This window comes from Ranitomeya variabilis, chromosome 1, assembly GCF_051348905.1.
Source record: "Ranitomeya variabilis isolate aRanVar5 chromosome 1, aRanVar5.hap1, whole genome shotgun sequence".
Taxonomy (NCBI): domain Eukaryota; kingdom Metazoa; phylum Chordata; class Amphibia; order Anura; family Dendrobatidae; genus Ranitomeya; species Ranitomeya variabilis.
The window spans coordinates 871,576,879-871,820,671 of record NC_135232.1 but is presented as its reverse complement, the minus strand read 5'-3'; the positions used below and the strand labels follow the sequence as shown (position 1 = coordinate 871,820,671).

Below are 243,793 nucleotides of genomic sequence, written 5' to 3'. Positions count from 1 at the left end.
TTTTTAACAAAAAAAAACAAAACTTGATTTCTCATCTCTTCTCTCCTGCGGGGAGAAGAGATGAATGCCGCCTTCAGCACCACACACAGTGGGGACAGCGCTTACTGTAGCGCTGTCTCTCCTGCACGGTCCGTGTGGTCCTCAGGCGGCACACAGGCGGCACACGGCTGCCGCACGTGTGCCACACTGATGTGCCACATGAGCACACGGACATGGATAACTCCGGTACCGATTTCTCCGGTACTGGAATTATCTGGACGTGTGAGACTGGCCTAACTCTGCTGCCTGACTAATTAATCTCTTTCCTCGCTACACTCCTGCTTCCCCTCTTTGCAAATCCCTTCACTGGCTCACAATTTCCCAGCGTATCCAGTTTAAGCTACTAACACTGACCTACAAAGCCATCCATAACCATTCTCCTTCGTATATTTCCAAACTAATCTCTCAATATCTTTCCTCACGTAATCTCCAGTCCTCCCAAGACCTCCTTCTCTCCTCCATGCTTATTTGCTCCTCACCCAATCGCCTCCAAGACTTCTCCTGAATATCCCCCATCATCTGGAATTGTGTGCCCCAACATGTCCGGTTATCTTCCATATTTGGATACTTCAAACGGAACCTGAAAACCCATCTCATCAAAGAAGCTTACAACCTATAATGACCACATGGCCACCTCAACACCATCGGAGCTACTGCAACCCCCGACCTACTGTCTCCTTCCCCATAATCCTGCAGAATGTAAGCCCGCAAGGGCAGGGTCCTCTTCCCTCTGTACCCGTCTGCCATTGTTAGCGTTGTTTACTGTAAGTGATATTTGTATTTTGATGTAACCTCTTCTCATGTACAGCACCATGGAATTAATGGTGCTATATAAATAAATAATAATAATAATACACAGATCCAAACACCACATAAATCAGAATAAGGCACACTTAGGTCTAATGACACAGTGAGTAGGGATGTGTAGCAGTATCTGTCATGTTGTTCTCAGTACACTACCACCCCTGTGCATTGAGGTCTAGTAATGAGGGGAGGGGGCTGGAGCACAGGGAAGGGAGGAGGGCACCCACTGACAGGATGGAAGGAGTGTCTGCTGGAGGAAGCCGGCTATTCTGTCTGCTGCTATCAGTCTGGATCCTCTACATCACCCGGGAGGGCGGGACGGACGGAGGATTAAGCTGTCACATAGGGCATAACATGGACTGACGTCCACTCTGCATGGATAAGTGACACACAGTGTTGTAGATCTGCTGCCCATACTGCAGAATATACACACACACATATATATATATATATATACACACACACGGATGATGCCTTCTCTCCAGTGTACACACACTGATCCCAGCACACGGCAATATTCGGGCTCCAGCTGAAGCACGCCTCACCCACAGACACAGGAGCAGAGCACACAGTGACTGGAAGCCCCTGGGCTATAGGCCTGGCACTACGGCTTACACCTGGCTCCTTCCCGGGCTCTGAGTCCTGATCTCCCCCGCAGCCAGCTCGGGGATCTGCCTTCATGCACCCGCACCATGTCCGGGAAGCATTACAAGGGGCCGGAGGTCAGCTGCTGCATCAAGTATTTCATATTTGCCTTCAATGTCATCTTCTGGGTAAGTGTCATTCTTCGCCTATTTCCACTTCTTCACTTGGGGTAGTTAATAATCTACAATGGCTCTACACTTGGCTCCGTGCCCAGTCTGTGCTGCTTATAAATGATAACATCACTATGATTTATACATTGTGGGGATCATGGTTGAGATATGAAAATGACTACATAGCCGTTGTGCCCACTCTGGTCATTTGGGGTTACGGAGCGCCCAGTCGTGCAGTTCCCTCTACTAACATAGGCCGTGGGATTCACATTTTTAACAACAGGTTTCCTACTTGGATGAAAAAAAAATCTGTATTTATGGAACCTTACATGTATTGCACCATGGAAACGTATTCTACGGCCAAAAGAAAAAAATGACAATATTCTATATACACTATATATGTCTTGTGATTAAAGAATTACAGTAATCCATATACAGTATATAATAATGACAAATGCTATTAAATATTAGTCTGTATAATAGCAGTTTCCACTTCCAGGTTTCCATATCATGAATACCGACCTACAGTATACAATATGTGCAGGTTTTGTACTATTGATGTGTGTAGATGATCTAGTCAGATTGTGTTCCATGTAAAGGCAAGAAGCAGTAAGTTTCCCAACTTTACGCCACAACCCTCCAAATCAAAAGTTTCAAGTCAAAGTTTGGTCACCTCTGGTCAAAATTACTGTCAATGTGAATAGTTAAGCAAGTTGAAATTGAAATGATCTCTAAAAGGGTTAAAATTAAAGAAAGATGACACATTTCCTTTGTACTTTAAGCAAAAAATATACATATATTTTCATATTTTAAATTTTAAAAATTGCAAAAAGGAAAATGGACTGATGCAAAAGTTTGGGCACCCTGCATGCTTAGTACCTAGTAGCACCCCCTCTTGAAAGTATCACAGCTTGAAAATGCTTTTTGTAGCTAAAGAAGAGTGTTTCAGTTCTTGTTTGAGGGATTTTCAGCCATTCTTCCAGTTCTGAGATTCCTGGGTCGTCTTGCATACACGGCTATTTTGCAGTCTAGCCACAGATTTTCAATGATGTTCAGATCAGGGGACTGTGAGGGCTATTGTAAAACCTTCCGCTTCCGCCTTTTGAGGTAATCTATTGTGGATTTTAACTTGTGTTTAGGATCATTATCCAGTTGTAGTAGTCATCCTATTTTCAACTTCAGCTTTTTTACAAATGGTGTTATTTTTGGATCAAGAATTTGTTGAAATTTCATTGAATCCATTCTTCCCTCTACCTATGAAATGTTCCCCGTGGCATTGGCACACAACACCAAAGCATGATTGATCCCCCCTCAAGCTTAATGGTTGGCGAGATGTTCTTTTCCTGAAATTCTGTGCTCTTTTTTCTCCTCACAGTCCTTTGATCATTGTGGCCAAAGAGTTCTATTTTAACCTCATCGGTCCAGAGGACTTGTTTCCAAAATGTTTCCCATAGTCCACTGCATTGAAAAGCATGAAAAGTGCTTCGGGCTTTCACAAAATGTTGGCGGTTCCCTGGAACAGCCAAACACCACCTTCTACCAGCCTGAGACTTGCAACATCACTCCACTCCTACCTCCGCCAAACATCCTACCAGCCTGGGATCTGCAGCATCTCCTGCGTTTGCTGCCGCCAGCTTCCTGCATTTGGGGTGCGTTCTATAATCTGGGGTGTCTTATTATTAACAAAATACAGTATATTTTGAACTGAGGAAAGGGGATCTTGAAACCGCGTTGCTATCTTCTTGTAGCGTTCTCCTGCTTTGTGGACCTCCACCATTTTCATTTTCAGAGTGATAGGCAGCTGCCTAGAAAAACCCATGGCTATTGTTTCTTGGCTCAAGATTAGAGGAGCCTAGGATTTTAGAAAGCTGGGAAATTTGCATCACCTGGCATTTTGTAGCGATGATAGTGAACAAGCCATAACCCTAACAGGCTAATTAAGGTATGACATCTTGGTCAAAGTTATCTGAGCACACAAATCTCTAAATGGGCCCAAACTTTTGCATCGGTCCATTTTGCTTTCTCTAATTTTTTACATGAAAAAAAAAAGAATAAAAAAAATGAATGAACATATACTGGATATATATATATATATATATATATATATATATATATATATATATATATATATATATATATATATATATATAATACAATAGAAATGTGACATCTTTAACTTTAGGCCTTTTAGAGATCATTTCATCATCAACTTGCTTAACTGTTCACAATAACTGTAATTTTGACCAGGAGAGCCCAAACTTTTACATGCCGCTGTAAGAGGGAAGCTTAATGCACCAGAATGCAGAACATATGCTGTGCCACAACCAAATTCAGTACCAAAGTCCCCTGCTAAGTCAGATGACTCTACTGCCATAGAAGTCTGCACTTTGTAAGACTATACCACCAAGTATGGCCATAACAGTAGTGAAGATAGTAAGTTTTGTTGTTTCCCAAACAAGAATGCTACCACCCATCACGAACCATATAAATGACAACAGTACAGATCATTCAGTGGCAGAATACACATTGGCATTCGGTGACTCACAGGTGATGCCTTCTCTAATTGGAGTCATTTTCTTCTCCTTTCTTTTCCATCTGGCTCAGACAACCATGACAACTTCTCCCGGCCTGGACTCCTCCCTTCAGTTTGCTGCAGATATGTATTCTGTTTCTGCACATTCCCACAATGTGCTTCTGGTTGCATTGTGCCCTACACACTGTGACCCCTATGCTTCTGATCAAACTGTAGCACAAGCTATACCCCCTGATCAAACTGTTCCCCTTACTGTGACCCTTCCTCAAATGGTGCCATACACTGTGCTACTGATCAATCTGTTTTCCACACTATGCTCCTGATAAAACTGTGTCTAAAGCTACTTTCACACTAGTCCGTCGTACGGGCCCGTCGCAATGCCTCGGGCCGACGTACCCTGTGAAATAACTACAAGATGTGGGCAGCGGATGCAGTTTTACAACGCATCCGCTGCCCATTCTGCAGTCCGGCGAGGAGGGGGCGGAGTTTCGGCCGCGCATACGCGGTCGAAAATGGCGGACACGACGCACACAAAGTTACATGTAACTTTTTTTGTGCCGACGGTCTGCCAAAACACGACGCATCCGTCGCACGACGACGTGTGGCAATCCGTCGCAATGCGTCGCTAATGCAAGCCTATGGAGAAAAAACGCATCCTGCAGACAACTTTGCAGGATGCGTTTTTTTCTCCAAAATGGCGCATTGCGACGTTCGTCACACAACGCAAGTGTGAAAGTAGCCTAACACTGCACTTCCAGATTAAACTGGGCCAGACACTATGCCACCTAATTGAAGAGTGCTCGATAGGTGCCCATGATCGAACAATGGTCCACACAGCACTCTTGCATAAATAAATGCGCCCACACCTAGAAAGAACTCACCTGTTGATGCTGATGCTCCAACACCATCATTATGACCCCTGGATTCTTTTGGCCAGGCACCAGGAGAATGGCATCGGCAAAATGATTACACCGCCTGTAATCATTGGGGCAGGCAGCTGAGCAGGGTTCCCTTGAACCTTACAAGGGGTAGGTCATGCATATCAGATCTGTGGAGTCTGACACCCAGTACCCCAATCAATCAGTTGTGATTAATTTTGGCTGGATGTACAGTAAACATTGATTAGAGCTACACTGTGCAGTTCCATTCAATATGTAGCAGCTGCTGCCAGGTACTACAGATCAGCTCCAATTCTCTCGAATAGGAACTGATGTGTGGTACTCGATGGCAGCTCCATTCATTGCTTACATGTGGCCACTGCCAGAGCTGCTAGCAGTTGATCGTGGGGATGCCGGGTGTCTGAACACCCATAATAATGAATACCCATCTGAAACTGGTGAATATACTCAGGATGGGTGAAGCTGACTGATACCCTTAAGATAGGTGATAATTAACATTTGGCCGAGAACCCCTTTAATACTAACCTTCTTTAATCTTTTGCAGCTGCTGTTCCAGTGTTCATCTGGTCCTGGTTGGTTTCTGCTTTCTGGCCTTGACCTCTACACACCGGAAATTGCCAGTATTGCCTTCTTAGCCAGTCTCTGACTTAAGGCTCATACTCATACTCACTTGCACAAAACTCGGATGAGTCTCGCACGGCAATACCCGGAGCTGCTGCCGGCACTCAGACCGGAGTGTGCGGCCACATAGGAATACATGCAGCCGCATGCTCCGCTCCTCTGTGCCGGCTGCAGTGCCGGGTATTGCCATGCGAGACTCATCCGAGTTTTGTGCAAGTGAGTATGAGCCCTTGGGTGGGTCATCACTGTGGCCAGTGATTGGCTGAGTGGTGAGGGTGAGTCCAAGAAGCAGGGATCTTCCCGGACCAGGTGAGTACCAGAATGGGAATAATTTGAGGCATTGAAAATAAAAAATACTCCCTGGAACATCCCTTTAAAGCACCACTTCAGTGTTATTTTTCAGCTCTGGAGTGGTGTTGCTAATGTAAGATCCCTGACCTAGTCTGATATTTGTCCACTTCTGTTTGTACCTTTTCAGCGCTTCTCCAGTCCCACGACTTCAACTTGTGACTGCAACTTCTGACTGGCCAGAAGTCAGAAGTTACATCACAAGCTGTCAATGCAAGTCTACGAGGGACAGAATGAGACCAGAACAAGACCCTCATAGAACGGCACTGATAAGTGACCTCTGGCTCGCTCCATGAAACACTGGAGCAATGCGGCAGGTCACAAACTACTGTAGACAGGCGGGAGTGGCAGCGGTAGATGGTGAATATTGCAGTGGGTAAGTATAAAACCAGGAGCAGAGACCTAACATTAGAAGCACCATTCCAGCTCTGCAATAAAAACAACACTGGAGTGGTGCTTTAAGTTGATGGTACAGTTGAGAATTCTACTAAAAAGGACTAAAATGGCCAATACCTTTGTCAAATTTGAAGCATGGTGACATCATAAAAATGCTACACAAATTTTTATCTGAACTCGGAGGATATTTTTGGCTGAAATTGTGCTACCCTGGTATATTAATAAAATTGTCAGCTGTTCTACCAGATGAATGAAGTTTGAGCCAACAGCTTTCCCCTTTTATCCTTCCCCCTATTAATATGAACATTTGTCTCAGTCAAACATGCATTACCATGATGTGGATTTTATATGCAAAAAAAATCTCTTTTGAAAGGCATGGTCGTTCAACTGTCCGCTGACGGTGTTTGCCCAAATCCGTCTGCACCCCGCTGCCCTATAAAGCAAGACCTGCGCCAGGATTACTGTGTGAGATGGGGATTTTATGATTTCTATTAGTGTTTCTGCAGTCCAGGAGCCACTTGTAGCAGCTGCCATGGAACTGGGGCGATTCCTAGTGACAGACACTTGCTATCATTTATTTATAAGGCGCTGAATGCATTTATTGTGGAAATCAGGCATAATTATAACCTAATGTTATGCATGGAGTCTGCTAAGCAAGCTGGGAGTATACAAATGGAAAATGTGGTTATGTTTCTCTATCACAAGGTAATAGAAGCTTCTGTACTGTTATGTTATTATTAATTCTATGGTATGCTATTACACTCATCTTGTGTCAAATGTGTAGACGTCTTGTATTTGTCCTCATGCTATTTGCACTGCTTTTTGTAACAGTACTATACAATTGTAGGCCTCATTCTGACCCCTGTGTTTCACATTCGTGTTTTACACATAAAGGCTCTGATGCATTGAGGCTTTTACACCAAAAAAAGTGACGTAAAAGCTTTGAAAAATCACAAAAATTTCATGCAACTCAGAGTGGTGCCAACATTTTTCGACTTTTGTCATTTTCATGCCAGTTTCTCCTAGTTCCGCCAAATTAGGCAGAGCTGGGGCCAAAAAAGGCATGCCGTGGGGGTGTGGCGTCACAGTTGTGGCGTTCCTGACACCAGAAATCTCACTCTAGTCCCTGATTGGAGTAAGATTTCTGGCGAGGTGCACGTCGCTCATCAGATGCTTCAGATTCATGAAGAGGCCTACACCTCTATGTGTATCAGGAATATATAACTCCACCATGCCCCCTCATCGTCTTGATGAATAGTTTTCTCACAAATATGATTTACTGTGTACTGAGTGCCTCTGTCATGGATCAAAATTGCACATTTTAGTCCATGGGTCTGTGAAAAACTTGGAAACAGTTTTTTACTGACTGCTAGGGAAAGGTTGAGAAACAGGGGCGTAACATCCGCGGCCACAGGTTACACCGGACCCGCGGTGCTGACGCCAGCAGAAACTTCAGCTGGATGTCCAGTTGAAGTGCACATCAAAGTCAGCTGCTGACTTCACAAGATGACGCCACGCGCCGGGCAGTGAAGGGAAGGTGAGTATTTATTTTAAATCAGTGGCCATACTAGTAAATGGATGACTAAGGGGTGCAATGCATTATAGTTTAGGGATGACTATGGGCTGTGCATTATACCTTATGTATGATTATGAGCTGTGCATCATCTCTTATGGATGACTATATGATGTGCATTACACCTTATGGATGACTATGGACTGTGCATTATACTTTATGGAGGACTATGAGCTGTGCATTATATGAAGGATATGGACTGGGTATTATACTAATATGGATGACTATGGGCTGTGCAGTATAAGATATGGAGGACTATGGGATGCATTAAACTATATGAAGAACTATGAGGGGTGCAGTATACTTCTGCTATGGAGCCCCATGACTTCAATTTATGCCCCAGGTGCATTCTATGCATTAAAGAACAGCGGCAGAATGGGGTACATATACCAGGATAGGGCCCAGGATAAGGGACATATACCAGGATGGGGCCCAGGATAAGGGACATATACCAGGATGGGGCCCAGGATAAGGGACATATACCAGGATGGGGCCCAGGATAAGGGACATATACCAGGATGAGGGACATATATACCAAGATGAGGGACATATATAACAGGATGATGAAATACATATATATATCTTGCAAAAATCTCTTCAATATATATTTTTAAATCTTGTATTGAGGCCCATAAGACTCTGTGCCACTGTTGAAAAGCCTTCATCATTTTTTTTCTAAATGAGAAGAACTGATCATAAAGACTGGCAAACTGGCCAAACATGGCTGAAAATCTAATTCAATCCAATGTTATGGACAGCACACGGAGAGCCTACTGACGTCATACATGTCCTATCCATTGTCCATGGTTTTTATGGACCCATAGACATGTATGGGTAATTTTAATTCATGACTCAAATGGACATGTCTATGTGATTTTTTGTGGCTCATTCTATTCATAAAAAACACGGAGAGAACTCATGGAAATCTAAGGATGTGTTTGTGTTACAGAGCTTTAACAGGAGTTAGGTACATTCCTGGTAGACCTCAAAGCAGTAGTTACGTGTTTTCAGGGCAATTGAAGACTTTGCAATTCTTTTAATTTGCAGAGTATCAATTTGCCACAAAACAATTTTTGGGGAAAAATTTGGTGAAGCTTTGATTTGAATTTGAATTTTAAGGCTGTGTGCACACGTTCAGGATTTTTCACGTTTTTTTTGCTATAAAAACAGGATAAAACCGCGAAAAAAATGCATATATTAAGCATCCTATTATTAGAATGCAATCTGCAATTTTTGTGCACATGTTGCGTTTTTTTCCGCAGCGGAATCACATTCCGGAAAAATACGCAGCATGTTCATTCTTTGTGCAGAATCCAGAATGCATTGATCCACTTACTTTCCGCATGGGGCTATGCCCACCATGCGGGAAGTAAGCGGATCATGTGCGGATGGTACCCAGGGTGGAGGAAAGGAGACTCTCCTCCTGGCCCTGGGGACCATATACCTGTAAAAAAAAAGAATTAAAATAAAAAATTGTGATATTCTCACCTTCCGGCGTCCCTCGCAGTCTTCCAGCTCCTCGCGATGCTTCCGTTCCCAGGGATGCTTTGCGGCAGTGACCTGACCTGTGATGACGTAGAGGTCTCGTGAGACTGCTACGCAGGGGTGGGATTCAAATTTTTAACAACAGGTCCTCTAAGTCGCGGCGGCCGGAATTTTGGCCACGCCCATTTTCAATAACCCCACCCATACTAATAAGCCACGCCCAGTGGCACGATTCACATGATGCTCCATACTGTACAATGGCCACACATGATGCTCCATACTGTATAAAGGCCACATATGATGCTCCATACAGTATAATGGCCACACATAGTGCTCTATACTGTACAATGGCCACACATGATGCTCCATACTGTACAATGGCCACACATGATGCTCCATACTGTATAAAGGCCACATATGATGCTCCATGCATACTGTATAATGGCCCCCCCTCCCATCATGTATGCATGGCTCATCTCCCCCTCCCTATATGCATAGGTAACTCATCCCCCCCCGTATGCGTGGCTCATTTCCCCCTCCCTGTATGCATGGGTGGCTCAGGCACTGGCTCATCTCCCATCCCCCCTGTATGCGTGGCTCATCTCCCCCTCCCTGTATGCATGGGTGGCTCAGGCACTGGCTCATCTCCCATCCCCCCCCCCCGTATGCGTGGGCCACGCATACAGGGGGGGGGGATGGGAGATGAGCCAGTGCCTGACCCACCTATGCATACAGGAGGGGGGAGATGAGCCACGCATACAGGGGGGGGGGATGAGCCACGCACTGGCTCATCTCCCCCCCCCCCGGCGTATACGTGGCTCATCGCCGGCTCCCCAGTCCCATCTTGTATCATGGCTCCCCGTCCACCGTGGACCTCCTACATGCTCGCCGCCGGCTCCCTTCATCCTCCCTGGCTGCCTGGAATGATTCATGATTCATCCCGCCGCCCCCCCCCCATGCGTGGCTCATCGCCGACTCCCCGACGCTCCCAGTCCCATCTTGTATCATTCATGGGCATGGCTCCCCGTCCTGGCCGTCCACCGCGGACCTCCTCCTCCCCGCCGGCTCCCCCGTCCTCCCTGGCTGGAATGATTCATACTCACCTGAGTCACCTCACAGGCTCACACACCGCGTAGCAGAGGAACGGAATCCTCCACCTCGCTCTGTCCCTGCGCAGCACTGCACCGTCCTCCTCGTCCTGTGTGAGCGCCGCGGTCAGGTGGTAACGGTCATTTAAGATGATGAATATTCATGAATATTCATCACCTTAATGAGGCGGCACCATGTGACCGCTCACACAGGGCGAGCTGCAGTCGTGCAGTCGCTGAGAGCAGACCAGCCGGCACCGCTGGAGCAGGTGAGGTGAGTATGAGACAGGGAGCAGGAGGCATAAGCAGCGACGGGGGTGGGGGGGGGGGCATTTTCAATTACCGGAACGCTGGCAGATAGAAATTTTAGTAAACGGCTGCCCCGTACCGGGTCGTACCGGCTGAATCCCACCCCTGCTGCTACGTCATGTGGGGTCATTGCCGCGAGGCATTATTGGGAATGGGAGCATCGCGAGGAGCGGGAAGGCTGTGGGGGCCGCCGGAAGGTGAGAATATCATGATTTTTTTTTTTTTTTTATTATTTTTAACATTAGATCTTTTACTATTGATGCTGCATAGGCAGCATCAATAGTAAAAAGTTGGTCACACTTATCAAACACTATGTTTGACAAGTGTGACCAACCTGTCAATCAGTTTTCCAAGCAATGCTACAGATCGCTTGGAAAACGCTAGCATTCTGCAAGCTAATTACGTTTGTAAAACGCTAGTGTTTAGTGGGAAAATGCATGCCAATTCCGCATGCGTTTTACCCGCGGCACAGTTCCGGAATTGCCACGGAAATTTCCGCGGCAATTCCGGACGTGTGCACATAGCCTAAAAGATTCACTCATCTCACTCACAAATACATTTTTTTGTTTCCAGCTCTGTTATTTAAGGACATAATGTCACATGTAAAATACTGAACATAGTGTGTGTGAGTCTGTGACAAAGCTGATGGCTATTGAATGAACAACCAGCAAATCCAGTGTGCACATTAATAATTTACTGCTGTCTGCTTACAGCCATTGATCTCCAGAGAATTTCCAGTTTGAAAAATAATGATGACATTCTGAGGAGTGGAAATTTTGTGGACAAGCAAAATGTACAAAAATGTATTTTAACATTTGTAGAAATAAATACAACAGTAGACTTGTAGGTTTAGCTAATAAAGCTATGTCTGTGACAAAGAGTATGTTGCCTTTTCACACGGCATTTGCTACATCAGATGGGTGTGCTGAGTTACTACAAAACTTTTGGAAATGTATCCATAGGTTTCTATGGCCAAACATATGCCGAAAAAGTGTCTTATTTGTATATCTTAATATCTGAAGATTGTTTGGTTGACAGGTTAAAAAGTGCAGTATACCTTGTTTTTTTACACTGTATAGGCAGTGCTGAAGTTCTTTCATTATCAGGATTTGTCAGGGTCCCAGGGGTCTGACCCCCACTGATCCTAAAGTGATGGTATATTGCTTGCTCACTAAATTTACAAGATGGCAATATCCCTTTAATGATCATGCGTATTAAGACATTTAATTAGGGCCACGCATGTTGTCATCCAGATTCTTAAAACTCATAAATGGCATATCTTCTTATTTACTCACTGTCATGGGGAAGAGTGAAACCACATTACTGGGCAGATATACTGTTCAATAGCCTTGTATGGGCTCGCTCACAAGAGCGTATAAATCGGACGAGAAAACATCGTATTGCACTCTGACCAATGTTATTCCATGAGGCAGTGCTCATCTGTCAGTTTTTCCTCTTATCGGAATGAGGAAAAGATCGCAGCATGCTGCTAATGGGTGCAAGAAAAAAAAAAACGCACGGCACACCGACCATGCTTTTTACACACATATCTCAAAGGAAACCCAACATTTCATCAGCTAAGTAGTGTAAATTCACAGCCGTAATCGGATTGCCAGATATGTACTGTAGAATAGATAGATAGAATAGATAGAACAAATCATGTGGCACTAAAGGGTGTTTAGCCTTATTTAGCCTATTCAATCAAATAATAAAAAAATGATGTGGGGTTCCCCTATTTTTCATAACCAGCCAAGGTAAAGCAGAGAGTCGGGGTGTAATATCATCAGGCTGGGAATGTCCGTCCCTGGTTATTGGGCCCTTCCCAGCCTAAAAATACAAGCCCTCAGAATTGGCGTATCTCAGATGCCAGGTTAAATAAGGCTAAACACCGTTTGGTGCCACACGAAAGGCACCAGAGGGTGAAATTTTATTATATGTAGGGGGCGAGTGAAATGATATGTCATCAGATTATTACCTATATATTCTGTCTATCTCTGTATATAAGATTGCTCTATTAGTTTGAGAATTACAGAATGTAAAAGATGATGTTAAAAACGCCAGGTGAGAAAAATCGCGTTGTTCTCACATAACACTCGTTCTACTTTTCTAGATCAACATCCGACTGATTTTTTATACTCTAGTGTGACCCCAGCCGAAAGCTGATTATTGGCTGTCGACACAGATATAACTATTATTAAAAGACGATCCAAAAGATGATACCTCAGTGAGTTGTGGTATCTTTCAGGTGACTGTAGATGCAAATCCCAAGTCAACGCAACGACCGTGGTTGGCTGCCATGGTTACCTGATGCGAGAAGCACAAGATAAGTGACAAAGGTTTCCCGAGATCAGTATCAGACAGTTGTGGAATCAGTAAAATTAAGTACAAATACATTATTTTAGATTCCGGAAAAAACACCAATAGAATATGTTCAGATGAACGTTTTTTTTTTTTGTCTGTGTGCAGTCCATTTGGAAAATAGACAGCATGGACCCAATCTTAGCCTATGTGCTAGTTCGCATAGTTCTCACAAACCTATGTGGGAAGAAAAAAGCAGCATGCTCTAGTCTTTGTTTCATGTACTGACCAGACTAGAGCTTGTAAATAGCAGGCAGATCCTGTATCCATCTGCTATGTGGTTGTGCACATGCGGCTGCAAATTGCAGACGTGACTGGTCCGATCAATTAAAAGAGTTGTCCACAACGTGGATAACCTCTTCTCAATTCCTATGTTTCCGCAACTAAAATAATAACTAGAGATGGGCGAACCCAAACAGTAAAGTTCGGCGTCCACTGTTCGGGCACAGACACCAAACACGGACTTCACCGGGTGTTTGTCATGCTCTCACGGTGCTAGCGGGGATCTCATCAAGGTCACAGTTGTTCAGCCCGGCTGGAATGGGGTGCTGTTACGGTACCCGAACCCAAACTTTTTGTAACTGTTCAGCTGAACCCGCCGGACCCAAACATCCAGGTGTCTGTCCATCTCTAATAATACCATCTATACTCAACTCTGTAACTGCGCCAACACCGACTCTCTTGGGGATGACTGGCTACAGGGATCGTGTGACATAACAATGTCACGCAATCTCTGCAGCCAATCAGCTCCTGCTGCACGGTCCCTTTCTATGGACTTAATTGACATTCGAAGGAAGTCATAGCTGTGGCTGCTCTATCATTTCCTCCAGACGAAGGAAATCATCCGAAACGTGCGTCGGGGTACGCGATTACACGACCCGGCTACCCTTAAAGGTATATACCCACTAGTATTTATGCCCCCTTAGCATATGGCATGTTATGGATTTTTGGGCACAAGCTTTTTATATTTATATTTTTTATGTTCTTTATATATACTTTTTGTTTGCTGTGGGTAGATAATACTGAAACATGTATAGATCACTATTCGCCTGTCTTTTGAGCTCATAGCACTTTCTTTAATAGATTTGTGCACATGCCCTACCGGCTGCAGATTTTTAGCACATTGCACTTTATGAGTAAATCACGCCAGTCGCCATCAGGAGCCGTCACTCTGTGTGCGCTCTGTAGTGACAGCTCCTAATGGCGACTGGCGTGATTCGCCAATGCGCATGCGCCACTTACTAACTACACTTCCGGTGCTATACGGATATAAACACATACAGTAGAACAGAGATATAGTTAAACCCTGTTTATAAAGCTACACCGCGAAACGCGCGTCCGGGGCCGCCGGGTGAGGTGTGGGTCTCTCCCCTCTGTACTCAACATGGGTAAGTGTGCAATTTTATTGGCTTGACAGCGGCACTTTTTGGACCTCTTCCTGTTATATGGGGACCGTATGATATGTAAGATTTTTGTAGGATCCATATGCTGCTATTTATTTATTTATATATACATATTTGCCATTTACCCTGGGGTTGAATTTTGGGACTCACCTGTAACCTGGCATACCGTGCTTTCTCTTTGATACCTCTGTGTTGGTATATATTGCTTATTGCAAATATACATATGACTGTTATTGATTTGTTTGTTATTTAGTTGTGTAATAAAGTTTACAATTGGTTTTTAAATATGGTGTTTGGGACATTTATACTCCTTTCTTTTTTGGCTCTAGTTATTTGGAGTTGTTCTTTTGGTTGGGCATCCTTGGGGTGTTCAGGGAGGGATTCATACCCTCAGCAACAAGAGATATTGGTGCTTACTGATTATGTATATATACAGGTTTTAATACAGTTGTCTGGGCAAACCAGGGATCACATAATGATCTACAAAAGATACGATGAAGTGAAAACAAATATATATATTTTATGATTTATTTCCTTTATAGAGTATCTAGCTATAAATCCTCTGGGAAGGTTAGTTCAAAGGAAGCAGTTTGTGCGTAGAAAATAATCCTTAGGATATTATGGAGATTACCTCAATTTCCCGCGTTACTTTTCCCAGGTTATAACATGGACAGAAATGGGATATTCAGCATAAATTCTCTGCTCTTGATTTCATGCCGTTTGTCACATCATATATGTCGTTTCCATAGAAACACTGTAGGACATTGCCCCAAGAAGTCGAAAAAATTCTTTTGTAAAAAAATGAGTTTTAGAATTAGAGATATGGTTGCTAGAAAGTCAGTTTACTACACCATGAAAATTGAAGGAGAAATGGATTCCGGGGCTTACTCCTAGTGTATGTTATTAGTTCCTCCATCACTTTCCATAGAAACCCGTCTCCTGGAATTGTCACCTTGTTTACCATGTGAACTTATATGGAAACTCCTATGGATTCATAGTATAGAACAGAGGAAGCCGTTAAACTTACAATATGATATGGTCTATGGTCTGGATTGGGGTTTCAATTCATTTGGCATATGGCTTGGATTCAATTTAGGGTGTAAACTGGGGTCAGGAATAAAGTCTGAATTACCGTTGAGGTCAAGAATCTTAATAATTTTTTTCGCATGGTCTGGGGTTTAGACTACTTTAGGTTTCTGGGTTATAGTCTGAATTAATTTGATTAATTTTGGGGTCTGGGTTCTGAATTAATTTTGTGATGAGCGTGGGACTGATTTCAAGTTGGAACCTGAATTAAGTTTAGAGTCTGAACTGAAATCTGAATTAGTGTTGAGAACTTGTCTAGAGTTTCGATTCATTTTGGAGTCTTACAGTTCCCGAGATCCTAAGTAAAAAACAGTGATGTGTATTTACAGGAAGGGTAGCATGAATATTTTGCTGCATGGCGGCCCTGATTATACGGTTTTCTAGCACCTTTATCGGCCCTACTGTAACATCTAATCAACATACTGTACTTAATTCTTCTCAATATGAAGAAATACAATTACTAATAAAATAATAATCATAGTAATAATAATAATGAGCAGAATTAAGTTTGACCTATTGGTTGGCCCTGCACAATAGTCATAGTCTATCATGGTGCCCTTTGGAATGGTTGATTTCTAAAAAAAAAAAATCGAATACTTAAGGAAGCAGTGACAGGTCCTCTTTAGAGCATGCTTTTTTTATCCCTGGTCAGAACTTCCAGATTGTATGGCCTTAATATAAAGGGTATATATTATAGAAGAACACTGCATGTTCATTTTGGCTATAGACTCTATGGCTCCTTGGGCGGTATCAGGTTATGTAAGGCCAAATCCATATGTGGCCGCAGTGGTTTCAAAGAAGTTGTGGTTTTCTCAAGTTTATTTACTGTATAGTTTTAAGTGCTCAAAAAGGCATCGTGATCAAAGATTCTGTAATTATGGCTTCCTACCCAGCCAAACCATGCTATAGTATTTTTTTCATAGTTCCATCAGCTTTATAAAACATAATCTCTGGCTCCGAATGTCAGTACAACCACATAAAACGTGTCTAGAACAATTAGTGGTTATGTTGTACTTTATTATTTCTATACTATGTATTTTCTTGATATCGCGTTGGAGAAAGCACATTAAAGCGGTACACTTTTTCGTCTATACTTAAACTCTTAAGAGCATAGAACACGGGGTAGCTTTACTTTTAATATATGTGGAACATATAATGACAAAAAGACATACATATTATAGCTTGAGACAGACATAGGGACATAAAGTTCAAAACCGCAGAGGGTTGTCTCATTAATATAGCTCTTGTGCTTTAGATGAGCTTGTTTAAAGGGAACCTGTCACCTGAATTTGGCGGGACCAGTTTTGGGTCATATGGGCGGGGTTTTCGTGTGTTTGATTCACCCTTTCCTTACCCGCTGGCTGCATGCTGGCCGCAATATTGGATTGAAGTTCATTCTCTGTCCTCCGGAGTTCACGCCTGCGCAAGGCAATATTGCGGCCAGCATGCAGCCAGCGGGTAAGGAAAGGGTGAATCAAACACCCGAAAACCCCGCCCATAAGACCCAAAACTGGTCCCGCCAAATTCAGGTGACAGGTTCCCTTTAACCCCTCGGATCAGCTGTTATTGCCTGGAAAATCTGCATATGGCCACTAGCCATACATTTCCACATTTATTGCATGGGATTTCTGCATCTACTACAGAAGGTGCCGATTCTACGGTATATCTGCTCATTCTGACACATATAATGGGATTCCGAACAGTGGACACCTCCCTGTGACACCCAAATGTCGTACTAGGGATGACTCCTATAAAGAAGTTGTCCCCACTGATTCTGCCGTACACTAGAGGCAGGAATAGTAAGACTATTGATGACAGAGTGGTCGTTTTGGCCATACTTATACACCTGATTTCCATGCACAACAGCTCCTTGTATTGTGCCGATGTAATGCCTAGTGTGTGTGATACGGCCACTGACTTCTCAGGGGTACTTGTCCCAACTAAGAAAGAAACATGCCCAAAAACGTGCCCAAACAGTTTGGGCAGACCGGATAACTTTACTTGACACTTTTAATGCCTTGAGCACAAATGGCCAATGGATGTATCGAAGGCGCTCTCATATACGTAGCCAGACACTTTTCTATTTCCCTCTCTATATCACCTCCCTAAAACTGGCACAACTCATTAGCTGACACGGCCGCAGCTATGGTGGTCCACTCCAGTAAAAATGGAGGCGATAATACATTCCTGGTAAATTTGAGAGCCCTCTATGATTAGAAATGAGTCAATTTCTTAAAATTCAAATTCACCAGATTCACCAATATCGAGAGCAAGCCAAAGCCTCAAATTGCCCTGAAAAAATGTGCATGACCCAATTCTCTTCTTCTCATGTATTATGTCTGCTACATTTCCTGCGTCTTTTATTATGAAGGCTAGGATAGTCTCCTCTGACTGACCGTGCTATGCCATGTCATGTTATGGGAAGCTAGCCTGACCACACAGGTTATATGGGCCTTCTGTGGTGGCCATTTCTGGCTATTCGTATGAGGCACATTGCATATGTGGCCAGGTCCAGAAAATGTCCAAAATTTCAACATAAATTCAATTTGCATTGAGTTAATTCTCTCATCTCTACCTATGACCATTACTGCAGTCGTCTCTGTCTAGCACAACTGTGTCACAAGCTTTATTCCCAGTCCCAGTGGAACTCTTCTCTTGACCTCAAACACGTGTCTTTCTCTACCCACAAGAATATCAGAGCACAGTGTTGTCATACTTCTGAGGTTTTCCAGTGGGTCACAGGACTCCCACATGGTCTAGTCTTATAATATAGACCCCATGACACAGCGACCAGAGCTGTTGCTCCTTGTCGCCATTCTGGAAACATGGAGCACTAACTAAGCCATTTAGTTTGAAATTTCACTATCTGTACATCCACCCATGTTATATACATGATAGATATGATCTGATTAGCAAGACTAATTCCTTACAGGGAAACTTCTACACACCCAAGCCATTAATTAGTCTGTTAAATAGAGATGAGCGAATATTTCAATAATCGATTCAGATTACGATCGTCGTATTCGCATTATTCGCCGAACATAGCCGAACGCCATTGGAGTCAATGGGAGTACAGAAAACAATCATCAAGCATAAAATTGGCACAAACATGGTACAATATGGCACGAATATGGCACCTTCGGATTTGATGATCGTTTTCCGAACATATTCACTTATCTCTACTGTTAAGCAAGTTGATCTCTCTACGACCCCAAACCTATGTTTCACCAGCGAGAAATTGTGTTTTGAAGTTCTGTATATTTGTCAAGAAGTGCATTGGGGCATGACTATGCACTTACAGCTCCTCAGGCACACGCTGTGTTCCCTGTTGTGAATTCTGTTGTGGGTTCTGCTCTTGGGCTCCCTCCGGTGGTTATAAGTGGTAGTGCTGCTGTTTGTCCTTCACAGCAGTCATCAGCTGCTTCCACTTTGGACGGGGCTATTTAGTCTGGCTTCACTCTTTAGGGAGTGCCAGTTGTCTATTGTTTTCCTGGGGATTCACTTCTCTGCTTGGTTTCTCCTGCTGGATTGTCCAAATCATGAAAGATAAGTCCTGGCTCTGTTTTTGCAGTCCACATGCGGTGGACTTTATAGTTCAGAGAATTGCTATGTTTTTTCTTGTCCAGCTTTGTCTGCGTAAGGATTTATTCAGCCAAGCTGGTAGCTCTGGAGTCACAGAGTTACCCTCCATGCCTTTAGTTAGGTGTGGAGATTTTTGTATCCTCTGTGGTGGATTTTTGTAGTATTTTTAATACTGACCGCACAGTACTCTGTCCTGTCTTTTCTTTCTAGGTAGCGTGGCCTCCTTTGCTAAATTCTGTTTTTCAGTCTGCGTTTGTAATTTCCCTCTCCTCTCACAGTCAATATTTGTGGGGGGCTGTCTTTCCTTTGGGAATTTTCTCTGAGGCAAGATAGTATTCCTGTTTCTTTCTTTAGGGGTAATTAGTCCTCCGGCCGTGACGAGGTGTCTAGGGAGTGACAGGAACATCCCACGGCTACTTCTAGTTGCGGTGTTAAGTTCAGGGTCTGCGGTCAGTATAGAGGCCACCTACTCCAGAGCTTGTCCATGCTGCTCCTAGGCCACCAGATCATAACAGTTCCCTGCAGTGTATGAGAGCCAACAACCTGTCATGTAACCAGAGGAGAGTAAGGCTAGGCAAGGAATAAGGCGTAACGCTGAGGAGCTGTAAGTGCATTATCACATCCCAATGCACTTACAGCACCTCAAGCCCATGCTGTATTCCCTGCAATGTATCAGAGCCAACCACCAGAGGTGAGTAACGCTAGGCTACAAATAAAGAAGCGTAACGCTGAGGAGCTGTAAGTGCATTATAACATCCCAATGCACTTACAGCACCTCAGGCTCATGCTGTATTCCCTGCAATGAATTAGAGCCAACAACCAGAGGAGAGTAACGCTAGGCTACAAATAGAGAAGCGTAACGCTGAGGAGCTGTAAGTGCATTATCACATCCCAATGCACTTACAGCTCCTCAGGCTCATGCTGTATTCCCTGCAGTGTATCAGAGCCAACAACCAGAGGAGAGTGACGCTAGGTAAGGAATAAAGCGTAACACTGAGGAGCTGTAAGTGCATTATCACATCCCAATGCACTTACAGCCCCTCAGCCTCACGCTGTAGTCGCTGCAGTGTATCAGAGCCAACAACCTGCCAATCAACCAGAGGAGGCTAATTAACACTGAGGAGCTGTAAGTGCATCAAAACATCTCAATTCAAATCCAGACACATGTATACTGAGTTGCAAAACACGATTACTTGCTGCCAGCACATTGCTTTGTGGCCATAGAGAGATCACTGTTGTGAACTCTGTTTTCAGGCTCCCTCTTGTGGTCACTGGTGGTATGGAGTTACTTTCGCTTTGGGCTCCCCCTGGTGGCCTTGTTTGTTTTCCTGCTGGTCTCTGGCTATCAGCTGGTTCATTTTCCTCTGGGAGGTTCCTATATAGCTCTGTTTAACTTCCACTTGTTGCCGGCTGTCGATGTAATCAGTGCTACTCAGATTCCTTCTGACTACCTTGCTCCCAGTCCATCCTGGACAAGCTAAGTTTTGTTTGCTCATTTTTCGATCAGTAATGTTTATCATGTTTTCTTGTCCAGCTTGCTAAAATGTGATTCCCTCGCTTGCTGGTTGCTCTAGTGGACTGAGTTTCTCCCCACACACCGTTAGTTGGTGTGTGGGTTCTTGAAATCTCAGGATGGATATTTTGTAGGGTTTTTTATTAATCGCATAGACCCCTGCTCTATTTTCTGCTTTCTAGTACTAGTGGGCCTCTTTTGCTGAATCTGATTTCATCCCTATGTATGTGCCTTCTTCTTACTTCACCGTTAATATTTGTTGGGGGCTTCTATATCTTTGGGGATTATTTCTCTGGAGGCAACAAGCGAGGTCTTTATTTCTCTTTAGGGGTAGCTAGTTCCTCAGGCTGGCTCGGGACGTCTAAGAATTTTTTAGGCACGTTCACCGGCTACCTCTAGTTGTGTTGGATAGGTTCAGATTTGCGATCAGTCCAGTTACCATCTCACTAGAGCTTGTCCTAAGTTAATCCACTTGCTGGTCTATTTGTGATCCTCAGCCACTAAGGATCATTACAGATCACCTTGCTTATCTTTTAAAGGGCTACACAGACATACGGTTTAAATGGTTTCTTGGTGTAGAACTTTATGACAAGTTCCTGTTGTGAATTCTGTTTGTGGGCTCCCCCGGTGGTGTTTTATGGTAGTGTCACTTATTTGCCTTCTTCTATCCTTGATCACCTGTTGACACCCATTAGGGGAGTTTCCTATTTAAGGCTGCTTGGCTGCTGGTCTGATGCCGGCCAACAATGTATCAGTAGCATTCTGTTGCATTCTCCTGCCTCAAGATCCTGTTCAGCTAAGTTGAATTTTGTTTCTAGTTTATGCTATTTTTGTCCAGCTATTTGCAATGTGACTCTCTGTAGCTGGAAGCTCTCGTGGACTGAAATTGCCACTCCAGTGGCATGAGTTGTCACTGGAGTTTTAAAGTAATTTCAGGATGGTGTTTTGAGTAGTGTTTTGAAGTTGACCGTGAAGTGACTCTTTCCTGTACTTCTGCTATCTAGTAAGCGGACCTCACTGTGCTAAATCTGCTGTTCATCCTACGTATGTCTTTTCCTCTTGACTCACCGTCAATATCTGTGGGGGTCTGCTATCTCCTTTTGGGATTCATCTCTGGAGGTAAGGCAGGCCTGTATATTCCTCTGATAGGGGTAGTTAGATCTCCGGCTGGCGCGTGGTGTCTAGGGCATCGTAGGAAACACTCCCCGGCTACTTCCAGTGTCGTGTCAGGTTCAGGTCACGGTCACTTTAGTTCCCATCACCCGAGAGCTAGTCCGTTGTTATTTTGATTTCCCTGCCATTGGGAAAATCATAACAGTTTGGCCGGCCACACATGTGTTAAAACTATGCACTAAAGCAGGAAAGGATATGAAAAGGTTTTTTTTTTCCTTCTGTGTTTGGAAAGTGCACCTTAGTGCTTATTTGTACTCCTTGCTTAAACTGCAGTCTTCAGCCTTTTTTTTTTCCTCTCCTCTTAATCTCTGAATGGCTTTGGTTACACCTGTTTGAATCATGGATCCACAGAGTTTGGTTGCAGGTCTGAATAACCTGGCTACAAAGGTCCAGAACTTACAAGATTTTGTTATACGTGCTCCAATGTCTGAACCTAAGATCCCTATGCCTGAATTTTTTACCGGAGACAGATCCCGTTTTTTGAATTTCAGAGAGAATTGTAAATTGTTTTTGTCTCTGAAATCTCACTCTGCTGGTGATCCTGCGCAACAGGTTAAAATTGTTATTTCTCTATTGCGGGGTGACCCACAAAGTTGGGCATTTGCATTGTCGCCAGGGGATCCTGCGTTATTAAATGTAGATGCGTTTTTTCTGGCTTTGGGGTTGCTTTATGAAGAACCTAATTTAGAGATTTTGGCTGAGAAAGCCTTGATAGCTCTTTCCCAAGGGCAAGATGAAGCTGAGATATACTGCCAAAAATTTCGTAAACGGTCGGTGCTTACTAAATGGAATGAGTGCGCTCTAGCAGCTAATTTCAGAGAAGGTCTCTCTGATGCCGTGAAGGATGTCATGGTGGGGTTCCCTGTGCCTACAGGTCTGAATGATGCCATGAAATTGGCTATCCAGATTGATCGGCGTTTACGGGAGCGCAAATCTGTGCACCATATGGCGGTATCTTCTGAGCAAAAATCTGTGCACCATATGGCGGTATCTTCTGAGCAAAAACCTGTGCACCATATGGCGGTATCTTCTGAGCAAAAACCTGTGCATCATTTGGCGGTGACCTCTGAAAAGGCACCAGAGCATATGCAATGCGATAGTGTATTGTCTAGAGGCGAACGACACAATTACAGGCGCAAAAACGGGTTGTGCTTCTATTGTGGAGATCCAGCTCATGTTATATCAGCATGCTCTAAACGCATAAAGAGGGTTGATAAAAAGGTTGATAAATCTTTTTCTATGGGTACCTTGCAGTCTAAATTTCTTTTGTCCGTGACATTGATTTGTACTTTATCATCTGTTACTGTGGATGCTTATGTGGATTCTGGCGCCGCTCTGAGTCTCATGGATTGGTCCTTTGCCAAGCGTTGTGGGTTTGATTTAGAGCCTCTGGAGGTTTCTATTCCCTTAAAGGGTATTGATTCTACACCTTTGGCTAGCAATAAACCACAATATTGGACACAAGTGACTATGCATCTTTCCCCAGACCATCAGGAGATTATTCGTTTCCTTGTGTTATATAATCTACATGACGTATTAGTACTTGGATTACCATGGTTACAAATTCATAATCCAGTCTTGGACTGGAGATCTATGTCTGTGCTGAGCTGGGGATGTCAGGGGATTCATGGGGATGCACCTTTGGTTCCCATTTCTTCATCTACTCCCTCTGAGATCCCAGCATTTCTGTCAGATTTTTATGATGTCTTTCAGGAGCCTAAAACTGATTCTCTCCCCCCTCACAGAGAGTGTGACTGCGCTATTGAGTTGATTCCCGGTGTAACAGGCCAGATTATACCCCCAGGCCAGACTATACCCGGGGTTAAAGTGGCCTAGGCTAGATTATACCCCGGGTATACTTTGGCCTAGGCCAAACTATACCCCGGGGTATAAAATAGCCTAGGCCAAAGTATACCCCTCCAGGCCAGATTATACCCCCCAGGGTAAGCTGAGGGAAAGCTGCTCATTCTTCTAGGTCACAGCTCCCCCTCCCATCGGGCACTGCTCCTTTTCAAGCTCCTCCACCTCTGGTGACGCCAGGGATCTCCCTTTCTAAGCCCCACCCCCTCCCTATAGTCACATGTGACATGAAATCTTCAGCCCTGCTCGTGCCAGCTCGTTGTCTTGGCGCCTTGGATATGCTTGGAAAAGGGCTTTGTATACCTAGGGGGCACTGACGAGCACTGAGGGGTGGGTGGGGAACCCCTTTACTGGTTGCTATGGGATATAGCATGATCACTCTATCCTAGCAACACCTTGGATACGCTTGGAAAAGGGGTTTATCTATCTTGGGGGCACCATTGCAGCACTGCGGGTGGGTGGGGAAACCTTTTACTGGTTGCTATGGGATTTTACATGATCACTCTATCCTAGCAACGCCTTGAATACGCTTGAAAAAGGGGTTTATCTACCTTGGGGGCACTCTCGCAGCACTTAAGGATAGGTGGTTAACCCCTTAGGTGGTTGCTATGGGATTTTACATGACCACTTTATCCTAGCAACGGCTTGTATACGCTTGGAAAAGGGGTTTATCTACCTTGGGGGCACCCTTGCAGCACTGTGGGGAAGCCGGGGAACCCTTTTACTGGTTGCTATGGGATTTTACATGACCAATTTATCCTAGCAACGCCTTGTATACGCTTGGAAAAGGGGTTAATCTACCTTGGGGGCACCCTCACAGCACTGCGGGGTGGGTGGGGAACCCTTTTACTGGTTGCTATGGGATTTTACATGGCCATTCTATCCTAGCAACGCCTTGGATACGCTTAAAAAATGGGTTTATCTACCATGGGGGCACCCTCGCAGCACTGCGGGGAAGCCGGGGAACCCTTTTACTGAGGAAGGAAACAGCACAAAAATTCAAAAGCTGACTTAGGCCATAGTATACCCCCGGGGGATAAACTTTATACCAGGGGGTATAAAATAGTTTTTATAGTATTTCTCTAGGCCATAATGTTATCACTTCACTGTTTTTCTCACCCTATTGCTTATTTGTTGAAAAGTGTGCAGATCTGAACTGACAGTAGATGGCGCTGTCCTGTCAGTGCATAGTTAATGATAACTTGTTTTGTATGTTCTCTATGACACCTCTCTGCTCTCTATGACACCAAATCTTTTCCAATTTTGACAACCATGGAAGATCAATTGTATGACCAGCTTTTGAGATTCTACACTGCAACAGAACAAAGGTACCCTCAGTATACCTACGATCTACCTCCTGAGAAACGTGCAAATGCCAAGTCCCAGTTTAGACAAACAGCAAAGCCATATCGAGCCCAAGGAGGAATTGTTTATCATAGGGAAAAGGAGGTTCTTACTAAAAGTCGACTGCCAAATATCCTGAAGGCCTGTCATGACAACCCAATATCTGGGGGCCATTTTGGCAGAGATAAAACTTTAGCCAAAATCTCTGACCGGTTTTACTGGAAGGGAATGAAAAATGACGTTCACCAGTATGTGAAAGCCTGTCAAAAATGTTTTGTTATAAATCCCAAAATCACAAAGGAAGCTCCACCACTCAACAGTATATCAGTGCCTGGAAAAGTATGGAGCTTAGTTGGGATTGATATGATTGGCCCTCTTCAGGAAACATCAAATGGCAACAAATATATAGTTGCTGCCACTGATCATTTCTCCAAATGGACTGAAGCAACAGCTGTCCCAGATAAGAGTGCCAAGTCAGTGGCAAATTTTTTGTACTCCGTTATCTGTCGCCTTGGCTGTATGGAGACTCTGATTAGCGACCAGGGACGAGAGTTTGTAAACTCGATCATTGACAACCTGATGGAACATTTTCAAACAGATCACCGTATTTCATCTGCATACCACCCACAAACAAATGGCCAGCGGGAACGTGATAATCGGACACTTAAAGAAGCTCTTAGTAAGCTTGTCAATGACCAAGGAAACAACTGGGATCAATTCATCCCTGGTGTTCTGTTTGCCTATCACACATCTGTGCATGCTTCAACCAAGGTTACTCCATTTGAGGTCATGTATGGACGGAAGGCCAAGCTTCCCATGGACCTTAATCCCTCAAAAGATGATACGGTGGATCCCATGCCCATTTCAGATCATGCCACCCCTGATGTGCTAAATACACTGTCAAGCATTCTTAAAAAGCTGCACTCAGACGTCAGTACCAACATCCACTCTGCTCAAGAACACCAGAAGTGTGCCTTTGATCGCCGACACAAAAGCAACAAAGAAATCACTGCTGGTACCATAGTTTATATCAAGAATCAGCGCCGTATTCAACGCATAGGTTCAAAGATGGAACCACGCTGGATTGGACCTTATTTAGTTGTGGAATCCTTGACCAAGGGACGAGTAAAACTTAAGAACAACAAAACTGGCAAGATATTAAGCAACACATACCACACCAGCAACCTAAAGATTTACCAGGATAAAGAGGCTTCTCCACCATCCGATGATGATTATTCCAGTGACTCTGCCACACAGAAAAATAAGCAAACTAAGGCTTTCAACCTACTACCAAGTTCAAGAAGGAAGTATCTTAGCACCACTCTTGGCCTTACGTTTAGTAAGGTTGTATACTGTGGATGCAGACGAGACCTTGAACAACCACGGCGTACATATAAAACCAAAGGTGATGGAAACTGCTTCTTCCGGGCCATCAGCTACATCTTGACAGGAACAGAGGACAACCATTCCCTTCTCAGAGATAAAGTCATCCACCATATGAAAACTGACTTGACAAAAAAACTACAGGACTACTTGAACCAAAATGTGAATGAATATGTGAACATCTCTGGAATCTCTCGTGATGGAGTCTGGGCAACTGATGCAGAGATCATGACCACGGCGAATCTGTTGAGTTGCGACATAATAATCTACACAAACGTCGGTGACTCCATGGATTGGTTGACATATCCTGCAAGCTTCAATCTGCAGTCAACAACTGAACATGCACTGTATCTTGAAAATAAGCACGATCATTTCAATGTTGTTATCAGTGTTTAGCTTTAAACGTTAATTTGGTAGCAAGGACATGCTAGACTAAATGTCATAATACACAGAATGACTGTTGGGCGATTTGTTGCCCCAGATAATTGCATTGCATGATAAGTGACTTATAGCTAATGAGAAATTATTGCCCCCCCTCCCACCGCTAGGTGGTGCTGGCTCTGCTTCTACAAGCTCCAACGGCACTAGCCAGGTGCCGCTCTCCTCTATGGCGCCTGGCTGTGACGTCGGCGCATGGAGAGGCAGCGCCACCTAGCGGCAGGAGGGGGACCCCGTCTACCAGGAGACGGGCAGCGGCGGTTAGCGAGGGGGGGTAATCGGGCAGCCCCCCTAAGGTAACTATAAAATGGGGGGGTATTTGTAATGCATATGCATTACAAATACCCCCCTTTACAACTACTTTTGCCATGGGCAAAAGTTTTGTATAGTGGGAGGTACTCTTTAAGAATTGTCAGTTTGGTTTCTCAATAAAATGTTGAAGCATTAAGTAATTCTTGTGTATATCACTCAATGCAAATGATTTCATTGGGGTATAATATGAGCTGAGAGGTATAAATTGGGCTAGGCAACTTTAACCCCAGATTAGTTACATAATCTGGCCTGGAGGGGTATAGTTTGGCCTAGGCTATTTTACACCCCGGGGTATAGTTTGGCCTAGGCCAGTTTATGCCCGGGTATACTCTGGCATAGACCAAATTATACCCGGGGTTAATCTGGGACAGGGTTACTTTGGCCTGTTACACCGAGGAACCCTTTTACTGGTTGCTATGGGATTTTACATGACCACTTTATCCTAGCAATGCCTTGTATATGCTTGGAAAAGGGGTTTATCTACCTTGGGGGCACCCTGCTTGCTATAGGGTTTTACATGGTGTAAGTACCTTAGATTGATCATTTGAAATCGCTTAGCAACCAGGAAAAGAGTTCCCCAGCCTCCATGCAATGCTGCGACAGTGCCCCCAAGGTAGATAAGCCCCTTTTCCAAGCGTATCCAAGGCGTTGCTAGGATAAAGTGGCCATGTAAAATCCCATAGCAACCAGTAAAAGGGTTCCCCGGCTTCCCCGCAGTGCTGTGAGGGTGCCCCCAAGGTAGATAAACCCCTTTTCCAACCGTATCCAGGGCGTTGCTAGGATAAAGTGGCCATGTAAAATCCCATAGCAACCAGTAAAAGGGATCCCCACCCACCCCGCAGTGCTGTGAGGGTGTCCTCCAAGGTAGATTAACCCCTTTTCCAAGCGTATACAAGGCGTTGCTAGGATAAATTGGTCATGTAAAATCCCATAGCAACCAGTAAAAGGGTTCCCCGGCTTCCCCGCAGTGCTGTGAGGGTGCCCCCAAGGTAGATAAACCCCTTTTCCAACCGTATCCAGGGCGTTGCTAGGATAAAGTGGCCATGTAAAATCCCATAGCAACCAGTAAAAGGGATCCCCACCCACCCCGCAGTGCTGTGAGGGTGTCCTCCAAGGTAGATTAACCCCTTTTCCAAGCGTATACAAGGCGTTGCTAGGATAAATTGGTCATGTAAAATCCCATAGCAACCAGTAAAAGGGTTCCCCGGCTTCCCCGCAGTGCTGTGAGGGTGCCCCCAAGGTAGATAAACCCCTTTTCCAACCGTATCCAGGGCGTTGCTAGGATAAAGTGGCCATGTAAAATCCCATAGCAACCAGTAAAAGGGATCCCCACCCACCCCGCAGTGCTGTGAGGGTGCCCCCAAGGTAGATTAACCCCTTTTCCAAGCGTATACAAGGCGTTGCTAGGATAAATTGGTCATGTAAAATCCCATAGCAACCAGTAAAAGGGTTCCCCGGCTTCCCCGCAGTGCTGTGAGGATGCCCCCCAAGGTAGATAAACCCCTTTTCCAACCGTATCCAGGGCGTTGCTAGGATAAAGTGGCCATGTAAAATCCCATAGCAACCAGTAAAAGGCTATAGTCTGGCCTGAGGGTATAGTGTGGCCTGTTATAGTTTGGCCTAGGCTGTTTTACATCCTTAGGTATAGTTTGGCCTAGGCCAAAATATACCCAGGGTTAAATGTAGCCTAGGCCACTTTAACCCTGGGGGGTATAATGTGGCCTGGAGGGGTATAGTTTGGCCTAGGCTATTTTACACCCCGGGGTATAGTTTGGCCTAGGCCATTTTATGCCTGGGTATAGTTTGGCCTAGGCCAGTTTATACCCCGGGGTATACTCTGGCCTAGGCCAAATTATACCCGGGGTTAATCTGGGACGGGGTTACTTTGGCCTGTTACACCGGTAGTAAATTTCCTAAGGGTCGCTTGTTTAATTTGTCTGTACCTGAACATACTGCTATGCGGGAGTATATCAGAGAATCTTTGGAAAAGGGTCATATTCGCCCCTCTTTGTCTCCACTGGGGGCAGGGTTTTTCTTTGTGGGTAAAAAGGATGGTTCATTGAGACCTTGTATCGACTATCGACTTCTGAATAAGATTACAGTTAAATACCAGTATCCGTTACCTTTACTGACTGATCTTTTTGCTCGCATAAAGGGGGCGAAGTGGTTCACTAAGATCGATCTACGTGGTGCGTATAATTTGGTGCGGATTAAGCAGGGGGATGAGTGGAAGACCGCATTTAATACGCCTGAAGGCCATTTTGAGTATTTGGTAATGCCTTTCGGTCTCGCGAATGCCCCTTCCGTTTTTCAGTCCTTTATGCACGATATTTTCCGTGAATATCTGGATAAATTTATGATTGTGTATTTGGATGATATTTTGATTTTTTCGGAGGACTGGGAATCTCATGTTCAACAGGTCAGGAGAGTTTTTCAGGTTTTATGAGCTAATTCTCTATTTGTGAAGGGTTCAAAGTGTATTTTTGGGGTTCAGAGAATTTCCTTTTTGGGATATATTTTTTCCCCTTCATCTATGGAGATGGACCCTGTTAAGGTTCAGGCTATTTGTGATTGGGTACAACCTACTTCTCTAAAGAGTCTTCAGAAATTCTTGGGATTTGCTAATTTCTATCGCCGATTCATAGCGGGTTTTTCTGCCATTGCTAAACCTTTGACTGATTTGACCAAGAAGGGTGCTGATGTTGCTAATTGGTCCTCTGCGGCTGTGGAGGCCTTTCGGGAGCTTAAGCGCCGCTTTTCTTCTGCTCCTGTGTTGCGCCAGCCTGATGTTTCGCTCCCGTTCCAGGTTGAAGTAGATGCTTCCGAGATCGGAGCAGGTGCAGTTTTGTCGCAGAAAGGTCCTGACTGCTCAGTGATGAGACCATGTGCGTTTTTCTCTCGAAAGTTTTCGCCCGCTGAGCGAAATTATGATGTTGGAAATCGGGAGCTCTTGGCCATGAAGTGGGCATTTGAGGAGTGGCGTCATTGGCTTGAGGGTGCTAGACACCAGGTGGTGGTCTTGACTGACCACAAAAATCTAATTTATCTTGAGTCAGCCAGGCGTCTGAATCCTAGACAGGCGCGCTGGTCGTTGTTTTTCTCCCGATTTAACTTTGTGGTTTCATATCTGCCTGGGTCTAAGAATGTGAGGGCGGATGCCCTCTCTAGGAGTTTTGAGCCTGACTCGCCTGGTGATTCCGAACCTACTGGCATCCTGAAGGATGGGGTGATATTGTCAGCTGTCTCCCCAGATCTGCGGCGCTCTTTGCAGGAGTTTCAGGTGGATAGGCCTGATCGCTGTCCGCCTGGTAGACTGTTTGTCCCTGATGACTGGACCAGTAGAGTTATTTCGGAGGTTCACTTTTCCGCGTTGGCAGGTCATCCTGGAATTTTTGGCACCAGGGATCTGGTGTCTAGGTCCTTCTGGTGGCCTTCCTTGTCTCGAGATGTACGTATTTTTGTGCAGTCTTGTGATGTTTGTGCTCGGGCTAAGCCCTGCTGTTCCCGGGCCAGCGGGTTGTTGTTGCCCTTGCCTATTCCTAAGAGGCCTTGGACGCACATCTCTATGGACTTTATTTCTGACCTTCCTGTTTCTCATAGGATGTCCGTCATCTGGGTGGTGTGTGACCGTTTTTCCAAGATGGTTCACTTGGTACCTTTGCCCAAATTGCCCTCCTCCTCTGAGCTGGTCCCTCTATTTTTTCAGAATGTTGTGCGTTTGCATGGTATTCCTGAGAATATAGTGTCTGACAGGGGTACTCAGTTTGTGTCTAGATTTTGGCGGGCGTTCTGTGCCAGGATGGGCATCGACTTGTCTTTTTCGTCTGCATTCCATCCTCAGACTAATGGCCAGACTGAGCGTACTAATCAGACCTTGGAGACTTACTTGAGGTGTTTTGTGTCCGCTGATCAGGACGATTGGCTTGATTTTTTGCCATTGGCAGAGTTTGCCCTTAACAATCGGGCCAGTTCTGCCACTTTGGTTTCTCCATTTTTTTGTAATTCAGGGTTTCACCCTCGCTTTTCGTCCGGTCAATTGGAGTCTTCGGATTGTCCTGGAGTAGATGCTGTGGTTGATAGAATGCATCAGATTTGGGGACAGGTTGTGGACAATCTGAAGTTGTCCCAGGAGAAGACTCAACAGTTCACTAATCGTCATCGGCGTGTCGGTCCTCGTCTTTGTGTTGGGGACCTGGTTTGGTTGTCTTCTCGATTTGTTCCTATGAAGGTCTCGTCTCCTAAGTTTAAGCCTCGGTTTATCGGCCCTTATAGGATTCTGGAGGTTCTCAATCCTGTGTCCTTTCGTTTGGACCTCCCAGCATCTTTTACTATTCATAATGTTTTTCATCGGTCATTGTTGCGGAGGTATGAGGTGCCGGTTGTTCCGTCTGCTGATCCTCCTGCTCCTGTGCTGGTTGAGGGTGAGTTGGAGTATGTGGTGGAAAAGATCTTGGACTCCCGTGTTTCCAGACGGAAACTTCAGTATCTGGTTAAGTGGAAAGGCTATGGTCAGGAGGATAATTCTTGGGTGACAGCATCTGATGTTCATGCTCCTGATTTGGTTCGTGCATTTCATAGTGCTCATCCAGATCGCCCTGGTGGTTCTGGTGAGGGTTCGGTGCCCCCTCCTTAAGGGGGGGGGTACTGTTGTGAATTCTGTTTGTGGGCTCCCCCGGTGGTGTTTTATGGTAGTGTCACTTATTTGCCTTCTTCTATCCTTGATCACCTGTTGACACCCATTAGGGGAGTTTCCTATTTAAGGCTGCTTGGCTGCTGGTCTGATGCCGGCCAACAATGTATCAGTAGCATTCTGTTGCATTCTCCTGCCTCAAGATCCTGTTCAGCTAAGTTGAATTTTGTTTCTAGTTTATGCTATTTTTGTCCAGCTATTTGCAATGTGACTCTCTGTAGCTGGAAGCTCTTGTGGACTGAAATTGCCACTCCAGTGGCATGAGTTGTCACTGGAGTTTTAAAGTAATTTCAGGATGGTGTTTTGAGTAGTGTTTTGAAGTTGACCGTGAAGTGACTCTTTCCTGTACTTCTGCTATCTAGTAAGCGGACCTCACTGTGCTAAATCTGCTGTTCATCCTACGTATGTCTTTTCCTCTTGACTCACCGTCAATATCTGTGGGGGTCTGCTATCTCCTTTTGGGGTTCATCTCTGGAGGTAAGGCAGGCCTGTATATTCCTCTGATAGGGGTAGTTAGATCTCCGGCTGGCGCGTGGTGTCTAGGGCATCGTAGGAAACACTCCCCGGCTACTTCCAGTGTCGTGTCAGGTTCAGGTCACGGTCACTTTAGTTCCCATCACCCGAGAGCTAGTCCGTTGTTATTTTGATTTCCCTGCCATTGGGAAAATCATAACAAGTTCCCTTTAAAGAAGCACTCCTCCTATCAGAGTTATTATCCTCTTAATATACTGCATTCACCATGTTATATAGCATTATGTACTTACAATTGCTTATTTTTCCTTTCTACACAATAAATTCTTCTCTTTTCGCTACTCTATGTAGAAACAGGAAGTCTCTTTTCTCTGCAATATGAATCCTGACCCAGCAGCTCCGCCTTCCCCCGCCAGAAACTTTTGCTGTGTCTCATGACTCATGCTGATAACATCTCCTTCCTGTTTCTACATAGAGCTTAGAAGGAATCAGTCCGTTTTTAATAATGTGATGTAATAGACCTAATGGAAAACAGAACAATTTACTGGGTAGAAAGGCAAAAATTATCAATTGTGAGTGCACAGTGCTGTATACTATGATGATTGCAATATATTAAGTGTTTATAATAATGTGAAGAAAAACATTCCTTTTAATAACGGCCTTAATATAATAAGTAATAATACATATACAGTGGCATAATGCCACGTCTAGATTCATCTGTGGCCCAACATAGACTTTTCTCAGTAGGCCGGGATTCCAAGATGGGAGATGTTGTCAACCTGCAGAGCAGTTTTATGCTTCCTCGTCTGCCTCTGTCACTTCCCTTTCTAGTTTTGATCCTGTCGTTTAACTAATCAGGGAAGAAAAAATGACAGTGTTCCCTCAATGTGAGTAAGTAGGGCAATGGATACCTAAAGAAGTGCTGCAGTTTGTAGTCCCCCACCTGCAATTCCTCACATCTCAGCCTCCAGGACCCTTAAGTGGCATAGATGTAGGAGAGAAAATAACGGCAATGAGATGGGCAGTTTTTGAGCAGGATTTCTGTATTTGGTAGGAATTTTTAATGTACTTATTGATCGATGTAGATAGGAAACAATAAGTAATTTTGTTGCTAATCCTTATGATTTCCGTTATGTCTGTTTCTTATCCAGTTTTTAAATAAATCACGATTCAGCTTCCTGTTCAAAGATTTTATTTCCTGTTTATGAAGAAATAACTGATAAGAAACAAATGAGAAATGGATTGTTATCCTTTTTTTTCATTAAATACTATTTCTGCCTAAACTTCTTCCACGCCACATTTATGGGCTATGTGACAATAGAAAAGAAAAAAGTGTTCCAGGTTTTTGCTGCCTAATATGAGTACAGTATAATGTAGAAAAAGGGGTCTGGATACCAGTGATGTATCACTTACAGTAGTTTCCTGGGTGCCACAGAGTTTTTAGATGTAGCCTGTTGCAGAGCTCAGAAAGCTAGCCCCGACCACACCTTTCTGTGCACTTTATCTATTGACAGTGAGCTGCTTATCAGAAGAGGGGGTGTGGTCAGACCAGGGCTCACGTGTCCTGTAGTCTGGCAGTGATAATCTCCTGGTGACAAAACATTCATTGTATGGAGACAACAACACACAGTCTAATAAGAGACATATCACTGAATTCAGTGAATTAGCCTCTACCTCATGCTGCCCTCAGATTGCATAGCAAAAACGTACTGACAGATTCTCTTTAAAGAAGAGGCCATGCCATACCATCAATGCTGCTCACTGGACTGGAAAGCACTAAGCTGTATTAACAGGAACCAAAGTGATAAAATGTATACTGCTCTGTCTGGTTGACAATGAGTGTAAGGGTATGTGCAGACGATCAGTAATCGCTGAGGGTTTGACGAGTCAAACCCACAGTGTCCAGATGTTACAGCATAGTAGATGGGATTTCAAGAAATCCCATGCCCACTATGCGTCCATGGACGGCCAATGATCACCCGTGGAGATGGACATGCGGCGCGTCGCTCCAGACTGCAGCATGATAATTTCTCTTGCGGAGACGCTTTTTCACCAATAGAATGTATTGAAAGCGGTGAATCCGCACAGCTCAGGGAACACATGCGGATTTACCTGCGTTCAATAGATGGCAGCACTCTGGACCCAGCGAACATGCTCTGTGTCCAAAGTGCTGCCACTTCCAGATCATGTGTACCCGGCCTCAAGCTGTGCTCCATAGAGCGGCACATATACTTCAATTGACTGGTTGGCGGCAAGTCAGCTTCACACCTACCCATTATTGAATGTCTATAATAAATAATAAATGATCAATGTTTTAGTTCTAGAAACCCATTTTAAAGGGAATCTGCATGTAATCTTGCTATGTAAATAGACAGCAGCATGATGTAGGGACAGAGACTCTGATTCTAGTGATATATCTCTTTGTTTACTGGGTGAAGCAGTTATGTTAGAATGACAGTTTTCTCTGTTGCAGATTAAGTGGAGCTCAGAATGTTGCTGATTGGCAGCTTTCTGTGGAGAAAGCATATTGACAGAAAGTTGCTAATGAGTGGGGGGAAGTGGACTAGCAGGCATGTGGGCAGTTGTTCTGTAGTGATAACAATCTTCTTCTGATAAAACACTGATTGTATTGAAATAGCAAAACACAGCCCAGTAAGTGACAAATCACAGGAATCAAGGTCTCTTCTCCTACCATATGGTGCTCTCAGATTACACTGCAAAAATTTGGCGACAGATTCCCTTTAACATAACACAGTAGTTTTACACTTTAGACCTCTGTCACCTACTGTATGTCTATCTCTCCCAACGCCTATCACGAAAAGTGATCGAGTTTTAGGAAGTTTGTAGAATTTGCATTACCTTGACTTTCTATATCATGATATATAAGGTATCCACCAAAACTCACAATGAGATGCAGCTACTTTTGGAAAATGAAGATTTTTATTTGACATTAGAAACTACTGGTTTTGTTTTTTGTAGAACACATACAGTAAAGATGGCATATTTCACTATTGTACAGGCCATAAGTTTCTATTGTTCTTTGTGCTGCTCGTCAGCTCCATTGTAAAGCAATAACCGTATTCCATATGTGCGTTTTATGAGAAAACAAGCTTTTTATGTGCTTTAGGAAGAGGCGAATAGTCCGGAAACCTCCACATTGATTCCAATAGGACGGTTATGTTAGCATAGGCAAAATCGGCTTCATAAGGAGCAGCGTGTGCGTTGTCCTCCGTGGAGTGTGCGCTCACAATATACAGCTGGATTTCCCATTATTACGTTACTCCTGAGCATCATATTGCAGCAAATCATTTCCAGGCCAGGAATATGCCTTTGACTCGTAGAACGACCTACGTAGCGTTTATTGCTGTGAGTCACGCTGTTTATGGAACATGGAGCATTGTTACATTGTCATCCTCGCTCTCGGAAGCTTTTTCTCCTTTTAACATACTGAAAACCTGGCAATACAATCTAATGGCTTTTTTTCTCGAATGGATTTGTAGTAAAATACTCTGCGTTTCCTGTAGTGTATTCCTAACATGTTTACACCCACTATTTGTTACCTTCCCTAATTTTCTTTTCCTTTACATCGGTGTAAATATAAATGCTGTAAATGTTTGGATCCGTCTTCCATGTAGAGGCCTCATTCAGACAGGCGATAACATAGCGGCTGCCCGGAGGGGGCGCTAATGACTCCAACTAACAGGGTGGTAAATTCTAGGATGTCATTAGCCCTCTGCTCGTCCGGGATTTGTGCTCCTCTTATGGCTAATTACGGCCGTCTGAATGATGCTTTAGTGTATGATTTCCTTTTGATTTCAGCTCTGAAAATGATAGCAAGGCAACACAGCATACAAAGATAAAATACAGCCATAATAAAAAAATAACATCGCCAACAACAGAAGGCTGCTCATAGTTTCCAAGCAGGTACTTACACAGTGCGAGCAATACTAGATGTGGATGATAGGAGATCCAATGTGAAGCTTCTCCTTACACGGCTTTTTGATGCGGTTCAGTTTATTTCTTTATTATGGAAATATAACAATATGGCTTGTGCCACTGTAAGCGGCCTCAGTGGCCTAAACGTGCTACCATGGTCTGTAGCATTGGTTCGTATATAGAAATCATGAGCCCGATTGCTAAAGTCCTAACACACCCTTCAAATAAATATTAGGCAGAGTAGGTGGGTTCATACCCCCCAACTTTTAAAATCAGGGAGAGGGTCACATACTGCAGCTGGTGTACAGTAATTATGCCAATACAGAAGCCCCTTGGGAGGAAGTATTCTCTCCCAATAATATACCCTTTTCATGAGTATGATGCCTTCAATAATCCCCCCACTCAGTATGATGGCCCCACAATCCCACACTCAGTATATAGACCCCTACACACACTTTGATAACTCTGCATCCCCCACCACTCACAATCGTCAGCTCTTAAAAAAGCTTTTTGGAATAAATAACGCTCACTATAACCTCCTATCACTCTCCCTATGCTCCTTTCACTCTCCCTACGCTGAAACTACGCTCTCCCTACGCTGTTTCCGCAAAGTATGATGACCCCACAAGCCATCATGTCCTCTAAGTACTTACAATACAAAAAAAAGAATACAAGCTACTCTTGTTCTGCCAGTCCCCTGATGTTTGCTCCATTCAGTGCAGACTCAAGGTCCATTTACACAGACTGTCCGGTAGCATGATCCCACCAAACGGTGGTTGTTTCACTGCCTGTTTACACAGGAAGATATGCACTGCGTGATCTACATATGAACCATCAAGAACACTGCACATAAGTTCAGTCCACCTGATAAACTAGTGTTTTTTTTAACAATGCTCATTCATGATAAACTTGTAGTGTAAATGCTCCTTAAGACTCCGTCTGCACCAGAGCAGTCCAATGACATCACAGGCCGAATGGTGCTGCAGGGAGCTAACGACCGTTGAGATTGCGATGATGGGTGAGGGGTGTTGAGAGTGGCTGTGCCACTCTGCACCGAGCCCCCGACTCACGAGCCCCGTAGTGGCTCCGTGGTCTGCCACTATGGACAGTATGCCCCTGGCTTAAAGCATCTCTGAACTTGTCGAACACATCTGGGATGTCACTGGTTCGTAAAGAGAGCTGACAACTGCCTAAGTGCATTCAGCGTAGCAGAATTTTTCTCAGGCAACCATTAATAACCTCATTGATCGCATGCCAAGGTGTGTAAGTGCTTGTATTTCTGGTACTCATGCTAAATAAATGGAGATGTTTTTAATATTTTGTTTCCATTTTTTTCATTATTTAAACATCAGTAACATGTCTATCAGTCCTGTGATTTTAATAAGTCTACGACTTTTCCTTCTTGGCTTTACAATTTCGATAGTGAGAAGTGTAGACGTAATTCTGAATATTGTATATTGAATGTCATATTGGCTTGAGTAATATTCTAAACCTGATTGTTTAAGAGATGTAAACATTTCAGCAAGCATTTGCCTGTGAGTATCATTAATGCAGATGGCATATATAGAAATATGTTCTCAACCTCAGCCATTGATTTTCATTTAGAGTTAAAATTGGACCCTGTAAATTCTGTCCATCCATAATATAATTTACCAAGCACAAATTATTGTAGAATTTATCCAAACTGGCTAATATCTTGCTAAAATATGATGTGGTAGCTCATAGTCATTTCTGTATGGGATGCCAAGTGTTTTTTCATTCTTTATGTATCTTGTGTGACGCTAGTCACTACTCATGGAGTAGCCGTGAGGCAGAGTGGGCAAGAGGTCCAAGGCCAAAAGCCAGGAAGGTACGTCAAAGACCGAGGGATAAGACAAATGGATAGTCAGGAGTAAAGTCCGGGGTCTGGTAACTAAAGTCAGAACACCTCAAAGGCAAAAGGGATTATACAAATGGGTAGTCGAAAGGCAAATTCAAGGTCTGGCAAACAAAAGATCAGAATATCAAAATACAGAGCACACAGTAAACACCCCACAGAGCTACAGCTGCAATAGGCAAAGATCTCACTTTGCCAGACAGTTAAGGAGCCTGCAATTATCTGGAAAGGAAAACACCTGGAGGAAACACAACATTGACAACCCAACAAGCCCCTATTATCCAGAAGCCAGCTATGCCGCCACTCACAGCACTGACAGCCCAACACGCCCTACTATCCAGAGGCCAGCTAAGCTGTCACTCAAAGCACTGACAGCCCGACATGCCCCTACTATCCAGAGGCCGGCTGTGCTGTCACTCACAACATTGACGGTCCGACATGCCCCTATTATCCAGAGGCCGGCTGTGCTGTCACTCACAACATTGACGGTCCGACATGCCCCTATTATCCAGAGGCCGGCTGTGCTGTCACTCACAACATTGACGGTCCGACATGCCCCTATTATCCAGAGGCCGGCTGTGCTGTCACTCACAACATTGACGGTCCGACATGCCCCTACTATCCAGAGGGCGGCTGTGCTGTCACTCACAGCACTGACAGCCCCACTCACTCCTGCTATCCATAGGGTGGCTGACCTATCACTCACAGCACTGACAGCCCGACATGCTCCTACTATCCAGAGGCCGGCTATGCTGTCACTCACAGCACTGACAGCCCGACATGCCCCTGCTATCCATAGGTTGGCTGAGCTATCACTCACAGCACCCCTATGACACAACTAGTGTCAGAATCACGACATCTTGCTTTTGAGAATGGATAATGAAACAGAAGCCTTCTAATAATTTGAAGCATAGTGCTGGTGGCACGTCATTGAATGTCATCTACTTGGTTTATTAGATTTACTGACTCTTCGAATCAACTGTCTCTAAAATCTTACAGTATTTGTCTACTCCTGTAATAAGAAGACAAGAGCAAGTGTGGATATATATTTAAATTTAGTCGTCCTAAACTTGTTAACTAGTGATTGAAGTACACAGGCTTCTCTATATTAAGAATTTCACAACCTTTTCCTCTGCTCTTGAGTGAAATTTATAGCATCCATCCAGTTGTTGTCTTCAGAAAATTTCCAACAGTGGAGTGCTTGGAAATAAATTTTATTTTCATATTAAAGAAGCACTTCCATCAAAGTATTCTCTTAATATATTGCAATCATCATATTATATAGCACTGTGTACTTACAATTGTTCATTTTGCCTTTCTACCCAGTGAATTATTCTCTTTTCTCTGCTCTATGTAGAACCAGGAAGTCTCTTTCCCCCACTTCAACTCCTGACCCAGTTGCTCCACTCCAAGGACTTTGGCAGTGATGGCTCATGCAGGGAAAATACACTTCTTGTTTCTACATAGTGCATAGAAGGATGCAGCTAGTCTGTTGTTTTAATCATGTGATGTCATAGACCCAATGGAAAAGAGAGGAATTAACAGGGTAGAAAGGCAAAATGAGCAATTGTAAGTACACAGTGCCATGTAGTATGATGACTGCAATAAGAGGATAAAAATGTTGATGGAAGTGCTTCTTAATGCTTCTACTACAGTAAAATGGTACAAAAGAGTATGTTTAAACATCTTTATACCTATCCTATCTAAGGCTACGTTCACATTTGCGTTGTGCGCCGCAGCGTCGGCGCCGCAGCGCACAACGCAAACAAAAACGCGGCAAAACGCACGCTAAAACGCTGCGTTTTGCGCCGCATGCGTCCTTTTTGGCCGAAAGTTGGACGCAAAAAAAATGCAACTTGAAGCGTTTCTTGCGTCCAACGCTTGCGGCCATGCGGCGCAAAACGCAGCACAACTTATGTCCATGCGCCCCCATGTTAAATATAGGGGCGCATGACGCATGCGGCGCCGCTGCGGCGCCCGACGCTGCGGCGCTGACCGCAAATGTGAACGTAGCCTAACACTGCAGTGGTGATCCAGGTACTTAAACCACAATTGATCATATAGTGACTGCATTTCATAGCCTATGCCATTCTATTACTTGCTGTGGTGGCAAAACTACTTTAAACTGGTAGTATAAAGTTGGACAAAACCTTACATTTTTATGTGATGTCATGAGCCTTCTGTTTGGGCAAAAAAAGATTGGTCAAGTTGGGTTTCTATATGCCCAGTCCCTTGTTCCTACAGGAGGTAAATGGTCATTGCTAGTTTAATCCGCTTTCCCCTTTGAAAAAAAACACTTGTATAATAAAAGTAAAGGATGACGCTTTTCTCAAGTGGGTGTCCAGTGTAGTCCAAAGCATCATACAATAGTACTTTGTATAAAGAAATCCATTGCACATTCTTGTTGGAATCTTAATAGATGTAAATCTGGTTTCCAGTGTTGCGTGTTGTGCCGACAGCTAATGATAGTGGAATTTCATGAATGTGAAAGCAAATTTCTCTAGTGAAATTTCAAATGAAGCTTTTTTTGGGTGAACTCTTCACGTCTGACTTCTTTTTACAGCCTATTCTGGCATGATATTAGGGTGTTGGCTGAAATTGTCCATGATCTCACAGGGTAGCTCCTAATTTTTTTGGCCTGGTTTTGGAGGTCAGCTTTCTCTTCAGTGAATCCAGATTGCTGTACTTAATGACAAAGTAGAAGTCTTTATATGATGTTTGGAATTACGGTAACTCATTACAAGTTCTTCTAAAAGTAAATAAATAGATTCAATAGAAAAGAGAAAAAATGGGACATTTGGGGGCATTTGAGTAAAAATATAACCCTTTTAGATTAAAAAATAAACAAAAAACGCTTAATAATCAAAAGAAAAAATGTTTTGCTAAAAATTCAGTTATTGCATAAGGGGAAAATACTGATTCTTTGGCCATAAAAACTAGTTATTGACTTTGTTTGTTTGTACCGTATTTATTATTTTGGCTGGCGAGTGACTAATGACGCATGGGAAACACATTGTGAAGATGTGTCCACTGTTATTATTAACAGATGTGTGACACTGAAAACATCCAAATTATTCTTAAAATGGGCACTCAATGCCAAAGTGACTGGCGTAAATATAGACTGGTCCCCAAATTGTAGATTTGTTGCTGAACCAGGTGAAAGGTACTGTTGTACGGATGCAAGTTTTTCTACGGCAGTCTCACAAGTAGGACTTTGCAGAAAAACCAACCCTGTGGTGTTCAAAGGTTCTGTTTTACAGTTGAGTTTAGTTGTGGACAGCCAACAACTGGGGGGCTCTGTACAAGAGCAGTAGATGGGTTCATTGAATTTCATCTGGTAATTTGATAGCACAAGTGGCTTTCCTAGTCTGAGCATAAAGTACCACTCCACGGTTTTTCTCTTTTTTTCACCCCAAGTATCAGTAACTTATGTTCCCTGAGTGTGATTAAATATGTACTAGCGGCTGTCTTCTTCTTTTTCTGGGGCCCCTCCAGTCCCTCTCCATTATCTTGTGACCACAGTCTTGACTGGCTGGAAGTCACTGCCAACGGTTACTATCCCTCTTAGGTCAGAGACAGACTGCCGTATTTCTCATGCGAGAATTGCATCGTAAACTTCCTACTGGTTGTCAGCTCTCCTGACCTGAGTTTGACAGTTGCATAGTAATCCATCATACTGTTTTGCTCAGGTCAGGAGAGGAGCCAGTCTGTGCAGTGCAAAGCGATTCTCTCACGAGAAATATGACAGTCTGTCTCTGCCCTTAAAATGTTTGTTCACTACTTTAACATTGATGAACTATCGGTAGGACAGGTATCAGTATGTGTTAGTAGGTCATCAGTATCTGATCAGTGGGAGGCGACACCTGATACCCTGGTGATCAGCTCTTCTTGGTGCTGGCGGCTGCTGGAAGTGGTCAGTTACAGAGCTGCGCCATCTATTGATAGTGGCCACAGCCAGATACTGCGCATTCACCCCTTTTAAATTGATAGGGGGTGGATGTGCAGTCCCCAGCTGCAGCCACTATGAGTATACGGAGCAGCTCTGTAACTGACCACTTCTGTCAGCCGCTGGCACCGAGAACAGCTGATTGGTGCAGGTGTCAGACAGGTCATCAATGTTAAAGTGGTGGACAGCCTCTTTAGTGTAGGCTATGCGAGCCTCGTTCTGAATTTCATTGTCATGGTTAGGACATGGTTAATGTCCTGTTCTCTCAGGGTTAATTTTGCTGGCCTCCCTTTCGATCTGGGAGAGGTATTTATACTCACTCCAGACTAGGATTCACTGTCAGCTATACTTTCTGTTCTAGTCTGTGTGCCTGACCCCCTGGAGTGTGTGCCCAGTTTGCAATTGTTTTCCTTGCTCTCCGTGCATTACTCTGTTTGTTTGTTCTTCTGGATATCTGACCTCTGGCTTCACTTCTGACAATCCCCTGTCTCACCCCTTTAGTATTTTGTGATCTCCTGGCTCCAATCTTAGCTTGTTTGACCATTCTGTTGTGTTTATCCCTTCTCTGCTACTGTGTCTGGCTCCGCCCCTGACCACCTCCTACTCTGTCACATGGTTCAGGTCCTGGTTGTTACCTGATTAGTAGCCCGACGCTTTGCTTAGCTCCCTTGCTGCTGTGTGCAGCATTTCCCACAGCGGTATTACCCGGGAGTCGTGACATTTTAGCTGACCGTACAGTCTTTTCCCTGGTGGGGGATGTTGCTATGCCATGGATCCGGTACAGGCTCTCAAGGGGCACATTAATGAGCTCTCCCAGCTTATGCAGAAGCTGTCCATGGAGCAGCAAGCCCTGGCTCACTCACACCAACAGGTGCAGAGAGATGTGGCAGGTGCTTTACAGAGGTCTGCTCCATTGCGATTCCGGGAAGGGGGCCCCACTGATGTATCCTTAGCAGACTCCGAGCCACCGGTAAAGTTAACCGACAGTTTTTCCGGAGATAAAAAATTGTTTATGGTCTTTAAGGAGGGATGCAAGTTGTTCTTTGAATTGCGTCCCCGGGCCTCTGGAAATGAAAAGCAGAGGGTGGGGGTCGTAATGTCCTTTTTAAGGGGGGGCGCCACAAGCATGGACTTTCTCTCTCTCTTCCTCTGCTTCTGAACGTATGTCTGTGAACCTGTTCTTTGAGGCTCTAGGGCACATTTGTGATGAGCCTGATAGAGTGCGAAGAAGATATGGTGATGAGTGTGACACAGGGGAAGCACTCCGCTGAATGGTTTGGCTCAGAATTTAGACGTTTGGCAGCCGAAGTATCTTGGAAAGAAACCGCCCTGAGAGGGTTGTTCCGCAAGGGTCTGTCTGACCGTCTGAAGGACGCTCTGGCACTTCATCCTCATGCTGATACCCTGGAGGACGCCATGATGCAGGAGGTCCAGATGGACCAGAGACTCCGTGCTAGAGGAAAAATGCAACCTCCCTTGTACTCCAAATTGTGTGACTCTGCACCTGTTTCTGAGCCCATCGAGATTGGGTCAGTCTTGGTTATGGAGAAAGAGAGAAGGCACCGTAGAGACAATCAACTATGCTTCTACTGTGGAGCCTGTGGACATTGGAAAAAGAACTGCCCCTCCTGCCCTTCTTCTGTGAAACCGTCAGAGAAACTACTGAGTCTGGGTGACAATCGAGGAGGTTGTCCAGACTCCAGGTACATTTTTTTCTCCCTTGCAAAACTTGTGCTCCAAGTGGAATTGGAACTTCCTGGCGGTCCTGTGGTGACCACCACCTTTGTTGACTGTGGTTCTTCCATTAATTTGACTGATGCCCAAGTTGTGACTCATAATAAGATAGGGACAGTCAGGCTGAAAGACCCTGTTAAGGTTGTGGCTGTTGATTCATCCCCTCTTACCTGGGATGAAATTTGTTCAGGACTGATGTCTTTTCTCTGAAAGTGGGTTCCACTCGAGTGGGAAAATTAAGTTGTTTTATTATGAATAATTTGCCTGCAGGATTGGTACTGGGGATGCCCTGGCTGCAACGCCACAATCCTGTCATTGATTGGGTGGTGGGGGAGATCACTCAATGAGGATGTAAGGGTAATGGTCCCTGTTGTAACCTGGGACCTTTTGTTAACCCGGTAAAGTCTGTATTTGTGTTGTCTTTCAGTCTGGAGGGTATTCCGGAGTACCTGAAAGACTTCGAAGACGTGTTTTCCGAAAGCGAGGCTGAGGCGCTTCCATCACATCGACCTGGTCATTGTGCTATTGATTAAGTCCCAGGAGCCAAATTACCCAAGGCTCGTCTGTACAATTTCTCCGGGCCTGAACGCCAAGCCATGAAAAAGTACATAACAGAGAGCCTCCACAAGGGGTATATTCGGCCCTCTGTCTCACCTGTGGCAGCAGGGTTTTTCTTTGTGAAGAAAAAAGATGGTGGTTTGCGACCGTGCCTCGACTTTTGGGAACTGAATAAGATTACTGTGAAGAACACGTATCCTCTTCCTCTGATTCCCGATTTATGTAGTCAACTCACTGCGGCCAAATGGATTTCTAAGCTTGATTTACGAGGGGCTTATAACCTTATAAGGATCTGAGAGGGAGATGAATGGAAAACAGCATTTCTGATGATTGAGGGGTTGTTTGAAAATTTGGTTATGCCCTTTGGCTTCACTAACGCCCCTGCTGTTTTCCAGAATTTCGTTAATGTTGTTTTTTCTGACCTGATTCGGCGTTACTCTGTTTGTTCTTCTGGATGTCTGACCTCTGGCTTCACTTCTGACAATCCCATGTCTCACCCCTTTGGTACTTCGTGATCTCCTGGCTCCAATCTTAGCTTGTTTGACCACTCTCTTGTGTTTAACCCTTATGCACCCCGGAGTCTCCTCCTACTCTGTCACATGGTTCAGGTCCTGGTTGTTACCTGGTTAGTAACCCGGCGCTTTGCTCAGCTCCCTTGCTGCTGTGTGCAGCGTTTCCCACAGCAGTATTACCCGAGAGTCGTGACACTCCTACAGTTATATTGAGAAGTGACTTACGGTCTGCCCAGCAAACAATATAGTGAGTGATGAATAAGTTTCTGCTCAGTATATCTCAACATTGAGGACACCATCAAAGTTGATAAAATTCCCAACTCCAACTTCCAGCTCAGACCACTGATGACTCCTTCTAATGATTGCAAAGCTTGTTACCTATATGGGTGCATTCAGAAGCAGCAGCATTTTGGATGAAGCGTATGTTCGCTGCCTTCACTGAACCATGCGGATTTACCGCATCCAATACATTCTATTACGGCTCATACTCACTTGCGCGAGACTCAGATGAGTCTCGTACGGCAATACCCGACACTGCACCCAGCACAGAGGAGCAGAGCGTATGGCTGCATGTATTCCTATGCATTCCGCTGCATCAAATCCGCTGCAGATCCGCAGCAAAATCCGCAGCTTGTGCACATAGCCTAATACGCCAGCCCCTGCACATAGGAGACTGCGGTCACTCTCCTGCTGCATCTCCTACACTGGGGCTCCCTGCATCCGTGACCTCGGCATGCCCCCTGGGCTGTCCAGGTCACAGCTGTGAGAGAAGCCCATGGCTATGCTGCCAGAGTTGTATCTAGAATCATGGATGCCTCCTCCAGCCCAGTGCAGTCCCCATAACAGGAGGCAGCGTTGTGCTGTGGATGCTGTAGTGATGAGGCTTGTGTGGAGGAGACCCTGAGAGGACTGAGGGGCTGCACAATGGAGCTGGGTAGAGTTGGGAATGAGTTTTTGTTTATATATATATATATATATATATATATATATATATATATATATATATAGACTAAACGTAAGTGGTCTGAGGATGTATTTTGGGGGCAAATAATCATGGATGATGCTACTATGTGGGGCTGCATGTTTTAGGATTGCACAAATGGGTGATGCTACTTGTATGGGGGTGTGATGATGAGTGGGCTGTGTGGAGAAGGGGGTGATGATGAGGGGTTGTGCGGAGAAGGGGGTGATGATGAGGGGCTGTGTGGAGAAGGGGGTGATGATGATGAGGGGCTTTACGGAGAAGGGGATGAGGAGGGGATGTATAGAGAAGGGGTAATGATGATGAGGGGCTGTGTGTAGAAGGGCATCTAATGTCCATAATGTGTGATACGCCGCAGAGAGTGTATCTAATGCCATCATGTATGGTACACCCCATAGACTGTATTTAATGCCGATCAAACGTGACACACCCAGAGCAGTGTGTCTAATGCCCATCATATTACACCTCTGCTCCCATAAAAGTGGATGGAGCGGTGTCACACATTACACCTCTGCTCCCCTAGAAGTTGAGGGAGCTGGCTCACACATTACACCCCTGCTCCCTAGAAGTGGATTGTGTGGTGTCACACATTACACCGCTGCTCCCATTGAAGTTGACAGAGCAGGGTCACACTTTACGCTGCTCCTCCCATAGAAGTGGATGGAGTGGTGCAGGGGTCACACATTACACCGCTGCACCCTATAACTGGACAGAGTGGGGTCACACTTTATACCACTGCTTGGAGCGGTGTCAAACATATGAAGGCTCTCCTAGAAGTGAACAGAGTGGAGTAACAGATTACACAGCTTCTCTCATAGAAGTGGACGGTGCGGTGTCACACGTCACACAGCTGCTCCCATAGACGGGGTGGAATGGTGTCACACATTACACCGATGCTCCCATAAAAGTGGACGGAGCGGTGACACACATTACATCCTTTCTCCCCTAGAAGCGGACAGAGCAGTGCCACACATTACACCGCTGTTCCCATAGAAGTGGACTTAGCAGCGTCACACATTACACCCCTGCTCCCATAAAAGTGGACGGAGCGGTGTCACACATTACACCCCTGTTCCCCTAGAAGTGTATTGATTGGTGCCACATATTACACCGCTGCTCCCATAGAAGTGGACGGAGCGGGGGTCACACTTTCCACTGCTGCTCCCTTAGAAGTGGATGGAGCGGTGTCATTTCTACAGCGTACAATTGAGTTCTGAGTCCTCATACAACTATTCTAAAGAGAGTCCTCCAATGCAAATATTACGGGAAACTCAGTTACAGTCTAGGAGCAACATGTACTGCAGTAATATGTCGCCGTTGTATCCTCCATAGGAATGAAATGCCATTGCTTTCTCATATGGGTTTTCTTATCCCATAGTTGATCTTTGCATTACAAAATATCTGGTAATTGTATAATTTTGGCCATCCCATTTCATTCTATGCATATAATGGTGGGTGGTGCTGTGTTACTTGAGCCTACAAGCTTCGCATATTACAAGTGAAATTTCAGTTTATCCATTGAAACATCTGGATGGTTGTAGGAGTCAGGAGAGATGAGATCAGTGCTGAATCTACAGCTCAGCTTTATACAAGAGGCCCTAAATGCACAGTAGTGGTGAATAATGAACAAAAGCCTCACTAAGGAGCAGATCCATGGTGAAGTGGCCTGTGAGATTTACCACAACATTCCACCCACTATTCACATTCTTGTGTGGGGTGCAGCTGTAGGACACCTCTTAGTAATTTGTGTTTCTACCATCCATTCTCCATGTGTACATACGTATGACCCGTGGATAAAGAGTAAATAGTAAATCACATGTAGAAGATATCCTAAATATATGACTTTCAGTTCTTTTAGAGCAGCATGGTAAGCTAATGATTTGCCAAAATATGCTAAAAAGTCATTCTAATTATTTTCATACACTTTGAATATAAAGACACATCTGAAGAGCATTAGATTTAATTGGGCGTTTTGCCATTAATGAAAATAAAAACATTTGTTCCCACTATGAATATTTGTTCATTTTTGTTGTTTTTTTTCTTTCTCAGAGTCAGGAATTGTTCCAGCCTTGCCTGTGGCTGATAAAAGCACCGAATCTGCACATTGAGCTGAAGTTTTATCTCTGTGCTTTGTAAATGCATTGTACAAAGCTATGCCTGCCATACTCATCAGCCACGGGCTCCTGTTTTCTCCGTGAGCATGCCATCGCCAGACAGACAGTGCCATCGCCAGAAATGTCTGGCGGTAGCTTATCTCCGGGAGACAGTACGATCGGCAGTCTGAAATCAGATCTGGATCGATATTTTCCCTGAAAAATTGTCTGGGGCGCTCATACACATTAGGCTGTCGGCTGAACCCATCTATATTGGTGGGTTTTTTAACACTGTGAACCTAATATTTGTTCATTGTATTTTAGTATTTGTTCAAATACTGGATATGTGGATATATGATTCTTTCTGTGAGGTAAAATATTTCACTGACTGTTTTTAAAAATGCATTACCTCACAGAAAGCTGCATCTGCTATCTTATGCTGTAATGTCTGTATCCTCTCTTTTGCTTCCTCCTCTGCGCAGGAGCTGTGGTATGTTTAGACATTTTATTTGCACGGTCAGCCATAGCCATTACACATACCGCAGCTCCTGACAAGCGAAAGGAGCAGAAGAAAGTATACAGACATTACAGCATTGGATCGCAGATACTGCTTTCTGTGAGGTAAATAATTTTTAAAAGCAGGAAGTGAAAATGTTTTACCTCACAGATAGTATCAGCTGTCCTGTCTGTGTACTCTCTTTTTCTTTCTTCCCTGTCGAGGAGATATGGTATGATAAAACCATTTTCCTGCACGGCCAGACACAGCCATTACACAGCAGGGGCACATTTATATTATTATCTCAGCACAGGCACATTTTATAACATATCTCATTGTGGAAATTAGTTTTATTCCAAGATCTTTTGATTAAAATGTACTTTAGTCTTAGGACAACACTTTTATTTTGAAGCACAAAATTTAAAAGCATTCCTTACAAACACGTATACGGAATTCTGCTGTCTGTATCTGTGTATGTGCTAAATGCTTTGAAAGCTTGAACCAAAGAGGATACAGCTGGGAGATGGTCTTATATGTGAATCATGTGACTTCCACCATGGTGAGAGCTATGGGTGCAGTGACTAACTAGCCCTGTGTACACAGGCTGCCATAGGGCTTTGGTGCGGCCGATGCGATGAGCTTTGCTACTCCAGTTCACATCATTTTATGTCATTTTAGAAATTTCTTTAGAAAATGGCAAACACATTTTTAATTTTCTACTTGAAGACAAAGCCTGTAACATTTAAAAACCGAATATCACATCATTTTGCCTGAGGATACAGAGCTTAAAGCAAATAATCATAATCCTATTTTATGTATAATTTGTTTTTCAGCTTTCTTATAGTATCCACTTCTGTAAAAACTGATCCTCTGCAAATGATCTGAAACAGCTAAAGAACCATCCTCATTTTTTTTCTGGCTGGAAATACATTCATGTTTAGTTAATCTTTAAACTTCATCATATTGAATTCAGATTACAACTTGTAACCACTCGAAACATTTAATATTATTAGCAATGTGCTAACGTGTATTACCAAAATTGCTCTCTTTACAAGCTTGGCGTTGGGATCCTAGTGATGGTGACTGGAAGGCCTCATTCTATAATTGCACCCATGCTGTATGAATGCCCGCCATCCAGTCCTGCCTCATTCTATAATTGCACCTATGCACTATGAATGCCCGCCATCCAGTCCTGCCTCATTCTATAATTGCACCTATGCTGTATGAATGCCCGCCATCCAGTCCTGCCTCATTCTATAATTGCACCTATGCTGTATGAATGCCTGCCATCCAATCCTGCCTCATTCTATAATTGCACCCATGCTGTATGAATGCCCGCCATCCAGTCCTGCCTCATTCTATAATTGCACCTATGCTGTATGAATGCCCGCCATCCAGTCCTGCCTCATTCTATAATTGCACCTATGCACTATGAATGCCCGCCATCCAGTCCTGCCTCATTCTGTAATTGCACCTATGCTGTATGAATGCCCGCTATCCAGTCCTACCTCATTCTATAATTGCACCTATGCTGTATGAATGACCGCCATCCAGTCCTGCCTCATTCTATAAGTGCACCCATGCTGTATGAATGCCCACCATCCAGTTCTACCTCATTCTATAATTGCACCTATGCTGTATGAATTCCCACCATCCAGACCTACCTCATTCTATAATTGCTCCCATGCTGTATGAATGCCCGCCATCCAGACCTACCTCATTCTATAATTGCATCTATGCTGTATGAATGCCCGCCATCCAGTCCTGCCTCATTCTATAATTGCACCTATACACTATGAATGCCCGCCATCCAGTCCTGCCTCATTCTATAATTGCACCTATACACTATGAATGCTCGCCATCCAGTCCTGCCTCATTCTATAATTGCACCTATGCTCTATGAATGCCCACCATACAGACTTGCCTCATTCTGTAATTGCACCCATGCTGTATGAATGCCCGCCAATCCAATCCTGCCTCATTCTGTAATTGCACCTATGCTCTATGAATGCCCGTCATCCAGTCCTGCCTCATTCTATAATTGCACCTATGCTGTATGAATGCGTGCCATCCAGTCCTGCCTCATTCTATAATTGCACCTATGCTGTATGAATGCCCACTATCCACTCCTGCCTCATTCTATAATTGCACCTATGCTCTATGAATGCCCGCCATCCAGTCCTGCCTCTTTCTATAATTGCACCTATGCTGTATGAATGCCCACTATCCAGTCCTGCCTCATTCTATAATTGCACCCATGCTCTATGAATGCCCGCCATCCAGTCCTGCCTCATTCTATAATTGCACCCATGCTCTATGAATGCCCGCCATCCAGACCTGCCTCATTGTATAATTGCACCTGTGCTGTATGAATTCCCGCCATCCAGTCCTGCCTCATTCTATAATTGCACCTATGCTCTATGAATGCCCGCCATCCAGACCTACCTCATTCTATAATTGCACCTATGCTGTATGAATGCCCGCCATCCAGTCCTGCCTAATTCTATAATTGCACCTATGCTCTATGAATGCCCGCCATCCAGACCTACCTCATTCTATAATTGCACCCATGCTGTATGAATGCCCGCCATCCAGACCTACCTCATTCTATAATTGCACCTATGCACTATGAATGCTCGCCATCCAGTCCTGCCTCATTCTATAATTGCACCCATGCTGTATGAATGCCCGCCATCCAGTCCTGCCTCATTCTATAATTGCACCCATGCTCTATGAATGCCCGCCATCCAGTCCTGCCTCATTCTATAATTGCACCTATGCACTATGAATGCCCGCCATCCAGTCCTGCCTCATTCTATAATTGCACCTATGCTGTATGAATGCCCGCCATCCAGTCCTACCTCATTCTATAATTGCACCTATGCACTATGAATGCCCGCCATCCAGTCCTGCCTCATTCTATAATTGCACCCATGCTCTATGAATGCCCGCCATCCAGTCCTGCCTCATTCTATAATTGCACCCATGCTCTATGAATGCCCGCCATCCAGTCCTACCTCATTCTATAATTGCACCTATGCTGTATGAATGCCCGCCATCCAGTCCTACCTCATTCTATAATTGCACCTATGCACTATGAATGCCCGCCATCCAGTCCTGCCTCATTCTATAATTGCACCTATGCTGTATGAATGCCCGCCATCCAGTCCTGCCTCATTCTATAATTGCACCTATGCACTATGAATGCCCGCCATCCAGTCCTGCCTCATTCTATAATTGCACCTATGCTGTATGAATGCCCGCCATCCAGTCCTGCCTCATTCTATAATTGCACCTATGCTGTATGAATGCCCGCCATCCAGTCCTGCCTCATTCTATAATTGCACCTATGCACTATGAATGCCCGCCATCCAGTCCTGCCTCATTCTGTAATTGCACCTATGCTGTATGAATGCCCGCTATCCAGTCCTACCTCATTCTATAATTGCACCTATGCTGTATGAATGACCGCCATCCAGTCCTGCCTCATTCTATAAGTGCACCCATGCTGTATGAATGCCCACCATCCAGTTCTACCTCATTCTATAATTGCACCTATGCTGTATGAATTCCCACCATCCAGACCTACCTCATTCTATAATTGCTCCCATGCTGTATGAATGCCCGCCATCCAGACCTACCTCATTCTATAATTGCACCTATGCTGTATGAATGCCCGCCATCCAGTCCTGCCTCATTCTATAATTGCACCTATACACTATGAATGCCCGCCATCCAGTCCTGCCTCATTCTATAATTGCACCTATACACTATGAATGCTCGCCATCCAGTCCTGCCTCATTCTATAATTGCACCTATGCTCTATGAATGCCCACCATACAGACTTGCCTCATTCTGTAATTGCACCCATGCTGTATGAATGCCCGCCAATCCAATCCTGCCTCATTCTGTAATTGCACCTATGCTCTATGAATGCCCGTCATCCAGTCCTGCCTCATTCTATAATTGCACCTATGCTGTATGAATGCGTGCCATCCAGTCCTGCCTCATTCTATAATTGCACCTATGCTGTATGAATGCCCACTATCCACTCCTGCCTCATTCTATAATTGCACCTATGCTCTATGAATGCCCGCCATCCAGTCCTGCCTCTTTCTATAATTGCACCTATGCTGTATGAATGCCCACTATCCAGTCCTGCCTCATTCTATAATTGCACCCATGCTCTATGAATGCCCGCCATCCAGTCCTGCCTCATTCTATAATTGCACCCATGCTCTATGAATGCCCGCCATCCAGACCTGCCTCATTGTATAATTGCACCTGTGCTGTATGAATTCCCGCCATCCAGTCCTGCCTCATTCTATAATTGCACCTATGCTCTATGAATGCCCGCCATCCAGACCTACCTCATTCTATAATTGCACCTATGCTGTATGAATGCCCGCCATCCAGTCCTGCCTAATTCTATAATTGCACCTATGCTCTATGAATGCCCGCCATCCAGACCTACCTCATTCTATAATTGCACCTATGCTGTATGAATGCCCGCCATCCAGACCTACCTCATTCTATAATTGCACCCATGCTCTATGAATGCCCGCCATCCAGTCCTGCCTCATTCTATAATTGCACCCATGCTGTATGAATGCCCGCCATCCAGACCTACCTCATTCTATAATTGCACCTATGCACTATGAATTCTCGCCATCCAGTCCTGCCTCATTCTATAATTGCACCCATGCTGTATGAATGCCCGCCATCCAGTCCTGCCTCATTCTATAATTGCACCCATGCTCTATGAATGCCCGCCATCCAGTCCTGCCTCATTCTATAATTGCACCTATGCACTATGAATGCCCGCCATCCAGTCCTGCCTCATTCTATAATTGCACCTATGCTGTATGAATGCCCGCCATCCAGTCCTACCTCATTCTATAATTGCACCTATGCACTATGAATGCCCGCCATCCAGTCCTGCCTCATTCTATAATTGCACCCATGCTCTATGAATGCCCGCCATCCAGTCCTGCCTCATTCTATAATTGCACCCATGCTCTATGAATGCCCGCCATCCAGTCCTACCTCATTCTATAATTGCACCTATGCACTATGAATGCCCGCCATCCAGTCCTGCCTCATTCTATAATTGCACCTATGCTCTATGAATGCCCACCATCCAGTCCTGCCTCATTCTATAATTGCACCTATGCTCTATGAATGCCCACCATCCAGTCCTGCCTCATTCTATAATTGCACCTATGCTGTATGAATGCCCTCCATCCAGACCTACCTCATTCTATAATTGCTCCTATGCTCTATGAATGCCTGCCATCCAGTCCTGCCTCATTCTATAATTGCACCTATGCTGTATGAATGCCCGCCATCCAGTCCTGCCTCATTCTATAATTGCACCTATGCTCTATGAATGCCCGCCATCCAGTCCTGCCTCATTCTATAATTGCACCTATGCTGTATGAATGCCCGCCATCCAGTCCTGCCTCATTCTATAATTGCTCCTATGCACTATGAATGCCCGCCATCCAGTCCTACCTCATTCTATAATTGCACCTATGCACTATGAATGCCCGCCATCCAGTCCTGCCTCATTCTATAAGTGCACCTATGCTCTATGAATGCCCGCCATCCAGTCCTCTTCTATTTGCAGTGTCGTATTACATCTCGAGCCTTTTCACTATAGGTCATGACTTCTGGCCATGTCCAGGCCCTCAGAAGTCATAAGGTCGCGGCACATTTCTTGACTTCATAATATAGCAACCTTACAATATGCATTGACCTCTGAGGCCTGGACGTTACCGAGAGTCCTAGTGAGGAGGCCAAAGATGTGGCGTGCGACAGTGAAAAGAGGAGTAGACGATGAGCAGTGGGGCGGGCCTAGAGGTGAACGATAAGGTCAGTATACATGCTAATTCAGGTTGCAATCAAACCTGCAGAAACTATCTGGCTCATAACCTGAAGGCTGCCTGTATGAGATTGAACTTGAAAGTGACAAAGGTGGCTGGTGAACAATGGGGATGAAAACGTGATACAACTCTATAAGATTTATCAATTTTCATTTTAAACACAATTCTAAAAGATTTTTCAGGCTGGACAATACCTTCAGTGTAATATGTAATAAAAAAAATGATATAATGCTTAACTTAAATTTAAATCCTTTTTTTTAGGAATATTTAATGTATTTTAATTTTCATGTGTCTAAAGATATAAAAAATCCTGAAATCTTGCAGTTTTTACTTTCTGTTCTATAGAGACCATTTGTTCAGTTGAATTCTCATTGTCATCACAGATCACACATTACAATAAAAGGTAAGGTCTCTATAATGATAATGATGATCTCAAAGGTCACAGAGCATGACTAGATAATACTGTCATAAAACTCAAGAAACATCTCCAACATGGCTGAAACAGGGCCGGTGTCACCACTCGCTCCACCTGTGCAAGTGCTGGGGTCCAGGACAAACGGGAGGGCGCACTCGCCAGAATAGATATCACTCATGTAATGTAAGAAGTGAAATCTTTCTCATTGTACTAAAGCTAGATTTATCTGCTGTATCTGTGCATCATAAATTGTGGTATGTGTTAAAGAGGCCCACAAAAACCTGGAGCCGACCCTGACTGTAAAGCATATCTGTGTCTCAGGCTATATAGCTTCCCCATTCATGTATAGAAACTATAAAAAAGTCATCAAAAAATAAGAACAAATTAGAAGAGAATATATATTACTATCTGATTTTAATTACCGTAGTAAAAAAATAATACAGGTAATATATTCCCTTTAAGTTTTAAAAAATTGTGAAGAAATGTTCAGATCTCTGGGATTTATAAGCAATGGCAGAAAATGTATGTTTTGCGCTAAAATGTAGTTTATTTTTAATTATTACACACATTTATAAAAGCTGTGAACCATTTTTAAAGCATTTTGGGCTCGCCAAAAAAGGCGTTATAGTTTGAGTCATATTTATGAAATGTGAATTTTTTAAAGTGTTGTATAAAATTGCAAGATCACTTGAGTATTGAAGCGGCATAAAAAGTTAAAAAATCAGTTCTAGACAGAAGTCTAACAATTAAAAATGGGGCAAATAAATCAAACATCGTGCAAAACTTTGATAAATTTGGTGCAAATATCAACAATGTAGCCACAAGGAAAACTGACTTAAAAAAATCTTTTCAAATACATTTCCCCTAATAGAATCTTAAACCTATTTCAGTTTTTCTTATTTTTGTTTTTGGAAAATCTGTACTATATGGAAAGTAAGAATATTAAATTTGATCCTAGTCTGGCCTATCTGGCTCATAACTCTTCTGTCATAATTCTTGTGAGAGCTTCTGTGACATGTAGGTGTGACCATGTGTAACCTATAGGTCTGTAAAAAATAATTGCATGGCCCAAAATCATCTGCATGGCCCGTTTGAATAACATTGGTCTGAGTGCTGTCTGTGAGATGTCCAACACCAATAGCACTCAGGTGGAAAATAGTCACATGAACTTGGCGTAACATGAAGCGCTCAGTTACTTCCTTGTAACGGGGCCTGGGGTGGTAGCCGCGGGCGAGGTACTCGTTTTCCATGCCACGACCAGCTACAGAAAAATGGGGTCCGATTTCAGTGTGTGTGATGCCGTTCTAAAAATTAATGACAAATGACATACAGTAATAAGATGCAAACAAGTCTCGTAAAATAAAAGGAAGTAAACCAAAAACCTAACATTCACTTCTTGTATATAGCATCCAGTACTTGGAGGAGGGAGAAACCAGGACAACATTTTCAATTCGATTGACCCTCAAGAAATTAAGTTTTAGGCCTCATTCAGACATAAGTGATTTTTTCCGTATGCAAAAAACAGTCTGAGTATATTAATTGTTTCTTTTCAACATTTAGTCAGAGCGTCAGTTTTTGCATTAGACTTTGGTCAGAGTTCCATCATTTTTTCTAGGATAAAAAAAAACGACTGATGCAACAGTCTGTAAAAAAACAGATGGCAAATGGATGGTATCCAAGTGTTGTTCATTTTTTTTACGGACCCATACACTTGCTAGGGTGAATTTGATCCAAGCATCGGATCTAGATTGAAAATATCGCCATGATTTTGTCTGGACCACTCATTCTGCAAGAGAACGTGGACATGTGAACAACTCCATAGACTATAACAGGTAACGATAAAACGTGTAAAACTGAGCTTTTACACACATTTCTAAAACCATATTTTCTAAAATCTCCCATCCTGTGATGTTACAAGCCAGCTTGTGCCTAGGGTAATTTTATGGTTCTCCTTCTCTATGCCCCTCCTCTCTCCTTGTTGGTGCTGTCCTCCACAACTTTGGATTGTGATGCGTAACTTCAGAGAAAAAGCAATTCCCAGACCCTATGTAGAAAAAAAACAAACAAGCAGTCCACACAGGAATCTTTACCAATAATCTTTGTTATTTACATCTACTTCATATGTTCCATGACAGCTCCCTTGGTCTACATTTTTGTGAGCGGGGAGCGCTCCTTTGCAGTGTATTTTAAAGCATATAGCTTGAATCTGCTGTGACAAGAATACATGTACCACTAGGAGTAACGTTCACATGTATCACTTCGATGACATCACCTACAAATTAGCCAGAAATAGAAGCATCATGTGAATCCAACCTGATTTTATATGCTCACATTTGTATCTAGGTCAGTGGAAAATACACTAATGCCCATACATTCACATGTCAAACATCCACATTTACAACACTGCAGAGAATACCATGCCATAATGTGAAATTGCCTCAACATTAATGGCAGTAGAATTAAAATGCTTTTATCTAGGCACGTTTATTGAACTCTGATATTATCAAAACTGCAGCAAGCACCCCAGTAAGTGATATGTCGCTGGAATCAAGGTCTCTGTTTCAACATTATGCTGCTCTCACATTAAGTGGCAAACATCTGGTCACAGTACCCTTTAAAGGTAATGTGGAGACATGGGGTTCAGCAGGTGCTCCAGGCCGCTGGTTCGAGACCACATGGACTGTTGTGAATTTACTTTTTGGCTCCCTCTAGTGGCTACTAGTGATTTGACTCTGGGGTTGTCAGTCATTCCTTTTATGCTCACCTGGGTCGTTAGGTCAGGGGTGTTGCTATATAAGCTCCCTGGACCTTCAGTTCAATGCCTGGCAACGTTGATATCAGAGCTAATCTGTAGTGCTCTTGTCTACTGATCCTGGTTCCTGCTTGATTAAGCTAAGTCTGCTTTTTTGCTTTTTGCTATTCGTTTTTGTTTGCATTTTTTGTCCAGCTTGTATATTATCTGTATCCTGACCTTGCTGGAAGCTCTAGGGCGGCTGGTGTTCTCCCCCCGGGCCGTTAGACGGTTCGGGGGTTCTTGAATCTCCAGCGTGGATTTTTGATAGGGTTTTTGTTGACCATATAAGTTATCTTACTATATTCTGATATTAGTAAGTGGGCCTCTCTGTGCTAAACCTAGTTCATCTCTGTGTTTGTCATTTCCTCTTACCTCACCGTTATTATTTGTGGGGGGCTTGTATCCTACTTTTGGGGTCCTTTCTCTGGAGGCAAGAGAGGTCTTTGTTTTCCACTTCTAGGGGTAGTTAGCTCTCCGGCTGGCGCGAGACATCTAGCGACCAACGTAGGCATGTTCCCCGGCTACTTCTAGGGTTGGCGTTAGGAGTAGATATATGGTCAACCCAGTTACCACTGCCCTATGAGCTGGATTTCTGTACTTTGCAGACTTGCTGATATCTCTGAGACCCTCGCCATTGGGGTCATAACAGTTTGCCAGGCCAGTACTAAATGTTAAATGCATTGCAGAAGTGGGATTATAAGAAAGAAAGTTCTGAGTTTTTTTTTCTCTCTCTCATTTTTTTTTCTTTTCCCCTTTACCTTTGAGTGGCTTGTGATTGCTGCAGACATGAATGTCCAGACCTTGATTACAAGTGTGGACCAGCTTGCTGCTCGTGTGCAGGGCATACAAGATTATGTTACCAGAAATCCTATGTCAGAACCTAAGATACCGATTCCCGAACTGTTTTCCGGAGACCGATTTAAGTTTAGAAATTTCAGGAATAATTGTAAATTGTTTTTGTCCCTGAGACCCTGTTCCTCTGGAGACTCCGCTCAGCAAGTGAAAATTGTTATTTCTTTTTTACGGGGCGACCCTCAGGATTGGGCTTTCTCGCTGGCGCCAGGAGATCCGGCATTGGCTGATATTGATGCGTTTTTTCTGGCGCTCGGTTTGCTTTATGAGGAACCCAATCTTGAGATTCAGGCAGAAAAAGCCTTGCTGGCTATGTCTCAGGGCCAGGACGAGGCTGAGGTGTATTGCCAAAAATTTCGGAAATGGTCCGTGCTGACCCAGTGGAACGAGTGTGCATTGGCTGCAAATTTTAGAAATGGCCTTTCTGAAGCCATTAAGAATGTGATGGTGGGTTTTCCCATTCCCACAGGTCTGAATGATTCCATGGCCCTGGCGATTCAAATTGACCGGCGGTTGCGGGAGCGCAAAACCGCAAATTCCCTCATGGTGTTATCTGAACAGGCACCTGATTTAATGCAATGTGATAGAATCCTGACTAGAAATGAGCGGAAAATTCATAGACGCCAGAATGGCTTGTGTTACTACTGTGGTGATTCTGCACATGTTATCTCAGCATGCTCTAAGCGTCTTACTAAGGTTGTTAGTCCTGTCGCCATTGGTAATTTGCAACCTAAGTTCATTCTATCTGTAACTTTGATTTGCTCACTGTCATCGTATCCTGTCATGGCGTTTGTAGATTCAGGTGCTGCCCTGAGTCTTATGGATCTGTCATTTGCCAAGCGTTGCGGTTTTGTTCTTGAGCCATTAGAAAATCCTATCCCTCTTAGGGGTATTGACGCTACGCCATTGGCAGAAAATAAGCCGCAGTTTTGGACACAGGTTACCATGTGCATGACTCCTGAACATCGGGAGGTGATACGTTTTCTTGTTCTGCATAAGATGCATGATTTGGTCGTTTTGGGGTTGCCATGGTTACAGACCCATAATCCAGTCTTGGACTGGAGGGCAATGTCAGTGTCAAGTTGGGGCTGTCATGGAATTCATGGAGATTCCCTGCCCGTGTCTATTGCTACTTCTACGCCTTCGGAAGTTCCGGCGTATTTGTCTGATTATCAGGATGTCTTCAGCGAGTCTAGGTCAAGTGCATTGCCTCCTCATAGGGAATGTGACTGTGCAATAGATTTGATTCCAGGCAGTAAGTTTCCTAAGGGAAGACTGTTTAATCTGTCGGTACCTGAACATACCGCGATGCGTTCATATATCAAGGAGTCTCTGGAGAAGGGGCATATCCGTCCTTCTTCTTCCCCTCTTGGTGCGGGATTCTTTTTTGTGGCTAAAAAGGACGGATCTTTGAGGCCTTGTATTGACTATCGGCTTTTGAATAAGATCACTGTCAAATTTCAGTATCCTTTGCCGTTGTTGTCAGACTTGTTTGCCCGGATTAAAGGTGCCAAGTGGTTCACCAAGATAGACCTTCGCGGTGCGTACAACCTTGTGCGCATTAAGCAAGGAGATGAATGGAAAACCGCATTCAATACGCCCGAAGGTCATTTTGAGTACTTGGTGATGCCATTTGGGCTCTCTAATGCACCTTCAGTTTTTCAGTCCTTTATGCATGATATTTTCCGGAAGTATCTGGATAAATTTTTGATCGTTTATCTGGATGATATTCTGTTTTTTTCTGATGATTGGGACTCGCATGTGGAACAGGTCAGGATGGTTTTCAAGATTTTGCGTGAAAATTCTTTGTTTGTTAAAGGCTCAAAGTGTCTCTTTGGTGTACAGAAGGTTCCCTTTTTAGGGTTCATTTTTTCCCCTTCTGCTGTGGAGATGGACCCAGTCAAGGTTCGAGCTATTCATGATTGGACTCAACCCTCGTCAGTTAAGAGTCTTCAAAAGTTCTTGGGTTTTGCTAACTTCTACCGTCGTTTTATCGCTAATTTTTCTAGCGTTGTTAAACCGTTGACGGATATGACCAAGAAAGGCTCTGATGTGGCTAACTGGGCTCCTGCTGCCGTGGAGGCTTTCCAGGAGTTGAAGCGCCGGTTTACTTCAGCGCCTGTTTTGTGCCAGCCTGATGTCTCACTTCCCTTTCAGGTTGAAGTGGATGCTTCGGAGATTGGGGCAGGGGCCGTTTTGTCGCAGAGAGGCCCTGGTTGCTCTACTATGAGACCTTGTGCCTTTTTCTATAGGAAGTTTTCGCCGGCAGAGCGAAATTATGATGTGGGCAATCGGGAGTTGTTGGCCATGAAGTGGGCATTTGAGGAGTGGCGTCATTGGCTCGAGGGTGCTAAGCATCGTGTGGTGGTCTTGACTGATCACAAAAATCTGATGTACCTCGAGTCTGCTAAACGCCTGAATCCTAGACAGGCCCGCTGGTCATTGTTTTTCTCCCGTTTTGACTTTGTGGTTTCGTATTTACCAGGTTCTAAGAATGTGAAGGCCGATGCTCTGTCTAGGAGCTTTGTGCCTGATGCTCCTGGAGTCGCTGAACCTGTGGGCATTCTTAAGGAGGGAGTTATCCTGTCAGCTATTTCTCCAGATCTGCGACGTGTGTTGCAGAGATTTCAGGCTGGTAGGCCTGACTCTTGTCCACCTGACAGATTGTTTGTGCCTGCTAAATGGACCAGCAGAGTCATTTCCGAGGTTCATTCCTCAGTGTTGGCAGGGCACCCGGGAATTTTTGGCACCAGAGATCTGGTGGCCAGGTCCTTTTGGTGGCCTTCCTTGTCAAGAGATGTGCGGTCATTTGTGCAGTCCTGTGGTACTTGTGCTCGAGCTAAGCCTTGCTGTTCTCGTGCCAGCGGGTTGCTCTTGCCCTTGCCTGTCCCGAAGAGACCTTGGACACACATCTCTATGGATTTCATTTCGGATCTTCCGGTGTCTCAGGGCATGTCTGTCATCTGGGTGATATGTGATCGTTTCTCCAAGATGGTCCATCTGGTTCCTTTGCCCAAACTGCCTTCCTCTTCTGATCTGGTTCCTGTGTTCTTCCAGAACGTGGTTCGTTTGCACGGCATTCCTGAGAATATTGTGTCGGACAGAGGATCCCAGTTTGTTTCCAGGTTCTGGCGATCCTTTTGTGGTAGGATGGGCATAGATTTGTCGTTTTCGTCCGCTTTTCATCCACAGACTAACGGACAAACGGAACGAACTAATCAGACTCTGGAGGCGTATTTGAGGTGTTTTGTCTCTTCTGATCAGGATGATTGGGTGACCTTCTTGCCGTTGGCTGAATTTGCCCTTAATAATCGGGCTAGTTCTGCCACCTTGGTTTCGCCATTTTTCTGCAACTCTGGTTTCCACCCTCGTTTTTCCTCGGGACATGTGGAGCCTTCTGACTGTCCTGGGGTGGATTCTGTGGTGGATAGGTTGCAGCGGATCTGGAATCATGTGGTGGACAACTTGAAGTTGTCACAGGAGAAGGCTCAGCGTTTTGCCAACCGCCGCCGCGGTGTGGGTCCCCGACTTTGTGTTGGGGATTTGGTATGGCTGTCTTCTCGATTTGTTCCTATGAAGGTCTCCTCTCCCAAATTTAAGCCTTGATTCATTGGTCCTTACAAGATATTGGAGATCCTTAATCCTGTATCCTTTCGCCTGGATCTTCCGGTGTCGTTTGCCATTCACAACGTATTTCATAGGTCCTTGTTGCGGCGGTACGTTGTGCCTGTGGTTCCTTCTGCTGAGCCTCCTGCTCCGGTGTTGGTTGAGGGCGAGTTGGAGTACGTGGTGGAGAAGATCTTAGATTCTCGTCTCTCCAGGCGGAGGCTTCAGTACCTGGTCAAGTGGAAGGGCTATGGTCAGGAGGATAATTCCTGAGTGGTCGCCTCTGATGTGCATGCGGCCGATTTAGTTCGTGCCTTTCACGCCGCTCATCCTGATCGCCCTGGTGGTCTTGGTGAGGGTTCGGTGACCCCTCACTAAGGGGGGGGTACTGTTGTGAATTTACTTTTTGGCTCCCTCTAGTGGCTACTAGTGATTTGACTCTGGGGTTGTCAGTCATTCCTTTTATGCTCACCTGGGTCGTTAGGTCAGGGGTGTTGCTATATAAGCTCCCTGGACCTTCAGTTCAATGCCTGGCAACGTTGATATCAGAGCTAATCTGTAGTGCTCTTGTCTACTGATCCTGGTTCCTGCTTGATTAAGCTAAGTCTGCTTTTTTGCTTTTTGCTATTCGTTTTTGTTTGCATTTTTTGTCCAGCTTGTATATTATCTGTATCCTGACCTTGCTGGAAGCTCTAGGGCGGCTGGTGTTCTCCCCCCGGGCCGTTAGACGGTTCGGGGGTTCTTGAATCTCCAGCGTGGATTTTTGATAGGGTTTTTGTTGACCATATAAGTTATCTTACTATATTCTGCTTTTAGTAAGTGGGCCTCTCTGTGCTAAACCTAGTTCATCTCTGTGTTTGTCATTTCCTCTTACCTCACCGTTATTATTTGTGGGGGGCTTGTATCCTACTTTTGGGGTCCTTTCTCTGGAGGCAAGAGAGGTCTTTGTTTTCCACTTCTAGGGGTAGTTAGCTCTCCGGCTGGCGCGAGACATCTAGCGACCAACGTAGGCATGTTCCCCGGCTACTTCTAGGGTTGGCGTTAGGAGTAGACATATGGTCAACCCAGTTACCACTGCCCTATGAGCTGGATTTCTGTACTTTGCAGACTTGCTGATATATCTGAGACCCTCGCCATTGGGGTCATAACAATGGACCATGGATCATCCCACTGAATGCACGCTCTCCTTTTAACAGGGACATAATACTACTCAGACAACACAGCATTAGGGTAAAACAGCTTGGAAATATTTTATTGAACCACAAAACAGACAGTAACACATAGAACATGTCATGCAGCTGCAGTGCAGTACAGCGCGACCTCTACCAGGGGGAGCTTGGTAGGGAAGCCAGACTGCACACAAAGAGCAACTGAACAGACGCCACCTAGTGGTGAGAGCGAGGTCAGGAAAGCCAAGTCAGAGCACAAGACAGCACAACAGTACAAAAGGATTTAGATAGAATGGATAGTCAGGACGTAGCAAGGGATCAGTAAACCAGGACGGGCAAAATACGGAGTCAAGCAGATCTACAGAAAAACAAAGAGACACTGGGAAAGGGCAGGCAGGGGGAGATAACAGACACAGGACAAGTCAGGGTTCACAGTAGGACAAATCAAGGGCTTCCAGAGTCAGGTTCACACGCCAAAGACAGAGCTATAGCTGACACCACCCTCAGGATACCTGGGAGCTAAATAGCAAACCCGAGCCCAGACTGAGGCAAAGTAAATTTAACCCTTGACATAATCCACCCAGAGAAAGAGCAGACAGGACTAAACTCCGGAACGGATCATGACAGAACAGTTCCAGCAAATTGCCCAAGTGCAAAATTACAGAGTCTTCCCCTTCCACTGACTCGCTGGGATTAAAGCAACTGCGACTTCCAGGGCCGACTACCCCTACCTATGGAATGCACAGAGAGGAGGAAACGACAAGCTTAGGAAGCTAACAGTCCATTAATCTGCTAGGCCATTTGGCTGGAGGGTCCCAACCTGACTTCTCCAATCATCTCCATGGAGCCAGGTGAGTGGTGGGTCACAATCCTGACTTCTCCGAACATTTCCTTGGAGCCAGGTGACTGGTGGGTCACAATCCTGGCTTTCCCAAACGTATCCATGGGAGTCAGGTGGAAGGTGGGTGCAAATCCTGACTTCCCCAAACGTATTCATGGGTTCAGTGATGGTCAATGGATCAGATCTGTATTCTTTCAGCCGGGGCCGTGGTTCCCTTAGCTGGTATCTTGTGGAATGTCAAATCTGTGATTTTTTTTACAACAGAGTATTTTTGACCTCACTGTGCTCTTTTGTGTCTTCAAGTTTCTTGGTGGTGTGAACATGTTCCTACAGAATTGTTCAATGTGCAAGAATCCCATGTGTTTCTGGTTCTATATTTGTTCTGGGGAGTCCACCACTCCTTTGTGGGTCATTTGCACTTAAGCTTTTCCATCCAGCATGTCTACATGGATATTACCTCTCTGAACCCTGCTTATACAGGTACTATACAGATGATCAGGTTTTTAAATACATCAGATAGGGATTATATACATTAGTTAGGACTGCTCTATATGGGTATACCTTGACGATTGGTGGAGCAGCTTAGTATACATTTTTTTGCAAAAAAACGTATCAACTAAATACCCTGTTTTTTTCCATCTTTTGACTAGCACTTGCTTATTACTGTGATTTTTTTTACAACAGAGTATTTTTGACCTCACTGTGCTCTTTTGTGTCTTCAGGTTTCTTGGTGGTGTGAACATGTTCCTACAGACTTGTTCAATGTGCAAGTAGCCCATGTGTTTCTGGTCTGGTAAAAACAAGTCAACAAGTTAGCTGGCCTGGACAATGTGTTATCAACATATTAACAAACATCTGTTGTTCAATTACCCTGCCTCTCTGGCATCCAGGATTAGGGCTGCCACTAGGAATTTTAGGGCCCCACACTGGCTCCACCTTAGCTCCGACTCCACCTGGCAAACCTTCCACAGTCCCACCGCCCTCTCTTGGAAAAACTCCTCTTCTGCACCACATCCTCACCAATCACACATTAACATTTCAAATTGAACACCAGATCACATACATAGCCATCAGCTTTTGTTCTGGCCAAAAGATTTTTTAAGCTGCCACCATGACAAGGTAGGCTCTTTTTGCCGGGCCCTACTCTACTCTAACCTATTAAACATTTCTTAAAATATCTCATACTCTTATTAGATATATTTTTATTTATTTTTCTTCAAGCGAATGTGTTGCATACATTTTTTAAAATGACCAATAATACCACATACAAGGGACAAATGCCATCACACTATGACCAGACCACATGCAAGGAACAAATACCGCTACACCGTGATCAGACCGCATATTACCCACCACATTGTGACCGAATACTACAATGCTAATCATTAATAAAAAAAAATACAATACTAATATTACCGTAAATGCCATAATACACATGAGCTCAGTGCATAGTTTACCGTGTAAGTTTACAGGTAATACAGTGATCACCGGTGACATTTTTCACAGAAGCTGTGTATATAGTGTCAGTGTACATTTAATACAGTGATCACCTGTGAGATTATACACAACAGCTATATATATAGTGTACAGCATAGTGCAAGAGGTCAGGTAATACAGTGATCACCGGTAACATGCACAGGAGCTCTGTATATAGTGTCAGTGCACAGGTAATACAGTGATTACCAGTGATTTTATACACTGGAGCTCTTTATATAGTGTCAGTGTACAGGTAATACAGTGATCACCAGTGGCATTATACACAGGAGCTGTGTATATAGTATACAGGTAATACAGTGATCACCAGTGACATTAAACACAGGAGCTCGGTATATAGTGTACAGATAATACAGTGGTCACCGGTTACATTATACACAGGAGCTCTGTGTATAGTGTACAGGTAATACAGTAATCACCAGTGACATTATACACATGAGCTTTGTACACAGTATGTAGTGTATAGTGTCTGTGTACAAATAGCACACTGACTCACCGGTGTCTTCTCCAGTTGAAGTCCTTCATCTTCTCTTTCTCCTTCATCCATCACAGACCGCCATCACTTCTTCCAGCTAGGACTTGTCTCTATATAAAATTTGTTGTCCCCCACCCTTAATTCATCATTTGCTCAGCCCACTCTCAATTCATTATCATTTGCTAGCGCTGTCCACCCTCAAGTCTTCATTTGCTCTCCCCACCCCCCCTTGAATTCATAATTAGCTGTTCCCCACCCCATACATTCAATTCATAATTGTTGTCCCCCATCCCCCACTCTCAATTCATCATTTGCTCTCCCCACATCCCAACCTCCAATTTATCATTTGCTCTCCACCGTCCCCCACGATCAAATCATTATTTGCTCTCCTCATCCCCCCACTCCCAATTCATTTGCTCTCCTTACCCCCACTCCCAATTCATCATTTGCCCTCCCCCACTTCCAATTCATCATTTGCTCTCCACTCCCAAGTCATCATTTGCTCTCCATACCACTCACTCTCAATTCATGATGTGCTTCCCCCAACTAGCCCCCAATTCATCACTTGTTGTCCCCCAAGACCATTTAATTAATTCTATTAAAAAAAAGTGTTATATACTTATCTCCACCTCTGGACTGGCATCCTGGTGCTTTTATATGACGGCGCATCACAGAAGAGGCAGAGGGACTCCCTTAGAGCTGCATGGCCATTTTGATAGCTGTGAGAGCTCCAAGCCTCGCTGCACCGAGATGTACGCAGCTGTTGGTGGTGCGCTGGTACACGATACCCTGGGGCACAGTGAGCAGAAGCACAAGAGGGGGGCCCAGACCGGGTCCGGGCCCCCCACTCCAAACTTCTGTTCACCGGGCTCTATACAGCAGTGAGGGCAGTAATGCCCTGATGGCCCTGTCCAGGATAACAACACAATATGTTACAACAAACATAAACTTAAAGGGCCACTGTCACCCCCCTCCAGCCGTTATAAACTAAAAGAGCCACCTTGTGCAGCAGTGGCTCTTTTAGTTTTTGGTTCAAGTATTCCGAAAATAAAGCGTTTTTAAACTTAGTCAAAATACCTGTCTTTAGACAGGGAGGCGGGTCCTCACTCCCCAGCTTCAACCGCTACTCTGCCGTCACTCCAATCTTCAGTGGCTTTCGGCGCCGCCCCCTCAGCGATGTTTACGCTTCAAAACCGGCGCCTGCGCTGTGTACTACTGTGCAGTGAGCTCTGGCCGTCTGATGTCACAGCCAGGCTTGCAGACTGCGCCTGTGCAGGCAGTGCGGCCACCCACCTTTGGAATCCCAGCCCCGCACTGTGTTATGCATTATGCAGAGTGCGGGGCTGGGATTCACAAGCAGGGCGGCCGCACAGGCGCAGTCTGCAAGCCTGGCTGTGACGTCGGATGGACAGAGCTCACTGCGCCTGCGCAGCACAGTAGTGCACAGCGCAGGTGCCGGTTTTGAAGCGTAAACAGCGCTGAGGGGGCGGCGCCGAAAGCCACTGAAGATTGGAGTGACGGCAGAGTAGCGGTTGAAGCTGGGGAGTGAGGACCCGCCTCCCTGGCTAAAGACAGGTATTTTGACTAAGTTTAACCCCTTCACCCCCAAGGGTGGTTTGCACGTTAATGACCAGGCCAATTTTTACAATTCTGACCACTGTCCCTTTATGAGGCTATAACTCTGGAACGCTTCAACGGATCTTGGCGATTCTGACATTGTTTTCTCGTGACATATTGTACTTCATGATAGTGGTAAAATTTCTTCGATATAACTTGCGTTTATTTGTTAAAAAAATGGATATTTGGCGAAAATTTTGAAAATTTTGCAATTTTCCAACTTTGAATTTTTATGCCCTTAAATCACAGACATATGTCACGCAAAATACTTAATAAGTAACATTTCCCACATGTCTACTGTACATCAGCACAATTTTGGAACCAAATTTTTTTTTTGTTATTGAGTTATAAGGGTTAAAAATTGACCGTCAATTTCTCATTTTTACAACACCATTTTTTTTCAGGGACCACATCTCATTTGAAGTAATTTTGAGGGGTCTATATGACAGAAAATACCCAAGTGTGACACCATTCTAAAAACTGCACCCCTCAAGGTGCTCAAAACCACATTCAAGAAATGTATTAACCCTTCAGGTGTTTCACAGGAATTTTTGGAATGTTTGAAAAAAGTTAAATGTTCATTTTTATTTACACAAAATTTATTTCAGCTCCAATTTGTTTTATTTTACCAAGGGTAACAGGAGAAAATGGACCCCAAAAGTTGTTGTACAATTTGTCCTGAGTACGCTAATACCCCATATTAAACCACTGTTTGGGCGCATGGCAGAGCTCGGAAGGAAAGGAGCGCCATTTGACTTTTCAATGCAAAATTGACTGGAATTGACATGGGAAGCCATGTTGCGTTTGGAGAGCCCCTGATGTGCCTAAACATTGAAACCCCCCACAAGTGACACCATTTTGGAAAGTAGACCCCCTAAGGATCTTACCTAGATGTGTGGTGAGCACTTTGAGCCACCAAGTGCTTCACAGAAGTTTATAATGCAGAGCCGTAAAAATAAAAAATCATATTTTTTCACAAAAATGATCTTTTCGCCCCCATTATTTTATTTTCCCAAGGGTAAGAGAAGAAATTAGACCGCAAAAGTTGTTGTGCAATTTGTCCTGAGTACAACGATACCCCATATGTGGGTGTTAACCATTGTTTGGGCGCAGGGCAGAGCTCGGAAGGGAAGGAGCCCCATTTGACTTTTCAATGCAAAATTGACTGGAATTGAGATGGGACACCATGTTGCGTTTGGAGAGCCCCTGATGTGCCGAAACATTGAAACCCCCCACATGTGACACCATTTTGGAAAGTAGACCCCTTAAGGAACTTATCTAGATGTGTGTTGAGCACTTTGACCCACTAAGTGCTTCACAGAAGTTTAATAATGCAGAGTCGTAAAAATAAAAAATCATATTTGTTCACAAAAATGATCTTTTCGCCCCCATTATTTTATTTTCCCAAGGGTAAGAGAAGAAATTAGACCACAAAAGTTGTTGTGCAATTTGTCCTGAGTACAACGATACCCCATATGTGGGTGTTAACCATTGTTTGGGCGCAGGGCAGAGCTCGGAAGGGAAGGAGCCCCATTTGACTTTTCAATGCAAAATTGACTGGAATTGAGATGGGACACCATGTTGCGTTTGGAGAGCCCCTGATGTGCCGAAACATTGAAACCCCCCACATGTGACACCATTTTGGAAAGTAGACCCCTTAAGGAACTTATCTAGATGTGTGTTGAGCACTTTGACCCACTAAGTGCTTCACAGAAGTTTAATAATGCAGAGTCGTAAAAATAAAAAATCATATTTGTTCACAAAAATGATCTTTTCGCCCCCATTTTTTTATTTTCCCAAGGGTAAGAAAAAAAATTAGACCACAAAAGTTGTTGTGCAATTTGTCCTGAGTACGACGATACCCCATATGTGGGGGTAAACCACTGTTTGGGCGCATAGCAGAGCTCGGAAGGGAAGGAGCGCTATTTTACTTTTCAATGCAAAATTGACTGGAATTAAGATGGGACGCCATGTTGCGTTTGGAGAGCCCCTGATGTGCCTAAACATTAAAACCCCCCACAAGTGACACCATTTTGGAAAGTAGACCCCCTAAGGAACTTATCTAGATGTGTTTTAAGAGCTTTGAACCCCCAAGTGTTTCACTACAGTTTATAACGCAGAGCCGTGAAAATAAAAATTCCTCTTTTTTTTCACAGAAATGATTTTTTAGCCCCCAGCTTTGTATTTTTACAAGGGTAACATAATAAATTGGACCCCAAAAGTTGTTGTCCAATTTGTCCTGAGTACGCTGATACCCCATATGTGGGGGGAACCACTGTTTGGGCGCATGACAGAGCTCGGAAGGGAAGGAGCGCCATTTGGAATGCAGACTTAAATTGATTGGTCTGCAGGCGTCACGTTGCATTTGCAGAGCCCCTGATGTACCCAAACAGTAGAAACCCCCCACAAGTGACCCCAAATTGGAAACTAGACCTCCCAAGGAACTTATCTAGATGTGTTGTGAGAACTTTGAACCCCCAAGTGTTTCACTACAGTTATAACGCAGAGCCGTGAAAATAAAAATTATTTTTTTTTTCACAAAAATGATTTTTTAGCCCCCAGTTTTGTATTTTCACAAGGGTAACAGGATAAATTGGACCCCAAAAGTTGTTGTCCAATTTGTCCTGTGTACGCTGATACCCCATATGTGGGGGTAAACCACTGTTTGGGCGCATGGCAGAGCTCGGAAGGGAAGGAGCGCCGTTTGGAATGCAGACTTAGATGGATTGGCCTGCAGGCGTCACGTTGCATTTGCAGAGCCCCTGATGTACCTAAACAGTAGAAACCCCCCACAAGTGACCCCATATTGGAAATTAGACCCCCCAAGGAACTTATCTAGATGTGTTGTGAAAACTTTGAACCCCCAAGTGTTTCACTACAGTTTACAACGCAGAGCCGTGAAAATAAAAAATCTTTTTTCCCATAAAACTTATTTTTTAGCCCCCAGTTTTGTATTTTCCCAAGGGTAACAGGAGAAATTGGACCCCAAAAGATGTTGTCCAATTTGTCCTGAGTACGCCGATACCCCATATATTGGGGTAAACCCCTGTTTGGGTACACGGGAGAGCTCTGAAGGGAAGGAGCACTGTTGCACTGTTTTACTTTTTCAACGCAGAATTGTCTGGAATTGAGATCGGATGCCATGTCCCGTTTGGAGAGCCCCTGATGTGCCTAAACAGTGGAAACCCCCCAATTATAACTGAAACCCTAATCCAAACACACCCCTTACCCTAATCCAAACGGTAACCCTAACCACACCCCTAACCCTGACACACCCCTAACCCTAATCCCAACCCTATTCCCAACCGTAAATGTAATCCAAACCCTAACTTTAGCCCCAACCCTAACTGTAGCCCTAACCCTAGCCCTAGCCCTAGCAATAACCCTAACCCTAACCCTAGCAATAACCCTAGCCCTAGCAATAACCCTAGCCTAACCCTAGCCCTAACCCTAGCAATAACCCTAACCCTAGCCCTAACCCTAACCCTAGCAATAACCCTAGCCCTAACCCTAGCCCCAACCCTAATGGGAAAATGGAAATAAATACATTTTTTTTATTTTTCCCTAACTAAGGGGGTGATGAAGGGGGGTTTGATTTACTTTTATAGCGGGTTATTTAGCGGATTTTTATGATTGGCAGCCGTCACACACTGAAAGACGCTTTTTATTGCAAAAAATATTTTTTGCGTTACCACATTTTGAGAGCTATAATTTTTCCATATTTGAGTCCACAGAGTCATGTGAGGTCTTGTTTTTTGCGAGACGAGTTGACGTTTTTATTGGTAACATTTTTGGGCACATGACATTTTTTGATCGCTTTTTATTCCGATTTTTGTGAGGCAGAATGATCAAAAACCAGCTATTCATGAATTTCTTTTGGGGGAGGCGTTTATACCGTTCCGCGTTTGGTAAAATTGATAAAGCAGTTTTATTCTTCGGGTCAGTACGATTACAGCGATGCCTCATTTATATCATTTTTTTATGTTTTGGAGCTTTTATACGATAAAAGCTATTTTATAGAAAAAATAATTATTTTTTTATCGCTTTATTCTCAGGACTATAACTTTTTTATTTTTTTTCTGATGATGCTGTATGGCGGCTCATTTTTTGCGGGACAAGATGACGTTTTCAGTGGTATCATGGTTACTTATATCTCTCTTTTTGATCGCGTGTTATTCCACTTTTTGTTTGGCAGTATGGTAATAAAGCGTTGTTTTTTGCCTTGTTTTTTTTTTTTTCTCACGGTGTTTACTGAAGGGGTTAACTAGTGGGACAGTTTTATAGGTTGGGTCGTTACGGACGCGGCGATACTAAATATGTGTACTTTTATTGTTTGTTTTTTTTTATTTAGATAAAGAAATGTATTTATGGGAATATTTTTTTTTTCTTTATTTAGGAATTTATTTTTTATTTATTTTTTTACACATGTGGAAAAATTTTTGTTTACCTTTTTTACTTTGTCCCAGGGGGGGACATTACAGATCGGTGATCTGACAGTGTGCACAGCACTCTGTCAGATCGGCGATCTGCTGTGCAGGGCTGCAGGCTTACCAGCGCCTGCTCTGAGCAGGCACTCGGTAAGCCACCTCCCTCCCTGCAGGACCTGGATGCCGCGGCCATCTTAGATCCGGGACCTGCGGCGAGGAGGGAGGTAGGAGACCCTCGGAGCAACGCGATCACATCGCGTTGCTGCGGGGGTCTCAGGGAAGCCCGCAGGGAGCCTCCTCCCTGCGCGATGCTTCCCTATACCGCCGGTACACCGTGATCATGTTTGATGGCGGTGTGCCGGGGGTTAATGTGCCGGGGGCGGTCCGTGACCGCTTCTGGCACACAGTGCCGGATGTCAGCTGCGATATGCAGCTGACACCCGGCCGCGATCAGCCGCGCTCCTCCCGTGAGCGCGGCCGATCGCGTATGACGTACTATCCCGTCGGTGGTCATACGGGCCCACCCCACCTCGACGGGATAGTACGTCAGATGTCAGAAAGGGGTTAAAAACGCTTTATTTTCGGAATACTTGAACCAAAAACTAAAAGAGCCACCTTGTTAGAATGCAGCATTACTGCTGCACAAGGTGGCTCTTTTAGTTTATAACGGCTGGAGGGGGGTGACAGTGGCCCTTTAAAAGTCAATATTACAGGCTCAACAAACAATAGTCTGTGTTTTCTTTACCAGCCGAAGAAAAACACATAAATTCAAAAGTCAACATATAAATAATAGTCTATGCCTGCTGGTTTACTGAAAATAGATGTCTGAATAATTAATCTTAAATGCTATGTCGTTATAGGGAATGCCATATTTTGTATTGGCAATTTTTTTTCATATCACAATCTGTATTAACATGAAATAGAAATCTTGCAATTTTCACAATGACCACTGTTTCAAACTCATACTTCCTGCTCTTTTTAGAAGACTCATCATCCATAGGATTAGGCAGGATTAGAATGACAATTCACACCTAGTTACACAGCTGATACAGCAAAGTCACTTTACCTTTAAAATGACCTTCGCCCATGCTCATCCAACAGAAGACCATGTCTAATGAAAAATTTCCTTTCAAAAACCACGAAACAGGATGGGGTTATTAACTAAGTCAGAGCTACCCAAATGAAGACAGCACTAATTCCGAATTGTTGTTCCCAGTTAATTCATACTTTTTAATATGTTTTCTTGTGTGAGATACTAATTTGTTCTGGTTCTTGAATAATATTATTTCCTTTAAACGGTTTCTCCATGATTTAAGAAATGTGTAAGAACAGGACATGTTATATGATTTTATTAGTTCATTCATTAAAAACACTGAATGAAATAAGGTAGAATAGACTGAACACACACAAACAGGGAAGAAAACATAGTTCTAAACCTGATGGGAACCAGGGCTGTGGAGTCATAGTCGGTGTCCATTTTGGTGGAGTCAGTATAAAATGACCAGACTCCTAAAATATATAATGAATTGGGTGCAGTAGTTCAATGCAGTATGTGATGTAAATGTTTTCAGAATAATTTAGGAAAGTTATGAAATGTCCTATAAATGTCTGTCCTGTTCCTGATCTAAGGATCTCGGCTTTTAGTTGAGATGAATCTGTGCTGCACTTTATGTGCATGCTCAGTAGTGAGGCAGTGCTATATTGTCAGAGTCGGGAGTCAGGGAAATAGAGGGGTCAGAGTTGGAGGTTTGGCTTTCCCACAGCCCTGATAGGAAGAGTATTCAAACTCTGACCCACAGATGAAGCGGTGAATGCGAAACGTACATTGTGAGAAAGTGGCTGTCTGCATAGTAGGGATTTTTTTGTAGTAATACATGTACTTGTGATTTATCTTCAATCCATTACTGTTCTGAGATTTGTCCTACTGCTTTCAAGCCATGTACCTGTATACTATACTTTTGTACTAGAACCTTTCTATTATTATTATTATTATTATTATTATTATTATTATTTATTGTTATAGCACCATTTATTCCATGGCGCTTTACATGTGAGGAGGGGTATACATACATTTCTATGCAGGTATCCTGTATTCCCTCTTCTTTTGTGGATTTGTTTCTGATTTTGCCTATTGTGTTCGTATTATACATGATTTTTTTTCATGTTAATTTCATGTTTTTTTAAATTAATTGATACAATTAATATTGATCTATTATAAGTCTTCAACCTATCCCTTTTTGGGATATATAGTATATAGTATGGTATTTTTCTTGCTGGTTAATCCTAGGCAGTTTTACCAGATTTAACAAGCGGCATGAACAGTGTCTAAGAATTAGGCATTAGCAATAACTATGCCTCGATACATATATGAGAGCTACTTGGTTTTCTAATATAAATTTAGGTTAAGAACTTTATTTTGAAAGATACATTTCTCCACTAGAACAAGCTTATTTCTTCTGTAATAATGCTGCTGAAAGGATTTTCTGGATATTATAGAATTACAATAAACCATACTGATAAATCAGGCCTGTTTAGTCGCTTGAAGATAATTTCTTACTTTTATTGTTTCTGTAAATTATCATCTAAATTTGCCAAACATCGCACAATGTGTAAATGAACTCTGCAGTGTTAACTGTAGATACAGAATTCGTTTGGAAACAATCTTGCCAAGATTCTATTTTCTGCATTTACTGTTATGCTTTCTTAATTTAATACTTGGCAATCAGCATTCTTGTCATATGAAAGATTAAAGTCATTTTAATTACTGTTTCTGAATGGTTCCAGTTTGTAAAGATTTTGATTAGCAGAAAATAACATGGCTAAGGTCAATGATTTCAAATGCTTACATTTTACTGTGCGTTCCTATGGATTCTAGATAAACAAATGATTTTTTTTGTGATTTATTCAAATTTTTATACAATAATTAAATTAGCTTATCCTGTGAACCAAGTAAAAGATTTTATAATGTTTTGTTTGTATCTTTATACTTGATAAAAAATAAATATAAAAAAAATCAATAGAAATGAATCTACCAAAAGAAAGAGGAAAAAACATCTAAAAAAACCCATATTATTCCTCTTTTGTATGCTAAGAAATGAGATTCAAAGTGAATGCCACACATAGTGGTGTGACATATTGTGTTTTTTTGCCAATTTTTACCCAAAAAGCATGTTTTCGATATAACATTTATTCTGTCATTTTTTAATAGACTAATTTAACAATTCTTGAAATAACACCTCTATAAAGTGTAAGAAAAAATTACTTACAAATACCATGTAAAACAATGAGTGTTTGGAAGGTTTAGACAGTTGTGATCTATTTAGTTTGCTTAATATGAAAATTAGGCAGTAACATATCCTGGATGTTTATAGAATAAGCTAATCTTTTAGAAAATCCCACTTATTCCCTTTGGGTTATGCTGTCTAAAAAAAACTTGTATTATCCCTGTTGCCAAATAGAGAATCACCTAAGCTGGATACAACCGATTTCTAAAGAAAGTTGGGCAGCACGGTGGCTCAGTGGTTAGCACAGCAGCCTTGCAGCACTGGAGTCCTGGGTTCAAACCCCACCAAGGACAACATCTGCAAAGAGTTTGTATGTTCTCTCCGTGTTTGTGTGGGTTTCCTCCGGGTACTCCGGTTTCCTCCCACATTCCAAAGACATACTGATAGGGAATTTAGATTGTAAGCCCCAACGGGGACAGCGACGATAATGTGTGCAACCTGTAAAGCGCTGCGGAATATGTTAGCGCTATATAAAAATAAAGATTACTATTAAGACAAATCCTAAACAATCTACAAAAGGAAAAAAATTCTCAAGACTTAGGACCCTAAATAATGGTAAAAGAGAGTTTCTGGAGATCATGAGAAGACAGAGACAAAAGATGAGTTGTTTAGCTCTGTAGATACAAAAGAAGATCAGCTGGTATAGGTGGTTCCAGAGCTGGTAACACGTTAATTAATATTATTGATTGAATGTAGATGTGATTCACGCTAAGTAAAGTAAAAGTTCATTCAAATGTTTGTGCAAATCGATCGGAGATTGAACCGCAATGCGTGGCCTTGACGCTGGTCTACCTACCCCAGCGTGACGGCTTCATTGAAGTCCCCACAACCCCAGCCAGTCCGTGCATTAGTGGACCATGCTTTGACCAACTGGTATGGATATCTGAATGGGGCCTTAATATGAACAAGGCTCTAAGAATCAGAATTACACACAAGTGTTTTTAAAGGGAACCTGTCATCAGCATTTATCTCTGGAAGGAAATAGGAGTGCCTTATCAGCCTCATAATACATTTTAATGATGCGTGTATTATCCCTAAAGGCTAAATATAAGCGTTTAATTGTCCCTGCCCTCTATGCTTGTGCACTAGTCCAGAACAGCTGTCAATCAATGTACAGTGTGGGTGGGAAGCACACTCACAGCAGTGTAACAGTGTGTGTGGAGATAAGGAAGGAGGAAAAGAGGGACAGCTTCTTCTCCCCCATGCTGCTTTCCCTGGACACACAGGATGTCAGTTATACTAAAGGGGGCATACTTCCCACCTACACAGGGGCATTGAGTGACAGGAGTCTCGGACTTGTCCGCAGACTTGGAGAGCAGGGACAATAAATAATAATAATAATAAATAATTAAAACTAGTTTTTACATTACATTTACATTTTGCAATTAGGGTTAATATGAGCATCATTAAATGGGACCGCCAGCTCCAAAAATATATTTTCTAAATACTTATATTTAGATCCTAAATACTTTGAAAATGTCCTTTATTATACAATGCCCTACACTTTTCCTAGCTAATCCCTAAGGCCGGCCTCACACTGGGCGTAAGACAACACGCCACGTATTATACGTCCGTACTACGGCCGTAATACGGAGAAATGTTCCCAAAATATTGATCCGTAGTCAGGGTGTGTCAGCGTATTTTGCGCATGGCATCCTCCGTATGTAATCCGTATGGCATCCGTACTGCGAGATTTTCGCGCAGGCTTGCAAAACCGACATCTAATGGATTTATGTGCTCAAATGTTAGGGAAAACATATATACAGTATATATATATATATATATATATGTCATTGAGACACATATATATATATTCTGTATTTAGATTTCATTCAGCGCGATATCTGTGAACAGCCGGTAATTCAATTACCGGCTTCTCATTTCTCCTGCACAAACCCGACAGGATATGAGACATGGTTTTCACACAGTAAACCATCTCATATCCCCTTTTTTTTTGCATATTCCACACTACTAATGTTAGTAGTGTGTATGTGCAAAATTTCAGCGCTGTAGCTGCTGAAATAAAGGGTTAAATGGCGGAAAAAATTGGCGTGGGCTCCCGCGCAATTTTCTCCGCCAGAGCGGTAAAGCCAGTGACTGAGGGCAGATATTAATAGCCAGGAGAGGGTCCATGGTTATTGGCCCCCCCGTGGCTACAAACATCTGCCCCCAGCCACCCCAGAAAAGGCACATCTGGAAGATGCGCCAATTCTGGCACTTGGCCACTCTCTTCCCACTCCCTGTAGCGGTGGGATATGGGGTAATGAAGGGTTAATGCCACCTTGCTATTGGAAGGTGACATTAAGCCAGATTAATAATGGAGAGGCGTCAATTATGACACCTATCCATTATTAATCCAATTGTTTGAAAGGGTTAAACAAACACACACACATGATTTAAAAGGATTTTAATGAAATAAACACAGCGGTTGTTGTAATAATTTATTGTTCTCTCAATCCATCAGGAACACCCTCGCTTGGAAAAATAATAAACGCACAAGATACATACCTTCTGGTGAACCGTCTCGTCCCACGAAGTAATCCATCTGAAGGGGTTAACTAATATTACAGGCAGGAGCCCTGCTAAATGCAGCTGTGCTCCGTGCCTGTAATCCCCGGCGAATGAATGAAATGTAGGTCATTGACCTACATTTCCTTCAGTCGCGGTGAGGCGCCCTCTGGTGGATGTTCTCATGAACTGCAGCCTGGGAACTTTTTCCCACGCTCCAGGTCATATGTGGACATCCACCAGGGGGCGCCTGAGGGTGGCTATTAATATCTGCCCTCAGTCACTGGCTTTACCGCTCTGGCGGAGAAAATTGCGCGGGAGCCCACGCCAATTTTTTCCGCCATTTAACCCTTTATTTCAGCAGCTACAGCGCTGAAATTTTGCACATACACACTACTAACATTAGTAGTGTGGAATATGCAAAAAAAAAGGGGATATGAGATGGTTTACTGTATGTAAACCATGTCTCATATCCTGTCGGGTTTGTGCAGGAGAAATGAAAAGCCGGCAATTGAATTACCGACTTTTCACTAACACCGCTGCGTATTTCTCGCAAGTCACACTGCTGGTCAGTGTGGAATCCGTATTTTTCTCGCCCCCATAGACTTTCATTGGCGATTTTTTTGCGCAATACGGTGACAAACGCAGCATGCTGCGATTTTGTACGGCCGTAGAAAGCCGTATAATACTGAACCGTAATATACGGCTAATAGGAGCAGCCCCATTGAGAATAATTGTGCAGTTTATTTTGCGAGTTTTACGGACGTAGTTTATGCGCTCATACGTCCGTAAAACTCGCTAGTGTGAGGCCGGCCTAAATGTGTTTTTTATACTGCACTGCCTGTGACCTTTCATTTGAGAAGAGTCACAGGACGCTGGGGCAGCACTCACTCTCTGCAACTGAGGGGAACATGTCTAAAGAGAACCTGTGACTAGATTTTGGCAATACAAATTAAAGCCACAACCTCTAACCGGTATATTGTCTCATTCTATAAGTCTTCCGCACCTTATGTTAATCAGTACAGTCCGGTCCGGAGGGGCGTCAGTGGCTAAGGTATGTGTCTACTTTATCGATAGAATCAGCATCCTCCTGTCTTAATTTATGTCAATGATGCTTCTTACGTCATCCATAGATCCCTGCGAATTTTGCGCCTACACACTTAAAGAGGTGGTCCACCACAATCTTTATTGTTCACATCGATTTAAACCACTTAAATAAGTATTTTTTCAAATAGATTCTTTTTTTCAGACATTCCTGTGAATGGCGCTATCTCTGCACACTCAGTGCCCATCACGTGACCCCCGGCTACAGTCACGGATTCTGGAAGTTGAGGTTGCATCACCGAGGTGTGACCGAGTCTCGTGCAGACTGCGACCCTCCCCCTGATTGACAGGGCTGTGGGCGGTGTTTCACCGCAGGTCACAGCCCAGTATTCCTCTCTTTTTCTGTGCTTTCATTGGCAGAGCAAGTGCCATTGTATGAATATTCAGGGGCTAAAACCTGTACAAATTGAATACTAAAGAATATTGCTGTGTATAATAACCCATAAAGTAGCTCACACTATAAATAATTAATTTCACTATCCTATCTTTAGTATTTAATTACAATTATCAAAGACAAAATATGCCTTATCAATTTATTGTAAAGAATACATTTTTATAAAGGAAACATGCAGCTTCTTGTAATGGTAATTTTGTATTATGATTTTTTTTTCTGAAGGCATTCCTCCACCCTCATTTCACAACAGGAAAGGGATGCTTTATAGTAACTTAGCAGGTCTGGAACACATCAGCAAACCTTTCCAAATAAAGCTGTGCTGTCTTCTCTGTGTGAGTTTACTACACTCATTATTTCCTGTCTTATCTAAGGCCATAGACCTGTATTTCTGTTGCTATTTTTCGGCCTCCTCTGTGGGTTTACACTGCGCTACGACGGCCAATAAGCGTACTCGTAAGGTAAATAGATAATGATTAGCAGTTGTTTCATAGCCTGTTTAGATAGGATGACCACTTCCAGGTGCACAGAATGATAGTTAATATACAGGACGATGCCCTGAACACAGATTTTAAATTAATTCACCCGACATATAAGCACATTGTACATTTGTTGGGTGATGCCTAGCTGGTGTAGCTAGGCTTGTAACTCAGGTATGCAAAATTTGAGTTCATGAAAATTGTTTCAAATCCAATAACTGATTCCTATGTTTTCTTATGCCCTGATTTAAAAAAAAAAAAACAACTTCTATTTTTATTCTTCACATATAGATTTTGCAGAAAACGTGCGTGAAATTATGTAAAAGCATGTGAAATTATGTATGAGCGAGATGAACAAGAAAAATCTTTGTTGTAGCCAAAAATGTACACAATATTATGTATAAAAATGTATTGAACATTCATTTAACAACTTTATTGGAAATTAATTCTTGCACCTTTTCTCTTCAAAGCTTCTCTTGATACCTTTTCTCTTATAGAAGGCCTGCGGATCTTCTCTGTGAAGCATCCAGCAGTAGTCCCCAATTATGTTCACGTTCCATCTACCTTGGTATCATAGTTCCATCTCCTTGATATACTGATTAAATCTTTCTCCTTATTCTTTGCTAATAGCAACAAGGTTTTCAGGAAAGTAGTCCTAATGGGAGTGTAGAAAATGTAACTTTAAATTCATCAGACAATCCAAGGCTTTGAAACCTTTCAGCATGTCCTCCACAATCAACTTAAATTTTGGATCTTTGTTGTTACCTAGAAATGTCTTCACAATTTCTTTAAAAGAATCCCAAGCCCTTTTCTCAACAGCTTTCAGTTTTACTTCGAACAGTCCCTGAAACGTGGTGCACAGGTACTTAAAAGTCTGTTTTTCTTTCGGTAGAGCATTAACAAACTGCTTCATCAGTCCAAGCTTAATGTAGAATGGTGGCAGAGAACTTTAGTGGGAACAACTAAACTTTTCACAACTATATTCTTGAGTCCTGGTTGCAAAAATGTTCCCATTGGCCAACTGTTTTGGCTCCAGTGATGAGTCCTATCCTGGCTCTCCCGTTCTCACAAAAAGCATAGGTGTATCCTCTTTGCTGCCGAAAAAGTAAAGAGAGAAATTTCAGATGACCACAAATTGACCATCCTTGATCCTCATGGTTAAGTTTCTTGAGAATAAATTCTAAATGTTCATAGCTTTCCTTCAAGTGCACAGAATGCCCTACAGGTACTGAAGCATACTTGCTGCCATTGTGCAGTAGCATAGCTATGAGACTTTTTTTTTATGTATCAATAAAGTGTCTCCACTCGCTCACATTCTACTCACTGTTGCATTTTTATCAGCCTAGGAACACCACTGCAATACCCTAAGGTGCCCTCTTGAGGACATTTTGGAAAGAATTCCTTTTCTCTGCTTCTGTACCTACCAGGAAAAACATTTCTAACCAAACTAATGACACCAAAATCATCCACCAAAGATCACGGAAAGGTGTCAAAGTATGGTGCAAGTAAAAAGCCTATTGGAGTCAGTGTTTGTAAAAAAAATGTATGTAATGGGTTTTTTTCTATATTTTTAAAGAGTTCAAAGATCAATAGTGTATAAAAATCACCTCTTACTTTTCAAACAATGCTATCCTTGCAAACCTGTGAATTGAAAAACAAGTGTTTTTATTAGCCAGTGTAAATGGGCCCTTAACCTGATAATGAGGTAGTAACATTTGATTTCACAATGCGCTCTTACAGAAGGAACAAAATTGTCTCACTTGTGCCACCTCTGTAGGAGAGCCAATATAAAGCCTCTCTTACATAAAATAGCTGTTGGCCGACAGCTACCTCTCCTGACTCCATCGTACACAGGAATGACCTGCTCAGCCGAGTGCTCCTTTGTCTTCTGTGATAAGTTGTTTATCTCCCCGCCAAACAAAAGAATCGGGCATTAAAATTACAGTTAGTGAACCTTTGTCTTCAGCAACATCGTCTTTTGAGGAGAAATCGGGAGGTCCTAATACACATTATACCGTAGGCTCATCCTGCCAGTATTGACAAATCTGTCCAAATTTATTTTAATGTATATACCAGTTGACTCTGCATAGAGAAATGGTCCCCCACCCTACCACATGAGAGGTGAGAGGGTTGTACAAAGTGATCGTTTGCTGAAGCTTCCTTTATGTCAGTGATCATCCTAGATGTTCAACTTTTACAAGACTGGTTTTAAAATGAATAATGCTAAGTTGCTTATATTATAAAAAAAATACTGTAACAGGCCGATATCTAAAGACCTAATATATGTATACATGATTACCTGAAAGCAGAGAATAGAATTGGGTGGCTGCGGATACTTTCTTTCAGCAAAGCTGTTTCTCTAGAATTTCATGTGGATTATTTTGTTTTTATCTGCCAAAATGAAATTAGCAAGAGAAAAGTAGAAAAGCTTACACATGGAAAGACTTTTTTGGGAAAGGAAATCACTATCATGCCTTTTGTGAGTAATGTGCAGTAAACTGAAAGGATGGAAAGTTTCCACAAGATAAAACAAAAATATTCCACACATCAGCCTCTAAGACCTTTGATCCAGACCCTGAGTGCCAGATAATTCATGATGGCTAAATAACTATTTCCTGTGCTTAACTGGAGGTCACTTATAATTACGGTAAGTAAGTTCATGAACATTTATATTGGCACAATTTATATTTTCCAGGCATTTTCTGACTGTCGATCAAGAGAATAAATAGTTTGATCACTAGGAGATCCCGAAGGTGGACCCCCATCTGTTCAAAAAATGATGACATACTTTAAACTGTAATGGGACTGCTCCTTTATCTGGAGTAAAGTGAAAGTTATTGCCAGCACTATGATGAGCTTTCAAAGTACGGTATACCATACAAGTAATATCAAGGCCCTAAAGTTTGGTTAACAGGAATTACCAGTGGTTTACTGCACCACTGGATCTCCAATGACTGTAGAATGCTCATCTGGATCATGGATTATTGGTACTACAATGTGGGATCAATACAAAAATTATACACGACACTAAAGCCTCCATCTAAGTAGTTTTAGCGTTCCAGTCTACACATATTTATTAAAAAAAATCTACATTAGACAATTCCTTTAAGGCCGGGATCACACATGTGAGAAATACTGCCGAGTCTCGCATGTTAATACCCAGCATTGCCGCCGTCAGGAGTGGAGCATGCGGCCGCATAGCAATACATGCAGCCGCACGCTCTGCTCCTGAGTGCCGGCGGCAGTGCCGGGTATTAACATGCGAGACTCGGCCGTGTTTCTTGCATGTGTGATCCCGGCCTAAGGGTGAGGCTCATTTGGACCAGTGGTTTTGCTTAACTGCAATTCAAAGACTATAATTTTTTTCATTGACATTGCCGTGTGTCCTGCTCTGCACTGAAAGGGAGCAAGCAGGGGTAGGCAAAAGTTGGCAGTAGTCTAGGGCGCCATTTAGATTCTAATGTAAGTGGCAAGCTTTTTTCCAGAAAAAAATCACTTTAAGGCCTCATTCAGATGTCCGTTTTGCCCGTACAATTTCTATCCTTTCATGGGCCCATTATAATCTATGGTGCTGTTCACGTGTCACATTTTCAGGGACCATGTGTAGTTGCAACACACACAGAGACATGTCTGTTTTTTCCCAGCAGCATGGATGAAAAGGGCCAATACAAGTCTATGGGTCCATGAAAAACACGTACAGCACAAGGATGGCATCTGTGTGCTGTCCATGATTAACCCCTTCACAACCTTTGATTACCCAATACATCATGGTCAGGAAAAGGATCCCGACCTTTGACATATGGGTATGTCATGGCGATTGTGCTGGGCACAGGCACTGTGCTTGAAGATTGCCATCAGGAGCTCAGCTTAAGTGATAGCTAAGCCCTGGCAGTCATGGCCCGGAGTTGTGCCCCATCACCCAAGCTGTTTAAATGTCGCAATCAATAGCAATTACAGCATTTAGGAGGGAGCCCACGATCGGCACCCCTGAGACATCATCACAGGTTGCCGATCGTTGCCATGGGAGGTCACATGATAAAGTTCGGGTCAGCCAGTTATGGCGTGCCTGTTACACCATGCTGAAAACTTAGTCTAAAAGGGGTTCTGCCAGTGTCTCACTGACAGCTATAATGCATTGCAGTCCTGGTGCATTGCAATGCATTATACCAGCAATCAGAGTAATAAAAGTTAAAGTCCCATAGAGGGACTAGGTAAAAAAAGAAAATAACAAAAAAGTTTTTAAAAAATTCTACAAATATTTTTTTAAATCACAAAATAAAGAAAAAATTAAAAATAATATACCAATAAATAAAAGCAAAAAAGTACACATATCTGGTATTGGTGTTTCACCTCCCCGGGATGTATATGACCTATTAATATGGGCTGCACATTGTCTCTTCAGAGAGGAAAAGGACTAGAACTCTATTGCCACCTATTGAAAGCAGCAATCCTAAAAGTTAATGTCAACCCTTGCCAGATGAATTAGGATAAAGAGGCGTTGACGAGGGGCAGTACCCTGAAACACAATGTCTGCAAATTGAGATTCTGGTTTGGCTTTTATCCTAAGTCATGTGGCAATGCTTGTTAAAGAGTCAACATTGTGATTGTGGAACTCTGGTGCCACCTATTTGAAGTAGCAATCCTAAGAATTTTAGTCCTTTTCCTCTGTGAAGAGACAATTTGCATATTTAATTTCCCAGAGGAGCATTGCGAGTCTTAAAAATCTCCCCATTTTGGCCAGGCTTTACATGTCACTCTCCAGAAGGTGAAACATTAACTCTTGGATCCCTGATATTTAGATGGAAACCCTGTTGTAAGTGCTCAGTGTAGAGCACAGGATAAATGTGAACTGATCCAAAATGTTCTCTACCCTAAAATGCCACCAATAAAAGCTTCAAATCAACCCACAAAGAACAAGTCCCCACTCGGGTCCATCATCTTTTAACAGAAATACAGGAGGTATTTAAGTTACTGATAGCAAAAAGGCACTGCTAAAACGACATGGCTCACACCAAAAGATATCAAGTGATATCTGCTCTCCTAAATCCAAATGCCCCCTTCCCTTCTGAGCCCCACAAAGTGCCTAAACCTCAGTTAGCATCCACATGTTTAACAGCATAAAAATCGTCACTACACCCATAGATGAATTCCCAGAGGTGTGTAAATTCCAATGAAGGGTCACTTGAGGGGGATTCCACTTTTTAGGCACATCAGGAGCTCTGCAAATGCAGTTTGCATACTATTCGAGAAAACAGAGCAGCAAATGTCAAATAGCGCTCCTTCCCTCCCAAGCCCTACCATGTGACCAAACAGTACTGTACAGCCTCATATGTGGCATTACCATGTTCAGGAGATATTTTGTAACAAATTGCCTTTTTTACCCATTTAACCCTTGTGAAAATAAAAAAAATCTTGGGCTAAACCAGTATTTTGTTGATAAATATGTAATTATTAGTTCTTCATCACAGAATGGTATACAATTCTGTGACACACCTGTGGTATGAACATGCTCACTGCATTACTAGATATATTCACTGAGGTGTGCAGTTTGTAAAATGGGGTCACTTATAGAGGGTTCTGCTATTTTGGCACCTCCGTGGCTCTGCCAATGTGACATGAGGCCTGGAAACCATTCCAGCAAAATCTGCATTTCCATATGCTCAGTCAGCAAGAGCAGAAGAATGAAGAGCACCCAGAGCACAGCAAGATGTATGCTTGTAGTGCGCATGGTGTCACCAATATGTCCCCAATTCCACTATACTTGGGTGGAAGTAGATCATTATAAAGACTTTGCCTTGGATGCCAAAGTGCTAGTCCCACCACTGGGAGCAACAAAGATTGCTGTATACAAATAGATGTCTCTGGTTTGGCTGAGAGGAGCCAATTTGCATCCTTTTGTCATGGAATATTGTCTGTAAATAAGAACCTTTACACCCACGTGGACTCTTAAAACAGAGCAAGTCCCCCTCTGAACTGCATCTAAGACTTCACATTCAACAACTAGTATTTGCTTGGTACCGATGAGGATCAAGAACGCCGAAACAACACGGTCTACAGATGGGTGTGGGTGGCTTTGGTTTGGCTAGTATAATTTAGCCACGGCAAATAAACTCTCAATCCTTTGTTGATGTGAGCTGCTATAATGTCCTTGGTTGAACATGCGGGAGCAAGTGCTGCTCTAAAGATAGAAACCATTGGTTGCTAATTCCAATCTTTTATGCAGACAGGAAAGGGTTAGATAAAGTTCTTGTACTTCAGTCTTATTTTTGTTGCTTTTTTTTTTGGAGAGTTGAGAATGGAAAGGGATAAGAACTTACCCACTACTTTTCCTTTTTCAAAAAGTTATTGTTTTTTCTATTTTCTGTTAGACACAAATGTCAAGTAGAGAGTTAAAATGTTAGAAATAGTGGAAATCCGTGGTTAGGATTCATCATAACTCAGTTATTTGGAGGTCAATAAAACTGCAAATACATATCCTCTGACAAGTATCACATCCTTATTTTCAGGATTGGATTAACCCTATTATTAAAATACAAATGTGCACGGTTCTCCCTTCTTTACGTCTTGGACTGTAAAAAAAAAATGTCAGCAGGCATTCTGTAAATAATGACATAAAATAAATGAGGCTTTCTAAAAATATTAGGTATCCATTACTAAAAAACATGAGGTTCCTTTGCCAGAAGTGTGTCCTCTTGGCATATACATTTGTCAGGTTTACGTCATAGTGAGAGACGGATCCAAACATATGGCGTAGGTTTGTATATACAGTATATGCACAGCAGCCCATCTGCAAAACAGAAAAGCCAAAAACCTTTACCTCATTTTATAAACGTGAAACAAATGTGTTAAGTTGATCCATGTGAATAGTTTTTGTAATGGATCCATTAAACATTCAAAACACTTAACCATACACCTAGAACACAGCAAGAATCAGCACCTTGTAACTAAAGCTATATACAGAATATATAATATATACTTCTCACCCCGACTGATAGCACGACAGGGGGAATTATTACTCCAGGGCTAAAAATAAAATAGCTTAGATGTTAAGAACCTTAGGCGTACAGTGGGTGCAGTGGGTGCTGCTGGGTTAGTGATCTGGAGAGTTGAGCATCATAGGGGATATGTAGTTCTGCATTTGGAGATTAATGAACTCTACCTATTAGAATCCATTTCTGTATGATAAAATATATTTCTAGCACACAAGGCTATGGTTCTGAAAGATGACTGCAGTCTGACCATTGGCATACTGCCAAAAATGACCCTGTATACCCCGTGCCAGTCAGCAGTGAAGTGACCTCATGTATGTAATTGTGCTGAGTAGTCTCGCCCGTCTTCTGTCATTTTTACCGAGAGAAGCCGGGTGAGACTACGGTCACCAAACGGACAAATCTCATACATACAGTCCCACGACTATTCACTGGCACGGAAGATAGTAGAGAATCATGACAATGTGTGATTTGGAAGTCAGCAGTCACGTTGAGTGACGGGAGACTTTTCTTAGATCAAACCACACCTTCAGGGCTTGTGCAGACCTTACAACTCGGACGAGTGCTAACCGTCGTTTTGATGGATAGCCGTTGTCCCCATATTATTCAATTAGGCCGTGCACATGTCTGAGTTTTTCCTCAGACCAAGTGGTCCTAGGAAAAAAATTGAAGCATGTACAAGTTGCCTGTGATTACACTGGTATGCGAAATTTAGGTATCGGAAAATTGTTTCTAATCCAATGATTGATATGTTTTATTATGCCCTGATTTAAAAAAACAGTTCTATACATAAGCATCACGTATGGATTTTACAAAAAGCGTGCATGAAATTACATACAAGTGAGATAGCAAGAAAAATCTTTATTGCAGTCAAAAATGTACACAATATTGTATATAAAGATTTATTGAACATTCATTCTGCACCTTTATTGGAAACCGATTCTTGCGCCTTTTCCTTTTCTCTTCAAAGCTTCTCTTGATACCTTTTCTCTTATAGAAGGCCTGCGGATCTTCTCTGTGAGCATCCAGCAGTAGTCTCCAATTGTGTTCACATTCCATCTACCTTGGTATCATAGTTCCATCTCCTTGATATCTTGATTAAATCTTTCTCCTTGCTCTTCGCTAACAGCACCAAGGTTTTCAGGAAAGTAATCCAAATCGTAATGTAAAAAATTTAACTTTAAATTCATCAGACAATCCAAGGCTTTGAAACATTTCAGCACGTTCTCCACAATGGACTTAAATTTTAGATTTTTGTTGTTACCTAGAAATTTCTTCACAATTTCTTTAACCCCTTCATGACCTTGGGATTTTCCGTCTTTCCGTGTTCGTTTTTCGCTCCCCTCCTTCCCAGAGCCATAACTTTTTTATTTTTCCGTCAATATGGCCATATGAGAGCTTATTTTTTGCAAAACAAGTTTTATTTTTGAACGACATCATTGGTTTTAGCATGTCGTGTACTAGAAAACGGGAAAAAAATTCCAAGTGCGGTGAAATTGCAAAAAAAAGTGCAGTCCCACGCTTGTTTTTTGTTTGGCTTTTTTACAGTGTTCACTAAATGCTAAAACCTGACCTGCCATTATGATTCGCCAGGTCAGTACGAGTTCATAGACACCTAACATGACTAGGTTATTTTTTATATAAGTGGTGAAAAAAAATTCCAAACTTTGCTTAAAAAAAATTTTCAAAAATTGCGCCATTTTCCCCGTGGCGTCTCCATTTTTCATGATCTGGGGTCGGATGAGGGCTTATTTTTTGCGAGCCAAGCTGGCGTTTTTAATGATACCATTTCAGTGCAGATACGTTCTTTTGATCGCCCGTTATTGCATTTTAATGCAATGTCGCGGCGACCAGAAAAACATAATTTTGGCGTTTCAAATTTTTTTCTCGCTACGCTGTTTAGCGATCAGCTTAATGCTTTTTTTATTGATAGATCGGGTGATTCTGAACGCGGCGATACCAAATATGTGTAGGTTCGATTTTGTTCTTATTGATTTATTTTGAATGGGGCGAAAGGGGGGTGATTTAAACTTTTATATTTTTTTTTATTTTTTTCACATTTTTTTTAACTTTTTTTTTTTTTTACTTTTGCCATGCTTCAATAGCCTCCATAGGAGGCTAGAAGCTGGCACAACGCAATCGGCTCTGCTACATAGCAGCGATCATCAGATCGCTGCTATGCAGCAGAAATGCAGGTGTGCTATGAGCGCTGACCACAGGGTGGCGATCACAGCTACCGGGGATCAGTAACGATAGAGGTCTCAAGGACCTCTATGGTTACAATGCAGAAGCATCACTGACCCCCGATCATGTGACGGGGGTCAGCGATGCGCTCATTTCCGGCCGCCCGGCCGGAAGCGCCGGTTAAATGCCGCTGTCTGCATTTGACAGAGGCATTTAACTAGTTAATAGCGGCGGGTGAATCGCGATTTCACCCGCTGCTATTGCGGGCACATGTCCCGGCTTTGACAAAACAGCTGACATGTCCCGGCTTTGATGCGGGCTCACCGCCGGAGCCCGCATCAAAGCGGGGGTTCTGACCTCGGACGTACTATCCCGTCCGAGGTCAGAAAGGGGTTAAAATAACCCAAAGCCCTTTTCTCAACAGCTTTCATTTTTGTTTTTACCACGTCGTCCTTCATGAGCTTCTGAATTTCCAGACCCACAGAAATCTCTTCTTTCAGTTTTGCTTTGGACAGTACCTGAAACATGGTACAGTACAGCTTTCACAAACTGCTTCATCAGTCCAAGCTTAATGTGGAGTGTGGCAGGAGAACTTTAGTGGGATTAACTAAACTTTTCCCAACTATGTTCTTGAGTCCAGGTTGCAAAGATGTTCTCATTGGCCAATTTTTTTGGCTCCAATGATGAGTCCTATCTTGGCTGTCTTATTCCTACAAAAAGCATGGGTACTCTGTGTATCCTCCTTGCTGCCCAAGGTTTCTGCGCACCCCCGCAGAAACCTTGCACATCTAGACACTCGCACGCTCTCTGACTGTATTCTACTACTGCCCTCCATATCTTCACTCCACCAGGACACAGAAACTGCCACTAGTTTCTACAATGCCATTCTTGCATCAGCTATCGACTCGGTCGCCCCTGTCATGCATAGCAGAGTGCGACAAATCAATAGACAACCCTGGCACAATAATATCACTAAAATGCTTCGGCAAGTATCCAGAATTGCAGAGCAGCGTTGGAAGAAAACACATTCGCAAGATGATTTCATCACATTCAAATAAGCAACACTTGCGTTCAAATCAGCTCTCACCTCTTCTGAACAGGCCTATCTTACATCCCTCGTATCTTCCTTATCCCACCACCCCAAACAGTTGTTCGACAAGTTTAACTCCCTCCTCTGCCCACCACTGCCAGCTCCGACTTCCCTAATCTCTGCCGAGGACTTTGCCACGCACTTCAAAAATAAAATAGACCAAACAAGGCAAGTCTTTGTTGTTTGACCACCACAACCCCTTTGTATACCAGACCAATGCCCTAACCCCATAGCTTTCCTCTCCAAAATCACTGAAGGAGAGCTTGCTCATCTTCTCTCAAAATCACACCTCACCACTTGTGCACTAGACCCCATCCCACCTCCTCCCCAGCCTCACCACCACACTTATCTCATCCCTAACCCATCTCTTCAACCTATTACTAACTTCTGGTACCTTCCCCTCTGCTTTCTGGTGCCACAATCACACCTATCCTCAAAAAGCCATCCCTTGACCCGAGTGCTATGTCCAGCTATCGCCCCATGTCTTTGCTCCCATTTGCTTCCAAACTCCTTGAGCAGCACGTCCACACTGAACTTCTCACTTTGCATCTAACTCGCTCTTCGACAACCTACAATTTGGCTTCCGTCTCCACCATTCCACTGAGCTGGCTACAGAAAGTGTTTACAAGCTGAGATATTGTAAAATGTGTGTGCTACTAAGTTCTAACCATGCAGGGTGCCCAAACATTGGCATCAGCCCATTTTCCTTTTTGTAATTTTTAAAATGTAAAAAATTACAATATATACTGTATGTATATATGGAGCGTCCCCACGTTAAGGGCAATGGGGTACTCGGTACCAAGTCTATCTCTCTCGGTTCTGGGGATGTCACGGTGGCCCGACCCGGTCCGTGGCCCTTCTGAGGGGCGCCCAATTAAAGGTGAAGTTTGTCTAGTGTTCGTGACGCCACCTGTGGTATTCAATTTTATTTAAAATACATCATTAAACATTTTCTATGCTTGGCTACATACTACTACTTTGTGTAAGAACAGTATTACTATCTAACTATTTAAGGCAACATTATCACTTTTAGGCGAAGTGCAACAACTAACATTCCCTTTAAGAGGAAACCAAGTATTTTCTGAGGTAGTGCAAACAACCAATTTGCAAGTCAGTCTAAAGCAAGAACTTTCACGCTGTAATCAGGAACAGTCTCTTCAAAAAGCTCCTCTTTGTAAAACCAGTAGAAAGCACCCTTAATAAGGTGCAAACTATGTACAGCAACAGTTTGTGATCATGCGCAGTTCATGATTCTGCAGTTCTTTAAAGATGAGAAAACTTGTGCAAAAACATAAAACAGGAGGGATCCCGGGTCAACAAAGGGATCCCTTTAAGAGTTAAACCTAGACGGGTTTTAGCAGAAAACAGGAACAAACAGTTAACTATTTACAGTTTTCGGTTCTCCGAGGTTTATTTAAGCAGCTGTAGCGGCTTTACCTTGCATACCACCCCTCTCGGCCAGGAAAGGGTGGAATCCAGGGTCACTCCATGGGCCCGAGCCGCTTGGTTGTGAGCAGCGGGAGTCGCAGTTGCCGTTTCCGCAACGGGTTCAGTTTCCCGGTCCGCAGGCGCCGCTAGGAGAGCTGCACACCGCTGGACGTCCTGAGCCCACCAACCATTTCCTCTTTGCCACTGGGTATACGTTACGGCATCCCCGGGCTGTAAGTCACGGTCGGCATCCTCCTCTCCGTAGCAGGGCTGCACCTCGTCTCGGGTGACGTGCACCCTCACCGGCAGGCCGATCTCCTGGATGAACCCCCTTCCCTCCTGGGGATGGAAGGTCACGATGAAACCCCATTTCGGTGGGAGGTCATCCTGCAGACCAGTCTGAACCCCGTGTCCAGCTTCCTCCTTCCACTCCGCTATCCGGTGCCGCCGGTACTCCGTCCAAGGGAGGACCCTGAGGTCCGGTTCTCGCGACCCATGACCGGGCAGCGATGCAGTTGGATCTTCCGCAGGTGACAGAGCGGACGTGGGAGAATCCCACCAGCCAGGTCTGGTGCCTGCATGGGGATAACCTTCACTACTGCCGGTCCACTCTGCAGATGGGAATGACATAGCCATCAGCGATGCGGGCCGCGTCCCCTTTTGAGCGTTTCTCCAACAGGAAACCAGCCGCCGGGACTCGGCCATGGTCAACCAGCTGCCCAGAGGCTGGCCGTCGGGCCCCTCTGTGGAAGGCTCCGGAGAGGTCACCCCCCTCTGCGATGGTGAACCGGAGTCCTCCTCCTCCGATGGGGGCCTGTGTTAGGCCGGAGCGTTCCCACGTGGACGCCTGGGGGTCACCATGTTGATCCCTTCCTCCCGCGCTCTCTTTCGGGGGGTGGCCCCGTCTCCTTGGTCTCCACCCTCCATAGAGAATCAGGAGGCGGATCTCAGCCGCTAACGGACACGTTCCCAAGATACAGAGATACTAGGACTGGGCGGCCATTGTTTTTCGCGCTTCTCAGTTCATTCACGCCCACAACTCCACGCCCTTCTTCTCCTGCGCTCCTCGTGGCGCTATAATGGCGGCAGTTTTGGCGGTAAAATGGCAAAACACAGTTCTTGCAATAAATCACAGTTCAAGCACAGTTCTTAGGCACACATGACCCGATTCTTCAGGCTTAAGTACATCCTGTTCGTGACACCAAGTTGGAGTGTCCCCACGTTAAGGGCAATGGGGTACTCGGTACCGGGTCTATCTCTCTCGGTTCTGGGGATATCACGCTGGCCCGACTGGGTCTGTGGCCCTTCTGAGGGGCGCCCAATTAAAGGTGAAGTTTGTCTAGTGTTCGTGACGCCACCTGTGGTATTCAGTCAGGGTGACCGACGCTGCTTAGGGGTCCGCTGGGGTGATGGAATGGCAGCTAGATGGTATACCTTCCCACAGGTGAAGTATGTCCCCAGGGCTTCCCAGATGTGTAGGTGGTGATGGTGGACGTTGTAAGGCGCAATGAATAACGAGGACACAAAGGTTTCAGTCTCTTTACCTTTTACTGAAGACTTCAGCGTCCACAGTCCAGAGTACCGTTCACAGGACAGGCTGAATCCGGCCGGTCTGAAGGCACATCCAGAGTTCCCTTATCCAGGTGGAAATCAGTAGCCTTTCTACTAGCACCTGTGTGTTGTAGTACCTCCCTGCTGAGCAGCACGTGATAGTCCTCACAACTTTCGTGGATGTTTCTGATCTTCTCTCTCTCTGTCCCCGAGATGGTATGGATAGGACAACCCGTATGACGGGGTAGGCCTGGAGCTTATTTAGAGGGACCCTAGTGACGCCTCTCTCCCACAATTTGCCTCTGTGTCTTCTTAGGTATTAAGGTCGGGCAGCCAACTTGGAATTAACTGTCCTGCCGGTCTCTGAAGTATTGCATAGAGCCAATTACTCCCTCGGTGTTCCGGCCATCGGCTACGCGCCTCGGAAGGAGGCTGCCGATCTCGGGGCAGGACTCCTCCCGGTATTGTCTCCTTGTGCTGTGACTTCGTTGCTCACTCTCCACAATATACTTCGCTTCGTGTCCTTTCTTAGGATGCTGCCGCAATGGAGTGCAGGCGCAGCTCCGTAACGTTCTATCTCGTGCTTGACCTCTGTCTGCAGCTCAGATGTTCCTCCTCCTTTCCCTGACTGCCTGACAGGTTCCCTCTGGGTCTAACCCAGGTAGCTCCCGACTCGATGTTATCGGGTCGAAGCCCAGTCTGCTTCTCCCTGACTTCCTATCCAACCCACCAGTTTTACCCGTGTGTGAGGAGTGCCCTAATAGATAGAAGCAAGGCTCCCCCTGGTGGACTGGAGTGTGAAGTGTAGTGTGTGACTGTGATACCTGGCAAGGTGAACTCCTTTAGTACCATCAGACGTAATATCACTCCCCCTGGTGGAAGAGCGACATTACTGCAACGACCAGGACTCTGGGGCGCTGCATATATGTTTTATGTATTTTGCCTAAAATACAAAAGAAATGTGTCCTCTTTAATTTTAGGCCTTTTAGAGATCATTTCATCGTAAACTTTCTTAACTGTTCACAATAACAGTAATTTTGACTAGGGGAGCCCAAACTTTTACACTGTATATACAGTTGTGCTCAAAAGTTTACATACCCCAGCAGAATTTTTGCTTTCTTTGCCTTTTTTTTCAGAGAATATGAATGATAACACCAAAACATTTTCTCCATTCATGCTTAGTGGTTGGGTAAAGCAATTTATTGCCGAACTACTGTTTTCTCTTTTTAAGTCATAATGACAACCCAAAACATCCAAATGACCCTGATCAAAAGTTCACATACCAATTTCTTAATACCGTGTATTGCCACCTCTAACATTAATGACAGCTTGAAGTCTTTTGGAGTAGTTATGGATGAGGTGAAGCTGCCCACTCTTTCTGGCAAAAAGCCTCCAGTTCCTGTAAATTCCTGGGCTGTCTTGCATGAACTGCACTCTTGAGATCTCCCCAGAGTGGCTCAATGATATTGAGGTCAGGAGACTCAGATGGCCACTCCAGAACCTTCACTTTGTTCTGCTGTAGCCAATGACAGGTTGACTTGGATCATTGTCAATTTGTAACAGCCAAGTACGTCCCATGCGCAGCTTCCGGGCTGATGAGTGCAAATTTGCCTCCAGTATTTGCTGATAACGTGCTGCATTCATCTTTCCTTCAACTTTGACTAAGTTTCCTGTGCCTTTGTAGCTCACACATCCCCAAAACATCAGCGATTCACCTCCATGCTTTACAGTAGGAATGGTGTTCCTTTCATCATAGGCCTCGTTGACCTCTCTCTAAATGTAACATTTATGGTTGTGGCCAAAAAGTTCAATTTTGGTCTCATTACTCCAAATTACCTTGTTCCAGAAGTTTTGAGGCTTCTCTCTGTGCTGTTTTGGGTATTGTAGGCAAGATACTTTGTGGCATTTGCACAGTAATTGCTTTCTTCCAGCGACTCCACCATGCAGCCCATTTTTCTTCAATTGCCTCCTTGTTGTGCATCTTGAAACAGCCTCACCACTAGTTTTCAGAGAGTCCTGTATTTCAGCTGATGTTATTTGTGGGTTTTTCTTTGCATCCCGAACAATTTTCCTGGCAGTTGTGGATGACATTTTTGTCGGTCTACCTGACCGTTGTTTTGTTTTTACAGGGCCCCTGATTTTCCAAATGTTAATCACAATTTGAACGTTGCTGACTGGTATTATCAATACCTTGGATATCTTTTTGCATCCCTTTCCTGTTTTATACAGTTCAATTGACAATTCTTTTGCTTTCCCCATGACTCACAATCGAGAAACGTCAATGGCCGCATGAAAGATGCAAGAGTCTGTCCGGATCCCAGAAACTCACTCAGCTTTTATGTACACACACTGATTACAAGCAAACAGGTCACAGATGAGGATGTTACTTTTAGTAGCCATTCAAGACCATTTGTGTTAACTTCTGTGCATGTTATCAGGTCAAATTCACCAGGGTATGTGAACTTTTGATCAGGGACATTTGGATGTTTTGGGTTGTCATGATTTGAAAAGAGAAAACACAGTAGTTTGACAATAAATGGCTTCACCCAACCATTAACCATGAGTGGAGAAAAAGTTTTCGTGTTTTCATTTATATTCTGTGAAAAAAGGCCAAGAAAGCAAAAATTGTGTTGGGGTATGTAAACTTTTGAGCACAACTGTACCTATTTCCGTTTCTTTAAAGGGAACCTGTCACCTCCCCAGGCGTTTGTAACTAAAAGAGCCACCTTGTGCCGCACTAATGCTGCATTCCGACAAGGTGGCTCTTTTAGTTCAGGTCCCTGCCACTGCTGAAATAATCGTTTTTGAAATTTGGCCCTCATACCTCGAAATCGCCACGAGGCAGGTCTTTCCCCCCTAATCCAGACGCCTCCCAGCCGTCACTCAGGGCCTCTGTGCTCCGGGCACCGCCTCCTCTTCCTTTATTAGCGTTCCCGGCGCCTGCGTTGTAATTTTTTTTCAGGCATGCGTAGTTGCGCTGCCCTTCGAACTTACAGTGCAGGCGCCGGGAACACTAATGAAGGAAGAGGAGGCGGTGCCCGGCGCACAGAGGCCATGAGTGACGGCTGTGTGGCGTCTGGATTAGGGGGGAAAGACCTGCCCCAGGACGATTTTGAGGTATAAGTGACAAATTTCATAAACGATTATTTCAGCAGTGCCAGGAACAAGAACTAAAAGAGCCACCTTGTCAGAATGCAGCATTAGTGAGGCTCTTTTAGTTACAAACGCCTGGGGGGGTGACAGGTTCCCTTTAAATTCAATTGTACTTATACTTAGAAATGTGAAACAATTCTCAGCAATGAAGACAAGCATTTTGACTGCTAATAAAGTGTGATACCCAATAATCTGTTTCATTTATGCTTCTGATATTGGGTTAAAGAGGATTTGACTTCCATTCCCATGTCACTTTATTTCCCTGCAGCATCACAAATAACGCCTGGGGGGCTTGTAAGACAAGTCTCTTGTGCCCTCTATTAATAGCTAGACACTATTCAATTCCACTTTTTATTTATCCGTATGCATCATGATAAAATAATTACACATTCTCGCTTGATGCCTGAAGGCACCTGAAATTGCATTTTCTATTTCTGGAATCCCAGTTGCCAATGTAATGAGATAAACAGTAAATTAAACTCATCAAACCAAGCCACCCTTTACAAATGAGTATGCAGATTACCAGTGTCAGAGATGCAAGTCTGGATGAATAATCCTACCTTAGTGAAGTTAGGTCATGACATTTTAGGATCTGCATCGGGGAAGTTTGGATGACATTTATTCCGCACATATAAAAGTTTTACTTCTTCTAAATATCTAATAAAGAATACCATTATATAGAATGTAGCTAAAGGTGTTATTTATTTTGTCCCTTGCAAACAAAGTACTCCAAATTGGTGTCCTCTGATTGTACCGTGGAAGGCTAGCTGAGACCTGAAAGACGTGGTATTATCCGAATGTGATTTCCAGTAGGTGCGTTCCCTTTGTATCCACCAAGTGAGTCTGTGCGGTCCATCACTTTGGGGTGGAGCTGCTGTCACTTCTAGATAACGGACCTTACAGCTGTGGTTCAGACCTCGCAGATTAGAAAAACTGTCAGGAGCATACTTCTGTATTTTGGGTGACATGAATTAAATTCCAGGATCCCTTTAAAGGGTATTGTCACCAGAACCTGATTCCAGCAATGTGTCACTTACTGGGCTGATTGCTGTTGTTTTCATTTCTTGATGATAGTTTTATCAGCAGTATATTATCATTAGCGGACTAGTAAACCTGCTGCTACATATTCATGAGCTCAGTATAGCCTGACACTGATGGGCAGCTTTCTGCCTATGCCCAGCGCACAAAGAAAGCTGCCAATCAGTGGTGTGGGCGGGATTATACCGAGCTCAGCATTTAGAGATCTGCAGTAGATAAGTCTGTGGTCTTTTTCAAAACTACAGCAAGTAGCCCAGCAAGTGATACATCACTGGAATCAGAGTCTGTGTTTCTACATTAGGCTTCTCTCAGATTACATAGCAAGAACCTTGTGACCAATTCCTTTTATGATCCATACTACCAAGGCTGTCTTTAAAGCTTGGCCAAGGACTTGTTTTCATGCACGTTTGCAATAAGTGTGGCTGAAATATCTGAACCCAACAATTAGGCCACATTGTGTTTCTGTATTGCTATATTCCCAGCTATAAAAGTACAAATATACCTGTGTAAGAAACATTCAATTTCAAGTACAGAAGCAGACAAAAATATACAAAACCTTTACATTTCTGTACTCAATGTTATTTCCCCGCTGCTAGCTTAAAGTACTTTTAAAGGATTTTTTCCTACAAGCTTAAAACTGGCTCCATATGACCTTGATAAAATATGAAAAAGCATAAATCAAGCTGTGCAGAGTGTATAACCAGATGCAAATCCCCTCCAAACCATAGATATTACCTCTTGCAAGTGATCTTAAGGCGGATACAGATGTAGTGTGAAAAAATCGAGCAGAACAGAACTTCCCACAGGAACGTCAGCTGGATGTATGGTCCCAGATCGTATCTTTACTCCTCGTCAAGCAGAAGAAAATAATAAGGACAATAATGCTCGAGTACTGCACTGAATAATCTGTGACATAATGTAAATGCTTCTTACCGCTGCTCATATATGTTGTGAGGGACGGCAGTATATTGTCTCTGAATATTGATGAGAACATTTAACCTTTATATGCTTGGACGCTCTCTTGTATATAAAGCTGTACTCACGTTTCCAGATGTAACTGCTACAGGTTCTTCACTAGAAATTGTACTCAAAATGATTCTTTTTGGTGGCTTTTGCCAGTGACAGAGTATATACACACGTGGTCAAAATTGTTGGTACCCCTCGTTTAATGACAGAAAAACTTACAATGGTCACAGAAATATCTTGAATCTGCCAAAAGTAATAATAAATAAAAAATCTATGAAAATAAATGAAAGTGGGACATTGCTTTTCACCCATGCTTCCGCAGAATTAAAAAAAAAAAATAAAACTCAGGAAATAGGTCTGGACAGAAATGATGGTACCCATAACTTAATATTTTGTTGCACAACCTTTTGAGGCAATCACTGCAATCAAACGATTCCTGTAACTGACAATGAGACTTCTGCACCTCTTGACAGGTATTTTGGCCCACTCCTCAAGAGCAAACTGCTCCAGTTGTCTCATGTTTGAAGGTTGCCTCTTCCAGACAGCATGTTTCAGCTCTTTCCAAACATGCTCGATAGGATTTAGGTCAGGGCTCATAGAAGCCCACTTCAGAATAGTCCAATGTTTTCCTCTTAGCCATTCTTGGGTGTTTTTAGCTGTGTGTTTTGGGTCATTATCCTGTTGCAAGACCCATGACCTGCGACTGAGACCAAGCTTTCTGACACTGGGCAGCACATTTCTCTCTAGAATACCTTGATAGTTTTAAGATTTCATTGTACCCTGTACAGATTCTAGACACTCTGTGCCAGATGCAGCAAAGCAGCCCCAGAACATAACAGAGCCTCCTCCATGTTTCACAGTAGGAACAGTGTTCTTTTCTTGATATGCTTCATTTTTCTGTCTGTGAACATAGAGCTGAAGTGCTTTGCCAAAAAGTTCCATTTTTGTCTCATCTGTCCATAGGACATTCTCCCAGAAGCTTTGTGGCTTGTCAACATGTAGTTTGGTAAATTCCAGTCTGGCTTTTTTATGATTTTTTTTCAACAATGGTGTCCTTCTTAGTTGTCTCCCATGAAGTCCACTTTGGCTCATACAACGACGGATGGTGCGATCTGACACTGATGACCCTTGAGCTTGAAGTTCACCTTGAATGTTTTTAGAAGTTTTTCTGAGCTCTTTTGTTACCATTCTTATAATCCGTCTCTTTGATTTGTCATCAATTTTCCTCCTGAGGCCACATCCAGGGAGGTTGGCTACAGTCCCATAGATCTTAATTTCTGAATAATATGTGCAACTGTAGTCACAGGAACATCAAGCTGCTTGGTCTTATAACTTTTACCTTTAACATGTTTGTCCATAATTTTCTTTCTAATCTCCTGAGACAACTCTTTCCTTCGCTTCCTCTGGTTCATTTTGAGTGTGATACACACCATGTCACCAAACAGCACAGTGAGTATCTGTACCCCTATATATAGGCCCACTCACTGATTCCAAGATTGTAGACACATTTGATGCTAGTTAGTGGACACACCTTGATTTAACATGTCCCCTTTGTCACATTATTTTTAGGGGTACCATCATTTCTGCCCGGGCCTATTTCATCAGTTTTATTTTTTTTTTTTATTCTGTGGAAGTATGGTTGAAAAGCTATGTCTGACTTTCATTTGTTCATTTTCATACATCTTTTATTTATTATTACTTTTGTCAGATTCAAGTTATTTCTGTGACCATTGTGGGTTTTTCTGTCATTAAACGAGGGGTACCAAGAATCATATGGAGCATTGTAGGAATGATAAATAGATTACAAACTCAGAGGCATCTAGTTATCACTAGACAGTGCAAAAGTAGAAAAAAGTCAGCTTACCAGACTCAGTTTTCAGACCTCCTGTTTGCACACCGACGCCTCACACGGATGAGGGTGAGACGGCCACAACAAGATCCAGCAAGAGAATTCCAGCAAGTGGCAAAGGTAGCTAAAAATTAACTTTTATTTCTTGTGAATAAAATGAACCAACATATGGCATCCGGCACTTTTAAACACACTAGCAGGCAGTACAAACGATCGTTGGTTCTGCCTGCTAGTGTGTTTAAATGTACTGGATGCCATATTTTGGTTCATTTTAATCAGTAGACAGTGGTACCATTAAAATCATTAGTATCTGCGGATGCGGTATGATTAGGAAAAGATCTTAAAATTCAGCGTGCTGTGTACCTTTTCTCAATTCTATAGCAAAGTTATAAATCACATATCCTGAGATCTGGACCTTGGTATATGAAATGTTTCATTGGTAACTTGAAGGCAGAGCATGCTACACTTCACACACATGAAAGGTTTTCTCAGATAAAAAAAAATCTATGTCTATGGTCCGTTAGAGAATATGGCAGCTATAATTGGGCGCCATTGATTTAGTATAGAGACAGAACCATCTTTTTCAATATTTTACAGATCTTGGAATTGATGATGTTAATGATATATTCCCTAACACACTTAGAGCTAATACATCCCCATAGAAGAAGTTTACCACCACCATGCATTACTGGTGGAATCATGCCCTTCTCATCTTTTGTTTGCGAGTCATATATAAAAAAAAATATGTTGTCATCAAACCAGAATACAGATTCTCAAAAGTGTAACAATATGAGACTTTGTGTTCTGGCCTTGGGGACAGCTCCATGTGTGGATGACAACCATACATTCCAATAAAAACAGTCAAACCAGCTTGGCATGCCATAGGTGTTGCCAGCACTGAGGACTTGCATTGGCAATTATTCTACACTTTGCTCAGCAAAATTTGCAAGGTGAAAGCTTATTGCAAAGCCTGAATGTTCCAGGCAGCATGTCACAAGACCATCTGGTACTGAATTTCTGGAGTACTTTTGCTACTTCATTCCAACTAAATAACAGTGAATTACCAATGTCCATGAACCCTTATCTTTTTCGAGTCTCCAGACAATTTTCTCCTTGTCTTGCCAATGCTGTCAGCATTAATGAACGGGATTCAGTGTGTTCGAAGTGCTAAGAATAGTTGAAAATATAAACCACATAAATGTGTGCCAAAAAGAACACTCCTTTGATATATGTTTGACTAATAAAAATTTATGGGTATCTGCATCATTGTGTTTGTTCCATGCTGAAAAATGGATATGATAAAAAAAAAAGCTTTGTAGTCAACTTCTAAGAAATACGGCACAGTTCGATAAGATACAAATGACAGTGGAAAGTGAAGAGATAAAAAGAAAAGAAGCTAAGGAACTGTGAGCCCTTAATGACCGAGGCAAATTTTTCACATCTGACATGTCACTTTATGTGGCAATATCTCTGAAAAGTTTAATATAGCCAAGTAATTTTATCACTTTTTTTGGGAGATACTTTTTACTTTATGTTAATGGTAAATTTAAGTAGATATGTATTGTCATTATTTATAAAATTATCAGAAATTTGATAAAAAATAAAAAAAGCAATTTTCAAACTTTGAATTTTTCTATCTTAAATTCAGATAGTCCTAGATCCTACTGTTTGGTAAAATACGTCAGCCATATCTCCTATTGTACAAAAAATGTATAACACAAGGTCACATGGTATACATTTTTACTATAGACTTTTGGATGAAATAATCTGGTCTACTACAACATTTTATACGGAAAAAAAATTCTATATTCACCAGTTCATTGAAAGTTTGTTGAAAGCCAAAAAAGAAACTATTTTGGTCTCGGTTGGGTTATTTTAGCTCTATGGATATGTTTGGCATGATCAGTGGACTACACATAATATGAACATGGGGTTCATGCATTATTTTAATAAATTGAGTCATTTGATGCTTTTGCTTTGTAGTAGCTTTTAGTGTTTTTTTTTTTTTTTTTTTTTGCAGCTTAAGGCTACTTTCACACATAGCGCATTTTTGAGCGCTATTTTGCGGGCGCTTTTCAAAAATGCGCAATGTCATTTTCGTCTGCCGGCAAAGTGAATGAGAAATTCACTTTGCCGTTCAGACACACCGCAAAAAAACGCGGCGCTTTTGTCTGCAAACACGCCGGCGTAAAAAGAATTGACATGTCAATTCTTTACGCAGCGGCGTGTCTGCGTATCCCCATAGGGCCCCATATTAACGTGCACACACAGCGCCTTTGTCCTGGGTGTCGGCGTCTTTGTACGGAGGGGTTGACACCCAGGACCGGACGTGACGTCGGACAGGAAGAGGGAAGCCCCCGCCCCCCCAGTGAAGCAGCATGGAGTCATTCAACAGAATGACCATAAACGTGGGGCTGCTGATCGAGACGGTAAGTATCCCCCGTGTGTCCCCCCACTGTGTGTGTGCCGTGTGCGCCCTGTGTGTGTGCCGTGTCCCCCCCGCCCCCGCCCCCCGTGTGTATGTATGGGTATGTGCTGGGTCTGCTGCGGGGGGTGGGGTGGTCTTTGGTGTGTGTGTGTGTGTGTCTCTGTGTGCAGGCATTGTCCGATGGGACTACAAGTCCCATCGGGCTCTGCCTGCTACAGTGACAGTCAGTGACACAGTAGCCAATGATGGGACAGTAGTAGTCCCATCATCCGGCTAATGTGTTGAATGTAAAAAAAAAAAAACAAACAAAAAAAAACACACATATACAGTACATACACACATACAGAACATGCGCCGACATGCGCCACGCGACTGCATGCGCCACGCGACTGCATGCGCCATGCGACGGCGTACGACGACATGCGCCATGCGACGACATGCGCCATGCGCCGACATGCGCCACGCAACGGCATGCGCCATGTGACGGCATGCGCCACGCAACGGCATGCGCCATGCGACTGCATGCGCCATGCGACGGCGTACGACGACATGCGCCATGCGACGACATGCGCCATGCGACGACATGCGCCACGCAACGGCATGCGCCATGCGACGACATGCGCCATGCGACGACATGCGCCACGCAACGGCATGCGCCATGCGACTGCATGCGCCATGCGACGGCGTACGACGACATGCGCCATGCGGCGCCATGCGACGACATGCGCATACATACATACAGACATACAGTACATACATACAGACATACAGTACATATAACATACATTACATACTCACCATCACTTGTCACTTTGATCCCCGAAGCCAGTGTCATAAAAAATATTAAAATAATAAACAACCAATATACTCCCTGATCCGCAGAAATCCAATTAAAACGAGTGTCCCACGACGATCTCCCGTGGAGAACAGGAGCATCTGCTGATGCAACCACTCTCCAGGGGCACCAGGAAGACAATGAGGGGAGGAAGGTATCCTTCCACAATGTATTCCCCACAATGTATTCCTACGCCCCTGTGAGAAAATAGTCCCTAGTTTCACTTTATGGAATGCTGTATGAGAAAGTTCCCACGCAGCTTTTTGCCATAAAGTGAGACCAGTGAACTATAGTAACCTCAGTGATGCACTGCAGGAGCCATTGTCCTTAAATACGTGGCACGTGGCACTTACATACGTGGCACTTATATACGTGGCACGTGGCACTTACATACGTGGCACTTACATACGTGGCACGTGGCACTTACATACGTGGCACTTACATACGTGGCACTTACATACGTGGCACTTACATACGTGGCACTTACATACGTGGCACTTACATACGTGGCACTTAAATACGTGGCACGTGGCACTTAAATACGTGGCACGTGGCACTTACATACGTGGCACGTGGCACTTACATACGTGGCACGTGGCACTTACATACGTGGCACTTAAATACGTGGCACGTGGCACTTAAATACGTAAAATATATTAAAATAATTTTATAAAATTGTGAAAGCGGGGAATACCCCATCCTGCATGGAAACCCCCGTTCTTTAAAAAAAAAAAAAAAAATTCAGTGAATTGTGAAAGAAGGGAATCCACCTCCTGCATGGATACCCCCTTTTCTGAATATTTTTTTTTTTTCGTATTCATTACACAGTGAAAGCGGGGAATCCGCAGTCTTGCAGGGAAGGCCCATTTGTTTGTTTTTTTTGGGTGTTTTTTTTGTAATAAAAAGGCGTAAGCGTAGAATCCCTATTTATTTCCAATTTAGTTTTTAAACCTAGCAAAATATTTATTAAAAAAAACGCTCTTCACTGGATTTTCTGTCCCCTGTGCGTGTGTGTCCCCTGTGCGTGTGTGTCCCGTATGCGTGTGAAGGTAATAACAAGCAGTTGGGGTTGTCATTCCTCAGCAGCCTGTGTTACTTTTTCTGCCTCTATCAAGTTTGTCAAATTTTGTGTGTATAACTAATAGTAGTTAATGTTTTACCTTTTTTAGGTTCAAAACTTCCCATGTCTTTGGGATAAGGGGTGCCGGGAGTTTTCCAACAAATATACAAAAACTGCTTCCTGGCACAAGGTCTGTGTCACCCTCTATCCCCTGTACGAGTCATACACAAAGGAGCGGCAAAAAGAAATTGGTAAATATTTTCCATTTTGGAGGAGTATTTTTGAATTTCTTGTCTGTATGTAGTTGAATAGTATATTAATAGGTTCAATTTTTCACTTTTTAGTTTCAGCCTTGAAAACCCGCTGGAGGTCGGTGAGGGACAGATTTACACGGTCACGGTCAGAAGCACCAAGTGGCTCTGCGGCACCTGCTTCTCAAGGGCGTTTTGAACAGGAACTCCAATTTTTAAACGGCAGTCTACATTACCGACCGTAAGTATCAGTAACGTCTTTAATTTTGAATAGAAAATAAAATGTATTAAAACTATTGTTTTGATGTTTCTCTTTACAGAACCATAGGCAATGTCCAGCCGATGACCGAAATCCCGGCCACAGCAACAACTCCAGTGTATGAACATGCTTCACAGCCTGCTACCAGCTCTCTTCCAAATGAGCCAAGGCCTGACCCTTCTACCCAAAATGATGATCTGCCCCTCTCCGAGACTAGTTCATTGGCATCGCCACCACCGCCACCAACACCACCTCCACCTCCAGCCTCAACACAGAGGAAGAGGAAAAGAGGCTCTTCAAAGGAGGATGAGGAGACGGCTGCATTGGCAAGGGCAATTTCTCTAATTGATCGCCAACCTGAAGAGGATCAATTCTCAGCATATGGAACCACTCTAGCTTCCAGAATGCGTACTATGTCCCCCGAGGTCCAGGACTCCTGCATGACGTATCTTTCAATGGCGGTGACATGTTTTAAGAAGTATCCGCATATAAATCCAACCTTTGAAGAAATGGTTTGTTCACTAAACCACATCTGGCATCCACCGACGCCGACTCCTCTTGCACCTGCAGCAGCATTCAATAAACCTCTGCCATCTGCTCCAAGTGCTGCTGCAGGTGCAGAATCGACATGATGTTAACTCCAGTGTGTATTGTATTCTGAGTCATAAAGACAGGAAATGACCTCAATGACTCTTTTTTTTTTCCCCCTTTTTTTTTTTTTCAAACAAACTTTAGTTTCAGTACACAATGCTGAAAAAAACGCAGCTGCAAAAAACGCAGCAAAAAACGCAGTGTGTGAAAGCAGCTGCGTTTTTTGCCTGCGTAAAAAAACGCAGGTAAAGCAGCAGCAAAATACGCGCGCGTAAAAATACGCAGCAAATAGGCTGTGTGTGAAAGTAGCCTTAAGCTGCTCTTGCTCTGTAGATATTGGATTCCATATACCAGATTAAAAAGAAACACATTTACCATTTCTTTTGCTAATGAAATTTCTTCTCCTCCCATCCGACTTAGGAACATAACATTTTATATAATTGGGCTGTTGCATAGATTGCTGGTCTGCACATCTGGGAATAAGTTTCCATACAAATGTGGTGTTTTAAGTTACTTGCAAAAAAGAAATGTTGAAATTACAATGCTGTGAATTCTTAAATTATGCAATGATGACATTTGGAGTAACAATCCGATCTGTTAGCATTTTAAAAGCGAAATTAAGCCAAGAAATTTGTCATAAAGAAAGAAAGAAATGGATTTGAGTAATAAATCCCAGGGCTGAAGGGTGTGCCTTTGTAAATTATGAAAATGTTCACAAAGGTGATTGCCTGACATATTCTAGTCATTAATAATAAACCATGTACTGGTGTAACATTCTGCTCTGGGTAACACAATGTAACTGCAATATAAAGAAAATTCTCTTCAGTGTAGTGTGGAAAATCTTTCCTATCATATTACCCAGCGTGGATGATGTGGGTTTATTTCCCCAGAATGGATTATTTTTGCATACGCTGTACAGTATAATATTGTCCACAGTCCTCTGTGAACAACATAAATGTCTGCGACGTATAGTTGGGATCAGGGCCGACGGAAATCCAGCCCGGTATTTTGTAAGCACCCAGGCCCGACAGCCACCTTTTATAGATTTGGGTCTCTATCACAAATATTATCTGACCTGGAGGAAATAAAGATATACTGCAAGACCAATATTTTCCAATATTATTGCACATAAGATTAAAAAATACCTCTACGCCATGACTACATAGTACCACTACATAGTGACAGAATAAGGCTATCAAAATAATAATTAAAGAGGTTGTATTCCCCCAAGTACGTTTTCGGCAAGTAGTAGTGCAGCCTGCCAAATTCTAGTGGTATGTAATATACACACCATTAGGATTCTGCTCTGCTTGCTGAGTTGAGCAGTTATCATTTGATCACAATTATGTGATTTGTGCACTTGTGGTCACATGCCAACTAGGATCTCGGCTGCTTTACTCAATGTTCTATTCTAGTCGACTCGTGACCCCAAGTGTACAAATCTCATACTTGCAACCACATGACATCTGTTGGAAAAGGCAGGTGGATCCAAATTCTAGCGGGGTCTAGATTACATACCGTTAGGATTCTACTAGCTGCAGTGCTTGCGGACAATTTATTCTTGGATGTGCAACCCTTTAATAACAAACATAACTGTACCAAGACCAATATTTTCATCAATTTTCCAATATAATAGTCCATAACCACAGATTACCAACATATACAGTAGTGATAATACTGCCATACTAATATGACATGATGGCTCATAGCCCCAGAAACAAGTTATTATGCCCCATAGCCCATTGTACACAGTATGATGACTCACCATCCTATATACAGCCCTCTATATACAGTATGATGGTTTCCATAGCTTACTATATACAGAATTATGGCCTAAATACAATATGATGCCCCTGAGACCCATAATAATATATTTTTTTGAAATTATACTCATCCAATTCTTGTTCCCCATTGAATACATCCTCTATCTTGTCTAGCAGTTGACTGACACAGGTTATGTCGGGTGGCACAATGACATCACATGTCACCTGCCGGCCCCTGTGTTGCATGGACCTTCAACAGGTTGCAGACTGATGTGATCCATTGTTGGACCAGCCCATGTGACCCACTTATGGCCCTGCTTAGGATGGTTATGGTATGGGTACAATTTGCACCCTTATAGCTCTGTGTGAGTGTATCCTAAAGAACTAACTTCTACTGTCCTGTATGTTTGACATCATATTACAAGGATTAAACTTTTGCAATGTCTTTATCTATTGAATGTTTATGTATGTTCTTGTTTAGTAGATTGTAGACAAGTATTAGTTTTTCGTTGGTGATTTAGTTCTTGGCTTTACTGTTTGATGGCAGCATGATACCTATTGCTGCTTCAATTGTTTTTACTATAAAAGTTTAGGTTGCTTGAATACTTGGTTATTTTCATTATATGTAGAACATCTTGTCTCAGTCTGTCCTGCAGCACCAACAACATGTGATTCTTGTCTTAAATTTTAAATCTGGATATCCAAGAAGCCTTAGGGAGGACTGGCGAGGTCTTCCTCTGACAGTAAGGTCATGTTTATACACTGCAGATATTCTGCAAAGTTTCCATCTGGATTTGAAGGTCAAAAATCCACAGCATATCTGTGGAATCAAAATAGCAAAATCTGAAGAATCCATAAAAAAAATCTGCATGGACTAGATGCGGTTTTCCTGCAGATCCATGATCAAAACCACAACAGAATCTGTAAAGGATTTTTCTGTCACATGTGGATGCACCCTTAAAACTCCCATACACATTAGACAATATGGATGGCTTCAGGCAACGGTATAATGTGTATCTGGGGCGTATATGATGGTCTGGAGAGAAGTTAATCGCTCTTGTCCAATTTCGGACTGCCGATTGTATTGTTCTCCCAGAAATAAGCTCCTATTCGACTTGTCAGCCAGCAGCTTTCTCATAGAGAATACAAGAGCTGAACGAGTGCTCCTGTGTGTGGGAGAGTCGACTGAGATGGCTGTTGGCCGAATGATCTACCAAAGCATTGTTCAATCAACAGCCATCTAATATATATGAGTGGCTTTAGTGTAACTTTTGCAAAAAAAAACTTGAACACTTCCATTGTCTACATGACAGATAATGGAAATGTTAATCTGTAGGATCTAGACCTTGCTCAAGATTGGCGAATTTGACTGCTATATAGTTGTACATACAGTGTGTAAAAGTTGTATCTTACGCTGTTTTTTTAATCTTTTTCAGTTTTTGGGGATAGCATTTCTTGGAGTTGGTCTATGGGCATGGAGTGAAAAGGTAAATTGAAAATACTAGCATTGTGTTTCCTGTATCTTGTTACATATGACAAGAGACCTTGACATTCTAATATGATGATTTTATCTAGCAAAACACATTTCAATTCACTAAAATCATTGTAGATAAGTACTATATGCTGTATTTATAGATACTTGTCATTTATAGCCATAAAAGACATATAAACATAGTTGTAGGGGATTTCCTATCATATAAAGATCAATAACTGGTGGGTTCTACAAACATATAACCACAAAAACACCACTCAAAAGAGTATAAAATATAAAAAAATGTATTAAGGAATAAATGTAAAAAAATACATGAACCAGAGAGTAAATGGGACATGTAAGAGGATTCAAAGAGGATAAAATCAAGTAGATAAAGGTGGGAGGGGGTTTTCACAAAAAGTAAAGGGTAGCAAGGTAGTCTATATGAGACAAAGCAGGTAATATTAATGAACTTCCATGATTCATGTAAGAATTTACATGTAAGGCATGATACCGTAAATCATAGTACAGACTATTAGGACAGTATAGTGACTTAATCAGTCGTCTATATGTATATCATGCAGTATAATATTGGAAGACAAAAAAAGGCTTAGTCAGTCGATATCTAATATAAAGGTAGTATAGAGCTTACCCATATTGAGGTGAAGGGACCCCACATACAGCCACCAGTGCCGCGACGTTACGCTTTCTCAAGGGGAGTGTGTGGAGTAAAGCTCTATAATACCTTTCTATTAGATATGGACTGATTAAGCCTTTTTTTTTGTCTTCCGATATTATAGTAAGTCAAGAGCAGCTGAGTTACACTGTTTCCATAACTCTGAAAGGAATGAATGGAAGCAGCGCAGCACAGCAATCAATGCTGTTTTCATATCGCCAAAGTCATGGAAGAATATGGTTTCTATGAGACGTATCCACTGTGGGATTTCTGCATAGTCAAATCCCCAACAAAATCTGTAGTTACAAAAAAGCTGTGAATTTAATTGTGGAAATGCTCAGTATTTGCTGCACATTTCCCCCTTTGAATTGCAAGGGTGAAATTCACAGTATACTAATGCCTGTGAAGTTACTCTGGAGATGTTTCCTATGGTTTTATTAGTGAACATGTAGATCTGCCACCTAGATAATCCAGGTAGAAAATCCACTGCATATGACTGCCATCGGTATGTGCCCTTGGTACCCCAGGACCATAGTTTTCAATGTATTCTAATTCTATTTTATAAACTAATATTATTCATTCTGTGCCTCATGACATAATATTTTCCACCCAAGACCAGAGTATTGCTCCATTCTGAACCTTGGATCTGGACAGCTAGCCTATACTTCAGTGTCTTAACACTCCTCAATCTTCTTCACAAGATCTCCATTCTCCTAAAGAGAATCAAAGCCATTGATTATAAAACTATACATCTCCATATCGAGGCATATAATAACATACCTGATAAAATCAATTATTTTTATTGTTTATTTTTTATATCTAAGCATCTTATATTGTTTCATCAACATCTAATTCTAGCACCACTCCAGCTTTTTTTATTGCACAACTGGAGTGGTGCTTTAAATACAATTCCCCTGCCCCTGGTCTCATACTCACCTTCCGCCACCTTCATCCATTTCCAAGGTCGCTCCGGTCGGTCTCCGGGGAAAAGTGACCTGTCGGCAGTTGGAGTGTTTCATAGAGCTGTGTGGAGGTCACTTTCCCATACTGCTCTATGACAGCCTCGTTCTGGCTCTCATAGACTTGCATTGAGCTCTTGTGACTTCCGGACAGCTTTTTGAATTTCATTTTTCCAGGGGACAAAGTTGTTCTATAATATATTTCTAAAAATGAATAGTTGATGACCACCAGGTAACCACAGCAGCATCTGACATTCTCCTGCCTGGCCACAATAGACCTTATGGCATTTCCACCTCCAATGCTCAAATACAAGAGCACCGTGTACTGTGGGATGTGTTCTCCACATTTGACTCCTGCAGAGGAGAGTAGCAGTTATCCCAGTCACAGTTCAAAGGTTTTTTAACTTTACCATAGTTTTTCTACAAGCTGTACAAACTGATTTTAGAATAAAAGCCTTTTGTAAGAGTTTAACAACCACTGGGCTACTCTAATACTACTTCAATTTTGACTCAGTAAGGTTGCTTGCTTTCTTTCGCCTAACTTTTCTTTATACTACATTTCTGCCTCACTAACATTGTAAATGACAGCAAAGAACAGCTTTTATCTATAAGCCACAGGCAGCTAATGGATTTGGCCAAAAGGAGCAGATGGCACATGGCCCCATGGTAGTTGCCAATGTGATGACTCATTTCCACTTACACTATTCGCTGCATTGGTGATGAATTGCTTAGTCCATGTAATCAACGAACAGTGACCGTATGAAAGTTGGGTTATATATTACTTCCCCAGCCCACAGTATAATAAAGTTTACTCTTTTTTTCAGTGAACTCTGTTTGTACTTTAATGGAAAATAACACATTTAAAGAGAACCTGTTATCTCCAGAAACGAGTTACATGCAGATTTAGGGCGAACCTGTAGACCTGCCTGCCTTACCGGAGCAGTGTTAGCCTCAGATGCTGAGCTGGATTCAGATCAGGGTTGACACCTAGGGATTTGGCACAGCAGGATGGAAGGCATGTGAAGCAGTAGGACCCAGACATCTGCTTATGTTGGGTGGCAGGCAAACAGGCAAGGCAAGAAATGATTGAAGTCACAGATTGAGGAGAACAGCTGAAGAGGAAAATTGCAGGTCGGAAGCAGATACAGATGTAGATGGCAGAATAACTTAATATGAATGGTCTCTGATAATAGTTTGTGATTCTCAATGGTTGACCAGTAGGTCTGAGAGTTTGTGAAAATTCACAGAAGTTTGCAAAGATGAATGCAGCATAGTGATTAGTTTCTAAATGTCTCTTCTTGATGCTTACTGCAAACGATGAGTTTATGGAGCCGTAGGGACTACTCCACATGTCACAGAGGCCTGATGAGATTATAGCAACAGCAGAGGTGTTTCCAAGTAGCCCTGCAGCCACTTACTTCCAGTCATTGGGGCATTCAGTTACTGTACAGTTACTGCTTACTATAAAGTAGGCACGCTGTAATCACTCCCCTATACATTAATTGACAGTCTGTTCTGCATTCAAATGCTACAGGCTGTTAATCTGCCAGAGAGATATTACAGTAATCTCGCTGTGAAGTGAGCAGGGACTGTCACAGCTACCTGCACCATCCAGATGACTGAAAGAGAATGGCTGCAGGGAGAATATAACTTCATTTTTTGCTCTGTAGCCGCTTATTCAGTAATGCAACCAGACATGATTTAAACACTATTTACCTGCATGTAAAACCCTATATCTGCATGTAAACAGCATTTTTGAGATGACAGGACCCCTTTAAATACAAAATAGAGGAAATTCTAAAAGATTATGTTGTTTAAGATGTCTAAGTCATTTTAAGCAGCAAATAACACTTACAGGAGAGAGGCCCAATCTTTATTCTGTTTTAATCAGGAATGGGAACTTTTTTTTAGCTTTTAAAACAGGAAAGTCTACCTAACATATCCTTGTATTACTGTCTTGCAAAAACATGTTATAATCATATTACATTACAGTAACAGGCAAAGCTCAAAACAGATTATTAGCAAAAGGTAATGAGGTACTGTTCCAAAAAGTAATATATACAGTATCAAGCAAGAGACAAAAGTAATAATAAATAAAAGATGTATGAAAATGAACAAATTAAAGTCAGACATTGCTTTTCCACCATGCTTCCACAGAATAAAAAAAAAAATAAAACTCATGAAATAGGCCTGGTCAGAAATGATGGTACCCCTGAAAATAATGTGACAAAAGGGACATGTTAAATCATGGTGTGTCCACTAACTAAAATGTATATCAATGAAACCAGTAGCGCTTGTACCTTAATGCACCTGCAGCAGATAATGTAACGGTCACACCCAACCGTTACTAAATAAGATATACTATAAAATGAAAAAATCTATCTGCGCTGGATTCAAAAGTCCCTTTTTACATATGAAATCTAAAAACCTGGTGCTGAAAAAATATATGTAAAATTACTAGTACAAAACACAGCGTACTGCATGCACATTAAAATCAATCAGTCATTAAAATATAAATATGTTCATATATAAAAAATATCTATATCTACCTGCTTAGAAGTCTTTATAAGTAAAATAGTCCGTGGTTAAATTAGTTGAGTCGGGCGCTTGCTGGAGTCAGCGACGCATGTGATCTTTCTTCATTCACAGAACGGTTACCGCTGGTAATTCAGACTCCTATCAGGGGCCAGACACTTACTTCTCCCGCGAGCGCAAGGCTCCTCAAAAGTGCTGGGTTTTGTCTCCGGAGTGGCGTGTTGCAGGAACTGCCCCGGCCGGTGGCAGAAAAAATCCTGCACACGTGCTACCTAAGAGACCGATCAGCGTTACTTCGGCTCAGCCGCCCGGTGCTCTGCTGCAGCAGGACCTGGTGTGACGTCACAGTCACGTGAAGTCTCACGTGACGGGCTACAGAAAGAAAATAGGACCAAATCCTACGCGTTTCGGAGCAAAAAAACGAGCTCCTTCATCAGGGATGGTCCTTCCTAATTCGTGTAGATCTATATAGCCTACCGAAGTCACATGACCGTAATTTAGGAGTTAAATGCAAACAGTTCAATATCGCTATTAAGGCCCTTCGGGATTAGAGAATCAAAGGTAAAAATCATCTTTGTTTCTTCTCTAGACATTTTCTTGATAAAATCCCCACCTCTTCGACCTTTATGTACTAATTTAAGACCAGTGATAACGGTGCCAAGTGTTGACCCGCCATGATGCGTCAGAAAATGTTTGGAAAGGGGATGCCCTTCAAATTTCTTATTAATATTACTAATATGTTCATTAATCCTAATCTTCAGGGCCCGCTTTGTTCTGCCAATGTAAATTTTGTCACACGGGCATCTAATCGCATAGATGATGCCCGTGGTATTACAGGATATAAAGTTCTCAATCCTCCACTCAATATTCCCCTTTTTGCATGAAAATTGTTTCTTAGTTTTAAGGAGTTTACAAGGCTTGCATTTTTGACAGGGAAAAAAACCTTGAGGTTTTTGAGAACAATATTTGGCAGTAGAAATGAGATGAGGAACTGTAGGGGCTATTCTATTTCCGAGATTTCGTGCTTTTTGGTAAATGAACAATGGCCGTTCAGGAAGTTTTTCACCTATCACCTTATCTTCTTTCAGAATGTCCCAGTGTCTCTGCACAATTTTTCTAAACAGATGTGTGTTGGCATTGTATCTGGTGATAATTGGGACATTCTCCAACAATACTGAATCATCACGTTTTCCTTTATTAAAAAAGAGACTGGATCTCGGTAGTTTCTCAACCTCGTTTTTTGTCATATTTAGAGAACTATGTGAGTAGCCTTTCTTGACAAATTCGAAGGTCGAAGAGGTGGGGATTTTATCAAGAAAATGTCTAGAGAAGAAACAAAGATGATTTTTACCTTTGATTCTCTAATCCCGAAGGGCCTTAATAGCGATATTGAACTGTTTGCATTTAACTCCTAAATTACGGTCATGTGACTTCGGTAGGCTATATAGATCTACACGAATTAGGAAGGACCATCCCTGATGAAGGAGCTCGTTTTTTTGCTCCGAAACGCGTAGGATTTGGTCCTATTTTCTTTCTGTAGCCCGTCACGTGAGACTTCACGTGACTGTGACGTCACACCAGGTCCTGCTGCAGCAGAGCACCGGGCGGCTGAGCCGAAGTAACGCTGATCGGTCTCTTAGGTAGCACGTGTGCAGGATTTTTTCTGCCACCGGCCGGGGCAGTTCCTGCAACACGCCACTCCGGAGACAAAACCCAGCACTTTTGAGGAGCCTTGCGCTCGCGGGAGAAGTAAGTGTCTGGCCCCTGATAGGAGTCTGAATTACCAGCGGTAACCGTTCTGTGAATGAAGAAAGATCACATGCGTCGCTGACTCCAGCAAGCGCCTGACTCAACTAATTTAACCACGGACTATTTTACTTATAAAGACTTCTAAGCAGGTAGATATAGATATTTTTTATATATGAACATATTTATATTTTAATGACTGATTGATTTTAATGTGCATGCAGTACGCTGTGTTTTGTACTAGTAATTTTACATATATTTTTTCAGCACCAGGTTTTTAGATTTCATATATAAAAAGGGACTTTTGAATCCAGCGCAGATAGATTTTTTCATTTTATAGTGTGTCCACTAACTAGCATCACAGGTGTCTACAATCTTGGAATCAGTGAGTGGGCCTGTATATAGGAGCACAGATACTCACTGTGCTGTTTGGTGACAAGGTGTGTATTATCACACTCAACATGGACCAGAGGAAGCTAAGGAAAGAGTTGTCTCAGGAGGTTAGAAAGAAAATTATAGACAAACATGTTAAAGGTAATCGTTATAAGGCCATCTGTAAGCAGCTTGATGTTCCTGTGACTACAGTTGCACATACTGTATTATTCGGAAATGTAATATCCATGGGACTGTAGCCAGTCTCCCTGGACATGGCCGCAGGAGGAAAATTGATGACAAATCAAAGAGACGTATAATACTTATGGTAACAAAAGAGCCCAGAAAAACTTCTAAACAGGCGAACTTCACGTTCAAGGAACATCAGTGTCAGATCGCATCATCCATCGCTGTATGAGCCAAAGTGGACTTCATTGGAGATGACCAAGGAGAACGCCACTGTTGAAAAAAAAATAATAAAAAAGCCATACTGGAATTTACCAAACTACTGACAAGCCACAAAGCTTCTGGGACAATGTCTTATGGACAGATGAGACAAAAAATTGATCTTTTTGGCAAGGCACTTCAGCTCTATGTTTACCGACAGAAAAATGAAGCATATCAAGAAAAGAACATTGTCCCTACTGTGAAACATGGAGGAGGCTCTGTTATGTTCTGGGGCTGCTTTGCTGCATCTGGCACAGGGTGTCTAGAATCTGTGCAGGGTACAATGAAATCTCAAGACTATCAGAAAACTTGGTCTCAGTTGCAGGTCATGGGTCTTGCAACAGGATAATGACCCAAAACACACAGCTAAAAACATTCAAGAATGGCTAAGAGGAAAACATTGGACTATTTTGAAGTAGCCTACTATGAGCCCTGACCTAAATCCTATTGAGCATGTTTGGAAAGAGCTGAAACATGCTGTCTGGAAAGGGCAACCTTCAAACACGAGACAAGTGGAGCAGTTTGCTCTTGAGGAGTGGGTCAAAATACCTGTCGAGAGGCGCAGAAGTCTCATTGACAGTTACAGGAATCGTTTGATTGCAGTGATTGCCTAAAAAGGTTGTTTTTTTAAAAAAATCAGTGGAAGCATGGTTGAAAAGTAATGTCTGACTTTCATTTGTTCATTTTAATTTTTTTATTTATTACTTTTGTCAGATTGAAGTTATTTCTGTGACCATTGTGGGTTTTTCTGTCATTAAACGAGGGGTACCAACAAATTTGACCACGTGTGTACAGTACAGACCAAAAGTTTGGACACACCTTCTCATTTAAAGATTTTTCTGTGTTTTCATGACTATGAAAATTGTAAATTCACACTGAAGGCATCAAAACTATGAATTAACACATGTGGAATTATATACTTAACAAAAAAGTGTGAAACAACTGAAAATATGTCTTATATTCTAGGTTCTCCAAAGTAGCCACCTTTTGCTTTGATGACTGCTTTGCTCACTCTTGGCATTCTCTTGATGAGCTTCAAGAGATAGTCACCGGAAATGGTTTTCACTTCACAGGTGTGCCCTGTCAGGTTTAATAAGTGGGATTTCTTGCCTTATAAATGGGGTTGGGACCATCAGTTGTGTTGTGCAGACGTTTGGTGGATAGACAGCTGATAGTCCTACTGAATAGACTGTTAGAATTTGTATTATGGCAAGAAAAAAAGCAGCTAAATAAATAAAAACGAGTGGCCATCATTACTTTAAGAAATGAAGGTCAGTCAGTCCAAAAAATTGGGAAAACTTTGAAAGTGTCTGTTTGGTCTGTACTGTATATATGCACCTCTCCCGTCACTCCTGGTCTCTGACAGATAACGTACACTTTCATGCTGTGCTGCACTGTTTTACATATTTTTATATTGTACAAAATATAATAAACTTTCCAATATGGATTATTTTTCTTTCACAGACAGGTACATAGGAAACTTTTTATTTTCTTTTAATTTAAACCCTTTACTCCCAAAGGTTGTTTGCACATTAATTACTAGGCCAATTTTTACAATTCTGATCACTTTATGTGGTTATAACTCTGGAATGCTTCAACGGATCCTGGTGATTCAGAGATTATTTTTTCATGTTACATTGTACTTCATGATAGTGGTAACATTTCTTTGATATGACTTGTGTTTATTTGTAAAAACAACCCCGAAAATTTGGCGAAGATTTTGAAAATTTCGCAATTTTTAAAGTTTGAATTTTCATGCTTTTAAATTACAGCAATATGTCACACAAAATAGTTAATAAATAACATTTTCTGCATGTCTACTTTACATCAGCGCAATTTTGGAACCAAAATTTTGTTTTGTTAGGAAGTTATAAGGGTTAAAAGTTGACCAGCGATTTTTCATTTTTACAACAAAATTTGCAAAACCATTTTTTTTAGGGATCACCACATTTGAAGTCACTTTGAGGGGTCAATGTGGCAGAAAATACCCCAAAGTGACACCATTCTAAAAACTGCACCCCTCAAGGTGCTCAAAACCACATTCAAGATGTTTATTAATCCTTCAGGTGCTTCACAAGAATTTTTGTAATATGGGAAAAAAAATGAACATTTAACTTTTTTCACAAAAAATGTACTTTGTTTCCAGGGTAACAGGAAAAAATGGACCTCAAAATTTGTTATGAAATTTCTCCTGAGCATGGCAATACCCCATATCAGGGAGAAAACCAAGGCAGAGCTAGGAATTAAAGGAGCGCCATTTGACTTTTTGAATGTAAAATTTCCTGGAATCATTAGCGGATGTCATATCCTGTTTGGAGGCCCCCTGATGTGCCTAAACGGTGGAAACCCCCCACAAGTGACCCCATTTTGGAAACTACACCCCTCAAGGAATGTATTTAGATGTGTGGTGAGCACAAACTCCCAGGTGCTTCACAGAAGTTTATAACTTTGAGTCGTGAAAATAATAAAATCACATTTTCCCCAGAAAAATGATATTTTAGCCCCAAATTTTGCATTTGTAGTGCAATTTCTCTTGAGTACGCCGATAAGCCATGTGGCGAATACTACTTTTGAGGCACAGTGCAAAGCTCAGAAGGGAAGAGATGCCATATTAAAGTTCAGATTTTGCTGGAATGGTTTGAGGGTGCCATGTCACAGTGCCCCTAAGGTGTCAGAACAACATAAACCCCTTATATGTGAACTGATTTTACAAACTACTACTTATGATTTCATCTAGTGCAGTGTTCATGTTGACATCACATGCACCTCACAGAATTTTATACCACTGAGCGGTGAAGAAACAATAATTACATTTCTTTCACTGAAATGTTGTTTTAGCCCCAAGTTTTTAATTTTTCTATGTGCTAATAGGAATTTTTTTTCAAAAACAAACTAACGTCCATTTTTTCCTGAGTGCGCCAATACCCTACATGTAATCGGGAAACATTTTTCAGGCACAGTGCAAAGTTCAGAAGGCAAGAAGCGCCAGATTTTACTGTATCGTTTGCAGGTGCCATGTCACATTGGCAGGGCCCATGAGGTGCCAGAACATCAGAATCCCCCATAAGTTACCCCATTTTACAAAATACACCTCTCAATGAATTCATCTAGCGGTTCAGTAATTATATTGACTCCACGGGTGTGTCACAGAATTTTATAAAATTGGGCAGTGGAGAAAAAATAACTACATTTTTACCACCAAAATTTTGTTTTAGCCCCGGATTTTACATTTTCACATAAGAAGTGGGTACAAATGGCACCATAATTTGTCCCTCAGTTTCTACTGAATGTGGCAATACCCCATATGTGGCTGTACAGTACTACTTAGCCATACGGAGAGATTTTCCTAGAATTGTGGACTCCATATACAGAGCCCCTAATTGCTAGAGGAGCAGGATCCCCCCTCAATTGACCCCATTTTGGAAATTATACCCCTTTGGGAATTTATCTACAGGTGTAGTGCCGTTTTTGACTCCATTGATATTTTCCAGAAACAAGCAGCAATAAAAGCTGCCGAGTGCATATTCCAAAATGCCTTTGTAGTGACCAGTATGCTGTAGTGACCCGTACGTTGCAGTCACCGGAACATTATGCCCAGCCCGTGTTTCTGGAGACATGCACCCGTAAGTTAGGCGTGCTCTCAGTGCTTCAGAAAAGGCAGATGTGGTTTAGGTACACTGTGGGGCTCAGAAGGGAGGGGACATATGGATTTGGTGGTGGAGAATTTGCTAAATGTTTTTTGGAGGATGGGGAGCCATTACACTTTTCCAGAGCCTTTGTACTACCAGTAACGTGGAAGCCCTCCTATATTTCCTGTAACAGATGACAGACCTGAGTGGGGACTTGCTTTTTTTGTGGACTGAGTTGAAGTTTTTATAGGGAAGGAACATTTTACATAACGTTTAAGATCACATTTATCCAGTACGCTACCCTGAGAACTTACTTTGGGGTTTCCATCTAAATCTCTGAGTGACGTAATTCAGATGAAACCCCCAAGGGATCCATTCTCTATAATGAGGCAGCAGGATAAATGTGCGTCGAGCCTTACTGCGATCTTTGGGAGGCAGAATGAAAAAATTAACAGCAGGTGAAGAATTGGTTTTATTTTTTTTTTACGCCGTTCCTCGTGCAGTATAAGTGATTAGGCGACTTTATTCTTCGGGTTGGTGCGATTACAGCGATACCAGATTTATATCGGGTTTTTATGTTTGGCTGCTGTCACACACGAAAAGACACTTTAAATTGCAAAAACTAGTTTTTTGCATCACCATATTTTGAGAGCTATAATTTTTCCATATTTTGGCCCACAGAGTCATGTGAGAGCCTGTTTTTTGTGGGACGAGTTGACGTTTTTATTTGTAGCATTTTCAGACACATGACATTTTTTGATCGCTTACTATTCCGATTTATGGGAGGAAGAATTTACAAAAAACAGCAATTCAGGAATTTTTTTTGGGAGGGGTGGGGTTTTATGTCATTCCGCTAGTGGTAAAATTAATAAGGCACTTTTATTCTTCGGGCCAGTACGATTACAGTAATACCTCATTGATATGTTTTTTTTTTATGTTTTGCATCACTTTATTCTGAGATCTATAACTTTTTTTTTTTTTCTGCTGATGGAGCTGTATGGCAGCTTGTTTTTTGCAGGACAAGATGACGTTTTCAGCTGTACCATGTTTATTTATACCCTTCTTTTTTATTGCGTTCTATCGGGGGTTAGAGTGCCTGACTGAAAGAACATCAAAATATATTTGCGTTTTTGACACATTTAAAAGAAAACCCTCTTAACCATTTCAGCATCACTTTCCTGTGTGCTCACATTGCAGGAATATTTCTCCATTCAATGAATTCATTGGTTCTCTTACAAAGTGGGCCAGAACAAAATTACATTTCCATTCCAGTCTACTCAGATCAGGTACCACTAATGTAAAGAGAAGAAAAATCTATGTTTTGTATTTAGCAGAAACCTAAGAAGATGGAGTAAGTTAAAATTAAAGGCCTTCATGAAATGCATACTGTCTGCCTGGCACAAGGTTGTGTCTAAGCAATAAATCACATTTAGCACAGGAGCAGCCTGCAGCAATGGGTAAGAATAAAATGCATTTGCAGTATGTCCAGAATTTTCCTATCAACCCCGAGCTATTTTGAATCAATGCAGTTGTACTCTATTATATCTTTTATATTTTACAGTATGTATCTCTCTCTCTCTCTGTATATATATATATATATATATATATATATATATATATATATATATATATATATATACTGTATATATATATATACGGTATATATATATTTTATACAGTAACTATATTGTACAGTAAATATAAATATATTTATAATTATGGTATATTTTACAGTATGTAATATACTTTTTCGGGTCCCTTTGCAATTAACGCATGCTGAATCTATTGGTAAACAAGTCATAATTATTTAAGGCAGCTGTACCTGTTATATGTTGTTTGACCATGACAGTTGTGTATCACCTGCATATTTGTATTCATGCAGTAATGGACTGGACTGCCAAGGGCAATCTGGGGGCCACTATTCAGCTTAATTCATATATTACGTTATCCTCATGACAAATGTACCTATGCTTCCATATAATAATAAACTGGATAGTTTGTTAAATGGATAACGAGACATTGCCTTTGTCTGTACACAGTGAATTAAGTGTATTGTGCCAACTACTGTTCATATTAGAAGGTGGGTGGGCCCACTCAGGCACCACCATATTATGTGGTGGGGGACCCACCAGGGGATTTACCTGGTCTCCTGTGGGCCAGCCCGAGGCTATTTTTGAAGCCTGTGTATTTTTTTTACTCTCCATGTTTTTGTGCATAGGTGGGCTAAGTGTTTAATGCTGGGTTCACAATACGTTTAAGCAGTCCGTTAGTCGGACTGCGTTACACCGCAGCATAATGCGGTGTAGCACAGTCCGTTAACGCTGCCATTAAGCCCTATTTCGGGCGCATCGCCAACGCATGCCAAAATGGGTGTGCGCTAGTGATGTGCCGTCATTGAGTGACGGACCCTGGGACGCGGGCTGCAGCATTTCCGGGTCGTCACCGCTAGTGCAGATAGAGCATCTGCTAGCTCTATCTGCGCTAGCGTGATGGCATGTTGGCGTTAACGCAGTCCGTTTAACGCATGTGTTGAACGGGCTGCATTAATGCAATGTGAACCTAGCCTTACACTAAATACAATGCAATTTTGGAGATTGAGGAGGTTTCTAAATACTATTTATTTAACAGAAAACCTGATTACTTCTCTGCCTTCTTGTGTAAAAAGTTTCATTAGAGGTATACCATAAGCTAATGAGTCACAACTTTATATAATGATGGTTTGCTATGAATTTGAATATATGTACAGTATGTTTATGTATATACTAGATGGAGGCCCAATGCTATCGCATCGGGAGGGCGGTAATGTCACGATGGGGGCAGGCTTTGCAGCATTGAAAATCTCTCCCCCCATGTGATCCCCCACCCATACACTTTCTCTTTCCCCATGCGCTGACCTCTCCCGTCTGTGCTCTCTTCTTTGACCTGTCTACCCCCATGTGCTATCCCCCTTGTCTGCTGTCTCTCTTGTGCTGTGTTGTCACCTCAAAGACAATACTGACATTACAGCAGGAGATCGCAGAGGATACATTTTGTGAGATAAAACATTGTTTAAAAACAGTCAGTGAAATATTTTACCTGACAAAAGAAATCCTCTGTGATCCCCTGCTGTAATGTCAGTATTGTCTTTTGCTTCCTCCCCTGCCCAGGAGCTGTGGTATGCTCCGTACACCGTCAGACACAGACAATTTTTAAAATGAACTTTCGTTCGTGGGAAAACCCCTTTAATGTGATCGGCTTCCTCTGCCTGTAGACATGTCGCGCATCTGCTGCCAGGATCAGCCGGCGGTCACATTAAAACTGCGCATTCGCTTCTCCTGTACAAAGATGGCAGCAGTCAGTGAATCATTTGGCTGACCCTGGCAGCGGCATGTTCGTGACAGCGTTCTGCTGGTGGTACCACGCAAGAGGCTGTGTATGGCGTATACAGTGTGTGTGTGTGTGTGTGTGTGTGTGTGTGTGTGTGTGTGTGGTGTGCGCACGGCGTATACCGGGGCAGGGTCGTTCTTCATACCTGCTTCAGATGCGGTCCCTCCGGTGCCGGTGTGCTCCGCCTCCGCTGGGGACTGGAACGCTGGTTGCAGGGCCTTGTGCTGTGGCGTTGACATCTCTGTTTGCAGCATCTCGCTTTCCAGCAGGGCCTTGCTTTGTGGCTTCGGAGCGCTGGAACTTCTTTCTTGCTCCAGACCAGACGAGGCTGCCGACGGACGTCTGGCGAGGCTCCCGATGAAGGTCTTCTTCCACCCGGCCACAGCTTTCTGCTGCTGGCGCACGAGCTGGCAGGTGCGCTCTTCCGCAGGTGGTCCGGATTCATCGTCGGTGAAGGGTGCAGTTCTTGCAGGCCCTGGCTGGGAGAGTCCTCTTGCTCCATCCCACGCTCCGGGGTCCGCTCACCTCCCTCCGCCATGTTGCTTTTCGGCACCTCCTCCTTCCTCACATCACAGTCTTGGCAGGGGGCGGGCATATTTTTTGCGCCGCTCAGCTGGACCCGCCCATGATGGCACGCCCTTCTTCTTTGGCGCCCCTCGTGGCGCTGTAATGGCGGCGGTTTTGGCAGCAATTTTGGCGTTTTTTTGCGATACATAGTCTTACAATAGAATACGGTTCAGGCACAGTTCTGGCACATTCTTTAGCTGCACATGACCCGATTTATGGGGTTTAGTAGATCCTGTTCGTGACGTCAAAAATGAGTCGCCCGCCAGGGCCGTGGGGTACTCTGTATCGGGTCCTACGGTTCACAGGGGGATGTCACAGTGGCTGCGACCCAATCTGTGGCCCAGGGCGCCCATGTAAAAGGGAAAGGTCTTTAAAAGGATAGAGTTTATATTCGTGACGCCACCTGTGGTATTCGGTCAGTGGGGACCGACGCTGCTTTAAGGGGTCCGCTGGGGTGATGTTATGGCAGCTAGATGGTATACCTTCCCACAGGTGAAGTATATCCCCAGGGCTTCCCAGTATGTAGATGGTGGTATGGTGAGAGGCGCAGAGAAGAACGAGGACACAAGGTTGCAGTCTCTTTACCTTTACTGAAGACTTCAGCATCCACAGTCCAGGGCAACAGATCACAGGGCAGGCAGAGTCCGGCCGGTTTGGGGGCAAGTCCAGAGTTCCCTTGTCCAGGTGGAAATCAGTAGCCTTCCCTTGCGCTGCGGTGGTGTAGTCCCTTACTGCCTATGGCTTCACATAAGGGTCTCACAGATGTGGTGTTTCGCTCTCTCTGTCCCCCCATATAGGATAAAACAAAACCCGTATGACTGGTGACTTGAGCCTGTTTATAGGGTCTCTTAGATAACCCGGCTCTGTAGGTGTCACCGTGCCTCCTGGGTGTAGGTGCGGACAGGTAACTTGCAATTAGCTGTCCTGCCGGTCTCTGAAATAAGGCGTAGAGGTCCTTATTCCCTCGGTGTTCTGGCTACCAGGATTTCGTGCCTCAGAAGGAGGCAGCCTGAGTGGGTCCCCTTCTGGTATCCTCTCCTTTGCTTCGACTTCCTTCACTCTCGCTGCAATACAATTCTGCCTTTCAATGTCTCTTTCTGGGAGCTGCAGCTCTGAGGGCATGCACAGCTCCGTTTACCTTCTGTCCTCCTCAGACTCCAGTCTGGAACTAACTAACAGAACTCCTGTCTGGAGCTCTGCCAGGAGCTGACTAACTTTCCCTACAGACTACCAGTTATACAGTACAGACCAAAAGTTTGGACACACCTTCTCATTTAAAGATTTTTCTGTATTTTCATGACTATGAAAATTGTACATTCACACTGAAGGCATCAAAACTATGAATTAACACATGTGGAATTATATACTTAACAAAAAAGTGTGAAACAACTGAAAATATGTCTTGTATTCTAGGTTCTTCAAAGTACCCACCTTTTGCTTTGATGACTGCTTTGCACACTCTTGGCATTCTCTTGATGATATTCAAGAGGTAGTCACTGGGAATTGTCTTCCAACAATCTTGAAGGAGTTCCCAGAGATGCTTAGCACTTGTTGGCCCTTTTGGCTTCACTCTGTGGTCCAGCTCACCCCAAACCATCTTGATTGGGTTCATGTCTGGTGACTGTGGAGGCCAGGTCATCTGACGTAGCACCCCATCACTCTCCTTCTAGGTCAAATAGCCCTTACACAGCCTGGAGGTGTGTTTGGGGTCATTGCCCTGTTAAAAAATAAATGATGGTCCAACTAAATGCAAACCAGATGGAATAGCATGCCGCTGCAAGATGCTGTGGTAGCCATGCTGGTTCAGTATGCCTTCAATTTTGAATAACTCCCCAACAGTGTCAACAGCAAAGCACCCCCACACCATCACACCTCCTCCTCCATGCTTCATGGTGGGAACCAGGCATGTAGAGTCCATCCGCTCACCTTTTCTGCGTCCCACAAAAAGACGGTGGTTGGAACCAAAGATCTCAAATTTGGACTCATCAGACCAAAGCACAGATTTCCACTGGTCTAATGTCCATTCCTTGTGTTCTTTAGGCCAAACAAGTCTCTTCTGCCTGTTGCCTGTCCTTAGCTGTGGTTTCCTAGCAGCTATTTTACCATGAAGGCCTGCTGCACAGTCTCCTCTTAACAGTTGTTGTAGAGATGTGTCTGCTGCTAGAACTCTGTGTGGCATTGACCTGGTCTCTAATCTGAGCTACTGTTAACCTGCGATTTCTGAGGCTGGTAACTCGGATAAACTTATCCTCAGAAGCAGAGGTGACTCTTGGTCTTCCTTTCCTGGAGCGGTCCTCATGTGAGCCAATTTCTTTGTAGTGCTTGATGGTTTTTGCCACTGCACTTGGGGACACTTTCAAAGTTTTCCCAATTCTTCGGACTGACTGACCTTCATTTCTTAAAGTAATGATGGCCACTCATTTTTCTTTACTTAGCTGCTTTTTTCTTGCCATAATACAAATTCTAACAGTCTATTCAGTAGGACTATCAGCTGTGTATCCACCATACTTCTGCACAATACAACTGATGGTCCCAACCCCATTTATAAGGCAAGAAATCCCACTTATTAAACCTAACAGGGCACACCTGTGAAGTGAAAACCATTCCCGGTGACTACCTCTTGAAGCTCATCAAGAGAATGCCAAGAGTGTGCAAAGCAGTCATCAAAGCAAAAGGTGGCTACTTTGAAGATCCTAGAATATAAGACATAATTTCAGTTGTTTCACACTTTTTGGTTAAGTATATAATTCCACATGTGTTAATTCATAGTTGTGATGCCTACAGTGTGAATATACAATTTTCATAGTCATGAAAATACAGAAAAATCTTTAAATGAGAAGGTGTGTCCAAACTTTTGGTCTATACTGTATATATGTGGGGAGTGACCTAATAAATAGGAGCAGAAGCTCTCCCTGGTGGCCTGGAGTGTGAATGTGTTGCATGTTTGTGATACCTGGATGCAGTTATCCTTTCTTGCCTACAAACGTAGCATCACTCTCCCCGAGAGGAAGGCAATACCACTGCGACGACCAGGACCCTGGAGCGCCGCAGATCAGTTATATGAGTGTAACGTATGGGCTCGCCTGCAGTTCAGCACAGCAGTTTACAATCTTACAAACAATTACTCCTATTCACCAAAAAATTATCCCTCTCCCGTCCTGATGCGATCTCAATGAACGCAGGAGGAATAGTCCATCCTCAATTATATTGAAAATATTCCAAAATTAACCATCTGTATCAGTGAATTAGCTGTGAACAAAGTCTATCGAACTCGAATAACTGCCCTGTATTATAATTTTCCACATAAACTCTCTCCTGAAACAAAAGGAACTTCAAGTTTGGTCTGGGGTCTGTTTTGTGCCATGCCGGCACCTAGGTGTAGTATAGGATTCTTACTTACGGAACAAACAGGAAACATGGCAACAAATCCCAAAGTTCTGGACGCTGATTTTGGCAATAAACATGGCCTGAACAGTCAAAATACCTAACTATCTACAGTAACTATAGGCTTTATCCCAGCCTTAAGTCTTTTAGCGCCAGAATGTAGTGTAGTGCGTGCACAGTTAGTTACTGTGGCATCACAGTGGGCCTTAGTGTTCTTACCGACCCGGGTCTGTATACAATCGGTGTTTACAGATGGATGCGGGGCATCTCCAACAGGTGAGCGGCACCATTGATGCTTGTGGCTTAACTCCTCTGTGACGTCCAACTCCTCACTCAAGGTCCCAGCCTTTTCTGTCTCTTAGCAGCGTTGCTGGCAGAAATCTCACATCTGGACAGGTTCTGCTCACAGACAACTTCAGCTACAATCTGCTGCTGCTCTGGTCTCAATGAGGTGCTTCCATGAGAGGATGTTGTTAGATTCCTCTCCAGCACATTCGCTCCCTGTTCGCATTAGCTGCAGACTGCATGTAAGATGACCCCACTTCCTCTTCCTGTGTCTCTCATCAGTCACATTGTAGTGCCACCTACTGACATTTTAGAAGCATTTCACCGTCTTTCAGCATTGCTTAGGCAACAAGGCCATCTTGTGGCTGATTAACAACATTTACTGTAGAGAAGCAAATCTATTTACAACAGGTACAGATGTTATACTGGTGTGGGTACAAGTATACACAATCATAGCGCTCTGGTGAGCCGGCACACATCTCACGCAGGGCAAGGAACATTATTTCAGGCTTGGGGATATTACTACCCGATTGTGGACATTAACACTAGCCATTGGGGACATTATTACAGGCTTGGGGATATTATATATAGTATTGGGAACATTATTACAGAATTAGAGACATTACTACAGGTTGAAGGACATTATTCCAAAAGGGACATTATTACAGGATTGAGGAAATTATTACAGGATTAATGACATAATTACAAGACAGTGGACATTATTACAAGACAGTGGACATTATAACAGGATCGGAGACATTATTACAGGATGGGAGCCTGAGTTACTATATGGGTCTAATTGTAAAACTATATTACTGTATGGGGCCAATTGGGGGTAAAACAAAGGGAAAAAAAAGAAGTAAAATAATGAATCAAAAATAATGAAATAATATTTGACCACTAAAAATGCTGTTTTATATAAAAAATTGAAATAGAAGAGAAGACCTGTACCATAACCCTTATGATAAACACCATTAAAAAGAATAAAAAACATACCCCCCGAAAAAGATGATCAAAAATTTATATAGAAAAATATTGATATCACTGAAAACAAAATCTTCTCCCGCAAAAAAATGCAGCCCTTCATTTCCATTTACCAGGATGAGTGTGAGACCTCTGCGCTATAGAGTTTCTTCATGATTTACTCCTATTGTCCATGTTATTAACCTACCTTTCCTTTGTTTTCTGTTTCCTCTTATTTTGCTCATATACTAAAAAGCTATAAGATCTCAGGTTAGTGTTTGTCATAATTTTAATAGGATAGTACCATGTCAAGGTATTTCAGCTATTAATATAACAGCATTTAGGACTATTTTAAAGAGGTAATGTAGGTCGAAGAAAGATGTCTGTTTTATTTCAAAACAGAGTTATTTTTGCCCATAGTGTGCCTGGTTTTGCATTAAAGTAAGTGGGGCTAAGCTGCAATACCAGACCCAGTCCATAGACAAGTGTGGCATGAAAAAGAAAACAAAAACTTTCTCTAATCTTGGAAGTCTCTAAAAAAGATTTGAAGCTTGGTTTAGTTACTAAACTAAACTTTACACTTTTCGCTTGTCCTGGCTCCAGTGCAGAGTCTTGCTTCCTTCCCCTATGGCCTGTTCACTCTGTGCAAGCTGGGTATCTCAATAAGCACAAATGAGGTTATCATCCTAGTTCTTTTAAGGGAGCAGGAATAGACCTCTCGTTTCCTAAGTTTTTAGAAAAATAGTACCCTTCTTCCTTTCACTTGAGTTACCTTTATCTTCCTCTTGACTCTGCTTCAGAGTCAAGGTGTTTAATTATCATCCCTGCTACTCATGTCAGCAGTGCATCAGCGATCTAATACTTTCAAATTCAGTCCAACAATTCCTGTGATATTGCACTCTCAGCTTTGCTGTCTTCAGTTATATTAACAAGTTTGTCTCTACTATCCTGATGCTGTCCACATTTGCTAATCTGCTATTCCAGTGAGTAACTGCATCTCTGCAAGCAAGTTACCAGTTACCTACTGTATAAATCTCTGATATTCCTAAGTGTAACTATACTTCTGCAAGCCAGACACCAGTTTAGTTATACACCTGGTCCTCACTGATCCACATGCTGTACGGCAAATTAATGTCAACTGCCTGTCCATGCTGCTCAGTCTGACCTATGGCTTGGATAATCAACCTAACCAAGTGAGCTTTTAACAATAAGTAGTTTTTTGAGATATAAAAACAAAAAAGGGTTTTTGTGTAAAGCGAAATGTCATGAAATCAGGGAAATGTACTTTTCTATTAATTATACTGTACTTAGTAATGATAGATGGAAATGTTACTTTGTACCACCTATGAAAGCACATAAGACTTACCAGTGCTCAAAGATTGCTTCAACCAACAACGAGCTAGTCACAGCCCACAGATTACTGAATTTACAGCTATGGTAGAAACCACTGAAGAAGCAGCTGGTTATTTTTTAATGGATTTTTTTAATGCTTTTTTTCAGATGAATTCATTCAGTATACAGTAAAACAAACCAATTAATATGCTGAACAATTTCTTCAGGAAAATTCTAGTTCATTTAGGCAAGACAAAGCAAGTGAAAACAACAACAAAAAAAGTAGACTACAGGCTAGGTGAGAAAACCCATTTAACCCCTTCACCCCAAAGCCTGTTTTCACCTTTCTGCCCAGGCCAATTTTTTCAACTGTGACCACTGTTACTTTATGAGGTTCTATCTCAGGAACGCTTGAACGGATTCCAGTGATTCTGAGAAAAATGGTTTTGCAAATTTTGTTGTAAAAATTAGAAATTGCTGGTGTTAGGTGTCGAGTTACCACCTCTGCACAGGGGGAATCTCAAACCATCTCCGCTGCGGTCTCCCATTCTTCTCCAGCCGCAGTGGAGTCTGCTCAGCGGAGACGTCAGTCCCAGTGTCTAGCTCAGGCTGATTACATTACAGTACATGGCTGCCCACTCTCCCCAGTCCCACAAGCTCGCTGTCTCGGGGTAATCCTCGACACTGATCTCTCCTTCAAACCGCATATCCAAGCTCTTTCCACTTCCTGCCGCCTTCAACTCAAAAATATTTCACGGATCCGTACATTCTTAAACCAAGAATCTGCAAAAATTCTAGTCCATGCCCTCATCATCTCCCGCCTCGACTACTGTAACCTCCTGCTCTGTGGCCTCCCCTCTAACACTCTCACACCCCTCCAATCTATTCTAAACTCAGCTGCCCAACTAATCCTCCTGTCCCCCCGCTATTCCCCGGCCTCTCCCCTCTGTCAATCCCTTCACTGGCTCCCCATTACCCAGAGACTCCAGTACAAAAGCCCAGCCATGACATACAAAGCCATCCACAACCTGTCTCCTCCATACATCTGTGACCTTGTCTCCCGGTACTTTCCTGCACGCAACCTCCGATCCTCACAAGATCTCCTTCTCTACTCCCCTCTTATCTCCTCTTCCCACAATCGCATACAAGATTTCTCTCGCGCATCACCCCTACTCTGGAACTCTCTGCCACAACATATTAGACTCTCACCTACCATCGAAACCTTCAAAAAGAACCTGAAGACCTACCTCTTCCGGCAAGCCTACAACCTACAGTAACCACCAATCGACCAACCAATGCATGACCAGCTCTATCCTCACCTACTGTATCCTCACCCATCCCTTGTAGATTGTGAGCCCTCGCGGACAGGGTCCTCTCTCCTCCTGTACCAGTTGCGACTTGTATTTTTCAAGATTATTGTACCTGTTTTTATTATGTATACCCCTCCTCACATTTAAAGCGCCATGGAATAACTGGCGCTATAATAATAAATAATAATAATAATACTGGATGACTGGTAGTGGTTACTACTGCCTTTCCAGGCTCTGTCCTTGTAGCCAGCAATGTTCAGCAGCGAGCAGGTCTTTCTGGGACTAAGTCCTGCTTTTCCCTTACTGAGCATGCCCACGGGATGACCTCCCATTTGAGGTCGGGGGTCACATGCTCGGGTCCTGTTGCGGCTCCTATTGGTCCATCTGGAAGGTCTTGTAGCACTGTCGCTATAAGGCTATGTGCACACGTAGAATGGTCCTCTGCAGATTTTCCCGCAGAGGATTTGATAAATCTGCAGCGCAAAAATGCTGCGTCTTTGCTGCAGATTTATCACTGATTTACGGCGGTTTTTGTGCGGATTTCACTGTGGTTTTACACCTGCGGTTCTCTATTGGAGCAGGTGTAAAACCGCTGCGGAATCCGCAGAAAGAAGTGACATGCTGCGGAATGTAAACCGCTGCGTATCCGCGCATTTTTTTCCCGCAACATGGGCACAGCGTTTTCTGTTTCCCATAGGTTTACATTGTAATGTAAACTCATGGGAAACTGCTGCGGACTCACAGCTGCGGAAACGCTGCGGATCCGCAGCAAAATTCGCATTGTGTGCACATAGCCTAAAAGGTTCGCATGGCCACTTGGCCATGCGCTAGTGCACACTTGTAAACGTGTGTGTGTTGACGTGTGAAAGTCGCTCATTAATTATCACCTCTGTTGTGAATTAGACTTTTTTGGCTCCCTCTAGTGGTTACTAGTGATATGACTCTGGGATTTCCTTCCCTCTGTTTGCACCCAGCTGGGTCGTTACTTCAGGGGTGTTGCTATATAAACCTCCTGGAACCTTAGTCCAGTGCCTGGCATCGGTGTTATCAGACACATTCTGTTTGCTCCTGTTTGCTGGTCCTGGTTCGTGCTAAATTAAGCTAAGTCTTGCTTCTTTGTTTTTTGGGTTATTTGTTTGCTATCATTTTTGTCCAGCTTGTACTAAATGTGATTCCTGACCTTGCTGGAAGCTCTAGGGGGCTGGTGTTCTCCCCCCGGGCCGTTAGACGGTTTGGGGGTTCTTGAATTTCCAGTGTGGATATTTTTGATAGGATTTTTTGCTGACCATATAAGTTATCTTTCTATATTCTGCTATTAGCTAGTGGGCCTCTCTTTGCTAAATTCCTAGCTCATTCTTATGTTTGTCTTTTCCTCTTACCTCACCGTTATTATTTGTGGGGGGCTTCTATCCAACTTTTTGGGGTATTTCCTCTGGAGGCAAGAAAGGTCTTTCTTTTCCCTTCTAGGGGTAGTTAGCTCTCCGGCTGGCGCGAGACGTCTAGGATCAACGTAGGAACGTTCCCCGGCTGCTGGTATTTGTGGTGCTAGGATTAGTTATATGGTCAGCCCAGTTACCACTGCCCTATGAGCTGGTTTTCTGTATTTACTGACTTAGCATTATTCCTGAGACCCTCTGCCATTGGGGTCATAACACACCTCCCTTGTGTATGACTGCTCGTGTAAGGTGGATATCTGCTATCTAGCGCCCGACTTAGCTATCAGCACGTGACACACAAAACAGCGTGAAATTGTTGTGACCGCCAGTGTGATGGCGTGCGCTTTTACAGCGCTTTCCTTACCCAAGCCTGGGTGATAAGTGGCATCCGCCAGAGCGGCACCGCACGCACTCCCATGCATCTAAATTATTATTTCTGTTACACTGACACCCCAGTTGCGGTGTCGAGCTCAAGAGGTCTAGTTGTACTCTAATCCCGAGTCTAGGGGTAGAGTTCTGTGACTCCTTGCTTGCGCTCTTTGTGCGGTACCGCAGCCCTGTGACGCAACAGGGTTCACTTTCTTCATACTGGGTGAAGTTAACCCGTGTCTGAATCCATATTGTACCGCCATATAGTCCGTCATTACTTAGCAGCAGGTTCCATCTCTGCACAGTGGACCCCGGGCTATGAACGCACTTTACTCTATCTTTCTAATTATTTGGTGCGTTCCGCTAGCCCTAACAGCTGGTCAACGTTTCTGGCACAAAAATGTTCCTTTAGACCTAATTGTTTTTACTTTTGCAAGGGTAACAGAAGAAAATGAACCATACAATTTGTTGTGCAATTTTTCCTGAGCATGCTAATTCCCCATATGTGGGGGAAAACCACTGTTTGGATGCATGGCAGGGCTTGGAATGGAATGAGCGCCATTTGATTTTTTGAAAGTAAAATTTGCTGGAATAATTAGCGGACGCTGTGACGCGTTTGGAGAGCCCCTGGTGTGCCTAAACCGTGCAAACCTACCACATGTGACACCATTTTGAAAACTAGACCCCTGAGTAGGGTTGAGCGAAACGGATCGGTCATTTTCATAAGTCGCCGACTTTTGGCTAAGTCGGCGTCTCATGAAACCCGACCCGATCCCAGCGTGGGGTCGGCCATGCGGTACGCGATCTTGGCGCCAAAGTCGCGTTTTGAATGACGCCTTCCCCGCCATTTTTTCAGCCAATTAATTGTGGGCAGCGTGATGACATAGGTTCCGGCCCGGTTTCTGCGGCGTCATAGAGCCATATTACCGTTTGGGCTGCAGTGATTTCCGGAGTCAAATACGATATATGCACGGAGAGAGAGAGAGAGAGAGAGAGAGAGAGAGAGATATGAATGCACATTGACTTGCATTGGGTTTCGTGTTCCGGGACCGGAACCCGACTTTACAGTAGAATCGGCCGATTTCACACGATCCGACTTTTGAGAAGGTCGGGTTTCACAAAACCCAACTCGATCCTAAAAAAGCAAAAGTCGCTCAACCCTACCCCTGAGTGAACTTACTAGATATGAATTGAGCACCTTGATCCCCCAGGTGCTTCACAGAAGATTATAACGTTGAGCTGTGAAAATATAAAAAAAAATATATATATATAATTTTTCCCGCAAAAATGTTTTTTAGCTCAAAACTGTGCATTTTCATAAGGGTAACAGGAGAAATTGCACTATACAGTTTGTTCAGCAATTTCTCCTTCCCTGCCGATACCCCATATGTGGGGGAAAACTACTTTTGAGGCACAGTGCAAAGCTCAGAAGGGAAGGAGCGCAATATTACAGTGCAGATTTTGCATCATTGGTTGGCGGGTGCTATGTCACATTGGCAGAGCCCCTGATGTGCCAGAATAGCAGAACACCCCATCAGTGACCCCAAGATTGTGTGTTGCCCCCAAGTTTTACATTTTCATTCTGGGAAATTGGTAACAATGGCTCCAAAATGTGTCCCAAAATATGGCTATACAGTACTGCTTAGCCACATGGTGAGACTCGGGAGGGACAGAGTGCAAATTTTCTTAGAATAGTTTGCGGACTCCATATAAACAGCCCCTAAGTGCTAGAAAAGCAGAATCCCCCTTCAAGTGACCCTATTTTGGGAATTCTACCCCTTTGGGAATTTATCTACAGATGTAGTGACGATTTTGAGTCCATGGGTGTTTTTCAGAAGCAAGTCGTAGTGGATGTTGCTGAGTGAAAACTGCGCTCAGCGTAGAGTGTAGGATAAATGTGAGCCGAGCCTTACTGTGATCTTTTTGAGGCAGAATGCAAAAATCAACAGCAGGTGAAGAATTGGTTTTATTTATTTTTAATGCCATTCCTTATGCGGTTTAAGTGATTAGACAACTTTATTCTTCGGGTCAGTGTGATTACAGTGATATCAAATTTATATAGGGTTTTATGTTTGGCAGCTGTCACACACTAAAATACGCTTTATTGCGCATTCCCATATTTAGACAGCTATAATTTTTTCATATTTCGTCTGACATAGTCATGTGAGGGCTTATCTTTTGCGGGACGAGTTTATGTTTTTATTGGTACCATTTTTGGGCACTTGACATTTTTTGATCGCTTTCTATTCCTATTTTTGAGAGATAGAATGAACCAAAAAAAGTAATTCAGGAATTGTTTTCTTCGGATCAGTACAATTACAGTGATACCCCATTTATATAGTTTTTTATGTTTTGGCGCTTTTACACAATAAAAACTATTTTATATAACAAAGAATTATTTTTGAATCTCTTTATTCTGAGGGCTATAACTTTTGTCTTTTTCTCCTGATAGAACTGTATGACGGCTTGTTTTTTGCGAGACAGGATTATGTTTTCAGCTATATAATTTTTATGTACATTCGTCTTTTTGATCGTGTTCTATTGCATTTTTTATTTGGCGGTATGATGAAGCATTGTTTTTTGCCTCGTTTTTTTTTTTTTTTTTTTTACAGTGTTCACTAAAGGGGTTAACTAGTTGGACAGTTTTATAGAGCGGGTCGTTCCAGACGCGGCAATACCAAATATGTGTACTGTGGTTTTTTTACATAAATAATTGTATTCATTGGATTAATATTTTTTTTTTTGTTCTTTGTTTGTTTGTTTTTTAAATTTTTAGACTTTTTAATATTTTTTTTTACCGTTTGATATTGTCCCATGATGGGACATCATTGTATTGTGACAAGTAGCTGATCTGATACTCTGCACTGCAGAGCATCGGAGTAGCATCTGACAGGCATGGGAGGAGGCATCTCAGTTCCTGCTCTGAGCAGTGTAAGACTGTCACCGGCATTGTAGTAAATGGCCGGTATGTGTCGCAGAGGTGGAGGTCCTCTGCACTGTAAGCTAGAAATGTTGCTCTGGGACCTGTAGTTCTATGAGCTTTTGTTTTTGTTTAAAGGGGGGCTTACAGGGTTAGTCGGAGAGCTGGGCGGGAGGACTGGCTTACCACACACACCTCCCACCTATGGTGGTGGTTTCAGCTACATAGTGTGACTTTGGTTTGGGTCACATGTTCTAGGTTATAAGGTCCTGCTGGAGGACAGGCCTGAGTGTTGGAAGGTCCTATGAATAGACAGACTTACTAAATAGCACACGGAGAGGCCGTGTACCTGGAAGGCCTGTGAGTTGGAAGGTCCTATGAGTGAGCGGACTTCCTGAATAGCACATGGAGAGGCTGTGTACCTGGATGGTCTCTGTGTTGGAAGGTCCCAGGAGAGAACTGGATTTCTGAAGAGCACAGGGTGAGACCATGTGTGAGCAGAGTCAGTGACAGCACTGCGTTGGGGAAGCTACCGAACTTCTGAGGGTCTGGAACTGTCGGGAGTGCCCTGGTTGCAAGGATGGTGATCCCAGTAAGGCAGCTTCCCTGGGAGAGAGGACTGACAAGGAGCCAGCGTGTGGAGCAGGAGCTCCTGTAAGGTATCTCCAGACGAGGGGGGTTATAGTAAGGGCAAACAAGTATTTGCCATTGGAACAGACTATTGGTGCTTGTGATGTTCCGTTGATGTTAATGAACTGCGGTAACCCACGGTAACTGGACGAAGTGAAGTCCAGTGTGTTTAGAGTCTGCAACCTACTGTCGTGTGTCATCCAGTAAAGTTGTGAGAGACATTGCCACGGCGTGCGGTCACCCACGGTAACTGAACAAAAAGAAGTCCGGTGTGTTTAGTGACTGTGAGTTAAAGCCGTATACTATGAAGTGCTGTGGACTATGTGTTAAGCCTCTCATATATAACATGGCCTCAAGTAGTTTATGAGTGCATAATAAACCGCATGGACTGTTTTGTGAGAAAAAACGTGTCTGTGTGCCTTCATCCCCTTTCCAAGCGAGTGTCCCCAACACATGCAGTAAGCACTGCACTACAGCAGGCACTGACAAGCCACCTTCCCTGAAGTACCCCTCTACCATCTTGTGGCCGGGGGTCACCATAGAGACCATCAGCATAACGCAATCGCATCGTGTGCTGATGGAATCACACAGGGAGCCCACTCTGTGTGCAATCTCCTCATTGTCGCTGTCATAATTGACAGCAGCATCAGAGGAGTTAAATGGCTGAGATCAGTGCTAGCACCGATCATGGGTGTTGCTGCAGGGTGTCAGCTCTCACAGAGGTGACACCCACACTCGATCGCGGCGGCGCTCAGCATGAGCCCCCACGATCGCTGCACCATAGGCCTCTTTCACACTTCCGTCTTTTTCCTCCCATTGAAATCCGTTGAGTTTTGAAAAAACAGGATCCTGCAAATTTTTCTGCAGGATCCTGTTTTTTCCCATAAACTTGTATTAGCGACGGATTGTGACGGATGGCCATCCGTTTCATCCGTCGTGCACTGGATCTGTCAGAAAATAGCGGTCCGTCGTGCAGAGAAAACGTTCAGAGGAAGTCCAGCGACGTATCCCATTTTTTCATTCTGAGCATGCCCAGAAGGATTTTTTTTATACCTGAAAATGCAGCCAGGAACTCCTTCAACGCATCCGTCATAACACTGGATGCGTTGCACACGTTTTCCACTATTTTCACAACATCCGTCAATACGTCACTTCACTGTATTATGACGCACCCCGACCGACGGAAGTGTGAAAGAAGCCATACATGTACTGTGGTTTGCGAGAACGCATTTTTTTTTACCTAATTAAGTCATTTAACCCCTCTTTGTCCCAAGGTCAACAATAGCATATCCTTATAATATGACATAACTTATATTGCTCGAACGGCAGTGAATTTGTCGCATTAGACATGCCGCTCTCCCTGCCAACAGCCTTGTTAGTGCAGAAGAAACTGAGCCGATTGATATACAGTTTTGTAAAAAAAAGATTCAGTATAACTTGTATTTATTCCTGTGTCAGTATATGTGCAAAGATGACTGTTAAAAAGAACACCATTGCCATGCAATTTAGCACCAGTACACTGTGCTTAATTGTTAAAGCAGAGGACTAATTTTGATAAAGACTTTAAATGTCTTGTTTTTTTTTCATTTAGGCATCGCATGGATGCAAGATTTCAATTGTCCAAGAGATGACTAGTGTGAATAAGTTCAATGATGACTTCAGGGGGCCAGATTAAAGACTGCTAGACTGAACTCTTCTGTGGAAGTGACCCCCCAGCAGATTAGTAATTTGAATATGCCAAGTAATAACAATAACATTTGTTATGGCAGACATATGAGTAACAGCATGGGACATCAAAGACATGATTGAAATGCAAGATTATAGTTCAAAATCATTATGCGGATATTTTGGAGGCATGGGGACTTGATGGGCTAAAAAATCAATAGCATCTATCACCAAGTCCCTTGTCCTGTCAAGTTAGTGTTCAGGTAACTGATAATCTTGAGTTATCAAGAGTTTTCAAAAAAGTTAAAATAAAAGGTATATGCTGGATATGACGGCACCTGTTGTGACTCTAATGGCAGAGGATCTCAGGGTCTTCAGCAAAGTCTGCAAACATAAAAACTAGCTCTTAGGGAGGTGGTAACTGAGCTGACCACATACCTGATCCTAGCCCACAAATAATAGCAGCCGGGGAACGTGCCTACGTTGGTTCTAGACGTCTCGCGCCAGCCGGAGATCTAACTAACCCTTTCAGAGAAAATACAGACCTCACTTGCCTCCAGAGAAAGATACCCCAAAGTAGATACAGGCCCCCAACAAATAATAACGGTGAGGTAAGAGGAAAGGACAAACGTAAGTATGAACTAGATTCAGCAAAGAGAGGCCCACTAAATAATAGCAGAAATATAGAAAGCGGACTTATGTGGTCAGCGAAAAACCCTACTAAAATATCCACGCTGAATATCCAAGAACCCCCGTACCGACTAACGGTATGGGGGGAGAATATCAGCCCCCTAAGAGCTTCCAGCAAAATCAGGAATCACATTATGAACAAGCTGGACAAAAAACAGAATAATACAAATAAACAAAAAACAAGAAAGCAGGACTTAGCTTATGTTGCAAAAATCAGGACCAGTAGACAAGAGCAACCAGACAAGGACTGATTACATGGATGCCAGGCAATGGACTAAGACTCCAGGAAGTTTAAATAGAAACACCCAGAGTCTTAACGAACAGGTGACTACAAACCTGAGGAAAGAGAATCCAAGAACCATACCGCGAGTGACCACAAGAGGGAGCCCAAAAGTATAGTTCATAACAGTACCCCCCCTTTAAGGAGGGGTCACCGAACCCTCACTACGACCACCAGGGCGATCAGGATGGGCAGCGTGAAAAGCACGAACCAAATCGGCCGCATGAACATCAGAGGCGACCACCCAGGAATTATCCTCCTGTCCATAGCCCTTCCATTTGACCAGATACTGAAGCCTCCGTCTAGAGAGACGAGAATCTAAGATCTTCTCCACCACATACTCCAACTCGCCCTCAACCAAGACCGGAGCAGGAGGGTCAACAGCAGGAACCACAGGCACAATGTACCGCCGCAACAAAGACCTATGGAACACATTGTGAATGGCAGACGACACAGGAAGATCCAAACGAAAAGACACCGGATTAAGGACCTCCAAAATTCTATAAGGACCAATAAAGCGAGGCTTAAACTTAGGAGAGGAAACCTTCAGAGGGACAAACCGAGAAGACAACCAAACCAAATCCCCAACACGAAGTCGGGGACCCACACCGCGGCGGCGGTTGGCAAAATGCTGAGCCTTCTCCTGTGACAACTTCAAGTTGTCCACCACATGATTCCAAGTCCGCTGCAACCTATCAACCACAGAATCCACCCCAGGACAGTCAGAAGGCTCAACATGACCCGAGGAGAAACGAGGATGAAAACCAGAGTTGCAGAAAAATGGCGAAACCAAAGTAGCGGAACTAGCCCGATTATTGAGGGCAAACTCAGCCAATGGCAAGAAGGTCACCCAATCATCCTGATCCGCAGAAACAAAACATCTCAAATAAGCCTCCAGCGTCTGATTAGTTCGCTCCGTTTGGCCATTAGTCTGAGGATGAAAGGCAGACGAGAACGACAGATCAATGCCCATCTTAGCACAAAAAGATCGCCAGAATCTGGACACAAACTGGGATCCTCTGTCAGACACGATATTCTCAGGAATGCCGTGCAAACGAACCACATTCTGAAAAAACAAAGGAACCAGATCGGAAGAGGAAGGCAACTTAGGCAAGGGCACCAAATGGACCATCTTGGAAAAACGATCACACACCACCCAGATGACAGACATTCCCTGAGACACCGGAAGATCTGAAATGAAATCCATGGAAATGTGTGTCCAAGGCCTCTTCCGGACGGGCAAGGGCAAAAGCAACCCGCTGGCACGAGAACAGCAAGGCTTAGCCCGAGCACAAGTCCCACAGTACTGCACAAAAGCACGCACATCCCGTGACAAGGAAGGCCACCAAAAGGACCTAGCCACCAAATCTCTGGTACCAAAAATCCCAGGATGCCCTGCCAATACCGAGGAATGAACCTCGGAAATAACTCTGCTGGTCCATTTATCAGGAACAAACAGTCTATCAGGTGGACAAGAGTCAGGTCTACCAGCCTGAAATCTCTGTAACACACGTCGCAAATCAGGAGAAATGGCCGACAAAATCACTCCCTCTTTAAGAATACCAGCCGGCTCTGAGACTCCAGGAGAATCAGGCACAAAGCTCCTGGAAAGAGCATCAGCCTTCACATTTTTCGAACCAGGCAGGTATGAGACCACAAAGTCAAAACGGGAGAAAAACAATGACCAACGAGCCTGTCTAGGATTCAGGCGTTTAGCAGACTCGAGATACATCAGGTTCTTGTGATCAGTCAAGACCACCACACGATGCTTAGCTCCCTCGAGCCAATGACGCCACTCCTCAAATGCCCACTTCATGGCCAACAACTCCTGATTACCAACATCATAGTTCCGCTCAGCCGGCGAAAACTTCCTGGAAAAGAAAGCACATGGTTTCATCATAGAGCAACCAGAGCCTCTCTGCGACAAAACAGCTCCTGCACCAATCTCAGAAGCATCCACTTCAACCTGAAAGGGAAGTGAGACATCAGGCTGGCACAAAACAGGCGCCGAAGTAAACCGGCGCTTCAGCTCCCGGAAGGCCTCAATGGCCGCAGGAGCCCAATTAGTGACATCAGAACCTTTCTTGGTCATATCCGTCAGAGGTTTAACAACGCTAGAAAAGTTAGCAATAAAACGACGGTAGAAATTAGCAAAACCCAAAAACTTCTGAAGGCTCTTAACAGACGTGGGTTGAGTCCAATCATGAATAGCTCGGACCTTGACTGGGTCCATCTCCACAGCAGAAGGGGAAAAGATAAAACCCAAAAAGGAAACCTTCTGCACTCCAAAGAGACACTTTGAGCCCTTCACAAACAAAGCATTATCACGCAAAACCTGAAACACCATCCTGACCTGCTTTACATGAGAATCCCAATCATCAGAAAAAACTAAAATGTCATCCAGATAAACAATCATAAATTTATCTAGATACTTCCGGAAGATGTCATGCATAAAGGATTGAAACACTGAAGGAGCATTAGAGAGCCCAAAAGGCATCACCAAGTACTCAAAATGACCTTCGGGCGTATTAAATGCAGTTTTCCATTCATCTCCCTGCCTAATGCGCACAAGGTTGTACGCACCACGAAGATCTATCTTGGTGAACCAACAGGCACCCTTAATCCGAGCAAACAAGTCCGACAATAGTGGCAGAGGGTACTGAAATTTAACCGTGATTTTATTCAGAAGCCGATAGTCTATACAAGGTCTCAAAGATCCGTCTTTCTTGGCCACAAAAAAGAATCCCGCACCAAGAGGGGAAGAGGATGGACAAATATGTCCTTTCTCCAAAGACTCCTTTATATAAGAACGCATCGCGGCATGCTCAGGTACCGACAGATTAAATAATCGTCCCTTAGGAAACTTGCTACCAGGAATCAAATCTATGGCGCAGTCACAGTCCCTATGAGGAGGAAGAGCACTGGACCTGGACTCACTGAACACATCCTGATAGTCAAGCAAAAACTCAGGAACTTCTGAAGGAGTAGAGGAAGCAATAGACACCGACGGGGAATCGCAATGAATTCCCTGACAACCCCAACTTGACACAGACATAGCCCTCCAATCCAGAACAGGATTATGAGCCTGTAACCATGGCAGACCCAAAACGACCAAATCATGCATTTTATGCAGAACAAGAAAACGAATCACCTCCCGATGTTCAGGAGTCATGCACATGGTCACTTGTGTCCAATACTGCGGTTTATTCTCCGCCAATGGCGTAGCATCAATTCCTCTAAGAGGAATAGGATTTTCTAAAGGCTCCAGGACAAAACCACAGCGCCTGGCAAACGACAAGTCCATAAGACTCAGGGCAGCGCCTGAATCCACAAACGCCATAACAGGGTAGGAAGACAATGAGCAAATTAAAGTCACAGACAAAATAAATTTAGGCTGTAAGTTACCAACGGCGACAGGACTAACAAACTTTGTTAGGCGTTTAGAGCATGCTGATATAACATGTGTAGAATCACCGCAGTAAAAACACAACCCATTCTGACGTCTATGATTTTGCCGTTCAGTTCTAGTCTGAATTCTATCACATTGCATTAAATCAGGTGTCTGTTCAGACAACACCGCCAAAGGATTAGCGGATTTGCGCTCCCGCAAACGCTGATCAATCTGAATGGCCAGCGTCATAGAATCATTCAGACTTGTAGGAATGGGAAAGCCCACCATCACATTCTTAATAGTTTCAGAAAGGCCATTTCTGAAATTTGCGGCCAGAGCACACTCATTCCACTGAGTAAGCACGGACCATTTCCGAAATTTTTGGCAATACACTTCGGCTTCATCCTGGCCCTGAGAAATAGCCAGCAAAGCCTTCTCTGCCTGAATTTCAAGATTGGGCTCCTCATAAAGCAATCCGAGCGCCAGAAAAAACGCATCAATATTCGCCAATGCCGGATCTCCTGGCGCCAATGAGAAAGCCCAATCCTGAGGGTCGCCCCGCAAGAAGGAGATAACAATTTTAACTTGCTGAGCTGAGTCTCCAGACGAACGAGGTCTCAAAGAAAGAAACAATTTACAATTATTCCTAAAATTCCCAAATTTAAATCGATCTCCAGAGAACAGCTCAGGAATAGGAATCTTAGGCTCTGACATAGGACTGCCAATAACAAAATCCTGAATGCTCTGCACACGAGCAGCAAGCTGATCCACACTAGTAATCAGAGTTTGCACATTCATGTCTGCAGCAGAGTTTCAAGCCATTCAGAGGTAAAGGGGAAGGAAGAAAAAAAAAAAAAAAACTCAGAACTTCTTTTTTCTTTTAATCCCACTTCTGCAATGCATTAACTATTCAGTGGCCTGGCATACTGTTGTGATCCTAATGGCAGAGGATCTCAGGGTCTTCAGCAAAGTCTGCAAACATAAAAACTAGCTCTTAGGGAGGTGGTAACTGAGCTGACCACATACCTGATCCTAGCCCACAAATAATAGCAGCCGGGGAACGTGCCTACGTTGGTTCTAGACGTCTCGCGCCAGCCGGAGATCTAACTAACCCTTTCAGAGAAAATACAGACCTCACTTGCCTCCAGAGAAAGATACCCCAAAGTAGATACAGGCCCCCAACAAATAATAACGGTGAGGTAAGAGGAAAGGGCAAACGTAAGTATGAACTAGATTCAGCAAAGAGAGGCCCACTAAATAATAGCAGAAATATAGAAAGCGGACTTATGTGGTCAGCGAAAAACCCTACTAAAATATCCACGCTGAATATCCAAGAACCCCCGTACCGACTAACGGTATGGGGGGAGAATATCAGCCCCCTAAGAGCTTCCAGCAAAATCAGGAATCACATTATGAACAAGCTGGACAAAAAACAGAATAATACAAATAAACAAAAAACAAGAAAGCAGGACTTAGCTTATGTTGCAAAAATCAGGACCAGTAGACAAGAGCAACCAGACAAGGACTGATTACATGGATGCCAGGCAATGGACTAAGACTCCAGGAAGTTTAAATAGAAACACCCAGAGTCTTAACGAACAGGTGACTACAAACCTGAGGAAAGAGAATCCAAGAACCATACCACGAGTGACCACAAGAGGGAGCCCAAAAGTATAGTTCATAACAGGCACCTAGAGCAATGTGGAAAAACAAATCTGGATAGGCTGTATAGCACCTTGGTTATGGAATGGCAGAGTAGGATATGAAAGATGGCACCTTGGTAATGCAACAGCGGAGCTGTTTATGCAGGATGACAGTGCAGCGCCCCAGGGTCCTGGTCATTGCAGTAATGTCGCTCTGCCACTAAGGGGAGTGATGTTACGTCTGATTGCACTAAAGGAGTTCACCTGACCAGGTATCACGGACACACACTACACTCCACACTCCGGCCACCAGGGGGGGTGGTTCTATCTATTAGGCCACTCCTCACACTTTGGTAAAACTGGAGGTTGGACAGGAAGTTAGGGAGAAAGTAGCTAGGGAGAGCTAGAGAGAGGACCTGTCAGGGGTGGGATCCTGACAGCGGCCTAGGACAGACAGAACATTACGGAGCCGTGCTTGAGTGTTACAGCGGCAGACTCCTAAGAAAGAACACGAAAGCGGAGTATATTGCGGAGAAGTGAGAAGCGAGATCACAGCACAGAGGAGATAGAACCAGAGGGAGTCGTGCCCTTAAGACCGTGGCAACATCCTTCTGAGGCGCGTAGCCGGTGGCCGGAGCACCGAGGAAGTAAGAGACTCTACGTATTACTTCAAACAGTGGCAGGACAGTTAACTATAGGTTGGCTGTCTCACCTAAATCACCTAACGAAGACAAAGGAGGCAATTGTGGGAGAGGGGCGTCTCTAGGGTCCCAGAATAACTCCAGGCCTATCCCGTCATATGGGTGCGTCCTAGCCATATCATCTGGGGGACGGAGAGAGAGAACATCAGAAACAGACACAACAGTTGTGAGGACTATCCCGTGGTGCTCAGCAGGGAGGTACTATAACACACAGGCGCTAGTAGGTAGGCACTGATTTCCACCTGCAAAGAGAACTCTGGATGTGCCTTCGGACCAGCCGGTCTCAGCCAACCCTGTTAGCAGTGCTCTGGATTGAGGATCCCGAAGCCTTCAGTAAAAAGGTAAAGAGACTGCAACCCTGTGTCCTCGTTATTCATCTCGCCTTGCACCACGCACCATCATCACACCTTTCATTGGACGCCCCTTAGCAGGGTCACGGACCGGGTCTAGCCACTGTGACAACCCCGCAGACAGTAGAGCCAAGTTCGCAAACTAGCATCATAGAATAGCTGATCTCATTAAGATGACAAACATTTGGAAGAGCAGAGCCGAGTATGCTGACTGGCAGGGGTGAACTTGTCTGAAGACTCACTTTGGGAGATATGAATCTGAGCCCAACAGTAATACAGAGACTCGGCAGTGATAAGGGTACTGAACTACTTGAAGTCTCAAGCGACTCACTGCTGCCTGAGGCAGCCTTTAAGGCCACCATTATAACTATATGCAAAAGTACAATCCTTCAAGTGACTGTAAAAGATCTGCTTCAAGATTTGTTGACAGCAGGCATTGTGCTTTCAGTTTACATTTTAAGGAGTATACTGAACTCTGAAGGTCTCCAAGACGTTCACCTCTACTGACCCAAAAGCACAAGACTATTCAGCTCCAATATGTTCAAAACTATGCAAATAAGCCACACACATTTTTAAATGCTGTTCTGTGGAACAATTAAACAAATCTGGAAACATTTGGGCCTATGGATGAGTGGTATACCTGGAAGAATAGAATTAAATATATGCTGAAAAGAACACCATTCCTACATTGAAGCATGACAGGTCTCGGTGATAGTTTGGAGCTGCTTTGGTTCCTCAGGCACTGGAAACCTGCAGCATGGGGAGGGCAAGATGAATTGAATCAAGTATCAGGAAATCCTATTAGAAAACATCATGCCCTCTGCGAGGAAGCTGAAGATTGGGTTTCATTAGACCTTCTGATAGGACAATGGTTCCAAATATACCTCAAAGTCTACCACGGTTTGGTTTCAGAAGACGTTCATGAAGATTCTAGAGTAGCCAACACAGTCACTTGACTAGAATACTATAGAAAATCTTTGGTTAAAGTTTAACACAGTGGTGTAGTACACAAATCCAGGAATATTAGTGAACTGAAGGCCATTAGGCATGAGGAATATGCTAAGATTCCTCAGGAACCATGGCAGAAGCTGGTGTCTGGATTGGATATGCGTCATATTTGCAGCAAGTTATAATAGCCAAAGGTGCTCTACTAAGTACTGAAGATGCTTGTAATGAAGGGGTTAAATGAGTCTGAGACTGCAATCAACCAATAAGGCAAAACTACTGTAAATAGCAGAAAGTTTATAACTTTTGCTAAAGAACCTAATTTGCAATGAGATTGAATAATTTTGATTCCAACTGTAGCGTCATAGTCTGACTGGTGAGGACCCTAAGAAGTTCTATTGGAGCGGATGTTTCAGCTACTCTCATAGATGAAGAGTGTGTAATGGTTCATAGGCACAGCTGCACTGCAAAGCATTTGCAATATGTATGTATACTAATGCATTGTGGTTAACAACCCCTATAGGCAGTAACTCATGGATGCCGGTCTGCTGTGGCATATAGCTGTCTGCATGTTTAATACAATATACAACCTATTTGCACAGCTTTATTCCCACGCGCACCCTGTGTAGATGATGCTCTTTAAGTGTCAGATTTTCAATTGTTGAAAGGACTATTTTCTTCTAATGTGCAAAACAGTTATCCCTGCTGGCAATACAAATTTTCCAGTCCAGTGGTGCAGAGAGAAGAAGTCATTTAGTGGAGAAAAAGAGCTTGGATGAATCCGTTACTGTAATATTAAATTGATAGGGAAAAAAAAGAAAATAATGGGTCCTATTTCATTCAACCAAGCTTAAACCTGGAAACCGGAATTTTTGTTCTGGGCAAGTAAAATATTAGCAGATGTCCTTTACGAATACAACAACTCATACTGTAGATTAATAGTTGAATACAGTAATAGTGTAACTCATAATACAAGTGGGGAGCCATGTCCTTGCTGTATCCAACCTTGAGCTCCTACCACTCGACCAGAAGTGACCATAAAGGAAAAATGCACAACTGTCAGATTTTGGACATAAAGCAATCATATTCCACTAAGTTGTATTCTTTCTTATGAGAGTGCTGAACACCAGCCCCACACACTCAAGAAACCTGTGGCATAGATTATATACAGTCCCCCCACTGTCCTCAACCTGCTTGGTGGCAAGGTAGGTGGCCTCTGCTCTTCATGGGAAGTGCAATATCATGGCGGAAACTGTCAGCAGAAGCAGGACTTGCCGATGCCAACTAGTATATCTATTATGGCATAGAGAGGATGGCAGCGGATACATGACGATACACTATGGCTGAGAAACAGGGAATGGTTGAAACCCAAAAGCTGTGGCATCGGAGGAGCAAGGGATTGGTGAGGTAAGTATTAGTCACTTTATTATTTAAGACCAATAATCAGTTTTTGATAATAGTAAAAATTAAATGGGATATAAAAATCTTGTAATAACACATAAATATGGGGTTAAAAATGCAGGTTTTAAGTCTTTATTTTCAGCTGTATAGAACAGGCTCTAAATGCCGCATGATGAGATCTGCAAACCATTTTTAATTGTCACCAATTTTTGTTTTTTTGCAAATAGAGTAGTGAATTGCAGGCTGTGTTGCAGCTAAGGACAAGAAGGCATATTCAGCCTACTCCAATCAGAGCTATTTGTGACCATTACGTCAAATATATATACATATATATTTTTTACAGCCTTCATTTTGCAGGACAAATACCGTAATAACATAGTCTTATAGTAAGAGTTGTTTCGAATGTGGAAATACCAAATATGTTTCCTTTTTATTATTAAAACTTATACATAAGCACAAGCTAATGCTTATCTATACAAAGCTACATATATGTAGATAAAGGGAACTAGTGTGACTGCCATATGTAGAGTCGGGAAGACATTTTTATCCTAGTGTAGGGTATTTAGAAACTGTCTCATGGAGTTTGTGCCTTTCTCTGATCAACATGGTAGGTTGTAGGTTGAACTCAATTGTGTTGTGTCTGCTTTCAACCTTAAAACTGTGAAACATATTGAGCATTCCTGTACAGATGTTGACTCATTTCCATATCACAAGAAAACATGTTAGGTCAAAATAGTAGGATGTCATTACACTTTTTAGTATGTTTTGAATTGGAAGCAGGAAGCCACCAAGAGGTAGATACCAGAAATTCAAGGGTTACAGTTGTTTCTGTGTCCCGATGCCAAAGGGGAACCAAAGGCCTACTGCTACATAATAAACAATTTATAAATGAAACGTGATAGGTTACAGATTTTATCTAAAGCTCTTGGGGGCTAAAGAGCTAACAGTTATGCCTTATGCTGGAACTGGTGGATTAGTATCAATTATATTATGGAGATGTCAATCCGTTTAACCCCTTCGCGATCGGTGGCGTATCAATACATCATCAGTTGTGTCCCTGGCTTTGATGCAGGCTCTGATGCTGAGCCTGCTCCTATTCTGGCATATGACAGCTGATTTAATCAGCTGTCATATGCATCTAATAGATGCGTGAGAAAACGATCACGCAAAATGCGCGTCAGGGGCTGTGGGAAGGCCACATAGGAGTCCAGACTTACTATGGGTGAGTTCATTTTGCCTCATTGATACATGACATATTGGCTTATATGAGAATATGGGGGCTATGGATTCTGAGGAAGGATCCCTCACTATAGGAATACTGATAATTTAGTGACCTTTGATACCTACCCAAGTCGTACTGTGGATGTGTATCCTACCATTAGTGTACTGGTTGGTTTTTCCTCCTTTTTACATGTTGGAATTTTTTATGTATTTCGTCATGTATTTATCTTCAGCTTGTTATTTCTAATATTGGGAATAAAATAAAATATTTATAAAATTTTTATACGCTTTGGTGTCTATGCTCCCTTTTTCGCTGGTGTAGTATTATCTAATAGCAGCCGGTAGAATTGCGATCCACTTGCGGTTATTAACATGTTAAATGCCACTGTCAATCTTCCACAAGTTCAAATCACCCCCTTTTTACCCAATTTACAATAAAACAAACAAAAAATAAAAACATGCACATATTTGGTATCACTGCATTCAAAAATGTCCAATCTATCAAAATATAAAGTAAATTAATCTGATCAGTAAATGGTGTAATGAGAAAAAAAATTGAAACTCCAGACTTTTTTTAGCTGCCGCAACATTGCAGTAACAGGCGATTGAAACATCATATCTACCCCAAAATGGTACCAATAAAAACATCAGCTCGGCACTGAAAAAAATAAGCTCACACCCAACCCCAGATCACGAAAAATTGAGACGCTAAGGGTCTAGGAAATTTTTTCCACTCCAAGATTTATTTTTGCCACTTAAATAAAAAAGAACCTACGCATGTTTGGTATCTGCGTACTCGTACTGACCTGGAGAATCATAATGGCAGGTCAGTTTTAGCATTTAGTAAACATGGTAAAATCAATATTAATTTACCAAAAAGTCCACAAGAAATCTACAGTAAAGGCACTTCATTAGTCATAATTTTCACTTTATCGATCCAATAAGGTTCGAGATACAGAAGAGATCCAATAAAAGATTGAGTTTTATTTAATAAAAATTAAAAATGGTACAAGTGCAGAGTAAGTCACAATAAGGGATATCTACAAGAATCGGAATAATAACAGCGGATATAACCAGGAAAGGAAATAGGCAAGCATTGACTATTTTTATATATATCTATATATTACAAAAATTGCTATAAAAGAGGAAATTCCAAAAATTGATAATTTATTATAACTAGTGTTATCTCATCATGCTCTATATGTACATCAACTGATATAGCAAGTGTACCGTGATAAACTGGTTATTAATATTGATCACCCAATATGAATAGATATTACCATAGCTGAATAACTTTCCATTGCACATAATGTCCACGGCATAACAAAATCTAGTATGGTAAAGAAGGTTTTTGCGGTGATTAATATCCTGCAATATGCTATTATTATATACCTTAAAATTACATCTACCTAATACAAAGGTTATACAAATGGCTGTAAAAGGGGGAAGAAAAACATCAAGGAGCTAGTGCTCTGTGCATTTATCATCTTGTATCAGCCGATTACCATGTAAATGTCCCCTCATTAAAAGTAACTAGATCACAATATCCGCCATTGTAATTTAGGGTGCCGTGCAGAAATAAAGTGCAGTGCCGTGCATCAATGCCAATACCTGTGGGCTCTGTATATCCTTACTGTCCCGAGTCCTGCTGTAGCGATATCCCTTCACCCCGACGCGCGTTTCCCCGGAAGAAGCTGGCGGCGAAACGCGCGTCGGGGGTGAAGGGATATCGCTATAGCAATTTTGGTAATATATAGATATATATAAAAATAGTCAATGTTTGCCTATTTCCTTTCCTGGTTATATCCGCTGTTATTATTCCGATTCTTGTAGATATCCCTTATTGTGACATACTCTGCACTTGTACCATTTTTAATTTTTATTAAATAAAACTCAATCTTTTATTGGATCTCTTCTGTATCTCGAACCTTATTGGATCGATAAAGTGAAAATGGTAAAATCAATGTTGTCATTTAAAAGTACAACTTGCCCCGCAAAAAAGAAGCCCTTACATGGCCATATTGACAGAAAAATAAAAAAAGTTATGGCTCTGAGAAGCAAAAAAACGGAAAATCGCCCAGAGGTCAAAGGGTTAATACTGTCCTTCATTTGATACATGACGTGACAGGAACTACTATCCCCAACACGCATGTTACACATGTCCCAATCCAATTACAAAAAAAAATCATTTACATGTGATCTCTTACATGCTGTAAAAACATTTTACTACATCACTGAACGTTCTCTGACCTTCCATCTCTGGAGCGTGGTACCGAGAAATAACCGATACTCTGCGTATGAAGGAGTAAATGGCTCAAACTCCTGATGGAGCTGACTGCTTAAACAATCTAAGGTTCTATTGCTCTTTTTTCCAGTCTTCTCATAATTAGAAGAAGTAGAATGTAATCCCGCAAGGGCAGGGTCCTCTCCCCTCTGTATCAGTCTGTCATGGTTAGTTTGCTTACTGTAAGTGATATCTGTAATTTGTATGTAACTCCTTCTCATGTACAGCACCATGGAATCAATGGTGTTATGTAAATAAATAATAATAATAATAATAATTTACAGCACTCATATTATCAATAAGTCCTCCAAGAACTACCCTTCACTAACTTTTAGTCTTTACAGCATCTGTTGAATTTTTCACAATTTAGTCAAATCTGCAGGTCTTCATTGTCCCCCCTCTCTTCTCTTTCCTTTTCTACCTCTGCCTATTTCCCTGTTCCTATGTTTTCTATTCTGCCACTCTTTTCTGTTTTGTGCATCTTCACTCCATTGAAGAGAAATTCACGTTTGTTTCTTCTGGAGCACAGTACAGTATGTGAAATCTCCATTCCAACTGGACACTTCTTCTCAATCTTCCCCTGGGGCATGTGCTTTCACTCCTCCCTGCCAGATCCTACTAATCACAGCTCTGCAGTTGATTTAACAGTATAGCGTCCCAGATGCTTAATAACAGTGATTGTCAGCATCTGGCAGAGTGTGGTGAAAGCATTTGCCTCCAGAGAAACTGTGAGGAAATGCCGAGTTGCATTACAAGCAGAGATTTCACATGCTGCACTCCAAAAGCAACAAATGTTAATATCTCTGCAAAGAAGTGATGCAGTGTGAATCAGAAAACAACTGCAGAATCAGCAGAGCTCAGAGATCTTTTACAAAGTATGTAAATAATTTTTTTTAGAAAGTGACAGGATCTCTTTAATGTTGATTAAAAATAAATGTAATTAAAAAAAATACAAACTGTGCTGACTGCTGAGCAATGATTTAATACTTGTACATAAAACTTGGTTAGTACAGTAGTCTTATACTCTGGAAAGTTTAAGTTCAGATATGGTTTGCATTTATATTAGACTGACCACATCTTACATTTTTGGATTTTTAGACATTCGTTTTTTTCTCTTGTTTTTCACTTTTTATTCTGCGTAGGCTTTGAGCTTTGCTACAAGGCTCTCATGTAAACTAACACACTTCTAAGCTAAAAATATTTCTCTCCTCACTTTCTCCTTCATGTGTTTAAGTATTTATGGAACTGTCAGAACTGCAGTCTTCTCTTTTTTTAAACATTAAATAGTGAATATAGTTTTGGCTGACTGCACTTTTCTGAGTTTAGACTGCAGGGAAGTAATGAGGTGTGAGTGAAAGACAGGGATCTTAACAGCTTACACACTCAGCATTTACTATCCACCATTCATTGATATGCAAAATGACTGTTGGAACAATTGTCTGTGCAGAAACAGGATTATAAGTAGGGTTTTCATTCCTTCAAATTGTTTTTTTTAGAACAAGGCTTTAAAGTTAAGTAAGACTCTCAAAGGTCACCCTGGATGAACAGCATCCACTACACCCAAAACTTTCTGACACAGATGACAGAGTATGGCACATGCCGCAAACACATTTTCTTATGTGACTCTCTAGGTCAGTGTTCCCCAACTCGGTCCTCAAGAGCCACCAACAGGTCATGTTTTCAGGATTTCCTTAGTATTGCATAGGTGATGGAATTATTGCCTGTGCAGGTGATGCAATTATCACCTGTGCAATACTAAGGAAATCCTGAAAACATGACCTGTTGGTGGCTCTTGAGGACTGGAGTTGGGGAACACTGCTCTCGGTGTTCCTAATGTGTGTGGGGAACATGGCATCCATCAGCAGACTTCACCTACTGCACACTTATGCTTAAAACCTATAGCTGTGTCCATCACTTTTCTAATCATGCTGTCACGGGTGTGTCAGAGGCTGCACATCTGGCTGCAGAAGGTCTCTGCGGTTGGCCTTGCAGACTAGTGGCCACCTCCCCCGGCCTTAATGGTGTCACCTGGATCTGGGTGTTTATAACGTCCAGCTTCCTGTTGGGAGTTGTGGGTGTTATTTTCTATTTGCACTTCCATGTTGAGGCTTGGAGCTGCAGCAGTCGACTAGTGTCCTCTTTGGAGTTTTAAGGATGACGGTGTTTCTCTCTGAGTCTCCTCAAGCTAAGTTTCCCCTTGTTTTGTGTATCCTAGCCTATCCTGTATGACAATGCCCAATCAAAAGAAGGCAGAGTCGTTCAATAAAAAAAACATCCTTATTAGTGATGAGCGGGTATACTCGTTGCTCGGGTGACCTCCGAGTATTTGTAAGTGCTCGGAGATTTAGTTTTTCTTGACACAGCTGCATGATTTACAGCTGCTAGCCAGCCTGAGTACATGTGGGGGTTGCCTGGTTGCTAGGGAATCCCCACATGTATTCAAGCTGTCTAGCAGCCACAAATCATGCAGCTGAGGCGACGAAAACAAAATCTCCGAGCACTTACAAATACTTGGAGACCACCCGAGCAACGAGTATACTCACTCATCACTAATCCTTATAGAAAGTCAGAACAGGCTGTTTTACTTTGATCTGAGAAGATTGACGTACCCAAAGAAAAAGTCCCAACAGGCATCCATAGTCTGTTTTCATTTCAGAGATTAGAAATGGTGGCAGTTTATCTATACACAGCTGTGAGTGTTGCAGTTCTCTGCACGGCTGGAGGAGAGGGGCACTGGGGCATCAGTCCCTTCATTCTCCAGACTGGTGGGGTCCCACCAATATGGCATAATAATATAGGATGGTAATACCTTCAAATACCTTCAAATTTTACCTATGCTACCAGAGAATTTTACATTTTGAAAACGTATGCTTGACTTTTTATGTGCCCTATGATTTTTTTTTTTAGAAGAATCTGGTATATCATTAAAGAGTCTTCTCTTTGTCTTGTGCTCTGCAGGGTGTGCTCTCCAACATCTCCTCCATCACTGACCTTGGTGGGTTTGATCCTGTTTGGCTCTTCTTGGTAGTAGGAGGAGTGATGTTCATCCTGGGTTTTGCTGGTTGCATTGGAGCGCTCCGGGAAAACACTTTCCTTCTAAAATTTGTAAGTATATTTTTCAAGAACTCGATTGAACTATATTAGTAGATGGGTACATTTTTGCGTTCGTACGGTGTGATTTCAGCTAAAAATAATGTCAGAGGAACAAAACTTTTCTTCAGTCTAGTGAAAGTTCTTTACCTGTCAGTTCCTTACTTTTCAGTAGTGTTTTAGAGTTTGCATATAAAATTAATGCAATGCTGAAACTTGATATCTCTACATTTAATAAAGAAAAACATTTGTAATACTGTATATCTTATTAGCGAAATTCACTTCTTTCTCCTCCTGGATAGATCTTTCAATCTGAATTCATGGATAAAATCTGTGTTCAGTAAAGATGGATTTTACCATTACTGAGATAGGAAATAAACATTGGTGCTTTTAAAATTCTATGGAGTGCGGAGCTAGAGACAGACATAGACATTCAAGTTCTCCTTAAAGGGAAGGTGCCAGCAAAAATTTTTTTTTCCAGCAATTGAAAAAATGTAAAGAATTAATGTTTACACTTTCTTAAAAAATAATATCATTTGTTTATAATTTAGTAAAATATGAAAAATAATTTTAAAAGGTTGAGCACTTCCACTTTTAAACACTAGGGGGAGCAGCTACTGAAATTTGACATAAACCTAGTGTACAACTAGCTCACCTTACTGCACTGCAGTAATTATGGGCAGAGTCTGCTGACGTGTGTGATGTCTCCTCTCCTCCCCTTCTGGGTGTCTGCTAAGGGATAAGAGAGGATGAGATTTAGGAACACATTGAGCAGCCATTTTGTTGGTGACTGCAGAGTTATACTGACAAGTAAACAGTCAGAGGATGGCAGGCAGCAAGAAATCTGGGAGATACAGTACAGACCAAAGGTTTGGACACACCTTCTCATTTAAAGATTTTTCTGTATTTTCACGACTATGAAAATTGTAAATTCACACTGAAGGCATCCAAACTATGAATTAACACATGTGGAATTATATACTTAACAAAAAAGTGTGAAACAACTGAAAATATGTCTTATATTCTAGGTTCTTCAAAGTAGCCACCTTTTGCTTTGATGACTGCTTTGCACACTCTTGGCATTCTCTTGATGAGCTTCAAGAGGTAGTCACCGGAAATGGTCTTCCAACAATCTTGAAGGAGTGCCCAGAGATGCTTAGCACTTGTTGGCCCTTTTGCCTTCACTTTGCGGTCCAGTTCACCCCAAACCATCTCGATTGGGTTCAGGTCTGGTGACTGTGGAGGCCAGGTCATCTGGCATAGCATCCCATCACTCTCCTTCTTGGTCAAATAGCCCTTACACAGCCTGGAGGTGTGTTTGGGGTCATTGCCCTGTTGAAAAATAAATGATGGTCCAACTAAACACAAACCGGATGGAATAGCATGCCGCTGCAAGATGCTGTGGTAGCCATGCTGGTTCAGTATACCATCACACCTCCTCCTCCATGCTTCACGGTGGGAACCAGGGATGTAGAGTCCATCCGTTCACCTTTTCTGCGTTGCACAAAGACACGGTGGTTGGAACCAAAGATCTCAAATTTGGACTCATCAGACCAAAGCACAGATTTCCACTGGTCTAATGTCCATTCCTTGTGTTCTTTAGCCCAAACAAGTCTCTTCTGCTTGTTGCCTGTCCTCAGCAGTGGTTTCCTAGCAGCTATTTTACCATGAAGGCCTGCTGCACAGTCTCCTCTTAACAGTTGTTGTAGAGATGTGTCTGCTGCTAGAACTCTGTGTGGCATTGACGAGATCTATAATCTGAGCTGCTGTTAACCTGTGATTTCTGAGGCTGGTGACTCAGATAAACTTATCTTCAGAGGCAGAGGTGACTCTTGGTCTTCCTTTCCTGGGGCGGTCCTCATGTGAACCAGTTTCTTTGTAGCACTTGATGGTTTTTGCAACTGCACTTGGGGACACTTTCAAAGTTTTTCCAATTTTTTGGACTGACTGACCTTCATTTCTTAAAGTAATGATAGGCACTCGTTTTTCTTAGCTGCTTTTTTCTTGCCATAATACAAATTCTAACAGTCTATTCAGTAGGACTATCAGCTGTGTATCCACCAGACTTCTGCTCAACACAACTGATGGTCCCAACCCCATTTATAAGGCAAGAAATCCCACTTACCTGTGAAGTGAAAACCATTCCCGGTGACTACCTCTTGAAGCTCATCAAGAGAATGCCAAGAGTGCGCAAAGCAGTCATCAAAGCAAAAGGTGGCTACTTTGAAGAACCTAGAATATAGACATATTTTCAGTTGTTTCACACTTTTTTGTTAAGTATATAATTCCACGTGTTAATTCATAGTTTTGATGCCTTCAGTGTGAATGTACAATTTTCATAGTCATGGAAATACAGAAAAATCTTTAACCCCTTCCCGACATTTGACGTACTATCCCGTCGAGGTGGGGTGGGCCCGTATGACCGCCGACGGGATAGTACGTCATAGCCGATCGGCCGCGCTCACGGGGGGAGCGCGGCCGATCGCGGCCGGGTGTCGGCTGCATATCGCAGCTGACATCCGGCACTATGTGCCAGGAGCGGTCACGGACCGCCCCCGGCACATTAACCCCCGGCACACCGCGATCAAACATGATCGCGATGTGCCGGCGATGCAGGGAAGCATCGCGCAGGGAGAGGGCTCCCTGCGGGCTTCCCTGAGCCCCCCGCAGCAACGCGATGTGATCGCGTTGCTGCGAGGGTCTTACCTCCCTCCCTGCCTGCTCCAGACCCGGATCCAAGATGGCCGCGGATCCGGGTCCTGCAGGGAGGGAGGTGGCTTCACAGACGCCTGCTCAGAGCAGGCACTGTGAAGCAGCCTGCACTTCTCGCAGATCGGTGATCTGTCAGAGTGCTATGCAAACTGGCAGATCACCGATCTGTATTGTCCCCCCCTGGGGCAAAGTAAAAAAGTAAAAAAAAAAATTTCCAAATGTGTAAAAAAAAATAAAAAAAAATATTACAAAATAATGAAAAAAAAAAAAAATATTATTCCCATAAATACATTTCTTTATCTAAATTAAAAAAAAAAAAACAATAAAAGTACACATATTTAGTATCGCCACGTCCGTAACGACCCAACCTATAAAACTGCCACACTAGTTAACCCCTTCAGTAAACACCGTAAGAAAAAAAAAAAAAAAACGAGGCAAAAAACAACGCTTTATTACCATACCGCCGAACAAAAAGTGGAATAACACGCGATCAAAAAGACTGATATAAATATCCATGGTACCGCTGAAAACGTCATCTTGTCCCGCAAAAAACAAGCCGCCATACAGCATCATCAGCAAAAAAATAAAAAAGTTATAGTCCTGAGAATAAAGCGATACCAAAATAATTATTTTTTCTATAAAATAGTTTTTATCGTATAAAAGCGCCAAAACATAAAAAAAATGATATAAATGAGATATCGCTGTAATCATACTGACCCGACGAATAAAACTGCTTTATCAATTTTACCAAACCCGGAACGGTATAAACGCCTCTCCCAAAAGAAATTCATGAATAGCAGGTTTTTGGTCATTCTGCCTCACAAAAATCGGAATAAAAAGCGATCAAAAACGGTCACGTGTCCGAAAATTTTACCAATAAAAACGTCAACTCGTCCCGCAAAAAACAAGACCTCACATGACTCTGTGGAGCAAATGTGGAAAAATTATAGGTCTCAAAATGTGGAGACGCAAAAACTTTTTTGCTATAAAAAGCGTCGCTGGTTTCACACTTGCGTTTTTGTCTGCAGCGTTTTTTGCACAAAAAAACGCATGCGTTTTTTCCCTATATTTAACATTGAAAACGCATGCGGTTTTTTTGTACGCGTTTGGTCGCGTTTTCAAACGCATGCGGTTTTTTTCTGCATGCGTTCATTTTCAGAAATACAACCTGCAGTATTTTCTTGCGTTTTTAAGCACATGCGTTTGTTTGCGTTAAAAACGCATGCATTTTTATCGAAAAAAACAGAAAACACACTGAAAAGCCACCCACCACCATCAAGGTGATAGAGATCCAAACCCTAACCCTAACTCTACCCCTAACCTCACCCCTAACCGTTTAATGAACATTTTCTGACAGTCATAGTGCCACGTATTTCAGTGCCACGTATTTCAGTGCCACGTATTTCAGTGCCACGTATTTCAGTGCCACGTATCACGTATTTCAGTGCCACGTGTTTCAGTGCCACGTATTTCAGTGCCACGTATCACGTATTTCAGTGCCACATATTTTAGTACCACGTATTTCAGTTGCACGTATTTCAGTGCCACGTATTTCAGTGCCACGTATTTCAGTGCCACGTATTTAAGTGCCACGTATCACGTATTTCAGTGCCACGTATTTCAGTGCCACGTATTTCAGTGCCACGTATTTCAGTGCCACGTATTTAAGTGCCACATATCACATATTTCAGTGCCACTTATTTCAGTGCCACGTATTTCAGTGCCACGTATTTCAGTGCCACGTATTTCAGTGCCACGTGTTTCAGTGCCACGTATTTAAGTGCCACGTATCACGTATTTCAGTGCCACGTATTTCAGTGCCACGTATTTCAGTGCCACGTATTTCAGTGCCACGTATTTCAGTGCCACGTATTTCAGTGCCACGTATTTAAGTGCCACATATCACATATTTCAGTGCCACTTATTTCAGTGCCACGTATTTCAGTGCCACGTATTTCAGTGCCACGTATTTCAGTGCCACGTATTTCAGTGCCACGTGTTTCAGTGCCACGTGTTTCAGTGCCACGTATTTAAGTGCCACGTATCACGTATTTCAGTGCCACGTATTTCAGTGCCACGTATTTCAGTGCCACGTATTTCAGTGCCACGTATTTCAGTGCCACGTATTTAAGTGCCACATATCACATATTTCAGTGCCACTTATTTCCGTGCCACATATTTCAGTGCCACGTATTTCAGTGCCACGTATTTCAGTGCCACGTGTTTCAGTGCCACGTATTTAAGTGCCACGTATCACGTATTTCAGTGCCACGTATTTCAGTGCCACGTATTTCAGTGCCACGTATTTCAGTGCCACGTGTTTCAGTGCCACGTATTTAAGTGCCACGTATCACGTATTTCAGTGCCACGTATTTCAGTGCCACGTATTTCAGTGCCACGTATTTCAGTGCCACGTATTTCAGTCACGTTTAGGGTTAGGGTTAGGGGTAGGGTTAGGGTTAGGGCTAGGGTTGGAGGTAAAGTTAGGGTTGGGGCTAAAGTTAGGGTTGGGGCTAAAGTTAGGGTTAGGGTTTGGATTACATTTACGTTTGGATTAGGGTTGGGATTAGAATTATGGGTGTGTCAGGGCTAGGGGTGTGGTTAGGGTTTCCGTTGGGATTAGGGTTAGGGGTGTGTTTGGGTTAGGGTTTCAGGTAGAATTGGGGGGTTTCCACTGTCCAGGCACATCAGGGGCTCTCCAAGCGCGACATGGCGTCCAATCTCAATTCCAGCCAATTCTGCGTTGAAAAAGTAAAACAGTGCTCCTTCCCTTCCGAGCTCTCCCGTGCGCCCAAAAAGGGGTTTACCCCAACATATGTGTTATCAGCGTACTCGGGACAAATTGAACAACAACTTCTGGGGTCCAAGTTCTCTTGTTATCCTTAGGAAAATAAAAATTTGGGGGGCTAAAAATCATTTTTGTGGGAAAAAAAAGATGTTTTATTTTCACGGCTCTGCATTATAAACTGTAGTGAAACACTTGGGGGTTCAAAGTTCTCACAACACATCTAGATAAGTTCCTTGGGAGGTCTAGTTTCCAATATGGGGTCACTTGTGGGGGGTTTGTACTGTTTGGGTACATCAGGGGCTCTGCAAATGCAACGTGACGCCTGCAGACCAATCCATTTAAGGCTGCATTCCAAATGGCGCTCCTTCCCTTCCGAGCTCTGTCATGCGCCCAAACAGTGGTTCCCCCCGACATATGGGGTATCAGCGTACTCAGGACAAATTGGACAACAACTTTTGGGGTCTAATTTATCCTGTTACCCTTGTGAAAATACAAAACTGGGGGCTAAAAAATCATTTTTGAGAAAAAAAAAAAGAATTTTTATTTTCACGGCTTTGCGTTATAAACTGTAGTGAAACACTTGGGGGTTCAAAGCTCTCAAAACACATCTAGATAAGTTCCTTAGGGGGTCTACTTTCCAAAATGGTGTCACTTGTAGGGATTTTCAATGTTTAGGCACATCAGGGGCTCTCCAAACGCAACATGGCGTCCCATCTCAATTCCAGTCAATTTTGCATTGAAAAGTCAAATGGCGCTCCTTCCCTTCCAAGCTCTGCCATGCGCCCAAACAATGGTTTACACCCACATATGGGGTATCAGCGTACTCAGGACAAATTGCACAACATTTTTTGGGGTCCAATTTCTTCTCTTACCCTTGGGAAAATAAAAAATTGGGGGCAAAAAGATCATTTTTGTGAAAAAATATGATTTTTTATTTTTACGGCTCTGCATTATAAACTTCTGTGAAGCACTTGGTGGGTCAAAGTGCTCACCACACATCTAGATAAGTTCCTTAGGGGGTCTACTTTCCAAAATGGTGTCACTTGTAGGGAGTTTCAATGTTTAGGCACATCAGGGGCTCTCCAAACGCAACATGGCGTCCCATCTCAATTCCAGTCAATTTTGCATTGAAAAGTCAAATGGCGCTCCTTCCCTTCCAAGCTCTGCCATGCGCCCAAACAATGGTTTACACCCACATATGGGGTATCAGCGTACTCAGGACAAATTGCACAACATTTTTTGGGGTCAAATTTCTTCTCTTACCCTTGGGAAAATAAAAAATTGGGGGCGAAAAGATCATTTTTGTGAAAAAATATGATTTTTTATTTTTACGGCTCTGCATTATAAACTTCTGTGAAGCACTTGGTGGGTCAAAGTGCTCACCACACATCTAGATAAGTTCCTTAGGGGGTCTACTTTCCAAAATGGTGTCACTTGTAGGGAGTTTCAATGTTTAGGCACATCAGGGGCTCTCCAAACGCAACATGGCGTCCCATCTCAATTCCAGTCAATTTTGCATTGAAAAGTCAAATGGCGCTCCTTCCCTTCCAAGCTCTGCCATGCGCCCAAACAATGGTTTACACCCACATATGGGGTATCAGCGTACTCAGGACAAATTGCACAACATTTTTTGGGGTCCAATTTCTTCTCTTACCCTTGGGAAAATAAAAAATTGGGGGCGAAAAGATCATTTTTGTGAAAAAATATGATTTTTTATTTTTACGGCTCTGCATTATAAACTTCTGTGAAGCACTTGGTGGGTCAAAGTGCTCACCACACATCTAGATAAGTTCCTTAGGGGGTCTACTTTCCAAAATGGTGTCACTTGTAGGGAGTTTCAATGTTTAGGCACATCAGGGGCTCTCCAAACGCAACATGGCGTCCCATCTCAATTCCAGTCAATTTTGCATTGAAAAGTCAAATGGCGCTCCTTCCCTTCCAAGCTCTGCCATGCGCCCAAACAATGGTTTACACCCACATATGGGGTATCAGCGTACTCAGGACAAATTGCACAACATTTTTTGGGGTCCAATTTCTTCTCTTACCCTTGGGAAAATAAAAAATTGGGGGCAAAAAGATCATTTTTGTGAAAAAATATGATTTTTTATTTTTACGGCTCTGCATTATAAACTTCTGTGAAGCACTTGGTGGGTCAAAGTGCTCACCACACATCTAGATAAGTTCCTTAGGGGGTCTACTTTCCAAAATGGTGTCACTTGTAGGGAGTTTCAATGTTTAGGCACATCAGGGGCTCTCCAAACGCAACATGGCGTCCCATCTCAATTCCAGTCAATTTTGCATTGAAAAGTCAAATGGCGCTCCTTCCCTTCCAAGCTCTGCCATGCGCCTAAACAATGGTTTACACCCACATATGGGGTATCATCGTACTCAGGACAAATTGTACAACAACTTTGGGGGTCCATTTTCTCCTGTTACCCTTGGTAAAATAAAACAAATTGGAGCTGAAATAAATTTTGTGTGAAAAAAAGTTAAATGTTCATTTTTATTTAAACATTCCAAAAATTCCTGTGAAACACCTGAAGGGTTAATAAACTTCTTGAATGTGGTTTTGAGCACCTTGAGGGGTGCAGTTTTTAGAATGGTGTCACACTTGAGTATTTTCTATCATATAGACCCCTCAAAATGACTTCAAATGAGATGTGGTCCCTAAAAAAAAATGGTGTTGTAAAAATGAGAAATTGCTGGTCAACTTTTAACCCTTATAACTCCGTCACAAAAAAAAATTTTGGTTCCAAAATTGTACTGATGTAAAGTAGACATGTGGGAAATGTTACTTATTAAGTATTTTGCGTGACATATGTCTGTGATTTAAGGGCACAAAAATTCAAAGTTGGAAAATTGCAAAATTTTCGCCAAATTTCCATTTTTTTCACAAATAAACGCAAGTTATATCGAATAAATTTTACCTTTAACATGAAGTACAATATGTCACGAGAAAACAATGTCAGAATCGCCAAGATCCGTCAAAGCGTTCCAGAGTGATAGCCTCATAAAGGGACAGTGGTCAGAATTGTAAAAATTGGCCCGGTCATTAACGTGCAAACCACCCTTGGGGGTGAAGGGGTTAAATGAGGTGTGTCCAAACTTTTGGTCTGTACTGTATGTGGTGGAGGGAGCAGGGTGACAGCAGCACAGAGTATTTCAGAAGAGCAGTGTGCAGGTCTATGGGGGGCACCATGTTCGGTGCGCGGAACAGCCAGGGATTTACATAGAGAACTGTCTTTTATACACATGGATGGACCGTCTGCTCCACAAAAATCCAGGAAACATTTCTGCTGATTGATGGCCTGTTCTGATCCAGACATTGCATGCAAAAACCCTATTCCCCTCCTCAGATCCTGTCCTGGCGATGTGTGAAAGCGAGGCGACAGGTGCAGTATGGGGTGACGCTGGGAAGCAGACTGGGGGGAAATGTAGCCATATAGTAATGATAAAAATGAGACCCTTCTATTCAGCTGCCTCACCTGCCCTTCCCTGACTGCACCTAACTTCCCCCTCTATTACCCCAGACCTGCGCGCAGGTGCTCAGCCAGAACCACCCTAGAATGTGTCCCCTTTCTGAAGATAATACCACCATATAATCACACATAATACTGCCATATAGATCACACATAATACCGCCATATAGATCACACATAATACTGTCATATAGTTCCCACATACCACCATATAGATCACACATAATGCCGCCAGTGTTCTCACATACCACCATATGCTTCTCACATAAAACCGCCATACACATCACACATACCGTCATATAGATCACACAATACCACCATGTAGATCACCCATAATACCGCCATATAGAACTTACATAATACCGCCATATACTTCTCACACATGCCACCATATAGATCACACATATCGCCATATAGATCACACAATACTTGGCGGCATCATGTGTGATCTATATGACAGTATTATGTAATAAATATATATGGCGGCATAATATGGGGTCTTTATGGGAGTATTATGTGTTAAATATATATGGCGGCATTATATGTGATCCATATGGCATTGTGCTGGTCTAGAGAGGTCACAGAGAGATGTATGGTGGAGGGAGCAGGGTGACAGGAGCACAGAGTATCAAACATGATCGCAGTGTTCCGGCGGTATAGGGAAGCATCGCGCAGGGAGGGGGCTCCCTGCGTGCTTCCCTGAGACCCCCGGAGCAACGCGATGTAATCGCGTTGCTCCGAGGGTCTCTTACCTCCTCCTCCCTGCAGCAGGCCCAGATCCAAGATGGCCGCGGCATCCGGGTCCTGCAGGGAGGTGGCTTCACTGCGCCTGCTCAGAGCAGGCGCCGGGAAGCCTCCAGGAGCTGTGCACGTCAGATCGCCGATCAAAGCAAAAGTGGCAGATCGGCGATCTTACACTATAACATCATGCCCTCCCCTGGGGCAATGTTATAGTGTAAAAAAAAAAAGTGAACACCGTAAAAAAAAAGAAAAAAAGGAGGCAAAAAACAACGCTTTATTATCATACCGCCAAATACAAAGTGGAATAACACGCGATCAAAAAGACGGATATAAATAACCATGGTATCGCTGAAAATGTCATCTTGTCCCGCAAAAAACGAGCTGCCATACAGCATCATCAAAGAAAAAATAAAAAAGTTATAGTCCTCAGAATAAAGCGATGCAAAAATAATTATTTTTTCTATAAAATAGTTTTTATCGTATAAAAGCACCAAAACATAAAAAAATGATATAAATGAGATATCGCTGTAATCGTACTGACCCGAAGAATAAAACTGCTTTATCCATTTTACCAAACGCGGAACGGTATAAACGCCTCTCCCAAAAGAAATTCATGAATAGCTGGTTTTTGGTCATTCTGCCTCACAAAAATCGGAATAAAAAGCGATCAAAAAATGTCACGTGCCCGAAAATGTTACAAATAAAAACGTCAACTCGTCCCGCAAAAAACAAGACCTCACATGACTCTGTGGACCAAAATATGGAAAAATTATAGCTCTCAAAATGTGGTAACGGAAAAAATATTTTTTGCAATAAAAAGCATCTTTCAGTGTGTGACGGCTGCCAATCATAAAAATCAGCTAAAAAACCCGCTATAAAAGTAAATTAAACCCCCCTTCATCACCCCCTTAGTTAGCAAAAAATTAAAAAAAAATATTTATTTCCATTTTCCCATTAGGGTTAGGGCTAGGGTTAGGGATAGGGTTAGGGCTAGGTTTAGGGTTAGGACTAGGGTTAGGGCTAGGGTTAGGGCTAGGGTTAGGGCTAGGGTTAGGGCTAGGGTTAGGGTTAGGGCTAGGGTTAAGGCTACAGTTAGAGTTGGGGCTAAAGTTAGGGTTAGGGTTACATTTACGGTTGGGATTAGGGTTGGGATTAGAGTTAGGGGTGTGTCAGGGTTAGGGATGTGGTTAGGGTTACCTTTGGGATTAGGGTTAGGGATGTGTTTGGATTAGGGTTTCAGGTATAATTGGGGAGTTTTCACTGTTTAGGCACATCAGGGGCTCTCCAAACGCGACATGGCGTCCGATCTCAATTCCAGCCAATTCTGCGTTGAAAAAGTAAAACAGTGCTCCTTCCCTTCCGAGCTCTCCCGTGCGCCCAAACAGGAGTTTACCCCAACATATGGGGTATCAGCGTACTCAGGACACATTGGACAACAAGTTTTCGGGTCCAATTTCTCCTGTTACCCTTGGGAAAATACAAAACTGGGGGCTAAAAAATCATTTTTGTGGAAAAAAAAGGATTTTTTATTTTCACGGCTCTGCGTTATAAACTCTAGTGAAATACTTGGGGGTTCAAAGTTCTCACAACACATCTAGATAAGTTCCTTGGGGAGTCTAGTTTCCAATATGGGGTCACTTGTGGGGGTTTCTACTGTTTAGGTACATTAGGGGCTCTGCAAACGCAATGTGACGCCTGCAGACCAATCCATCTAAGTCTGCATTCCAAATGACGCGCCTTCCCTTCCGTGCTCTGCCATGCGCTCAAACGGTGGTTCCCCCCCACATATGGGGTATCAGCATACTCAGGACAAATTGGACAACAACTTTTGGGGTCTAATTTCAACTGTTACCCTTGGAAAAATACAAAACTGGGGGCTAAAAAATAATTTTTAGATTTTCACAGCTCTGCGTTATGAACTGTAGTGAAACACTTGGGGGTTCAAAGCTCTCACAACACATCTAGATGAGTTCCTTTGGGGGTCTACTTTCCAAAATGGTGTCACTTGTGGGGGGTTTCAATGTTTAGGCACATCAGGGGCTCTCCAAACGCAACATGGCATCCCATCTCAATTCCAGTCAATTTTGCATTGAAAAGTCAAACGGCGCTCCGTCCCTTCCGATCTCTACCATGCGCCCAAACAGTGGTTTTCCCCCACATATGGGGTATCAGCGTTCTCAGGACAAATTGTACAACAACTTTTGGGGTCCAATTTCTTCTTTTACCCTTGGGAAAATAAAAAATTGGGGGCAAAAAGATCATTTTTGTGAAAAAATATGATTTTTTATTTTTACGGCTCTGCATTATAAACTTCTGTGAATCACTTAATGGGTCAAAGTGCTCACCACACATCTAGATAAGTTTCTTAGGGGGTCTACTTTCCAAAATGGTGTCACTTGTGGGGGGTTTCAATGTTTAGGCACATCAGGGGCTCTCCAAACGCAACATGGCATCCCATCTCAATTCCAGTCAATTTTGCATTGAAAAGTCAAATGGCGCTCCTTCGCTTCCGACCTCTACCATGCGCCCAAACAGTGGTTTACCCCCACATATTGGGTATCGGCGTACTCAGGACAAATTGTACAACAACTTTTGGGGTCCATTTTCTCCTGTTACCCTTGGTAAAATAAAACAAATTGGAGCTGAAGTAAATTTTTGGTGAAAAAAAGTTAAATGTTCATTTTTATTTAAACATTCCAAAAATTCCTGTGAAACACCTGAAGGGTTAATAAACTTCTTGAATGTGGTTTTGAGCACCTTGAGGGGTGCAGTTTTTAGAATGGTGTAACACTTGGTTATTTTCTATCATATAGACCCCTCAAAATGACTTCAAATGAGATGTGGTCCCTAAAAAAAAATGGTGTTGTAAAAATGAGAAATTGCTGGTCAACTTTTAACCCTTATAACTCCCTAACAAAAAAAATTTGGTTCCAAAATTGTGCTGATGTAAAGTAGACATGTGGGAAATTTATTAAGTATTTTGTGTGACATATCTCTGTGATTTTATTGCATAAAAATTCAAAGTTGGAAAATTGCGAAATTTTCAAAATTTTCGCCAAATTTCCATTTTTTTCACAAATAAACTCAGGTAATATCAAATACATTTTATCACTACCATGAAGTACAATATGTCATGAGAAAATAATGTCAGAATCACCGGGATCCATTGAAGCATTCCAGGGTTATAACCTCATAAAGGGACAGTGGTCAGAATTGTAAAAATTGGCCCGGTCATTAACGTGGAAACCACCCTTGGGGGTAAAGGGGTTAAAATGGGGGACACCCCCCAAAAAAAGTCGTGGGGCCCCCCTATAATTGATACCCAGCAAATGCTTTGCAGAAAGCTGTGGGCTGACATTAATAGCCTAGGAAGGGGCCATGGATATTGGCCCCCCCAAGCTAAAAACATCAGCTCTCAGCCGCCTATTAGATGCGCCTTTTCTGGCGCTTTGCCTGGCAATTCCCACTTGCCCTGTAGCGGTAGCAGGTGGGGTTCATATTTGGGTAGTTGATGTCACCTTTATATTGTCTGGTGACATCAAGCCCACAGCTTAGTAATGGAGAGGCGTCTATAAGACACCTATCAGTTACTAATCCTATACTTGTATGGTAAATAAAGACACAGAATAAAGTCCTTTATTAATCTTAATCTTTGTGATACTGTCTGCTATACAGGACAGGATTAGATACACAGGACAGGATTAGATACACAGGACAGGTTTGGATACACAGGACAGGGGTAGCAGTGATAGGTGGTATACTTAGGGGCAGGTAGCAGTGGTATATAGAGGGTGGTAGCAGTGGTAGGTGGTATATAGAGGCAGGTAGCAGTGTTATATAGAGGCATGTAGCAGTGGTAGGTGGTATATAGGGGCAGGTAGCAGTGGTATATAGAGGCAAGTAGCAGTGGTAGGTGGTATATAGGGGCAGGTAGCAATGGTATATAGGGGCAGGTAGCAGTGGTATATAGGGGCAGGTAGCAGTGGTAGATGCATAAGAAAAAAAACAAAACCTATACTTACCTTCCCTCCTCTCCCAGGAAGTGCTGCATCCTGTTCAGGGCAGAGCAGTGTGACGCTCTCCCTGCTGTGCTCTGAACAAGTCTGCAGTGAGCAGTGATTGCAGCCTGTACTGTAATACTAAGTACAGGCTGCAATCACCGCTCCTCGCTGCAGATACTTACCCCGGACCCTTGCTTCACAGCAGCTTCTCCCCGGCAGCTCCTGCCATTGCACGCACTGAGGTGTGTGTGCGATGACAGAGGAAAATGAAGCCCACAGCTGTGTGCTACAACAAAATGGCTGCGATCTCCTCCCACAGCTGTGACCTAGCAGCCCAGTGGGTGTGCCCAGGTCACAGCTAAGAAGCAGGAGGAGCGGCCTCATTGTAAGGGATGCGGTCGGAGTCCAACCGCAGTCTCTTATGCCCATGGCTGCCGTAAGTGAGGTGTGCAAGTGTCGTGCCCAGACACTTACGCTCACACTAACGAAAATGGCAGCCTCCAGTGGCAAAAATAAAAGGGAATAAATAAAAAACTATGAATGTAGTTAATTTAATTTGGTATTAAAAATAATTGTTTATATAATCAATAATTATTAATACGAAAACTAAAATCACGGCACCTTCCCTTTAAACTATCTCACCCATGTTAAAATCTGTGTTGACTGAACACAGTTTTTACCTGTGAATTGAGAATTTTGAGAGTGAATGATCAGTCCTAGGACAGAAAGAAGCAGATTTCTCTGATAAGATATATAACAAAGTCTCTTATTTTTACGTGTACTATTGATTTGACATTCAGTGTGCATTGCAGATATGGCTGGTCTCTGCTGACAGAGTTCTCTATTTACAATGCGCACTGACAGTGCACTCTTGCTTGCTTGGTACTTCAGTGTGGACAAGGGAGTGCACTGTCACTGTGCACTGAAAGTTCTGTCACTTTAGTACTGTGTGACAGTGATCAGGTTGCTCCTACTGTGCATATATTGGAATTGACAACCGACATATGCTAAGTAGAGAAGGCAGTAGCCCATCCCCTAAAATCAATGTAACCTATGACACTTTGTTTCAGAGTGGGGACAGAGACTGTGGCAATGACTACCGATGACGTCTTTTTTCAGTGTGCCAGTGGGGTTTCTCAAACAAAGCATCATCAAAACGGAATTAGGGGGGGGGAATAAAGCAGTTACATAGCATTGTGATAGAATGATAGGGAATTTTTAATTCAAGTATATTATAAAAGAGATTATTACAATAAATAGATTAAAGGAAACCTGTCACCCCCCTGGCGTTTTTAACTAAAAGAGCCATCTTGTGCAGCACTGATGCTGCATTCTGTCAAGGTGGCTCTTTTAGTTATGGTCCCTTTCCATGCTAAAATAATTGTTTTTATAATTTGTCCCTGATACCTCGAATTTGTCCGGGGGGCATGTCTTTTCCCCCCGGACACAAACGCCTCCCAGCCATCACTCAATACTTTGCTCGCCGGACTCCGCCTCCTCTGCCTTCATTAACGTCCCACTGGGGCTCCCGGATTTACCGCCTTGTCAGTGACCACCGTGGTGCGTCCCTCGCTTCCCAGACAACCTTCCACGGTCGGAGCAGCAGCCGCAACAGCGACCACTTTGAGGAAGTCAACACACAGCAGTCGCCCGTGTGTTCTGCTTCAGCCCCAGCGCCTGCGCTGTAAGTTCGAAGGGCAGCACAAACTGCGCATTCCCGAAAAAAACGACTGCTGCATGTTGACTTCCTCAAAGAGGTCGCTGTTGCGGCTGCTGCTCCGACCGCAGAAGGTCGTCTGGGAAGTGAGGGACGGACCGCGGTGGTCACTGACAAGGCGGTGGTCACTGACAAGGCGGTAAATCCAGGAACCCCAGTGGGATGTTAATGAAGGCAGAGGAGGCGGAGCCCGGCGCGCAGAGTATTGAGTGACGGCTGGGAGGCTTTTTGTGTCCGGGGGAAAAGACATGCCCCCAGGATGAATTCGAGGTATCAGTGACAAATTATAAAAACAATTATTTTAGCGTTGAAAGGGACCACAGCTAAAAGAGCCACCTTGACAGAATGCAGCATTAGTGCTGCACAAGGTGGCTCTTTTAGTTAAAAACGCCTGGGGGGGTGACAGGTTCCCTTTAACATTTAGTAATAAAATGAATATTAGTTTCAGACCACTTCTTTAAGCACTATTTTGGCCTGGGAAGGACTGTGAAAACATGCTGAGATACAAGGACCTTCTTTTCACCAAAACCACATGAAACAATGGTTACAAACAGCTTATGTATTGAGGTCTAATATATGTATCTATATTTTATATGTAATATTTTGATGTACTTTTTATGTCTACGGGTATGTGCACACAATGAGTAATTGCAGAATATTTTTCTGCTGCAAAAACCAGAGGGTTGGCAGGAAATATGCTCCAATTTTGTAGGTTTTTTGATGCGTTTTTACTTTTGTTTTTCCCCTCATTCCTTTGAATTAGTGAAAAAAGTTCAGAGAATTTTAATGCTGCACATTTGAAGAAAAAAATTGCTCAAAGGTTCAAATCTGCGCTGAAAAAATGAAGCAACATGTGCATGAGATTTCAGACATCTTGTTCACGCTCCTGGTATTGTAAAATGCTGATTTTTTTCTACAGCAAAATTGTGCAGAAAAAATGTGGCAAAAATGCAGGGAGTGAACAAGTCCTAAGGAGGATTGGGCTACAATTACTTATCAACAAAATGTACTTTAAAATAAAAAAATCCCGATACATACAGTATATTATTTAAATGGTATAAAGTAGAATGAGACACTAAGGTTTAGGACTCTTTATGATATTTTGCACCAATAATATCCGATTTTGACTGGGGCTACACAGCGATGTGTGTCCAGTGCCACTAAAATGGCAGGATTGCATTACAACATTGCGTCTATTGATTTCCTATGGTGTCATACTGCAACCTACTGCGACAGAGTTGCATTAGTTTACAAATTTGTTGGATTTTCTGGTCGCAAATCGCAAGTCTGGTAACCTAAGTGATGGCACAGGAGGAAGCTGTTTGACAAGAAGCGAAGTCACTTCAGTATTATTATTTATATTTATTTGTATAGCACCATTAATTCCATGGTGCTGTACATGAGAAAAAGGGTTATAGATATCGTTTACAGTAAACAAATTTACAATGACAGACTGGTACAGAGGGGAGAGGACCCTGTCCTTGTGGACTTACATTCTACGGGATAATGGGGAAGAGACAGAAGGTCAGGGAAGTGGCAGCTCTGGTGGTGGTGAGGCGGCAGCTTGGGTGGTGGTGAGGCGGCAGCTTGGTGGTTGGAGGCGGTAGCTTGGGTGGTTGGTGAGGCGGCAGCTCAGGTGGTGGTGAGGCAGCAGCTCGGGTGGTGGTAAGGCGGCAGGTCTGGTGGTGGTGAGGCGGCAGCTTGGGTGGTGGTAAGGCGGTAGCTTGGTGGTTGGAGGCGGTAGCTTGGGTGGTTGGTGAGGCGGCAGCTCGGGTGGTGGTGAGGCGGCAGCTCTGGCAGTGGTGAGGTGGCAGCTCTGGCGGCAGTGACTCGGCAGCTCAGTAGAATGAATTCCAACTTTGTAGGGAGTCGGGAGGAGACACAATGGGCTACAAGCAAATACAGATCGAGATATGCAAGTGTGAAAGAAGCCATAATGAGGATTTTTATCAAAATGATTTTTTAATTAAATCTGATCTACATTGGGACATTGTTCAAACTCACCAGCTTTTTGTGTGCCATTTGGCTTGTTTGGTTCTTAGTGAATGACTTGGATAGTTGGTGACTGTGGTTTCTAGATAGTCAATATCTAAGAAATTAGCTGTTAGGTAATGTATCCCTAGAAGCAGATGTTGAAATATGCCATTCCCCTTAACAGTTAGCTTTACTAGTCACATTTATCTGGAAATCTAGGGACCATTTTATAATGGCTTTTTCAGTACAACTTATTTTTTGCACAAGACAGTATAGTATATAATTGTAAACATGGATTTTGAATATTAGACTCTAATAGTTGTACATCTGATGAGCTCATAATGTCATTGTCATCATCTTCTAGGAGACTTTATCTCTCCCTGAAGACAGGTATGGACACAGACAGAAGAGGGGCCCTTACCATAATAATTTATGGGCCTTCTGCAGTCCATTAGCTCATCATAATGCACTATTCCAACTGCTATGGAGGTATAAATTGGCCCCCTTATCTCTTGGGTCCAGGTTGCACCAATGATTTGTCCCTGCCTGAAGGCTCTCTGTCAGAAACCTAGTTAATAACCAAAAATTTAATTTGGTAGGAACATTGAGGCGAACCTGTCCGCAGGATTTTGCTAAGTAAACTACAGTCATTGTCAGGTTGGCGTTGTTACACTTATTAAAAATGATACTTGGGGTGAAGAAATCCATCTTGTAGTTCTTGTGTAATCAGTGTTAGAAGATTTCAGTCAATGTTTTCCCCGTGCTCCGAGGCAGGACTGAAGGCAAAGTCTTGTCTTCCTGTTCTAAGCCAGAGAAACCAAGGAAAGACCTGCCCACAGGCCGCTCAGAAGCAAACAGTCTGTCTCTCTCTGTCTCTATGATGAGGAACATGTGTGTGCTTCAGGGCCGCCTGTGGGTGCTTCAGGGCCGCCTGTCGGCAGGTCTTTTCTTGGTTTCTTTGGCTTAGAGCAGGAAAATAAGACTCTGCCTACAGTCCCGCCCCGGAACACAGGCAAATTATTAACTGAGAACTTCTAACACGGATTACATGAGACTCACGAGACAGATTTCTTCCCCCAGGTATCATTTTAATCAGTGTAACAGCGGTAACATGACAATGTCCGTAGTTTACTTAGCAAAATCCTGCTGACAGATTCGCTTTAAAGGATTTCATTAGCTACACTTAGGAGTTGAACTTAAAGGGGTTGTCCAGGTACATTGTAATCACGATCTATAATATGTTATTAATAGTAGATAAGTGAGGGTCCGACACCCGGTGTACCCACAGATCCGCTGTTTGTTGCTCACATCTAAACACTGTGAACGGAGCTGCTGAGCTTGTTTATAACTGTATAGAGAGTGTTCAGAGCGAAAGACACCAGATTACGGCTTTTAACTGTTTGTCGTCTGTGGAAGTCTGAAGCACTTAAGACACTTAAAATCCTGAATATATGCACAACAAGTCATTTTTTCACTTAGAAATAAATATTTCTATTCTTTTGAGCATTTTTATTAGCGCTATTTCCAGCGGATATCAGCGCGGACCTGCTACAAAACCGCCTGAAGAAAAAAACAATTTAGGAACATACCTTAAAAAATTTTCTGAACTGCCTCAGGAAACAATTTGGTAAAAAAAAACTGTTCCAAAAATTCCTTAAAAAAAACCCCAGCTTTTCCCCAAACAATTTTTTTTGCTTAAAAACCTCATAGTTTTTGTGACTTGCAATGACAGCATCAGGCCAGTGCGATTCTGCGTGCGATGCAATATATATATATATATATATATATATATATATATATATATATATATATATGTATGCATGTATTCCATAAAGATAACAATTTTTACTTTCTTTACAGTTCTCTGTTTTCTTGGGAATTATTTTTTTCTTGGAGCTCACAGCTGGAGTCCTGGCATTTGTCTTTAAAGACTGGATTAAGGACCAGCTATATATATTTATCAACAGCAATATCAAAGCCTACAGAGACGACATTGACCTGCAAAACCTCATTGACTTCACACAAGAATACGTATGTAATATTCCAACGTTTGGTAATTATAGGTTATAATAAATGTATATGGTGCCCAGGATAATACTGTACACAAATTGTTGTAATAAGTGTGACTTATTGTGTCCATATAAAATACAGAAGACCAGATATATTATAAAGAAGGTTTCTTTCACCTTTTCCTATTTACCGTAATTCATTTCTATTATGAAGTTTTTATTATATATTTTCCAATGAATTATTATGAGATAGAGAAAAATGGATTAGTGGGAAGACAGAGTAAAAAAACTTAGAAAGATTGAACATGACTTTTCTCTTTCTACACTGTGCACATGGGAATGACATAAAAGCAGAGCTCTGAGCTTGTCCAATGTGTTGCATCGCACAGCAGGGTGCACACAAAAGTGCACTTTACAGCAGTACAAGCTTTCTGGAGCCAGAAAAGAGAACAAGGAAAGAAAGTTACATTACGGTAACTCCTAAGTAAATCCTAAGTGACAGATTTGTGAGCACATACAGAACACTGGACAAGGCTACTGTGCAAAAGAATGAACAAAAGAAAAACAGCGTTGAAACTTGAAACACTTCATACACAACAAAACTGATTTACTAGTTTGCATGTGGCAGGGTCTAGCCAGCATCCTAAGGGAATGTGCACACCTCGTATTTTAGATGTCAATGTACCAGCTGAGTTTTTGAAGCAGAAGAGCGGCAGTGGATATTCCTGAAGCTTTCACTTTTTGCCTTTGTCCTTTTTCGGAGACTTTGCTGTTGGCTTTTTTTAATGTATGGTTATGTGCCCACAGAGTTCTTTTTTGGGGTGTTTGTATTGGAAACTGAGCAAAAACTTAAAAATTTTTTTTAGACAGATTTGAAGTTTTCTCTCAGTTTCTGCTCCAAAATCTGATCTAAAAACTCACAGATTTTGCCCCAAAACCCGCTCTAAAAATGAACAGATTTTTCAAAGGAGCTTTTGTACCAGAAACTAAGGAAAATCTGAGCGGAAACTCTTCAAAAGCGACTCCACTCAGTGGCTATTGTCATATAGAGTATTTCACAGAGTTTTTGTTGCAGAAAGTAACTAGAAACTGAAAGGAAACTATCCAACTTCTAAATATATTGCAAAACTCCTCAAAAACTTGGAGCTTTTGCTTAGTTTCCTCTAAAAATAATAGCAAAAAGACTGTGCACACATGTAAACTAGTGAGCGTCTTCGGTGTGGAAGTGTCTGAAGAATGGCTGGGCCATTTCTTTTAGTTGCTTAACGGCTTTCAAAGCCTGAAGTGGTTAAAAGAAGCTCAGAAAGACTGAACATATGCACCACAAGTTGTTTTGACAGTGCTGTTCATCTTTTTAGCATTTTTGTTCAGCACTTTTTCCTGCACATTTCAAGCAGTATCCCTCTGAAAAAAGATGTTTGCACAAACTCTAAATGGTTAACATCACAGCATTGTATAGATATTTATACAGCATACCAGTAACCAATACTAGGGCATTGATCTGTCCAGTAGTCCCAGCATTTTAGGCAGTGAGTCAACTTAAAGTTAAAGGGAGTCCGTCATGTGAAAAAACGCTATTACCCTGCAGATATGGGGTTAATCTGCAGGTTAATAGGGTTCTGAACCTGCAAGCCCCGCTAATGTGTAGAAATAAACTTTATTCCTCTTGGCAGCTTTCGGGTTTCAGTCACGGGGTGGCGCTGATTGATTGATTGGTGCAGCACGGTTTAGACTTCACTTTTATCAGTGAACTTCATAGACATACAGTATATGCCTATATAATCCAGTGCATTATGCTTGTAAAGAAAAATGTTATTGAAGATTTTAGGCAAAGAGAATTTCCATTCACAACAGTGCAGCCTGTGGCTCACTAGTAGAGCTCATGCGAGCGTATAACACAGCTGAGTGCTGTCTGAGGTTTTATAGGATAGCACTTGGACCAATGTTATACTATGGGACAGTGTAGATCAGCGATTATTTTTCTTGCCGATTCGTCATGAGCAAACAATCACAGCATGATGAGTGTGACTCCGATATTCGGACCATGTGCACCCATACAAGTCTATGGGTGTGCGGCGCGCCCCCACACCGCCGCAGGGCCGAGGGGTACCCGGAGCCGGGCCTCTAGGTCTCAGTCCTGGGGTTGTCACGGTGGCTAGACCTGGTCCGTGGCCCTGTCCGTCAGTGGGGGACGTCCGGTGCAATAAGTGGTGCTAATGGTGGTGTAGCGGTGCAGTTGTGGGGTGCAGGTCGCGGTAAATAACGAGGACACCAGGTTGCAGTCTCTTTACCTCTTTACTGGAGATCTCTGAGTCCTCAGTCCAGAACACGGTTCACCAGGCTACGCAAGTCCAGCCGGTCCAATGGCACCTCCAGAGTCCTCCTCTCAGGTGGAAATCTGTGCCTTCCTTCTAGCGCTATGTGTTGTAGTCCTTCCCTGCTGTGCTCACGGAAAGTGACCCCACAACGGTTGTGTCTGTTTCTTAAGTTCCCTCACAACTCGATTTGATGTTCCTCTGTAATCCACCCCTCCCTGTATTCAGGTTGGAATGGCACCCGTTTGTCAGGTAGGCCTGGAGTTCTTCCGGGACCCTAGAGACGCCCCTCTCCCGCAATTGCCCCCCAAGACTTCATAGGTGATATGTGGTAGACAGCCCGCCTGAGACCGACTGTCCTGCCGCTGTTTGGAGTATGGCTTGAAGCTGTATTCTAATCCACTCCCTCGGCGTTCCGGCCACCGGTATTGCGCCTCAGCAGGGTGCTGCCTCTTTCAACAAAACCCCTGCTGGTATTCGCCTTCTGCTTGATCTCGTTTCTCACTCAGCACAATCTGCCTCGCTTCTAGTCCTTTCTTGGGCACCGCCGCTAAGCTGAGCAGGCACGGTCCCGTTACGTTCTCTCAATGCCAAGCCTCTGCCAGGGTCCCACCCCTGGCAGAGACCCTACAGTCTCTCCCTTCACAACACCCTCTGCCACAAGGTGTTGCTCCGTTCAATCCCGTCAGCGTTCTCTCTAACTTCCTGCCTGACCCCCAGTTTACCCACTATGGTGGGGAGTGGCCTAATGAATAGCACCCTTAGCTCCCCCCGGAGGCCCTGCTGTGAAACATATTGGTGTCTGTGATACCTGATTGGAGGAACTCCTTCAGTGCCATCGAACGTACCATGGCTCCCCTTAGTGGCGGAGCCACAGTACTGCAACGACCAGGACTCTGGGGCGCTGCACTCCCCCCTGGTTAAACACAGTACTCCGGGACTGGGAAGAAAAACAACAATACAGATTAGCAAACAGACATACAATTTTGTTGAGTGCAAAACAATAAGTATACTTGAACAGGCTTCCCTTTATGGGAGGTGAGGACACTTTTAACGTTACAAACATAGTCAACTTTATAAATTACAGGCTATACATAACTCCTGTTACCCAACCGGGTATTCTACTTAGTGCAAATTCTGGAACAATAAATTAACATTGCCTTTAAGAAACATACACTCTTAGTTTACCAAAGGCCTTCCTATAATCACATTACAGGGTAGGGTAACTTCACATTCTCCTACTTTGAACCTGCAGGACCGCCTGTCCCTATGGCACCAGACCTACTGCCTCTCCTTTCTTTTACAGGACCGCCCCGTTCAGCCAGGGCCTACTGCCTTTCGCTACTATACATAGTATAGACATAACATTCCTTTCGTTTAAAGAACTCTGAGCCAGCTCTACTCGGCTCCTTTAAGGACTCACTCTCTAACCCCTACGGGTTCGCTTTCTGTCCTTAGTAACAAAGTAACTTTCTATGGGGACGCAGGGTTTACCTTCTATCCTCACCTTCATCATTACTTCCTTACTTTCAACTATGCAGATCTCTACTTCTACCCCTGCGGGCTCTCTGCATCTTTTCCTTTCACAAAACATTATTTTCAGATTTCACAATTCAAACAATTTAAACACATATAACTTTTCATGTAAAACAGTTACATTTCTTTTCAAAGCATCATCATGGCATTACTGTTCTGCAACAGTATCTTTCTCAAGTTCAATTCTTCACATCCCCTTTAAGAGGGGACCAAGTCTTTCTAAGGTAGCTCGTCTTCTCAGCCTACCAGTCCATGCAAAGGTTCCAGCATTGATATCTTCGCAAAGTGTCTTTTAACTAAAACCAGTAGGAGGCACCCTTAAGAAGGTGCAACTATTTACAAGGAAGTTCGAATCATGCACAGTCCATGATTTCTGCAGTTCTTTAAACTTGTGCAAAATTTTAGGAAAACTCAGAACAAACACAGGGATCCCGGGTCAACAAAGGGATCCATTAACCCTGGACGGGTTTTAGCAGCAACTTAAAGAACAAACAGTAACTATTTACATTTTCATAAAAGAGCATTCAATTCAGAATCCCCCACGAGGCGCCACCTGGCGGGGGAACCCCTGCAATACAGGCAGGTCAGGTTCCAGATTCACTCCCGCGGCCAGGTACACCCCATGGGTGCGGGTCTGTTGCACAACCAGATCGTGTGCGGTGATGAGGGTCTGCGTTCCCACGTCTTTCTGCGCTGATACATCAGGAACATTGGTCACTTGGAAAGGCACTTCCTTGGCCACTACGGTGGTTGCGGGGGTTATGCGGCAGGTCGCAGGTTCTGTGACCAGACAGGTGGGGGCGACCGGGGTGGTTACGGATCGATCACACGGTGGCACCTTGGCTACAGGGGCTGGTTTCTCTTTCTTGTAGACGTTCAGAGCAAACCACCCCTTTTCCCCAAAATGCCGGGTGTAAGTAACGCTATCCCCCGGGTAGAGGTCCCGATCGGGGTGGCCCTCTCTAAGGTGTGACTCAACATCCCGTCGGTTGACAAAGATCTCCGCATAGAGCCCCGGTTCCTTAATAAAGCCCCAGCCTCCTCGGAGCTTAAAGGTGGTGACGATGCCCTGCCTGCGCGGGGCCTGGTGAGTGGTGGGGTCCTTGCGGGCCCGATCCTTGACCGCCAAATCCTTTTGATGGTGAGCCTCCCGCCCAGCCTGATGTACTTTCTCCTCCTCTCGCCACCGATGTTCTAGCTGGATTTGGTATTCCTCCCAGCTTAGGGCCTGTACCATCTCCCCCTTCTGGGTCTCCACCCCGGGGAACCCCATAAGATTGGATCCGGGGTTCACCCAGCGGCACACCGTGCGCTCCGCGTGGACCTCACACAGCAAGGGAGTAGGGGTGATTGGGGCTCGCATACGATGTTCCATGCCCGTGGCTTCCTCCCATGGTAGCAGGCGCTGGAGTCTATGGGTTCCCGGGAGAGGTGGTGCCGCTACAGGACCCACTAACACACCCTCGGCTGGCGGGGCAGGATCGGCGGACTCACCAACTGGTACGAGTTCACTTTCCGTAGCAGGTCCCGCTGGTTTTTCCGGTGAGAACTCCGATGTCCGGGAACCCTCTACCGGCTCCACCGGGTGCGGAGCCTGGACTCTCACATTCAGTTGGAGGAGCTGGTTATATAAGTCCTCCATCTCAGCTCTCAGGAATCTGGTGTTATCCACGGAGGACGGGCTACTGGGCTCATCCGGGTAGTCGGGGGAGACTTCCACTTCAACCCCACTATCGGGTTCGGAGCTGCTGGCCATAGCGTCCTCCACGCGGGTCACTTCCTGGTCTTTTTCCCGCTCTCTCCTTCGGGAGCGGTTTCGTTTTCTCTGCCTCCGCCCCCCATTAAGAATTAAGAGGCGGATCTCTGCTGCTGACGGACACGTCCTCACCGTGCAGAAATATTTAGACTGGGCGGCCATTGCTGTTCGCGCTCTCCAACTTGTCTACGCCCACTTCACGCCCCTCTTCTCTTCCTGCGCTCTCCTCAGCGCTGCAATGGCGGCGGATTTTGGCGGCAAATAGCACAACACACAGTCCTCTCAATAAAGTACAGTTCAAGCACAGTAAATCACAGTCTCTAGGCACACATGACCTGATTCTTCAGGCTTAAGTAGATCCTGTTCGTGACGCCAAGTCTGCGGCGCGCCCCCACACCGCCGCAGGGCCGAGGGGTACCCGGAGCCGGGCCTCTAGGTCTCAGTCCTGGGGTTGTCACGGTGGCTAGACCCGGTCCGTGGCCCTGTCCGTCAGTGGGGGACGTCCGGTGCAATAAGTGGTGCTAATGGTGGTGTAGCGGTGCAGTTGTGGGGTGCAGGTCGCGGTAAATAACGAGGACACCAGGTTGCAGTCTCTTTACCTCTTTACTGGAGATCTCTGAGTCCTCAGTCCAGAACACGGTTCACCAGGCTACGCAAGTCCAGCCGGTCCAATGGCACCTCCAGAGTCCTCCTCTCAGGTGGAAATCTGTGCCTTCCTTCTAGCGCTATGTGTTGTAGTCCTTCCCTGCTGTGCTCACGGAAAGTGACCCCACAACGGTTGTGTCTGTTTCTTAAGTTCCCTCACAACTCGATTTGATGTTCCTCTGTAATCCACCCCTCCCTGTATTCAGGTTGGAATGGCACCCGTTTGTCAGGTAGGCCTGGAGTTCTTCCGGGACCCTAGAGACGCCCCTCTCCCGCAATTGCCCCCCAAGACTTCATAGGTGATATGTGGTAGACAGCCCGCCTGAGACCGACTGTCCTGCCGCTGTTTGGAGTATGGCTTGAAGCTGTATTCTAATCCACTCCCTCGGCGTTCCGGCCACCGGTATTGCGCCTCAGCAGGGTGCTGCCTCTTTCAACAAAACCCCTGCTGGTATTCGCCTTCTGCTTGATCTCGTTTCTCACTCAGCACAATCTGCCTCGCTTCTAGTCCTTTCTTGGGCACCGCCGCTAAGCTGAGCAGGCACGGTCCCGTTACGTTCTCTCAATGCCAAGCCTCTGCCAGGGTCCCACCCCTGGCAGAGACCCTACAGTCTCTCCCTTCACAACACCCTCTGCCACAAGGTGTTGCTCCGTTCAATCCCGTCAGCGTTCTCTCTAACTTCCTGCCTGACCCCCAGTTTACCCACTATGGTGGGGAGTGGCCTAATGAATAGCACCCTTAGCTCCCCCCGGAGGCCCTGCTGTGAAACATATTGGTGTCTGTGATACCTGATTGGAGGAACTCCTTCAGTGCCATCGAACGTACCATGGCTCCCCTTAGTGGCGGAGCCACAGTACTGCAACGACCAGGACTCTGGGGCGCTGCAGGTGCCTGTAAAACATCAGACTGCAGCACAGAGACAGTGGAGAAGATGGAGAAATTAAGTTTTCCATCTTCTCCGCACCTGTGAGACGATTTTCTCATGCGAGAGAATCAGATCACACTCAGATGACACTCTGACAGAGTTTGAGCCGAGTGTCATTAACATAATTGGCCTGATTCTCTCTAGAGAGAATATACCGTACTGTGAGCGAGCCCTTAGGGTCTCCGTCCTCCACACATCAGATCCCGAATTTGAATCTATAGGTTTCATACTACAAAAAAGGCTGCCTTAGAGGGCTCCTCCACCCAATGTCGTGTCAAAAGAAGGATCGAGAGAACGCAGCAGTGCCCCGTGTAAGTCAGGACTGGGAACTCCAAGAAGTGTCTCCAGCACATATCAGCTTCCTGACTGGGTCATCTCTGCCATTTCCCCTGCTCACAGGAACTCCCATTGAAAGAACAAAGAACCTAGGATTATCTTACTCTTGGATGCCATAACAAATACCAGGGGTGATATGCAATTAAAAACAATCCCTTCAAAAGAGGAAAAACATAAAATATGCATTCAAAAAAGTAAAGTATAAACATAGGCCATTTTTTTAATTCATACACTTTATTAAATATTTGAATACATCAAATATATAGACGGATTTGGCTTTCCCATAGCAACAATTTTATTCCGCTATTTATCTATACTAAATTACAACTTTTATCTTGTAAAATGGTGAGATTATGAAACAGGGACGAGGGACGGCCGCAGGACAAGGCGCACAGCAACAATAAGCAGACACGCACAAAGATTAAATAATATAATATGAATATTTACTAACCAGTTTATAAAACAAAGGAAAGGATGATAGGTAAACTGTGTATAAGTAACAAATACAATGACCGCAGGTGCTCTCAATAACACCGACTAGGAGAATACACAGGTACACTTAAATAATTAACAGAATTGCAGGTCAAGCTGGGGGCATATATACAGCATTAGGCCTCTTTCACACGTCAGTGTCTCCGGTACGTGTGGTGACAGTGTTCACATGTACCGGAGACACTGACACACGTAGACCCATTCAAGTCAATGAGTCTGTGCACATGTCAGTGTGTTTCCACGGACCGTGTGTCCGTGTGACCCACACGTACACATGTCCATTTTTTACCGTCAGCACGGACCGCAAAATGTCCTACACTTGTGCACATGGAGGACACACATGGATGTCATCTGTGTGACTTGCATCGGCGCCTGTGAAGAAGCATTACAGTAAGCGCTGTTCCCCGGCGCCAGGTGCTGAAGACAGCTCTCATCATTCTCCACTGCTCTGCCGGTGATCAGCGTGAGCAGGGGAGAATGATGAGAGTTCAAGTGAGAACAATGACAGCAGGCGGCGCCTACTGGGACTATTACTCCCATCAGCCTGTACCTTCTGCTGCTAATAACAGTGACAGCAGGAGCATCTGATGGAGTTATTCATCAGCCGCCTGCACTGTAAATAAATAAATAAATAAATGAATGAAAAACCCAGTGTGGGTTCCCCTCTATAAAAGACTTTTTTTCTGGCTGTGTGTTTATTTACAATACAACTATAGGATTAGTAATGGAAAGGTGTCTTATAGATTCCTCTCCATTACCTCTCCATTACTAAGCCGTGAACTTGAAGTCACATGACAATACAAAGGTGACATCAACCCCACAAAATATAAACACCACTTGCCACCGCTACAGGGCAAGTGGGAAGAGCCGGGAAATGCGCCAGAATTGGTGCATCTAATAGATGTGCTTTTTCTGGGCAACTGCAGGCTGTTATTTTGTTATTGGGGGGCTATATCAATGATCCCTTACAAGCCTGAGAATACCAGCCCCCAGCAGTCAGCTTTAGCAAGGCTGGTTGTCAAAAATGGGGGGGATCCCATGCAGTTTTTTTATTATTTATTTAAATAATTAAAAATCAGTGTCAGTGTGGGGACCTCTCTATTCTTGATAACCAGCCTTGCTGAAGCTGACAGCTGAGGATTGCAGCCCCTAGCTGTGAGTTTTGCCTAGTTGGTTATATAAAATAGAGGATATTTTTTCATTCATTCATTTATTTATTTATTTATTTATAGCGCAGGCGGCGGGTGATGAATACTCCCATCAGCCGCTACTGCTGTCACTATTATTAGCGGCAGCAGGTGTAGGCTGATGGAAGTAATAGTCCCATCAGCCGCCGCCTACTGTCTCTGTTATCAGTTGAATATAAATCTCATCATTTTTCCCTGCTCTCGCTGATCACTGGCAGAGCAGGGGAGAATGATGAGAGCTGTGTTCAACACCCGGTGACAGGGAACAGCGCTTACTGTAACACTTCTTCCCTGGCGCCCGTCTGTGTGGTATTGATGTGGCACATGCATGTCACACGTGTGCCGCAAGTATTACTGACAAGGGCACATAGACTCTGACATCTCTGGTACCTTTTTTTCCGGTACTGGAAATATCAGACATGTGAAACCGGCCTTAAAGAAAGCTGTAAATCAGGCTTGAAAGGTGGTGGCCGTATCTCATATCGGTCAAACCTGGTGACAGGTTCACTTTAAACAGTATTAACAGTTGTATTCGAGCAAAATACAACGCGGTTAACCCTTTCTATGCATAAATTAATAAAACGACAGTATTGTGCCAGTACTTTAGTAATCGCCTATTCCGAGCAGTTTTGGAAGTGTCTCTTATAGGTCTTTTCCCCTAACTAACTGGACCTCTAGTAGGCTATTTATATATGCGCATATATATTCAGGTATAAGTTGGTACCGGTACATCCTGAAATTGAAGTAGAAGGGTCCTTGCTGGGCTAAGTCCCAAATAATCGGAAACACGGAATGCCAATCTCTCTAACGCAATGGGGCTTCCCTAAGTCCTTAGAAATAAGGTCTCATTTGGCCTAGCCTAAGCTGCTGTGTACTTTGTTGTCCTCACCGAGTCGGCTCATGTCAAGCTGAACAATGCATACCAGAGTCACCAACCACAGATCCAGAGTCGCACCACCTTACCCAGACTTTCTCCAAGGATCCGCAGCTTCACTTCCACATGGACTCTCCTTCAACTCCTCCCAACCTTTCATCAAGTGCCAACCCGCCCCCGCGCTCCAAATGCAGCTTCTCTCCTCTGCTCTTTATTGGCTAGATCATATATTACATCACAAAACTCCAACAATACAGTAAACTGTGATTAACCCTTACAATCCACCCCACTTTTGACGTCTCGGCAATAACAGCACCAACCGAGATCTGGCCCCTCTCAAAATCGTTTTGGAGATACCATTGTGGAGCGATGCCACTGTGAGATGCTCTGACCTATGCAAGCCACTAAGGACTCAATAGGGCCCTAAGCTTTTTTTTCCCTCAGTAGTTGCAGCTCTTGTTTGGTTGCCTGAGATGTAATGTCTGTTAAGCTTCGCGTGACTGGTACAGTTCACCATTCATCATCATCGTAATCTTCCACTAGGGGTCTGTTGTTCCTGCTGTTGGACTCAGGCCAACAATGTCTCGGGGGAGAGGAGTAGATGTGATCCTCGTTTTAATGTTCTGGTTTGCAGTCTACCATCCGTTGTCTGAGATGGGGCAGTTCCATGAGACATGCCCTTTTTCTTGGCACCTACACCATATTGGGCCCTGGGTAGAGAGTGTTCAGGTGTTCTTGCGTTTGGATGAAGTTGTCCTTGGGGTGAGTCAGGGTCTCTTCTGGTGACCTAAACGAAGGGACGTTTGTTGGATGTCTTAGTTCTTACCACCCCATGTGTCTGGGCAATGGACCGGCTTCCCCGACCCCTCTTAACGGGGCGTGAGACCGTCTTAGCTGATCCACTTGCCGGGTCAGTTTCGGGTCAGTTTCTGTTCTTTCAGGATGGTATCAGTATTCGTGAAAATAGAGGCCCCAGCCTTGCATTTTTTTGGCAAGTCTGTAAGATTCTCTGTAAAGCATTTACAGTATATACTGGGAGATGCTTTTGTCTATTTGCAGACACTGATTAAAAAATCGCGTCTCGAAAATAGCGGCTGAGCCTCTCTCACCGTAAAAATCTAATAGGGCCATAATGTCTTATACAGTTTTTCGTGTTGATGCGGGACGCCGCATCACCATGTCTCTTGCTTCTTCTTCTAGCGTGATGTCAGAGTGAAGCTCCACAGCTAGGTTGTACAGTCTGTTTGTATTTCACATACGATCGGCCCAATCTTCAATTGACACGTTATTACCGTCAAATTTTGCAAGTGGTCTCAGTATGGAACCTACTGACAAGCTCAGGCTCTTAGCATTTAGAGTCGGTGAGAGAGCGACTTGGACAGGTGCTCCCGCGGACGCTGTGGCCTGTACCACACTACCATCCCTGGCCTCGTTCTGCACTTTGATGCAGTATCCTACTTGCAGTGCCAAATGAAACATGGATGAGGGACGGCCACAGGATGAGGGGTAAAGCAACAATCAGCAGACACGCACAAAGATAAGATAATATAATATGAATATTTACTAAGCAGTATATAAAACAAAGGAAGGGATGGTAGGTAAACAGTGTATAAGTAACAAATACAGTGATAGCAGTTACTCTCAATAACACCAAATAACAGTGTACGCAGATACACTTAAAGGGAACCTGTCACCAGTTTTGACCGAAATGAGATAGGGACACCACCTTTCAGGTCTGATATGCAGCTGTATATCAGCTGTATATAATGCTGTACATCTGCCCTCAACCCGACTTGGGCCTGAAAGGTGGTGGCCATATCCCATATCGGTCAACTCTGATGACAGGTTTAACTAACTGGAACTTTAATAGGTTATTTATACACGCGCAAATATATTCAGATGTATGTAAGATGGTACTGGTACATCCTGAAACCGAAGTAGAAGGGTCCTTGCTGTGCTAGTCATGAATAATCAGAAACGCTGTCTTGAAGCTCTTAGGGAATGCTGATGTCTCCAACGTAGTCTAAGGGTACTGTCACACAGTGGCACTTTTGTCGCTACGACGGTACGATCCGTGACGTTCCAGCGATATCCATACGATATCGCAGTGTCTGACACGCAGCAGCGATCAGGGACCCTGCTGAGAATCGTACGTCGTAGCAGATCGTTTGGAACTTTCTTTCGTCGCTGGATCTCCCGCTGTCATCGTTGGATCGGTGTGTGTGACACCGATCCAACGATGCGTTCGCTTGTAACCAGGGTAAACATCGGGTTACTAAGCACAGGGCCGCGCTTAGTAACCCGATGTTTACCCCGGTTACCCGGGGCCTTCGGCATCGTTGGTCACTGGAGAGCGGTCTGTGTGACAGCTCTCCAGCGACCACACAACGACTTTCCAACGATCACGGCCAGATCGTATCGCTGGTCGTGATCGTTGGAAAGTTGCAGAGTGTGACAGTACCCTTAGTCTTTTCAGGTAAGGCCTCAAGTGGCCTAGCCCAAGATGCTGTGTACTTGGTTATCCTCACAGTGTCGGCTCATGTTAAGCCAAACAATGCGTCCCAGAGTCGCATTACCATATCCAGACTTTCTCCATGGATCTGCAGCTTCACTTCCATCTGGACTCTCCTTCGACTGCCCACCAACTGCCCAAAAGCCCTGCGCTCCAACTCCAGCCTTTCACCGCTGCCCTCTACTGGCCAGATCATATATTAAATCTCAAATCTCCAACAATACAGTTAACTGTGATTAACACTTACATTTATATAACTGTGTCAGAGTTGAATGAAAAATATATATTAAAATTGAAAAAATCTTCCAAATCTAAAGACCCAAATTGGGCATGCCCTGGAGGGGTTATCTCATAAGGAGGCCTATTTAAGAAAAAGTGTAGGTTTAGTCTAAAGTTTTTTCTATTCCTTAGGTGTCTTGAATGGTTGTAGCATCTCCACTGGTTTTGATTAAAGTTAAGAGGAGAGTTCCTCTTGATTGCTGGATTTCTTCCAGAGAAGACTGGTGCCTCCAAATTGCAGAGCCTATCTTGTGGTAACAACAGCTATCTACAGAGAAGGGAAACAGATGAAGAGAAGAGTTTTATCTAAGAATGAGAATTAGAGCCAGGAGTCATTTGGGGCTGCAGATAGCTACTTCCAATCATCAGTCATCGTTGTAACATAATTGTCTGAAGCAGTGAGCATTATCTGTCAGGAAACTGGATTTCCATCTGTTCCTCAAACTTTCCAGGCATAAACTTTATTTCAATGTCATATAGATATATTGCTTAAGTGCATCCTGGCGATGGGTCGAAGTTACAGAATATTTTGCTGAAATCCACATTATTTAACTCACGCATTGTCCTGGTAAATCACTGACTGTTATTACTGCACATGACATCTCTGAGCTAAAGTTCTGTCAGGAAAGGTCCAAGTGAATTAGTGTGCTGCGCATCCTTCCTGATTGACTTCTGAGGACATAATTACGTTTCCTGATCTCATCAGCTGACTTCTACATCCTACGTCTGGTTGTGCACTTTGCTTTGTATCTAAATACCATATTTTTCTTGATATCTTCACTGGTATGGAAAAATCCTCTATTAACATGAAATTCCTTGAGGTTAAAGGTGCTATTTTATATATATTTTTTTAGTATAGTACTTACAGGAAGGTAATTGCTACCCTACCTGTTTTGCCGGGCACCAATCTCTGCTGGCTCAGTTGTGGTTGCTCCTGCCAGCGATTCTGCAGTTTCTGGTGACATCACACTGACAGAGAAGCTGCTTCTCTTCCACTCTGTTCTGTTGATGGGAGTGACTGGCGATGCCATGCTGACTGACAGGTGGCTCCCTGCTTCATAACTGTCAATCAGCATGACATCACCAGTCACACCATGTCGATAGAGCAACCCGGAAGATGAAGGGCAGCTCTGTTAATGTAAAGCGGCAGAATTGGTCTGTGGTCGCTCTCAGCCACCGCTGGGCAGAACTAGCAGGTAGTTAGCAACTACCTGCTTGAACTTTTTAGCCTCATGAAAAACAAAAGAAAAATAGTCCAAGATAACCCTTTTAGGTTATTACAGTGAATTTTTGGTGTTTTTTTACGCTGCATCTTACAGTTCTAGCAAAGTGGATGGGATTTATTTTTTTTACTCAGTGTAATCTGGCCTGTGATGCGTATTTGAAATCCACAACATGTCACTTTCTCTTGCACATGTACTGAATTTTATTCAGATTTCCCCCTTAGACTTGCATTAGATGCAGAAAATCCGCAGGTATAACACGCACATGCATTTTAAGTGTGTTTCCGCATCTGAAACAACAACAACACATGTAATCTGTACCTAAGTACAGTATGTCAATAAAGTTGAAAATCTGCAACATCAAAAACCCACCAACTACTCAGCGTGGGAACGCAGCCTTAAAATCTTTGTAAAGTATTTAATATTGTATATTTATGCAAGATTGTTTTTACACTTAATAAATAGAGATCTATTTTCCAGTAAATTAATATTGTTCCACTATTTTTAGTATAGGCCTTGAATATGTGATTGCTAGTGGTCCAAGCCAAGGAGCAAAACATAGAAACAGCATAGCCCCTTCACCATAATACCCAATCTTCTCTCTTGTCTGTATAGGCGTGTCTGGTACTACATCTCTGCCCCATATAACGTCATGAGGGCTGAAATGCGGTACCTTGGGTTTGGACCCTCACCAATAAGACATTGATAGTCTAGCCTAAGATTGGCATCACATCCTGTTTTCAGACTTACATTCTAAAAAAAAGAACGCTTTCCAAAAGTTGATGAAACTGTATACCGTACTTTTTCCGAGATCTTATAAAGACGACCATCAATGAAGGGACAACATTAAAAGAGGGGAGATAACGACCCCATCAGTCAGTGTTCACTATACCGTTTTGGTTGGGTGCACTCTATAGCCTGCCAGATAGTAGAGCCTTTACTTACAACTGTTAATATCCTATCCCATAGACGTTTACAGATATTGTACAATGTAGGATTTGTTTTGTTACAGGCGTATTCTTCCTACTGTATGTAAAAGGTGGTTTGACTTTAGTCTTAGTGACATCAGCAGTAAAAATGTTACTATAAAGTAAAAGTTGATACTGAATTGCTCAGATTAGTATATAAAAACTTCCCCATAAAAAATACATGGACTTGTAGGTCGCTGATGAGCCCTTCTGCTTCCTTATTAGCTATTTTTCTGCTTTCGTACAAGTGCAATAGTTGTTAGGTGATGAGTACAGTTGGCAGCCATTGCACTGCCCATATGGCTGGTCACCCACCCAGTTTCCCAAGAACAAAGGAATCCGCATTGTTACAAAATGCAGAATTACAGTGCCTTGCAAAAGTATTCGGCTCCTTGGAACTTTTCTACCTTTTCCCACTTATCATGCTTCAAACATAAAGATACCAAATGTAAATTTTTGGTGAAGAATCACCAAGTGGAACACAATTGTGAAGTTGAATGAAATTTATTGGTTATTTTACATTTTTGTGGAAATTCAAAAACTGAAAAGTGGAGCGTGCAACATTATTCGACCCCTTTACTTTCAGTGCAGCAAACTCACTCCAGAAGTTCATTGTGGATCTCTGAATGATCCAATGTTGTCCTAAATGCCTAATGATGATAAATATAATCCACCTGTGTGTAATCAAGTCTCCGTATAAATGCACCTGCTCTGTGATAGTTTCAGGGTTCTGTTTGAAGCACAGAGAGCATCATGAAGACCAAGGAACACAGCAGACAGGTCCGTATTACTGTTGTGTTGAAGTTTAAAGCTGGATTTGGATGCAAAATGATTTCCAAAACTTTAAACATCCCAAGGAGCACTGTGCAAGCGATCATATTGAAATGGAAGGAGTATCATACCACTGCAAATCTACCAAGACCCGGCCGTCCCTCTAAACTTTCATCTCAAACAAGGAGAAGACTGATCAGAGATGCAGCCAAGAGGCCCATGATCACTCTGGGTGAACTGCAGAGATCTAGAGCTGAGGTGGGACAGTCTGTCCAGAGGACAACAATCAGTTGTACACTGCACAAATCTGGCCTTTATGGAAGAGTGGCAAGAAGAAAGCCATTTCTTAAAGATATCCATAAATAGTGTTATTTAAAGTTTGCAACCAGCCACCTGAGAGACACACCAAACATGTGGAAGAAGGTGCTCTGGTCAGATGAAACCAAAATAGAACTTTTTGGCAATAATGCCAAACGATATGTTTGCCCTAAAGGCAACACAGCTCATCACCCTGAACACACCATCCCCACTGTCAAACATGGTGGTGGCAGCATCATGGTTTGGGCCTGCTTTTCTTCAGCAGGGACAGGGAAGATGGTTAAAATTGTTGGGAAGATGGATCGAGCCAAATACAGGACCATTCTTGAAGAAAACCTGTTGGAGTCTGCAAAAGACCCAAGAATGGGACGGAGATTTGCCTTCCAACAAGACAATGATCCCAAACATAAAGCAAAATCTACAATGGAATGGTTCACAAATAAACGTATCCAGGTGTTAGAATGGCCAAGTGAAAGTCCAGACCTCAATCCCATCGAGAATCTGAGGAAAGAGCTGAAAACTGCTGTTCACAAACGATCTCCATCAAACTTCACTGAGCTCAAGCTGTTTGCCAAGGAAGGATGGGCAAGAATTTCAGTCTCAATGTACAAAACTGATAGAGACATACCCCAAGCGACTTGCAGCTGTAATCACAGCAAAAGGTGGCGCAACAAAGTATTAAGTTAAAGGGGCACCTCTTTAATTTTATGCAGGCACTGGTCTTAAATGAAATCTTATTTATTGTTTAGTTGAAGCAGAGACAGAACACCGTTGTGGTGAGGGCAGATCTAATAATAGGAGTTTGTTCACACTGAGAAATCTGTTCCAAATCTGTAAGTAATTTTCACAGAAAATCTGCACCATACTCAATGTAAGCTCAGATGTCACTTTCTGTAAGACCGGGGTCACACTAGCGTAGAATACGGACGAGTGCTATGCGAGAAAACATCGCATAGCACTCAGACCAGTGTTAATTTATAGGGCAGCTCACATCTGCTATTATTTTCTCATGCCGAATCGGCCGAGTCTATGGGTGCGAGTGACAGAACGCACATCACTCGCATATCATCCAAGTGCAGTGCGATATATGCCGACGCCGGCAGTGGGGGAGATGGAGAAATTCATTTCTCCGCCTCCTCAGCAGCTGTGCTCCGATTCTCTCTCTGCGTCACTCGGCGCACACTCACAGCAGAGCAGGAGCCCAGGGTCATTAGCATATCGCATCCCATGCTCTCACATCGGATGTAATACACTAATGTGACCGCTGCCTAGTGCCAATTTCTGCAGCTGAATAGCCCTTGGAGATGCTTTACTATGGAAAGAAAACAATTGTTGGGTATGGCATTGTTCTAGGGGAAGATAACATTTTGAAAAACGTAGTAACCTATGATGTGTCGTCTTTGTTTCCCTCCATAGTGGCAGTGCTGTGGGGCATTCGGAGCTGATGATTGGAATCTGAATATTTACTTCAACTGCACTGATGCCAATGCCAGTCGGGAGCGCTGTGGGGTGCCATTCTCCTGCTGTACGAAAGACCCTGCTGTACGCTACTTCTTTTTATCCCCTATTTTTAGGGCATCCACAATACTTTCACACCTCTGGCAACATGGGATAAATTATACTGGTATCATTCTTAGCAATATTTAATGTCCATGAATTAAAGTGTGGCATTGAGGCACATGACACGGAGCATTGTATCGGGGTAGGCCTAGGTCGTCCAGATTGTAGAAATGTTGACAATAGCAGGACAGTAGAAAGAAAATGTACTTTGTGCGTTTCTACATTTCTGATATTAATATGTTAAATTTTATCACTTATAGGAAGACGTCATTAACACTCAATGTGGATATGATGTCAGGCAAAAGCCAGTAAGTATGGGTCATTACTTTTCTGCAAATTGCCTTCATGTTTTACTCTGGGGAATCTAAAAAGATTTGATATTGCAGTGAGACATTTCACCAAAGAAGCAAATTAAAACATAAGATAAATATCCAAAGAAAATTTCCTCCAAAACATAAAGAAGTTAAGCTAGCCATTAGATCACGGGTTGGCAATTAATTTTCCCAAGGGGCCACATAAAAGGTGACTGTTGTGTGGGCCAAAGCAACTGTCTGAAATTATTTCTGCTCAATGTAAATACTAATACTAATTAATATTGTTTTATACTAAATTTATTTGTATCACTTTTTGAGCAGAATTATATATTTTGACTCACCGCTACTTCTAATACATTTAATGATAGGGCTTATTGTAACATATTCTTATCTTTGAGCAGCTAAGCAACACCATATAATTTATTACTTTTTAGTAGGTTTGTAAATCATAAGCTCCTTTTATTCAGCCCTTGTACATTGATCTGCAGCTCCCACCACACAGTATAATGTTCCCACAGCCCCCATATATAGTGTGATGTTCTCAGTCCCTCACATAAGATATGACTGTCCTCACAGCGCTCCACACATGGTATCACGGTCCTCACAGTCCACCACACACGTTATGACAGTCCTCACAGTCCACCACACACGGTATAATGGTCTTCACACATAGTTTGATGGTCTTCACAGGTCCCCCTATATGCAGTACTAGCTGTACTACCCGGCTTCGCCCTGGTTAATGACTGCTGTTAGTAAAATAGAATGTGTTAACAAAAATTTATTCTGCACACAAAAACCACAAAACAAATAGATAGAAATGTAATTATTAAAAGGCAAAAACTAAGCTAATAGAAGAGTTTCACAACATATATTAGCTTTGTTATACTGAGAATGTCTTTGTTGCCTATATTAACCAATCAGAGCTCAGGTTAAATAACTGTTGCAAAATAGAAGCTGAGCTGTGATTGGTTGCTATTGGCAGCCTGATAAATCCCCAGCCAACAGGAAGTCCTGCCCCCTGGAAGTATATATTAGCTCATGTAGCGCCCCCACCGCCGCAGGGCCGAGGGGTTACCCGGTACCGGGCCTCTGAGTCTCTGCTCTGGGGTTGTCACGGCGGCTAGGCCCCGGTCCGTGACCCTGCCGTGGGGCGCACAGTGAATGATAGGTGTGGATGTAGGTAGTGCGGTGCAGTAAATAACGAGGACACCAGGTTGCAGTCTCTTTACCTCTTTACTGAAGATCTCTGGGTCCTCAGTCCAGAATACGGTTCACCAGGCTGCGCAAGTCCGGCCGGTCCAATGGCACCTCCAGAGTTCTCTTCACAGGTGGAAATCGGTGCCTTCCTTCTAGCGCTATGTGTTGCGGTCCTTCCCTGCTGTGCTTACGGAAAGTCCCCACAACCGTTGTGTCTGTTTCTTAAGTTCCCTCACAACTCGATTAAATGATGTTCTTCTAATCCGCCGTCCCTCCCTGTTGTTCTGATTGGGACGGCACCCGTTTGACGGGTAGGCTCGGAGCTCTTCCGGGACCCTAGAGTCGCCCCTCTCCACAAGGTGCCCCCCAAGACTTCATAGGTGATTTGTGTGAGACAGCCCGCCTTAGACTGACTATCCTGCCGCTGTTTAGAGTATTGCTTGAAGCTGAATGTTATGATACTCCCTCGGCGTTCCGGCCACCGGTAGTGCGCCTCAGTAGGATGTTGCTCCGGTCTTACAGCACGACCCCTACTGGTATTCTCTTATTGCTTGATCTCGTTTCTCACTCAGCACAATCTATCTCGCTTCTAGTCCTTTCTTGGGTCCCGCCGCTTCCCGGAGCTGGCGCGGACCCGTTACGTTCTTTCCAATGCCAAGCCTCTGTCAGGATCCCACCCCTGACAGAGACCCTACTGTCTCTTCCTCCACAACACCCTCTGCCACCAGGTGTTGCTTCGTCCAATCCAGTCAGCTTTCTGATCTAACTTCCTGCCTGACCCCCAGTTTACCCACTATGGTGGGGAGTGGCCTAATGAATAGCACCCTTAGCTCCCCCCGGAGGCCCAGCTGTGAAATGTATTGGTGTCTGTGATACCTGATCAGATGAACTCCTTCAGTGCCATCGGACGCACCGTAGCTCCCCATAGTGGCGGAGCCACAGTACTGCAACGACCAGGACTCTGGGGCGCTGCACTCACACATACACATAATAGACAGGTCATGTGACTGACAGCTGCCGTATTTCTTATATGGTACATTTGTTGCTCTTGTAGTTTGCTTATTAATCAGATTTTTATTTTTGAAGGACAATACCAGACTTGTGTGTGTTTTAGGGCGAGTTTCATGTGTCAAGTTGTGTGTGTTGAGTTGCGTGTGGCGACATGCATGTAGCGACTTTTGTGAGATGAGTTTTGTGTGGCGACATGCGTGTAGCAACATTTTGTGTGTCAAGTTGCATGTGACAGGTTAGTGTAGCAAGTTGTGTGCAGCAAGATTTGTGCATGGCGAGTTTTGCGCGTGGCGAGTTTTATGTGTGGTGCGTTTTGAGTATGTGCAAGTTTTGTGTGAGGCAACTTTTGCATGTGGTGCAACTTTTGTACATGTGGCAATTTTTCTGTGTGTGCAAGTTTTGCATGAGATGAGTTTTCCATGAGGTGAGTTTTGCACGTGTGGCGAGTTTTGCGTGAGCCTAGTTTTGCATATGGCGAGTTTTGCATGTAGCGAGTTTTGCGCGTTGCGAGTTTTGAGTGGCGACTTTTGTGTTTCGACTTTTATGTGGTGAGGTTGGTGTGTGTGTGGTGAAATGTGTGCTGAGGGTGGTATATGTGTTCAAGCACGTGGTAGTGTGTGGCGCATTTTGTGTTTGTGTTCATATCCCCGTGTGTGGTGAGTATCCCATGTCGGGGCCCCACCTTAGCAACTGTACGGTATATACTCTTTGTCGCCATCGCTCTCATTCTTTAAGTCCTCATTGTTCACATCTGGCAGTTGTCAATTTTCCTCCAACACTTTTCCCTTCACTTTTTCCCCATTATGTAGATAGGGGCAAAATTGTTTGGTGAATTGGAACGCGCGGGGTTAAAATTTCACCTCTCAACATAGCCTATGATGCTCTCGGGGTCCAGACGTGTGACTGTGCAAAACTTTGTGGCTGTAGCTGCGACGGTGCAGATGCCAATCCCGGACATAAGCACATACATACATACACACATTCAGCTTTATATATTAGATATACCTGTATGTAATCTCCTGTATATAGAATATACCTGTGTGTCATCTCACCTATATATAGTATATATCTGTGTGTCATCTCCTCCTGTATATAGTATATACCTGTATGTCATCTCCTCCTATACATAGCATATACCTGTATGTCATCTCCTCCTGTATATACTATATACCTGTAGGTAATCTGCTCCTGTATATAGTATATACCTGTATGTCATCTCCTCCTGTATGTAGTATGTACCTGTATGTCATCTCCTCCTCTATATAGTATATACCTGTGTGTCATCTCTCCTGTATATAGTATATATCTGTGTGTCATCTCCTCCTGTATATAGTATATACCTGTGTCATCTCCCCTGTAAATAGTATATACCTGTGTGTCATCTCCTCCTGTATATAGTATATAGCTGTATGTCATCTCCTCCTGTATTAGACCTCATTCACACGTTATTTGGTCAGTATTTTTACCTCAGTATTTGTAAGCTAAAATGGCAGCCTGATAAATCCCCAGCCAACAGTAAGCCCACCCCCTGGCAGTATATTTTAGCTCACACATACACATAATAGACTGGTCATGTGACTGACAGCTGCCGGATTCCTATATGGTACATTTGTTGCTCTTGTAGTTTGTCAGCTTATTAATCAGATTTTTATTTTTGAAGGATAATACCAGACTTGTGTGTGTTTTAGGGCGAGTTTCGTGTGTCAAGTTATGTGTGTTGAGTTGCGTGTGGCGACATGCATGTAGGGACTTTTGTGAGATGAGTTTTGTGTGGCAACATGCGTGTAGCAACTTTTTGTGTGTCGAGTTGCATGTGACAGGTTAGTGTAGCAAGTTGTGTGCAGCAAGTTTTGCGCATGGCGAGTTTTGCGCGTGGCGAGTTTTATGTGTGGTGCCTTTTGAGTATGTGCAAGTTTTGTGTGAGGCAACTTTTGCATGTGTTGCAACTTTTGTGCATGTGGCAATTTTTCTGCGTGTGGCAATTTTTCTGCGTGTGCAAGTTTTGCATGTGGCGAGTTTTCCATGAGGTGAGTTTTGCACGTGTGGCGAGTTTTGCATGTGGAGAGTTTTGCGCGTGGCGAGTTTTGAGCGGCGACTTTTGTGTTTCTACTTTTATGTGGCGAGGTTGGTGTATGTGTGGTGAAATGTGCGCTGAGGGTGGTATATGTGTCCGAGCACGTGGTAGTGTGTGGCGCATTTTGTGTGTGTGTTCATATCCCCGTGGTGGTGTGGTGATTATCCCATGTTGGGGCCCCACCTTAGCAACTGTACAGTATATACTCTTTGGCGCCATCGCTGTCATTCTTTAAGTCCCCCTTGTTCACATCTGGCAGCTGTTAATTTGCCTCCAACACTTTTCCTTTCATTTTTTCCCCATTATGTAGATAGGGGCAAAATTGTTTGGTGAATTGGAAAGCGCGGGGTTAAAATTTCACCTCACAACATAGCCTATGACGCTCTCGGGGTCCAGATGTGTGACTGTGCAAAATTTTGTGCCTGTAGCTGCGACGCCTCCAACACTTTTCCTTTCACTTTTTCCCCATTATGTAGATAGGGGCAAAATTGTTTGGTGAATTCGAAAGCGCGGGGTTAAAATTTCACCTCACAACATAGCCTATGATGCTCTCGGGGTCCAGACGTGTGACTGTGCAAAATTTTGTGGCTGTAGCTGCGACGGTTCAGATGCCAATCCCGGACATACATACATACATACATACACACACACATACACACATTCAGCTTTATATATTAGACTAGCTGTACTACCCGGCTTCGCCCGGGTTAATGACTGCTGTTAGCAAAATAGAATGTGTTAACAAAAATTTATTCTGCACACAAAAACCACAAAACAAATAGATAGAAATGTAATTATTAAAAGGCAAAAACTAAGCAAATAGAAGCATTTCACAACATATATTAGCTTTGTTATACTGAGAATGTCTTTGTTGCCTATATTAACCAATCAGAGCTCAGGTTAATTAACTGTAGCAAAATAGAAGCTGAGCTGTGATTGGTTGCTATTGGCAGCCTGATAAATCCCCAGCCAACAGGAAGCCCTCCCCCCTGGCAGTATATATTAGCTCACACATACACATAATAGACAGGTCATGTGACTGACAGCTGCCGTATTTCCTATATGGTACATTTGTTGCTCTTGTAGTTTGCTTATTAATCAGATTTTTATTTTTGAAGGACAATACCAGACTTGTGTGTGTTTTAGGGCGAGTTTTATGTGTCAAGTTGTGTGTGTTGAGTTGCGTGTGGCGACATGCATGTAGCGACTTTTGTGAGATGAGTTTTGTGTGGCGACATGCGTGTAGCAACATTTTGTGTGTTGAGTTGCATGTGACAGGTTAGTGTAGCAAGTTGTGTGCAGCAAGATTTGTGCATGGCGAGTTTTGCGCGTGGCGAGTTTTATGTGTGGTGCATTTTGAGTATGTGCAAGTTTTGTGTGAGGCAACTTTTGCATGTGGTGCAACTTTTGTACATGTGGCAATTTTTCTGTGTGTGCAAGTTTTGCATGAGGTGAGTTTTCCATGAGGTGAGTTTTGCACATGTGGCGAGTTTTGCGTGAGCCTAGTTTTGCATATGGCGAGTTTTGCATGTAGCGAGTTTTGAGTGGTGACTTTTGTGTTTCGACTTTTATGTGGCGAGGTTGGTGTGTGTGTGTGGTGAAATGTGTGCTGAGGGTGGTATATGTGTTCAAGCACGTGGTAGTGTGTGGCGCATTTTGTGTTTGTGTTCATATCCCCGTGTGTGGTGAGTATCCCATGTCGGGGCCCCACCTTAGCAACTGTACGGTATATACTCTTTGTCGCCATCGCTCTCATTCTTTAAGTCCTCATTGTTCACATCTGGCAGCTGTCAATTTTCCTCCAACACTTTTCCCTTCACTTTTTCCCCATTATGTAGATAGGAGCAAAATTGTTTGGTGAATTGGAACGCGCGGGGTTAAAATTTCACCTCACAACATAGCCTATGACGCTCTCGGGGTCCAGACGTGTGACTGTGCAAAATTTTGTGGCTGTAGCTGCGACGGTACAGATGCCAATCCCGGACATACACACATACATACATACACACATTCAGCTTTATATATTAGATATACCTGTATGTAATCTCCTGTATATAGTATATACCTGTGTGTCATCTCACCTATATATAGTATATATCTGTGTGTCATCTCCTGTATATAGTATATACCTGTATGTCATCTCCTCCTATACATAGCATATACCTGTGTCATCTCCTCCTGTATATACTATATACCTGTAGGTAATCTGCTCCTGTATATAGTATATACCTGTGTGTCATCTCCTCCTGTATATAGTATATACCTGTATGTCATCTCCTCCTGTATGTAGTATGTACCTGTATGTCATCTCCTCCTCTATATAGTATATACCTGTGTGTCATCTCTCCTGTATATAGTATATATCTGTGTGTCATCTCCTCCTGTATATAGTATATACCTGTGTGTCATCTCCCCTGTAAATAGTATATACCTGTGTGTCATCTCCTGTATATAGTATATAGCTGTATGCCATCTCCTCCTGTATTAGCCCTCGTTCACACGTTATTTGGTCAGTATTTTTACCTCAGTATTTGTAAGCTAAAATGGCAGCCTGATAAATCCCCAGCCAACAGTAAGCCCACCCCCTGGCAGTATATATTAGCTCACACATACACATAATAGACTGGTCATGTGACTGACAGCTGCCGGATTCCTATATGGTACATTTGTTGCTCTTGTAGTTTGTCTGCTTATTAATCAGATTTTTATTTTTGAAGGATACCAGACTTGTGTGTGTTTTAGGGCGAGTTTCGTGTGTCAAGTTGTGTGTGTTGAGTTGCGTGTGGCGACATGCATGTAGGGACTTTTGTGAGATGAGTTTTGTGTGGCGACATGCGTGTAGCAACTTTTTGTGTGTCGAGTTGCATGTGACAGGTTAGTGTAGCAAGTTGTGTGCAGCAAGTTTTGCGCATGGCGAGTTTTGCGCATGGCGAGTTTTATGTGTGGTGCCTTTTGAGTATGTGCAAGTTTTGTGTGAGGCAACTTTTGCATGTGTTGCAACTTTTGTGCATGTGGCAATTTTTCTGCGTGTGGCAATTTTTCTGCGTGTGCAAGTTTTGCGTGTGGCGAGTTTTGCACGTGTGGCGAGTTTTGCATGTGGAGAGTTTTGCGCGTGGCGAGTTTTGAGCGGCGACTTTTGTGTTTCTACTTTTATGTGGCGAGGTTGGTGTATGTGTGGTGAAATGTGCACTGAGGGTGGTATATGTGTTCGAGCACGTGGTAGTGTGTGGCGCATTTTGTGTGTGTGTTCATATCCCCGTGGTGGTGTGATTATCCCATGTTGGGGCCCCACCTTAGCAACTGTACAGTATATACTCTTTGGTGCCATCGCTGTCATTCTTTAAGTCCCCCTTGTTCACATCTGGCAGCTGTTAATTTGCCTCCAACACTTTTCCTTTCATTTTTTCCCCATTATGTAGATAGGGGCAAAATTGTTTGGTGACTTGGAAAGCGCGGGGTTAAAATTTCACCTCACAATATAGCTTTGACGCTCTCAGGGTCCAGACGTGTGACTGTGCAAAATTTTGTGCCTGTAGCTGCGACGCCTCCAACACTTTTCCTTTCACTTTTTCCCCATTATGTAGATAGGGGCAAAATTGTTTGGTGAATTGGAAAGCGCGGGGTTAAAATTTCACCTCACAACATAGCCTATGACGCTCTCGGGGTCCAGACGTGTGACTGTGCAAAATTTTGTGGCTGTAGCTGCTACGGTTCAGATGCCAATCCCGGACATACATACATACATACATACATACACACACACACACATTCAGCTTTATATATTAGATGAACAAACACACACTGCACACAGTATGGGCCCACCAGCAGCCCTCCTATACACAGTATGAGCCCACACCCAGCTCTCTTTACACTGTATGAGCCCACACACAGCTGTCAATATGGTATGATGCTCCTATGTATTGAAACATAAAAAAACAAAAAAAACACATACTCACCTCACTCCCATTCCACCAGCGTTCTGATCCAGTCTTTGCTGTGTTCACTAACGCTTCACACAGCAGACACAATGTAATGACATCATTGGGTCTGCTGTCTCAGTCGCACATGCTGAATGGTGGAACAAGGAGCCGGTGGATTTCTCCTCCACCATTATATTTACTGCTATCTGAATCTTGAGGATGCAGGTAATGTTGAAATCGAGACAACAAGCAGGGGAGTTCTGACACCTGGTTCAGTGTATTTAGCCCTTCAGTTATCTTGAACAACAAGCCGGAAAGGAATAGTGAGAGGACCAGATGTGGCCCATGGGTTGCGTTTTGCCCACATTTATATTAGATGATTTTGGCGGCACTGACCAAACATCTAATGGACCTCCTGGTTCTCTTTTCCAGACATCAAGTGGCCCAATCTTTATGTTCTCAAAGAATACACAGCTGTGCTCAAAAGTTTACCTACCTCAGCAGAATTTTTGCTTTCTTGGCCTTTTTTCAGAGAATATGAATGTTAACACCAAAACTTTTTCTCCACTCATGGTTAGTGGTTGGGTGAAGCCATTTATTGTCAAACTACTGTGTTTTCTCTTTTTAAATCATAATGACAACCCAAAACATCCAAATAACCCTGATCAAAAGTTCACATGCCCGGTGATTTTGGCCTGATAGCATGCACAGAAGTTGACACAAATGGGTTTGAATGGCTGCTAAAGGCAACATCCTCACCTGTGACCTGTTTGAGTGAGTTTCTAGAATCCAGACAGACTGTTGCACCTTTCATCCAGCCACTGACATTTCTGGATTGTGAGTCATGGGCAAAGCAAAAAGAATTGTCAACGGATCTATGGGAAAAGGTAGTTGAACTGTATAAAACAGGAAAGGGATACAAAAAGATATCCAGGGAATTGATAATGGTAGTCAGCAGCGTTCAAACTGTGACTAACAAATAGAAAATCAGGGGCTCTTTAAAAACAAAACAACGATCAGATAGACGAACAAAAATTTTGTCCACAACTGCCAATTGTCCGGGATGCAAATAACACACAAATAACATCAGCTGAAATACAGGGCTCTCTGAAAACTAGTGGTGTGTCTGTTTCAAGATGCACAATAAGGAGGCACTTGAAGAAAAATGGGCTGCATGGTCGAGTCGCCAGAAGAAAGCTATTACTGCGCAAATGCCACAAAGTATCTCACCTGCAATACACAAAACAGCACAGATACAAGCCTCAAAACGTTTGGAACAAGGTAATTTGGAGTGATGAGATCAAAATTGAATGTTTTGGCCACAACCATAAACAATACCAATAAAGTGCTTGTGCATAACAGTGCTCAATAAAAAAAAATTGGTTTGGTTTCACCAAAAGGATGTTTTCCCACAGCAGGTTCAGCCTAGACAGGAGCAGGATATATGATTCAGTGTATTTGCTTGGGAGGGAAGGAAGTATATCTATTTTTCCCTGTTGTGCCCCTGTATTGCTTCTGTCCTTACAAGGACAGTCCCCAAGTATACCCTGCTATGGGAAATCCACCATCACTCTGTAAATGTATATTTCTTACGCGTTTCTTCCCCAATAACGGAGATTCATCAGGGGAATCTAAATGTCATGCATTAAGTGGAAAAAAGATATAAATGTCTCTAGTACAGTAAAATCCTGCAGTGGCAGGTATATTAATGTCTATGTGTGACCATCTGCATCACAAACCCTATATGAGTGGATGGCAGGAGCAATACAGGGGCACGACAGGGAGGAATAGATATACTTCCTTCCCTCCCAAGCAAATTCATTGGATTATATATCCTGCTCCTGTCCAGGCTGAACCTGCTGTGGGAAAATGTCCTTTTGGTGAGACCAAACCAATTTTTTTAATTAAGCAGCTATGCATGAGCACTTTATTGGTATTGCTTTGTGTCACTGTTATTGTTGGTCCAGGGGCCCTTTTAATATTTGTCAATAAAGGTTAGATTTTAATTTATTGAATTAGGACTCTCCTAGCTATACTCCTTTGTTATCATGAGGGTAAAAGAATAGTGGTTCAACAAATCACTAAGGTTGATTCCACAACCATAAACTTTACATTTGGAGAGAGGTCGACAAGGCCTGATGAAAGGAACACCATTCCTACTGTAAAGCACAGAGGTGGATCGCTGCTGTTTTGGGAATGTATGAGCTAAAAAAAGGCACAGGAATTCCATCAAAGTTGAAGGAAAGATGAATGCAGCAAATGCTGGAGACAAATTTGCACTCATCAGCCTGAAAGCTGCGCATGGGGCGTACTTGGACGTTCCAACATGACAAGGATCCAAAACACAAGGCCAAGTTGACTTGTCACTGGCTACAGCAGAACAAAGGGAAGTTTCTGGAGTGGTCATCTCAGTCTCCTGACCTCAGTATCATTGAGCCATTATGGGGAGATCTCAAGTGTGCAGTTCATGCTAGACAGCCCAGGAATTTACAGGAACTTGAGGCTTTTGCCAAGAACAGTAGGCAGCTTTACCATCTGAGAACATAAAGAACCTCATCCACAACTACCACAAAAGACTTAAAGCTGTCATTGATGTTAGAGGGGCAATACACAATATTAGGAAATGGGGTATGTGAACTTTTGATTAGGGTCATTTGGATGTTTTGGGTTGTCATTATGATTTAACCCTTTCGCGACATGCGCCGTACATGTACTGCGCATGTCGGGTCCCCTGCTTTGATGTGCGCTCCGGCGGTGAGCGCACATCAAAGTCTCGACATGTCAGCTGTTTTGTACAGCTGACATGTGCGCGCAATAGCGGCGGGTGAAATCGCTATTCACCCGCCGCTATTAACCTGTTAAATGGCGCTGTCAAACGCAGACAGCGGCATTTAACTACCACATCCGGCCGTGCGGCCGGATCTGACGTCATCGCCGACCCCCGTCACATGATCGGGGGTCAGCGATGCATCAGGAAGGTAACCATAGAGGTCCTTGAGACCTCTATGGTTACTGATCACTGGTAGCTGTGAGCGCCCCCCTGTGGTCGGCGCTCACAGCACACCTGCATTTGAGCTACATAACAGCGATCTGATGATCGCTGTTATGTAGCAGAGCCGATCAGGCTGTGCCTGCTTCTAGCCTCCCATGGAGGCTATTGAAGCATGGCAAAAGTGAAAAAAATTTTTTTAAAAATGTGAAAAAAATATTAAAAATATAAAAGTTTAAATCACCCCCCTTTCGCCCCATCCTAAATAAAACAATAAAAAAAACCAAAAACCTACACATATTTGGTATCGCCGCGTTCAGAATCGCCCAATCTATCAATTAAAAAAAAGCATTAACCTGATCGCTAAAGAGCGTAGCGAGAAAAAAATCCGAAACGCCAGAATTACGGTTTTTTGGTCGCCGCGACATTGCGTTAAAATGCAATAACGGACGATCAAAAGAACGCACCTGCGCCGAAATGGGATCATTAAAAACATCAGCTCAGCACGCAAAAAATAAGCCCTCACCCGACCCCAGATCACGAAAAATGGAGACGCTACGAGTATCGGAAAACGGCATTTTTTTTTTAAATTTTTTTTTTTAAGCAAAGTTTGGAATTTTTTTTCACCACTTGGATAAAAAATAACCTAGTCATGTTAGGTGTCTATGAACTCGTAATGACCTAGAGAATCATAATGGCAGGTTAGTTTTAGCATTTAGTGAACCTAGCAAAAAAGCCAAACAAAAAACAAGTGTGGGATTGCACTTTTTTTGCAATTTCACCGCACTTGGAATTTTTTTCCCGTTTTCTAGTACACGACATGGTAAAACCAATGATGTTGTTCAAAAGTACAACTCGTCCCGCAAAAAATAAGCCCTCACATGGACACATTGACGGAAAAATAAAAAAGTTATGGCTCTGGGAAGGAGGGGAGCGAAAAACGAAAACACAAAAACGAAAAAGGGCCGCGGCATGAAGGGGTTAAAAAGAGAAAACACAGTAGTTTGATAATAAATGGCTTGACCCATCCACTAACCATGAGTGGAGAAAAAGTTTTGGTGTCATCATTCATATTCTCTGAAAAAAGGCCAAGAAAGCAATAATTCAGGTGGGGTATGTAAACTTTTGAGCACAACTGTATGCTTTCTACAGCATCATGTGATTAAATAGAATAGTTTTCGTTATTCCATAATATTTTTTTTGCTGTAAATTAACGTATACTGGATCCTCTGTTGGGTTAACCCTCTGGATTAACAGAGTATACATCCTAGAAGCTATCCATACTGGGAACTTCATAAAATGAAAATGTGAATGACATCTTAAAGGTTTATAATTGAGTTTTCGTCTCTTGCAGGAACTTGACCAGCAAGCAACTATACATACCAAAGGTTGTGTTCCCCAGTTTGAGAAGTGGTTGCAAGATAATCTAACCATTGTGGCCGGGGTGTTCATAGGCATTGCATTATTGCAGGTAAATGGAATGAGTAATTGTGGTGTACTGAAATGAACCCAGGTAGGTAGCCAATTTGGTCCCTTATTTGCTGTTTTTCTATTCCTATGGCACAAGAGAAAATCCAAAATTCTCAACAAAAATGTGCATATAGCCTTCATCTGTATGCTGTAAAATTAAAAGTTCAGTTTTTCATTTTTCTGCAGAAAAGAACTAAATCTCTGTGTTAGTATATGTCGAAAATAGTAGTTAGAGTGAGTTAGCATCCACTAGTGATGAGCAAACGTGCTCCGATAAGCTGTAATTTGAGCATGTTCTTGTGCCAACTGAGTATCTTCGATGTTCTCGGATAATATATTCGAGTCCCTATATCTGCATGTCTCGCCACTGTTCGACAGCCACAACACAATCAGGGGTTTCCTCACAAACAGGCAATCCCCATGTGCTGAGGCTGTCGAACAGCCATGAGACGTGCAGCCATAGGGTCTCGAATATATTTTTCTAGCACGCCGAAGACACTCTGTTAGCACAGGAGCATGGATAACACCTTATCCGGGCACGTTCGCTCATCACTAGCGCCTAGTGCTTCCAGATTTTATCCATTCCTTTTTAGGTACATAAGCTGCCCTTCTTTTTAGTATTCTTCATTGTATGCATATTCAGCCCTTCTCACCATTTATCAGAATTTATATGTCTTCTGGATATTATGCACTACTTGTAATGTCATCTTGGTTTACTGCCTTTCCAATGTTCTTCTAACATGGAGCATATCTTTGCGGCGTGATGATCCAGGTCTGCAGCAGCTGGCCATGGATGAATGCCAGTGTTATAACACATACTATACATCAAATTCTCTTTGTTCACTGCAGTATGCGAATTTCAAACTCACTGCTGCAAAGAAATGCATTAGTCATCAGTCCCCTGTTTATCTTCAAAGTATGACTCTGCTTGGAATAAGTCACAAAGTGACAGACCTCCATCCATCATTTATTACCAGTGGAATGCCACATGAGAGCACAATCCACATTGATAAGACATGTACTAAGACAAGTAAAATGGCAATATCTGTTCATGACGGGTACATAATATTAGATATCAGTTCCTGCCGATCAGCAGGCAGTATTTTAGGTAAATATCTTTATTGGCCATCTGGACAGGGGCTGACTTGAAAGGCTATCCTACATTAAGAGCTACATTGGCTTGTCCATTTCTCCACCATAAACAAGTACATTTGGGAAAGCCATCAGTGCATGTAGAAAGAGGAAGATACAACTCCCTGGCATAGTTTAATGCCACAGGGGAAAAAGGCTATAGGTGCATTTACACTGCAAGATGATCATGAATGAGCCTTCCAAGGAAAGCTCTTAAACATGATAATCCTGCAGTCCTGACCAAAATCTGACCGATGAGAAAAAAGCTCTTTCGCCATGTTAAAGAATCTTTTGTGCTGCACAAAAGACCATCATCACCTGAGTAAACAGGACCTGCGCCTCTGAAAAAAATGGCAGCCTATGTTCACTGAACAACCTATTGCAGATCGTTAAGTGCGTATCTGAATAATGATCGTACGATGTAAATAGGCTAATAAACAACTGCTGGTCAGCAAACAAGAAGTTGATCTGCGGTCATTTAATGTAAATGGACTTTAAAGTGGTTGTCCACTACTTTTTTATTGATGGCATCCCCTAAGGACAGGCCAGCTACTATCGGTGATGAACGGAAGTTCTCAATTACTGCTGAAACATCAGCTCCTTCAAAGTTATAGTGGCCACAGCCCGATACTGCAGATCCACCCCCTACTCAGTATCCAGCTGCAGACACTATAGGCCATCAATAAAAAAGCAAATCTGTCCCCAGAATTTACAATATAAACTATATACAATGTGAAATAGCTCTCAATGTTGAGGAGGCTAGTGTATTCACTTTGAAAATTCATGATTGTGTAACACCCCTTTAAGCCGACTCAGTAGGCAGGATGTCCTGTAGTTCTCACCTCAATTCACCCGAATCTTGCTGGGAGCTGTAGTGGGATGCAGGAGGGTCTTCCTCTTTTGCCAGGGGTCTACTCTGGAAAACCCTTGTCCACACTCCGTACACACTTACAAGAGATGAGATTGGAATAATGAACAAGTTTATTTACAGAGGGATAAATGGTGTTAAATTCAGAGGGAATAACAAGGAACTGCAAAACACATAATATCACACAATCTATGATACAGGTTCAAAATGTGCTTTGCAGTAGGTCTGAATGTTCATGATGAACCTTCCCCTTTAAGTGTTGGCAGACACACTCATAACTAATAACCAAATAATGGCTACAGCAATGCCATTAACACATCCAAAGATGGGGCCCAGTGCTTTTGTAGATTTCTCCAGTTTAAAAAAAAAAATGGTGCTTTTAAAGGGATTGTTCCTGGTGTTGACATGTTGGCACTTAGTGGTGTAACTTAAAACTTGTGGGCCCCAATGCAAAATGTCCCAAAGAGCCCCTCAACTATCATGGAACTTTAATAGTATTGGTCTTCTCGTATTGGCTAGATGGACCTTATAGGCCCCTGTAGGCTCCAGGGCCCAGGAGCGACTGCAGCCACTGCAGCTATTATAGTCAGTTGGCGCTACATACATAAGTGAATAGATAAATGTCATAAAATAACGCATGTGCACTTAATACAAGTATTTCTGTTTTCCCCCCATAGATATTTGGCATATGTCTTGCTCAGAATTTGGTAAGCGACATTGAAGCTGTCAGAGCCAGTTGGTAAAGCTATTCCTCTAGAGACCAAGCTGCGTAGAAGACACTGGAAGCAGACACTCAGCCTGGCAGCTCGATACTGCGGTTCAGGGCCAAGAATGTTCACATCCCATTTTTGAGCGGTGTAGGAGGGTTCTTTGATGGCTTGCTTCATAACTAATGGCACAAGCTAATAGCTCGGATCTTTTCCATGCAACAAAGCATTAGATCCTTTACAGAGAAGTGATTGTGGACACGGACAATCCTGGAGCTTTTATCGTGTTTTTTGATTGCATGTGATAAGGTCTACAGAATACTTGTGAAAAGAACATTACCTCACCATCGCGCAGCACACAATGAACGCACACTAATGGCAGATGTATCATTTCTTTATTGATAGCACAACAGTCAGACACGTGATCGGCCGGTATGCTTTACATGATAACACTGTCTTGTATATACTACAGTACATCATATGTTATTTCTCATATTCCAGCCTCATTGAGTGAGAATACGGGCACGTGATATCACGGCTAGCGGCCAACATAGACCCCATTAGGTCAGAGATTCCGTCACACCACTTGTTTGTGCTTTCAATGGTGTTTTATGCAGTGTAATAATTCACCAATGGTGAGACACGGCGATGTGCTTCTGTGATCATTGTACCAGTCCTACGACTTTCACACTCACACAAATGACTAAATGGGAAATGTAGGATGAAAGTAATTTTGGGCAAACCGCACATCACTGTTTGATCAGTTATTAATTCTGAGGGTATTTGACTCACTTGAGGTCATTGGTATAAAGTTTGACAGAGAAAATAAAGCGGAAAGCATTGAACTCATTATCTGGGCAGTAATCTGCAGTCTTCAAAGACCTTTGATGCTAATATCTGACATATCAGATGTATTGCCTTTTGAATCGGTACCCTACTGCGAAAGCGAAAAGATCAACTACATTTTTATAGGAAACAAAGGCTTTTTAATTTTAGGTTGCTTAGCATCACTAAAACCTCCTGCGGTTCTGCTGGTCACTAGAATCACTAATTATCTGCAGAAATAGTGTAAACCTGCAGGTAAATAGCAGCATGTGTGCAGTGTAAGTGTGGGGGCAGGCTGTCAATCAATGTTACAGGGAGTGATTACAGCCGCGCTCTCTGTGTAGTAAGTGGTGACCCTAACAGCCCCCTGTACTGCCCTCATGACTGGAAATGAGCAGCTTCGTCTTCTACAGAATTGAACCCTATATCTGCAGGTAATTAGCATTTCTGGAATTGACAAGTTCACTTTTCTTACTCCAAGGCCATAGATGATAATGTCACAAAACATCTATTGGGATGCAGTTTTGCAGTTGAGGGCTTCATGCGACCAGTCTAGTGTTCACCGTAAAGCAGCAGATATCATGAAAACTGGATGATCAATTTGACTTGTGTGACCCTGGTCTGACATCCAGTCCTGCTCCCTGTGGCGGCAAGTTTGCACATTTGCACCCGTCAGCCTTTGCGCAACATTCTGGGAACCGTTGGCCACTTAGTAGGCCTCACAATGTCATAACATCGCGCAAGGTTTAGTCTTTAGGAAGCATCAGGCTGCCGGGCACAGAAGTAAGGACCAGCTGCCATCTCCGACTGCAACAGGTCAACATGAATGACACTGCTAATCTCAACTAGGCAACCTCAGCAAAATGTAGTGGATTCTCTGCAAACCTTTTCAGTTTTACCTATCGAGTTTTAAAGCCAACGTGTCAAGATGGTTTTATTACTGAAACTAGTGGTATACTGAATATTTTGTAGTAATCCGATATGCCAGCGCTGAGAAATCAAACTTTGAAAACACATCAGCCAGGAAGAGAAATGGATGTAGAAGCACAGAGTTCTCAGCACTGGCACATCGTACTATACAGCCGTACCAGTAAATCATTATCGCATTTGCACCTATTTAGTTTTTCATTCTTCCTGTTTTAAAGCTTATTTTTGTCTTGCGTCAAATTATTCTTTTAAGTTGCGCCTATTTTGATGCCTATTTTCTACTCATTTGTCTTTTTATTATTTTTCTGTTCACCAGTGTGAGTGTTTTTTGAAGAATTTGGTGCTTAAAATGTCAACATTTGCCAGAAGACAAAAAAGAAAAGTGACTAAGACAAAAAAAATGTCCAGGTCCAATGTGTTAATTTTATATCCTTCAAATTAATTTGAGCATGTAAGTGAATAGGACTTTCAAACTACTTGTTCACATGATGTGGCAAATGATCGCATGTATTTTCAGCATGTGGAAGATTTTTAAGTCCATAAATCCAGTACACTGTCTATGGCAGATTTTGAATAGAAAGGCTGCAGATTGCACCATATTAAAGTGTTAGGCCGGGATCACATATACGCGAGATACGGCCGAGTCTCGCAGGTGAAAACCCCGCTTTGGCGACACTCCGGAGCGGAGCGTGCAGCTCCATGTGTTGCTATGCGGCCGCACGCTCCGCTCCGGAGTGCCGGCGCCAGAGGAAGGTTTTCACCGGCGAGACTCGGCTGTATCTCGCGTGTGTGTGATCCTGTCCTTATTCTCATCTGTGCCTTTCATTCAGGAGACAGAAACTATTGCTTCTAGGTAACGGCCACCAGAGGATGACGGACTGAAAACAGTGGAACGAGCCTGTGCTGCGCTGTTTATGTAACTCCCATAGAAAGCTACTTCTCACAAAATTAGAATATCATCAAAAAGTTAATTTATTTCAGTTTTTCAATGCGAAAAGTGAAACTCCTATATTATATAGAGTCCTTTCAAACAGAGTGATTTATTTCAAGTGTTTATTTCTGTTAATGTTGATGATTATGGCTTACAGCCAATGTAGACCCAAAAGTCATTATCACAGGAAATTAGAATACTTTATAACACCAACTTGAAAAATGATTTAAAATCCGAAATGTTGGCCTACTGAAATGTATATTCAGTAAATGCACTCAATACTTGGTCAGGGCTCCTTTTGCATCAATTATTGCATAATTGAGGTGTGGTATGGAGGCAATCAGCCTGTGGCACTGCTGAGGTTCTATGGAAGCCCAGGTTGCTTTGATAGCAGCCTTCAGCTCATCTGCATTGTTGGATCTGGTGTCTCTCATCTTCCTCTTGACAATACCCCATAGATTCTCTATGGGGTTAAGGTCAGGCAAGTTTGCTGGGCAATCCAGCACAGTGATACTGTTGTTTTTAAATCAGGTATTGTTACTTTTGGCAGTGTGAACAGGTGCCAAGTCCTGCTGGAGAATGACATTTCCGACAGAGGGAAGCATGAAGTGCTCTAAAATTTCCTAGTAGATGGTTGCACTGACTTTGGTCTTGATAAAACACAGTGGACCTACACCAGCAGATGACATGGCTCCCCAAACCATCACTGATTGTGGAAACTTCACACTAGACCTCAAGTAGCTTGGATTGTGTGCCCCTCCACTCTTCCTCCAGACTCTGTGACCTTGATTTCCAAATTAAATGCAAAATTTACTTTCATCTGAAAACAACACCTTGGACCACTGAGCAGCAGTCCAGTTCTTTTTCTCCTTGGCCCAGGTAAGACGCTTCTGGCGTTATCTATTGGTCATGAGTGGCTTGACACAAGGAATGTGACACTTGTAGCCCATGTCCTGGATACGTCAGTGTGTGGTGGCTCGTGAAGCAATGACTCCAGTAGCAATCCACTCCTTGTGGATCTCCCCCAAATGTTTGAATGGCTTTTTCAACAATCCTTTCAAGGCTGCAGTTATCCCGGTTTCTAGTACACCTTTTTCTACCACACTTTTTACTTCCACTCAACTTTCTATTAATATGCTTGGATACAGAACTCGGTGAACAGCCAGCTTCTTCAGCAATGACCTTTTGGGGCTTACCGTCCTTGTAGTGTGTCAATGACTGCCTTCTGGACATCTGTCAAGTCAGCAGTCTTTCCCATGATTGTGGAGCCTATTGAAACTGACTAAGGGACCTTTTTAAATGCTTAGGAAGCATTTCCAGGTGTTGCTGAAAGCCATTATCATCAAAAATAACAGAAATAAACACTTGAAATAGATCACTCTGTTTGTAACGACTCTATACATGAGTTTCACTTTTTGTATTGAAGAACTGAAATAAATTAACTTTTTAATGATATTCTAATTTTATTTTCTAAGGGGGTTACACAAATAGTGTGTTCAGCTGTTTGCTTGACCCCACCTCTTGTGGCCAGGACCTAAAAGAAGTTATTCCCGTTTCTGCCCATCAAAATGCTGAAATGGGACTAACCCTTTCACTTGAATGGGTGGAATCTGCATGACACATTAACATATTTTAGTTAACATTTTTTATTTTACATTATTATAACCTGTTATTCTTTTGCATTCCTGTTTCAGTGGGAAATACATTTTTTTATGTTTCCTCAAGGGCTGGATAAATAGACCTATTAGCTCCATCCTACAATAGTTATAGATGTTGTGCAAGATTAGAAAAATGTAGTTTTAATTTTTTTCAAAAACACTTGTCCATGCGTTGTTGCACAGTGTGACAGTATTTTTGAAAGAAAGGTGCAATGTTTCTCTAATTATAGACAAGGCATTTAATTTCACCTGGTTTTTAACAAGTAGCTCATCCAAAACAGAGAATGTTTTATTTTGGCCTAAAATAATGCACACTTTGGTGTAAAGTTATGAAACTTTCTAAAAGAAAAAATATCCTTATGGCCCATGGGAGCCAATCACAGCACAGCATTCATTTTAAGAGCAGAGTGTAAAATGAAAGCTGTTTGTCATTTGTTGTTGTATTCTCTTTTAGAGAAATTCCATAAATACCCCCCTTATATGTGTTTGCTTAATTTGGGGCTGACACGAGTCATACAAGTTTTATGTCAGACTAAGAACCAGGAGGAAGACTGTTTGAAATGAAATGAAAGATCTCATTGCACCCTTGGCATGGCGAAAAAATCCCCATTGCACTGCTCTACCCACTTATTTATTTTAATGTCGCTCCTTCTATGTTTAGGGTATGTGCACACGTCAGGATTTCTTGCAGAAAATTCCTGAAGAAAACCGGACATTTTCTGAAAGAAATCCGCATGCGCTTTTCTCGCGTTTTTGACGTTTTTTTCACATTTTTTTCCCAATGCATTAAATAGCGGGAAAAACGCGAAAAATCCGCAAAATTAATGAACATGCTGCGTTTTTTATCGCGATGTGTTTTTTTTGCGGAAAAAATGCATCATGTGCACAAAAATTGCGGAATGCATTCTAATTGATGGGATGCATATGTATGCGTTTTTATCACGAAAAAAACGCGAAAAAACGCAACGTGTGCACGCAGTCTTATTGTAAGCGCTGGCCTGCCCAGAGCCACAGCTGCCTGAAGATAAACCTCTGTTATGTGATCATTGTCCCTGTACAAGAGAAAACACAAAAGTCACTCCCTCGCTTGTTAAATCGCTTGTCTCCTCTCATATCACTTCAGTACTGGAAGGAGCACATAAATCTCTCTCACCTCATTGATGACATCACTCAGGTATAGCTTATGAAGCAATGTCAGCTGCGAGGAGAGAGTGATTTCTTCACTCGTTCCTGCTCTGAAGTGATAGTAGAGAAGAAAATCAATGTCAGCTGCGAGGAGAAAGTGATTTCTGTGCTCGCTCCTGATCTGAAGTGATAGTAGAGGAGAAAAGCAATGTCAGCAGTGAGGAGAGAGTAATTTCTGCTCTCACTCCTGCTCTGAAGTGATAGTAGAGGAGAAAAGCAATGTCAGTTGTGAGGAGAGAGTGATTTCTGCACTCACTCCTGCTCTGAAGTGATAGTAGAACAGAAAAGCAATGTCAGCTGTGAGGAGAGAGTGATTTCTGCACTTGCTCCTGCTCTGAAGTGATAGTAGAGGAGAAAAGCAATGTCAGCTGTGAGGAGAGAGATTTCTGCTCTCGCTCCTGCTCTGAAGTGATAGTAGAGGAGAAAAGCAATGTCAGCTGCGAGGAGAGAAATGATTTCTGCACTCGCTCCTGCCCTGAAGTGATAGTAGAGGAGAAAAGCAATGTCAGCTGTGAGGAGACAGTAATTTCTGCTCTCGCTTCTGCTCTGAAGTGATAGTAGAGGAGAAAAGCAATGTTAACGGCAAGGAGAGAGTGATTTCTGCTCTCGCTCCTGCTGTGAAGTGATAGTAGAGGAGAAAAGCAATGTCTGTTGTGAGGAGAGAGTGATTTCTGCCCTTGCTCCTGCTCTGAAGTGATAGTAGAGGAGAAAAGCAATGTCAGCTGCGAGAAGAGAGTGATTTCTGTGATTTCTCCTGTACAGGGCCTGATATCACATAATGGAGATTTATCTTCAGACAGCTGTCAATCAACATAGGAGTGGCAGTAATCTAAATAGGTGGGTGGAGTGTTGCATTTAGCCGTGCCAAGGGTGTATGAAGCGTCTTCATTTAAATATCACAATAAAGTAGTTTTTAGGGGCAATGGAGGAACAGGTGTAAAATTTTTAAAAAAGCATTTTATTTTTGCTCCATCTTCTACGAGGCTAGGTGGTTAGTTTGAAGTCTGAATTTGGAGTGACAAATTCTCTTAAAGCTTAATGGCACCCTGAAATGCCAGTGGAAGGTAATGGTGGAAAGTGTCTCTTATGCTTATGATCATTTTCATAAGCTGAGCAGAGTTGGCATAGAATATTTATTATTTTATACCAAGGTCATAGAAGAAGGGTGTGCAGCTGCCATGGGGCCTTTGGAAAGAGGGGTTCAACCCTTGTTGGTCCTATCCCTGCTGTTAGCATGTCCTAGGTGAAGTGGCAAAGTCGATACATGCGCAATTAAATACAAGGTTCCCCTTCCCCGACGTTGGTGTCAAAATCCTACACTATAACATGAGTCCTCTTGACTAAGATGCATGAACAGGACATATAAAATGAGAAGTGAAGGATACCCTCGAATGAATGATGGTTACTCAAGCACCATTGACCTAGTGCTAAGTGAAGGATGTGCTCGGCTTCAGGTCTGCCAGTGTTTTTGTTCTGTTTTATACAGTTAGTTATCACTTCTTGATCCTATTGTGAGTCATTCTGAATGTTCTCACTTCTTTGAGGGCGATGGATGTTTTTTACCACTTTGACACAATGAAAGTACAACTGTACAGTTTTTAAAGCACCAGGCAATCAGTGCAGCCTGGGATTGTTAATAGTTGTAATTAAATATATAATAAAGACAAGATGTAGTGTGTCCTGAGTTGTATTGTTGTTCGTTTGTTGCAAGCTTCATTACAATGTAGATAAATGTCTTAGTTCTTCCATGTGTGTGTTGTTCTTGAAGGACCATTAACTTCACAGCATCTGTTCCACTGCTGATGACAGGTGCTGTAAAAAAAACTATTTTATGTCCTGAAGATAGAAATGCAGATTTATAATATGGACCCACACACACATTAATGTACTTTCTGAGCTGCCATGTTCTGGTTTAGGTAGTAATTAGTGATGAGCGAACATACTCGTTACTCGAGATTTCTCGAGCACCCTCGGGGTCCTCCGAGTATTTTTTAGTGCTCGGAGTTTTAGTTTTTAGTGCCACAGCTGAATGATTTATATCTGTTAGCCAGCATAAGTACATGTGGGGATTCCCTAGCAACCAGGCTACCCCCTAATATTGAACCGTGAAAATAAAGAAAATCACATTTTTCCCACAGATGTTTTGTTTTGTAGCCCCAAATTTTGCATTTTCATAAGGGTAATCATGTCATGATTAAGGGAGCTAATCTCCAGAAACGCGTTGAGATTTACACCCATATGGTTTGTGCTGAAGTTTCTATCCTCTATGCTACAAGTTTGTGAATAAAGAAATTTTAGCTTCACGGATTCAGTGGAGCTGGACATTTTTCTTTTTTTGGACCTTACATGTTTGGACACAGAGGGTCCGTGATCCCGAAGTTCAAATAATGCATCACGGGTGAGCTGGTTTATTTCTCTTTTCCTCATAATTAGTGAATGCCATGTTGCGTTTGGAGAGCCCCTGATGTGCATCAACAGTGGAAATCCCCACAAGTGACACCATTGTGGAAACTAGACACCTCAGGGAACTTATCTAGATGTGTGGTGAGCTCCTTGAACCCCAGGTCCTTCGTAGACGTTTATAACATTGAGCTGTGAAAATAAAGAAAATCCCATTTTTCCCACAAAAATGACTTTTTGAATGCAAAAACCCCACAAGTGACACCATTTTGGAAGCGCTCTTTCTCTCCCGAGTCTCGCCGTATATGGCCTTGTAGCGCAGAATTTTCTATAATAGTTTGCGGACTCCATATACAAAGCCCTCAAGTGTTAGAAGAGCAGAATCCCCCCTCCAGTGACCCCATTTTGGAAATTATACCCCTTTGGGAATTTATCTACAGGTTTCATGACGATTTTGACTCCATGGGTGTTTTCCAGAAACAAGCAGCAGTGGATGTTGTTGAGTGACAATTGTAAACTGCGGTTGTTGTGACCAGTACATTGTGCCCAGTTCATGCATCCATAAGTTAGGCGGGCTATCATCGCTACAGAAATGCAAAATGTGGACACTGTGATTTGTAAAACTGGGGCTCATAATTTGCTGAATTTCTTTCGGGGGTAAGGGCCATTTTGCTTTTCCAGTGCCTTTGTGCTACCAGTAATGTGGAAGTCCCCCATATTTCCATTAACAGATAACAGACCTGAGTGGGGACTTGCTTTTTTGTGGATTGAGTTGAAGCTTTTATTGGGAAGATTTTGCATAACATTTTGGATCAAATTTATCCTGCACGCTATGCTTAGCACTTACATTGGGGTTTCCTTTTAAATATCCGAGTGACATAATTCAGATGAATCCCCCGAGGGAACAATTCACAATAATGAGGCAGCGGTGTCCTCATTACCTCTGTTCAGCAGTGTCCTTTTTTACAGAGGTGCACAAAACTGTGGCCTACAGTACTTTTATGCACTCCTAATAAAAAGACGGACAACGCCGGATCACAGGCCAGACATTATATTGCCTCATTATAGGGAATCTTATGCCTGGGGTTCTGTCTGAATCACGTATTTTAGAGATTTACATGGAAATCCCAGTATCAGAGCTCAGCGTAGAGTGCAGGATAAAAGTGAGCTGAGCCTTACTGCAATCTTTGGGAGGCAGAATAAACAAATTAACAGCAGGTGAAGAATTTCTTTTATTTATTTTTTATGCCATTCCTCATGTGGTGTAACTGATTAGATGACTTTATTCTTCGAGTTAGTGTGATTCAAGCGACACCAGATTTATATTAGGTTTTTATGTTTGGATGCTATCACACACACTAAAAGACGCTTTCTTTTTCAAACACAAGTTTTTGCATAGCCATATTTTGAGAGCTATAATTTGTCCATATATCTGCTGACAGAGTCATATGATGGCTTGTTTTGTGCGGGACGAGTTGACGTTTTTATTGGTACCATTTTCGGACTCATGAGATTTTTTGACAGCTCCCTATTCCGATTGAGAGGCAGAATAAACAAAAATGAACTTAAGTAATTTTTTTTTTTTATGCGGTTCTGCATATCGTAAAATTGATAAGGCAGCATTATTCTTCAGGTCAATACGATTACAGTGATACCCCATGAGTGGAGAAAAAGTTTTGGTGTTCTTATTCATACTCTCTGAAAAAAGGCCAAGAAAGCAAAAATTCTGCCGGGGTATGTAAACTTTTGAGCACAACTGTATGGGTGGGTTTGTTGCTTGTGAATATAAAAAGTGTGTTCTCATTCACTCAACGAATATGCTGAAAATGATGATGAATTGAAATAAACTGTATTAGAAAGAGGCATAAGTTCTCATTTATAATGATTGTTAAATGATTACATTTGTAAAGTGCTTGTAAAAACAAGCAACTTTAAAAATCACCTCTTCGTATAAATCATTTCCATTCTCGGGAACGTTAATTGTATAGTTTACTGATCATTGCCTAGGTTATCGGAGGTGGACGGTTTCCTAGGCAGAAGAGTGCACTTGCTTGCAAGCATCGGAGTCACCATGTGCTCCTCAGAAGCTGCTGCGGCTGAGCTGCCTCTGCTTGCTGCAAGGGAGAGTGCACAATACAGGTCACAGGCAGGTCCATCCTGGCATCCTGAACTATCAATCATTGAAAGGGCAAGCAGGATGCAGAGGAATGGTGCCCTCCTGAACGAAGAATTTGAGAAATGTAGGTATTATTTTTACAAAACTGGAAAACCTTTGACAGTGTTGGAGCAAACCACAGCCATAACAGGCCTGTTTTAGAAGGCAAAAAAGAATGTTGTAATTACAAGTCTCAAAAATATATGTTTGTTAAGTCTTCTCTGTGTGTCTCCATGATTTCTCGTGCAGTTCCTTTGTACAAGCCTCTGCATTGTTTTGCTGATTTTCTGCAATCAGGAGTTAGTATATTTCTACCGTCAGATGTACCTGCTCTGCCTGTCGTCCATATAATTTGTACATGCCCTCTAGACACAAGCAGAACTACAACACAAAGAGAAGACAAAACCAATTCTAACGCTTTCTGCATAAACCGGATTCATATTTTCATTGAAGTTTGGTAATAGAATTCATAAAAATGGTTATTTGTAAAATTCTAAAGACAAGTCAAAGCAGGAAAAAGCCGAGCTCTTCCGTGTCTGCCAAACAATGATGAACACGTGACCTATTAAACTGCATGGAGACCTAACGCTCTACCGCAGGCGACTTCCACAAGGGCAGCACATAGTAGACTATGCTATTCCATCCAGCTGTGTAAGTAAAAAACACACTGTGCAGTATACGTTTTTTTTACTATTGGATCCAATGGTCAATTTATTCCACAATTTATTCCACTCCATGCCTAGACACATTGACACATCACAGCCCTCCATCACAGGCAAATGTTCAGATCTTTTCCGGTCGCTTACATCAAGTGGACTGCAATAGACTATAGTGTGATATCAACAATGCCTTGAGGGCACAAAATTGTAATTGTTAGATAACACAACCTAAATGGCATAATGTCAATGCCAAACATGTCATTAAAAGAATATGACAAAGCAACAAAAGAAGGAAAAACAAACCACTCACTATGGTATAGTATGACTCAGGAGAAGAAAGAGCAACCCGTTGTTTTTTTATAAAAGTATACAAAGAATTTTATTAATAAATTTATAACATCATAACAAACAATTATTTATATGTGATAAGTAGCAGGGGAAGACCCCAAGAGAGGAAACACAGGACTCCCAAACAGGCATGCCCGGCTACTAGATGCTAAGCACATAATAATTTCAAGGCATGGCATAAAGTGCACAGTGCTAAGTCAGAGCCGCATCCAGGCGGCATGTCAATATATAACCTCATACATCGCCGCGCAATACTGTAGCAATAAATAGCCCCATAGGGTGAAATGCTTACCGGGCAGTCAGAGTTGGGAAGTCCTGGGTCAGGTGTGCGAACCCCGACGCGTGTTTCGCAGGTGACAGACCCCGCTGTAATTGTGTTGTTCCTGGGATTTATTCTCATTAAATTGTTTGGAGTCAGGAAGGAAATATGCCTCATAAGATAAAGCAAGGTCCCAAATCTAAATCAACTCTCAGGATTATAGGTGGTATCTAATGGACCTGTGCCTTTTCTTCAAGCTTATGAACTACGTAACTATGCAATTAAGTACACCTTTCTAGACATGGATTCAGCAATTTGCATTTCTTAGAGATTCTGGTCTATATTGGCCATTATAGCATATTACACTCATTGCTAGGATGGAAGGTGGATCTAGCTTAAAGGGGTTGTCCAGGGCTTTTATATTGATGACCAATCCGGTCATCAATTTCTATTCGGTGGTGGTGCGACACCCAGCACTCCCACAGATCAGTTGTTCCCTGTGCCGGCAGCGGCCGTATGTGCTCAGTTGTGAAACTGCTCACTACAGCTCTGTAAACTGATAGTGGCCATTGCCAGATACTACACATCGGACCCCGTATTTACTTGAACAGGGGGAGGATGTGCAGTACCAGGCTACAGCCACTTGACTAAGCAGTGGTATGCATCTCTGCAGCTGAGCACATACAGCTGATCGGCGGGTGTCAGTTGTCGCACCCCCAAGATCAGATAATGATGACATATCCTAAAGGTACCGTCACACTAAGCGACGCTGCAGCGATAGCGACAACGATGCCGATCGCTGCAGCGTCGCTGTTTGATCGCTGGAGAGCTGTCACACAGACCGCTCTCCAGCGACCAACGATGCCGAGGTCCCTGGGTAACCAGGGTAAACATCGGGTTGCTAAGCGCAGGGCCGCGCTTAGTAACCCGATGTTTACCCTGGTTACCAGAGTAAAATGTAAAAAAACCAAACAGTACATACTTACATGCGTCCCCCGGCGTCCGCTTCCTGCAATGACTGAGCGCCGGCAGTAGCAGGGCACAGCGGTGACGTCACCGCTGTGCAGTGGTTTCACTTTCACTTTGCGGCGCTCAGTCAGTGTGGGAAGCGGACGCCGGGGGACGCATGTGAGTATGTAGTGTTTGTTTTTTTTACATTTTACGCTGGTAACCAGGGTAAACATCGGGTTACTAAGCGCGGCCCTGCGCTTAGTAACCCGATGTTTACCCTGGTTACCAGTGTAAAACATCGCTGGTATCGTTGCTTTTGCTGTCAAACACAACGATACACGGCGATCGGACGACCAAATAAAGTTCTGAACTTTATTCAGCGACCAGCGACATCACAGCAGGATCCTGATCGCTGCTGCGTGTCAAACTAAACGATATCGCTAGCCAGGACGCTGCAACGTCACGGATCGCTAGCGATATCGTTTAGTGTGACGGTACCTTAAGGATCGGCAACCAATATTAAAGTCCCGGACAACCCCTTGAAGTTGACTTTTGCTTAGTGATGTGATATATTTTCTTTCTGAAAGGAGACATTGGAATATTTGTAAACTGTGGTCAAAAGATACTGCAAATCACGTATTTAAAGTTCACCGTCTTAGTTCTAATCCAAACAAATTAAACACAGTCAACAATATAACTTTTATGGGCAGGGTTGGTTACAGCTTTATTTTTTCTCATCAATTTTAACTTGCTCACTAGTATTTGTAACCAAGATAAATGTCAGCATTCGAAATGGTATGCCTCCACCGGAGTCCTAGTGTGCAAGATGTCCATCCTCATCTTCCAACTTCAAAGAAACATATTTGATGACCTGTGTACAGTGGCTTTAGCACATATGGAGTAAACGTACAATAAACATGGAGTTTTCCCAAGTGGGACAGAGTGCTTGCCTTTCTATTACTGGAATCTATTGACAGGCTCTGCTCAAGCTGCCAAGCACCTTGGATGAACCTATTACAGGTATGGTGAGCTCTTGGTTTTCTTATGTTGGATCTTCAAAAACAACCAACCGCCAACAGTGACTTATTAACTGAACTGAAATCAATCAGGATTTCAGCATTAAGAGACATCAGAAATATGATAAGCATGAGAGGGCAGGCGAGAAGCTACAGAAGCAGTCCGACGGTGAGGAAGCAGGGAAACCTAGTGGAGGTTCTTACATAGCAGCATAACTAGTCCTAAGGATGCCGGGCCACATTTTAGACCTGTGCTCCACCTCCAACCAGCATGTTATACCTTATACAAAAATATTAATAATATAAATATGACATATAAATCTCTGAAATCCCAGCATTAATATCATTTTATGGTATACTTCTAGATAATATATTCATATACAGTAGTTACTGAATAACAAATATTACCATACTGCTACTGAACACAACATGCTACCAAAACCGGATATTATAAATAATACTGCTACTTTGTTGAACAAAACCTACTATACCAAGAAGACCAATAGTGCCAACAATAAAACATGCAAGGGACAAAGATAGTACAGTGGTATGAAAAGTTTGGGCACCTCTGGTCAAAATTACTGTTATTGTGAACAGTTAAGGAAGTTGAAAATTAAATGATCTATAAAGAGCCTAAAGTTAAAGATGGCACATTTCCTTTGTATTTTAGGCAAAAAAAAGTCATTTTTTACATTTTAAAAATTACAAAAAGGAAAATGGGCAAATAAGATTTGTGTGCTCAGATAACTTTGACCAAAGTTTCAGACCTTAATTAGCCTGTTAGGGTTATGGCTTGTTCGCTATCATTAGGAAAGGTCAGGTGATAAAAGTTTTCCAGCATTATAAAAACCCAGCTTCCTCTAAACTTGTTGCAAAAAACAGCAGCCATGAGTTCTTCTAAACAACTGCCTAGCACTATGAAAAAGAAAATGGTGGATAGACACAAAGCAGGAGAAGGCTATAGGATAGAAAAGCGGTTTCCAGTTGCCCTTTCCTCAGTTCAAAATATAATGAAGAAATGACAGTTAACAGGAAAACTGGAGGTCAAGATAAGGTATGGAAGACCAAGCAAAATTTCAGTGAGAGCTGCTTGTAGGATTTTTAGAGAGGCAAATAAGAACCCTTGCTTGACTGCAAAAGACCTTTAGAAAGATTTGTCAGACTCTGGAGTTGTGGTACATTGTTCTACTGTTTAGCGACACCTTCACAAATATGGCCTTCAAGGAAGAGTCATCAGAATAAATCTTCTCCTGCGTCCTCACTTTAAAATTCAACTTAAGAAGTATGCAAAACATCTAAATAAGACTGATACATTTTGGAAACAAGTCCTGTGGACCGATGAGGTTAAAATAGAACTATTTGGCCAAAATGATCAAAGGTATGTGTGCAGAAAGGAGGGCACAGAATTTCAGGAAAAGTGCATCTCACCAGCCATCAAATATGGGATCATTCTCATAGTTCTGATTAGTGAACTTTAGACACTTAAAAATACGTGAATCAGCATAATCTAATAACCATAAAGATAAGAAGTGGTTTGTAGCTAGGTGAAAATAAAAATAACGTGTAAAAACAATTAAAATACAGAGCAACAGAGCCTCCAATAAAGAGGGGAGAAAACCAGCAATTGATGGTATAATATAAGTATGTGGTGGGGAGGGGGAAGGTGGGGGTAGCTGCTGAAGCTGTATTGCAATATCAATGGTACTACTGAGTCAGTTACTTAATGACAAACAGCCCCAGTGAGCACTGATTGTAGCTTTATACTGAATATATACACGACAGGAAAAGTGGTACTGTGCAGTGTATATATACAGAACAGGAGAAGTGGTGCTGTGCAGTGTTTATATACAAGACAGGAGGAGTGGTACTGTGCAGTGTATATATACAGGACAGCAGGAGTGGTACCATACCTCCCAACTTTTGAAGATGGGGAAGAGGGACAAAGTTTGCGTTGCGCGCCGCGGCAAATTTTAGGCCACGCCTCTGACCACACCCATTCATAACTAGCCACACCCATATCCACATCCCAACCACACCCATTTAGCACTGCTGATCACACTGTTTCATAAAAAATAATTGTAAACAAAAAAATGGCCACACAGTGCTCCATACTGTATAATGGCCACACATGATGCTCCATACTGTATAATGGCCACACATGATGCTCCATACCGTATAATGGCCCCACATGATGCTCCATACTGTATAATGGCCACACAGTGCTCCATACTGTATAATGGCCCCACATGATGCTCCATACTGTATAATGGCCCCACATGATGCTCCATACTGTATAATGGCCCCACATAATGCTCCATACTGTATAATGGCCACACATGATGCTCCATACTGTACAATGGCCCCACATGATGCTCCATACTGTATATTGGCTGCACATGATGCTCCATACTATATAATTGCCACACATGATGCTCCATACTGTATAATGGCCACACAGTGCTCCATACTGTATAATGGCCCCACATGATGCTCCATACTGTATAATGGCCCCACATGATGCTCCATACTGTATAATGGCCCCACATAATGCTCCATGCTGTATAATGGCCATACAGTGCTCCATACTGTATAATGGCCACACATGATGATCAATACTGTATAATGGCCACACATGATACTTCATACCGTATAATGACTGCACATGATGCTCCATACTGTATAATGACCCCACATGATGCTCCATACTGTTTAATCACTGCACATGATGCTCCATACTGTATAATGGCCACACATGATGCTCCATACTGTATAATGGCCGCATATGATGCTCATTACTGTATAATGGCTGTGGAGCGCCCCCAGATGCAGGGCCACAGGGTACTCAGTACTGGGCCTCTCTGTCTTGGTCCTGGGGTTGTCACGGTGGCTAGACCCAGTCCGTGACCCTGCTAAGGGGCGTCCAATGAAAGGTGTGATGATGGTGCGTGGTGCAAGGTGCGATGAATAACGAGGACACAAGGTTGCAGTCTCTTTACCTCTTTACTGAAGGCTTCAGGATCCGCAATCCAGAGCACTGCTAACAGGGCTGGCTGAGACCGGCCAGTCCGAAGGCACATCCAGAGTTCCCTTTGCAGGTGGAAATCAGTGCCTACCTTCTAGCGCCTGTGTGTTGTAGTACCTCCCTGCTGAGCACCACGGGATAGTCCTCACAACTGTTGTTTCTGTTTCTGATGTTCTTTTCTCTCTCCGTCCCCCAGATGATTTGGCTAGGACGTACCCGTATGACGGGGTAGGCCTGGAGTTATTCTGGGACCCTTGAGACGCCCCTCTTTACAATTGCCTCCGTTGTCTGCTTAGGTGATTTAGGTGAGACAGCCAACCTAAAGTTAACTGTCCTGCCGCTGTTTGAAGTAATGCTTGGAGCCCAATACTTCTTCGGCGTTCCGGCCACCGGCTACGTGCCTCAGTAGGATGTTGCCACGATCTTAGGGCATGACTCCTACTGGTTCTATTCACCTTTGTGCTGTGATCTCGTTTCTCACTTCTCCACAATAAACCTCGCTTCGTGTCCTTTCTTAGGATGCCACCGCAACGGGTGCAGGCGCGGCTCCGTAACGTTCTGTCCTTTTCGCTAGGCCACTGTCAGGATCCCACCCCTGACAGAGACCCCCCCTGAATCTTCCCAGGAACTCCCTCTCTCACAGGATGTTGCCTGGGCAAAATCCAGTCAGCTTCTCCCTAACTTCCTATCCAACCCCCAGTTTTACCAGATTGTGAGGAGTGGCCTAATACATAGAACCCTTTGCTCCCCCTGGTGGCCAGAGTGTGAAGTGTAATGTGTGACTGTGATACCTGGTCAGGTGAACTCCTTCAGTGCCATCAGACGTACCATCACTCCCCTTAGTGGCGGAGCATCAGTACTGCAATGACCAGGACTCTGGGGCTCTGCACTTGCACATGATGCTCCATACTATATAATGACTGCACATGATGCTCCATACTGTATAATGGCCACACATGATGCTCCATACTGTATAATGGCCACACATGATGCTCCATACTGTATAATGGCCACACATGATGCTCCATACTGTATAATGACCACACATGATGCTCCATACTGTATAATGGCCACACATGATGCTCCATACTGTATATTGGCCGCACATAATACTTCGTACCGTATAATGGCCACACATAGCTACTCCTACACATGCAGCTGCGCTCCGTACACACGCGGTCCGCTCCATACACCTCGTACACACGCTGCTCCGCTCCATACACCTCGTACACATTTAGCTCCGCTCCATACACCTCATACACACACGACTCTGCTCCGTACACCTTATACACACGGCTCCGCTCTGTACACCTCATACACACACGGCTCCGCTCCGTACACCTCGTACACACACACGCTCCGCTCCGTACACCTCGTACACACACGCGCTCCGCTCCATACACCTCATACACACACGCGCTCCGCTCCATACACCTCATACACACACGCGCTCCGCTCCATACACCTCGTACACACATGGCTCCGCTCCATACACCTCGTATACATTCAGCTCCGTTCCATACACCTCATACACACACGGCTCCGCTCCATACACCTCGTACACATTCAGCTCCGCTCCATACACCTCGTACACACACGGCTCCGCTCCATACACCTCATACACACACGGCTCCCCTCCGTACACCTCGTACACACGGCTCCGCTCCATACACCTCGTACACACACGGCTCCGCTCCGTACACCTCATACACACACGGGTCCGCTCCTTACACCTCATACACACATGGCTCCGCTCCATACACCTGACCTCGTACACACACGGCTCCGCTCTGTACACCTCGTACACACATGGCTCCGCTCCAAACACCTCGTACACACACACGGCTCCGCTCCGTACACCTCATACACACACGGCTCCGCTCCATACACCTCGTACACACACAGCTCCGCTACATCCACACTGTAAACACCTCCTGACCCCACACATGGCAGCTTACCTCATCCAGTACCATGGCAAGTTGGCAACCAGCACAGCCGAGTCCTGCAATCCACGGAGGTCCCGATCATGTGACCCCCCTGACTCCTCCCCCCTGTGCACTTGCACATGATGCTCCATACTGTATAAAGACTGCACATGATGCTCCATACTGTATAATGGCCACACATGATGCTCCATACTGTATAATGGCCACACATGATGCTCCATACTGTATAATGACCACACATGATGCTCCATACTGTATAATGGCCGCACATGATGCTTCGTACCGTATAATGGTAGCTACTCCTACACACGCGGCTGCGCTCCATACACACGCGCTCCGCTCCATTCACCTCGTACACACGCGGCTCCGCTCCGTACACCTCGTACACATTTAGCTCCGCTCCATACACCTCATACACACACGACTCTGCTCCGTACACCTCATACACATGGCTCTGCTCTGTACACCTCATACACACATGGCTCCGCTCTGTACACCTCGTACACACACACGTGCTCCGCTCCGTACACCTCGTACACACACGCGCTCCGCTCCATACACCTCGTACACACACGCGCTCCACTCCATACATCTCGTACACACACGCGCTCCGCTCCATACACCTCGTACACACAAGCGCTCCGCTCCATACACCTTATACACACACGCGCTCCGCTCCATACACCTTGTATACATTCAGCTCCGCTCCATACACCTCATACACACACGGCTCCGCTCCATACACCTCGTACACATTCAGCTCCGCTCCATACACCTCGTACACACACGGCTCCGCTCCATACACCTCATACACACACGGCTCCGCTCCGTACACACACGGCTCCGCTCCATACACCTCGTACACACACGGCTCCGCTCCGTACACCTCATACACACACGGCTCCGCTCCATAAACCTCATACACACACGGCTCCACTACATCCACACTGTAAACACCTCCTGACCCCACACATGGCAGCTTACCTCATCCAGTACCATGGCAAGTTGGCAACCAGCACAGCCGAGTCCTGCAATCCACGGAGGTCCCGATCATGTGACCCCCTGACTCCTCCCCCTGTGACCTCATCACAGGTCCTGTGGCCACGAAGCAGCCAATATGTGGTGTGCTGTGCTGTGCTCAGGTAGCTATGCGGGTGCAGGGATGAGGCTGACCATCTAATATTGCAGCACACCTCCCAACCACTGCGGGACAACTAATGTCCCACCCGGGATCGCGGGGCTGACTGTCAAAATCAGGACAGTCCTGCTGGATCCGGGATGGTTGGGACGTATGGCCCGGTACTGTGCAGTGTATATATACAGGACAGCAGGAGTGGTACTGTGCAGTGTATATATACAGGACAGGAGGAGTGGTACTGTGCAGTGTATATACAGGACAGAAGTGGTACTGTGCAGTATATATACAGGACAGGAGGAGTGGTACTGTGCAGTGTATATATACAGGACAGAAGTGGTACTGTGCAGTGTATATATACAGGACAGGAGGAGTGGTGCTGTGCAGTGTATATATACAGGACAGAAGTGGTACTGTGCAGTGTATATATACAGGACAGGAGGAGTGGTACTGTGCAGTGTATATATACAGGACAGGAGGAGTGGTACTGTGCAGTGTATATATACAGGACAGCAGGAGTGGTACTGTGCAGTGTATATATACAGGACAGGAGGAGTGGTACTGTGCAGTGTATATATACAGGACAGGAGGAGTGGTACTGTGCAGTGTATATATACAGGACAGCAGGAGTGGTACTGTGCAGTGTATATATACAGGACAGAAGTGGTACTGTGCAGTGTATACATACAGGACAGGAGGAGTGGTACTGTGCAGTTTATATACAGGACAGGAGGAGTGGTACTGTGCAGTGTATATATACAAGACAGGAGAAGTGGTACTGTGCAGTGTATATATACAGGACAGGAGGAGTGGTACTGTGTAGTGTATATATACAGGACAGAAGTGGTACTGTGCAGTATATATACATGACAGGAGGAGTGGTACTGTGCAGTGTGTATATACAGGACAGCAGGAGTGGTACTGTGCAGTGTATATATACAGGACAGAAGTGGTACTGTGCAGTATATATACAGGACAGGAGGAGTGGTACTGTGCAGTGTATATATACAGGAGGAGTGGTACTGTGCAGTGTATATATACAGGACAGCAGGAGCGGTACTGTGCAGTGTATATATACAGGACAGCAGGAGTGGTACTGTGCAGTGTATATATACAGGACAGAAGTGGTACTGTGCAGTATATATACATGACAGGAGGAGTGGTACTGTGCAGTGTATATATACAGGACAGCAGGAGTGGTACTGTGCGGTGTATATATACAGGACAGAAGTGGTACTGTGCAGTATATATACAGGACAGGATGAGTGGTACTGTGCAGTGTATATATACAGGACAGCAGGAGTGGTACTGTGCAGTGTATATATACAGGACAGCAGGAGTGGTACTGTACAGTGTATATATACAGGACAGAAGTGGTACTGTGCAGTATATATATATATATATATATATATATATATATATATATATATACAGGACAGGGGAAGTGGTACTGTGCAGTGTATATATACATGACAGGAGGAGTGGTGCTGTGCAGTGTATATATACAGAACAGGAGGAGTGGTACTGTGCAGTGTATATATACGGGACAGGTGGAGTGGTACTGTGCAGTGTATATATACAGGATAGGAGAAGTCGTAGTGTGCAGTGCATATATACAGGACAGGAGAAGTCGTTCTGTGCAGTGTATATATACAGGACAGGAGGAGTGGTACTGTGCAGTGTATATGTACAGGACAGGAGGAGTGGTACTGTGCAGTGTATATATACAGAACAGGAGAAGTGGTACTGTGCAGTGTATAACTGTATATACATAGGACAGGAGGAGTGGTACTGTGCAGTGTATATGTACAGGACAGGAGGAGTGGTACTGTGCAGTGTATATATACAGGACAGGAGAAGTGGTACTGTGCAGTGTATATATACAGGACAGGAGCAGTGGTTCTGTGCAGTGTATATATACAGGACAGGAGGAGTGGTACTGTGCAGTGTATATATACAGGACAGGAGAAGTGGTACTGTGCAGTGTATATATACAGGACAGGAGCAGTGGTTCTGTGCAGTGTATATATACAGGACAGGAGAAATGGTACTGTGCAGTGTATATGTACAGAACAGGAGGAGTGGTACTGTGCAGTGTATATATACAGGATAGGAGAAGTGGTACTGATCAGTGTATATATATATTATACTAGATGGAGGCCCGATGCTATAGCATCGAGAGGGCGGTAATGTCACTATGGGGGCAGGCATGCGGCGCTGTTGTTGCCTAATGGCATCCTGTGATAATCTAATGACTTTTGCATCAGGGGACTCATGTGCTTGACGCCTATGCTTCTATGCGTTGTTGTTGTCCCAGCGATGCTGTTGCTCCTCAAGAGTCTCATTTGCCCTTTGTTGTCTTCAACGTTGTGCCTTTGCTGCTTTCCCTTCATTGTCATTGGTGTACTTTTTATGAAGAGCCATGTTGGCGTTGATATTTGTTTTTTAACCCCTTAAGCCCCGAGGGTGGTTTGCACCCTGGTTAATGACCAGGCCAATTTTTACAATTCTGACCACTGTCTCTTTATGAGGTTACTAGATGGCAGCCCGATTCTAAAGAATCGGGAGTCTAGAATCCATATATACTTTATTTATTCAAATGTAAGAATAATACAATTAATAAATAATAGTAAGAAAGAACAAAAAATGGCTGCACTCACCAGCTCTTGACAATTCTTGACAGTACGGCACATTTCTGATTGGTCGCTCGCCAATCAGAAAAGTGCCTCGCACCACGAAGGCATATATCTTTGTCCACCCTGAGCGGGTGTAGGACGCTGGTGACGTCACTTATCTCCGGACATTATCTCCGGACATTATCTCCGGACAAAGCCACGGAAGTTGGCACAAATTGCCGGAAGTAGTATTCTAGGCAATTATATATTAGATTTTAATGTTATCAGTGTTTACCTTTGAACGTTTATATTGTATTGTCCTGTCACCAGCCATGTGTACGATTATCGGCCGAAAGCCTCTCTGGAACCAATAATCACCCCATGTAAAGGTATCTTTATAAGTTAAAGATTCAGAATACTATGACTTTTATCATATCCTGAACAGTCAAGTTTTTTATGAACCGTTAAGGTTTTCTGGTTGAAGTAAAAAAAACTCTGAGTGTTTACAGTTTGAAACCATAAAATGTTGAAAAATTATGTCATTCTTGAGTATATCACTCAATGGTGCTCATAAACGTGTCAAATTTGATCTATAATATACTTTAATATACGTTACTTTAATCTTTAATATACTTAAGAACAGGGCCCCAGACATCACACAGGGGGTCTGAAACACCGCACAGTGGTCCAAAATATCGCTGTGCTCTGCCTGGGGCCCCATATGCTGCCTGGGGCCCCTGTGCTCTGCCTGGGGCCCCATATGCTGCCTGGGGCCCCTGTGCTCTGCCTGGGGCCCCTGTGCTCTGCCTGGGGCCCCATATGCTGCCTGGAGCCCCTGTGCTCTGCCTGGGGCCCCATATGCTGCCTGGGGCCGCTGTGCTCGGCCTGGGGCCCCTGTGCTCTGCCTGGGGCCCCATGTTCTGCCTGGGGCCACTGTGCTCTGCCTGGGGCCCCTGTGCTCTGCCTGGGACCACTGTGCTCTGCCTGGGGCCCCATATGCTGCCTGGGGCCCCTGTGCTCTGCCTGGGGCCACTGTGCTCTGCCTGGGGCCCCATATGCTGCCTGGGGCCACTGTGCTCTGCCTGGGGCCCCATATGCTGCCTGGGGCCCCTGTGCTCTGCCTGGGGCCCCTGTGCTCTGCCTGGGGCCCCATGTTCTGCCTGGGGCCCCTGTGCTCTGCCTGGGGCCACTGTGCTCTGCCTGGGGCCCCATATGCTGCCTGGGGCCCCTGTGCTCTGCCTGGGGCCCCATATGCTGCCTGGGGCCCCTGTGCTCTGCATGGGGCCCCTGTGTTCTGCCTGGGGCCCCATATGCTGCCTGGGGCCCCTGTGCTCTGCCTGGGGCCCCTGTGCTCTGCCTGGGGCCCCATGTTCTGCCTGGGGCCCCTGTGCTCTGCCTGGGGCCACTGTGCTCTGCCTGGGGCCCCATATGCTGCCTGGGGCCCTTGTGCTCTGCCTGGGGCCCCATATGCTGCCTGGGGCCACTGTGCTCTGCCTGGGGCCCCATAGGCTGCCTGGGGCCCCTGTGCTCTGCCTGGGACCACTGTGCTCTGCCTGGGGCCCCATATGCTGCCTGGGGCCCCTGTGCTCTGCCTGGGGCCACTGTGCTCTGCCTGGGGCCCCATATGCTGCCTGGGGCCCCTGTGCTCTGCCTGGGTGTAGGATACTGGTGACGTCACTTATCTCCGGACATTAGCTCCGGACATTAGCTCCGGACATTATCTCCGGACATTAGCTCCGGACATTAGCTCCGGACAAAGCCACGGAAGTTGGCACAAATTGCAGGAAGTAGTATTCTAGGCAATTATATATTAGATAACTCTGGAACGCTTCAACGGATCTTGGCGATTCTGACACTGTTTTCTCGTGACATATTGTACTTCATGATAGTGGTAAAATTTATTCGATATAACTTGCGTTTATTTGTGAAAAAAATGGAAATTTGGCTAAAATTTAAAAAATTTCGCAATTTTCCAACCAAAATTTTTTTTTGTTAGGGAGTTATAAGGGTTAAAAAATTTTTTTAGGGACCACCTCACATTTAAAGTCAGTTTGAGGGGTCTATATGGCTGAAAATACCCAAGTGTGACACCATTCTAAAAACTGCACCCCTCAAGGTGCTCAAAACCACATTCAAGAAGATTATTAACCCTTCAGGTGTTTCACAGGAATTTTTGGAATGTTTAAATAAAAATGAACATTTAACTTTTTTTCACACAAAATTTATTTCAGCTCCAATTTGTTTTATTTTACCAAGGGTAACAGGAGAAAATGGACCCCAAAAGTTGTTGTACAATTTGTCCTGAGTGCGCTGATACCTCATATGTGGAGGTAAACCACTGTTTGGGCGCATGGCAGAGCTTGGAAGGAAAGGAGCGCCATTTAACTTTTCAATGCAAAATTGACTGGAATTGAGATGGAACACCATGTCACGTTTGGAGAGCCCCTGATGTGCCTAAACATTAAAACCCCCCACAAGTGACACCATTTTGGAAAGTAGACCCCCTAAGGAACTTATCTAGATGTGTTTTGAGAGCTTTGAACCCCCAAGTGTTTCACTACAGTTTATAACGCAGAGCCGTGAAAATAAAAATTCTTTTTTTTTTCACAAAAATGATATTTAGCCCCCAGTTTTGTATTTTCACAAGGGTAACAGGATAAATTGGACCCTAAAAGTTGTTGTGCAATTTGTCCTGAGTACGCTGATACCCCATATGTGGGGGGGAACCACTGTTTTGGCACATGGCAGAGCTCGGAAGGGAAGGAGCGCCATTTGGAATGCAGACTTAGATGGATTGGTCTGCAGGCGTCACGTTGCATTTGCAGAGCCCCTGATGTACCCAAACAGTACAAACCCCCCACAAGTGACCCCATATTGGAAACTAGACCTCCTAAGGAACTTATCTAGATGTGTTGTGAGAACTTTGAACCCCCAAGTGTTTCACTACAGTTTATAACACAGAGCCGTGAAAATAAAAATTCTTTTTTTTTTTTTCTTCAGAAAAATGATTTTTTAGCCCCCAGTTTTGTATTTTCACAAGGGTAACAGGATAAATTGGACCCCAAAAGTTGTTGTACAATTTGTCCTGAGTGTGCTGATACCCCATATGTGGGGGTAAACCACTGTTTGGGCGCATGGCATTGCTTGGAAGGAAAGGAGCGCCATTTTACTTTTCAATGCAAAATTGACTGGAATTGAGATGGCACGCCATGTTGCGTTTGGAGAGCCCCTGATGTGCCTAAACATTGAAACTCCCCACAAGTGACACCATTTTGGAAAGTAGACCCCTTAAGGAACTTATCTAGATGTGTGGTGAACACTTTGACCCAACAAGTGCTTCACAGAAGTTTATAATGCAGAGCCGTAAAAATAAAAAATCATATTTTTTCACAAAAATGATTTTTCGCCCCCAATTTTTTATTTTCCCAAGGGTAAGAGAAGAAATTGGACCCCAAAAATTGTTGTGCAATTTGTCCTGAGTACGCTGATACCCCATATGTGGATGTAAACCATTGTTTGGGCGCAAGGCAGAGCTCGGAAGGGAAGGAGCGCCATTTGACTTTTCAATGCAAAATTGACTGGAATTGAGATGGAACACCATGTCACGTTTGGAGAGCCCCTGATGTGCCTAAACATTAAAACCCCCCACAAGTGACACCATTTTGGAAAGTAGACCCCCTAAGGAACTTATCTAGATGTGTTTTGAGAGCTTTGAACCCCCAAGTGTTTCACTACAGTTTATAACGCAGAGCCGTGAAAATAAAAACTCTTTTTTTTTTCACAAAAATGATTTTTTCCCAAGGATAACAAGAGAACTTCGACCCCAAAAGTTGTTGTCCAATTTGTCCAGAGTACGCTGAAATCCCTGTTTGTGCGCACGGGAGAGCTCGGAAGGGAAGGAGCACTGTTTTACTTTTTCAACCCAGAATTGGCTGGAATTGAGATCGGACGCCATGTCGCATTTGAAGAGCCCCTGATGTGCCTGAACAGTGAAAGCTCCCCAATTCTACCTGAAACCTTAATCTAAACACCCCTAACCCTAATCCCAACGGTAACACTAACCACACCCCTAACCCTGACACACCCCAGCTCTAATCCCAACCCTAATCCCAACCGTAAATGTAATCCAAACCCTAACCCTAACTTTACCACCAACCCTAACCCTAACTTTAGCCCCAACCCTAACCCTAACTTTAGCCCCAACCCTAACCCTAACTTTAGCCTCAACCCTAACCCTAACTTTAGCTCCAACCCTAGCCCTAACCCTAGCCCTAGCCCTAGCCCTAACCCTAGCCCTAACCCGAACCCTAACCCTAACCCTAACACTAGCCCTAATGGGAAAATGGAAATAAATACATTTTTTTAATTTTACTATTTTTCCCTAACTAAGGGGGTGATGTAGGGGGGTTTGATTTACTTTTATAGCATTTTTTATAGCGGATTTTTATGATTGGCAGCTGTCACACACTAAAAGACGCTTTTTATAGCAAAAAAGTTTTTGCGTCTCCACATTTTGAGACCTATAATTTTTCCATATTTTGGTCCACAGAGTCATGTGAGGTCTTGTTTTTTGCGGGACGAGTTGACGATTTTATTGGTAACATTTTCGGACACATGACAGTTTCTGATCACTTTTTATTCCGATTTTTGTGAGGCAGAATGACCAAAAACCAGCTATTCATGAATTTCTTTTTGGGAAGGCGTTTATACCGTTCCACGTTTGGTAAAATTGATAAAGCAGTTTTATTCTTCGGGTCAGTACGATTACAGCGATATCTCATTTATATCTTTTTTTTATGTTTTGGCGCTTTTATACGATAAAAGCTATTTTATAGAAAAAATAATTATTTTGGCATCGCTTTATTCTGAGGACTATAACTTTTTTATTTTTTGCTTATGATGCTGTATGGCGGCTCGTTTCTTGCGGGACAAGATGACGTTTTCAGCGGTACCATGGTTATTTATATCCGTCTTTTTGATCGCGTGTTATTCCACTTTTTGAAATAAAGAAAGAAATAAAGAAAGAAAAATAAAGAAAGAAAAAAGCAAGGCCAAATAGAATGGGGATCACCAGACGGCATGGATTAGTGAGATAGATACTTTCTTTATTATAGTGTAACACTGGGCAAAAGTGTTACCCCTGATGAAGCCACGCTAGTGGCGACACGCGTCGGGTGTTTGCTGATTTCTTGTGTGCCTATTCCACATTTGGTTATCATGTTTTTTGGCTTTTGAGCCTGTGGGGAGATCATGAGTGTGCATTTATTTTGCATCTAAATGTCTGGTTTACTTGGAGTACAGCATCCCATATGTGTATTGGTGGGTTTGTTGTATTGAACATTGAACTATTGGGCTCTTGTGAAATGTTTTGAGTGAGTCTCGGGGTTTCACATTCATTGCCTGCCACACGTTGTGGATTGATATTAGACCCTGTCTTTGTAACTTATATATTGCATATACTTTTTGTTTATGCCACATAATTGTTGTCTTTCTAATAAGTTACTTTTATAGGCTCCATGTGACTTATATACGGTATATACACTGTTATATATGCTGAATATGCTGCCCATATAGGACTCTGAGTACTTTTGCCATTTTTGCACACCCATGTGTCTTTATTCTCTCCCCTTTGTATCTATAGGCACATGCCCTATTATAGGCACTGTTGTTTCTAAATGTTTTTAGATGTTTTTAGATGTGTTTTTTTTTTGCCCAGTGTTACACTATAATAAAGAAAGTATCTATCTCACTAATCCATGCCGTCTGGTGATCCCCATTCTATTTGGCCTTGCTTTTTTCTTTCTTTATTTCATATGTCTTCTTTTTGAGGCCAAGGTTGGATCCCAGTTGTTATTTATTCTATGGTGCCCCCTCCATATATTTTCTTATTCCACTTTTTGTTCGGCGGTATGATAATAAAGCGTTGTTTTTTGGCTCGTTTTTTTTTTTTTTTCTTACGGTGTTCACTGAAGGGGTTAACTAGTGGGACAGTTTTATAGGTTGGGTCGTTATGGACGCGCCGATACTAAATATGTGTACTTTTATTGTTTTTTTATATATATATAAAGAAATGTATTTATGGGAATAATATATATTTTTTTTCTTTATTTAGGAAATTTTTTTTTTTTACACATGTGGAAATTTTTTTTTTACTTTTTTACTTTGTCCCAGGGGGGGACATCACAGATTGCTGATCTGACAGTTTGCACAGCACTCTGTCAGATCAGCAATCTGACATACAGCCGTGCAGGCTTACCAGCGCCTGCTGTGGACCCGGAAGTACTCCCTGCAGGACCCGGATGCAGCTCAGCGGCCATTTTGGATCCGGGGACTGGAGGAAGGAGATGCTCAGTATAAGGTGAGTACATCGCCTTGTACCGATCGTCTCAGGGAAGCACGCAGGGAGCCCCCTCCCTGCGCGATGCTTCCCTGTACCGCCGGTACACTGCGATTATGTTTGATCGCAGTGTGCCGGGGGTTAATGTGCCGGGGGCGGTCCGTGACCGCTCCTGGCACATAGTGCCGGATGTCAGCTGCGATAGCCAGCTGACAACCAGCCGCGATCGGCCGTGCTCCCCCCGTGAGCACGGCCGATCGCATATGATGTACTATCCCGTCACTGGGAATTAAGTCCCAGGTCACCTCGACGGGATAGTACGTCATATGGGATTAAGGGGTTAAAGGGGTGTCAGGACTCTGAACATTTTTTACCTTTTGTGCATCACTGCCCTTTTTCAAGGTGGCGTCTTTGGTTTCATGTGCACTGTGTCTCCTGCTATAAAACTCCACCCCAGCCTTCAGTATGTGCTAGAGTATTCTGCCTTGCATCCAGCTCCTGACCTCTGATTACTCCCTGGCTATATACCTGCTCCTGTGAACCTGTGTGGTGATCCTGCTACTCTGCTCTGAGTTCCTGCTGCATACACAAGTTTCCAGTAATCCTCCTTCATCTGCTGTTCGTGTTCACTTCCATCTGCATTTGCTGGACATGTAAGCTGTTGCTGCTTTACAATAACCTGAGACTATTAACCAGGCCTCCCTGGTTTAGCTAAGATATGATTTGAACTGCCTAATAAGCATATCTATCTGTGCCTGGACTAAGACAAGGATTTATTCGTGTCAAGTATCCTCAAGAATAACTGTGCTTCATAGACTTTCTGCTTGATTGCATTTTCCCTGAAGTTTCCTATAGACTGCTAAGCTGCGTTTATTATTTGCACCAAGTGTTGTGGACTTGAGTTTCTCTCTGCACCTGTTTGAATCACCGTGTGATAATATAGACTTTACCACTTATAAAAGTGTGTCCTGTAGTTGTCTTGTTCCATGCAAAGAGTCTCCTGAGTTATCCCCTATAATTATAACAAGGGGTTTTCTCACAAACATAAGTTAATTTTAAAAATTGTCTGTGTCTGACCGTGTACCGAGTATAACACAGCTCCTGGGCAGGGGAGGAAGCAAAAGATAATACTGACATTACAGCAGGAAATCGCAGAGGATACATTTTGTGAGGTAAAATATTTTTTAAAAACAGTCAGTGGAATATTTTACCTCACACATTTGTGGCCTGCTGGAGGTCATTTTGCAGGGCTCTGGTAGTGCTCCTCCTGTTCCTCCTTGAACAAAGGTTGAGGTAGCGGTCCTGCTGCTGGGTTGTGTCCCTCCTACAGCCCCCTCCATGTCTCCTGGTAGCATCTCCAGCCTCTGGACACTATGCTGACAAAGCAAACCTTCTTGCCACAGCTCGCATTGATGTGCCATCCTGGTTGAGCTGCACTACCTAAGCCACTTGTGTGAGTTGTAGAGTCCTTCTTATGCTGCCACGAGTGTGAAAGCACAACCAACATTCAAAAGTGACCAAAACATCAGCCAGAAAGCATTGGTACTGAGAGGTGGTCTGTGGTCCCCACCTGCAGAACCACTTCTTTATTGAAGGTGTCTAGATAATTGCCAATAATTTCCATCTGCTGTCTATTCCATTTGCACAACAGCATGTGAAATTGATTGCCAAACAGTGTTGCTTCCTAAGTGGACAGTTTGATTTCACAGAAGTTTGATTTATTTGGAGTTATATTCTGTATTCTAAATATATGTACCAGTAGCGCTTCAACCCGGTATATCCTGCAGCAAGTACGGGTACAGTACCACGTCTGTACCAATGGAGATACAAAAAAAATATAAAATCTATATTACTCGCGCTGGAAATAGATTTACTATGAGAGCCTAAAATAGGAGAAAAAGCTGCACTAATTAACCCCGTTATGTGTAAAGGTGGGAATAAATAGTAACAATGTATCCGCTGTCACTTAAAATATATATGCAATGTTAATGATAAAGCACTGCAGTTTAACAAGGGGAGCCGCATGCACAGTAAGTACCTGGTATGATTGTAGTGCTGTGACGCGTCTCTAATCCTTCAAGCGGTCTTAATCCTGCATCTTGCTGCAGTGGCAGTAAATCCTAAGCGATGCCTTCTGAGGAGCGGGCTAATGGACACTGCCCCGGCCGGTAGCAAAAATGCCCTGCGCCCGCTTCCTCCGTGCGGTGAAATAGCGCTGCTGATTTCGGCCGTTAGGTTCTCTGCATACGCAGGACCTTACGTGACGTCACGATCACGTGTGTGAACACGTGAATGGCTCTAGACGGCTATGGAGGGAGAAAGGGACCAATTTTTACGCGTTTCGGTAACAAACGTGTTCCTTCTTCAGGGATGGTCCATACTGTGTGCGATATCCCTATATAGCCAGCAGCGATCACCTGACTGAATTACATATTGAAGGCAAATAGCTCGATTTCGCTATTCAAGCCTTTAGGAGCTAGAGTATCCAATTCAAAAATCATTTTAGTTTCTTCTCTAGACTTTCTCTATTTCCAGCGCGAGTAATATAGATTTTATATTATTTTTTTTTATATTCTGTATTCTGTTGTTTAAGTGTTCCATATATATATATATATATATATATACTAGACTGTGGCCCGATTCTAAAGCATCGGGTATTCTAGAATATGCATGTCCCCGTAGTATGTGATTCGCTGCAGACTGTGCCCGTCGCTGATTGGTCGAGGCAACCTTTATGACATCATTGTCGCCATGGCAACCATTATGACATCTACGTCGATACTGTGCCCGTCGCTGATTGGTCGAGGCCATGGCGGCCTCGACCAATCAGAGACGCGGGATTTCCATTATGACATCATCGTCAACATGCTGTGCCCGTCTCTGATTGGTCGAGGCCTGGCGGCCTCGACCAATCAGAGACGCGGGATTTCCAGGACAGACAGACAGACAGACAGACAGACAGACAGACAGACAGACGGAAAAACCCTTAGACAATTATATATATAGATATATATATATATATATATATATACAGGATAGGAGAAGTGGTACTATGCAGTGTATACATGCAGGACAGGAGAAGTGGTATTGTTCCATGTATATACAGCTCTGGCAAAAATTAAGAGACCACGGCAAAATTTTCAGTTTGTGATTTTTCTCTTTGTAGGGATATTTTTGAGGAAAATGTAAATTGTTCTTTTATTCTATAAACTACTGACATGTCTCTGAAGTTCTAAACAATAAATGTTTTATTTATTTTCTAAAAATTGAGTAATGGTCAATATAACAAATGCATTGCTTGCAGACCTTTAATAATGCAAAAAAAAACCAAGTTCATAATCATTTAGAAACAACAATATTAATGTTTTAACTCGGGAAGAGTTCAGAAATCAATATTTTGTGGAATAACCATGATTTTTACACAGCTTTCATGTGTCTTGGCATGCGTTCCTCCAGTCTTTCACACTGCTTCTGGGTGACCTTATACCACTCCTAGTATAAAAATGTAAGCAGTTCTTCTTTGTTTGATGGCTTGTGACTATCCATCTTTCTCTTGATTACATTTCAGAGGTTTTCAGTGGGGTTCAGGGCTGGAGATTGGGCTGGCCATGACAGGGATTTGATGTGGTGGTCCTTCACCCACACCTTGATTGACCTAGCGGTGTGGCATGGTGCATTGTCCTGCTGGAAAAACCAGTCCTCAGATTTGGAGAACATTGCCTGAGCAGAAGAATAACCAGAATAACCTTGTATGTGGCTTGATTCATACGTCCTTTGCAAAGAACAACCTGCCCAATTCCAGCCTTGCTGAAGCATCCCCAGATCATCACCGATCCTCCAGCAAATTTCACTGTGGGTGCAAGACACTGTGGCATGCATGCCTCTCCAGGTCTCCATCTAACCATTAGACAACCAGGTGTTGATCTAGGAATGTGCCACCATAGTTGTAATCAGAGATACCTGGTTAGGGGTCCACTCAGAAGTTTCACCCACCTGAACCAAAACCCTAGCTACACCTCTGGTTTTCCGTATGCCGTATATACCAGGAAGTAGCCCAGAAGAATGGGAGGGGGGCATATATACGATTAACCCCTTTTTGACCTCGGACGGGATAGTACGTCCAAGTTCAGAAGCCCCGCTTTGATGCGGGCTCCGGCGGTGAGCCCGCATCAAAGCTGGGACATGTCAGCTGACATGTGCCCGTAGTAGGCGCGGGCAGAATTGCGATCTGCCCGCGCCTATTAACTAGTTAAATGCCGCTGTCAAACGCAGACAGCGGCATTTAACCGGCGCTTCCGGCCGGGCGGCCGGAAATGAGCGCATCGCCGATCCCCGGCACATGATCGGAGGTCGGCGATGCTTCAGTATTGTAACCATAGAGGTCCTTGAGACCTCTATGGTTACTGATCGCCGGTAGCTGTGAGCGCCACCCTGTGGTCGGCGCTCACAGCACACCTGCATTTCTGCTACATAGCAGCGAACATCAGATCGCTGCTATGTAGCAGAGGCGATCGTGTTGTGCCAGCTTCTAGCCTCCCATGGAGGCTATTGAAGCATGTCAAAAGTAAAAAAAAAAGTTAAAAAAAGTGAAAAAATAAAAAAAAATATAAAAGTTTGAATCACCCCCCTTTCGCCTCAATCAAAATAAATTAATTAAAAAAAAATCAAACCTACACATATTTGGTATCGCCGCGTTCAGAATCGCCCGATCTATCAATTAAAAAAGCATTAACCTGATCGCTAAACGGCATAGCGAGAAAAAAATTAGAAACACCACAATTACTTTTTTTGGTCGCCGCAACATTGCATTAAAATGCAATAACGGGCGATCAAAAGAACGTATCTGCACCGAAATGGTATCATTAAAAACGCCAGCTCGGCACGCAAAAAATAAGCCCTCAACCGACCCCAGATCATAAAAAATGGAGACGCTACGAGTATCGGAAAATGGCGTAATTTTTTTTTTTTTTAGCAAAGTTTGGAATTTTTTTCACCACTTAGATAAAAAAATAACCCAGTCATGTTAGGTGTCTATGAACTTGTAATGACCTGGAGAATCATAATGGTAGGTAAGTTTTAGCATTTAGTGAACCTAGCAAAAAAGCCAAACAAAAAACAAGTGTGGGACTGCACATTGACGGAAAAATAAAAACGTTATGGCTCTGAGGAGGGGAGTGAAAAACGAACACGGAAAAACGGAAAATCCCAAGGTCATGAAGGGGTTAAGGAACACAGGATGGGGCACATACAAACCAGGAAAGGACCAATAGACAATGAATGGAACAAAAGCCAATCATGTGCACCTCTGATTTATTCAGGCTACAGAACCCCATTCTTGGTGTCAAAAAGCCCAGATCTCAGAATAGCTGGGGGTGCCAGCAGTCGGACCACAGGGATCAGCAAGTTATCCTCTATCCTAACATATTTTGCAGATAACGGTTTAATTAGTCTTACCTAATAATCAAGAACTGCCATGTGTGTAAGCTACAAACTGCTCTTATAAAAAGAATAAAGAAATCTTCTGTAAACTCAGGTAATAGTGCTGCCACCTACTGACCGAAAACTGTAATAACTGGCTCAGTGTCATGTAGGAAGTGATTTTTTCCTGTTCAGGTTAGAAACATGCAATAATGAAAAAAAACTTGATAGTGCCAATGTTAAGTTTTGCCAAATTAAACTAAGGGCATTTCAATATAAATATTTAAATCTCCGCAACCCATAGAGGAGTTTGCAAATGGAGCATTTACTTGGCAAACCAAGGACTAAATTCTTAGCCTACACAGGATAATTAAGATTCCTAGAAAACATGGTATAGAAAGGGTATGAGCAGACGTTAAATTTCTGCATTACTTGGCAGGATAATCGCAGCTGCAAAAACACACATTTTTTATGCATTTTGCCCTTTGTTTTTGATGCATTTTTGATTGATTTGAGTGACGTCAATGGTGAAAAACACTGGCAAAATAGCGCAGAGAAGTGACACGCTGCAGATTATTTTCTGCACCAAATCTGCAAGTCAAAAATACTCAATGGGTGCATGACTAGTCAGGTTTCTCATTCATTTTGCTGGCATCAGCTTTTGCTTCCGATTTTTCTAGAAAATCTGCATGGCAAAAAGGCACCTAAGGCTACGTTCACATTTGCATTGTGCGCCGCAGCGTCAGCGCCGCAACGCACAACGCAAACAAAAACGCATGCACAACGCTGCGTTTTGCGCCGCATGCGTCCTTTTTTTGATTGATTTTGGACGCAGCAAAAATGCAACTTGCTGCGTCCTCTGCGCCCGGACGCGTGCGCCGCAGGGACGCATGTGGCGCAAAACGCAAGTGAGACGCATGTCCATGCGCCCCCATGTTAAATATAGGGGCGCATGACGCATGCGGCGACGCTGCGGTGCCCGACGCTGCGGCGCAGACCGCAAATGTGAACGTAGACTAAGGCTACTTTCACATTAGCGTCGTTCGACGCACGTCGCAATGCGTCGTTATGTAGAAAGAACGCATCCTGCAAAGTTGCCCGCAGGATGCGTTTTTTCTCCATAGACTTTCATTAGCGACGCATTGTGACGGAATGCCACATGTTGCAACCGTCGTGCGACGGTTGCGTCGTGTTTTGGCGGACCGTCGGCACAAAAAAAGTTACATGTAACTTTTTTTGCGCGTCGTGTCCGCCATTTTCGACCGCTCATGCGCGGCCGAAACTCCGCCCCCTCCTCCCCGGACCTTACAATGGGGCAGCGGAAGCGTCGTAAGACTGCATCCGCTGCCCACGTCGGGCATTACTTTCACAACGCGCGTCGGTACGTCGGGCTGACGCATAGCGACGGCCCCGTGCCGATGCTAGTGTGAAAGTAGCCTAATCTGCAACGTGTGCACAAGCCCTTTGAGGTCTAATACTCCAGTTTTGTATATGTACTTGTCCTGTTACTTTGTGATGTGAGAGAAGTAAAAAGACATAATTCTGTATGCAGAGCCGAAGATATTCCGAACAATGGACTGACAGTCACCTACAACCACATAGCAAAAATGTCATCTTTCCTCTGTGCTTGTAGGCTCCCCTTACCTCTCATCAGCATTCTGCTCCAAGTGACATGATGCTGCACTCCCACAATTCCATTTTGAACTGAAATAAAACATTAATGTAAATGTTTTTCCTGTGTGAATGCAACAACGAGTGCTACACACACGCAGGTGAAGAATGCCCAGACTTCTAATGTGAACGAACAGGCAAAGCCAAAAAGAACAATCATCTGGTCTACGCCTCTATATCTGCATGTCTGACCACCATGTTACTTCTGCCAATGGGATTCACAGACACATTTTCAGTCAGAGTGCTGTCCGTGACAGGACTCGGATCAATATCATTTAATGGCGCAGTGCAGATGAGTGATTTTTTTCACTGACCGAATATGGGTGTCAGAAAAATGTCAGCATATTCGAGTTTCTTCCGTAAATTGGAAGAGACTTACCCATTCAAGTCTTTGGGTGCGCAAAAATTAAAAATCAGATGCCATACAGAGCCACAGTATAGCATCTGCTTTCCCTTATCCCATGGATAAAGGAAAACTTCCACACTTGAAAATAACATTTCATGTGAAAGTTTTTACTTACATTTCTTTAACACTACTTGTGTAATTGTATAGTTTTGATGTATTTAATAAAGTTGCTAAGATTCAAATCATTAACATAAAACAGATTTGTTCTGGAAAATTGTACAACTAATCAACTACCACTCAAAATTTCAGCAGATATGATGTGTGCGAATGAATGTACGTCAACTGTTTTGATATGAAATCAAAATGGTCATAAAATACTGAATACTTGTGCTGTTCACATTGCATGGTTTACAGCAAGGGTGGGCAATTAATTTTCCTGAGGTGCCACATGAGAGACCGTGACTGTTGTGGGGGGCCGAACCAATATGCTGAAATTAATTCTGCTTAAATATTAACGTTATAATTACACTGGTATGCAAAATGTGGGTTTATGAGCATTTTTTTTTTAAAATCCAATGACTGATTCTTATGTTTTCATACGACCTGATTTAAAAAACACTACTTTCAAATAACACTACATTTTTAACCGTCACATATGGATTTTGCAAAAAACACACTTGAAATTACGTACAAGCGAGATGAACAAGAAAAATCGTTATTGTAGCCAAAAATGTGCACAATATTATATATAAAGATGAAATGAACATTCATTCTGCAAATTTATTGGGAATTCTTGCGCCTTTTGTTTTTCTCCTCAAATCTTCTCTTGATGTTTGTTCTCTTACAGAAGGAATGCGGATCTTCTCTGTAGGCATTCAACAGTAGTCCCCATCATGTTCACGTTCCATCTACCTTGGTATCATCGTTCCCTCTCCTTGATACCCTTATGACATTTTTCTCCTTGCTCTTTGATAAACAGTACAAAGGTTTTCATGAAAGTAGTCCTTGCTGCCATTGTGCAGTAGCACAGCTTTCAGACTTTTTTTTGGATGAGTCAATAATGTGTCTCCACTTGCTCACATTGTACTCAATATTAAATTTTTCCATTAGCCCAAGAACGTCACTGCAATACACTACCGCACTGTCTTGAGAAAAGTATGGAAGGAATTTCTTCTCTCTGCTTCTGTACCATGAAATACAGGTACCAGGAGCTAGCAGGTTCTTTTACATTAGTCTAGAGCCTAAAAGTTCTGCAGAATGTTTATGAAGGTCCAAGTTCCTAATTAAATAATTTAAATTGAGCTTTGGAAAAAGCTGTGGCTCCTTAGGACTAGCATGAAAGTCTTCATCAGAATCCTGCTCTTTGTGTTCAGAATGAGGCTGCCGTCACACTAGCAGTATTTGGTCAGTATTTTACATCAGTATTTGTAAGCCAAAACCAGGAGCAGGTGATAAATGTAGAAGTGGTGCATATGTTTCTGTTATACTTTTCCTCTAATTGTTCCACTCCTGGTTTTGGCTTACAAATACTGATGTAAAATACTGACCAAATACTGCTAGTGTGACGGCAGCCTCAGATGTATCTTCAAGTTTTTCCAAGGTGAAGGGACAGGTATTCCTGGACCGTGAGGCACAGGGTGAATCGCCGACAGGAGGTCCAGGTATATAGTTTCCTTCTTATTTTTAAGGTTGAACCCCTCCACGGTGCGCGTACAAAAGTAATAGTCATCTCTATGATTGCGCGGTTCCCTGCAGACCA

General features: G+C 43.3%; 1 protein-coding gene and 1 long non-coding RNA gene across 2 annotated transcripts; both read left to right on the top strand.

Moving 5' to 3' along the window:
- Nucleotides 1-1,040: 1,040 nt before the first annotated feature.
- On the top strand, nt 1,041-208,353 carry TSPAN5 (tetraspanin 5). Its single transcript, XM_077277442.1, has 8 exons — nt 1,041-1,616; nt 108,809-108,859; nt 153,299-153,445; nt 172,703-172,873; nt 190,406-190,531; nt 190,810-190,857; nt 203,409-203,525; nt 206,201-208,353. Exons 1-8 carry the CDS (start codon nt 1,536-1,538, stop codon nt 206,264-206,266), a joined length of 807 nt encoding a protein of 268 aa, XP_077133557.1. The 5' UTR covers nt 1,041-1,535; the 3' UTR covers nt 206,267-208,353.
- On the top strand, nt 103,959-105,326 carry LOC143775257 (uncharacterized). The gene is made up of 3 exons (XR_013215613.1): nt 103,959-104,759; nt 104,853-105,000; nt 105,080-105,326. It is a non-coding gene; the product is annotated as an uncharacterized LOC143775257 (long non-coding RNA).
- Nucleotides 208,354-243,793: the final 35,440 nt, after the last annotated feature.

Coding starts and splice junctions, on each gene's coding strand:
- TSPAN5 (XM_077277442.1), top strand. CDS start 1,536: ATGTCCGGGAAGCATTACAAGGGGCCGGAGGTCAGCTGCTGCATCAAG. Junction 1,617..108,808: donor CCTTCAATGTCATCTTCTGG/GTAAGTGTCATT, acceptor AATCTTTTTCAG/TTTTTGGGGATAGCATTTCT. Junction 108,860..153,298: donor TATGGGCATGGAGTGAAAAG/GTAAATTGAAAA, acceptor TGTGCTCTGCAG/GGTGTGCTCTCCAACATCTC.